General features: G+C 43.5%; 4 protein-coding genes and 1 long non-coding RNA gene across 12 annotated transcripts in view; 2 read left to right on the top strand and 3 right to left on the bottom strand.

Annotated features, from left to right (window-relative positions):
* Positions 1-33,224: 33,224 nt before the first annotated feature.
* On the bottom strand, positions 33,225-48,993 carry NXNL2 (nucleoredoxin like 2). Its single transcript, XM_083465063.1, has 3 exons — positions 48,627-48,993; positions 38,199-39,197; positions 33,225-33,967 (listed from the first exon to the last, which is right to left on the bottom strand). Exons 2-3 carry the CDS (start codon positions 38,498-38,500, stop codon positions 33,799-33,801), a joined length of 471 nt encoding a protein of 156 aa, XP_083321189.1. The 5' UTR covers positions 38,501-39,197; positions 48,627-48,993; the 3' UTR covers positions 33,225-33,798.
* Positions 48,994-51,601: 2,608 nt separating this feature from the next.
* Positions 51,602-84,218, bottom strand: SPIN1 (spindlin 1). Of its 4 annotated transcripts, XM_083465040.1 has the most exons (7): positions 83,866-84,218; positions 66,529-66,744; positions 64,147-64,246; positions 60,916-60,964; positions 57,896-58,149; positions 56,587-56,820; positions 51,602-55,171 (listed from the first exon to the last, which is right to left on the bottom strand). In XM_083465040.1, exons 4-7 carry the CDS (start codon positions 60,936-60,938, stop codon positions 54,972-54,974), a joined length of 711 nt encoding a protein of 236 aa, XP_083321166.1. In that variant the 5' UTR covers positions 60,939-60,964; positions 64,147-64,246; positions 66,529-66,744; positions 83,866-84,218; the 3' UTR covers positions 51,602-54,971. The 4 variants fall into 4 exon arrangements, with proteins under 4 accessions (XP_083321166.1, XP_083321163.1, XP_083321164.1 ...); XM_083465037.1 differs by lacking the exon at positions 64,147-64,246 and having other exon boundaries at positions 83,866-84,217; XM_083465038.1 differs by lacking the exons at positions 64,147-64,246; positions 83,866-84,218 and adding an exon at positions 82,657-83,691.
* A 48,193-nt stretch (positions 84,219-132,411) lies between these two features.
* LOC310688440 (kelch domain-containing protein 3-like) lies at positions 132,412-214,057 on the bottom strand. Of its 3 annotated transcripts, none has more exons than XM_083464947.1 (19): positions 213,857-214,056; positions 211,131-211,199; positions 209,699-209,771; positions 209,296-209,338; positions 207,667-207,745; positions 201,513-201,601; positions 198,393-198,539; positions 197,336-197,387; positions 179,554-179,654; positions 177,309-177,394; positions 175,011-175,092; positions 170,422-170,507; positions 168,060-168,144; positions 162,599-162,647; positions 157,778-157,868; positions 151,582-151,682; positions 146,507-146,591; positions 138,293-138,397; positions 132,412-133,443 (listed from the first exon to the last, which is right to left on the bottom strand). In XM_083464947.1, the coding sequence occupies exons 2-19, from the start codon at positions 211,190-211,192 to the stop codon at positions 133,339-133,341; spliced, it is 1,521 nt and encodes a 506-aa protein (XP_083321073.1). In that variant the 5' UTR covers positions 211,193-211,199; positions 213,857-214,056; the 3' UTR covers positions 132,412-133,338. The 3 variants fall into 3 exon arrangements, with proteins under 3 accessions (XP_083321073.1, XP_083321072.1, XP_083321074.1); XM_083464946.1 differs by having other exon boundaries at positions 211,131-211,202; positions 213,857-214,055; XM_083464948.1 differs by lacking the exon at positions 138,293-138,397 and having other exon boundaries at positions 211,131-211,202; positions 213,857-214,057.
* An 8,684-nt stretch (positions 214,058-222,741) lies between these two features.
* MFSD14B (major facilitator superfamily domain containing 14B) lies at positions 222,742-264,676 on the top strand. Of its 3 annotated transcripts, XM_083464955.1 has the most exons (13): positions 222,742-223,011; positions 223,107-223,186; positions 230,630-230,722; positions 234,008-234,070; positions 238,937-239,064; positions 239,321-239,435; positions 244,254-244,463; positions 246,275-246,388; positions 248,950-249,021; positions 251,469-251,581; positions 253,350-253,447; positions 255,779-255,936; positions 263,154-264,676. In XM_083464955.1, the coding sequence occupies exons 2-13, from the start codon at positions 223,139-223,141 to the stop codon at positions 263,355-263,357; spliced, it is 1,416 nt and encodes a 471-aa protein (XP_083321081.1). In that variant the 5' UTR covers positions 222,742-223,011; positions 223,107-223,138; the 3' UTR covers positions 263,358-264,676. The 3 variants fall into 3 exon arrangements, with proteins under 3 accessions (XP_083321081.1, XP_083321083.1, XP_083321082.1); XM_083464957.1 differs by having other exon boundaries at positions 222,742-223,186; XM_083464956.1 differs by lacking the exon at positions 263,154-264,676 and adding an exon at positions 261,349-261,369 and having other exon boundaries at positions 222,777-223,186.
* A 23,616-nt stretch (positions 264,677-288,292) lies between these two features.
* LOC310688521 overlaps positions 288,293-288,358 on the top strand; it is a 12,648-nt gene continuing 12,582 nt past the window's right edge. Inside the window, exon 1 of the long non-coding RNA XR_014517001.1 lies at positions 288,293-288,358. This exon is cut by the window's right edge and continues 103 nt beyond it. This is a non-coding gene — a long non-coding RNA (uncharacterized lncRNA).

The raw sequence follows: 288,358 nt of genomic DNA, 5'->3' as shown, positions 1-288,358 counted from the left end.
TGCTGACCTTATATCCCTTCCCGGCTCTTGCCACCAGGTGCTGTGAGTTACCAATCGGCCTCACTTGTGCGGCCGCGCCTTGCCTCTTCAGAACAAACTTAAGAAAGCCCCAGTCCTGTGAAGCCCTACCGGTCACAGGGCCTGGCTCCTGCATGCACACCTGACAGTCGGCCCTCCAGATGTTTTGGGACTACAACTCCCATCATCCCTAGCTAACAGGACCCGTGGTCAGGGATGATGGGAATTGTAGTCCCAAAACATCTGGAGGGCTGGGTTTGGGGATGCCTGAGTTATTGCATCGGGGCAGGGCAGGTCTCGCCTTGCGACACGGATGCATTTTCGATATGTCAGGACTGGGATTCCATCTCTATCACTGTTCTCTCAAGACTAGGGGACCAAATCGGACAGCTTTGCTCTCTGAACTAAGCAGCTGATCCTATCCAAAAAAATCTTCAGCACCTGAACAAATGGCATTGTTGATCATATTTTGGGAAATATTGTCTTTCTAGTGTCAGATTCTTTTGTGAAGAAGGGGTGGGGGGTAGGAAGGGAATGCATTAGTTCTTCATTGAATTTTCACCCTCTTTAACAATTATTCCGAAGGAGTGACAAGCATTTCTTTCCCCCAAAAACCCTCCTTACATCATTCTTTTGATAGGCCACAGAAATTTCCGTAGGTGTTTTCCTTTGTGAAATATAAGCCTTTATTGGATGGCTGAGACCGTTTTTGGTCTCATACTAACAACGTCTCCAGCTGAGGGCAGGAAATCCAAATTGCTTCTCAAATTAAACCACAGGAAAACCCCTGACCTTTACTTATCTCAAGAAAAGTTAATAGCAAACAGATGCATTGCCTGTGCTAAGCTACTTAGATTGCATATTGACCCAATATTCGTTCATCTCTTCGCCCGCTGGGTTCAAAATACATAATTCAATTCACGATCATTCCTTAGTATTAGCTTTTGAGTAATCCAGAAATTTCTTATTTCTAACCAGTGCCCATCTGCTACCATTTACTTTGAATTAACCCCATTTGCTAATAGGGTGTTACAGATTTTGGGTATCAAGCAGCCTCCTAATCTAGTGATTTCAGAATCAAGAGACCATAGAGCAGCAATAGAGCTCTATGTAGAAGGTCCCTGACTCAAACCACAGCATCTACAATAGATGGATCATGGGAAATGATATACAATGAATTGAAAAGGATGTTCAAAATAACTTGTGGGGGGGAAACAACCCAGAAGCTTTTCTTTGGGGAATTATAGGGACAGAACTACCTAAATTGTATAGAAACTTATTCATGTATGCTACTACATCAGCAAGAATGTTACTTACCCAAAAGTGGAAAGAAGCAGAAGTCCCAGCAAAGGAAAAATGGATATAAAAACTTATGGAATATGCAGAAATGGTGAAACGTACCAGAAGAATAAGAAACTTTTTATAAAAGAATGGAAATGGTTTATTGAATATTTACAGACAAATTGCAAACAGATAAGAACATTGCCAGGATTATTGTAATAACCTTCAGTTTGATAAGAGTATATATTTAAAGTAGATGAAAAAATGAGCAAATTAAGTTAATTTGGATATGCAGAAGATGTTAAAAATAAATTTAAGGAACTACAGAAAGAGGGGGAAGGAATATGTTAGGTACCTTTATTTTATTGTGTAGTAATTAAAATGATCAAATATTACAGAAAAAGCTTCCATTAAAATTATTTTATATTTATGCATTTCAGTTTTGCATTACCGTGGTACCTTGGGTTAAGTACTTAATTCGTTCTGGAGGTCCGTTCTTAACCTGAAACTGTTCTTAACCTGAAGCACCACTTTAGCTAATGGGGCCTTCCACTGCCGCTGCACCGCCAGAGCACGATTTCTGTTCTCATCCTGAAGCAAAGTTCTTAACCCGAGGTACTATTTCTGAGTTAGCAGAGTCTGTAACCTGAAGCGTATGTAACCCGAGGTACCACTGTATATGTTTTGAAACTTTATTTGCTTTTTTTCATATCTCTTCATATTATTATTATTATTATTATTATTATTATCAACATCAATTTCTTAGTGATTTCCTCAGTACTTCAACTGTCCTTTCATTCTTTTATTTCTCTATTTCAAGGATGCCATGATCTGCAGAAGCTTGTTTAGACAACAAAGACAACAAACATTTTATAAAAGAATGAAATGGTTTATTGAATATTTACAGATAAATTGCAAACAGATAGAAACATTGGCAGGATTATTGTAATAACCTGCAGTTTCATAAAACAGTTTCATATTTAAAGTGATTAAATGAGTAAATTAAATGAATTTGGATATCCAGAAGATACTAAAAAATAAATTTAAGGAACCGCAGAAAGAGGGGGAAGGAAGTCAAACTTTGAAATGTTAAATTGATTGTGAAGCTAATGAAATGTATAAGCCTGAAAAGTATAAATAAAAACTTAAAAACAAACAAGAAAAGAGCTAGATGGATCGTGGGTAAATGGAGCTATGCTCCGAAATGTATCTGTGTCTGTGCATTGGGTTTATTTCCAGTGGATATAATGGGCATGATCCTGCGCCAATGTATTGTTTTCCTTGTAAATTGTTCGCCACACGAAGAAGTTAAGAAACCCGGTGCTTCTGAATCCTGGAGACGTATCAATATATTATTCTTAAATCCCTTTCCTCCAAGTTGCTCGAGGCTCAACAATCCTGCGAGACAGTGGCTGAACCAGGGTCTCCCTGTGAGCCTCATGGCTTAGTGGGGATTTGGACCTAGGAGCCAAGTCCAGTGCTCTAACCACTGCACGGCACTGCACACACATTGTTTCTTGCAACATAGATAGGAAGCCCTCCTGGCTTCTGGATCTGCAGGCAACACAAGGAGGCGTATGAAGTATTTCTGTATATCGGGTGCTCAGTGCTGTGGTTCCAGGAAGGCAGGGACAGGTAGAGCAATACAGGTGAACACAGACAGGTAGGTGGAAAGGAGGCTGTAAAAGCAAGATAGGCACTGAACAGCAACAAAATAAAAACTCTAGATGATCTGTTTCTTCACTTCTAGGTTGCTTATTTACACAGAGCATTCATTCTGATTTATTTATGCAACGTTTGCAAGGAGGTTACAAGCTATCCATTCACTAAAAATTTGTTCCCATGGCATTTTCCCATTCCTTTCTTTACTGCAAAAAATAAGCAAGGGATTTGTTTATTGTGCAAGAGCACAAAATCCGCTTCAGTCGTGGAACCTTGATTTGCCCGTCCACCATTGAATCCTGCCTGCGAAACAGCAATATATAGACTCTGCGAGGATTGGGATGGGTTGTTTACAGTGAGTGTAAGGTAAAAGGTAAAGGTAAAGGACCCCTGGACGGTTAAGTCCAGTCAAAGGCGACTCTGGGGTTGCGGCGCTCATCTCGCTTTCAGGCCAAGGGAGCCAGTGTTTGACCGCAGGCAGCTTTCCGGGTCATGTGGCCAGCATGACTAAACCACTTCTGGTGCAATGGGACACCATGATGAAAACCAGAGCGCACGGAAATGCCGTTTACCTTCCCGCCGCAGCGGTACCTATTTATCTACTTGCACTTTGACGTGCTTTCGAACTGCTAGTTTGGCAGGAGCTGGGACATAGCAACGGGAGCTTACCCCATTATGGGGATTCGAACCGCCAACCTTCTGATCGGCAAGCCCTAGGCTCTGTGGTTTAGACCACAGTGCCACTTACATGATTAAAGTGCATTTGTGGCAGATTCAAAATGGACTGTCTGCACCTGCTCCTGCTTCATGGATTGTTCTTCACTGTACCCACATCATAAACTCTTCACTAGCATCCTTAACAGCAGGAGGGGAGGCAGGTCTCCTGGCAGCTACTGCTTCCCCCCAGAATGACTCTGGAATGATTATACGTAATGATGCACCATTTGCAATGGGATGCTAGCCATGGTCAGGAGATGGCCCCGATGAAAATGAAAACCTCCTCCAGAAAAACCATTTAAAAAACTTTTCCATTTTCATAGGCTTAGAATCACGGCTGGATTTAGGTCTGATGAGGCCCTAAGCTACTGAAGGTAATGGGGCCCTTTATATGTCCAGCTGTCCTTTGTCAACAACAAATTGTCACTCTTTTTGGTGTTGAATATATGCTATATGGTAATTTATAGACCTAATAGGTATTAGAGCCAGTGTAGTGTAGTGGTTAAGAGCGGTAGTCTTGTAATCTGGTGAACCGGGTTCGCTTCCCTGCTCCTCCACATGCAGCTGCTGGGTGACCTTGGGCTAGTCACACTTCTCTGAAGTCTCTCAGCCCCACTCACCTCACAAAGTGTTTGTTGTGAGGGAGGAAGGGAAAGGAGCATGTTAGCCGCTTTGAGACTCCTTCGGGTAGTGATAAAGCGGGATATCAAGTCCAAACTCTTCTTTTTCATCATCTAAAGCCATTTGCACCTGTTGCCATGCAACCAGTCCATTGCAGAATGTAGGCATCCTATATATAGAAATGAGCAAACCAGTGATATTTTAGGGACCAGGCTAGCAGGCGGGGCCTATTACTTACATCATAGGAGCCTACACAACACAAAACACTGTTTTATTTTTATTTTACAGTGGTACCTCGCAAGACGAATGCCTCTCAAGACGGAAAACTCGCAAGACGAAAGAGTTTTTGGTTTTTTGAGTTGCTTCGCGAGACAAATTTCCCTATGGGCTTGCTTCGCAAGACGGAAACGTCTTGCAAGTTTGTTTCCTTTTTCTTAAAACCGTTACAGTAATACAGGGTGCATTGCTTGAAGAGGTGCAGTTGCGACTTGACTTCGGGGACCAACTCATAGCACGCGGTGTGGTAGCCTTTTTTGAGGTTTTTGAAGATTTTTTTGAAAAAATTGAAACTGTGCTTCACAAGACGAAAAAACTCACAAGACGAAAAAACTCGCAGAACGAATTAATTTCGTCTTGCGAGGCACCACTGTATTTGTTTTTATCTTATATTTTGGAAATTTTTTTGGGGGGGGGCCAAGAGAGTGGGGCCCTAAGCTATAGCTTATATGTAAATGCAGTACTGCTTAGAATGCATTGGCCACAGCCCAGTAGCAAAGGAAGCGGGGGTCAGGGCATACTGGGTGGCGGGGGGCCGCAGTGCACTGAAGAGCAGTGGAACAACTGTCTGCCCCTCAAAACGCCAACTAAGGAAGTTTTGCCGACATCTCCCAAAAAAGCTCGACAACTTTGGCTGATCCCCTTAAAAAAGCTCCGCTGCCCACAGCCTTTGCTCTTTGGGCTTCTTGTCTTGCAGGACTGGGTCCAGAAATGTCTCCGTTTGCTCGAAGGGTCAGCATGTGCTCCCCTTTCTGGGCAGACGCTGGTGCCAGAGTGAGTCACACATGGGTGCCTTATTTCCATGGCTCCTCGTTTGTGCTTTCTCAGCAGCTTCATTTATTTCTTTGGGACAGACACTTTCTGGCTTTCGACTGCAGAAGCTGGGGGGTGCGGGGAAACCCGCCACCACACCGTTACTAAGTTTGGACCATTTCCCAGAATGTCGTCGTAAGCCGTATTAGCCTGCAATATGTTTTCCATCTAGCACACACACACACCCTCTTGTGATTTAAACCTAATTTGGTCCTTGCACATTTCCCACATACGCATACCAGCGAAGATGACAGATTGTGTACACTTACCTATGCAACATGCAATGCAGTTGAGAGCTGGCCAGCATGCCATATCTTAACACTAACAAGCCTATATATTACACAGTGATGGCAAGTGGGGCACTGGAAGGCGTTGCATCGGTGAGCTGTAAAAATAGAAACCCCCGCAATGTCTGGTTTTGCTGGCAAAAGCCTTTATAATCTCGTGCTGGAAATCATTCCAGCTTTACATCACCCACAGGATCTGTGCCCTTGACTGCTCAGGGTTCACTGCAGTCAACTACATTTTTGGAAAGAAAACTTTGGCTTGCTTTTGAGCACTGGCTATTTGTTGATGGTGGTTGAATAAATAAAACAGATTCTCATGAACCGAGGACGGTTTTGTCCAACCTGCAGAGACAAGTCCAAAGAATTCAAACTGCTTCTGTTGTAATAAAAAAAATTAAGGTCTTATATATATAATAAATGTTCATAAATGTACCAACCAAGTATGTACATAGATATGTGGACCACATGTCTGGAGCAGCACAGGAAGACCAGGAAGACCGTCCTGATACCATTTTGACTCCCAAACTGACCAAATGTTTTCTCTGCAAGGAGGGAGGGGGTGAGGCAAACTTCCCATTGTCTCAGGAATTGGGTAATCACCATCTCAAAGGAATGGCCAGACTACCAGGAAAGGCAATCAGATAAGGCATTATCAGATAACCTGGCAGACAGGAAAAACAGCAACATTCAAATTTCTCGTTATAGACCGCCTTTTCTGTGATGTAGGTATGATATTTGTGGGGGGTGGCCTTGGGTTACTCTGGACTCTTCCATTGGTTGAAGCTAGTTTGTTTTTAAGATCCTCAAGTTGTTCTATTTAATAAATATAACCTATTTATCCACATTTGGTTGTCTGGGCTCTTCCTGGTGTGCTGTCAATGTGATCAGACTAAAGAATGGGTAGCCATTGTGGTTCAGCCCTGATCATTGGCCATGTTGGCCAGGGCTGATGGGAGCTGTAGTCCAATGTTTGGAGGGCACCACTTTGACGGTCCCTGGATTAATAATAATTTATTATTTATACCCCACCCATCTGGCTGGATTTCCGCAGCCCCTCTGGGCGGCTCCCAACAGAATATTACAAACATGATAAAACATCAAACATTAAAAATTCCCCTAAACAGGGCTGCCTTCAGATGTCTTCTAAAAGTCAGATAGTTGTTTATTTCCTTGACATCTGATGAGAGGGTGTTCCACAGCGCGGGCGCCACTACCAAGAAGGCCCTCTAGCAAGCTTAATCAAGGCCTTCCATATCTTTTATGTTGTGACCTTATCGTGATTTGCCACAGATCTTTTTGTTCCCATCCCAATCCAACACTGCGCTGTCTATCTTTGGCTGGTTCGGCAGGTTTGTATTTCAGTTTGGGAGGAAGAGATTACAGAGTATTTTGCTAAGAACTCTTTCTTCCTCTTCCATTCTCCATTCTCCTTGTCTTCCAAACAGATACCAAAAAAAATCAGTCTTCCTGTCCTTGACTTAAAATGCATGGTTTTTTTCCATTTTAAAAATAAATCTATGGCTCTTTGCCTCTGGGGAATCTTAATAATATTTCCCATATACCAGTAAGCTATGAGTTTATACCCGTAACACACAAACAACTCTCCTTTCTAGGAGTTATAAATAGGCTAAACATATTGAGCTTGGTCCAGACATAGCCTCCAATCTTAAACACCCTGAAGCACAGTGGGACTTATTTTCAAGTAAACATACATGGGATTGTGCTGATAGTCATAGCTTGCTTAAGTGCCAGTCATTTTTAAGGGGTCCTCTCTAAACATGATAGGCGAACTCTGGATCCAAACCATTATTTTGCTCCAACCACTCTCCTAGCATAATGTGTCAGAAAATTGGATCAAGTCAAACAAACCCAGTCATTCCACTTTAAATTACAGCCTTTCACCCTTCATCTTTGATGGGCAGCAACTGTATTTTGCATGAATGCAGACTCCATAGGAAGCAATTATGAGCCAAGAGTATGTTTTATTTTTGAAATTGCATCAATTGCCAGATTCTTTTAAAAAGGTCATCTTATTAAATAAAAGCACTTCTGTGGCTCTGCGGGATAAACTAAAGAGAAAAGGGAGGAGATAGCAAAGGAGAGGGGAATATATATATATATATATATATATATATATATATATATATATATATTTGCTTTCGTAGATTTTCACGGGTACAGGAATGCAGGTTTTGGTGTCTTCGGGTGTCTTCCCGTGTAAGAGTTGGGGTGTCTAGGCGACGTTTCGACGAGGTCTCACTCGTCATCTTCAGGCTGGTGCTTTCGGCTTCTTGTTACTGGAACAGAGCAGGATCTCAGTGTTTGAGTTCCTATAAATACTGTTGAGGGGGTGTGGTGTATAGCCTCCAACGTTCTGGGCAGAGAGGAAGTTCCCAGGTTAGTGTGCCTTTTCTTCTTTTGTTCCTTAATTACTTGAGGGATATCTTGAGTGATTTCTTGAGTGATATTCTGAGTACCACTTAGGTGGGTCATTAGGTGTGGATTAGTTGCTAAAGCTTTCGTGTCTTGACCTCTTGAGCTTGTGAAGAGTTTTTCTGAGAAGATGGCTGTACTGCACTTAGTTGTGCTCTGGCTTGGCTTCGTGTATAGGGGCGAGCTGTGGTTTTGTGCCCTGTGCCAGCCAGATCTGTGTAGGGATTGCAGGGGGGTGCAGCGTCCGGAGGTGCCACTATGGTTTGGCTACTGGATGGTGTCTGTAATTTATCTGTGGAGAGGGTCTGGGTTTGGGTCTGGTGTGGTTGATTGGTGATGGCGTTCTGTGTGCCTCTGGTTCTGGTGTCGGTTTTTGTGGGGAGGGCTAATTTCCAGATGTCTGGCAGGCGGGACGTGTCGTCACGCTTGTTCATGTTGTGAGGGTGTTTCTCTATCTCGATGGCTTCCATGATTATTCTCTTGTGGTGATGTTCCATGTTAAAGAGCAATTTGGAATCTGCAAAATTAATTTCGTGTCCTGTTTCTTTCATGTGTTGGAAAAGAGAGGAAGTTTTTTCTTCTTTTTTGACGGCATTCTTGTGTTCTGCGATACGTGCATTTATTCGTCTGTTTGTTTGTCCAATGTACGTGGCTGGGCAGACTTTGCAGGGTATTTCATAGACCCCTTGGTTTTCCAGCTGGATTTTATCTTTGGGGTTTCTGAGGATATTGGCTATTTTTTGGTTGGTGCAAAAGGCTGTTTTGATATTGTGTTTATGGAGGATTTTGCTAATTTTATCTGTAGTGCCCTTGATATAAGGAAGGAGGGCCATGCCATTGTTTTCTTCTGTGTCTTGGTTTTTGGGGGGTGTTTCTTTTTGGATTAGCTTCGTAACCCTGTTTTGCTGGTATCCATTGGCGATTAACACATTTGAGAGATTCTGTAACTCCGTTGTCAAGTGGTCTTTGTCAGCCAGGCGTTTGGTTCTGGAGATGAGAGTCTTGGCTACGGAGTTTATTTGTGCAGGGTGGTGGTGTGATTGTGCATGTAAGTAGCGGTTGGTGTGTGTTTTTTTCCGGTAGATAGTGTGTCCTAGGGAGCCATCAGGTTTTTTGTAGATTAGGACGTCAAGGAAGGGAAGTTGGTTGTTGGCTTCTATTTCCATAGTGAATTGTATTTTGGGGTGTAGGCTGTTGAGATGTGTGAGGAAGCTATCTAGTTTTTCTTTCCCGTGTGGCCAAATTACAAAGGTGTCGTCAACATATCTGACCAACATATCTGACCTGGACCTGACCAACCACTGCCTAACCAACACGTACTTCATCCACAATGGACAAAGATACAAACAGATAGAAGGAGCACCTATGGGATCACCCCTCTCACCGGTCATCGCAAATCTGTACATGGAACACTTTGAAACCAATGCTTTAGACAAGTCAGAACACAAACCCAAACTTTGGCTCAGATATGTTGACGACACCTTTGTAATTTGGCCACACGGGAAAGAAAAACTAGATAGCTTCCTCACACATCTCAACAGCCTACACCCCAAAATACATAGCTAATTACTTGATCATTTGCATAACTCTCATCAAGGATAGCCATATGCTTACCTCTGCTGCCTTCAGACATGTTATTTAGTAGCTACACAAAATAGGTTGCAGTTACAGATAGGTAGCCGTGTTGGTCTGCCATAGTCAAAATAAAAAAATTCCTTCCAGTAGCACCTTAAAGACCAACTAAGTTAGTTCTTGGTATGAGCTTTCGTGTGCATGCACACTTCTTCAGATACGCACACGAAAGCTCATACCGGAAGGGTATCTGAAGAAGTGTGCATGCACACAAAAGCTCATACCAAGAACTAACTTAGTTGGTCTTTAAGGTGCTACTGGAAGGAATTTTTTTATTTTGACAAAATAGGTTGGTTAGCTATCTTTTCACGCTGTAGCTATTTGTTTAAAGATGTTGCTAGCTTTGATATTTTTGTTCGGGCGTGTGTGTTACGTTATTTGTTTGGTTTGCGCCTCACATAAACGCTCATGGGGCCTGAACTGTCGGTGACTGACCAGGAGTGAGACCTCGAGGCCGTAGCGGACAGCTCAATGAAGATGTCAACACAGTGTGTGCTGGCTGTGAAAAAGGCAAATTCCATGCTAGGGACCATTAGGAAAGCAGCTGAAAACAAAAGCGCTGATATCATACCGCTGTTATACAAATCTATGGTGCAACTGCATTTGGAACCAACTTTTCAACACTGCCATTGTCTGGGCCTGAGCAAGAGGCGGGGGAATAAACAAACAAATTGCAATGGTGAAAAAAGGAGCAGATCCAGGGTTTTTTGGCCAGGGGGCCCTTTGCTGAGCTATGGGCTCTCAGCAGATGCCCAGACAAGCCTTGGCTGTAGCACATCATCAGAAAGCACCCAACCTTTCACAAATAAAGCTATTCTTAGGTAAAGGTAACAGGTAAAGGAACCCTGGATGGTTAAGTCCAGTCAAAGGCGACTATGGGGTTGCGGCGCTCATCTCACATTCAGGCTGAGGGAGCCGGCATTTGTCCACAGACAGCTTTCCAGGTCATGTGGCCAGCAGGACTAAACCGCTTCTTGCGCAATGGAACACTGTGACAGAAACCAGAGCGCACAAAAATGCCGTTTACCTTCCCGCCACAGCAGTGCCTATTTATCTACTTGCACTGGCGTGCTTTCAAACTGCTAGGTTGGCAGCAGCTGGGACAGAGCAAAGCGAGCTCACCCCGTCACACTGATTCGAACCGCCAACTTTCTGATTGGGAAGCCCAAGTGGCTCAGTGGTTTAGACCACAGCGCCACCCACTTCCTGAATAAACAAGCACACAATCACTGATAGGTCCACTCGCCATTGTGAGGCTCAAAGTGATGAAGATGATGCCTCCCCAGCTGTTGCCACTGGCTGTGGGTTTCTTGTGATGTCACAAAAGCACTTGGTAACTGAGTGGATATACAGGCAGGCCAAGGGGAAAGCCCTTTTTTTATTTTCAACAGGACACACCTGGCAATGGATGTGACATTCAGCACTGGCTTGACAACCATATGTCAGGAGTGCTCTGATGGTGTTTCCTGCTTGGCAGGGGGTTGGACTCGATGGCCCTTGTGGTCTCTTCCAACTCTATGATTCTATGATTCTATGTGTCAGAGCTGCCCTAGGTCCCAGCTCACAAAGGACCAACGCCACTCCGTTGTTATATACAAAAGTCTTTATTGAAGTTCATTTTCGTTATCACAGCTGCAGCATGCAGCTCTACGTCTGAAACTCTAGACCGCTGAAGCTCCGTCTGAGTCTCCTCCCCCCAGACACCAGTTTAAGACCCTAGCCTTGCTCCACCTCTTCCTCCGCTCTTTCCTCCTCTGGGTTCGCCTGTCAGCTGGGGTCTCGCCCTTCCTAGACTCTTCTGACGCTGATTCCCCTGAGTCTTCTCCCTGCTTCCGGCGGGCTTTAGGACCTGGTTCCCGATCCGGGCTTTCTGCTGTCCCGCGCGCCTGTACATTTGAACTTGGCGCGCGTGCCCAGCCGGTAACCTTCCTTCTGACCGTTACACTGCTCCTGTCACTGCTCTCCCCTTCGGGGAGGCTAGCTGGATCTGACCTCCCCTCCATTCCCCCGCTCTCCGATAGAGGCGTGGTCAGCCCTGACTCATCTCCTCTCCCTGCTGGAGGAGACGCTGGCCCTGACACATGAGAACCTTCCCCCCCGCTACGCTCTGGTGGGGAAGCTGGTCCTGATCTCCAGCTGCTGCTTTGGGAGTCCCCGCTGGCCCCTTGCTTCTGGTGTGTCCCCCCTGGGACCCCCCTTGCCCTGACCACCTGCGCCCCCTTCTGGGAATCTTCTGATTCGCTGGAGAGGCTCATGGAATCTCTCGGGTCACTGTCATTCTCCCCTCCGCTGCCCTCAGATTCTTCCCATTCGCTCTCCATCTCCTCTCTCCCCTGTGCCTCTGCTCCAGAGTCCCTGACACTATGATTCTATGATTCTATGATTCTATGATTCTATGATTCTATGATTCTATGATTCTATGATTCTATGATTCTATGATTCTATGCCCAGGTTTCTCCCACTTGGAGGAGGCAAACTGGTGAATGGAAGGAGGCAATCCTCTGGCAGTGGGATGCTAAGGAGCAATAATAAGGCAAGTTTGCCTGCTTGAAGGCTGCTGGTATCTGTGGTTGGAAACTGGTGGACGTCTCATGATGAATCTAACAGTAGTTTCTGGTGCAACGGAACACCGTGAGGGAAACCAGAGCACACGGAAACGCCATTCACCTTCCCGCCACAGCGGTACGTATTTATCTACTTGCACTGGTGTGCTTTCAAACTGCTAGGTAGGCAGGAGCTGGGACAGAGCAATGGGAGCTCACCCCATTTTGTGGATTCAAACTGCCAACCTACCGATCCCAAAGCCCAAGAGGCTCAGTGGTTTACACCACAGTGCCTTAGAGAGTTATAGAGTCATAGAATTGCAGAGAATTGTAGTGCAAGGTCTAAATAATAACTTATTATTATAGAGTTGGAAGGGGGCCAAGGGTCATCTAGTCCAACCTCCTGCAATGTAGGAATTCTGCCCACAGCCATCTCTGGGTGGGCTCGAACCACCAACCTTCTGGTTAACAGCCAGGCACACTGACCCATCGCGCCACAGGAGGTCTCTGGTTCTGAATGGTTGCAGTTCATTTTCTCACAAAGTGATAGCTTTGTGTCAGATAAGTCACTATGTCATGGTTATCGCTAGCAACTGCTTTCAGGCTATGTGTCCAGGGCAGCTGTTTACCAGCTCCATCTGGTATGCAGGCTGAGACCCTACCTGCCCGCAAACTATCTCTTGGACTACTGCAATGCACTCTACATGGGACTACCTTTGAAGGTGACCCGGAAACTACAACTAATCCAGAATGCAGCGGCTAGACTGGTGACTGGGGGCGGCCGCTGAGACTATATAACATCGGTCTTGAAAGACCTACATTGGCTCCCAGTACGTTTCCGAGCACAATTCAAAGTGTTGGTGCTAACCTTTAAAGCCCTAAACGGCCTCGGTCCAGTATACCTGCTAATTTGCATCCCCCCATTGTAATTCAAGCCTTCTGTTTCCAATTGCAGTGTTCTGAACTGATATTTGGTGCTTATATTTGGTGCTTTTGTTTTTGCTATTTATTTTGCATTTTTTCTTTTGAGGCTTTTTCAGTTAATTTCTTTTTGTGATTGTGTGGATCCCAGTTCAGCTACTGATTGATTGATTGATTGATTGATTGATTGACTGCAGAAATGGATAAAAGCCCCCCATCCAAACAATGACTATAATCAGTGTAGGTTAGAAAAGAAAAATAATTTTAATTTTTATCATCTGCAATACTGTTTTATTTATTTTATAGTACAGTACATTGATTATTGCTTTCATTTTATGGATCAATGGTCTCATTAGATAGTAAAATTCATGTTAAATTGCTGTTTTAGGGGTTGTTTTTAAAAGTCTGGAACGGATTAATTAGTTTTGCATTACTTTCTATGGGAAAGTGTGCCTTAGTTTTGGAACGCTTTGGTTTTGGAATAGACTTCCCGAACAGATTACTGTATTTTTCGTCCCATAGGACGCTCCGGCCCATAGGACGCACCTAGTTTTTTTGGGGGGGGATTTCCTTTACCCCCCCCCCCAAACCAGGTCGGGGAATCCAAACCAGGTCGGGGAACAGCGGGGTGGCGGCGCTCCGCCTCCCTGCTGCCCCTCGAGCTTGTGGGGCTGGCGCTGGGGAGAAGCGCGCTTCTCCCCAGCGCCAGCCTCCAAACCAGGTCGAGGAACAGCGGGATGGCGGCGCTGCGCCTCCCCGCTGTCCCCCAAGCTTGTGGGGCTGCCCGATGTCTGCCCGAAGCGCGGGGCGCTCTGCTTCAGCGCTCCCCACGCTCCATGCAGCAGGCTGCTATCCGCAGCCTAGGGAGCCCTGCGGGAACTTCCGCGGGCTCCCAAGGCTTGCTGATAGCTTCCTGAAGCCTGGAGAGCGAGAGGGGTCGGTGCGCACCGATGCCTCTCGCTCTCCAAGCTTCAGCGAAAGCCTGCATTCGCCCCATAGGACGCACACAGATTTCCCCTTCATTTTTGGAGGGGAAAAAGTGCGTCCTATAGGGCGAAAAATACGGTAAGTTTGATTGCCAAGGTACCATAGGCGCCGACTCCATGGGGCCTGAGGGGGCCCGAGCCCCCTCAAAAATTCGTTTGGGGGGGCTCCGCCCCCCCACTAATCTCGGGCGCCCCTCCAGCAGAGCGCCGCCGCCGCCCCTCCCCCAGCCCAAAATGCACAGGGTCGGGCTGCATGCCTCCTGCCCTCCCTCCCGAGCAAAAGCTCCACCCAATTTCCTTCGGAGCTGATTAATAGGCGCAGCACACTCTCCCCTATTCGCTCACGAGGAGGCGGCGCCACTTTATCTGCATATTCATGAGCTTATTTATTATTCATGAGCTTTCGCGGGCTCCCCCAATATTTTTTATAAGTCGGCGCCCCTGCAAGGTACCACTGTATTCTCAACCTTCACCATTCTTAAGCTAAATTGAATGTTCTCCCTGACGCCTATGAAAACATCACTAATAAATATAAAACAGAATATTTGGTCATGAGAGCAGAAGTACTAATAGTTAGCCAGTGCTGCAGTTTGAAAGATACTGGAGACTTGTGTTGTCTTTTGTGTTACATGCCATAGTAAATGCTGAATTTAAGAATGACATTGCCCTCTTGTGGTTAAACACTGAAGTGGGAATTTGAAAGCACTATATAATATTGCAATGGGTCTTTTCACTCACGGCTGAGGAGTGGCCAGTCACATATCCACTCTGCCTCATAAAGACATCCAAAAACCTCCCTGAAAACTTTTGGTCTGTGCATCTCTCACAAAATATGTGGCACCTTGGCATCTTCTAGGGTCGGCCTTCCTGATTTGTTTACAGTCAGTTCAGATAGCAAATAACTATAATTCCTCTGAGGTTTGGCAAACTGAAACCTTCCTAAAAGGAAACACATTTTCACTTACGAGAGGAGATCCAACAGAAAAACGAGAAGGATATTGGAAGAGCTGCGGAGAGAAAAGTTTCTGTTTGACTTTCTAAAACTGATGTGAAAATTATATTTATTATTTTTAAGCAAGGACACAAACCAACTTACACAACCAGAAATGGTTAGCACCAAATAGATCCTCCCGCCCAAAAGGTCTGTGGTGTATTTTGAAGGCTATTTAACTGAGAACAACACTGGACGAGGCACAGCAGAACCAAACTGTAACATATGGCCATGGTTTTGTGGAGCACACGGAAAAATCTGGAACGAAGCTCCCCAAAGAATATTGCTTAAAGTGCAAAATAATGCTTGCTAACTCGCAGGCACAGAAGCAGAATATTTGGATTCTGAGCGGTAGAATGGCAGTTTTGACAGAGAAATGGAACTGGAAAATTGTCAATCTTCTGGATCAGGACTGCAATACCTCAAGAACCGCCTCTTTCCATATGAACCTGTCCAAACCCTGACATCATCTTCTGAGGCCCTCCTTCATGTGCCTCCTCCTCAAGAGGTCTGGAGGATGGCAACACGAGAACGGGGCCTTCTCTGCAGTGGCTCCCCGTCTGTGGAATGTTCTGCCCAGGGAAGTTTGCCTGCCACCTTCATTATACACCTTTAGGCACTAGGCAAAAACATTCGTTTTTACCAGGCCTTTGGTTGATTTGATTGACATCCCATGCCCTTTTAAAACGTGGTGTTTTTTGAGGAGGTGTTATTGAGTTGTTGTTACTTTTATTTTCAATACGTATTTTGTGGTTTTATATCTTGATTTTATTCTGTGAACCGCCCTGAGACCCCCAGGCATAGGGCAGTATAGAAATTCTAATAATAATAATAATAATAATAATAATAATAATAATAATAATAATAATAATAATATAGGATTGGGTGTGCTGACCAGACTGGATACAAGACTGCCATCAGCAGACTCACTTCTCCGGGTTGAGAGTTGTGCCTGGCTGCTGTGTGTCACATGTGAGAATGAAAATACCGATATGTGGAAATGTATCATAAGGACTACAGTAAATGAATTTTGTATCCACTCTGAGGCCTGCGAGATGCAGCTGCCAGTTGCTGCCACAAAGAGATAATCAAGAGATGTCAGAAAACACTAAATTATGTCACGCGGAAGCATCTTTCCAGTCTTGGGATGGCGAGAAGTCTCATAGAGATGCTGGCTTGTCAGTTTTACACCACTAATATACAAGTAGACATGCTGTGGCTGATTATTTTCTAGAATTCTTATGGGGTTAAGGAGATGCGCCAGGAGATGCACAAGGTGCGCAGCTCAGGAGGAGCTACAAATGGTGAGGTGCCCACCAGGTATGCTCAGGAGTTTGCTAACACAGCTGTTGCAGATTTAGCTGTGGTTAGTGGCTCGACACAGGTCTTGAAACCCGGAGTCTTAAAAGGGGTCCAGGGTTTGTCCTCAAGGGATGGGAAACCACCCTCAAAGACTGTAAGGGTAGACACTGTTGCCTTGGAGAAGGAAGCTGGACCACGTCCAGAGGCCTTGTGTGCCAACACTGATTCCTCAGAGAGGACCGAGGCTAGGGTCCCAAAAAAGCCAGGTGTGAAACTTCCTGATAGCCAGAAGGGTTATGATGCCAAGACTAGCCAGAAGTGCAAGATGGTGAGGCCCAAGGCTAATCCAGTTGCAGGTAGTTCCAAGGGTGGAACGGGTGATACAGGGGTATACTGTGTGTATGACATCTGTATGGTTGTTGCAGTTACACTGATGACTGCAACACAGATCGTGAATTGGGGGAGGATGTTAGAATTCCTGCTCCATGATTGCAGTCATGGGATTGTTGCCTATCACATGACGGTATATGTTTTGACTCCACAGATTGGGAAGTGACGGAGACAGGATGTTTGTGTCGCTGTGTTCCGTGAAGTGGGACTATTGTCCTTTGTTCTTTTTCTCTTTGCTGTCTGATGCTAGAGAGAGAGGGAGCCATGTTGCAGTGCTCCGTGAGTGTTTATATGCAAATAAAAGTAGATTAGCCAAAATGCTGAGTTGCTGAGGTCTGTTACACATGATGCACAAACTCTGCAGATCCCTAAGTGTGCTGGTGTCTGTTGGCATTGGTTGCTGTGATGTTCAAGCAGAAGAAAGCTTTTGAAGCTCCCGAACGAAAGACCAGGAGGGAACGAACGTGCCAGTTGGGCATGTGTCTCTGCCAGGGTCTTACTCAAGTGTAGGCTGAATTCCTGACAATTTACGTGCTATTCAAGCTTTCAGCTTTTGGGTTAAATTAATACGCTGGGGAAGAGAGTGGGGACCATTGTGCTAGCTCTCCCCTCGCTGCCCTCCTCTACTCAAGTAGATTCCAAGATTGCAGAGGGTTGGACTAGATGCCCTTTGGGTTCCCTTCCAACTCTGCAATTCTGCAATTCTATGATTCTAAGTAGGTTCTGTGCGTAATGTAGAAGCCCCAGGGTGAGGCATCCTTCTTCGCTGCGCAGTACAGTCGTACCTCGGGTTAAGTACTTAATTTGTTCTGGAGGTCTGTTCTTAACCTGAAACTGTTCTTAACCTGAAGCACCACTTTAGCTAATGGGGCCTCCTGCTGCTGCCGCACCTTCAGAGCACGATTTCTGTTCTCATCCTGAAGCAAAGTTCTTAACCCGCGGTACTATTTCTGGGTTAGCGGAGTCTGTAACCTGAAGTGTATGTAACCTGAAGCGTATGTAACCCGAGGTACCACTGTGTCTGCTGGAAGTGGGAGCACAGAAAAAGCCGCTCAGTATGGCATTCCAGTCAGGCAGGCAGAGTTCATCCCAACAATATCTTCCCTGGAGTCTCCTGGAGTGCAGGAATTCAGAGATGCAAGAACAGACTTACAATGGAGAATACAAAAAATGCAGAAGTGTTCTATCTATCAGCATCGCAGTGCACGAAATCGCAAAGATGAGACCCAGGCATCCGAAACAGTGCAAGAGAATGCCATGATCCCAGAATAGCAATTTCTGGGTGCACAAGACGTTTCTCTTTTCAGCAAGGATTCTCTATGCACAAAAATGGAAGCAGAAATACTCAGCAAAGCAGAGTAGATAAGTAAGGTGATGGATTATGCAGAATTGTTACAGATAGGTAGCCGTGTTGGTCTGCCATAGTAAAAAAAAAAAAAAATCCTTCCAGTAGCATCTTAAAGACCAACTAAGTTAGTTCTTGGTATGAGCTTTCGTGTGCATGCACACTTCTTCAGATACACTGAAACACTTCTGAAGATGTGTGCATGCACACGAAAGCTCATACCAAGAACTAACTTAGTTGGTCTTTAAGGTGCTACTGGAAAGAATTTTTTTATGCAGAATTGGTAAGGTTAGCAGCTCAAATAAGAGAGCCTAGTGCCGAAGGTTTTGTGGAAGAATTTACAGATTATTTGAAGAAACATTATTATATGATGAACACATGAGCAGGGTTTGAACTACGAGCAACAGAGGGGATTATTGTAGTTCTGTTAAGGTTGAAGAGATCGAAAACAGGCTGCCTCAGAGGTAGAGAAATAGAATCACCATGGAAAAGGGGAGTGGGAAGTCGGACGTTATTATGTATTGAAATGTATGTGTGACTTTTTGGAAAACTTAAGGGAAAAAACATCTGAAGAAAAAGTTGTTCCTCTTTTCTACTTGCCAGTTTCACAAAAGAGAGTGGGGTGGGGTTTCCGAGTCAGATTTAAAATACTTCTTGTAAAAGGCATTCAAAATCTCAGAGCTCTTCACAGCCAATCATATGGTGTTGCTTCAGAGCCAGAGAAAGATGGAGCGTTAATGATTTCAGGAGGTTAGCACCAGTGCATACAATTCAAAGTGCTGGGTTTGACCTATAAAGCCTTAAACTGCTCAGGACCGCAATGCCTCAAGGACCGCCTCTTTCCATATGAACCTACCCAGACCCTGAGACCATCTTCTGAGGCCCTCCTTTGTATGCCTCCTCCTCAAGAGGTCCAGAGGGTGGCAACACGAGAACAGGGCCTTCTCTGCAGTGACTCCCCATTTGTGGAATGCTCTCCCCAGAGAAGTTTGTCTGGCACCTTCGTTATGTACCTTTAGACACCAGGCTAAACATTTTAATGGGGAGTTTAATGGGGGCTAAACGACTAAACAACAACAACAAAATAGTGGCAGAATACTGCTCTCTGGCCACAGGTCTGGAATAATGACTTCAGAAATTGAATGGATATGCATTTCCTAAGTGTCTTTGAAATATATGGATAAGCACTTACCTTTCAAACACTAACACTTCCTGCCTTGCACCTCTATCTTCCATATAATTAACTTGGGGGGGGGGAGACACTTCAAAAAGTGGGAAATTGAGGAAAGGAATATATTTCAAGTCCCTTTTTTTAATGTAGCCCCCACCCCACCCCTGAATAATAGAAGAGAAGAAGAAGAAGAGTTTGGATTTGATATCCCGCCTTTCACTCCCCTTCAGGAGTCTCAAAGCGGCTAACATTCTCCTTTCCCTTCCTCCCCCACAACAAACACTCTGTGAGGTGAGTGAGGCTGAGAGACTTCAAAGAAGTGTGACTGGCCCAAGGTCACTCAGCAGCTGCGTGTGGAGGAGCGGAGACGCGAACCCGGTTTCCCAGATTACGTGACTACCGCTCTTAACCACTACACCACACAAATTTTGGACTGAAAACGGCAAAGTGAGAGCTAAGAAGGCTCTGTCGCACTTTTTGCAGAAAGAATCGACATTAAAAGAAATTGCCTTTCTCTTTGAATGCAACAGAGGAGAGAGATCTGAAAGGCAATTTCCACTTTTCTGAGGAAACGGCTTCATAGAAGACTAGGCATATAATGCACCAAGCTGTATTTGAAGAACCACTGATCTATCTAATGAAAACAAAATAGGAGGGCGCCCTTTAAATCAATCCATAGCTTTGGAGATGCTTCTTGCTTCCTTGCCAATGTAGGGAATTTAAACTGAGGGTGTTTGCAGTGCTGAAAATTTCTCTGTTTCCCCCACCAACCATCCTTCTTCCATTAATATCACAACTGGAGAGAGACCTGTTCGAATGTAATGTAAAAGTGCTGTCTAAAATGTATAAGATATTATTGGAATGGGAGACGAAAGATGAGCAAGTAAAATCCTCAATGATACATTGGGAAATAGATATGGGTCATAATATAGACATGGAAGCATGGGGACTATTGTGGAATGTGGATATAAAATATATAGCATGTTAAAAGAAAATATATAAAAATGATATATCAATGGTACCTGACACCGAGTAAACTGGCAAAAATGTGTAAATTTAAATCAAGTAAGTGTTGGAAATGTAAAGAGAAAGAAGGTTCTTTTTATCATATGTGGTGGTCTTGCAGTAAGCTTACTGGGAAATGATATGTAATGAATTGAAAAGGATGTTTAAAATAACGTTTGTAAAAAAACTCAGAAGCTTTTCTTTGGGGAATTATAGGGATAGAACTATCAAAACTGTACAGAAACTTATTTATGTATGCTGCTACAGTGGCAACAATGTTACTTGCCCCAAAATGGAAAGAATCAGAAGTCCCAGTAAAGGAAGATTGGATATAAAAACTTACGGAATATGCAGAAATGGTGAAACGTACCAGAAGAATAAGAAACTTTTTATAAAAGAATGGAAATGGTTTTTTTTTTCCAAATAATTTTTATTAACAGGCCAATCAAATCACATTAATTCCAAATCACATTAATTCCAAATTACACAGCCAAATTTTTAAAATTTTTGTTGGGGGTACCCATGCTTCGAGCTCAGATAGGGATCCAAACATCTCTCTTGCTGCTGCTTTAATTTACACAGTTCTGTCCAAATAGTATTCACAGTTCTGTTCAATCTTCTCTTTGTTATTTTCCTCATCTTCTTGTTGTTCTCATATATTCCTTTCTTTGTGATCTCTGGTAGTCTCCACAAGCGGGTTGGAAACAAATGTTGTTATATCCTGTGTGGATTTTACACCTCCAAGAGCCATATCAAGATAGACAGACGCCATTTCCGCACCTCCGTACAAAACATTCCCAAAGTCTGTCCGTTAATTTCCACAGGCCTGCCAGTCTCTCCTCAATTTTCTCAGGGGGCCCTGCCAGGTCAAACTCAGAGTCCGATATAATAACAAACCATGGTCCTCCTCCCCCTCGATCATCCTGTGGCCAGGCCTGCCGTAACAAATCTCTTTTTATAACTGCATCACAAAGAGCTTCCATTCCTTTCCCGATGTTCCCACAAGCCATGTCTTTGATTAGTAATTTATTTCCACACAGTTCTTAATCATCCTGCTTCACAGAGATCACTTTAATTAGCAGTCTTATCTCCCGATCTTCACTCAAAATATGTGCATTTGCTTCTCTCTAATTGTTTATTTTGAGCTCCTGCAACTAGTAGGCGCGATCAGAGACAGCTTCAGGGAGAGCCGTCTCTCACGAGGGCTGTGTGCCTAGTGCCCTCACCCCCTTCTTTCGAATCTGGGGGTGATTTATGGCAACTGCAGGCAAGGCAGTGTTCCCCATTTCCTTGGGGTAACAAGGGAGGCTGCATACTCCCATATCAGCCTCTTAATTACCTCGTGTGAGCCGGAGAGATGGTATTATCAGCCATCTTCCAATGTGCCCCTAGCGGCCCCCCAGAATTGAAATGGTTTATTGAATATTTACAGACAAATTGCAGATAAGAACATTGCCAGGATTATTGTAATAACCTTCAGTTTGATAAGAGTATATATTTAAAGTAAATGAAAAAATGAGCAGATTAAGTTAATTTGGATATGCAGAAGATATTAAAAAATAAATTTCAGGAACTACAGAAAGAGGGGGAAGGAATATGTTAGGTACCTTTATTTTATTGTGTAGTAATTAAAATGATCAAAGTATTACAGAAAAAGCTTCCATTAAAATTATTTTATACTTATGCATTTCAGTTTTGCATTATATGTTTTGAAACTTTATTTCCTATTTTTTCATATCTCTTCATATTATTGTTATTAAACAATGTCTTAATGATTTCTTCTGTGGATTGTTTCAGCTGTGTGCCCATTGGTGGGCTCTTTTCAATCTGACAAACCTGCCTGTGACAGCTGTGTTTCACTTTCTTATCCTCTCTGGAAATTCAAAGATGTGTTTTTGGGGGGATATGTGTGTGGAACTGTCCTTTCGTTCTTTTATTTCTCTCTTTCATGGATGCCATGTTCTGCAGAAGCTTGTGTAGACCAAGTTAATGGCCTTTTAGGCTTCCTCCACGTGAATAGGAGTTCACTTTTTGAATAATAAGAATTATATGTCGGGGGGGGGAGTATCAGGATTTTAGAGGTGCTTAGGTTGGGCATGGCCAAAGAAGGGTTGGAAATCACTGCACTATATCTTGATTTAATATTTAATATTTAGTTCTGGTAGGGTCTATGGACCTCACTAACAATAAAAGTGGCAGGCTAAAATGGGAGATTAAAGAGACTGAACAGCAACTGAACACAGCAGGGTTTGTGCATGCATGACGGTATATATATTGTGAAGAGGGATTGTTGACAACGCTAGAATGTTCTCCCTGTTTGCTTGTGATCCTGTTTTTCCACAGATACAGATTTACATGTATTAATTACCGATGTTTCTAGGTAACAAATTTCCATATCCAATTACAGTCTCCAGTTGGACAATTCTGCATGCTCAAATTAGTAATTGCCTCACAGTTTTTTCCTCAGGTTAATTAGCGGGACATCTGGAAATAATAATCTGTTACCCCCTAGAACATTTACCTTCAAAGAAACGATGCCAACTTTGAACTTCAAAGGCTTCTGTGGACTGTTTCAGCTGTGTGCCCATTGGTGGACTCTTTTCAATCTGACAAACCTGCCTGTGACAGCTGTGTTTCACTTTCTTATCCTCTCTGGAAATTCAAAGATGTGTTTTGGGGGGGATATGTGTGTGGAATGAGGTGTCTTTTAATGGATTTCAAAGTAATAGGCCCCCCAACAGATGGGAAGATCCTGATTTTACCTGTAATCCTCTGCAACAATGGGGATCCTCTTGCCCCCAGTACTATTTTCACAGAATTTCCTGTCATGGTAGCATCCTAACCCTTTGCCCAGCAATCACAGAAAGTAAGTTTCTGTGCTGGCAAAGGCTGTATAAGCTTGGAGGGACTGGCACTATGACAAGGCTTAAAAGAAAAGCTAATACTGAGAAGTAACTGGAAAAACAAAACAAAAAACTTGATGATTGCTGACCCCAGTGAAAATCTTTACATTAGCTGAAGAGAAGCATTTGCTGTTTAAAGAGCCTGCCTCCTGAGATTAAAATCATCTGTTTTGTGATCCTTGAAAAAACAGTCTCAAGTGAATGTTCCTCAATAACTAACAGAGCTCTGCGTATTCCCTCAACAGTTAAATCAGTTCACACAACAAGAGAGAATAGTCCTTGAGATGGAATTCTCTCTGCAATATTTACAGTTTGCATATTTATTGTAATGATGCATTTAAAAAACAACAACCCCCAAACCCAAAAAACTTGCTTCTTGGGGGGGGGGGGGAATGTTGATTTCCATCGCCTGAAGTTACCCCAGTGCTGTTCTGCGTAGGTTTATGAACTATTCACAGTGTTGTAGGATTTCAGAAACAGACTTGAAAGAGAAGTTGCTGAATTACAACTTATCACTAAACTGAAAACTATGGAGAGACCTGGTCTGAATAGAGATACTGGATTCCTGTCTCATTACATATGCTAATCGTCTGCATACAATCCCTTGCTTTTTCCTGTAGGACTAATTGCAGTCGTTAACAGTCGTCAACAGGTTTACCATACCCATTGAGTCAATCACCCATCTCCTGCTACCTTCCTGAGAAAAACCTCACCCCACCCTCCCGCTATATATAAGGGTCTGGTGACTTCTGTTTCACTGTATCTGAAGAAGTGTGCATGCACACAAAAGCTTATACCAAGAACAAACTTTGTTGGTCTCTAAGGTGCTACTGGACAATATATATATTTCAATGTTGTAGGATGAACAGGAAATGCAGAAATCAGACAGGCAACATTATCTCGAATGTGTTCTCGAAGACCCATGGCTCTCTACCACTGATCTCTTTTAATCTTCTGGCAGCACTACCTTGTAGACGGCGACAGGTCAAGGTCAAGGGCTGAGCTGACCCAAGAAGTTTATACAATGCCCCAAGCCATTCAGCTCAGAAAGCTGAGCTGAGAATCAATCACATTATTAGTAGTTTGTTTGTTTGTTTGTTTAATTTAGTTATTTGGTTTTTCAGATTAAAAATTTGCAGTCATATATCAAAACTTAAATATAAAAACAAGATTCCAAGGAATCTCCTAGACTTCCAATCTCCCCTTTGTTGGTCCTATTATGAATCATTTCCTCCTGCATCTTTTATGAAAATCCAATTCTTTCTCATCTCCATTGTGTCCACCATTAAACTACAAGTGGTTTTCTAGTCCAGGCATAGACAAACCCATCATCCCTGACCACTGGTCCTGTTAGCTAGGAATTATGGGAATTGTAGTCCCAAACATCTTGAGGGCCGGAGTTTGCCTATGCCTGTTCTAGTCCTCCTAACGATTTTAACTGTTTACAATGGTCTTTAAGATAAGTTATAAATTTTCCCCATTCCTTATTAACATTTTGGTCTTCCTGATTTCTGATTCTTCCGCTCATTTTAGCCATTTTGGCATGGCCCATCAATTTCATCTGCCATTCCTCTCTGGGTAGGGACTTTATCTCCTTTCCATTTCTGGGCCAATAACATCCACGCAGCTGTGGTCGCATACATAAATAGTCTTTTTTGCTCCCTTGGGGTTTCAGCACCTATATTTGCATGTTTGTTTCTTTGTGTTTACTTACCCTCCACCAGCAGGTCCGAGGGTGGTGGCTTACAGCAATTTAAAATTCAAGTTAAAACAAATTACAGTCACGGGGATAGGGCGGGTCCTGCTAACACATATCTCAAAGGCCAAGGTAGTGGTGCTTCTTCAATACACATCAGGAACTATTCATGAGCATTCCAGAAGCATTTCTGTGTGGTGGGAATTCCACAACGTAGAGGCTGCCACAGAGGATGTGCTCTCCTAGGCCACCACCCCTGAGCTTCTGAGGTTGATGGAGCTGCCCATCTTAACACCCAAGAGGGTCCTTAGGGAAAGATTGCATTATTAGAGATATTTGGGGACTTCAATCATATCTTCATCTTCTTCTTTGGCAATCACTCATAGCTGAGTAAGATTTGTTGTTTAGTCGCTTAGTCGTGTCTGACTCTTCCTGACCCCATGGACCAGAGCACGCCAGGCACTCCTGTCTTCCACTGCCTCCCACAGTTTGGTCAAACTCATGCTGGTAGCTTCGAGAACGCTGTCTAACCATCTCGTCCTCTGTCGTCCCCTTCTCCTTGTGCCCTCAATCTTTCCCAACATCAGGGTCTTTTCCAGGGAGTCTTCTCTTCTCATGAGGTGGCCAAAGTATTGGAGCCTCAGCTTCAAGATCTGTCCTTCCAGTGAGCACACAGGGCTGATTTCCCTAAGAATGGATAGGTTTGATCTTCTTGCAGTCCATGGGACTCTCAAGAGTCTCCTCCAGCACCAGAATTCAAAAGCATCAATTCTTCGGCGACCAGCCTTCTTTATGGTCCAGCTCTCACTTCCATGCATCACTACTGGGAAAACCATGGCTTTAACTATACGGACCTTTGTCGGCAAGGTGATGTCTCTGCTTTTTAAGATGCTGTCTAGGTTTGCCATCGCCTTTCTCCCAAGAAGCAGGCATCTTTTAATTTCGTGACTGCTATCACCATCTGCAGTGATCATGGAGCTCAAGAAAGTAAAATCTCTCACTGCCTCCATTTCTTCCCCTTCTATTTGCCAGGAGGTGATGGGCCCAGTGGCCATGAGTCCGTAAGTGACTCTGGAGGCCAATTCTGGATCCACACATCCTTTCACAGTGGGGACATAGGTTTCTGGGTGGGAGTTGATCACGGTGAGGGTTTGCCAAGCATGCCTTCCTCTTAGCACGTTTCTCCCTTTCGTCCTTAGTTTGAGCATCTTCAAAGCCCATAGTTCTTTAAACACTAGCATGAGCACTTTAAATTAGACCCAGAAATGAACTGGCAACCAATGGAGGGTTCACATAGTGTGGGGTAGTCAAAGGGCAGTCAAACCAATGATTCATTGTTTGCTAGATGGGCACATGATAGGAGGTGAGGCTCACAGAGTTTTCCTGCAAGTTTGCTAGAACTCTGTGAGAGTCACTCCCACTGTGCCCTGACGGGGAGAGGGCATAGCCATGTATATATTCTCCTTACCTGCCTGGGCACATCCTTGTTTGGCTCTCTTCACTCTGCTTCATCTCATTGCCAAACCAGAAACATGAGAAAAATCTGTACGCCTGAGCTCCATTGTTCAGACACCCTCTTAAGCTAGCCTTAAGTATGTCTTTGTAATGGAATTACCATTTGAAACTCTGAGATGAGTAAATGCTGTTTTTACCTTTACAAGACTCTTTGTGTGATTATTGTTTGAAGTGGGAGGAAAGGGGGAAATAGCAGGGAAATCCCGTCTGCCTTAAAGCACCCTGGATTACTTAAATTAAAAGGCTAAAACTAACCTACACAAGCTTCCCTTTCAAGCTGCAATGGATACACTCTGCTGAGCTCACAAACGTGCAGGAAGAAAGATAATATCTTAAAAATATACCCTCTCCTAGCATCTATACACACCTCTGTGGATAAGTATGCCATCATTTAAGAAAAATACACCAACCGGTGGCACTTTCAAGACTAGCAATTTTATTGCACTATATGCCACAATAAAAATGCTAGTTTCTTAAGGGGCTCCAGGACTTCAGTTTGACTTGGCTTCAGACCAAAGCTTGGCTACCTGTCCGAAATAATTTAACATTTCTATGACACAGAAACAGCCTGCTGAGCTTCACCTTCTGGCTGTTTTCCATAGCAACCTCTTCACTCTGGATTTTAGAGTTCTAAAATATACCCCTCGTTTCCGAAAGCCAAAAAAACCCTCAATCATAAAGCATGTTTTATGTCTGAGACGCTTATGTTAAATATACTGCATAGTAAAACAAGGAGAAAGATGACGACAATAAATCCTTCTGTGAGGAGGATTCGGCGATCTGTATATTTGTCTTCATAGCAGTCGACAGCAGAGAATCTGCAGCAACCCACACACCGCCAGACTACAGGAAAGCCTCAGCTTGAACTTGCTCAGTACAAACATCTGTCTGAACTGACCTTCTTTAATGCCATCCTGCAAATTAATAAAAGCAATATGAACAAGCTGAAGCTACAATGATTGCAAATAATAATATATAGTTTTTTCAAAACCCAGCAGACAGCCAAGAGAATTTTCTTCTCAGATTGAGTGCTTTGACACAATCAGCTCTAGAAACTATACCTTTACTGTTCCTGCCATCACCACCACTAATATTTAAAAACGGTTTTCTTCCAAAAGCTAGAGACAAAAATGCACATTATTGCAGACACCAAGAAGCCACAGAACACAGGGCCTCCTCCGTAATGTGTCCTGGTTGTGTGCACAACATACATTCAAAGTACCGTATTTTTCACTCTATAAGATGCACCAGACCACAAGACGCACCTAGTTTTTGGAGGAGGAAAACAAGAGGAAAAAAATTCTGAATCTCAGAAGCCAGAACAGCAAGAGGGATCACTGCGCAGTGAAAGCAGCAATCCCTCTGGCTGTTCTGGCTTCTGTGATAGCTGCGCAGCCTGCATTCGCTCCATAAGACGCACACACATTTCCCCTTACTTATCAGGAGGGAAAAAGTGAGTCTTATAGAGCAAAAAATACAGTATATTTAAATCAGATGTCCCCCCTCCCCCCCAAAAGACTCTTGGGAACTGCAGTTTATCCCTCAGAGAGATACAATTCCCAGCACTCTTAATAAACTACTGTACAGCTCTTGTGATTCTATGGGGAAACTCATGTGTTTTAAATGTATGGTGTTCATGCAACCGTGATTTATCCTGCCACTGCCATTCTCTCTGGAGTCTCCTGGTTCTATAGCTCTTCTTCCTTGCTATCACCGTCTGTTCACCTGCCCTGTCTTGAAAACAATGAAGAGATGGAGCAGCTAGTCGATGGGTAGGCAAACTAAGGCCCAGGGGCCAGATCTGACCCAATTGCCTTCTCAATCCGGCCCGTGGACGGTAAAAATCAGCGTGTTTTTACATGAGTAGAATGTGTCCTTTTATTTAAAATGCATATCTGGGTTATTATGGGGCATAGGAATTTGTTCATTCCCCCCCCCAAAAAAAAAAATAGTCTGGCCCCTCAACAAGGTCTGAGGGACAGTGGACCAGCCCCCTGCTGAAAAAGTTTACTGACCCCTGAGCTAGTCCCTTCACACAGTTGTTTGGATTGGGTTGGAAAAAAGAGAGCCGGCAAATGGGCCTTGGATGTCAAGCCTTTGAGCCCAAGGTGTGTGCTTTAGATTTGCTCTGCTCATCAATAGTCCTGGATGCTGCCTACCCAACTGCTTTTGAAACCAATGGTTTTTTTAAAACTGTTGGCGATGTCAAAAGGTGAAAAGGTCAATGTTTCCACACTATGGCAAATCCCTTACATGTTATGAAGAAACTCCTTGGATCCTGAAGTATACCTGAAGGAGCGTCTCCACCCCCATCATTCTGCCCGGACGCTAAGGTCCAGCACCAAGGGCCTTCTGGCGGTTCCCTCATTGCGAGAAGCAAAGCTACAGGGAACCAGGCAGAGGGCCTTCTCGGTAGTGGCGCCCGCCCTGTGGAACGCCCTTCCAGCAGATGTCAAAGCGATAAACAACTACCTGACATTCAGAAGACATCTTAAGGCAGCCCTGTTCAGGGAAGTTTTTAACGTGTGATATTTTACTGTATTTTTGGTTTTTATGGAAGCCGCCCAGAGTGGCTGGGGAGGCCCAGCCAGATGGGCGGGGTATAAATAATAAATTTATTATTATTATTATTATTATTATTATTATTATTATTATTATTATTATTATCCTAGCCAAGCAGGGTTTGTTTAAGTAAGTAAGTAAGTAAGTAAGTAAAATAAATAAAATAAAATAAAATAAAATAAAATAATAAATAATACCCTGCCCACTCTGGGCGGCTTCCAACAGAACATTAAAATACAATAATCTATTAAACATTAAAAACGTCCCTAAACAGGGCTGCCTTCAGATGTCATCTAAAAGTCTGGTAGTTGTTTTTCTCTTTGACATCTGGTGGGAGGGCATTCCACAGCGTGGGTGCCATTACAGAGAAGGCCCTCTGCCTGGTTCCTTGTAACTTGGCTTCTCGCAGGGAGGGAACCGCCAGAAGGCCCTTGGCACTGTCCTTCTTCCAAATCAACAATTTTATTGGGCTTGTGTATAGGGTTGCCATATGTCCAGACTTTCCCAGACATGTCCGGGATTCCAATGATTGAATTAGAATCCGGGTTATTTTGGGGAAATCACCAAACAGCTCAACAACTTTCCCAACAAAAGCTCAACAACTTTTTGTGTCCAGACTTTTACTTCTTGAAATATGGGTACAATGCTTAAAATTGTTAACATTGCCAATTTAGTCAATTTCAAGGATCTCAATGCCACTCCAAGTATCCTTTTTTAAATTCAGCATTCATCATAATTTGTCTTCATGATGCTAATTGGGGCAGTCATTACACAATAATGCTTTCAGTACCAATTGTGTCTGCAAATGTTTTGCAAATGACATACTCCTTTGTTTGTGATGGGTGTGCGCCCATTAAAACCTGTTCTTTGACTGGCAGGTGAAGATGATAGAATACTTGGAACTTGCAAAAATGACTGGGAGAATAAGAGGAAACACAAATCAGAAAGAGAGTAAAGATTGGGTAATATTTAAAGAATATATAAAACAATATGGTGAAAATGCAGATCTCCTGACAGGTTTGGACTGAATCTTGAATATTAAGGAATGCTAAAAACTTAAAAATTTATTTGTGATATGCAATGTATATATCAGGAAGTGCTTATAGCATGAGTAGGCAAACCAAGGCCTAGGGGCTGGATCTGGCCCAATCGCTTTCTAAATCCAGCCTGCAGACAGTCCGGGAATCAGTGTGTTTTTACATGAGTAGAATGTGTCCTTTTATTTAAATGCATCTCTGGGTTATTTGTGGGGCATAGGAATTCGTTCATTATTTTTTTTCAAAATATAGTCCAGCCCCCCACAAGGTCTTAGGAACAGTGGACCGGCCCCCTGCTGAAAAAGTTTGCTAACCCCTGGCTTATAGGCTAAGAATATGTAGAAAGCACAATAAGGCGAATCGGAAGTCCAAAATGTGTATGAAGTTAAAAAAATTGTTGTTAGTGTGTGTGTAGTTGTTACCGATGTACTGTTCTTTTTTGTTTTGTTTGTCTGTGTTGTTTTATGTAAACTGTTTTGCAATAATATTTTTTTAAAAAAAAATCTGTTCTTGGGTGTTTGGTTGTAGGTTTTGTCCTTTTTCTTGCATTATAGCACAGGAGCGCCCCTCCGGCTGGCGATGATGCTGTAACATTGGAGAAGCACCACAGAACAGCTAATAAAGAAAAATGATATGTGGATGATCCAGTAAACCAGTGGTGCTCTATTACTGCATCAATGAATATGGTGCAGAATACACCCATACAAACACCACCACCAGTCTGGAGGTGCCCTGAAAGCTAGGCACATCCTTCTATCTTATCTTATGGGTTACACCGAGTATCTGGTTGTAATGCCTCTGATCAACAACAATATCAGAGTTGAACTTTACAAGAGAAATATGAGCCTTTTGTTCCCGCAGCACAGATGGCTGTTGCTAACCAGAAACCACATCCCTATCAATTAAGCCTCCAGAGGTTCATATCTGCACAGAGGAGGGAGCCTCTTAAAGGCATTTTACTTATCAAAGGCACAGCTTGCAGCTTGTAAAATGTGAGCTGCTTCTTGGACCACCAGTGATAAAAGAAATCAAGGTGGTGAAGATGGGCAGGCCATTCCTATATCAAATTCGCATTGCCCTTGAAGAAAGACAGAAGGGGGAGAAAAAATTATAGAGCTCTAGCTTAATTGTAGGCTTTGGAAACATCACAGAGCGTTCTAACATTGATGTTGGTTCCAGATGGCCTCTTTCCATCCACATTGCATGTTATTCTGCACACCTAGGTGGACACCCTGTTTTGTGTTGTGGGTCGCTTTGGGATAATGTTGAATGCCACGTGCCAAAGGCTGGAAGGGATGAAGTCCTTCTTCGTGTGCCCCCTCCTCGAGAGGTCCGGAGGCTGGCAACATGAGAACGGGGCCTTCTCTGCAGTGGCTCCCAGTCTGTGGAATGCCCTCCCCAGGGAAGTTCGCCTGGCGCCTTCATTATACACCTTTAGGCACCAGGCAAAAATGTTCCTTTTTAACCAGGCCTTTGGTTTATCTGATTTACATCCTATGCCCTTTTGAAATGTTTTTTTTTTGGGGGGGGGAGGGTTGTTTTTATTTTTATTATTTTTTGTGATTTTGTATCTTGATTTTATTCTGTGAAGTGCCCTGAGACACACACACACCCCCAGGTACAGGGCAATTTATAAATTCAACAGATGATGATGATGATGATGATGATAATAATAATAATAATAATAATAATAGTTGGAGGTGAGGCAGAAAAGTGGGCAAGGCTACCCCTTTTCTCAGCCTCCCCGCTCTTCTTCCCCAGCCAGCAGGCTGCTGGAGAGGGAGAGATGGTGTTGACAGAAGTCTGAACTTACCACTTGCAGAGGGCTTTTGAAATGAGGTTGACGGCCACATAAAATTAAGAGGCCACAGGTGTCCCATCTAATGCCCAGGCTTCATCTATATTCTGGCTTGAAAGTCCCATCGCAATCTCCAAGAATAAATGCTTTATGCAGAGTCCATCCAGAGTCTACTTGGATTGGAAGTGGCTCTCCTGGGTCTCCGCCAAACGTCTTGTGTGTCCATTGCTCCTTTGTCCTTGTAATTGGGATTGAATCTGAGACCTTTGGCATGCAAAATCACTGAACAATGCCCCCCTCAACCCTAAAGTTGCAGCCCCTCTTTTCCCTACGCCAGTGTGGTGTAGTGGTTAAGAGCGGTAGACTCGTAATCTGGTGAACCGGGTTCGCGTCTCCGCTCCTCCACATGTAGCTGCTGGGTGACCTTGGGCCAGTCACACTTCTTTGAAGTCTCTCAGTCCCACTCACCTCACGGTGTTTGTTGAGGGGGAGAAAGGGAAAGGAGAACGTTAGCCGCTTTGAGACTCGTTTGAGTAGTGATTAAGCAGGATATCAAATCCAAACTCTTCTTCTTCTTCCCTGGGCTTATCCGGGAATTTAATCCGGAATCTCTCTCACACAGAGCAAGAATCAAGTCACCTGACTGGGGTGGCCAATGTCACACCCTCCAGATGTTGCCACAGTACAGCTTCCATTGTCTCTCCCCATCAGCCATGCTGTCTGGGGCTGCTGGGAATGGCAGTTCAACAACATCTGAAAGGCACCAAGTTGGATAACCCTGCCCTAGACCATCATCCATGGACCGTAATGAGTGCCTCTTCCATATTCATCTCCCTGATCTCTTAGATTGGCCAAAGTGGCTCTCTCTCTTGTCCCCAGTGGATGTGAAGACTCTACAACAAGCTTCCTCAACCTCGGCCCTCCAGATGTTTTTGGCCTACAACTCCCATGATCCCTAGCTAGCAGGAGCAGTGGTCAGGGATGATGGAAATTTTAGTCTCCAAACACCTGGAGGGCCGAGGTTGAGGAAGCCTGCTCTGTAAGCACAGAGGTTGCATCTTCTTCTCTTGATGGCGCCCCCACAACTGAGCAAAAATAGAGAGGTTTATCAAGCTCATGACAGGCTGCCATCCATGACTGGTGGGCTGTGATTGGCTCGGTGATTGTTAGCAGTGAAGAGATCAGGGTGGAATAAGAAGCAACCCCAGAGGGACATATATTACTAGAGAGAAGAAAGCATGAACTAATAGCAAGAGAAGCATTAGATAACAGGCCATCAAGTTTTTGTTTTCAATTTGGTACGCAGTAAAAGAGTCAAGTAAGCTATAAATGGATTTATTAAAGCAAATACTCTCTTATTTTAGTAATATAAATTATAAACCAATACTCCAAAAAAGTCTTCCTGCCAAGAAATATAGTTTTCCCTGTAGAGTTTTTACCTTTGTAAAAATAACAGGCTTGCATAGATTGGAGAGGGCACTCTTTCTAACTGCCAAAATCCTCTTTCCTAGATAAAGCTAGCCTTTACCAAATTCTTCAGCTTTGGTTATGTTCTATGTAATAAAAGCATAAATAATACAAAAGAGATGGAAGAGTACATTGGACCCAGCTATGCTTAATTCTTCCAGTCACACAGAATTTTAAATAAAGCAAAACGACATTCAAAGAAAGGTGGATATCCAACTAAGTTGTACTTAGAGTAGATCCATTGAAAGCAATGGACCACAGTTAGTCGCGTCCATTCATTTCAATGGGTCTGCCTTGGGTATGATTTGGTTAGATACCATCCGAAGAAAAAGCCATTTCTCTGCTTGGCCTAGTTGTGAAGGTGGGAATTCCAATTACACAAAGGATTTAGCTAAGCTATCTTTGTATGAAATTCCCACCACTGGTTCAGCTGCAGAAATTCTGAAAGATGTCTGCCCCTTCCAGCCAGTTTCGGAAGCAGTTGAGTCCCCGTTCCCTTATCTGTTTCCTTCCTTTATCGGTAATGACTTCTCCAGTTTGTTTAACAATCACAAGTTTAGGAATGGCTGTGATGTTGTATCTCTTCTTCAGCTCACTGCAAAGAAAAAGAGGGGGCAAGAAAAGAGGAACACACTGGTGTAAAGTGCAAGAGAAAATAGAGTGGATTAAGCGTGATTGAATATCTATTTTTACTTAAAGTTGGTTAAAAGAATTGTAATAGGGTTGTTATTTAAAAAAACAACAGGCACACAATTTATTGTAAGTCTCTTTAAAAAGTCACCTGGTTTAAAGTGCTAATTCAAATAACAGACGCGCTTTCTATAACACACACAGACAATATTCTGAAAAATTTCAAGCACTCTTCAAACCAGAACGAGATGTTACATTAATATCACACTCCCATGAATACTTATACAGAACTCACTTCCACTACATTTGGCAGAGCTTGTTGCCAGGTGCATAGCACTGAAACCAAAATGACTGCCGAAGCCTTAACTAAAAATTTCCATGTTTTTTGGAGCATGATCAAGCTTGTATGAGTGAGCTTGTAAGAGCATATTTTTTTTCTTAAATTAGGGGGTTTTTGGGTGTTGGGTTTTCAAGCTTAGAATAATTTCGATTCCACCCATGCATTCTTCCAACCCAATTACAGGAGTATGGAGTTCGAGAAATGATTTACACATTATTGTTTTGAAAACAGCCAGACTCCTCCTCTGGGTAAACATGCGCTGCGTCATGCAAGATCAGTCAGTAAAGTCATCTCATTGAGACTTTGGCACATTCAAAGTGATTGGGTGGTGCAAAACAATGGGCTGCATCCATCAGAGATAATGTTGCATGCTGTTTACATGCTCATTTATCTGAAGACAAAGAGTCAAACCAAAGAAGAGAGAGAGAGAGAGAGAGAGAGAGAGAATGAGAATACTACAGCGCTTATCCCGATGCTGTGGATTTGCTTAAATCTCCGGATGGCCTCTGGATTATACAGACAAACTGGGGGATGAAGCAAGTTCAGGAATTCTTTATTTAATTTATTCGTTTATAAAAGTACTTATACACATCTGCCTGCTGAATCTTTGCTGGAAGATTGTTTCACAGCCTAGGATTACACCCAATTTGTAGTTGGGACCAGTCAGGCCTCCGTAACATGTAACATGAGGGCAGTGTTGGAAACCCAGATATATAAACTAGGCACCAAATAGTTCCTTAAACCAAGGTTGCAGTCACCAAAATGGAATGTCTAGATGCCATTTTGGGGGAAGACAGCTCTAAAGTCTGATTTTTCAAATGATTGATTCTGTGGTTGATTCTCAGTTGAACATCTGGCTAGTTCAGATGACGACCTTGAGCTAGGTCAAGAGCTGTGAGAAGTTATAGCAGAAAAGCAGAAACGTTAAAGAAGAAGAAAAGAAAAGAAGAGATGGACAGTCCACACATATATTCTATTCTAGCCTCTTTTTCTTAATGGTGACTGCTCCTGCTCAGGCTGCAAAAAAAAAAAAGCGGTTTTGGTTCCTGAAATCTGTTCCAATCGTACAGATAAAATATAGCTGATAGAATTCTACAGAATATTAGTGATTGAAAACAGTCCAGATCCAATTATCCCCAGATGTATAGAATGAGAGTCAAAACATGCTGGAAATGCAAAGAATCAGACAGAGACTTTTATCATATGTGGTGGACGTGTGATAAAGTAAAAACATTTTGGGAATTGATCTATAATGAACTAAAAAAGATGTTTAGATATACCTTTCTCGGGAAAAAATCTGGAAACAATTTTGCTAGGTTTGATGGGAGAGCAAATTGTGAAGATAGATCAATGACTATTTATGTACGCCACAGCAGCAGTGAGAACTTTAATGGCCCCAAAGTGGAAGCTACAGGAAGTACCTACGATTGCAGAGTGGCAGGCGAAGATGACGGACTTTGCAGAATTGGCCAGACTGGCCTGCAGGATTCGAGACCAGGACAATCAAAAATTTCAAAGGGACTGGAGTAAATTTATTGTATATTTGAATCATAATTGCAAAATCTGAAGACACTAGCAGGACTGAAATAAATCCTTCAGAGAACCTGCTGAAGGGAAGGAGGGAAGTCGCATGCTCAGCAGAGCAGAAAGCTTTATGTTTGTTATTGCATTGTTGAAAATATTGTTTAAGGAAGAAAATAATAAAAATATATTTTTTAAAAAAGAAAACAGTCCAGATCCAATTATCCCAGGTGGTGGAGATGCCAGGTGCCATTGAAGACTGTATTAGGGACAACTAACATGCCTCTGTCAGATGATATCCGTGATTGAGCTGGGATATAATGGCTCCTTAAGGTATCATAGACCCAAGTTGTTTTGGGCTATGTATATCAACACAAGAGCCTTGTGTGGCATTTGGGCAGCCACTGCCAATGTTTTAGCAGAGGTATCACATGCCGTTGGCCATCTGACCCTGCCAGGAGTCTAGCTGCTGGTGCTACAGGACACAACAACCCGCATAAAGTGTGTTGCAATAATCCATTTTGAGGCTCCTAGTCCATGGAATACATTGGCCAAGTTATCCCCATCTGGATACAGACATGGCCGATGTACTAGATGAAGCTGGTAAAAAGCACTCCCAACCACCAAGGTCACTTGGGTTTCTAATGCACCAGGGGTATCCAGCTAAGGTAAAGGTAAAGGACCCCCGGCCGGTTAAGTCCAGTCAAAGGCAACTATGAGGTTGCAGCGCTCATCTCGCTTTCAGGCCAAGGGAGCTGGCGTTTGTCCACAGACAGCTTTCCAGGTCATGTGGCCAGCATGACCAAACTGCTTCAGATGGAAACCAGAGCACACGGAAACGCCGTTTACCTTCCCACCACAGTGGTACCTATTAATCTACTTGCACTGGCGTGCTTTCAAACTGCTAGGTTGGCAGGAGCTGAGACAGAGCAACAGCTCACCTTGTTGCGCGGATTCAAACTGCCAACCTTCTTACTGGGAAGCCCAAAAGGCTTGGTGGTTTAGACCACAGCTCCACCTGCTTCCTGAGTAACAAGCACATAATCACTGATAGGTCCACCCGCCATTGTGAGACTCAAAGCAATGAAGATGATGCCTTCCCAGCCGTTGCCATTGGCTGTGGGTTTCTTGTGATGTCACAAAGGCACTTGGCAACTGAGTGGATATAAAGGCAGGCCAAGGGGAAAGCTCTTTTCTATTTCTAGCAGGACACACCTGGCCATGGATGTGACATTCAGCACTGCCCAGGTTTCTTCCACTTGGAGGAGGTAAACTGGTGAATGGAAGGAGGCAATCCGCTGACGGTGGGATGCTAGGGAGTGGTAATAAGGCAAGTTTGCTTGCTTGAAGGCTGCTGGTATCTGTGGTTGGAAGCTGGCCATGATGGACCTAAGAGAAGCTGGCAGATGTTGGTGGATGGAAGTCAGTGGCTTTTGGATATGGAAGTTGGTGTAGGCTACAAGGCTAAAGCAGACTGATGTTTGTGGATGTCGGCTGATAGAAGTTCACCTTTGGAAGACAGTCTGCAGAAGCCAGTGGATATTTGTGGACTGAAGCCAGGGCACAAACGTGAATGGATGTCATGTTTTTGGATGTCGGTGTGACATTAACATGAGAGTGCTGGAGGTGAAACAGTTAAACAGGTTACCCAATCAGGACCCAGGGGGTGGAGTCAGAGGGACTATAAAACCATCTCTGGGGGAGTTTGTTGGAAGAGTTCGTTGGGAGTTGGGTGGTTGGAGTGGGAGTGAATTGGGCTAGAGTTGCGGGTAGGTTGAGTTAGTGTAGCAAAATAGGTTGAGTCAGGAACAGTTAGACCTTCAGGGTCCCTACTAACTCTAAGATTCTATGATTCACCTGAGAGCAGCTTCTCTTAAAATACTTCAAGGGACTGTTGTGACAGTAAAAGGAAACAGCCCCTTGTATGCTGCTACTTCGAGGAAGGATGGGTTCAGGTGTTGCAGGTAAGCAGACAAACCTGCTTACCTTTAACACCGTGGGGATTCGAACCACCAACCTTCTGATCAGCAAGCCGTAGCCTCAGTGGTTTAGACCACAGCGCCACCCAACTTATAGAGGACCATAGGCACCTCTATAAAGCTAAAGAGAGCTTTGCCCCTACCTGGCAGCACCAGAGGATTCCCTCCCCCATTCCTGCACACACCTGGAATTAGGAGGCGGGGTTTAACCACGGAGTGGGCGGAGGGGAAGCAGATCTACATACGCGGGGGAGGGAGCGAGGTCTTCCTCTGCCTCCCACTCCTCTGCGCGGGCTTCTGCATTCCCACACACGTGTTCCACCCCCACCCCCAAGCCGCTCCCTTCTCCTACTCACTGCTTAAAGGTGTCTTGGAAAGGCACCGCCAGCCATTCCCCGTGCATGTTCTGCATGTAATCCACCATCTCTTCGCGGCTGCGGTCCGACGAGACGAACACGATCTCGAAGGGCGCCGGCGAGGGCGCGTCCTCCACCAACTCGCTGTAGAAGTCGCACAGGATCGGCGTGAAATCCCGGCACAGGGAGCACCAGGCGGCCGAGAAGTACAAGCCCACGATCTTGTTCTGCAGCGCTTGCTCGGGATCCACGGCTTGGCCGTCCCGGTTCACCAGGAAATGCCCAGTGAAAATGTCCACCATTCTTTCACACCGGCGCGACGAGGATCCGGGAGTGGTGGTTGGTTGGGGATCCTTTTCCCCCGGCTGCCGATCTCCCAAATTGAGCCCCCCCCCCGGGGGGGAGGGAAGCCACGTGCTAGCGGGGATCTGAATTTCTAATACTATCCGCCGCGCGCGCCGTCTCTAAAGTTTGGATGGAGCGAATGTTTCTGCTTCAGAGGGAAATCAGCAGCGAGGAGCCAAATGGAGAGGGGTGGTGGTGGAATATACCCTACTTTCCTGAGCTCCCGAATGGGCTTTTTTTCCTCTAGAAAGCCGAAGATCCTAAGGAGGAGGAAGCGGGATGAAGGCGCAAAGCGTGCTGGACTCGTCCGCGACCCCAAACGTCCGGGAGAGAAACGATTTTGCGCGTGGCTTTGAAGAGGCAGCGCCAGGCGAGAGGACTGCAGGGGGTCGGGGTTATCCAAGCCGTGGAGCGTCTTAAGGTCGATGCCTTTGTTTGCCGCGGATATAAATGGATGAGCTCGCTAAAAATAGCCCTCCCGAGCCCGGCGAGGTTGGAAAGCTCCTGCTCTGAGCATCCCGAGATCCGATTGCGCAAGGGGGCGGGTTTCTTCGCGCAGGAGGCGAAGCAACAGGTCTGCTCAGCTGGTCCTCGCGCAGGTCGGAGAAGCGTCAAGCCGGCAGGCGAGAGAAAGGCACGATCGCTCGCAGAGTCCTGCAAAAAGAAAAAGGAGGGGATTTGGGGAAGGAGATATAAAATCCTGCTCTGCGGCTTACACCGACAAGCGACAGTTGCGCAATAACGCAGAGAGTCGTGGACAAGTTGTCGAGTTCATGAGAATTCTTCCTCGGGCTAGACGTTAAGCCAAAGGCTGTGTTTACCTGCAAAGCACATTGAAAGCGCCTTCTTTTCTTCAAAGAAGTCTGGGCACTGTAGTTTGTGAAGGGTTAATGGGTGGGTGAGCTGCAGTGTCCAGAATTATTTTAATTTCCATTTTTGAAAGCAGTTCAAATGATTGAAACTTACTTACAGATGTTTTTATTCTGGTTCTCTTTAGCACCAGTGGCGTAGCGTGGGGGGTGCAGGGGGGCCCGGCCGCACCGGGCACAACATCTGGGGGTTAGGGGGCGCAAATCCATGGGTTAGGGGGTGCAAATTACTTGCCTTGCCCCGGGTGCTGACAACCCACGCTACGCCACTGTTTAGCACAGTGCAACTTACATGATGGACAGCCAAAGGACCTACTTCAATCAGAAACTTCCAAAAACCCGTTTCTTTATTTCCAACCAATATTCTCTCCTCACTATTCAAAGCCACAAGGAACGTCCAGTGGGAATCCGAGATTGGCTGTGGTTCTGCCCTGTCATTTGCCCATCCAGGTGAGCTACGGTGACACACAGGGCTGTCCCATCCATGAGGCAGACTGAGGCAGCTGTCTCAGGCGGCAAAATCTAAGGGGTGCCTCCACTCAAAGGCCTCACACAACTTTTCTGAGACCCCAGTAAGTGAGACAGCAGCTTCCCATTTCGCCTCAGGCAATAACACCGGATCCAAAACTCTGCTCCAGCACACTGGCTGCTACTGAAACATGAACATGTTAGAAATCAATATTTTTCAGTGTGCCGGGTCAGTTGTAGACAAACTAAATTTTGGAAACCAGCGTTTGAAACTGGTTTCAAATCCAGATAAAAACGGGGCCCCGGTTAACATTAACAATGACAGTAAACTCTAGCCCTCCAGATGTTTGGGACTACAGTTCCCATCATCCCTAGCAAACAGGACCAATGGTCAGGGATGATGGGAATTGTAGTCCCAAACATCTGGAAGGCTGGAGTTTGCCTATGCCTGCTTTACCTCTTTGTGGCCAGTAAGGTCAATAGAGGAGTTTGGGAATCCCTGGGGCCTCATGACAAATCCTGGAAGGTTAATGCAGAAGCAAATGCACAGTGTTAGATGTTTAACTCAGAATTCAGTTCTACTGTGTTCAATGAGGTTTACTCCTTCGTAAGTGTGCTAGAATTACAGCTTCAGTTCCTAGCTGTTGGGGATTGTAGAGTCTGCACTTAATCATAACAGTGGTAGTATTTATATGGTTGTTAATTGGTTGTTAAGCCACCTCAGGAGCCTATTAGGCTGAGAATGTTATCTTTACTTAATTACCTACTACCTGATATGCTGAAGATGTTTAATAAAAAATAACTTGTTTGGGTGCAGTAAAAGATAAAGAAGGAATTGTTTGGGAAATAACCTTGCAAATTTGCATCCTGAAGCACTGATGTATTTCAGATGTGGAGCTCTAATGCGAAGCTCAAAGCTACAAGAGCTTCTCCCATCGATTGACTGGAGAAGCAGATCTCCACTCATTCCTTTTGTGCAGTTGGAGCTATATCTTGGAATGAAAGGACAGCTTGCCCCCTCAAGAGCTCTGGGCATATATTGGTGTTCACATAGCCTTCTGGGTGGAGTGTAAACCTGAATGATGTTTTACATAAAGCCATCGTTACCACAGCACTTCAACTTCGAGGCAGCTCTAGTCTTTGACCATCATTCCTGTCGACACACAATGCTTTTTGGTCTCAATCAGCTTTGCTGATAAACTTTCAAAGCGGTATCCTATATGCCAAAAAGTAGTCCTCATTACATGCGTAGTTAAAACAGCATCATCTGAATGCAAAACAGAGCAAGCTCAGAGGAACCTCAAGGTTTGCAGAAGTACAGAAGCATATTGGGGGACAGGAACTCAGCTCAGTGAGGACTGAGCATGCTCAGTAGACACGGAATGATGGATGGCTAGCGGTGCTGAATGGAATGGCGTCCTCTGAACAGGAGCAAGACTCCAACTTTTTGTTTCAGATCTTCGTTCTAAATCATTCAAACCCAGTTCAGGCTTTTCCATTAAGGACACAATATGGGTTTACCACTTGATGATTTTACCACAGTCTCTACTTCCTGGGATGGTAATGTGTAACAGCTACATCCAAGTTATACTTGACAAATGTTATGGCAGTTCACTGTGATATAAGCAAATACAGTGGTACCTTGGGTTGCAAACGCCTTGGGTTACAAACACTTTGGGTTACAAACTCCGCTAACCCGGAAGCAGTACCTCAGATTAAGAATTTTGCTTCAGGATGAGAACAGAAATCGCGTGCCAGCAGCACAGCGGCAGCAGGAGGCCCCATTAGCTAAAGTGGTACTTCAGGTTTAGAATGGTTTCAGGTTAAGAATGGACCTCCAGAACGAATTAAGTTCATAACCTGAGGTACCACTGTACCAACTTTAGTGGCGCAGATTTTTGAGCAGGGGTGATGGAAGCTATAGTTCACAAATGGGCATTGCAGTAACAGAGAGGTCATGTAAATGTACATTTGTAGTCAGTGTTTTGCAAACTTCCCAATAGCGCACTAGCTGCAGTGAAAACCTCCCTTGCTGTTGCCAGTGTTGGGCCTCTGCAACTCGACCAGAAACCATGCACAATTCATAGAGAACTGCATGATATATGCAGAGAGAACTACATGTGTAAACAGTTATTAAAGAGTTCATTGAGAAAATGTCAAAGAGGTTGCTACATTTTGGAGATACATCTCTTTTGGTCACAGCAACATAGCCTATGTGTATTTACTTCTTCAGATGTATTTATTTACTTGTCTGTAAGGTGCTCTGAGGTTTGTCGCCATGCCTCTATTTATACAGAGTCCCTGATCTTCTGTCAAGGGAGCAAATTAGCTTTAACTTGACACCAAGATGGCACTGTGTATTAGACAACTAACAAACATGTCTTGGCCACTACCAACCAGCAGCCTTTTCAGGCAATGAAAACACTCACCATCTATTTATAGTGTGATTAGAGAATACCTGTGTGTCTTTCTTTGTATTTTCAACAGCGGTTGCGTGTTTATTTTGCAATCCTCGGAAAGACATTGATTTGCCTACGAAGGATAAAGGAAGAATCATAGATCATAGAATCATAGAGTTGGAAGAGACCACAAGGGCCATCGAGTCCAACCCCCTGCCAAGCAGGAAACACCATCAGAGCACTCCTGACATATGGTTGTCAAGCCTCTGCTTAAAGACCTCCAAAGGAGGAGACTCCACCACACTCCTTGGCAGCAAATTCCACTGTCGAACAGCTCTTACTGTCAGGAAGTTCTTCCTAATGTTTAGGTGGAATCTTCTTTCTTGTAGTTTGGATCCATTGCTCCGTGTCCGCTTCTCTGGAGCAGCAGAAAACAACCTTTCTCCCTCCTCTATGTGACATCCTTTTATATATTTGAACATGGCTATCATATCCTTAACCTCCTCTTCTCCAGGCTAAACATGCCCAGCTCCCTTAGCCGTTCCTCATAAGGCATCATTTCCAGGCCTTTGACCATTTTGGTTGCCCTCCTCTGGACACGTTCCAGTTTGTCAGTGTCCTTCATGAACTGTGGTGCCCAGAACTGGACACAGTACTCCAGGTGAGGTCTGACCAGAGCAGAATACAGTGGCACTATTACTTCCCTTGATCTAGATGCTATACTCCTATTGATGCAGCCCAGAATTGCATTGGCTTTTTTAGCTGCCACGTCACACTGTTGGCTCATGTCAAGTTTGTGGTCAACCAAGACTCCTAGATCCTTTTCACATGTACAGCTCTCAAGCCAGGTGTCACCCATCTTGTATTTGTGCCTCTCATTTTTTTGCCCAAGTGCAATACTTTACATTTCTCCCTGTTAAAATTCATCTTGTTTGTTTTTGCCCAGTTCTCTAATCTGTCAAGGTTGTTTTGAAGTGTGATCCTGTCCTCTGGGGTGTTAGCCACCCCTCCCAGTTTGGTGTCATCTGCAAATTTGATCAGGATGCCCTTGAGTCCATCATCCAAGTCGTTGATAAAGATGTTGAATAAGACCGGGCCCAAGACAGAACCCTGTGGCACCCCACTAGTCACTCTTCTCCAGGATGAAGAGGAACCATTGATGAGCACCCTTTGGGTTCGGTCAGTCAGCCAGTTACAAATCCACTGAGTGGTAGCATAGTCAAGACTGCATTTTACCAGCTTCTTTACAAGAATATAATGGGGCACCTTGTCAAATGCCTTGCTGAAATCAAGGTAGGCTACATCCACTGCATTCCCTTCATCTACCAGGCTTGTAATTCTGTCAAAAAACGAGATCAGGTTAGTCTGACATGACTTATTTTTCAGAAATCCATGCTGACTATTGGTGATCACAGCATTCCTTTCTATGTGCTCACAGACTGTTTGCTTAATGATCTGCTCCAGAATATTCCCTGATATTGATGTCAGACTGACTGGGCGGTAATTATTTGGGTCCTCTCCAGTCTGCCAGGACTTCGCCTGTTCTCCAGGAATTCTCAAAGATGACCGCCAGTGGTTCTGAAATCACATCTGCCAGTTCTTTTAATACTCTTGGATGCAGTTCATCTGGCCCTGGAGACTTGAATACATCTAAACTAGCCAAGTATTCTTGTACTATCTCCTTAGTTATTCTGGGCTGTGTTTCCTTTGCTGAATCATTTGCTCCAAATTCTTCAGGTTGGGCATTGTTTTCTTTATCGGAGAAGACTGAGGCAAAGAAGGCATTGAGGAGTTCAGCCCTTTCTGTGTCCCCTGTTTGCATTTCACCATCTTCTCCTCTGAGTGACCCCACTGTTTTTTTGTTCTTCCTTTTGCTACGAACATACCCATAAAAGCCTTTTTTGTTGCTTTTAACCTCTCTAGCAAGCCTGAGTTCATTCTGTGCTTTAGCTTTTCTGACTTTGTGTCTACACGTGACACAGTTTTCAATAGGCATATTGTACCAAGTCAACCACTGGTCTGCCTAGCTCAGTATTGTCCGCACCAGGAATGGAGAATCTATGCAGTTCATTCCCTACTCACACAACTATTTGTAGTTAACTTTCCATACCTCTTGGGATGTGGGTGGCGCTGTGGTCTAAACCACAGAGCCTAGGGCTTGCCGATCAGAAGGTCGGCGGTTCGCATCCCGACGGGGTGAGCTCCCGTTGCTTGGTCCCTGCTCCTGCCCACCTAGCAGTTCGAAAGCATGTCAAAGTGCAAGTAGATAAATAGGTACCGCTCCGGCGGGAAGGTAAACGGCCTTTCCGTGAGCTGCTCTGGTTCGCCAGAAGCGGCTTAGTCATGCTGGCCACACGACCCGGAAGCTGTACGCCGGCTCCCTCATCCAGTAAAGCAAGATGAGCACCACAACCCCAGAGTCGTCTGCAACTGGACCTAACGATCAGGGATCCCTTTACCTTTACCTTTCCATACCTAACATGCAAAGCAGCCACTTCCCTATGTTTGCTGCGAAAAAAGCTAACAAAAGTTAGTATCAAGGCTTCTGGAAAGCTGTTCCTTTCCCGGTTGCAGCAAGAGCAGAGATAACAAGGTTAAGTCCTTTTCAATAAGTTTTATTCAATCTTAATAGCGAGAGACAAAAGAACAACAATGGCGTTGCTCCAAACTGGGCTCCACCTCCCACATTCCTAACAGCAACATCTCCCATGTGTCTGCTTGGGGCCAAAAGTCTCTGATCCCGTTATTCTTGTACCCTTAATGAACGCCGAGTTCTGGGGGAAGGGGGGGTTCTGAAATACTCTCCAGTGACATGTCAGCTGGCTGCCCTGTCACAATCCCACCCACCCCCCTTCTAAAACTGCCCAACTATTTTGTTCATCTATCTCTCGAGTCATAACCTTCCTCCACCCCCTCAACTCCCTGCTGTAAATCAATGCTACGTTACTCTTCTCCTGCAACATCAGGAGAAGGGGGGGGTGTGATCTCCACCACTCCTCCTCCATCTCGTCCTCTTGAGTCCAATCCCTGACAGACAGCTACTCAAACCAGATTCCCTACCCTGTCTGTTCCCACTGGTCCCTTAATCTCGAGCCTCTGCAGGTAATCAAAGTGTGTAACCCCAGGTCATGATGTTGGGAGGGTGTATCATATATCTGCCTTTGCTGTAAATTTAACGAGTTCAAATCCTGCCATTTAATTCCATTTATACAGTCTCCTCTTACATCATCAGGGTATCCTGCCAAACAAGCCCTAATACCCAGACCATACCTTCCAATAGCTGGAATGTGGCCTGGCTGCACCTCAGTAGATCTGCTTATCTTTCACTAGGTCTTCTAATGAAGGCAGCCCTGTACAGGGATGTTTTTAATGTTTGAGGTTTTTCGTGTTTTAATATTTTTTTGGAAGCTGCGCAGAGTTCGGCTCACGCAACCCAGTCAGCTGGGCAGAATATAAATAATAATAAAATTATTATTACTTCCCTGTATGATCTTAGGAATAACTTCAAACGACTAATAAAATACATTTCTCATAGCACAGTTCTTTTTTTGTTTCTTTTCCTTCTAAGCTTTCAGCAGTAGACCCACTTCAAGAGTTAATCCAGCAAACATTAGCTGGTTATAGCATCTGCTGCTGATAATTCAAGAAATGGCCTGTTTTGTATATATGGAATATATACTCTTGTTTTGCCTTTCCATTCTTCTCAGTGACATAATCCAAAATGTTGGGGCTGCAACGTATTAACTAAGAGAAAAACTAGCTAGGGTACAATAGAACAACCTAGTTCCTATGGAACTGAATTTTTATATTTATTAAATCAGCTTCCCTTTAACATTTTCAAAATCACACATTCCTAGCAACATTAATGGGGCACGACATGAAAGACATTTCCAGGCTGAAGTCTGCTTTTCTGTAGATACAGATTCTGTGACTGTAGGTTGGAACTGGGACAGAGCAACGGGAGCTCACAATTTGAACCACTGACCTTCTGATCGGCAAGCCCAAGAGGCTCAGTGATGGAGACCACAGTGCCACCCACGTCCCTAATATGTAACTCACTGAAATGCAGCACATTTGATGTTCACAGGCCAAGGAATTCATATACCATTTCTGGAAACCTGCTTCCCCCCACTGCTATTGAGGGGGGAAAGTTAGAAGACCAATGGAGGACATGCAGACTGTGTTTACTTTCTACTACCGAGTGAGCATCCTCTATGAAAAGTAGCGGTACAAGTCTTGCTGTACAACTCTGGTAGGAATTGGATTCCTTCTGTATATGTCGTGCATTAATGGCTCGTTTGCGCTATCATGCTTTTGTGAACCATTGTACGTTTTGTATTATGCAACACTGAGGCCTTTCCAAATTGAAAATGGCTTTAATTGCTGCTGAAAATGGCAGTAATTGTAAATTCAGTGCCAACGGCCACATATTTCCTTTGGGGAGTCCTTTAGAAGAAATGTGTCCATTGTTGACCAGGTAAGAGCAGCAATTTCAGAACATGCAATTAACATGAGGCACAATTCATCAGCCTCTTCAAAAGGGGGGAGTTACATATTTCCTTTGATGGAAGAAAATAACATTTTTGTATTTCAAAAGGCTCACACTATGAAAAGTGTGATTTTGTTAACATCCTTTGATCCCCACATATGGGGATTTCCCTCCAGTGACATGGTACCGAAACGTCTTAGTATCCCAAGCTAGACAAAAAAAGGAAATAAATTGCAAAGAGATTCAAATGGCTGACAAAATCCATTAAATGACCAACAACACAATCCCAGGCCTTTCTACTCAAAAGTAAGTTAGTAGAACTAATAGCATGTCCTCTAATAGCATTTACTCCCAGGTAAGTGTTACATGACTACACCCGAAGATATTCTTCCCAGAACCCAGAGTTCTGACTCCAAATTGTAAACTGAACTGTAATATTTGGATGAATGGTGGGACAGATATTTAATAAATAAAAACAAAACAAAACTCTGTTTTGAGAAACTTCTATGAAGTATTCTATCAGATATGCTAAATAATAACAATGTACAATTGGATCTAATATACATGCTATATGTGTAACGAAATGTTTTGGGGCAATTTGCTAGGGGAAGCTTCATAAATGCTATATGTATAGGAAAGCATTGTCAGAAAGAAATTAAGTATTCCTGTTGTAGTGACAACAAAAGCTCAAGGCACAATTTACTCTGGAGAATAACTTAAGCTTTAAACAGGAACAGTCATACTGTACAGCAGTGCAAACCCGTTTTTGTAAACTATTGAGAATTTTTAGAACTGATGTGATCTTTTTTATATAGCAATTACTATTTTGACTTAAGAATTGGGATACTTTTGAAATTTTTATTTAGGGCATTTTGTATTTAGTATTTAAGTACCGCAAACAACACTGAGTAATATTTTTGGGAGTCAGAATATAACAGTAGCAAGTTGTGTAATGGGGCTGCCATACATCTGGAATTTCCCAGACATAGCTGAAATATGGCTGTCGGAAATAAGGTGTCTGGGCGAAAATCGATGAAATGTCCAGGGAAATCTGGCTGTATGGCAACCCATGTTGGAATTCTAGATTTTGGCGAATTTCCTTAAAAATATCTCAAAAACACATAAAAAACCCCACTCTCAACAACTTTGCATCCCACCCCAAAAAAGGTCTTTTTGTGTCTGGATTTTGAAATATGGCAACTCTATACCCTATGTATAAAAGGAAAATGTTTCTCGTCCTGTTGCACAGGGTCTCCTATAATTACTATTTACAAAACCTTGAAGAAAGATAGAGTTGCATCTAATGAAAATGGCTGATAATTTTCCTAATGGCCATTTTCATTGTTTTGAGCCAGATTTCTTTCAAAGGCCAGAACCAATACAAAAGCAGGGGAGGGGAGGGCAAAGGGAAATTCTCCTTTTAGGGGGCAAGTTGAAAGCAATTCCTCTCTTGCCATTTCTTTAAATGTCAGTGATTCACGGAGCTCCACAACAACATAAAGGTAAAGGGTAAAGGGACCCCTGACCGTTAAGCCCAGTTGCAGAAGACTCTGGGTTGCAGCGCTCATCTCGCTTTACTGTCCGAGGGAGCCAGCGTTTGTCCGAAGACAGCTTCCTGGTCATGTGGCCAGCATGACTAAGCAGCTTCTGGCGAACCAGAGCAGCACACGGAAATGCCGTTTACCTTCCCGCCAGAGCAGTACCTATTTATCTACTTGCACTTGACGTGCTTTTGAACTGCTAGGTGGGCAGGAGCTCACCCTGTCGCGGGGATTCGAACCACCAACCTTCTGATCGGCAAGCCCTAGGCTCTGTGGTTTAGACCACAGCGCCACCTGCATCCCCCACAAAAACATACCTGATGCTTATTCAAGGCACCCCATATCCTGTTGATTATCTGATCCCAGCACTTCTGATATGTCACTCTATCATCTTGGGCAGCTGTTTTAACCTTGTCAGGTTGAATTGTACATACATGTACACACACACACTGGCTGCAACCTTTTGAATGTACCCACTATCGTGCTTGAAACCTTCCAGCCTTTAAAAGAGAAACACCCCATTGGGCAGTTTAGAATTTTAGTGTTGTGCCGGTCATGTGACGCCTCCAAGCTCTTTTAATAGTTTTAAAGGGGAAACTGGTTCACACTTCTGATGTGGTTTCCATACCGCACCCAGGGAGACATTAGGTTATGAAAGCCCGTGATTTTTCAAATGTGGAGCTGACCTTGTAAATGGCCAATCATCACAGGACTCAAGCACCAACAGGAGGAGAAGAAGAAGAGTTTGGATTTGATATCCCGCTTTATCACTTTTGAGGAGTCTCAAAAGCAGCCAACATTCTCCTTTCCATTCCTCCCCCACAACAAACACTCTGTGAGGTAAATGGGGCTGAGAGACTTCAGAGAAGTGTGACTAGCCCAAGGTCACTCAGCAGCTGCGTGTGGAGGAGCAGAGACGTGAACCCGGTTCACCAGATTACGAGTCCTCCGCTCTTAACCACTACACCACACTGGCTACACCACACTGGAGTGCGCAGGAAGCAAGTGGGGGCCACATTGAGAGTGGACCCTTTCGCCTTTCAAGTTCAAAACACGTAGCCTCGGTAAGACGCACAGAGACAATCCCAGATAAAACTCTTCCTTCCTTTATAAACCTTGGCAGCAGCAATGGAGAACCTATGGCAGCATTGTTATTTTGCATTTATTTCCCACCTTTTCATCCAGGGGGCATGCATAGAAGTAGGCAGGGATAGAGACAGAAGTGGGTGGGCAGAGCAACCAGGCGGTTTCTTACCTTTGCAGAGATATTCTGGCTACACAATCTGAAGTTTTTGCATGCCCTACCCAACCCATTCTCATCCGTGCAAGCGAAAGGCATCATCATAGTTTAAGGACATGTGTCGGCCAGGCAAAAGCCCTCAGGAAGAGAGCAGAGCAGGGTTGGCGAGGCTGTGGCCTATGTAGAAGTGTTGCTTGGGTGGAGTCCCAAAGGCATGGGAAGCAGCGTTTGGGTCCTAGGCCTGCAGTTATCCACTGCTGCTTTGCAGCTCAGGAAAGGGGCTCAACATCTTCTGGAGAAGACCTGCATACTGTAAAGTTACACTTGAGACATGGGGAAAGGACTTTTGGCAGCCGCACCCAGGGCGGATGGACACTCATGGTTTGTAACGTTAAGGGTCAAGGAATGGTTTTCGTAACACAGATGGGAGACAGAACACCCTGGTTTTAACGTTCATAATGCAGAGCAACCAGCAGTAGGGGAAATAAGTGTTTTGACGGGGGAAACAAAAAATGCTTTTAATTTTCAGGTATGCCCTGCAACGTTTTAGAACGATGTATCCAATATTGTTCTAATGGCGTTAAAAAGGTCAGTGTGGATTCAGCCCCAAATACTTTTGAGGGCTCTCCCTAGAGAGTCATTTTACCTCTCTTGTTCTGTTAATGTATAAGGAGGTTTGTGCCTGCAGAGGGAAAAGGGCAAAAAAAGGTTTAAGTTAGGTGTGCTTAATTTTGGGTGTTTTCGTCCTGCACCTGGTTAAGCATATGAGAGCAACTTGGCACAATCGAAACTATAGACACCTGTGTTTGAGGCAAATTTGCTCTTGGCCAAAGCCTGGCCTATGTTGTGATGCTGCAAGGAGACTGTTTGCTGCCGGAAGGTCAGAATATTACAACTGTAGGTATTCTATAAGCTATAGACCTGAACATGGCCAGCAAAGGGACTGACCCTACCTAGAACTGTCTGGTGTTTTTCTGTTCCACTGCCTTTTTCCCAGACAGGGACTTAAGACGGCTTACAGATAAAATAAGAACAGCTAAAAACATTTTTAAAAAACAATGAAACATTAATGGAATTAACACTTATATATGTATTTACTAAAAAGATTAAAATATATTTAGTTTCTTTTGTTAATCCCCCCCCCAAATTTGTCGTGATTGCCTTACGCATCACTGGTGGAAAAGGTAAGATATAAGTATTTATTTTTTTAAAAATAAAAGTGTCACATTAATGAGGGAGGGAGAACATGTTTCAATGGGTAGGGAAATGTTAAGTACTGTACTGGAAGCCCATTACATGCATAATTGTTGTCTTTGCCAGCACATACTACATGTCAAATTGGCATAAAGAGGGAAATTGTCATTTTCTCCAAAAGCTTTCTGAAGGAATCTAGTATGTCAACTTCTTATGCTACTTAGAACAATGGGCCTAAATCCTAGCTTAAGTGACAGCATCAAACTCGAATTACTTGCATGTAAATTCTACTGAAATCAGCTTGTATTTAGGATTCTTTACAGATACTGTGCCTTACCCCTGCCACTCAAGTCTGTCAGTTTTAAAAGGCAAAATTGGATATATTTTGAATTTTGATGTTTTTGAAGGACCAGTCATCACCATAGTCAACAGTTTTCATATCAACACTTATCAGGCATTCAAAGCAAATATTGTAATATCTGATTTTGTTTTCAAGGCCACTACTTCTAAATTCCAGATAAAGTGTATATACAGGGGACAATATTCCAAAATATTTTGGGGGCTGCTTCACCTACTTACCTTACTCCCTTAGATGTTGTCTTTTGGGGTTTTTTGGGTTGAAAGTACAATAAAGCTGTTTCAATGCCAAAGAATTCTATCCATTTTAAATGGATGATTTTAAAGTTACAATTCTTGGCCAAAAAGTATTGCTCAATAAGCACAGCTGCTTAGGCAAGTATATATCAGCATAAATGCTCATTGTTAAAATAATTTAAATTATAAAAATGGAAAGAATCCTATTCAGTTTTAAACACATCACTACATTTGCTTTATGAGAACAAGATTTACAGTCGTAAGTTGCACATAAAGGGTTTATTTTAAATGTTTTAAGGATAGAGTTACATCATAATTATAAAAATTACTTACAGAATTAAGTAACAGATTTAAAGTGTTTATACTTCTAAATGCAGAGAACAGGGAACTGTCTACATTGTTAAAAAATAAAAAAATGAAACCAAGCTCTAGAGATGAAGTCATTTACCTAATTTTAAAATGTGAACACGAAGACCTTTGAACTATACACATACCAAGAACCATCCAAATTGCACTAATGATGTAAAATACAAAAAAGCACAGCATTTCCAAGGAACCACAAATCATCGAAGCTTTTTCTCTTTTTTTGGGTTCTCTGAAATGGTTGCAATTAATGTATCCCTGGAGAAGCCTTTATTTTTCAAATGTACCAATTAAGAAGGCTAAGCAATTTATTCAGTGAAAAAAAGGCTTTTTCCATCATTGTTTGGGGAGGGGAGTGTCGTAATATGATTCTACTTCAACTTAATTTAGGATTTGGCACAAAAAAGCATACTGTTGAATTTTACTGGTTTTTTATTTCATTTTGAGCAAAGTACATGGTCCCTTCAAACGCTGCATGACACATACAACTGGAAAGTTACCTCCTGTTGGCACTATGTTTGCCTCACCAGTGCATTTATCCTACTAACCACCATTAAAAACAGCACAATAAGCAAATTCACAAAGAACACAAAATTAAAAAAAACCCGAAACTAAAAACCTAAACATTTTTTTAAACATGCAACTTTTAAGTTTGTTACATTGAACATTCTACCTTCTAAGCATGCAAAAAAGGGATGGTCTGCATTTTAAGTTTGTCTTTTTAAAATTGTACAGGGCAGCCTGACATCACGCGAAACACACAATATACAATACTACAGCAGGTAAATGGAGAGAAAGGCCAGTAACTTTTTATACACAGATCCATAGCTTGTGCCACCACAAGCCCCGTGATAACTCGGAAAATCATGTTGAACCCCTAAGAAAAGGAACCAACATTTAGTTACCAGGGTAACAAGCACTGCATGCAGATCTGAAACGTGAGCCTAAAACAAAGCCCAAAGCAGATTGGCAGGGAGTAGAATCAAGTCTCAAGCCTCAAAAAAAAAAAAAAAAAGGTGGTTTAAGCTATCAAAAAAGCAGACAATGTGGACACTTTAAAAACCATAAAATTTACACAGAATATCGATCACTCTCAACTGGCAGAATGTGGCGTATTGCAGAAAACCTCCAATTGGAAGCTCTTTGAATGCAACATTTTCGGTCTACCTAATCCTCAGCAATCCTGGAGGCACACCTGGGATTCACCGTTAATGTAGCCCGCAATTCAAAGTACTATGTTTCGTGTATCTTGTGTGTGGTTCAATACACTCACTCATTCTTGTGCCACAAATATCAACTTGGGCTCATGGAGCCAGGCTCAGCTTTTGAGATTTACATGCAGGACTCTAAAGAGTCAATAGAAAACATACAGATCTGCAGAATGAAGGAGGAAACAAAACAAAACAAAAACCACTGGGTTGCAAATCTGCTCACTTGGTTCAAGAACACAGGAACATTTATGACTCAGGTACTTAGGGCTTAAGGACTGCATTTGAGAAGCTCTTCATGGAAAAGACTACAGCCAGCCTTGGGGTTGCCCATGATGAAATACTGTACACAATGCAACAGCAGCGATGGGACAGGAAAAGTTTAAGATACTGTATTTATACGGTATTTATTACCATTAAAGAGCATTAATGAGGCACAAGCCTTAAGGCTACAATATGAAATCAGGCAAAATTAAAAAAAGGAAGTTTAAACCGCATGGAGTTTAATATGTATACCCACACCAGAGGTAATTTGGACCTCAGAAGGCTGATCAGCAACACTCGTTTTTTGTTTTACCTTCTAGCTATATATAAACAATGGTGCTTGCTTCTCAGTTACATGTGCAGACTGCAATGCCCTGCTTCAGCTTTGCTGCTGTTTGATATTTTTCCACTGATTACTTTAAAAAGCTGCCACACCAATCTACTACCTTACAAATTAAAAAAAGAAAAAAGAAAGAAGGGTGGGGAGAGAGAGAAGAAGAAGAAGAAGAAGAAGAAGAAGAAGAAGAAAATTTTGTGGCTGTGGGCTGCTTATTTACATCCACAATCTGCTGCAGATGACTGGACCATGGAGACCGCCTAGCTTTTGTCAGGCAGTACCCCACTAGCATGCAGAACCCCAGTGTCCTTTTAACGAAGTTCACGTTAAAACAGCATACTTCAAGCAAAATACAACGTACAGCACAAAAGGCGACAACAGGTTTGAGTTTGTATAATGTCTTGTCTGGGTAAACCCCAAGAAGAAAGGCCAGAAAGAAGGGCGAGGGGTGGGGAAGGTAGGTGCCTTCTTGAACAAAACACAGTAAAAAATGAGAAGGAATGCAGCAGATCAAAGTAGAAGGCAACGAATGATTCTCCTTCTCTGCAACACAAGCCTTTAATGTACGAGGACTCTTCTCTTGTGAGGTTTGTCTTTACACGTAACAGATTTAAGTCCACACACAAGAATCTAGGTTGCTAGTTTTGAAACTGAGACACCCAGTAGTTGCTGCGGAGAATTTAACATTAACATGGAGTTCTAGACTGCTAGGGCACCAAGGGCCTGGATTCTGCTAAAAGTTAACCAAAAAAAAAAAACACCCTACGACATTGAGAACTGAAGGCATCCTTGCTTTGAATGTTTTGACCAGGTCCTACAGTTGCAAATATGGGCTCTTACTCTGCATTCAGCTGCATTACATGTATGCCACGTTCTATTTTCCTGCAACTAAAATGTACAAAATTCTCATGTGATAGTAGCTCAACAGTTAACCTGAACACAGTACACCGATGTTAAATTGGGTTAGGCACTCCTTAACACTGCTTTAAACATATTATAGTCATCTTTGCCCAAACCCTGTGAAAACAAGGACTGCCAGACAAGAAAACTTAATACATACATGAAAGTAATAATATCAAGCTAGACTTGCATGTGGCAGTTGAATAGTTATGTGAGAAGGTGAGGGAAAGTTATATTTGGGGGGTGGGGGAAAATCAGATTAATGATTATGTTGCTAGATCCACTTTACACAGCTTGAATTTGCAGCTGCCGTTTTCTCTAACTTCATCCACATACCCACCAGAAGACTTCCTCCAAGAAAGGGAGTTCCCTTACACAAAATGTGTCATGTTCACATAAAAGTCTATTTGTATAGTTCACAATGGAATAGTTTTCCTGGCAGAGATTGTGGGCTCGCAGGGACATTTAAGCTTTCAAATAAACTGGAAAGCACTTAAGTCTTTGTGTCTACAAATTTTACATTGAAGTTCCACAAGTTTGGCAAAAGTTTGCATGGTGGTGTCTAAGATGTCTTCACCAAATCATAGACATAAATATGGAAATCATCGTCAAACTTGATGAAATAGACCGAGGGTTTGGCTTCCACCTGATGAATGACCATGCCAGTCCTTTTTGAGCCATCTTCTTTGGCATATTCCACTTGTTTCCCCACTAGGCTGTCCACAACTTCGCCAGGCTCCCGTTCTGCTGGAGGTGAATCATCTGTGAACACAACGTTTGAGTTAAAATGCAGCAGGATTTTATAGAACAGATGCTCATAGTCAGCTCAACGAGTAATAGTTTACTACGTGCTTCAGCAATTAAATGTTCATGGCAATGTATTTCTGATCACAATGGTTTTGTCTTCTAGCCCAGGGAAAATAAACAACTGGATATACATATATGATATTCCTCTTATCCAATTTGTCTACATTTCACAGTAACCATCTTAAATACAGATTATGGTAAGAACAGACAGAATGAATGTTGCATAACCTACCGTATTTTTTGCACCATAACACTCACTTTTTTCCTCCTAGAAAGTAAGGGGAAATGTCTGTGCGTGTTATGGAGGAAATGCCTATGGGTGGCATGCCTACGGATTTTCCTCCTCTAAAAACTACGTGCGTGTTATGGTCGGGGTGCGTGTTATAGAGCGAAAAATACGGTAATTCCTGGAGTTTTATCAGCTGTTGGCTATACTGCTGATCTGACAACATATCAACCTGTTCAGCTGAGTAGTTAAGCTGTACATTCAACCTGAATTAAAAGTTGGAATGTGAAAGCCATGCTGAAGTTTCTTTGCCTGTTCATTTATATTTGCTCTACAAAATGTTCCAAATATCAGAATCCACAAAGTATTTTTAAAAAAACGTTGTAGTTGGTGCTGTCAAGCATTACGGTATCAGTTAGAGTGACTCCCTCAGAATCTTATCTTCCTAGACTCCAAATAGTCAATTAAGGGAAAAAGTTAGTATGGTAAGCCTAGCATTTCTGGGCTCTCCTCCAAACCTCAAATTACCTCAAATAGTACTTCTTTTGGCCTTATGCTCCACAACAAAGGAGATCGCTTTATAAATAACCCTTTAAAAGCGAGAAGAGGGAAGGGTGGCTTTTCCATCACCTCTTCCAAGTTGGACAAATTAGGCACCACAAAATACTCCTCTGAAGCCTGCAGAATACCACTTCAGACATACTGTATATGTCAGTGGCTCCATAGAATTGAGGGTCAAACCCAACAGCTCACGATCAAATCCTGAACCATAACTTGTAGTTATAAGAAATCATGACAGGTGAGTGACCAGATTCTCATGTAGCGCCAAGCCAAACCATGACTTGGTGCAAACCTTCATGTTCTACAACGGATGATCCCAGCTGCAGCATTCTTCCACCAATCCTGCTGCTATGATATTTGGGGCTAAGCCATAGTTTGGTTTAGTGTTAAAGCCAAACCACGGCTCATAGTTTATCTCACTGCAAACTTCACTGTAGCTGAAGTTTTTTCTTGGTTTGTCTCACTTCAAACAACAAGTGGTAAACAGTGCTCCAATTCTTCTACAAACTCTCAATGCTCAATGTCAGACATTTTAAACGTGTTTTCTTTCTTTACATAGAGGATAAAATACTGGCCAACTTACTGGAATCAGGCATAATACGGAGATCACCTTCTTTATAGTCATCTAAGAGCTGGTACATGTACAAGACAGGATCCTTCTCATAGGTAATATAAAACCATGTGTTCATTATTGGTGCCCGAGCCAAGACCATTCCCCTCCACTCATCTTTTGAACCATCTTCGGTTTCAAACATATGCTCCACTGCTTTGCCAATCATTGTGTCTGCCAGGTGGGCATCACTGATTCGAGATGAAGCTGGAAGAGAAACACCAATATCTGATTAACATTCTGGTAGAAGCATGGCGACTACATCTTAAAGGAGGCCAGGAAAATAGTGTGCCTAATGCAAGACTAAAGGTATTGCCCAGAATTCAAAGCTACATCATTCTTCTGGTTTAATCCACACTGCGGTATAGGGGTTTTTTTTCTATCCATGACTACATACTGAACAATTTCTAACCATGGCATCCATATGTCCCCCTATTTCAGCCATTATCCTTTGGAAGCTAAATTCTAATTAGACACACCAAAGTTAACTCCGGCACCATGCACTGAATAAGCCTGTTTTTCATGCTTTTTATGAAGTGGTCTCTAGTCATAATAAAATTGATAATCTTTAAGGTGTCCTAATGATCTCTGTTGTTGTTTTTAAGAGATAACGAGAAAGTGGCCAAAGTCCCTTTACTGAATTTTTAACGTTATGGGAAACATGGATACCATTGTTCTAGTTCCAAGATACTTACTGCTAACTAAGAGAGGCAAATGTTAGAAATGTGACAACATGGTATTTTATTAAAATGGAAAATACATGCAAAAGCCCTAGGGAGCACTGACAGTGGCTCACTGGAATTTATTTATTTGCAAAGTAGGTTAGGCTTAGAGGTCGTGACTGGCCCAAGGTCACCCAGTCAGCTTCATGGCCAAGTGGGGATTTTAACCCTCGTTCCCCGGGTCCTATCTCTAACCACACCACCACACTGGATCCTGGTCCCAGTACTCATTATTTTAAAAGGTTGAATAAATATTATATTAATTGAGATCATTAGACAGAAATAGCCATTACTGGTTGTGAAGCGGGGGAAAGAGCACATCACTTCTAACCATCTTCTGGATATTAGTCAAAACCTTCCCTTTTAGGTTGTAGCTTGTATTGGCCTTAATCCGCTGGTGTAATGCTGTTCCCTATGGTTCTTCTGGGGTTTTAAAGTATTTTTGAAATTGATAATTTTAAATTCATTGTGAGCTACCTTGAGTTTTTTTATTGGAATGAAAGTTGGGGTATATGGGACTTAAATAACACACACAAATTCAGCCCCATCGAGACACTTACCAACTCTATCTGGAAGCACTTCGAGTGCTGAAACCCTTTCGTCTTTGTGCAGTTCTAGTCCATAGACACAATCAAATCCATCATATTTGATAAGGTAGAGGGAGGGATTTACAGGAACCTGGTCTAGGACAGTGCCTTTCCATTGTGTCACGGGTCCGCTCCCTTCTTTCCATCCATGCTGTATTCTGCAGCCGACAATATTTCTTCTAGGTTGCGACATTGGTTTGCTTGGTCCCACGTTGTTTCGATGCTTTCTATGTTTATAAATACACAAACATAACTATTAAAGCAATCATTAGTTTATGGAATGAAGCACCTCAAAATAAGAATATATTTTAAGCAAGCCATATGCAAGCTTATTTTCAGGACGTGCCCAGGGATGCTTGACCTCCCCTTCAGAATTGTGGCATCCTAAGTGAATGGCGCTGCTGCCTCCTCTCCTACCTGATGTTTCCAGATACAGCCACGTTTTGTATTTCCAGTACTGGTCCAGAACCCACAGCAGCAACAGCGGATCTGGGTGCGGTCCATGAATACTTCCGTTCTAACTAAAAGCTATAGTTTAGCCAAAGAAACCAAGGCAATGGCGCCACAAATGTGGAATTTGATTGCCACTCCTCAATACTTTTAAGACCCATCTTTTCACTGAGACCTGTAGAAGTTAAACTGTGACCTGGATTGTAGAATTGGAACTGTAATCATTAGCATTTTGCTGGCTACTATATTGTTTATGTTTGCTTTCAATAAATGTTTTGAAGGAAATTTATGTTTAAGTGCTTTAAATGGCTCTAATATAGTTTTATATGTACATGCTGATATATAATTTATAAATCACTTTGGAGACATATTTTGCCTGAAAAGTAGTCTAAGTCAAACACATATATGGGAGCTTATTTCTTAACATGCACTCATTTTCACATTGTGTTTCTTGCTCACCAGTGCCTACACAGCTGCAAATGCTCAAAACTTTGTCATATGCCTTACCAATTAATGAATGTGTACATATCTGTCTGTATATTCTCTGAAACCTTTCAGAAAGGTTTTTCCTATTTTGATTTGCCGTTTTGTAGTTTATGAAAATGTTTATTTTTGTACTGGTAGTCTTAAACTGCTAATAACTTATGTGAGAAAGTATTCTCTTTCTAATAGAGTCTGTACTCTTCGCTGTCCCAAAAGCTGTAGCACAGATCTTTGCAAACTGTGTGTCACAACACATTAGTGTGTTGGCTGCAGTGTGCAGGTGTGTCGGGTGAATGCTCCCCGCGCTCCTCCCAGGGCTAGAAAGGAGTTAATTTAACCTCCGGTTTGTTAGTAAAACTGAACTGATGTCGTGAAATGATCCATGTCTAAAGAGTGTGTTACCAACATGAAAAGTTTGGAAAGCTCTGCTGTAACATAACCCTTCTTTTACCCACCTGGTGACAAGGTAGTGTGACCCAAGGTGGCATAGAGCTGCTTTGCCTCATGCAAGTGAACTTCTCCACTCCCAGTTTTTGGCAGCATCTCCCAAAAGATTTCTCCCTTACACTGGGGAACCATCTGGAGCAGCCGTTATGCTTGTGTGGCAGCAACCAGGGGTTGTGAAGGAATTAGCCACCCTAGTGTGCCTGAATGGAGGTCCTGTCTACGAGCATATGGGACTTGAGATCCAAACCACGGAGAAACACATAAAGAGCTACTAAAGGCAAGTTTTATTGTGAAATGCTTGATAACCGACGAAGCCCTAACTAATCAGACAAGTCCTAAGGTCAAGTTTTTACGGGACAATGGAAAATTTCAATCATGCTGCTTCTTTTCAGTTCTACTAAATTCCAAAATATTTCTACTGCACTTCATGGGATTTTATACTGTATTTCAAACGTGAACTAATTGTTTATTTATTTAATTAACACGCCACCCTTCATTCAAGGATCACAGGGAAGTTTACAATACAAAAACACAAAAATACATTAACATAGTAACAAACAAAAACAGTACCACCACCAACCCCGGTTTAAAAGGCTATGGAGAAGAGTAACGTTTTTCACCTGGCGCCTAAAGATCTGCATTGAAGGCATCAGGTGAACCTCCCTGTGGAAAGCATTACACAAACGGGGAGCCACCGAAGGCCCGTCGTCATGTTGCTGCCCAGCACATCTCTCGTGGAAGGGTACATGAAGATGGGCCTCAGCTATTAATCGTAGGGTCAGCATCAGTCCATATGAGGAGAGGTGGTCTTTGAAGTACTGCGGTCGTGAGCTGCTTACGACTGTAGAGGTCAAAGCCAGCACTCTGAATTGGGCCCAGAAACTAATCTGCAACCAGTGCAGTTGGGTCAGGATTGGTGTTATACGCTTAAACCAGCCTTTCTCAACCCTGGGTCCCCAGATGTTTTTGGCCTACAACTCCCATCATCCCTGACCACTGGTCCTGTGAGCTAGGGACCCATCTGGGGACCCAAGGCTGAGAACTGTCTTGCCCTGGTAAGCATCCTGATTGACGAATTCTGCACCAGCTGAGGTTTCCGAACCATCGTCAGAGACAGCCCCACATATAATACTTTGCAGTAAACCTAGAGGTTACCAGAGCATAGACAGCAGAAGCTGTAAATGAGAATTAACAGGGCCCTCTGTCTCTGTCTCTTTCTCGACAGAACTCATCATGCAGGGTGACCAAAGCAGTTTCTGGGCCAAAACCCAGACTGAAATGATCTAGAAAACATCTCATTTGAGTGAGGACTCTGCAAGCTGAAGCCGATGCACTGCTATCAGTTGATATCAGATATTTTTTTGTTCTGGAGCCCAAGGAAAGTTCTACAGGTGTCCTTGGTTTCTGAAATTCCATTTGTTACTTTCAAGACCTCTGACTTTGTACAGAAACTGTTACTGAGTATTGCAACCCCATTGACCTTCACTAGAACTTTTAGAACAGAAAATCTACACAGCTGATGTAACAAAATGCCTTTGTAAAGTGGACACAAAAATACAGTTCTCACAGAATGCTGCCAGGCATGGGATTTTAAGAATTACCAAGTCACTTACTTGTGGGAAGCTCTCTTCTTCATCACGCTGGCAGACACACCTGCATGCCCTACAAGGAAGACGTCAACAGTGACTAACTCACCAGGAACAGGTTTTAACTTCACAGGCTTAATTGTTATTCCATGCAGCATTTGTTTACTGTATTGACATTCACTTTAACACAGCACATGGATCAAATCTATTAAAAACGCTAACAGAAATGAATTGCACCCACCCTGTTCATGCCACAGATGGGAAGCCTCCAAGACAAATCAGACCTGCCGTGCCTCTTAAATCTGGCCCAGAAGCCCATTTCCCCCTGATAATGCCCACCTTATTTTTAGGATTGCAAATGGTTCTAAACTATTTTTAACGCTGTATTTTAATTTTGCATCCCAATCTGGGACCTTAGGGTGAAGAGGGGTGGGGTTTGTCAATAAACAAGTCCAATAACTAATGACAACAACCTGTTGCTCATCTGATGTGGTGACATCAGGTATGGGACAGGTAAAGCCACAGCTGCAAAGGAAGAATCAGGAGCTTTATTGTGTGCTACTGAATGGTTACTTTGTGAGCACAGCTCGCATTCAGTGCTGTGCAAATTTGGCAGAAAAGGCAAGCAAGCTGCACTTGTATCCACTCAAAAGCTCCTGAGTGGATGTGACCCTGGCAGAAAGCAGTGAGACTAGCATTTGGTGCCAAATTTAAATCGCCCTGAATGCACACTGTGCTTGCAAACCACAACGCATCCTTTGCAAGCACAACTTATATTTGGCTTCAAATGCAAGCTGTGCTGCTTTTCTGCCAGGGCTTTTTATCCACTTGAGACTTGCTGAGTAGATCCAAGCGCAGCTTGCATTTGGTGCCAAATTTAAGCAGCAGTGCTTCAGCCGGGATGGATTCACGTGACAGCATGGGAAGTCAGCTGATGGGCTGGTGCGCAGCCCTCCAGCCAAAATTGCTTCTCTGCCCACTTTATGTCATCATGGGTATGTGCTTAATGCCACCAAAACCAAGTTCAGTCACCTTAGGCCAGGGGTAGTCAACTTTTTTATACCTACCACCCACTAATGCATCTTTCTTGATAGTAAAAATGCCTTAACGCCCACCAGTGCTCGATGGAAGGAGGATTCAGCTTGCACTATAGAACCCCCTACAGCCCACCTAAAATCCTGAAACACCCATTAGTGGGTGGTAGGGACCAGTTTGACAACCCCTGCCTTAGGTGTTCAATTGCTTAGTTAGGCTGGCCTGGGGTACAGAAGAGAGATGCTGAGTGTCGTACAGACCATTCATATCAGATTTATTACCCATCCTTCATCAGCAGGTCCCAGGGTAGGTTACAACAACATAAAAATCAAAATTAAAACCAGTTAGAATGCACCATCTCTTTCGTACATTGCACGATACCGAGAAAAATGCCAAACCTTGTTTATCACAGTTTCATCTGGCCACTGAGATAAGAACTGAAAACCCCCAGATATAGATCATGTGTCACCTAATTATTAGCGTGCAAAGAAAGTGTGCATCAGGCCTTGCTTCTGTCCAATTTACTGAGATCATCAATATGCTTTGGAACTTCAAGCATACTCAGAACTAATACACTAGGAGATTCTTGACAAGGTGCCTTTCTTGCACAGTAGCTTTTCCACCATTTCCCAGTTTTGGTCAGCATATTGCCCAAAGCCTGGCTATCAAAGGCTACACACACAGAGATGTCCGTAGATGAGGCACAACTTGTATCATAGACACAGGAAAAGCCCCTGATCTTTGTAAGATCAGGCCGATTAAGCTATAAAAATTAGCTTCAAGGCGGACATATGTGCATATTCAAGGAAACCATTTATGTGCCCTAGAGATATGGATTGCACCCATCATCTCTCGAGACCAGTACACTTTCCATCCATCCAATGTGTAGCATTGTGATAAGTACCTGTCTAAATAGAAATATCTGCAACCAAATAGCTACATACTCTCTATCTGCATTAAAAATTAGCACCCTGGAAGAGGCAGCTTCAAAATTAAACTTTTTCATTGGCTGGATCCACACCTGCCCCGAGGTCAACAGTGTGAAATCAATAAGGGAATACTGACTTTCTGCCTAGTACCTTAGGGTTTGGGGGGGGGGGGACTGGCACACAGCCTGTCAGTGTAAAATTTTCTAATTTTGGCTTCTTTTCTATACAGTGGTACCTCGTGTTACGGACGGGATCCGTTCCAGAGGCCCGTCCGTAACGTGAAAAGCCCGCAACTCGGAGTGCTGCGACCGTGCAGGTGCGCAGCGCAATTTGGCGCTTCTGTGAATGCACAAAGCGAGTTATAGCGCATCTGCGCATGTGTGAGCGGCGAAACCCGGAAGTAGCCCATTCCAGTACTTCCGGGTTGCCGCGGGATGCAAGACGAAAACACGCAATCTGAAGCGGACGTAACATGAGGTATGCCTGTAACTGCTACACTTGTTGATCCTTGTCTGTTTTGTTTTTTTGAGCGAGGGAAATCCTCATACCCTGAACTACTGCAGTTCTGAGAGATGATATGCATATGTTTTGATATGCAAGTAGTATTTATTATTTATTATATCAGCTTCCCAACTTTCTGCACACAGCTCCCAAGGATAGTAAGAATATATATATATATATTTTTTAAAAAAGTCATTCTCTAATCTTCAATAAACTAAAAACTGCAGATAAAGCCAATCATGGGCACCTGAAGGCATTAATATATAAATGATGAATGATAATATTAAGATGAACCCAGAAAATAAATAAACTTGAAGACTTTGTGAGAGTGGGAGGGTAACAGACCTGCACTCTGGGTACACTGTGTTAAGACCTTTACCCAAAAGTTATTCTTACTTGAGAGTAGAAATAATACCCTGCAGGGATATAGCGGCATCAAAACATATTTGTGGTAAAACCCAGAGGAAGATTATTTTAGTTAAAAACTGAAGATCCTATTACATAGAGGGTGATCACAAATCTTCATCTGAACAAGTTAATTAGTTCAGTGCTCCAGATGGAGCAGAAATCTTAGGTATTATCTCTGACTTGTAATAGTTTTTCATTATTAACGAAGCATGCAACAGCATCGAGGCTAGCGTTGTGAAGGACCCAGAACTTCTAGAAAAGTGCCGATGACGCTCATGATCTGTGCAAACAGATGCCTTGACATTAAATTCTCACAGTATTCTTTTCAACACAAGACACTTATCTATGCTTTACGGATGGCAAAGTTTCAGACTACAGCGCTCACCCTAGGTTGTGGAGTAGGAGTGGATATCAACTCAGATTTCCAACCTTGAGAATCAGCAAGCTGTTTTTCCTGTTGACTTATTAGAACTGAAGACTAGCAGCTGAATTAATGCACAAGATAGCAAGATGTTAAATTACATACAGATGAGGAAATCTTATTCATGTAGGAGGAATTTCCACTGTTTCAATTAAATTTGTTTGGCAACACATGGTGCACACAGGGGCTTCTCTTCACTATGTTTTGAAAGGGTCCAAATAATTGGGACATACCCCACTATAAACTGAGGGAACCAAGTTAATGCAACGTTCGTCCTCACATATACCTAAGCCTATTTCAGTTCTACTTTGATAGAAGCTTTAGCAGAAGCATTTTCATATTAAGTACCGTATTTTTTGCTCCGTAAGACACATTTTTTCCTCCTAAAAAGTAAGGGGAAATGTGTGTGCGTCTTATGGAGCGAATGCCGCTGCACAGAGAGGGAGAGCTACATAGTGCCCCTTCAGCGAAGCAGGAGGAGAAACGGAGCCCCTTCCATTTCTCCTCCCGCTTCGCTGGAGAGGTGCTGTGCAGAGATGGAGAGGTTTTTTTTCTTGTTTGGGTGCATCTTATAGAGCGAAAAATACGGTAGTTTCTGGAAAATTAGAATACGCAAGCAGACATTCACTCCTCCCAGTTCACAACCCACCCACCCCAAAGCACCCACTTTAAATGCCAGCACATCACTAAAAGCTCCTTTGGTATATTTGCTTACCATGTGTGCAACTTCCCCAACTTAAATTTGGTATGTAAAGGTGAAGCAATACTGTATATTTGCCTTAACAAATATAGTAAATTTTAGAATTACTACTTTAATTCTGCATAAAGCAGTACTCTTGATTCACTTATTAGGAATGTTTTATGTCAGCTACAACCAAAACAGCAGATGAACTGCCAGAGCACTCTAGTTAGCCTAAATTAATGCTGGACCAGTTTTTTTGATAGATGAAGTAGCTAGTCTGGTATGTTCCACCACCAGGGTGGACTTGATTTAAATCAAATCGATTTAAATCACTAGTCAGTAAGGCTTGATTTAAATCATTTTTTACAGAAAGACTCATTCTTGCTGGTATCATCTTAATATTGACAACCAGAGGACTGTTTCATTTTTGGAATAATAAATTTTCAGAGTAGTTTTTACAGTTAAATCAAAAATTGCTGGATTTGGTTATACTATTAGAAATACATAGACAGATAATTATGAAATTATGTTGAGGTTTAATAAGTTAACTGTTTATAGTTGGACAACTTTTCTGATGTACTTTATTGTAAAGAGAAAAATGATCATTTCCTTAATAACAATTTATTTAACTAAAACAATAACATTATTGCATATGTATCCATGTTTGTTAACTGATGTGGTTAAACATTTTTTTAAAACAAAACAAAACAAAGCAAAACACCAGACTGAGTTTTAGCACACATGTAAACTTAAAACAAATCCTTATTTCCTGATGAATAGCCTTTGAACTATAGTGTAACTTAAATACAAAATCTTACTAGTAAGATTTTTCCTCCAAAAACATTTTATTTTAAAAATCCAATTTAAATAAAAAAAAATTGGTTTTTTAAATATCGTTTTTTAAATCATTGATTTTTATACACCTTGTCCACTACTAATGCAAATATTCAGCTTTTACAGAGTTTAGAATACTGGGCAGAATCTAATGTTGCGAAAGCAGTAACAGACTTTGCTTTCCTCAACTTCCCCCCTGTGACCCTACACGTCCCAAAAACCTGCTCCAGGGGCTCCTTCAACCCTCTGGAGCAATTCTGAGGGCACACAGAGGGGAGAAGAGGAAACTGGAGTCCTGTTGCATGAGCAAAGTCCACTTTGCTCATGCACAGGCAGCACTGAATACAACCAAGTATATATTATTTTATTTTATTTTTTAAAAAATTATATTTATTTTTACCTAGACCATTGTGGGCAAGCCCCGTCATGCTCTCATCTATGAAAACCACATTTGAGGCACTGTATAATAAATATCAGACTTGCCATACCAGAGTAGTTCAGTTTGGAGAGTAGCAGATACATTGAAAACAGGTGTATGCCAGTATTACAGAAATGCCTGGTGGTAAGTGGACTTGCAATTCCATCAACTGACCCCCATCCCAATCAGAATGCCCAACATCCACAAGCTGCATGGCACAAACACATAATGGCCTGGTGTCTGTAGACCAAATATGTGAATGTGCCAATCCTATGCAGGTTGGCTTCTATGCACATGGACTTCCAGAAGAGGTGTGTCTGATATGCCAAAGGAGTGGGATTTTTAAAAAAAGAGATCTGCAGTCACCAAGATTAGTTGTTCACCTGTGGGATGTGTTAGAGACATTACTTACCTGGATCAGCTCTGGACCGCTGACCTGGTGCCTTTCCAAATGGGGTCTTCATTCATCTGTATTTAAGTGAGCAGCAAAGCTGCTGAACTAGGGTGAAAATCCAGTTCTGGGTGGTGTTGTGAAGTCCTCCTCCGTCTTGAAACAGTAACTATAATAATCCAAATATGAAGTATGTTTTCCCACAAGTGTAACAGATGCTCCTTCAATTATAATACTCTGCAAGAGAAAAAGATAGCAAGATTTTAAGGACTGCTAATGAGCAATGTAAGCAACTATGTCCAGAAACTCTATGCACCCAGTTTAGCCAGTGAAGAGCTTCTTCCTAGCATGCATTTTCTCTCCTTACCATGGCAACCTCCCACCCACTTCTTTTCCTCCCATGTCCCAATTCTAGCATTACTGTCATATTGTTGCCTCATTTCCCCACTTCTGTTTGGGCTGAAGAGTTACATTACCAACTCTTACATACTTACCTGGAGAAAAAGGAGGTACCTCTCCTCTTTCTTGGTATCCAAGTCAGCAACAGAATATTTTCATTTCCCTCATTTGGCTGGGTGCCTCCAAGGCACAATATCCCCCCTCAGTTAAATACGCTTAAAAACAGAGTAATTCTTAAATCAACTGGGTGATCTATGAGTGAGGAGTGGCTATTGTTGTCCACAAGGATACATTTCTTCTGTCCAAATATCCCACTCAGAAGTCTCTCAGTTTCACAGGTGAATAAAGAATGGATTGTATTTAAAGAGTATTTGAAAAATTATTGTGATAGCAAAAACCTCCTGGCAGACCTTGATTGACTCTTGTAACATTTAGGTCACAAATAATAGAATTTTAATAAGAAGAAGATGCTGTGCATAAAATAACAAAATGAGATATAGTACAATGAGAACAATTATTTTGTTTTCATCCTTTAACTTTTATCTTCTCCCTTTTCCTTTTCTTTCTTTGTAAAGTATGTCTATGTAGTTTGTACAATTTTTAATATGGTGTATTGTTGTATAAGTTTGTGTTGTATGTTCAATCAAGATTATTTTTTAAAAAACACACAGAAGTCTCTCGGTTTCAAAACTGTATCTGGTACTGGGCTCTCGAGACCTAATTGGGATTCTGTTAATGCACCATTCACACCACTGCCTAACGGTCTCTCTGCTTGATCAGGCTGAGATGGTCTTAGGGTGGTCCTGAGATCTTCAAAGTTAATCATCTTCAAATACTTCCATCAGGAAGGCCAAGGGGAGGAGAGGGGAAGAGAAGGTACCGGTACTTGTAAATAGGGTTTGAAGGCTATCTACAGTCCCTACTGTAAATGTCTAGTCCATTGACAGGTACCGAAGATAGTCTTTTCAGTGGTGTCTCATACTTGAATTCCCTTGTGACAACTCTGCCAAGCCCCATTGCCTCTTCTGGTCTTTAAGCAGTTCCTATATCCTTTCTATTTTTGAAAAAAGTTCAGAAACTTTCTATTGATCTTATACACTTAATCTTATTATGTTTGTTCCAATTGTTTCATTTCTAACAGCTTTGATGTATTATATGTATATTAACATATGAAGTTCTGACTAGTACCTGAAGACCACTTTTGGCGAATGTTGCTGAACTCTCAAGTTAGTAGTAGTAAGTGTTAAAATTCTACGAACACAGAAATCAGCTAATGGGTGGCGCATGATTTTGGTAGCTGGAACCGATTTAAAGTTTCCTCAAAAGGATTAGTATAAATCATAGGTTTTACACAGCGCAAGTATGCTTGATGCAACTGGTACCTTTAGGAAATAAGCACTGTAACACCCTCTTGTGGCAGATTCTACAGATAGCCTAACTTAACCATTTTAGTCGTTCCAGCCACTTCACCTTCCTGCATGGTGAGCTTTCCTTACCACCTTTGACAAGAGTTCTCTGAGCCAACCATTCCCCTCCAAGGCTCTTTACACCTTTGTTGTGGCTGGGAGGTAGCAGATTGTTACCTAAAAGTTCACCATTTTCACATGTGTGCTCCATTCTATTCGCTTTCTTAACTTGTTCAAGAGATAACACTGAGCTGCACAAGAGCCCCTAGTACCTCTTTTAAGCCACAGTTTACCTGTATTTCTCATGTAGCTGTTCTATGTTCAAGCACCAACGCAGTCAGACCTTCTTGATACTGTTCTGCACAAGCAACTCTGAATTCACTGTGGCCCTTTCTAGTGGTCCCCATTCAGCACCATAAACAGTTATTTTTTAAAATAAAAAACCCTCTCCAAAATCTTGTGGATCATTAATTTCAAATCACCTCCCTCTCACCAAAAGAAAACCCCATATACTTTCCTTTTATTAAGAAATACTCTTCTCAAGTTACGCAACTGATTACAGTCAAGTCCAGTTCCCCAAACCAAGAATCCAGATCTTGGTGATTCAGTCACTTGGTCCTGCAACATCAACCCTGCAACTTACACTGCTACCACTCCTTCTGTCCAGCCTGTGTCAGGAGGCTCTCAGACATTACTAGACACCAGCAGGATTCCAGAGAAACAAGAGCCAAAAATAAGGCTTTCTGATGCCCGAGTCTCAGGGTCGCAAACTTATTTAGTAGCAAGTGAGCAAGCAAGTTAGGAACTGGATTTAGTATCAAGTAGAGAGACACCTACTAAATAATAAATAATATTTTTAAATGAGATAAATAGCAAAACGAAAGATAGCAGCACAAAATGGGACCCAACATAAAAACTACCGTTAGAAAATCAAATTCACAAAGTGGTTAGAAATTATAAACCCAAATAAAATAACAATGCTAATTTCTCCCAACCCTATACAAATTGCAGGGCATTGACATTACCAGTTATAGCCTATTAGAGAGAGAGAGAGAGACGACGGAATAAAAACAGATCAGGAGTAAGCTTAGCTTTATTGTAAAAAGGATAGTAAGTAGGGTTACTCCCCAGAACCAATTACCTGTAGAAGGTTTTGAAGTTAGAACTTTCTGGTACTTTGGCTCTGCACTTCCCCACAGCTGAAGCTACTTACTTCCCAATTAGCACACTGCCTCCCTGATCTTAAAGCACAATAAACCTAGATAACACAAGCACCTTAACCCAATGACATCATATCCAACTGCTAAGAAGTAGCCCATATCCAAAGGCCAGCTTTCAAGTTTATTGAAGGAAACATTTTCTTCACAATTACAAAAAAGGAGTAGCTTTTGCTTCATGGTTTCTCATGCACACCTGCCAGTTAACCACAGTAGCACAGCCATTTCTTGGGCCACAGTGAAAGTAGGCCAAATACATTTCACGATGAGCAAATCTGTGAAGCTCTTTTTGGTGATTGCAGCTGTATCTACTTGTATGACTTTCCAGCCATAACCATTCCATACAGGGCTGGCCTGCCCATGGGGCAAGGTGAGGTGGCTTTGATTCCTACTTCAGCCATCTGATGGGGTTGATTTGATCCCCCCATCTTGTTCCTGATGTGGATTTTCACTCACTCCTTCTTCCCTGGTGTAGGTGTCATTGGGAGCACCATTGTGTGGATCGCCCCAGGTGCCAAAATGTCTTCAGCCGATCCCAACACAATGACCTGTGTATGAGAATGTCGATAGCCTGTGCAAGAGCTTCATGCAAACCAGCTTTTTTCCATACCATTACAAATACATATAACCAACTCCAAGCTGTACCTGAAAGTCCACCTAGGCAAGTCTACACTCCACACCAGACCTTCTGAATCATACCTTAAGCGTCATGGAAGGAAGAACAGTTAAGATCTGGACTCTTTCAATCTACATCCAAATGTCAGAGGGAGGTAGAAATAGAACCTCTCCTAGGATGGAAAAACTTCATGGATTGACAATTGCCATGGATAATAAGAACATAAAAAGAGCTCTGCTGGATCAGACCAAAAGCTCATCTAGTTCTGCATTCCATTCCACCACCCCCGGGACCAGATGCCTATGGGAAGCCTAGAAGCAAGACATGAAGGGATTAGCCCTCTCCAGCTGTTGTTCCTCAGCAAATGATATTCAAAGACACATGCCTCTGATCCTGCAAGGAGTATATAACCATCAAGATTTGATTGCTTTATCCCCCAGGAATCAATCTAAGTTCTTTTTAAAGTCGTGAGTGAATTCTGTAGTTTAACTATGCACTATGTGAAGCAGCACTTCCTTTTGTCCTGTACTGATGTTTCAGCTTCACTGTATAACCCTAAGTTCTAGCATAATATGAGAGGGCAAAGGCCTATCTCTATCCACTTCTGCTTCGTAAAATATACATTTTAGACACCTCTAATGCAGTGTTAGAAACTATTTGCCCAAAGGCTCCTGGAACCTGGGTCGTGGGTGCCAAAACAAAATGCCCTCCAACTTCAGCAGATCATTCCCATGATTTTAGATCTAGTAACATCCTGGGTCATGCTGGGGGCATGAGACTCCTCTTTCCTCCCTCTTAACCAGGCATCCCCAAACTCGGTCCTCCAGATGTTTTGGGACTACAATTCCCATCACCCCGACCACTGGTCCTGTTAGCTAGGGATGATGGGAGTTGTAGTCCCAAAACATATGGAGGGCCAAGTTTGGGGATGCCTGCTCTTAACTGTAATCTCCACTTTTGCCCCAGATGAGTTTGACAAGGAAGTCTCTTTCCAATCCTTTCAACACACAGTACTATGGAGGTGTGGAACAGATGGTTTGAGAAATTAGCCTCCACACCCTCAACCTCAATCCCATTTCCCTGTAGAGCACAAGTTCAGGCCCAATATAAATATGTTATATCTAATATTCTTTATAAAGTGGGAATTCACCACTTGCAAGTCTGTTATTTAAAAAATGTGCCACTTACAGAATGGCAACTCTTGGAAAGTTTGAAAGCTTCAGGCTTAGACTGACTTCACATCCACAAGATTAACATCATCTTGAAAGATCCTGTGGTGCATTGTCCAGCCACACAACAATGTTATGAACATCTGGATGTAGCAAGTGGTCCAAAAAGCAGGGTCTCTCATTGTTATACATTACCTGTTACTGTTACAATCCCAGTTCTCTCTGCATGCTACTTGGAAATCAATGTGGGAGATGGACCCTACAGGCGAACTGAAAGATTCTCAATGGCTTAAGATCTGGTGCACTCACCCACTTTAGGTCCATGTCAGCTAACATTCAGGAGGATATTTTGAAGGTGGTCCACCACTGGTTTTTAACCCCAGTCCAACTAGCTCATACTGTAAGATCTGGTCTCCCCCTAATGCTAGCAGGGTTATAAAATATGAGGAACATGCTAGTGGGGATATAACATAAATTCTGAAAGCGGGCTGCAACAGAAATTAGTATTATTATTAGCAAACAGGTCACTTTGGATGCTAAGTTATGTGTTTTATCCCTTTTTGATGGTGTTAATGCTGATATTATTTGTCAACAACAAATTTTATATCTGCTGGTCAGTGCTTATTTAGTTATCTGTCAAGCATAGAAGGAGTCATCTTGTTACTCTTTGGTTTTAAAGAGACATGTTTACTGCCATCTCTGGAAAACTGACCCATATGATATGTGCCGCGGGGGAGGGGGGGGTTGCAGTCTCCTCAGACTTGTAATATGGGGGTGGTTTGTTATTTATATAACCAAACCATATCATGGTTGGCACATTCCTACTAAAATATTATTATATCTGGCAAATGTCTACTCTGTATAAATATGAACCTTGCATCCCACCATGGACTATATCTGATGGTGCTTTTTTATGAACAGTATTTCTGTTCGATTTATTTACTGCATTTGGAAATTTTGTTTTATAATCATCATCATCACCTTGAAATGGTAATCCTAAATATTACTATTACTACTTCCAATTTCCTATGTGCTGGCACAGCAACAACATATACTTGTTCACTCAGCAACTACCGGTATCTATCACTGGTGCTGATCCTATGACGTCCGGGAGATAAAGACAAGTGAACAGCATACAAATTTTGTTATACACACCAAAGTCTAGCCTGCAGGGACATTTAGCACCTTTAGCAAACACAGAAGATGAGATTTTATCTTTTGTTTCACAAACAAGGCAGGAACACATTTTTGTGAGAGTAAAATGGCTCATGCTGCTCACTAAGGGTGCCAGAAGTGACCCAGGTGCCAGATCTTAGTAGGGTGCATTTCCGTCTAGCATGTAGTTACTAATTATTTTCCAATTCTGAACACAGGCTACTTAAATCTCCTTTAGGGCAATGGAATGTAAGCAGCCTGTGTACAGCCTAAGAAGTTATTTATAGACTCAAGTTATGATATCACACCCTACCATGACTGTTGAAGATCTCATAATCTAAAGCAAGTTTGCTGCTTCTAGGAAGAATAGAGGGGAAAACCTGGATACATCTAGTAAAGGGTAGAGCTGATGATAGGACTATCTAGATCTATTTTTAAAAAAACTTGAGGCAACACTACCGAACAGAACTGTAGGGTGTATTCACAAGCTTCGATAGCCCTGCAAGAATGAGAATAACCATTTTCCATCTCAAATTATAGAAGTTGTAGACTTTAGCATCTTGAGCTCAAGAAAGAGAGCTGTTTTGGACTAGAAATGTCAAGGAGGGGGCCACTTTTCTGAGTCCTCCCTCCAAGCTGCTAATCAATCACATGAATAAACCGAATGGGTTACCAGGCTTTATTGGCTTATTTTCTGGCACCAGCTACAGAACATCAAACAGCAAGTCTAAAACACGGCAGGTTCTCTCTCTTCCCAGGCAGGTTAACGCGAATATTTATAGGGGCTGGGGAATGCTGGCAACCAGACAGCCCCATCAAATGCTTCTACTTTGGGGACTAATTGTTAACACCTGCCTGAGGGGCCCCACCCAGTGATACTTGCTCACAGGATCACTACTTCATGACAAGTTATGTGATATATTTGTCTACCATTCATACATGCAAGATACAATGGGGAAAATCATTGTCCTGTACACTTAAGACCAGATTCAATGAATTAATCCCACTAGTATAAGCCTATGGAAAGACTTTTACCAGTGCCACAGTGTTACCTCCCTGTATGCTCCCACAACTGGTTCCCACGGTCAGGAGAACCCCCAGAACAGTACACAAGGAAGAGAAGGGAGAACATTCCATCAGGCAAGCTCAACTGCTTGCACTAATGTAACTTTCACGTTAGTGCAATTCCTCCCATAGGATTTACAATGCAATTCTGTTTGACTCTACAATCTGCCTAGTCTAGTAGCACACACACACACAGGGACTTGAAAATGCTTACTGCCTAAATAATTATTGCCTAAATAATTTGACTGGCAATTGTTTTCAAACGTGCTATAATTTCATTATTTATGAAATAAATAAATAAATCCCTCTCCATCTGAGAAATGCCCCACTTACGAATTCCATCCTGGAAATGTAAAGTCCTGCTCATCAAGCCAAATGATTTGTTTTTGCACAATCTACCACTAAGTGATGGCTACTTCACTGACCTATCAGAAGTAGCCAATTTGGCTCACCTTATTATGCATGATCAGGCATGGCAAATGTTCTTGTCGGTAAACACCTTTACTTTAGCCTGTATCCAAATCATCATGTTTGGGTAAAAAAAATCTGAGGTTTTGCACACACAACTTCCAGGAGACACACAGGTTTCTTTATAATTATAGGTAAAATAACAAGCTATTTCTAAAGAGAGTCCCAATACTATTTTTGTACAGACTAATTAAAAAACCCACATGGCAAAGTCAACTACTCTAAAGAAAATGACCCAAAGCTCTCTGTATTGTACCTTCATAGAAATGAAGAAAGTGCTAAAGTTTCAAGTTAGTCAGTACTGTAAGAATTAAAAGTTTGCAATATAGAGTGGTGCTACAATTCTGTGAAAAAATTGACTGGGATTATCCAGTTGCCTCAACCCTCATACTGGTTTAGTGGATTCACTGTGACCAAAGGAGTATTGAGCTTGCCAATTTACTGTAGTTCAGCACAATTTCCAATGTAAGCCGTTAATATGAAATAGAAACATTCTGAAGAGCTTGGGAAGAAATGACAAAGTCAATACTACAGTGGTGCATCGCAAGACGAAATTAATTCATTCTGCGAGTTTTTTCGTCTTGTGAATTTTTCGTCTTGCGAAGCACGGTCAAGTCGCAACTGCACCTCTTCAAGCGGTTTTAAGAAAAAGGAAACAAACTTGCAAGACGTTTTCGTCTTGCGAAGCAAGCCCATAGGGAAATTCGCCTTGCGAAGCAACTCAAAAAACGAAAAACTCTTTCGTCTTGCGAGTTTTTCGTCTTCCGAGGCATTCGTTGTGCGAGGTACCACTGTACTAAACAATATGAAACACTGTCCAACACTGATGTACATACAACTAGAAGGTTACTAGGTGGGGTTGGTTTAGATGACCACTATACAACAGGCTCTATGTCAGTGTTTCTCGAACTTGGGTCCCAGCTATTGTTGGACTAAAACTCCCATCATCCCATCATCCTTAGCTAGCAGGACCAGTGGTTGTTGGGAGTTGTTGGGGACTCAAGTTTGAGAAACACTGCTTTATGCATTCAAGTAAGAGCGAGGACTCGGTACCATACAAAATTGTTTCGGGTTTGTTTTCTAAATTCAGGAGTGCACATGAAAGTCCCTGGATAGTAGTTGTTGTTGTTATTTATTCAATTTATATACTGCCCTATACCCAGAGGTCTCGGGACGGTTCACAGAAAAGATCACAATATATAAAATAAAAATAATAACCCAATATCACTTTTTATGAGATCTTATGCAGACGGCAGAGAAATTGAACTACGGTTAATTGATGGTATTAGAAATCAGCCACTCAGACAGGCAGAACTCCCTGTGAAAACTCAGGCTCACATTTCCAGATCCAGTTTTCCTCCTGGGTTCTTGGGGAGCAGCTGTTGCCAAGAATGCTTTTGCACAGTTTCAGTCGGTGTGCCAGCTCCATCCATTCCTAGAGAGATCATATCTGGCCAAGATAACATGCCTTAATTACCACCTAGAGGGAATTACTGCAATGCCGTCTCCATAGAGCTGCGTCTAAAATGTCCAGGAACTTCAGCTGGTCTAGAATGCAGCAACTTGAGTATTGACTGGAATAATTTCTTGGGAGTATGCGATTACAACAGCTACACTGGCTCCTGGCCTGTTTATGGGGACAATTAAAACAACAACAACCTGTTTTTTGCCTTTAAAGCCCTGAGTCTTCTTGTTCATAAAATCTAGCAGAGGGGCTTTTCTCTACATTCCATCAGTAGTTGAAGTGTCTAGTGGGGACAAGGGAAAGCCACTTTGTGGTAGTCCCCAGGCTATGCAATGGCCGACCTAGAGAGGTTTGAGTTGCACAAACCTTTGCTAGCCAAGACTTTTGCTTGCAAACTTTTGCTTGTCAAGCTAAAGCTATAGTGCCGGTTACCTGAAGAATGATTTTTTTAATTATTTTTATCTGCTGTCTTGCCATTTTTTAAAAAATAAATGCTGAAATTCAAAAAGAATATACTGCAAGTTTTCTTTAGTGTTATTAAACACGGCAAAATGGGCTATAAGCATGTTATAATAACCCTATTACTAATTTCTCAGGCTAGAGAATGTACTTAGAAAGGTAAAGGACCCCTGGGCGGTTTAGTCCAGTCAAATTCAACTATGGGGTGCAGCACTCAACCCTGCTTTCAGGCCAAGGGAGCTGGCGTTTGTCCGCGGACAGCTTTTCGGGTCATGTGACCAGCATGACTAAACTGCCTCTGGCGCACAGAACACCATGACGGAAACCAGAGCACACGGAAACACTGTTTACTTTCCCACCACAGCAGTACCTAGTTATCTACTCGTGCTGGTATGCTTTCAAACTGCTAGGTTGGCAGGAGCTGAACAAAGCAATGGGAGCTCACCCTGTCACGTGGATTTGAACTGCCGACCTGACGATCGGCAAGCCCAAGAGGCTCAGTGGTTTAGACCACAGTGCCTCCCGCGTCCTTAGAACATAAGCTATAGGTTCGAGTAGCCTTCTCACCATGTAACTCTGATCATGTGCTGTTAAGTCTAACATGAACAAGTACTGTTAACAATTATAAAGCAAATAAATATGTCTTAGTATTGTACTAAAGTGATTTCTGCATAAGGCACAAAATATTGTAATTATGAATCTAAAAGCACATCAGAATCTAACGACCCTTTCATGGGTTACAATGAGCAGCCAAAAAAAACCAGGTGTGAGGCTTAATTCATATTTCTGCTTTCCCCCTGCATACTCTCTACTCAAGAACCCTGTAAAAGAGCCCTAAGCCAAAAATGGAGAGGGTTCAAAGGAAGAGTAGCAGCACATATTTGACCCAAGGCACTTCTAACCCACACAAGTCCTCAGGAAAATTCTCTGGATGACATGTGTGTAGGCATATATGGTCAGAATGAAAAGTGGAAGAAACTAATTGTAAGAATGAAACAGGAGATGGGTAGCTACTAGCAAACATGCTATAATGAGACAAAGGCATGCATTTATAGAGTCTATTTTTCCCTTCCAAATTAGAGTATATCCCTCTGTTTTCTAGCTTTCCAACACCAGTATAGTGTATTTTTAATACTGCATTTTTAATGAGTTACTCTCTTGTATGTTTGTCTCCTTGACTCATCTGCCACCCTTGCCCATATGACTTAGACTGGTCTGAATACAAAGATTTATCTGGTCTCCTCCACTTCCACAAGATTAAGGCAGTTTGATGCCTCACCAATCTCACATAATACATTGAACAGTGAAATGAGTTTTCTGTTTGTTCCAAAGCACGAAAGCTATCTGACATTCATTCTAATTGTTTTCTATCATAAAAATATCATTTACACCTCTGCTGTTGATTTAAGTGTCTTCGGCCTCGTCACTAGGGTCAAGTAGACATCCCAAACATTCAATTTGCTCGTTTCCTCACTACATTATTGGCCCACAGAGTACCAAAAATTAGTCCTCTTGAATCAGGTTAGAGTTTTAACAAACTTTACTGATATTTTGAATAACATCAATAAAAATTACAACTAAGGGGGGGGGGGTTCCCAGCAAGTGATAATTTACAGAAGTTGACAAGTCACAAATGAAGGTAGAGTACAGTGGTACCTCAGGTTAAGAACTTAATTTGTTCTGGAGGTCCGTTCTTAACCTGAAACTGTTCTTAACCTGAGGTACCACTTTAGCTAATGGGGCTTCCCACTGCTGCTGCGCCGCCGCACAATTTCTGCTCTCATCCTGAAGCAGTTCTTAACCCGAGGTATTATTTCTGGGCTAGCGGAGTCTGTAACCTGAAGCATCTGTAACCTGAAGCATCTGTAAAGGCACCACTGTATAACATTTAACAACCAAGGCAAGAAAAATGTAGATAATGGGTTGATAAGAATAGAGAAGATGGAAGATATACTTGGGAGAACAAGGAAAAGGATGTCATAGGAAAAATTTCAAAGAACAGATTATTATTTTTTATCAACTGGTCAGACTGAGATAGCCTTACAGGCTCCCCCATTAGATAAATAGCCAACCTTTGTTGGTCCATTCAGAATTTTCAGTGAGTGCCGTGGGTACTACTAACTTGGGCTGTTCTTCTCTCCAGGCTGGAATCTCACTAGACAGAAAGCATGTGCACACACTTTCCATGGAACCTGGGTAAAAGTCAGTTCCAACAGACTTAAAACAGATTCTTTTGCGTATGAAAGGTTTTTAAAAAACAAACCCACTATCAAATGAAAGTATGAAACTGCTCAGTAAAAAAATATGTAAATCTGGAATTCGCCAGCACAACAATAACATTGATCCAAGGCAGCAATCCTCCTCATAGGGCAAAAAACAAATAACATAACACATCAGTGTACACAGAGCTAACCTGTTATGGTTTGAGATGATCCCTTGTAAAACTTATGATACATAAGGATCCCTGCCTTAGACCCATGATTATGCACCTGGGCAGTGCTAAAGCACACTGAAACCATGATTTTTATTATTCAGTCAATGGAGACAGAAATGATCTGCAAATCGATGTTGATTTGGGGGAGAGGGAAGCTGTGAAAAAAATCATGCATTTTGAATAGCATTCATTTCACAGGATCTAGTGTGCATGTGCAAACACATGCAAGCCTTCTCTGTATCTGGTACTTCATTCTCTCCTGACTCCTGTAGCACCCCATCTCCTTCCCTGCCGACCAATGGGGTGACAGATGTTGCAGCCAGATCGCCCTCACATCCTTCTCCCTGCACCCCAACAACTACATTTTCATCCCTCTAACCACCCAGATTTCCTTTCTCCCTTCTGCTCTCTTATTTGTTCTCTGGGAGAAAAAGGAGCCCCACCTCTTTGCCATCATTGCAAGGGAGTGCACCTTGTGAGCACCAAATTTAGATCCCAAGGGTGCCACTGTACCTAACAAGTGCCACAATGGCCACCTCGGGTCTGAAGAATTGCTCTGCAGAAGGCCTATCCAGCCACTGTTCTGTTCCTCCTATTTACTGATAACCAGAAATATCCTGGGAAATTATTTGGCTAAGTTTTGTGAAATAACCTACCAAGTGATAAGGATTAACTTGAGAATGGTCTTGAGCTTGTGTCTGATTGAAATATGCCAACTAGATACTACTTCTTAGTTCTGATTTAGAATACAGCTAGAGGTGCAAACCTGGCATATACAACATACAAAACCTTTCCATTAGTTAAAGTTCTAGCAGCTATGGAAGCTGTCAAGTGAACATGACCCAACCGCCTCTGCCTTCCTTATCCAGGTCTAAACAGCAAAGTCATTGGAATTACCAACTATCAACATTTCCAATCCCTCTAAATCAGCCTTTCGCAACATGGCACACTTCAGATGTTGTTGGACTGCAACTCCTTAGTATCCCTGACCGTGATCAACTCTCGCCCAGAAACCAATGTCCCCACTGTGGAAGGATGTGTGGATCCAGAATTGGCCTCCACAGTCACTTACGGACTCACTGTTAAAACCATGTTTATGGAAGACAATCTTACTCGGCTACGAGTGATCGCCAAAGAAGAGGAGTATCTCTGACCACCAGCCGTGCTGGCGCTGATGGGAGTTGTAGTCCAAAATACTTGCAGGGCAAAAAGTTGAGGAATCCTGCTCTAAATGAATGACTGCTTGCCTGAGGTATGACTTAACTGAAGCATGCTGAGGCTACAGCAAAAACTGAGAACCCTGCACATCTGTGCCTCAATACTGTGGCACAGTGCATAATAGGTTGGGTGGGTGCACAGCAAGATAATTTCAGGTTACACTCAGGTACAGTAGTGAAGGAAGAATGTAGCATAAAGGAGACATATGTCCACTGTATGAGTTCCAATGGGAAGTCTTAGAGGTCGCTTGCGTTGTTCCAAAGTACAGTGGTACCTCGGGTTACATACGCTTCAGGTTACAGACTCCGCTAACCCAGAAATAGTACCTCGGGTTAAGAACTTTGCTTCAGGATGAGAACAGAAATCGTGTGGTGGCGGTGCGGCGGCAGCAGGAGGCCCCATTAGATAAAGTGGTACCTCAGGTTAAGAACAGTTTCAGGTTAAGAATGGACCGCCAGAACGAATTAAGTTCTTAACCCAAGGTACCACTGTACAGATTCAAATTGTTTCAGATGCAATAAACAGCACCAGGTTAACCAAAGGTCTCACTGGTTCAACATAAAGTTTGACATGGACTGGCAAAGGGAATTTCAATTTGCAAAAAGCCTCATCTATATGCCTAATCACCTACAGCATACCAACTGCATATACATAACTATCCTGAAGCCCCACCTCTCTGTTACGCCTACCCCTTACAAACAGCAAAGCAATAGCCATTAAGCACAGTTCAGCTTTCTGCTTAGCCCTTCCCTATGTAACTGAACAACCCTGGCCAGAGAACCAGTACCTTCCTGCCGAAACTTGCTCTGTTTATTTACTGTTCATACTTCTACTCCCTCCCCTGGAAAGCCAACTTACAATTAATCACTATCAACATATAATCAAGTTAGAAGACACAGATTTCTCAAACTGCCACAATGTAGAAAGCAGTCTCTATAAGAGGATGATCCTAAAGGCCTTAACTTAGCTCCCTCACATGTGTTTAACCTCACAACCCACTCCAGAACCCTTTGAATTTCCATTATTCTTTGTCTGTAGAGGTTGATAACGTTCCTACATCAGAATGTTCATTTAAATGTCTTTTTTAATCCTGTGTTTTAAGCTTTGAGGTCAGTCTTTTCTCTAAGAGTTCAGGTTCTACAGTCTTCTCAGAAACCTCCCCTCATGAACATCCTTTGACTCTTGCTTCCTCTGCATCTAGACCTAGCAAAGTTAGAAAAACAAGTCAATACAAATACAGTATGGCTAAATATTTATATACTTTCACTCTGTAGTGGTGTGCCGCCGTGGAGACTGCCCTATTAACTGCTCTGAGAACGGGATGCAGGGCATCATTTGCTGATCAACAAGTCAACTGTAACAAGAATGCTGCATGCAAAGCCCAACAAAAACTGAACAAAAGGTTCCCAATTGTAAAACCTGGGCTGCAACCAATTTTCCTTGGTCCCATCGGTGGGCAGAGACTAATCAAGCTTCATTTCAGTACAGGTGCAATTCTTCATTCAGGAATACTGAACATATTTGATAATGTATACATAATATGCAATATGTTAGCTTTGTGCTTTTATTACTGTATTCTTTCTTGTAAGCCACTTAGAATTATTTTCAGTTATACAATCTATATCCGTACCACTTAACATAAATATTTCAAACAAAGGCTCCCAACTATGCATTTATATAATTTTGTAATGTGGCAGCTAACCCAAGAGTTCCAATTTCCAAAGCTTGACAAATATTCCATTATTCTACCCATCTGCTCTGCAATTTCAAAATCAATTTTACCAATCACCACCAAGCATTTAAGTTCCAATTGGTTACATTATGTATTTTTGAAAGATACTAACTTTGCTGGTGATAAATTATGCAAAGGCCACAAAATTATTGTGTGGACAAAAGAATAGTAACACAAAGCCAACATTCTAAACGTTAGTAACATGCTCAGAAGTAAAAATGCACAATGGGGGGGGGGGGGGAATCTCTCTTGTAGCAACCAGTCACCCACAGGCAGCACAGAACCAAAGAAAACTCTTGTGCACAAACCTCCTTTAAAGAAAAGCATGCAATTATAACCCAAGGTCATTTTACATGAGAAGAAACTGCAAAGGGCCTTGTCAACTAAAGATGTGTGTGTGTGTGTGTGTGTGTGTGTAGTTCAAAACTGTTTCATGAAGTTTTGTCAAAGCCAGAAGGAGGTGCTGGTAGCTGGCCAAGATCTTTGGGGTGGTTGTTGTTTTTTAAAGTCTTGGATGCTTTCGATGAGCAACACAGGATAGTGAGGAATCTTAGATTTGTGTAGTCACTGAAACCCTAAAAAATGAGGTGCAGCCCTTCCTTGTACGCACTTATCTTGTCGTTATGAAGAAAAGTTATTGTATAAAACTAAACTACCATCACCATATGCATGTTTTAACTCTCGCAGCTCAACAATTACTTCAGATTCTGGAATGGCACAAGCACTAAAAAAAGGATGAATCAGACTGGGGGGTGGGGAATTGCCACCCTGTGTTCAGAGCTAACATACTGTATGATGCCAGGTAATGAGGCATATCCCAAAATAAAAGGAATGGCCCTGAGCATCCTGCTAACTAACGTAACACCTATTTAATAACCTTAATCACCGCCAACGTTTTTTTGGTGCATCAGCCTCCCTTCCCCCCATGCCTAGGAAGACAGATACGCACATTCCAGTCAAGCCTCTCAGCAGAGGTCGCACCACTCACCCCCCTCCCCCTCCCCGAGGCCTCTCTAAGCTTGCAAGAATCTTTTGGACTTTTCCTCTACCATACTGTACAAAAAAAAGAAAAGAAAAGAAAGCTCCAGAGCAAAGAAAGACCCTTCCCTTTATATCCCATCAAAGTCTCTCTCCCTCCCTCTCTCTCTCACACACACACACTGCAGTTTCCTTCCTTTTTGGGTGGGTTTGGGGGGAGGGGAAATAAAAGAGGGGGAGGCAAAGCACAAGTGGATGAAAGACCAAGAAGCAGAGAGAAAATGGGGGGGGGGGAAGCAGAGCGTCAGCCATGTTTTGCTTGTGTGTGTGTGTGTGTGTGAGTGAATGTGAGTCCAGTATTTACAAACCTGCAGCTGCAGCAGCTCTTGGAGTCTGTGAAGGAAGAGGGGAGGGGAGGGAGGGAGGGAGAGGGAAAGGCAAGAGGAAAAAGAAAAAAAAAGGAGGGGGAGGAGGGAGAGAGGGCGAGGAGAAGGAGAAGGGGAGAAAAGCAGAAAGAAAGGAGAGAAGGGAGGAGAGACAGGCAGCAACAGCAGACAAAGGAACCCAGCAAAGCCTGACAAGACATACACACACACACACACACACACACACACACACAGAGCTGCTGTGGCAGGCACAGGGGCAGCTTTGTTTGCCTCTCTCCTTGGCCATTTTCGTTACCTAGTGGGAAGTTTCTGGAGGGTGTGTGTGTTTGCGTGTGTGTGTATGTGTGTGAGAGAGAGAGAATCTGTGAGTGTGTGATTGTGTGTTCCTGTGTGCGATTGTGTGCCTGTGTGAGTGTGTCTGTCTGAGATTGTGTGTGTTTGAGAGATTGTGTGATTGAGTGTGTGTGTGTGTCTGTGTGAGTGTGCAAGAGCCTGTGTATGTGAGAGAGAGAGAGACTAGGCTTGCCACATTCTCATGGGCACCACTAGCAACAGATCAATCAACACACACACACACCCCATTCACCAACACACACACACACACACACACACACACTTCCCCCTCACCTACCCCCGCCCCTCACTCCCTCGTGGCTCTCTGTTTCCAATAATGGGATTTTATTTTTGCAGGATGACAAAAGGCCGCTGGCTCCCCCCCCACACACACACAAAATAGCGGGGAGGGAAGCAATGTGTGTATAAGGAAGATTTGGGGGGGGGGGGTTAAAGACCACGAGCGTCTCCCTCTCGCTCCTTCCACCCCACAGGAGGAGAAAAGGGTCCCCCGCCGGGCTGCCTGCCCCCCCCGTTTCTTCCTAGCAACAGCTTCCGGGGGGGAAAGAGAGGGAGAAGAGAAGAAGCGGGGGGGGGGAGAGCCTGGCGCGAGCTAGCTGGGGGGGGGGAGGAAGAGGAGGATCGCGCGCCCTCCTCGGATGAATAATAAATAACGCCAGCCCCGAGGGACGCGGGGCGGGAGGGGCCAGGCCAAGGGAGCGGCTCCCCCACAGCGACTCCCACCGGCGGTGGCCGGTACTGCCCGGCCGGGCCAAGGGCGGCGCGGCGGCGGCGGCGGCTCCTTTTCCCGCTCCCTTTCCCCTCCCCCCCCCGCTCCCCTCACCGCCGTTACCTCACCTGCTGCCGCTGCCCGAGCCTCCTCGTCCGCCCTCTCCGCCGCCTCCGCCTGCACCCGGGCGGGCGCGCGGTGCCCGGCGGGGGTGCGGCGTCGGCGGGGGTGCCAGTGCTGCAGAGGCTCCGCCAACCCCCCGCTCGCCCGGCCAGGCCGCTCAGCTCCTCGGCGGCGGCGGTTGCTGCTGCGGCGGCTCCCCTTGTCTCGCTCGGCCCCCGCCGCCGCCGCCGCTGCTCAGCCCTCCTCCTCCTCCTCTCCCTTGCCACATTGGGAGCCTCCCCCTCAGCCTTGCGCGGCCGCCGCTGCCAGGAGAGAGGCCTCCGCGCCTTCCTGCCAAATAGTGAGCCGCTCCGAAACGCGCGGCCCCGCCTCCCGCCGGCCTGCTGCGGCGGCCGCGCAGGCGCACTGCCACCGCTGAACTGCGACAGGAGAGCCGGGGCCTCGGCCGTCTGTCTGGCCCGGCGCGAGAGCGCGCTCGCCTCCCTCCCTCCCCACCTTCGGGAAGCCGGAGTGCGCATGCGCCGGCTCACTTGCCCGTGGATTGAGCAGGGGCTTCGCTTTCTCTCTGCTGCTGCTGCTGCTCCTCCTCCAAAATGTTCCTTTTTTTTTTTTAAGCAACAATACGCTCTCAGTTTTTATGGGGTGAAGAAGCTCTGCTGTTTTCTGCATGCATCCCTCTGAAGCGTATCTTACCTGCGGAAACAAATTTACACGTTTTTGACATGTGAAAGTTTATTATTATTATTATTTGTTTGTTTGGTTTCCAGATCGAAGTTTTACAATCACATATTCAACATAAAAACAAGATTCCAAAGAATCTCCTGGACTTCCCTCCTCCCCTTTGTGGTTCCTATTGTTAATCATTTCCTCCTGCATCTTTTATGATGATGCAAATCTTTTACATCTCCATGATGTCCAAAATTCACCATTAAACTACAAGTGTTATTCCAGTCCTGCTAAAGCTTTTAGCCGTTTACAATGGTCTTTAATTATAAATTTTCCCTATTCCTTATTAAAATTTTGGTCTTCCTGATTTCTTATTCTTCTGGTCATTTTTGCCAATTTGGCATAATCCATCGATTTAATCAGCCATTCTTCTCTGGTAGGGACTTTATCTTCTTTCCATCTCTGGGCTAATACCATCCGCACAGCCATGGTCGCTACATAAATCATCTTTTCTGCTCACTCGAGATTTTCACACCTAGGATTTCTAAAATAAAAGCTTCGGTGTTTTTAGAAAAAGTTATTTTAAACTTTTTTTCAACTCCTTATAAATCATTTCCCAAAATTCTTTTACTACTTTACATATCCACCACATACGATAAAAGGTGCCTTCTGACATGTGAAAGTTAACTTGCAAAGCTGGCACATATATTTCTTCTTTTTCGGTTTACTTTTTTATAATTTTTATTACATTTTCTGTTTTACAATTTAGAATATTCATTTAAACAACTGTAAAATAACAAAAACTTCCCTTCTTCCATGGTTCATTTTGCATAGCATAAATCCCTGCATATTTTATGTAAATAAAACCATTCAGTATTCCATTATTACATCCATCAAACACGTATTTGTCCATGCATGCCGAAGCATAGATACCCATGCATGGATTTCATTTGAACATTTGCACCTGGCCTTTCAACGGAACCATTTGGCAATGGGTCTCAATAATGGGTTGTTGTTTTTATTATGATTATATAAAAATTGTGGGTTTTTTACATCGATCTTTTCTGTGAACCACCCTGAGACCTCCGGGTATAGGGCGGTATATAAATTCAATAGATAATAAAACCATATCCGGCCAGAAGTGCTGCAACATGGTCTGTTCATGATAGCCACAGCCATGCCATCTATATAAGAATCTGAACAATTATGCAATAATAATAATAATTGAGGATGTATTGCAGCAATCAAGGCAGATCTCGTGTTGCAGAGCTATTTTCTGTACGTGTGCATGGGAAAGGAGTTTGAGTGCTCAAACTTCTTTAAGTGTGACTTAAGTTGGGTGTTCCTTGAAGTTCCACTTGCACGTAATTCCCTTGAAACCAAAGCAGCTTGTGTTTTCAGTGTCCCTAAATGCTTAGCTTTCGCGCATAGTACATCATTCTCCAGGGACACAGGTGGCACTGTGGATTAAACCACAGAGCCTAGGACTTGCCAATCAGAAGGTCAGTGGTTCGAATCTCCACAACAGGGTGAGCTCCCGTTGCTCGGTCCCTGCTCCTGCCAACCTAGCAGTTCGAAAGCATGTCAAAGTGCAAGTAGATAAATAGTTACCGCTCCGGTGGGAAGGTAAATGGCATATCTGTGTACTGCTCTGGTTCGCCAGAAGCAGCTTAGTCATGCTGGCCACATGACCTGGAAGCTGTACGCCGGCTCCCTCGGCCAGTAAAGTGAGATGAGTGCCACAATCCCAGAGTTGTCCGCAACTGAACCTAATGGTCAGGGGTCCCTTTACATCTTTCTCCAGAGTGACTCTAGCAGCCAGTTCTCTGTGGCTGACTCATCTCCAGTCAACCCAAAGGGTGAGAAGACTTCTCAGTGGCAAAGAAGATCCATGTTTGACATGCTGATAGGGCGGCTCAAGGACCTTGGAGACGGGAATCCTGCTGCAGAAAGAGTAACAGGTCTTCCACCCTGGAGAACTCCACCTCTGGATGGGCCCAAGCAAGCTTCCCTTCTGTCCTGCTTCCCAATTGTCCCTCCCCTCCCTTCAGATGTCAAGGAGATAAAGACCTATGCAACAAAGAGCCAGTGTGGTGTAGTGGTTAAGAGCAGTAGACTCGTAATCTGGTGAACCGGGTTCGATTCCCCACTCTTCCACATGCAACTGCTGGGTGATCTTGAGCTAGTCACACTTCTCTCTGAGGTCTCTCAGCCTCACCTCACAGAGTGTTTGTTGTGGGGGAGGAAGGGAAAAGGAGATTGTTAGCCGCTTTGAGACTCCTTAGGGTAGTGATAAAGTGGGATATCAAATCCAAACTCAAACTTTTAGAAGACATCTGAAGGCAGCCCTGTACAGTGGTACCTCAGGTTACAGACACTTCAGGTTACAGACTTCGCTAACCCAGAAATAGTACTTTGGGTTAAGAACTTTGCTTCAGGATGAGAACAGAAATTGCGCGATGGCGGCAACAGGAGGCCCCATTAGCTAAAGTGGTACCTCAGGTTAAGAACAGTTTCAGGTTAAGAATGGATCTCAATTTGTTGTGCAGGTCTGTAACCTGAAGCATCTGTAACCCGAGGTACCACTGTACTGGGAAGTTTTTAACGTCTGATGTTTTACTATGTTTTTATATATGCTGTAAGCTACCCAGAGTGGCTGGGGAAACCCAGCCAGATGGGTGGAGTATAAATAATAAAATGATGATGATGATGATGGAAGAAGATTGGAAGAAATTTAAAGATTATCTACAGAAATACTGTAAAATTAATGAATGTTAGAAAGATGTTGAAATGAAGTTACATGACTTTAGCAGAATTGTTATAAAAAATTAAGTACAATAGATGGTAAATGGAATACAGGGAAAAATAAGGTTTGAATGTGTTAAGATAAATTATAGGACAGAAAATTGAGGAAGATGGAAAGGATTTGCTGAAACAATTATTTGAAGTGGAATACAAAAAAGGGAGGTGCGAGGAGGTCGCTGAAACAAGTAAATGGAAGATAAGAATATTGAAAATATTGGATGTGTTTTTAAATTGTTATTGTCTTGTTATGTATATGAAGTGTTTTTGTTTTTGTATTGTATTGTTTTGTTACGTTTAAATTTTATTTTATTTTCCTTTTGTAACATTAAAATTTTTAATAAATATTATTTATTTTTAAAAAAAGATGATGATGATGATGAACAGAGTATCCTGGAAAGCATAGGGAGAACAATTTCCCTGCCACGCTGCTCCTTTTGGATGGAGCCAGTCTGGTCTTCCCCTGCCATGATGTTCTTTCTGGGAAGCAGAGGGGGCAGTATCCCATTGGACCATAGGGTGGGAGAGGCTGTGGGTTGCTGCCCATGCAGTGCATCTACAGTAAATGTGACATTGTCGGCAGGCAAAGATGCTCCTTTTTGTCCAGGTTTTTACGGAGGGGTGAGGGGCGCTGAGCATTTTAATTTCTGTCACTGCTTTTATTAATAACAGTGTTGTATTTCATTTGAAGCTGTTCTTATGCTGTTATCTAATATTTGGGACTACACTGGTACCTCAGGTTAGGTTACATACACTTCAGGTTACAGACTCCGCTAACCCAGAAATAGTGCTTCAGGTTAAGAACTTTGCTTCAGGATGAGAACAGAAATCGTGCTCCAGCGGCTCGGCAGCAGCAGGAGGCCCCATTAGCTAAAGTGGTGCTTCAGATTAAGAACAGTTTCAGGTTAAGAAAGGACCTCCAGAACGAATTACCTACGTAACCAGAGGTACCACTGTATATGTGCTGGGCCCGGGGGTAACCTGTGAAACGCGGTCCAGGACCAGTCCAGAATCTGAAGGTTCCGCTGGGAGTCAGTCCAATAGGGCCAAGGCAGGATACGAGGCAGCAAACCAGGCAAGGACAGGTACAGGATCTCAGGCAGGATCTAGCACACAGCAATGTTGCTCCCGCAACCTGGGGCTGGGTCGACAGCCTTTTATCTTTGACGGGGTAGCGACTGGTCCTGATCCCCCAACAACTCACCTCCCTGTTTCGCCCCAAGGCGAGCACTCCTCCTGCGAGTACTCAGGTCTCTCCTCCTCTCAGACCTGAGTCTCTGTAGCTCGGGAGATGTCGGTGGGTTACTAGACTCAGGGGCCGCCTCAGCCTCCCCTGACCCAACTGGTAGTGGAGCAGCTGTAAGTGATGTCCCAGCTGAAGGCAATAATGTAATCCCCGCATCTGGAACCAGGGCAGGCTCTGGCCACTGACTTGGCCCAGCAGGGGAACCTGTGCAGACTGGGACTCTTCAGGATGAGGCCCCAGACTGGGTTCAGATGATGCCTGAGGCAGAGGTCCTGGGGCTTTCAAAATCCTATATCATGTGTGAATATAAAAGATAGCATCTATGAGATGCAGCAAAGATACATCAAGAGGTTAGTGGAATGTGTTGGAAGTGTGTGTGAGAAAGTTATAGATTATCCTTGTATTTGCTGGATGTGCGAGAAAAATAAAAGCTTTTGGGATGTTATTGACCATATACAAGAAATAACTGGAAATCACATGCAGATGAACTAACAATTCTTCTGGGATATCTAAAAAAGATGCAAGACCAGAACACGGAAATCTAGTCAGGGTTTTGCAGACGACTGCCAAAATATTAACAGCAGCTAAATGGCATGCTCTGCTGATTCAAACCGAATGAGGATGACTTAAGAAAATTTGGTATCTTGCCACAATTACTAAATTAACAGGAACAGTACGCTTAAGAAAAGGTAAAAAAGGAGCATTTTGAGAATTAATTATTAAGCATACTATTAAGCATATAGCCCAAGAACAGGCTTGGAATTATTGCTGTCATAATTAGTTTTGTTAATTTATAGAAATTTATAAATGTTTAGAAAATATTATACAGTATCTTTGTACTATACTGCATTAAAAACAGACTTTTAAATAGGGTGATTTAGAAATAAATTGTAAATTAGTGAATATTGGATTGTAATATTGCATTTTGATTGTGTTTACAATATTTTGATAATCAATTCATTATTATTTTATAAAATATGCTTATGTAATGATGACATAATAATGACTTGACGCCATCAGTAAACTCCTTCTGAATGATAACTTTCTTGGTCAGGCTGTTGCATTGTGTGTGGATCTGAACTAATAGTAATGATAATAATAATAATTTTATTATGACATGGTTTATCTCTATAGGTTATGGCATAAGTATGGGATTGACATAATGTTACACAAGGCCCTCTGTGATGAACTCCAGTAACCATGAAACCAGCCTGATTCTAGCCTCCAGCTGAAAAGCATTCAGGAATATCCTGAATTCACATACATCTTACTTAAAGGTTAACACATGCAAAAGTAGTCATCAAGGATATTCAACTCCTCAATGAGATCCATCCCCACAATGATATGGTGATTTGAAGGCAGATCACAGACCTGAAATGGCCAGGTGCAGATAAGACTTACTATCAAAAGTCTCTCACCGCTTTGTATTTTGTGGATACCATCCCTTTGCCATGTCCTCCTGCTGTCAGAGGAAGGTTTTCAAATGTGGTCAAGGGCCTAGTGGCTGCTGATTTTACTGCTGGATTGTTTTAATGTATTTTTAATCTTTTGTTGGAAGCCACCCAGAGTGGCTGGGGAAAGCCAGCCAGATGGGCGCGGTATAAATGATAAATTATTATTATTATTATTATTATTATTATTATTAGGCATGTAATTGGTCCAAAATCCCACAAACCCATTTGATGCAATCAAAGAACAATGGGAGCAGGACATAAGCTATGGAATTAGCCCCACCCAATTGACTAGAATGTGGTCTAAACCTCCCTTGAAATCCATCTCAGCCAAAAGAAGGGAACTCACTCTGAAACTCACCTACAGCTGGTACTTAACACCACGGAAACTGGTGCTGATATGCCCAGGAAGCTCACCAAAATGTTGGAGAGGTTGCACTTCCACAGGCACATACCTCCACATGTGGTGGGAATGTCCCAAAATCCAACCCTTCTGGTGTTGTAAACAAAATCTGCCCTTTTCCCTTTATGGGGTATCCAAGAGCCCGTATAGAGTCTTTATGTGGGTTCCCTATTAGTAGGAAAAAATAACAGAGGCCAACTAGAGAATATTGAGAAGCAAAGCAGCTAGTAAGCCTGATCTTTATTGATTTGTTGCAACAGGATGCTCCCCTCACGCGCAGGAAAGGAGGAGGACCCCAAACCCAGGTGTGCCTGCCCTTATATAGATATTTTAAATTCCCTGCCCTGGAGCTCAAGACCACCCCTCCATGCATCATACATACATCACAGAAGAGGTGTAACCCAAGACCACCACCCACAAACATCATACCTATATCACAGAAAAGGTGGTCTACAATAGAAATTTGAATGTTGTTGTTTTTCCTGCCTGCCAGGTTATCTGATAATGCTTTATCTGATTGCCTTTCCTAGTAGTCTGTCACCCCCACCTTTGAGATGGTAATTACTAAATTCCTGTAACAAGGAAGGTTTTTTTCACCTCCTCCTTCCTTGCAGAGAAACATTTGGTCAGCTTGGGAGTCAAAATGGTTTCAGGACTGTCTTCCTGTGCTGCTTCAGACATGTGGTTTATATATTTATGTACGTGTTTGCTTGGTACATTTATGAACATTTATTATACAGTGGTACCTCGGGTTAAGTACTTAATTCGTTCCAGAGGTCCGTTCTTGACCTAAAACTGTTCTTAACCTGAAGCACCACTTTAGCTAATGGGGCCTCCCGCCGCTGCCACATGATTCCTGTTCTCATCCTGAAGCAAAGTTCTTAACCCGAGGTACCATTTCTGGGTTAGCGGAGTCAGTAACATGAAGCATATGTAACCTGAAGCATATGTAACCTGAAGCGTATGTAACCCGAGGTACCACTATATATCTGAAACCTTAAAATTCTTATTACACTGGATAGCAGTCCTACAAGAGATATGCAAAATAAGTAAACAGGTATTAGAAGTCACCCCAGAACTAGCCTTCTTGAACATCTTCCAAGATCATAATGGCCACTCACATTATACAGGGCTTATAACCCACCTACTCTCAGCAGCCAGAAGCCTCAGCCAGACACTGGAGAGACCTGTCAGGAGTGAACATGGGCCAGCGGTACCAAATTGTATGGGAAACCCCATTGCAGTCAACCATGGACAACCAACCACACCCTGTGCATCCAACCTCTCTCACTACCGAGGAAATATAACAAGCGAATAGAAAGAGAACCAATCTAGTTGACGCTGACACAAAACCCCACACGTACACTGTAAAACAATGCAATCTTAGTAGCAAATTGGAAAAATACAGCAATTACCTAACATGGCGGATTGGCAGATCCTAATGACAGAATACCTGCAGCTAGCAAAGACGACAGGAAGGATAAGAGGCCAAACAAAACAAATAGTCTATAAGGATTGGAGAATTTTTAAAGACTACTTAAAAAATTACAGTATAAAAGGAAACTTCTTGGCAGAATTAGACTGAACCTTGCATTGTATAAATATAAGTTTGTAGGGAAGTTAACAGAAACTATATAAGAAATATGTAACTGTGCGGTATAAGATAATCAACAGATAAAGTACAGCGAGACTAATTGGAAGTCATTTTTAATTTCTTGTTTTACAAGCTTTACAATCGTTCACATCACTGGGAGTACAAAAGATGTTAGTTATAAGAATTGTGTTGTTTCATATATTGCTACTGTCTGTCAATTTATAGTTTGTTTGAGTGTAATTTTTTTGTTGGTTTGTTTGCTTTTCTGGCATAAATGTATCTATTTTAAAACTATATATATATAATTTCACCCCCCCCTTCTTCCCCAACCTTATACTGTACACAACACTAATATCTCATAACAAATGTAACTGATCTGTAGAAAAGACTGTGCAACTTGAAAAAAGAGACAAGGCGTGTACTTTTGTAAACCAAGAAAATATTTAATAAAAAGTTATTTTTTTAAAAAAAATAAAAAGTCACCCTTTTGTTAAGCAAACAAGATGGCCATCTTTACTCATTTTTCACTAAGGTGGGCGAGGAAAGGATTCGTCAGGAAACAGTGCCAGATTACCGAACAGTCACTGGCCCATGGCTCCCCGCGAGAACAGGTCAAAATAATATTTATTTGATCTTGAAAGAAAATTACAAAAATGTATTAGGAGATAATTTGCAATGCGCTCCCCCCCCCACTCCAAGATTTCGACTGCCTGGGGGCCTCCACAGGGTTTAATCCAGCATTGGCAGGAAATTCCAGAAGGAACCATAGAAACTGAAGAATCACTCATTTACAGCCCCCTCTCCACTGACATGCCTTGGAAGAAAAGTATTTTTTTAAAAAAACCTATCAGATTCAAAGGTTAGTTAGCTCAAATAGTTCCAACAGGAGAGAACTTATCCAGCTTCGCTTTAATGACAGGTATATATTTTCCTTCCCTCTCTCTGCTTCTAGTGTGAGTTTATGGCCAAATTGTCCTGTCCATGTAGGCCTCTTAGAATAGTTAGGGAATGTTTTACTCTTTAATTAAGGTGTGTATTAGCTACCTGATTAGTCTGTGACATTGTTGTCTGAAGCAACATTTTATGTGGAAAACGTTTTCCATTTGGTTGTGTACCTTTTGATGTGTTTTATTTATTGTTTATGATTTTTGTTATGTTGGTAATTATGTAAATCTTGTCATGTTGTAAGCCGCCTTGACCATTGTTTTAACTATGGAAAGGCGGCATACAAAAATAAATAAATGATGATGATGATATATATTCTGTCACTCCTGTTTTATATAATAAACCAAGCTTTCTTTATTTCCTGTGTGAGAACTTCTTGCGGGTTAAAGAGTTAAGAGAGTTAAAACCATAGAATTTAAGAGTTGGAAGGAACCCTGGGGATCATCTAGGACGAGGTAACCCCTTGTGATGCAGGAATTTGCAGCTGCCCCATAAAGGAATCGAACCTGCAACCTTGGTGTTCTCAGCACCAAGCTCCAACCAACTGAGCTAACGCTTTTAACTGAGTTAGGGTTAGGGTCAGGGTTAACTGGGTTAGAGTTAACTCAGGGACTGAGTTAGAAGTTAACACACATCTAAGGTAAAGGTAAAGGTACCCCTGACCGTTAGGTCCAGCCGCGGACGACTCTGGGGTTGCGGCGCTCATCTCGCCTTATTGGCCGAGGGAGCCGGCGTACAGCTTTCAGGTCATGTGGCCAGCATGACTAAGCCGCTTCTGGCAAACCAGAGAAGCACACGGAAACACCGTTTACCTTCCCGCCGGAGCGTTACCTATTTATCTACTTGCACTTTGACGTGCTTTTGAACTGCTAAGTTGGCAGGAGAAGGGTCTGAGCAACGGGAGCTCACCCCGTCGTGGGGATTCGAACCGCCGACCTTCTGATCAGCAAGTCCTAGGCTCTGTAGTTTAACCCACAGTGTCACCCCCGTCCCTAACACACATCTAGGGTTGCCATATTTCAAAAAGTGAAAATCTGGACAGAAGAGCATTTTTTTGGCCAAAGTTATTGAACTTTTTTTTTTTTTTGCAGAATCACAAAGAAATTGGATGGTTTTTTGAGCTATTTCTGAGGGAAATTGGCAAAAACGGCACTCTCGAACATTCTGCCGAATTCCACCTGATACTGCTTGAGGCTGCAGTATTCCAGATAGGTCCGGAAAATTCCGGACGTATGGCAACCCTACACACATCCCTAGCAAGCGCACATCATAACTCCAACAAAAGATCCTAAATCTCTCAGCTGGCTACACACAGGTGAGTCCAGGTACACACCCATAACAGCATCTCATGAAATCTGGCATGATGTAGCACATCACGGTACCTCTGGAACATTTGTGTTGGGAAGGAATCGGCTGGCATGATTGGAAGAACCCACATGGGAAGTTGTGCAGAGAGAGTGGGAGAAGGAGTTTGCCGTAGTGATATAATAATGAGTTGACCAAAACTGCCACAGTTAAATAGTCAAATAGTTAAATAGTCAAGCTCTTTTCACAATGTTAGGGCAGGTGGAAACCATAGCAGGCAGATCGCCATAAAACCTATGGAAAGCTAGTCTGCACCTGAATTAGCTTCCTTCCTTGAATAATTGCCTAAGGTGATCAAAGACAACTTTCAGGACTCATCCTGTGAAGTTATGTTTTGTAAATTCTAATGATCAAGTCTTAACAGCAATTACCATATGAATACACAACTTTACCTATGAATGCCTCTTGATTAGTTTCTAGTATGCACCTCTTGTTCAAAGAATCAAGGTAGTGAAAGAATAATAAAGCTTTTTCTTTCTTTCAGTGTATGGTTATACTTGCTATGTTAATCCCTGTCTTTATTGACTCTGAGGACAATCATAGTAATTCAGATTAAAATAACAGCTCTGTCTTTAAAAACTCATGGGGCGGGGCGGGGGGGGGGATGTAGTAGCTGCTTCTTTTACCATTAAAAGTAGTGGTTCTTTTACCATTTTTAGCCATCCTAGCAGCATTGAAATGATGGTTAACAAGCATATCCCTTAATCTGCACTATGACTGTGGCCTGTGGACACAAATCTTCTAGAAATCTAAGGTACTTACAGGCACAGTGACATACCTGTTTCCCTCAGTGACATCGAATCATCAAATTGTAGAGTTGGAAGGGATCCCAAGGGTTATTTAATCCAACCCCCTGCAATGTAGGAATCTCAGCTAAAGCATCCATGAGAAATGATCATACAACATCTCCTTAAAAACCTCCAAGGAAGGAGAGTCCACCACCTTCCAGTGAAGTCCACTCCACTGTCAGGCAGCTCTTACTGCCAGAAATTTCTTCCTGGTGTTTAGTTGGAATCTCCTTTCTTGTGACTCAAGAGACGTTAGATGTTGCCAGGCATAGGCAAACTCGGCCCTCCAGATGTTTTGGGACTACAACTCCCATCATCCCTGACCACTGGTCCTGTTAGCTAGGGATGATGGAGGGCCAAGTTTGCCTATGCCTTGTGTAGGCTCAGCCCGCTTTCATCCCAAACTCCCTGCTTCACTCATTTTCTTCCTTCAAAGCCCCCAGACAAACCCCCTTGCCTTGACTTCTCCCATTGCTCCCATGTTCTCCCTTAAGGCTCACCTCGACTGAGCCTCTTTGAAACTGTCTCTCAGGAAAAGTTGGCTACATGCTGAACTTGCAGACAGGGGGATGTTTCTCTGCATCCGTGTGGTTCCTCAACACATGGAGGATCCACTCTTCTCACTGCTAAGATGTGTCCCATCCTGTTCCCAGTACTGGCTGGCCTTCGCTTCCATGGACCCTTCACAATCTTTGTTCCCTGCAAAACTGGGGTTCCCCAGCTGTGCTCGGTTGGGGTCTTTCCACACACACCCAACCCTTCCCGAGTTCCATTTTTCTATGCAGAGCTTGGTTTAAGACTAGCAAAACAACAACAAACAGTTGGTCTTTGATTTCCCCAGTCAATTTCGGCATAATCCATCATCATCTTCATCATCTCTGGTTGAAACTTTGTCTTCTTTTTTGGGCCAGTAGTATCCAGGCTGCTGTCGTCATGTACACACAAAGTCTTTTCTACTATCACGGAATCTCTGAACCTAAAATGCCTAATGAAAAAGCATCTGTTTTTTCCACAAATGTTATTTTGAACATTTTCTTCAATTCATTATAAATCATTTCCTAGAATGCTTTAGTTATCTTGCAAGTCCACCACATATGGTAGAATGTGCCTTCTTTCTCTTTACATTTCCAGCAAACAATAGAAGCAGTTCTATACAGCTTTGCTTATTTTACGGGTGTTAAGTACCATCTATACATCATTTTCATATAGTTTTCCTTCAATGCACAGCACACTGTAAATTTTGTCTTCCTTCCATACTTTTCCCCAAGACATAGATTGAATATTATGCCCAATATCTTGTGCCCATTTTATCATTACTGATTTGACTTCTTCATCCTTCGTATGCCATTCTAGCAACAATTTATACATTCTAGATAATAACTTCACATTATTTTCCAGTAATTCCTTTTCAAACTCTGAAATTTCTATACTAAATCCTTTTTTTATCATCTGCTTTAAACACTTTTACTTGATGATATTGCATCCAATCTGTGACTGTCTTATATCTTCAATGCTTTTTAATTTCAATTGTTGTTCTCCTTTAGTGAGCAACTCTTTATATGTTGCCCACTCACCTTTCACATTAACCTTTTTTAAGGATATTGCTTCTATTGGGGAAAGCCACCATAGTGTTTTCTGTTCTAACAAGTTTTTATATTTTCCCCATACACCATAAATTGCTTTTCTTACCAGATGGTTCAAGAGTCCTTTATGCACTTTTGTCATTTCATACCATAAATATGCATGCCACCCAAATCTATTACCATGACCCTCGAGGTATAAAATATCTGTATTTTTTTAAGTTATCCCATTCCCATTTTCTTTATCAATGAATGAATGGGAAAGAGGATATTTTGATCCTAAACCAGAGACGTTAATATATAATCCTCTAAACTGAAGAGAGAGAAAATCAAGTTCCCAATGGCATAATCCCAAATGTTCATAAATAAATCAAATATTAAACTACTGACCTGTCAAAAATAAGTAAATACAACTTGTCACTAAAACTGCCATTTTTACTGTAAGACTGAAAAGTAACCAGCATAACACTGATTCTCCCTCGTCCCTAAAAGGGACCAGGACTACTAGCATCTGCTCTGAGTAAGTTGGTAGAAGGCATGATTAAATAGAGAACAGAATTATAAGCATACAGAAGAGCAAGCCTTGCTAAGGAAGACTTGGGATGATCCAGCAAGGAAAAGTCCTTCTTCATGACATTCTTTGGATTGGAGAAGTCATCATCCCTTAGATAAGTAACTGGTTAAAGAACAGGAAGCTGAAGGTAATAGTAAGTAGGCAGATCTTGCAACGCAGGCAAGTAAATAGCAGGATCTCTCAGAAATTTCTAACAGAACAACCAATTCTTCTTCTTCTTCTTCTTCTTCTTCTTCTTCTTCTTCTTCTTCTTCTTCTTCTTCTTCTTCTTCTGCAATCACTCGTAGCCGAGTAAGATTGTCTTCCATAAACATGGTTTTAACAATGAGTCTGTAAGTGACTGTGCAGGCTAATTCTGGATCCACATGTCCTTCCATAGCGGGGACATTGGTTTCTGGGCAGAAGTTGATCACCCAAGCATGCCTTCCTCTTAGCATGTTTCTCCCTTTCATCCTGAGTTTGAGTGTCTTCAAAGCCCATGACACCTTTGGTAAAGGCTGCTCTCCAACTGGAGCGCTCGCAGGCCAGTGTTTCCCAATTGTTGGTGTTTATACTACATTTTTAAAAATTTGCTTTGAGACAGGCTTTAAACCTCTTTTGTTGACCACCAACATTACACTTTCCATTTTTAAGTTTGGAATAGAGTAGTTGCTTTGGAAGACGATAATCAGGCATCTGCACAACATGACCAGTCCAAGTTGATGTTGAAGAATCATTGCTTTGACACTGGTGATCTTTGCTTTCAGCTTGTTGAAACCCCCTGCACACTTTAAAGAGTTCCAAAAGGATGTGTAATACACCACATGTTCACACACAAAAATCATTCACAGTATGCTAACGAAGCCTAAGGTGGGGGATTAACCAAGAAACAGATGTTGGATCATATTGATTAGTTCAATGAAAATATCAACTCTTGAGAGAGAAATGTGTAATCCTGTAGACCAGGACATGTCGTGCTGCCAAATTCAACACCTGTCTATGGTCTTCAGCCCAAACTAGGCACACCCCACCCAAAACACATCCACGGGCACCTATGAGCTAGTGCAGGGTCAACCAGAGGGACTGAGGCTCAGCCAATCGCCTAATTTACCCAATCGGCTGACTCTTATATGCCTCAAAGTGCCCACTCTTATTCTGCACCTCTTCCTTTGTCTTATCCAGCCTCACATTTCCAAGTTCATTTGGTTGATTGCTAGCACCTGCTGGTTAATAGCCTAGCAGATATTACTATTCATCTCAGAGACTGCAGGGTTGCCAACCGGAATAAAATATTTGAGGGTGGTGGCGGGGACGGGACAGGTAAGCTCTGCTCCACTTAATCAATCGCAAGATGTGGCGCACGCACACCATTTGAATGGCAATACTGATCAACTTTGGGGGGCCGAACCCTCTCAATTTTTTTTGGGTGGGGACCGAAGGCACCTCGGTCCCTGGGAGTTGGTTCCTATGTCAGACAGGCAGTGTGGTGCAGTGGTTACCGTGTTGGGCTAGGACCTGTGAGATCAGGGTTCAAGCCGCCACTCAGCCATGAAGCTCACTGTGTGTCATGGGGGCCAGTCAGTCTCTCTGAGCTTAACCAACCTCACACAGTTTTTGTGTGGATAAAATGGGGAGATGGGGACTGTGTTGGGCCTGGGGGTAACCCATGAAATGCTGTCCAGGTCCAGTCCAGGATCCAAAGGTTCCGCTGGGAGTCAATCTGACAGGGCCAAGGCAGGACACGAGGCAGGAAACCAGGCAAGGACAGGTACAGGATCTCAGGCAGGATCTAGCATACAGCAATGTTGCTCCCGCAACCTGGGGCGGGGTCCGACAGCCTTCTATCTTTGTCAGGGTAGCGGCCGGTCCTGATCCCCCAGTGACTCACCTCCCTGTTTGGCCCGAAGGCAAGCACTCCTCCTGAGAGGACTCAGGTCTCTCCTTCTCTCAGACCTTAGTCTCTGCAGCTCAGGAGACGTTGGGGGGTTACTAGACCCAGGGGCCGCCTCAGCCTCCCCTGACCAAACAGCTGTAAGTGATGGCCCATCTGAAAGCAATGGGGTAATCCCCGCATCTGGAGCCAGGGCAGGCTCAGGCCCCTGACTTGGCCCAGCTGGTGTTTGTTGCAGGGGAACCTTTGCAGACTGGGACTCTTCAGGATCAGGCCCCAGACTTGGTTCAGAGGCAAAGGATCTGGTGCAGACTGAGTCTCCTCTGGTTCCGAGCCCAAGCCCGAGTCCCAGGCCAACACAGGGACCATGCATGCTACTTTGAGGAACTATGGGATATAAAGGCAATATGCTATTACTAATTATCAACTTCAGCTCCTCCACTGTACGCTGCACAAAATGACTTGCACATCACACCAACAGGGCGTTGTGAGTTGTCGGACCCTGCCCTGCTTTCCTTTGATGGCTCTCAAGTGATAAAAGGAGACAATATCTGTCAGATGAAGAGTCCAGAGATTCAAACTGAAGACAGGTGAGTAACAAGCGGTTACCGTATTTTTCGCATCATAGGGCGCACCGGACCATAGGACGCACCCAGTTTTTTTTGGGGGGGGAGATAAAGGGAAAAAAATTATTTCCCCCCCAGGCGCGGGGCTGGGGCGGGGGAAGCTCGAGCTTCCCCCGACCCCAGCCCCCAAACAGGCAGCTCTCTGCAAGCCGCGGGAGCGCTCCCGCTGCCTGCGGAGAGGTCCGCGAAGCCTGGGCGCGCTGATCTCAGCGCGCGCAGACTTCGGCATGCTGGCAGCTCTCCACAAGCAGCGGGAACGCTCCCGCTGCTTGCGGAGAGGTCCGCGAAGCCTGGGCGCGCTGCTCTCAGCGCGCGCAGGCTTCGGCATGCTGGCAGCTCTCCGCAAACAGCGGGAGCGCTCCCGCTGCTTGCAGACAGGTCCGCGAAGCCTGGAGAGCGTGAGGGGTCGGTGCGCACCGACCCCTCTCACTCTCCAGGGTTCAGTGAAAGCCTGCATTCACACCATAGGACGCACACACATTTCCCCTTCATTTTTGGAGGGGAAAAAGTGCGTCCTATGGTGCGAAAAATACGGTACCTATTACAGTGGTACCTTGGAAGTCAAACGGAATCCGTTCTGTAAGTCCGTTCAACTTCCAAAACCAAGGCGCATCTTCTGATTGGCAGTAGGAAGCTCCCCATCTGTGGAATGCTCTCCCCAGGGAAGCTTGCGAAAAGGTTCTTTTTTAACCAGGCCTTTGGTTGACCTGACTGATATCCTATACCCTTTTAAAATGTGGCTCTTTTTTGGAGGGTGTTATTGGGTTATTTTTTTTTATCTTGATTTTATATATTGAGATCTTTTTTGTGAACCGCCCTGAGACCTCTTGGTATAGGGCGGTATATAAATTCTAATTCTAATAACAATGAAATATACTCGGAGTCGAGTGTGGATTTCATGCTCTTTAATTAGCTCATAGTAGTGAGGAATGAAAGTTCCCCCAAAATATCTGCTTTATATACATTCTTTACACAATGGGCCGCACGTGATTGGCTAATTCCTGGATTCTCCTGTAGTCCCAATCAGGTTGCGGATTCACTTCCACCTGGAGCTGGATTGGGTGGCTCCTGCGGACCAATCAGACTGCTGCATAACAAATAATAATAATAATAATAATAATAATAATAATAATAATAATAATAATAATAATGATAATGAGTTGCAGTCCTCCAGATGTGGCTGAACTCCATATTTGCCATCCCTGTTCAAAAGTAAGCATTACTGAATGAAGTGGTGCTGATTTCTGAGTACCCATGCGCAAGATAGGCTACCTGAGAGACTCATTTCAACTGCCATTCTGCAGAAATTTTTCACTGGCGTCCAGGAGGGATCTCTACAGAAAAAAACAAGGTGTGCTCTTGTCCCTCACCAAAATACTAAATACAGAATATATTCCATCTTTTCTGGAATGGCTGACTTGATAAAGAACAAGCGAAGCCCTCCTTAATATCTCATGCCACAGTGCGGTCAACACCACCCCCTTCAGAGTTTCGTATTACACTTCTCAGATTTAAAAGCAACCCTAAAGGCCATTACTTAAAATTAAATAATCACTCATTTTTGTAATACCCTTCTGGGCCTCTGATCTCTCTGCTTGTTCTACCTCACTTTCCCTTATTAAACCATCCTTTTTCTGTTGCTATCTCCAGGGTGATGCAGTTCCTTTCTACTCTCTGTGAACAAAATAATTGCCATCTTTTGGAGTATCACAGAATCTTGCACTATATCTGGGGTGCAAGTACGCAATTACAGAGGAATGTAGCGCAACTTTATAGTGTTCTGCTTTTTGCCAGGTGGTCAATGCATTTTTTTTTATTTTTTTTTTTAAGGTTCAGCTGCTGTCTGTTGTTTTTGTCACATTTATTTACCCCTTGAAGAAATATTGTTAGCCTCACAAAAATAATGTACAGTGGTACTTGGTTCTTAAATGCTTTGGTACTCAAACAACTTGGAACCCAAACACTGCAAACCTGGAAGTAAGTGTTCCAGTTTTTGAACTTTTTTTGGAAGCCAAACATGCTCTGTTTTGAGTGTTACGCTTCCATTTTGAGTGCCACACTTCCGTTCTGAGTGTTACGCTGAGGTCTGTCCTTTTTTGCTATTTATTTTGCGTTTTTGTTTTTGCGGCTCTTTTTGTTTTGTTTTTGTGACTGTGTGGAACCCAGTTCAGCGGCTGATGGATTGATCGTGTGGCTGCAGTACATTGTTTATTGCTTCCGTTTTATGCATCACTGGTCTCGTTAGATTGTAAAATTCATGTTAAATTGCTGTTATAGGGATTGTTTTTAAAAGTCTGGAATGGATTAATCCATTTTGCATTACTTTCTATGGGAAAGCACGCCTTGGTTTTGGAACGCTCTGGTTTTGGAACGGACTTCTGGAATGGATTAAGTTTGAGAGCCAAGGTACCACTGTAGATGGAGAGATAGCAGCCTGTCCAGGAAGCAAGTTGCTAAGCTTTGTAGCTGAACAGGGATTAACCTGAGCTTCTTATGCACACATTCATATTTGCTGCAGATGCCTCCTGCATCCACAAATTACTCTGGAAATTTAGTTGTGTTCCTATGATGAGAATACACCAACTCCATAAAAGTCCAGACTACCTGAAAGACTGCTTTCTCCCATAATATGTGCCTTGTATTGAGATCATCCAGAGAGTTCCTTTTCTCTGCCCTGCCAACGCTTGACATGGAAATACAGTGGTGTCTCGCAAGACGAAAAGACTCCATTCTGTGATTCTCTTCGTCTAGCGGTTTTTTCATCTTGCGAAGCAAGCCCATTGACGGATTAGCGGATTAGCGCTATTAGCGCCATTAGCGGCTTTTAGCGGCTTATCTGCTTATCAGATCAGCTGATAAGCGGCTTAGCAGCTTAGAAAAAGGGGGGGGAGGGAAAAAAAACCAACAGGAACTCGCAAGACATTGTCGTCTTGCGAAGCAAGCCCATAGGAGATTCGTTTTGCGAAGCACCTCCAAAATGGAAAACACTTTCGTCTAGCGAGTTTTCCGTCTTGCGAGGCATTCGTCTTGCGGGGAACCACTGTAGCGGCGTTCTTAGTGCCCAGATTTTTTAATTCCCTAAAGGGTGAAGCCAAACTAGCCACTTCATTGATGGCCTTCTGCCAACAGATAAAACTCTGTTTAGTTACCGTAAATAGTTGTTTGATCTACTGGGCCAAATTTTGTTTGTTTGCTGCTCTGTGGTTTAATATGCATTCATCCTTTTAGTTACGTTTTTATCTACTCTTACTTGACTTTTATTGTCACATTGCTTTTGTGTTTGTGGACATTTTAGCCAGTCTTAATCTTTCTTACCATGCCATACTATAAATATAAACTCTGTTAACAGGAGCGAATAACAGCAAAGGCATTGTGGCAGTGCTTCTGTAATCATTGACAAAATAGCTGTGCAAAGGAGGGCTGGTCTGGGGTGCTCTTGGCAGAGAGTCAAATATAGGAGATAATAAACCAATTAGATGCCCACTATTGTTTGTTTTCGGTAGTTTGCCATTGCATGGCACTGTAACAAACTGATTAAGGTCATTCCCGGAGCAAGTTGCAACAGAGTTAGGATGTTTGCAGAAGCGATACAATGGAGGCGATCCTCTGTACCTTACTTAAAGGTATGCTGAGGATTTTTTTCTGAGTAAACGTACATAAGATCAGTCTGCAACAAAGGCTTTGAAAAATCTGCAGTGACTCATTTATTTGCATTTACTATTTTTTCAGGGCCAGTGCTATCATTAGGGCAGCTAGAGTCCTCAACTCAGAGGAATTCAGTATGCTACAGATTAGTTTTTGTTATATTTTATAAATTTCTGATAACGTTTTACTTTCATATTTGGAAAAATTTTATCATTTTAAAGCCATTCATAAATTGGAATTGTTTTTTTATGTATATACGAAATAGACCGTAGAGTTGATTGGAGGTTTTGCTATACACACATAAAAGGTGAAAATCCACTTAATTTTAAATCTTACAGGTACATCTAAATCTTATTTAGAAAATGGATTCATTTTTCTTTTTCTACAATTTTTATTAACTTTCCTGTTTTACAATTTAAAATAATCATTTAAACATCCTTACAACATCAGTGACTTCTTCTCTTTCCATGGTTCATTTTGCATAACATAAATCCCTGCATATTTTATATAAACCATTCAGTATTCCATTATTACATCCTTCGAAACTTATTTACACTGTTGAATTTATCTTAATGCTGCCCACGTTTTCAAATATACACAATTTTCCTCCATATATTCAATAAACGTTTTCCAGTCTTCTCTAAATGTATATTCTTCTTGTTCTCTTATTGTTATGTACTGAGTTGAATAGGATCCAAACTGAAGCAGTCTGATTGGTCCTAGAACAATAGGATCCAAATTGCAGCAGTCTGATTAGTCCTAGAACAATAGGATTCAGAATGCAGCAGTCTGATTGGTCCTAGAACAATGCAGCAGTATGATTGGTTGGCAGGAACCACCCAATCCTGCTCCAGATTGAAGTGAATCCACAACCTGATTGGCTTACAGTAGAATTCCGGAATTAGCCAATCATGTGCAGCCCATTGTGTAAATAATGTATATAAAGCAGATACTGTGAGGGGACATTCATTCATTCCTCCTCACCACTATGAGCTGAATAAAGAGCATGAAATCACTTTGCGACTCTGAGTATATTTCACTGGCGACGAGGATGGGATCCCGCTGAGCTGACTGCCACACACAGCACCGCAGCACCGCCACCTGCCGCACCGCTGCCTCGCACCGTGTATCCAGGCTTCAGCTCCGGGACACAAGGAACTCAGAATGGCAACCGACAGCAGCTTCTCACCATTCAACCCAGCATCTGGAGACTGGGAAGCGTACGCCTCCCGTTTCACCTTCCTCCTAGAAGCCAAAGGGGTCACCGACGAAGAAGACGCCAAGAAGAGGGCGATATTCTTCAGCGTCTGCGGAGAGGAGACGTTTGAAATTGCCCGGGCTCTACTGGCGCCTGAAGACGTCGCTACTGTTCCATACAAAACAATAATGGAACAGCTGAAGGGGCACTTTTCGCCACAGCCCTCAGTGGTGGCTCGTCGAAATGCCTTCTACGCAAAGCGACAAGCCCCTGGGGAAACCATAACTGGGTTTGTGACCTCTCTCCGCCAAGCCGCCCGGTTCTGCAACTTCTCAGAGCTGGAGAACATGCTTCGTGACCGCCTCGTCGGTGGCCTGAAGGATGAGAAGCTGCAACGACGCCTCTACGCTAAGAAGGACCTAACGTTCCAGGTCGCTCTGGAGGAGGCCCTGGCAACGGAAGCTGCCGAGAGGTCGACGCAAGAGGCACGGCTGAGCCTGCCATCCCAACCGAGGGTCCACCACGAAGACCTCACCGACGACTCAGGATCCGACAGGGAGGAGGTGCACCGAGTACAGCAGCGCACTCAAGCAGCGCACAGACCACAGCTGCCTCGACGAGAAGGAGGAAACTGCGCAAGCTGCGGGGGGAGTCACGAGAGGAGGACCTGCCGTTTCCGCAACGCAGAGTGCAGGCAGTGCAGAAAATTGGGACACATCGCCCGGGTGTGTCGGGCTCAGCTCACCCGACACCAGGCATCAGATGACCAACCCAAGAGCCCCAGGTCCCGGGGCCCAACGCACCAAGGCAACTCGACGGAGCTCACGGACTGCCAGGTATACCAGTTGCCCCACCCCAATGTAGAGAAAATTTATGTAGAGGTACAGATAGAGGGGGCCCCATGCCGCATGGAGCTTGACACGGGTTCAACTCTATCCATAATCTCGGCAAAGACCTTAAGGAAACTGTGTCCTACTGGGGGTCCCAAACTCAGGCCGGCCCCATTCACCCTACGGGACTTCCAGAAACGTAAGGTCCCCACAATGGGGGTGGGGACCTTCAGGGTGCAATACCGAGGGCGGACGCGGCAACTGGACTTGCTTGTGGTCAAGGGCCCCTACATTAGCTTACTGGGATTGGCATGGTTTGGACCACTGGGGCTAGCTGTCACCGGGGTGAACCACACTAGCTTACAAGTGGACGTGGACGCCATATGCAAGGAATTTCCAGGGGTTTTCGACGGGAAATTGGGACAGTATACGGGCCCCCCCATTGCGCTACAGCTTGACCCCGCAGTACGACCGGTCAGGCTCAAGGCCCGCCGGGTCCCGTTCGCCTTGAAACCCCGTATAGACGAGGAATTGGACCGACTCGTGGAGCAAGGAGTGCTGGAGCCGGTGCCTAATGCCCCCTGGGAAACCCCAATCGTCACTCCCGTCAAGCCTAATGGTTCGGTCCGTATCTGCGCAGACTACAAATGTACCATAAACAAGGCCCTCACGGCCCACGCATACCCAGTGCCAGTGGTCAGCCATGTCCTTGCCACCCTGGCCGGGTCGAAAATTTTTGGCAAGCTGGACTTGGCCCAAGCATATCAACAGCTGCCAGTAGATGAGGCCACAGCAGAGGCACAGACGATTGTGACGCACAGAGGAGCGTTCAGGGTAAAGCGGCTGCAATTCGGGGTCAGCGTGGCACCAGGCATATTCCAGAATCTAATGGACTCTCTCCTTAAAGGGATTCCTGGCGTCACCCCCTTCTTCGATGATGTGTTGATTGCCGGGCCCACACCAGAGGAGTTTGAGGACCGCCTCCGCACCGTTCTGCACCGTTTCCAGACGGCGGGTCTCAAGGTGAAGCGGGAAAAATGTCTACTAGGAGTGCCTCAGGTGGACTTTCTGGGATTTATGGTGGACGCAGAAGGTGTCCACCCGACGGGGGACAAGGTACGGGCCATTTGTGATGCCCCAGCGCCCAAGAGCAAGACTGAACTTCAGGCCTTCTTGGGACTATTGAACTTTTACCATTCCTTCCTTCCCCATAAGGCGGCGGTAGCGGAGCCCCTACACAGACTCCTGGACAAGCGGGCCCCTTGGGTGTGGGGCCAGCGCCAGGAGGCCGCATTCCAGGCAGTCAAGGACTTGCTTGTCTCAAACTCTGTCTTGGCACACTTTGACGAGAGGCTGCCGGTGGTGCTAGCATGCGACGCCTCACCCTATGGCATTGGCGCTGTCCTGGGGCACCAACTCCCGGATGGAAGAGAGGTACCGGTGGCGTACTTTTCCCAGACACTCAACGCAACCGAGCGGAACTACTCGCAAATCGACAAGGAGGGCCTGGCAATCGTGAAGGGAGTAAAAAAATTCCATGATTTCTTGTACGGGCGGCCCTTCACCGTAGTGACTGACCACAAGCCGTTGCTTGGCTTGTTTGCTCCCGAAAAGCAGACCCCCCAAGTGCTGTCTCCTCGCGTCCTCAGGTGGTCAATTTTCCTTGCCAGCTACCAGTATGCACTGATTCACCGACCTGGGAAGGCGATGGGCCATGCGGACGCCCTCAGCAGGCTACCACTACCGGAAACAGGCCCCGACCCAGCACCTGCACAAGAGGTTATGAGCCTGGAGCTGCCTCCCGACCGCCCCATTCAGGCACAAGAAGTTGCACACCATTCCAAGAAAGATAGGGTCATCTCCCGGGTCCTGGACTGGGTGTGGAGGGGATGGCCCAGCAACAGCCCCGGGCCAGAATTCGCCGGCTACACAACCCGCAAACATGAACTGTCGGCCCACAAGGGGTGCCTGTTATGGGGAAGCAGAGTCGTTGTTCCCCAGCCCCTCCGCAAAAGGGTCCTCACAGCCCTACACGAGACACATCCAGGGGTAGTAAGAATGAAGGCCCTTGCCAGGAGTTATGTGTGGTGGCCGGGGATCGATGGAGAGATAGAGGCCTGGGTCAAACACTGCCAGGCCTGCCAAGAATCCCGCCCAGATCCCCCAAGGGCCCCAGTCCAGTCCTGGGAGTCCGCCCGAGCACCATGGTCACGCCTGCATGTGGATTTCGCTGGCCCCTTTCAGGGGAAAACATTCTTCATAGTGGTGGACTCCTACACCAAATGGCTGGAAGTCGCACTGGTACCGTCCACTTCCACGTCCGCAGCCATCCGGGTACTACGCAGGCTGTTTGCAACCCATGGGCTCCCTGACACTCTCGTCTCAGACAACGGGACTGCATTTACGTCAGGAGAATTCCAAACCTTCACAGCGCAGAACGCCATCCGCCACATCCGTTCGGCGCCGTTCCACCCTGCCACCAATGGCCAAGCAGAACGCATGGTGCGGACCACCAAGGACACCCTTCGCCGCATGACGCAAGGGGACTGGGAGTACCGCCTTGCCACATTCCTTCTAGCACAGCACAGCACCCCCAGCTCAACGACTGGCCGGAGCCCCGCTGAACTACTAATGGGTCGGCGCCTTGCAATCAGATTGGACCGCCTTCACCCCGATAGAGCTCAGGATGAGGTAGTGGTGGGGGAAGGCAGGAACCCCCGGATCTTCGAGGCCCAGGACCCAGTGTACGCAAAGAATTTTGGGGCAGGCCCAGCATGGGTACCCGCCACAGTCACCAGGGTCACTGGCCCAGTGTCGTACGAGGTGCTAACAGATGGAGGGCAATGCTGGCGTCGCCACTGCGACCAGATACGGCGACGATTCCCGGGAGAAACCCAGGAGGAGGACAGGTCAGAGGAGTCCCAAGGGAACAGCGGGGCAGTGAGGCCCATAGAGCAGGAGGGGCCAGCAGGAGAGGCAGAATCAGTAAATACAGAGAGGACCCGTGAGGCCGAAAGGACACCGGAACCAGAACCACGCCTGAGCGAGCCGGTTGCACCAGACCAAACAGCCCCATCACAGCCAGCATCCTTGGAACATGAGCCAGAACCTGGAGCCCGGACCAGGGAACACCCCAGGCCGCAACGCACACGTAGGCCGCCGGCATACCTTGGGGACTATGAATGCGACCTCCCGGGCAGGACTGGAACTTAGAGGGGAGGGGTGTTATGTACTGAGTTGAATAGGATCCAAACTGAAGCAGTCTGATTGGTCCTAGAACAATAGGATCCAAATTGCAGCAGTCTGATTAGTCCTAGAACAATAGGATTCAGAATGCAGCAGTCTGATTGGTCCTAGAACAATGCAGCAGTATGATTGGTTGGCAGGAACCACCCAATCCTGCTCCAGATTGAAGTGAATCCACAACCTGATTGGCTTACAGTAGAATTCCGGAATTAGCCAATCATGTGCAGCCCATTGTGTAAATAATGTATATAAAGCAGATACTGTGAGGGGACATTCATTCATTCCTCCTCACCACTATGAGCTGAATAAAGAGCATGAAATCACTTTGCGACTCTGAGTATATTTCACTTATTCTGAAAGTTAGGTCCACAAGCTGCACATATTCCATCAGTTTAAGTTGCCATTCTTCTTTATTTGGGACTTTGCTCATTTTCCATTTTTGGGCGAACAAAATACTAGCTGCAGTAGTGGCATACATAAATAACCTTTTTTGACAACTGGGAATTCCCATCTGAATTATCCCCAACAAAAAGGACTCTGGGTTTTTTGGGAAAGTACTTTTAAACATTTTTTTCGATTCATTAAAAAAATGGGTTCATTTTTCCAGTGAGCTATGGCTGGTAAAAAATTAACACCTGGAGCCCAGTTCCACAAACGAAAGGCAGAAAACAAAGCAAAGAGGGACTTTTCCTGAAATACCTTTGCACACAGAAAGCAACTGAACAACAAGAATACGAGGAGGCTCTTATCTTGTTGAAAGTAGCAGTAAGGGAACTGAATGTGGTGTTCCTACTACAAATGATATAAATTTTGAGACAGAAGTCTCACAAATTGAAGATATCTCTAGAAAACACACAGACGAAAAAAGATGTCACGAAAAAGTAAGAGTACTGCAAAAGATTGTGCCTGACTTGAATGACTGTGAAGGTGCTAACTATTGCAGTGATAATTTACAGTTTATAATATAACATGGACCACAGCAGGTAGTATGATGTGTTGTAAACAAAATCTGCCTTTTTTTCCTTATGGGATATTCAAGAGCCCGTATAGAGTCCTTATGTGGGTTCCCTGTTGGTAGGAGAAAATAACAGAGGAAAACCAGAGAATATTGAGAAGCAAAGCAGCTAGTAAGCCTGATCTTTATAAAACTGTTGCAACAGGGTGCTCCCCTCACACGCAGGAAAGGAGGACGACCCCAAACCCAGGTGTGCCTGCCCTTATATAGACATTTTAAATTCCCTGCTCTGGAGCTCAAGACCACCCCTCCATACATCATACATGCATCGCAGAAGGGGTGTAACCCAAGACCACCCCCCACAAACATCATACCTATATCACAGAAAAGGTGGTCTACAACAGAAATTTGAATGTTGTTTTTTTCCTGTCCGCCAGGTTATCTGACAATGCCTTATCTGATTGCCTTTCCTGGTAGTCTGCCACCCTTTGAGATGGTGATTTCCCACTTCCTGAGACAATGGGAAAGTTCCCTCACCCCCTCCCTCCTTGCAGAGAAAACATTTGGTCAGTTTGGGAGTCAAAATGGTTTCAGGATGGTCTTCCTGTGCTGCTCCAGACATTGGTACATTCATGAATATTTATTATATACATATATGTCCTTAAAATTCTATTACACATGCTTTTCCCAAAGACAAAAAAATAATAATTTCCCCCTATATAGTACAAAAGGAGACTAGCAAATGGTGAAGAAGTACGCAATCAATGGTTGATATATTCAGCCTCAAAATACCGTAAGTTTTCTTTAAAAATAAAAAAAAGTTGCAAGAAACATGTTCAGAAGAGTAGGATAATATTGGAGCAATTTTGTCTTCACATGAGAGGAATACTAACCATTTAGAAAACCAACTGGGGGAAAAGTGGAATTGTGCTTATCTAAAGGAAAAACAGATGAGATGTCTGAGCCTGAGGTTATCATAAGAGAATATTTCTTGGGATTTGTTCCACTAAAGGAGAATGCAGGTGTCTTTTTCGACAGCTTGAGCAGATGGAATTAGCATTCGAGAACCTGGATGCTCAAGGTTATAATAAGGGGAGTAAACATGGCAGGACGTTCTCCCTTCTGCCTTACTTCAGGGCAGGGTAAACCATATACAGCACGGCTCTGCCCTTGTGGCTCGTTGGAAGTTGAAACTGCTCTACATGTACTATTACGTTGTCGTCTTTAGGAGGATATACGTTTGACTTTTATTACACTTGTTTTGCAAAAGTCCAGGAAAGAATCGGAACTCCATAGTTTAAAACTACTGCTAGAGGATAAGAATCCCAAGACTACATTAAATATAGCCAAATTCTGTGTGTCTGCAATCAATCGCAGGAAGCAAGTGGTATCCCATAATGACTAAACCCCCAAATGTTAACTACAGGGAGCACGCTAATAATCAATTTTAATTTTTATATTTAAATCCTTGTTATACTCATATTGTCTTTTGTATTTCTGATATTTTTATGATCTGTGATATTGTGTGTGTTGACGCTGGTCTGTGACCGTATTAATAAATTCAATTCAACATGGCAGGCAAAAAAAAAAAAGACCGGTGAAGAAAACAGTGTTACGGACAACCACGTGCGCCAGCCTTCCCTTGAACGTGGGGAATCGTGGTCTGCCAGGAGGTATGGCAAATTTAGAAAATGATTCCTGTTTTTCTAAGGATCACAAATATTTTGAGAGAATTTTAAAGCGTCAAAGCAGTGTTTGCACTGCTGCATTCTTACTGTGATGGAAGTGTTATAAGAATTTTAAGGTCTTAGATATATGATAAGTGTTCATAAATGTACCAAGCAAACACATGCATAAATATATAAACCACATGTCTGAAGCAGCACAGGAAGACAGTCCTGAAACCATTTTAACTAAGCAAATGTTTCTCTGCAAGGAGGGGTAAAGATAAAGGGCTATTAGGTCCAGTCATGACTGACTCTGGGGTTGTGGCACTCATCTCACTCTACTGGCCAAGGGAGTGGCGTACAGCTTCCGGGTCATGTGGCCAGCATGACTAAGCCGCTTCTGGCAAACCAGAGCAGCACATGGAAATGCTGTTTACCTTCCCGCAGGAGCGGTACCTATTTATCTACTTGCACTTTGACGTGCTTTCGAACTGCTAGGTTGGCAGGAGTAGGGACTGAGCAACGAGAGCTCACCCCATCACGGGGATTCGAACCACCAACCTTCTGATCGGCAAGTCCTAGGCTCTGTGGTTTAACCCACAGCGAAAAAACCTTCCTTATTACAGGAATTGGGTAATCATCATCTCAAAGGAATGGCCGGACTACCAGGAAAGGCAATCAGATAAGGCATTGTCAGATAACCTGGCAGACAAGAAAAACAACAACATTCAAATTTCTGTTGTAGACCGCCTTTTCTGTGATGTAGGTATGATGTTTGTGGGGGGTGGTCTTGGGTTACACCCCTTCTGTGATGTATGTATGATGTATGGAGGGGTGGTCTTGAGCTCCAGAGCAGGGAATTTAAAAGGTCTGTATAAGGGCAGGCACACCTTGGTTCTGGGTCCTCCTCCTTCCTGCGTGTGAGGGGAGCACCCTGTTGCAACAGCTTTAATAAAGATCAGGCTTACTAGCTGCTTTGCTTCTCAATATTCTCAGGTTGCCTCTGTATTTTCTGCTACCAACAGGGAACCCACATAATGACTCTATACGGGCTCTTGGATACCCCATAAGGGGAAAAGGGCAGATTTTGTTTACAACAGAAGTCACTCTTCAAAAAAGTGGAAGTGAAATAGGATGATCTTGTGCTGACACCACTCTTGACTGATCTTGTTGCCAAATCTGCCTGCTGTTCAGCACAGTATAAAGATTCCACAGGGACTTGCACAATTCTAGAAGACGTAATGTCTTGGGCACCTCTGAGCTTGATATAACAAGCAAGACCCTAGTTTTATCCTATACCAAGTGAGGAAGGAGAGTGGACAGCGGGCTGTTAAAGGAATTATATATATAATTTTTATTTAATTTTTTTGTTTTACAATTTAAAATACTCATTTTACATCCTTAAGATACCAATGACTTCCCTTCTTCTCTTTCCATGGTTCATTTTACATGTCATAAATCCCTGTATATTTTACAAAAGCTACCATTCATTATTCCATTCTTGCATTCATCAAAACTTGTTGACACTGTTGAATTTACCTTAATGCTGCCAGTGTTTTCAGCTATACACAGTTATTTCCCATATATTCAATAAATGTTTTCCAATCTTCTTTAACCGTATGTTCTTCTTGTTCTCTTATTCTATATGTCAAGTCTGCAAGCTGTGCATATTCTGTCAATTTAAGTTGCCATTCTTCTTTGGTTGGGACCTTGCTCGTTTTCCATTTTTTGGCTAATAAAACATGGGTCACAGTAGTAGCATACATAAATAACCTTTTTTCTGAAACCTGGGAAATCAGTCTAAATTATTCTCAACAGAAAGCATTCTGGATTTTTGGGGAAATTACTATTAAACATTTTTTTCAATTCATTATGAATCATTTCCCAATACAGTCGTACCTTGGAAGTCAAACGGAATACGTTCCGGAAGTCCATTCGACTTCCAAAACGTCCATAAGCTCCTGCAGCCAATAAGAAGCCCCGTCCGACTTCCAAAAATAGTCTGCAAACCAGAACAGTCACTTCCGGGTTTGTGGTGTTTGGGAGCCAAAATGTTCAAGAACTAAGCTGTTCGAAAACCAAGGTACGACTGTACTCTTTTACCCTTTACAAGCCCAAGGGAGCTGGTGAAGGAATTAGGCATGGAATAGCGGCAGGTGCATTGCTTTGGAACTGTTAAAATTGTATACAATGGTTCCTCAGGTTACATACGCTTCAGGTTACAGACTCCGCTAGCCTAGAAATAGTGCTTCAGGTTAAGAACTATGCTTCAGGATGAGAACAGAAATCATGCTCCAGTGGCGCGGCGGCAGCAGGAAGCCCCATTAGCTAAAGTGGTGCTTCAGGTTAAGAACAGTTTCAGGTTAAGAACAGACCTCCGGAACGAATTAAGTACTTAACCCGAGGTACCACTGTACAGTGGTACCTCGGGTTGCGAACGGGATCTGTTCTGGAGCCCCGTTTGCAACCTGAAAGGAACACAACATCTGCGCACGTGTGGGTCACAATTCGCCGCTTCTGCACATGCGCGTGACCTCATTTTGCACATCTGTGCATGCGCGAGTGGCAAAACCCGGAAGTAACCCTTTCTGGTATTTCCGGGTCGCTGCGGGACACAACCTGAAAAAATGTATCATGAAGCAAACGTAACAAGAGGTATGACTGTACAGGATTTGTCGGTTGCAATATGGCAACTTTATGCAAAGGGGAAAACAGCAGTCTTCTGGCATAAGTCAGAGCAGGATTTAGGGAATTGCAATCACGCTGGGTGGGACGCGGGTGGCGTTGTGGGTTAAACCACAGAGCCTAGGACTTGCTGATCAGAAGGTCGGTGGTTCGAATCCCTGCGACAGGGTGAGCTCCCGTTGCTCGGTCCCTGCTCCTGCCAACCAAGCAGTTCGAAAGTGCAGTATTATCATGTGCAAAGTGCAAGTAGATAAATAGGTACCACTCCGGCGGGAAGGTAAACGACATTTCCATGTGCTGCTCTGGTTCGCCAGAAGCAGCTTACTGTATTTTTCGCTCTATAACACGCACCAGACCATAACACGCACATAGTTTTTAGAGGAGGAAAACAAGAAAAAAAATATTCTAGTGGATATATGATTTTTGTGGTTCATGCTGTGGCCACAGACATGTGATCTGACAGTGAGTTTGGAGTAGCCCAATGCAAAAGTCCTGAGGATCCATGTGGATCCATGCTTTGTAACCACGGAGGAGGAAAGGAAGGGGAACCATAGATCCTCTGCTCACGACTGCAGCAGATTCCCCCCGCCACCCGCAGGCATTCGCTCCATAACACGCACAGGCATTTCCCCTTAGTTTCTAGGAGAAAAAAAGTGAGTGTTATGGTGCAAAAAATACGGTAGTCATGCTGGCCACATCACCCAGAAGCTGTATGCCGCTCCCTCGGCCAATAAAGCGAGATGAGTGCCGCAACCCCAGAGTCGGCCACGACTGGACCTAATGGTCAGGGGTCCCTTTACCTTTACCTTTTCATCATACTGGGCATGGAGCTTTGGGGCTACTGCAGTGCATCACAACTATGGTGTAGTGAATTGAGCAGAACGAAGGGTGTGAGGCAGGGGGCACTGCTGAAATTTTGAACGCACAAAGTCCGCCCCTGCGTAAGTTGGAAGTAGGGAACCTGGTGGCCCTCCAGATAGTGTTGGGTTACAACTCTTACCAGACCCAGTCAACATGAATAGCGATAGAGGAACATGAGAGCTGCAAATGCAATACAGGAACATCTGAAGGGTGAAAAGTTCCCCATGCCTTCCATAAGCTTTTTTGGACTAGCACCTGTTCTTAACAATGGAGCACTGTGAAGAAAATGACAGAGCTGCATTGTGAAGAGAATGCAAATGTCCCGACATCGCTAAGTATGAAGGAATCAGAGTTTATCGCCATGGACTGTTGTATTTTACTTGTATGGGAATACATACATAACCAGGCTTCATTTCAATAAATTGTTTGTATGGATTTTTTGCACACTATAAGGCATGGGTAGGCAAACTAAGGCCCGGGGGCCGTATGCGGCCCAATCGCCTTCTCAATTCGGCCCACAGACGGTCAGGGAATCAGCATGTTTTTACATGAGTAGAATGTGTCCTTTTATTTAAAATGCATCTCTGGCTTATTTGTGGGGCCCGCCTGGTGTTTTTACATGAGTAGAATGTGTGCTAGGGACATGGGTGGCGCTGTGGTCTAAACCACAGAGCCTAGGGCTTGCCGATCAGAAGGTTGGCGGTTCGAATCCCCACAACGGGGTGAGCTCCCGTTGCTCAGTCCCAGCTCCTGCTAACCTAGCAGTTCGAAAGCACGTCAAAGTGCAAGTAGATAAATAGGTACCACTCCAGCGGGAAGGTAAACGGCGTTTCCATGTGCTGTTCTGGTTCACCAGAAGCGGCTTAGTCATGCTGGTCACATGACCCAGAAGCTGTCTGCGGACAAACACCGGCTCCCACGGCCAGTAAAGCAAGATGAGCGCCGCAACCCCAGAGTCGTCCACTACTGGACCTAACGGTCAGGGGTCCCTTTACCTTTAGTATGTGTGTGTTTATTTAAAATGCACCTCTGGGTTATTTGTAGGGCATAGGAATTTGTCCATTATAATTTTTTTCCAAAATATAGTCCAGCCTCCCACAAAGTCTGAGGGACAGTGGACCGGCCCCCTGCTGAAAAAGTTTGCTGACCCCTGCTATAAGAGGTGCATATTTTTACCTGTTTGTTCATTACGGATATGAGGGTTTACCTGGAAACCTAGCAAACAATCTGAAGCTCAAACATCAAGGTAGCAACTCATTTGCGGATGTGATAGATGTTACATCCCTCAGCAGTTTCTTGACTTCCTGGGGCCCACTGGGAGGAACATATAGCAAACTCCCTCAATAAAAATGGGAGTGAAGTAATGTCTGGGTGATTTAAACTTAAACTTCTGATGCTCCCTGTCAGAAACAACTTTGAATTCAGAGATTCTTTGTGTATGGTAGCATTTCTTATAATTCCTCTACAAGGACTCTTATTGTTGTGGGGTTCCTGGGACCGCTTATTCCTTGAAATGGGAATAAATTTAAGAGGAGGCATGATGAAAACAAAACTGGAATTTAATTAGCAAGCATCCAATGCAGGAAGGATAAAGCTTGGTGGTTTTATAGTGTAATTAGTTTCAGTCAAAACTTCTTTTACAGACGTGATTGAGAAGTTAAGATTTTTTTTCTATAACAGAATTCATAATAAGTCCAATACCTTCTTGAATGGCTCTCTGTTTCACCTCCAGCCTCTTCCTAGGATTGTTCAGGAAAGTAAAAAATAAAAATAAAAGGGTTAATTCTGAATAAGTTAGCAGTTTCAGGCATCTTGTGACTGTCTTATCAGTGTTGCTGGGCGGAATTGGCAACACTAACCCTGTGTAGATAAGGAGCACAGGTTACAACATTCGGTGTGGGGGACAGTAGGAGAATTTTGTGAGACTGCGTGGAGCAGGGAGAGGAAAAACTGGAATTGTGGACAAGACTGAAGACTTTGTGAAGAGTTGCAGGACCTTGAAAGCTATGGAACTAAGGACTTAGCTGCAGACTTTAACCCAGAAAGGACTTTGAAGAACCCTCTCTGGGCTCAGAGAGAAGACTACTTGTAACATCTGTAAACAGTGTGTGTATGCATAGTGGTGTACGTTGCTGTCAGCCTAGTAAAGACAACTTTGCTAAATGGCATGTTAACCATGAGCTTAACCACTTGATTTTCTGCAGCGCATACACACAACACCTAAAGAAGCACAATTGGTGTCCTTTGACAACATTGTTGCTGATGGTGAGGCATGCCTGTTAATACCTTAACTTCTAATTTCCTGGCTTTGTGGAGCCTGAGCTAACACGAGAAGGCCTTAGCTCTGATCAAACTAGGTTTTTTTAATCATTGAATTGAGATTTTTCAAAGACAAGTGTCAGCAGAGTGGAACACGGGGCTTATACTGACTTATACCTGGTTAGCGTATTTGTCCATCTAGCCCACAATGTTGTCTGCTCTGACGAGTGGCAGCCCTCCAGGGTCCTGGGCAGAGAGGAGTATTTCCCATTTCCTGATCTTCTTATTGCGAAGGAGTGCATCTCGGGCCTTCTTCATGCTTAGCATGTGGTCTGCCACTGGCTCCAGGTCTTCGCTCTGTTTATGATGTGGTGTAGCAGCAGTTGAAACTAGAGGTTAGGAAGCAGACGACTCTGACTCATCTCGGGGTGGATCTACACACAGGGAAAACACACACACATGCTATGAATAAGAAATTAAATGACTATAACAACAACAACAAAACCACTATGGAAAATCGCAAATAATTTATTTTTTGCTCTCCAGCACCATCTGGTGCTTCATGTTTATAATGCATTCAAAACACTGTTTTTTGACTAAGGTAGCTTGAGTCCCAACCACAAATGCACAGGATGGCCTTTAGCAAGTTATCGCCTTCCTCTCTCAATCCCGTCTCCTTTCACTATACTACTGACTTAATTTAGAAGGCCTTAACAGCAATCCCAAAAGTTAACATATGTCAAGCTCCTGGAACACATAATAATAATAATAATAATAATAATAATAATAATAATAATAATAATAAATGTTTATTTATATCCCACCCTCCCCGGCCAGAGCCGGGCTCAGGGCGGCTAACACCAGTAAAATTACAATAAAAGCATAAGTGGGGTAGGGAGAAAAGAAAAGAAAAAAAAACAATTTAAAATACGGGTTAAAATACAATTTAAAATGCAGCCTCATTTTAATAGTAGCCCACAGATCAAAACCTTAAGGGGAGGGAAACATAAGGGTCAGACTGAGTCCAAACCAAAGGCCAGGCAGAATAGCTCTGTCTTGCAGGCCCTGCGGAAAGATGTCAAGCCCCGCAGGGCCCTGGTCTCTTGTGACAGTGCGTTCCACCAAGTCGGGGCCAGTACTGAAAAGGCCCTGGCCCTAGTTGAGACCATTCTAACCACCTTGCGACTTGGGACCTCCAAGGTGCTGTCATTTGTGGACCTTAAGGTCCTCCGCGGGGCATACCAGGAGAGGCGGTCCTGTAAGTACATGGGTCCTAGGCCGCATAGGGCTTTAAAGGTCACTTAGTCTTTATATGCAGCCCTGTCCCTAAGCAGAAGTAGTAATTCTATACTTAGTTTACTTCACCTGTTTAATAAAAACCTGGTAGCAATTATGTGGACTCCCCCCTCCCCCAATGCAATAGACAGAAGCAGGACTTTTATTTTTGGAGTTTCAGCTTGCATCTCTCCCAAATAAACTTGGTTTGAATTAGTCTTGAGTTTGGTGTGTGTTGGGCAGGCGTGCTGGAGTTATGTAACCAAATACATTTTCCTTCCATGAAAGAGTTTTCTTGTTGAAAGGGTGAGAAGTTCTTCCATGATTCATAATACTGGCATTTTGTTCTGAAGCACTTTAAAGTCAACACCTCGGATGTCTGCAACTTGTATCACCACAGGAAAATTCTTGGTTCTTTCTTTCTTTTTTCCTTTGTAGGTTTGGGAAAATTGGAACGAAAAAATAACAGTGGAAGATGAAGGAAGTTGTGTGTGATGAGGAACAGCTGAGATTTTTATGGTCAACTTGCATAAACATTTCTAACCCAGAAACTGAAAGTGAGTTCAGCTCTGCTCAAATAAAGCAAAATAATAGTAAGTTATCACAGCTGTAATAGTTAAAAAGAAACCCAAAAACATTGGTATGCAACTCACTCTCATAATGCCACACAATTGCATTGAAACACATGTAGGAAGTTTCCAGAAAATGGGAGAAGACAGCATCTTCCCTTGTCAAATCCTTAAATTCAAGTTTTAGGTTATGGAATTCTATCCTGTGTAGATAATGTTGTTGTTGTTGTTGTTTAGTCGTGTCCGACTCTTCGTGACCCAATGGACCAGAGCACGCCAGGCACTTCTGTCTTCCACTGCTTCCTGCAGTTTGGTCAAATTCATGCTGGTAGCTTCGAGAACACTGTCCAACCATCTCGTCCTCTGTTGTCCCCTTCTCCTTGTGCCCTCCATCTTTCCCAACATCAGGGTCTTTTCCAGGGAGTCTTCTCTTCTCATGAGGTGGCCAAAGTATTGGAGCCTCAGCTTCAGGATCTGTCCTTCCAGTGAGCACTCGGGGCTGATTTCCTTAAGAATGGAGAGGTTTGATCTTCTTGCAGTCCATGGGACTCTCAAGAGTCTCCTCCAGCACCAGAATTCAAACGCATCCATTCTTCGGCGATCAGCCTTTTTTATGGTCCAGCTCTCACTTCCATACATCACTACTGGGAAAACCATGGCTTTAACTATACAGACCTTTGTGGACAAGGTGATGTCTCTACTTTTTAAGATGCTGTCTAGGTTTGTCATTGCTTTTCTCCCAAGAAGCAGGCGTCTTTTAATTTCGTGGCTGCTGTCACCATCTGCAGTGATCACGGAGCCCAAGAAAGTAAAATCTCTCACATTAAATCTTTGCAAAGGGAGCCTCAGGCCTGAGGCAAAATATGGGGCTCCTCTGGCCTTCTGTTCAGCCCTTGGGACCCTCCACAAGTGACTTGGCCGTTCCTGGTGCTCTCTTCAATTTCTGAAATGTATCCTCTGGTCCTATCTGCTACTAGCATATCAAACCCTTCAACTGCCCCAAATAAATTGGACATCCCGTTTTTGGCAAGTTTTGTGTTGTTTTCGAACTGCTAGGTTGGCAGGAGCTGGGACAGAGCAACAGGAGCTCACTCCATCGCGGGGATTCAAACTGCTAATCTTCTGATCGGGAAGCCCAAGAGGCTCAGTGGTTTAGACCACAGCGCCACCCACTTCCTGAATAAACAGGCACACAACCACTGATAGGTCCACCCACCATTGTGAGGCGCTAAGCAATGAAGATGATGCCTCCGCAGCTGTTGCCATTGGCTGTGGGTTTCTTGTCATGTCACACAAGCCCTTGGCAACTGAGGGGATATGAAGGCAGGCCAAGGGGAAAGCCCTTTTCTGTTTTTAGCAGGACACACCTGGCAATGGATGTGACATTCAGCAATGTCCAGGTTTCTTCCACTTGGAGGAGGCAAACTGGTGAATGGAAGGAGGCAATCCTCTGGCAGTGGGATGCTAGGGAGTGATAATAAGGCAAGTTTGCTTGCTTGAAGGCTCCTGGTATCCTTGGTTGGAAGCTGGAGAACATCTCATGATGGACCTAAGAGAAGCTGGCAGATGTTGGTGAAAACATTATCTGGAGAGCTCATCTCAGACTGCAGCAAGCAGATGAAGGGTAAAGGTAAAGATAAAGGACCCCTGGGCGGTTAAGTCCAGTCAAAGGTGACTATGGGGTGTAGTGCTCATCTCGCTTTCAGGCCAAGGGAGCCAGCATTTGTCCACAGACAGCTTTCTGGGTCATGTGACCAGAATGACTAAATTGCTTCTGGTGCAACGGAACACCGTGACGGAAACCAGAGTGCACAGAAACGCCGTTTATCTTCCCACTGCAGCAGTACCTTTTTATCTACTTGCACTGGTGTGCTTTCACACTGCTAGGTTGGCAGGAGCTGGGACAGAGCAACAGGAGCTCACTCCATCGCGGGGATTCAAACTGCTAATCTTCTGATCGGGAAGCCCAAGAGGCTCAGTGGTTTAGACCACAGCGCCACCCACTTCCTGAATAAACAGGCACACAACCACTGATAGGTCCACCCACCATTGTGAGGCGCTAAGCAATGAAGATGATGCCTCCGCAGCTGTTGCCATTGGCTGTGGGTTTCTTGTCATGTCACACAAGCCCTTGGCAACTGAGGGGATATGAAGGCAGGCCAAGGGGAAAGCCCTTTTCTGTTTTTAGCAGGACACACCTGGCAATGGATGTGACATTCAGCAATGTCCAGGTTTCTTCCACTTGGAGGAGGCAAACTGGTGAATGGAAGGAGGCAATCCTCTGGCAGTGGGATGCTAGGGAGTGATAATAAGGCAAGTTTGCTTGCTTGAAGGCTCCTGGTATCCTTGGTTGGAAGCTGGAGAACATCTCATGATGGACCTAAGAGAAGCTGGCAGATGTTGGTGAAAACATTATCTGGAGAGCTCATCTCAGACTGCAGCAAGCAGATGAAGGGTAAAGGTAAAGATAAAGGACCCCTGGGCGGTTAAGTCCAGTCAAAGGTGACTATGGGGTGTAGTGCTCATCTCGCTTTCAGGCCAAGGGAGCCAGCATTTGTCCACAGACAGCTTTCTGGGTCATGTGACCAGAATGACTAAATTGCTTCTGGTGCAACGGAACACCGTGACGGAAACCAGAGTGCACAGAAACGCCGTTTATCTTCCCACTGCAGCAGTACCTTTTTATCTACTTGCACTGGTGTGCTTTCACACTGCTAGGTTGGCAGGAGCTGGCAGGGATTCAAACTGCTGACCTTCTGATTCGCAAGCCCAAGAGGCTCAGTGGTTTAGAACACAGCGCCACCTGCAGCTCTGAGGTAGTCTCATATATATTACACTCTGGCATGAGATGACGGAGTTTAAAAACCAGACTTGAGTTCTCTCAGATTGTTGTCGAGGTATTGTGTCTGGGAATGTTCAGAAGTGATTCAGCTGCATCACAATTCTACAGTACGATATTCGGCTGTTGGGAAATTAAGCTACTTCCCCCCCCCCCTCCATTGCCATGGCAGCCTCCATCTCCCACATAATTCTCCCTTTTCTTAGTATATTTGTTACTAAGGCATGTTTTGTTTCCAGTACATTAAAAAGGCTACGTTTGAAGATAAATCATCTACTTATACCGCTTTTCCTGCCGCCGTCAAGAACACCAAGAAAAAAGGAAGTAATTTTTTTAAATAAAAGAAACCAGAGCAGAGACTTTTTAGAAGTCTGGAAGGAAACGAAATGGAGTTTTCTGTGTTGCTGGGAAAGGCTGTTTGACTTCTTAGCGTGCTTAGCAGTCAGTCAGTAATTGTCAGGTTTGCTGAACTAGACTGTGGTTTTGCCTCCTGAGTTATAAAACCACAGTTCTACTTTTGGGCACCTCCAAGTAGCATAAAAGGGGAATTTCTCAGCAGCCAAGGAGTAGAAAGAAAAAGCAGAAATGGCTGGTGAAACAAGGAACAAAAGATTTCAAGTTCGTGGAAATTTTGCCTCTTATTCTCTAGTAAGTAGTCTGATGGCGCAATATGAAAATGTTTCCTTGAATCTTTTACTCAGGGAACTCATTCATCCTTTTAGATCTGTTGCCTCGTGATGGCTCCCTGAGTGACAAAAATTAGATCTCTTAGGATATGGGACAGATCCTCTTGCACTGTGGCTCCCACACAGTGGTACACCCTTTCTGAGATCTGTATAAGGCAACATATCTCAGTCTCAGGAATGGCAAATCTATCACTTTCAGTTTCTCTATCTTTTTGCAAGTCTTCCCCCCCCCCAACATCAAGCTCAGTTTGCCACCTTTGTGATTTAAGGGGGGGGGGAGTCCTCATGGAAATCAAGCAACATTTTAGTGCAGAATTCTCCTAATATATACATTGGGCAAGGCCACTCAGTTCACGACTCCTGAAAAGTAAGGATGCTCAAACAGGGACTGTTCCAAGGGTGTGATTAGATTAGATAATTTATTACGGTCGGAGACCAGCTTATAAAACACACTTGGGGGTACAATCCCAGAAGGGAAACAAACATTTAAAACAATGTACAACAATAAATTTAAAATTTATAAATGCGATAAGTGTATAGACACTTAAACTTTAAGATAAGCTACCGCAGAGAGATGAACCAGAGTCACCCATGGAACCGAGTTTGGGGATTTTCTTAACAAACTAGTTTGGGTTGGGGGATGGTCTATGCCTGCAGATCTTGTTGTTAGCCGCCCTGAGCCCGGCTTCGGCTGGGGAGGGCGGGATATAAATAAATTTTATTATTATTATTATTATTATTATTATTATTATTATTATTATTACACAGAATCTGGCGGCCATCCAGGTCGTCTTATGTTCCAAGGGTGTGGTTCAAGTATATATGCTTTTGCATGCATGCGCCATCCTCGAAACACAGCCCTCATGCAAGACACAGTTGTACTATTTATGGTTTTTGTTTAGACATGTATAGAAGTTGAGCATAAGCTGGGAGGGCTTAGAGCAGCGGTTTCCAATTAGCTGCGGAACCCCTGTTCCCTAACCCTGGACCCCCTATTTTTGAATTTTTGGGTATCTCTATTGTAGTTTTCGTTATGTGAATGGTGCCGCAAACCCCCCTGGGTGGTTTTTGTCCAAAGACCACCAACTGGGAACCAGTAGCTTAGAGCATTCACACTCCAACAGAGCTTGCTGCCCGGTTTGGTTCCTAGAGGAGCCCTTCAAGTCATCGATTTGGATCAGCACAGAAAGTCGTCCGAATGTCTTCACAGCTCTCAGTTCTGCATGAGTCCAGCCCCTGGTCTATTGCTGTCTTACACACCCTGATTACATCTCTTTTATTATTATTATTATTATTATTATTATTATTATTATTATTATTATTAATTATTATTATTTATACCCCGCCCATCTGGCTGGGCTTCCCCAGCCACTCTGGGCGGCTTCCAAAAGAATATTAAAATATTATAATACATCAAACATTAAAAGCTTCCCGAAACAGGGCTGCCTTATTTAAAATAATTTTTACATCCTTGAAATATCAATGACTTCCCTTCTTCTCTTTCCATGGTTCATTTTACATATCACAAATCCCTGCATATTTTACAAAAACTATTCCATTCAGTTTTCCATTACAGTGGTACCTTGGGTTAAGTACTTAATTCGTTCTGGAGGTCCGTTCTTAATCTGAAACTGTTCTTAACATGAGGTACCACTTTAGCTAATGGGGCCTCCTGCTGCTGCCACACCACCGCCCCACAATTTCTGTTCTTATCCTGAAGCAAAGTTCTTAACCCGAGGTACTATTTCTAGGTTAGCGGAGTCTGTAACCTGAAGCGTATGTAACCTGAAGCGTATGTAACCTGAAGCGTATGTTACCTGAGGTACCACTGTATTGCATCCATCATAACTTATTTACACTGTTGAATTTATCTTAATGCTGCCAGCATTTTCAGCTGTACAAAATTATTTCCTATATATTCAATAAACGTTTTCCAGTCTTCTCTAAATGTATGTTCTTCTTGTTCTCTTATTCTATATGTTAAGTCTTCAAGTTGTGCATATTCTGTCAACTAAAGTTGCCATTTTTCCTGGTTGGGCCTCGCTCGTTTTCCATTTTTGAGCTAACAAAACACGGGTCAAAGTAGTAGTATACATAAATGACTTTTTTTTTTTACACCTGGGAATTTCAGTCTTAATTATCCCCATCTTTGACTTAGTTTCTGTGGCGATTGCACACCTGTACACAAAATAAAAAAATTCCTTCCAGTAGCACCTTAAAGACCAACTAAGTTAGTTCTTGGTATGAGCTTTCGTGTGCATGCACACTTCTTCAGATACACTGAGACACCTGTACATGTTAGCCATGTGAAGAGATGCTTAATGGCTTTACCTAGGTTTGTTAATAAAGTGACTAGTTTGAGGAGCCTTGGGCGGAACCTGAATATGATATCCAGACCAACCCACCAATCCCATAACAATGTTTTTAAATTCTAGTTAATCATGTTTTATTCCCCCCGCCTCCTTATTAGTTCTGCAAGTCTGTTTCAAGTGTTTGTTTTTCATGGAAAATTGATTTACATAGCAATTGACATACCCAGGTGAATGAGCAGTCCACATTTTCAGCAGGATTCACTTTGCTGTTGTTTTTTCGACAAACAGGAGACTGATATATGGCTCTCCGAGGAATGGGGCAACAGCTCATTAAAACAACTACACCATGAGTCTCCTATTCCCTGCACAAACAACATGAAGATTTAAGGCAGAAGGGAAACACGCCCTCCAATTCAACTCTTGGAAGCACAAAATATTTCCCCCTTGATCCTTTTATCATCTAATCAAATTCAGTTGGGAAGGACCACTGCTTAGTGTCGAAGTACACATTTTGCAAGCAAAGGTCCCCGGTTTAATCCTTGCTATGTCCAGGTTTCTGTCTGAGTCCCTAGAGAACTGCTGCTAATCTACGTAGACAATGCTAAACCAAACGGGAGTATGGTGTGACCTGGACAGACTTGGGACTGCTCATAATGCCAGCCTATACTTTTTGTTCCTTTCACCTGGACATTTCCTTACCATGAAAAATAAAATAAGCTGATCTGTTATACATCTGCAGTCCGTGTTGCTGTGAGAGCTCCTTAGCACTTCGGGAGTTTTTGCAGAATGTTTGTTGACATTTAAAAGGGTGGCCTCTATTGCCATAACCCTCTTTTTCTTTGCTCCTCAAATACGTAGATTTGTAATAATAAAAACAAATGTTGGGGGCTGCTTAGTGCCCTGAACGAAGTGGTTTATGTGTGCCAACCTTGCTGTAAACTAAGATATTTCCTCTTTCGCATCTTCCTCCTTCCCCCCATCTGCTTCCTCTGCCCACACATTCCCCCACTCCTCAGGCCAATCACTGACAAACTGCTAGGTCTGTATGGCCTTTTCTTACCTAGCATGCTACCTAAAATTAATCTCCAGCTTTATTCCTTTTTTAAAAACCACTTAAGTTTTTCCACATTCATTTTCTTCCTGTGTGTTTCCCCTGTGAGAAGGAGACAGATGTGGGAAACACCTGGATTTTGAATTTTCAGAAGAATACTCAAGCATTGAATGTTTCCTTTTTCCCATCAGCCTTACATGGAACCTGAAACCTGCAAAGCATGAAAGAGAGCCTCATATGAGTATCGGCTACCTCTTTACACTTTCCTTCTGAAGTGTGTAACTCAATGCCGGCTCTATCCATGGATCAAACAGCAGCTGATTCCCTCCCTTCCGTCTATAATTCCCACACTTGTTTTGTTTACCATCTCATTTGATTAAGAGTCCCAAAGAACTCAAAAGCTTGTGTGCTATTTTGTAATGTTTCGGCTTACCTAATAAAGATATCTGCCTAATGTGAATTATAATATTTTATTTATATCAGTTTTTCCCTCTGGGTTCAGTAGGGTGAAATTGGTCCCTTTTAATGGAATAAGATCACAGATAGGATGAACCATAATCAAGGTTGATTATTATTGTCCTCAGATCCTGTGTAGAATTATAGGTGCATAAAAAAGGTAAAGGACTCCTGGAAGTTAAGCCCAGTCAAAGGAGACTATGGGGTTGCAGCATTCATCCTGCTTTCAGCCTGTGGGAGCCAGCGTTTGTTCACAGACAGCTTTCCAGGCCATGTGGCCAGCAGGACTAAACTGCTTCTGGTGCAACAGGGCACTGTGAAGGAAGCCAGAGTGCACAGAAATGGCATTTACCTTCCCGTCGCAGAGGTGCTTTCGAACTGCTAGGTTGACAGGAGATGGGACAAAGCAATGGGAGCTCACCTCATAATAGGGATTCGAACTGCTTACCTTCTGATTGGCAAGCCCAAGAGGCTCACTGGTTTAGACTACAGCTCCACCCATGTCCCGAATAAACAAGCACATAATCACTGATAGGTCCACCCGCCATTGTGAGGCTCAAAGCAATGAAGATGATGCCTCCCCAGCTGTTGCCATTGCCTGTGGGTTTTTTGTGATGTCACACAAGCCCTTGGAAACTGAGTGGATATAAAGGCAGGCCAAGGGGAAAGCCCTTTTATATTTCCAACAGGACACACCTGGCAATGGATGTGACATTCAGCATTGCCCAGGTTTCTTCCGCTTGGAGGAGACAAACAGATGAATGGAAGGAGGCAATCCTCTGGCAGTGGGATGCTAGGGAGCGATAATAAGGCAAGTTTGCTTGCTTGAAGGCTGCTGGTATCCGTGGTTGGAAGCTGGCGGGCATCTCATAATGGACCTAACGGTAGCTTCTTACACAATGGGACACCGTGACGGAAACCAGAGCACAAAGAAACACTGTTTACCTTCCTGCCTCAGCAGTACCTATTTATCTACTTGCACTGGTGTGCTTTCGAACTGCTAGGTTGGCAGGAGCTGGCACAGAGCAACAGGAGCTCACTCCGTTGCGGGGATTTGAACTGCCGACCTTCTGTTCTGCAAGCCCAAGAGGCTCAGTGGCTTAGACCGCAGTGCCACCTGTGTCCCTCTATAGGTACATGAGATCTATTGAAAACCTATGGAAATGTATGTTGTACGTTTTTCAACAATGGAGGTCAAAGAAGTTGTGCCCAACCAATCTACTGAATAAGGGAAGTGGGACAGCTCCTAATCCATTGGTTGCTGTTTCAAGCACAGAAAAAGAACTGGAAGGCTGGAAAACCACTAGAGTACAGGATGACTTCGGTTTCATACTGAAACATGTGTGTTTATAAACATGGGAGAGAAGGCTCAGTTTTAGACCGAATAGCAGCCTTGCTAGAGTGTAGCTGCACCTGCAAGAAACCAAAAATGTATCAATAACTATCTATGTAGTTGGCAGACTTTGATTTGAACAGCGTGATGCTAACTGAAGCTGAATAGAAGCCTCTTCGATTGTGGAGGAGGGAGGGGGCTAAACGCTATAGCAACCATTTTTCATGCTAGTTGGAACTTTAGCATTCTTACAGATCCGAGGAAAGTGCTTTAAGATATATAGCTTTAAGGGCTCACCATAGAATACCAATGAGATGACATACTAAATTCTTGGAAACGTCTTCTTGTTGATGTTGGGGGATGGGAGAATAAGTCATCGATCTTGTATTCCTGAAGAATGATCTGCTAGTCAAATGCCCCGTAGAACAACTCTCTACTTTTAAAAATGCTTCCAAGGACAAAGGCAACATCCACTAAGAAAGCTAAGCTTTTCCTTTTCCCCCACTGTCAATTATGATGTGATTGTGTGTGTGTGTGCATGCGCAACAACCCTCAAAACCATCTAGAGTAGCTCTACAAAGTTAGCAACATATCTTCAAAGCAAATGGTTCTCAATAAATTCTAGATAACAAATGCCCTACTGTGCAAAGCCTCTTTAGGCCTGGCCATAAAGCGTTTCAGTCTGGATGGTCTACTCTACCACCCAGAACGTAACTTTAAAGCCATCTACCTATAGAGTGACATAAGAACTTAAGTTGAGTGAAAGGCCCATGTACGAGGGTCGCTCATTAAAGATTTCCCCTGACACACTTCCGGTTATTGTAGTAGGATGAAATTGCACATGTATAATAATACATCTCTCCACAGGTAACGTGGTAATTTGTGGGGCTGAACTCCTAACAGGTTCTTTGCTACTGGAGCTAATGTAGAGTAACGTCTGATAATGGAACCAGTTGAATGAAGAGCGGTCATCAGGTTCCTGTACTTGAAAGGGTGCACACCAGGGGAGATGTTCGATGAGATGAAAGGGACTTATGGGGAGGATGCCCCATCATATGACACAGTCAAGCACAGGCATCATCAGTTCAAGTGTGGTTGGACTTCGGTGGAATGGCTCCAATACCTGGGTGACCACAGTCCACCATTGCTGAAGACACCATCCGGCAAGTGTAGGATGCCATTTTGGAGGATCGCTGCTTAACTGTTCACCAAGTAGCTGCAGATGTCAAGATCAGTGTGGGCTCTGTAGAAAAAATAATCCATGACCATTTGCACATGGGAAAGGAGTCCACAAGCTATCCAGCATGAAGTTCGGTTGTGATAAATGGCACGGAGTAATTTAATTTAATGCAAGGACACATTTCAAAGTTCAGAGTGTGCCTTATATGCCACCCTCTCTGGTTGTTCCTTTCTCTCCTCCTTTGGGCCACTCCCTCCCTGTGCAAAAGGTAAAAAAGGTAAAGGACCCCTGGATGGTTAAGTCCAGTCAAAGGCGACTATGAGGTTGCGGTGCTCATTTTGCTTTCAGGGCGAGAAAGCCAGCGTTTGTCTGCAGACAGCTTTCCAGGTCATGTGGCCAGCAGGACTAAACAGCTTCTGGTGCAATGGAACACTGTGACAGAAACCAGAGCGCACAGAAATGCCATTTACCTTGCTGTTGCAGTGGTACCTATTTATCTACTTGCACTGGTGTGCTTTCACACTCCTAGGTTGGCAGGAGCTGGGACAGAGCAGCAGGAGCTCACCTCGTTGTGAGGATTTGAACCACCAACCTTTTAATTGGCAAGCCCAAGAGGCTCACTGGTTTAGACCACAGCGCCACCCACTTCCTGAATAAACAAGCACATAATCACTGATAGGTCCACCTGCCATTGTGTGGCTCAAAGCAATGAAGATGATGCCTCCCGAGCTGTTGCCATTGGCTGTGGTTTCTTGTGATGTCACAAAGGCACTTGGCAACTGAGTGGATATACAGGCAGGCCAAGGGGAAAGCCCTTTTCTGTTTTTAGCAGGACACACCTGGCAATGGATGTGACATTCAGCACTGCCCAGGTTTCTTCCACTTGCAGGACGCACACTGGTGAATGGAAGGAGGCAATCCTCTGGCAGTGAGATGCTATGGAGCGATAATAAAGCAGGTTTGCTTGCTTGAAGGCTGCTGGTATCTGTGGCTGGAAGCTGGCAGACGTCTCATGATGGACCTGAGAGAAGCTGGAAGATGTTGGTGAATGGAAGCCAGTGGCTATTGGGTTCAGAAGTTGGTGGAGGCTACAAGGCTAAAGCAGAGTGATGTTTGTGGATGTCGGCTGATGAAGGTTCACCTTTGGAAGACAGTCAACAGAAGCCACTGAATATTTGGGGACTAAAGCCAGGGCATGAACGTGAATGGATGTCATGTTTTTGGATGTCGGCTGGTATATGTCTGTGTGAGTAAATGGGAGGTTTCAAATGTGGTTGAGGCAGAATAGTGTTTGCATGTGCACGAATGTGACATGTGAAATGTAGATATTCATGAATAGATGGAACCCATGGGAGGGGGGATATTGGTTTCATGGAAACAGAGAATGAGGTCATCAAATTTGGGAGGGACCATGAGGGTCATCTAGCCCAACCTTTTACAATGAAGGAATCTTTTGCCAAATCTGGGGCTCAAACCCACTGGCGTGCTTCTGAACTGCTAGGTTGGCAGGGGCTGGGACAGAGCAAAGGGAGCTCACTCCGTCGCAGGGATTCAAACTGCCGACCTTCCAATTGGCAAGCCCAAGGGGCTCAGTAGTTTAGACCACAGCGCCACCCATGTCCCTTCCCGTGCACATGTGTGCGCACACACATACACAGGATCTTTGTTTTCCCATGGTGTCTGGGTGAGAGCTGGATCCGAACTGGAATGGGTCCTCTTGAGTTTGCGTTACTATGCATGCAGCCCTGCCAAAACACAATCAAATTAAAGCTTACTTTGGTAGACTGCCTAGCCAAAACTAGGGCTGTGTGAGATCCGCCCCTATCACTTTCGCTCAGGTGTCTATTCACTTTGAATCACTTTGGGGAAGGGAGCTCCCCATGGAAGACCTTGGCTCTGGGCTGAATAAGTCTGTTCCACCTCAGTATTTGGGAGTTGGATGAATGACATCACCATCAAATTCTAAAAATTATGTGGATCTGTGGCTTGGAACCATCCTTTTGTACTATGGCAGTGATGGAAACTACAGTAGCCATGGATTTATGGTTCAGTTAATGGAGACAGGTGTGATGTGTGATTTGATGGCCATGGGGAATGCAAACCCACAAAAAATGTCATTTCAAGAGAATCCACTTTAGTGGCTCTAGCTTGTGTGCATGCTGGCACTCCATTCTCTCCCCATTCCTGCAACACTTTGCTTTCTCTCCCTACTTCCCCCTGGTCACTCAATTTTCCTCCTTCCTACAATTTCCACCCTTCTACAGCAGTGGCCACCCTGCTTTCTGTTCAGCTGCTGATATGAGCCTAGAGAAGAACACAGAACTGAACAAGCAAGTGAGAAAGAGCATTGTTCTTCCCACTTTCTCTTTCAGCCTCCAATGCTTTCCAGGGTTCTGATTGGCAGCTTGGTACTGATCTGAGCCTTCAAGAGAACACAGAGCTTAAAGAGGACGTTCCCTATACTTTTGAAGGGTGGGTGGATATAACTATCCTTGCCACCTTATGGGAAAGGGGACAAGGAATGGTGGGGCAGTGGTGTCCTCAGAGGCTTTCCAGGCAGGAAGACAAGTCCATAAGGCAGTGGTTTCCAACCAGTGTGCCGTGGCACCCTGGGGTGCCGTGAATGATGGTCAGGGGTGCCGTGGACAAGCCTGGCCTCTGTCCCTCTTTCCTTCCCCTCCCTCCTCTGATGACCTCTCACGTCTCTGCCTCTCAAAGTTTGTTGCAACAGCCCTGGCTACAAGCTCCCCAGGCATATAGTGCCTCTGGGGTTGGCCAGAGGGTGCTTCCCAGACCCCTGTGGGACAGTGTGAGGAGGCACCTCCTCTTTGGGGCAGGGGCAGCAGCAGCGGCTGCTCAGAGGACTCCCAAGGAGAAGGGAGAAGAGAGAAGAGAGAAGAGAGAAGAGAGAAGAGAGAAGAGAGAAGAGAGGAGGGAACACTCCACAAGGCAGGGTGTTTATAAAAGGGTGTGAGGCTGCCAGCTCTGCAGGCAAGGGGTGACATAACTGGACTCCTGAGCCCCACAGGGGTGCCGCAGAAAGAATGCAGTTGGTTAAGGGAGCCGTGGACTCAGAAAGGCTGAAAACCATACAGCAGCTACATGCAAGGCACTGCGGACTCCAGTTGTAATGCTTGTTGTTGTCCGACTCTTCGTGACCCCATGGACCAGAGCACGCCAGGCACTCCTGTCTTCCACTGCCTCCCGCAGTTTGGTCAAAATCATGCTGGTAGCTTCGAGAACACTGTCCAACCATCTCGTCCTCTGTCGTCCCCTTCTCCTTGTGCCCTCAATCTTTCCCAACATCAGGGTCTTTTCCAGGGAGTCTTCTCTTCTCATGAGGTGGCCAAAGTATTGGAGCCTCAGCTTCAGGATCTGTCCTTCCAGTGAGCACTCAGGGCTGATTTCCTTAAGAATGGAGAGGTTTGATCTTCTTGCAGTCCATAGGACTCTCAAGAGTCTCCTCCAGCACCATAATTCTTTGCCTATTAAGACTGCTTAACTTCCCAGGGAAAGTTTCACTGGACTTATTTCTGTGTTGCCATGCTTAAGTTGATGATTAATGTGATGTTCAAGGCACTAAATAAACAAATATTACGAACACAAACTTTATTCAGATAAAAACTCTCATTTTCTTTCTTTCACTGTATGGCACAAAGAGCTTTCTGATATTCAAACTACCTGCAGGAAAGTGATTTTCAAATAATCACATGAATGGTACAGTATGTTTTTCAGACTCTTCCACTAGCACAGTAGTGACCTATCTTTGATTCCAGCATGATTGTTCTACCAATCCTCCCAAATCAAGATGCATTAACACACACACACACACACACAGACACACACACACACACACACACACCCTACCTCTTACTGCAGACTCACAGAACACTGTAGCTATGACACTCACGAAAAGTTAAGAGTTAATGTGTACAGATCCAACATGCCCAAATTTTTGACAAGGAGGAAAAAATGAATTTATATTTCGCCCTTCCTCCACCAGTCCTTTCCTCCTAAAGTCATATGTTCTCTGTAGTCCTCAGTACTGTCATTTCAGATAGTAACTTCTACCAGGTTAAGGATTGCAGCAGAATTCATGGTATCCCATTCCAAAGTCTGAGAAAGGGAGAGGGAATCAAAGCGGCTTTCTGATCATAATCTCTCTCCCTGTTTCCTAGCTTTGCAAATCCATTAATCTTTCTTAACAAGAACAAATTTCCTAAGTTATGAGTATAGCATTATATTCCTTTTGTCCGTTTTAAAATGCCATGTCAGCACATACAAGCACCTGAGATATATATATATACATATAAAATACTGAATCAAAAACTCAGAATATTTCCCAAAGTGGGTGGGGATTTAATTGAACCATCATCCTGGGGTCGGATGGAAAGTTATTGAGATCAAACTTCAGTTTGTATGGTAACGGGATCTTTGTTACATAAGAGCTGAGTTGTTCAAGTGGTGCTGTGTAGCTGCTATGATCTAGAGCATGTGACCAGCCTTTATTCAGCACACGGTTCACATTCCTTTGAACTGCTGCATTATAGAAAGGAGCTGCTGATTGCGCTGATAAATGCTTTGCTGTTCGTCTCTCAATCTTTCCTGGTCATTGAGAATCTCTTCCTGCGACAAAACAAGAAAACCGGGTTTTAGATTATTATTTTCAGCCCCGGGAATGAACTGCAAGATAGGACATCTTCCTTTAGACCTACCCCACAATGCTGTAATTTGAGCATGTGTTTTACAGCCTATCCATGTTTCTTGCAAAAAACATATAACAGGTTGTTGTTGTTGTTTTTAAAAAAGACAAGCCTCTGGGTTGTAGTTAACACTGTGTAACACTTGCTTATGCAGCAAGACTTCCTGTTACCCTCCCCTCCCCATCATCCAAATCTGCTCCACAAGGTCTCTGGGCGCAGATTTTGAGAGGTGCATGGTTGGCAGCAGGGAAGAGAAGAGAGAAGTTATGTTGGGCAACAGGAAGCCTGCTGTACAAGCAGAACAGCACAGTTGGATACAACAGTCATTTTGGGACTGCTTCCCATGGTACTTTCTCAAAAACTCCAACTGTACTAGGAAAAGATAAAAAAGGACTGTGGAGAGGACTGTTGTTAGGCTATGGCTCAGTGTTGCAAAAAAAGTGCTGAAATTGATCTAATTTCGGTTTTTTATGCCATAGTTACCACAGTCCTGGAGGGAGAATTATAGCACAGTTCTGTTGTTTTTACCATTTCTCAAGATGCCTGGAACATACCGTACTTGGATGTAATCTCAACAAAGACAAAGGAATGATTCCGACTTAGATTGGTAGCTGCGCACCCTGATCTGTATGACTTCAGGATAACTTATTTCCAAATAAGTGAGCAAAGAGTTCTCTTAAACATTTCAAGATGCATATGGATTTTAAGAAAGATTTAAAATGACATAAAAAGTAAAGCTGCTTTAGTAACAGGCCCATATCTTTCTGAAGAGCAGAATTATGTGCTTGGTTTAAAGTGATCCACAAAAACAATTTGAAAAGCATATTTCAGAACCTTCAAGTGTCCCTATTTTCCAGGGACGTCCCTGATTTAGAGAAGCCATCCCAATTTCTGATTTGATCCCGGAATGTCCCACTTTTCCTTAGGATATTCCTATTTTCATTGGAAAAATGTTGGGAGGATATGGCGTCTGAAGGCAATCCAGTATAGGGAAGTTTTTTAAAATGTTCAATGTTGTATTATATTTTTATATATGTTGGAAGCTGCCCACAGTGGCTGGGGCAACCCAGTAAGATATGCGGGATATAAATAGTAAAATTATCATTGTGGAATGGGATGTTCTTATTTTCATTGGAGAAATGTTGGAGGGTATGATATTTTACATGCACAAAGCAAAAAAATAAATAAATCACTTGTTTCATTTACTGTTTTGTTTAAATAATATAAACAGTAGACAGAGCAAGAGCTATGGTTTTGTTTTAAAAACCGAACCCTCAGCACAGGAATTCTCTAAAATCAGTGATGAATATAGGTCTGAATGGGAATAAACTATGTTTATGGCCCCACCAAGATGGTATCCCTGAAACATTGACAGTAGAAAAGTCTGTGCACACACTCAAACACCAGGGAACTGCAGGCTATAGCAAATTACACTCTCCGAAAACAATTTAATGCTGTGAGTCAGAACAAGCAATATGTGAGTCATCTCTGCATTTCTGTTTTGGTCACTTCCTTGTGTAAAGGAAAAGGGAAACGAGGCCCATCCGTTAAACTGTACTATTTCTACTTTTGCAGTCAAAGAGAGCTTGCTGCTGATCTTTTAATCTTGGAATACAGTCTTTGTGAAGAACATAACTTTTGGTCCTTTCACCAGGCACACGGCAAGTGAGCTAACTCCCTATAAGGGCAAACTTGCATCGGAAACTTGCAGTGTGGCCAAGACTGGAAATTTAGTACCATGAGAAAACACCCAGATAGCATAAGAACATAAGAAGAGACTGTTGGATCAGGCCAATGGCCCGTCTAGTCCAGAATCCTGCTCTCACAGTGGCCAACCAAAAGCCCGTGGGAAACCAGTGAACAGGCTCTGAGCAACTGGTATTTAGGAACAGCAGAAGCAGCAGGGAAGAGAGAAGAGAGAGAGAAAAAATTAATTTTATTTTTTTATCATCTACAATACTTATATACTACAATACTAATTTTTTATCATCTACAATATTACAATACTTACTTATTTTTATAGTACATTACATTGATTATTGCTTTCATTTTATGGATCAATAGTCTCGTTAGATAGTAAAATTCATGTTAAATTGCTGCTTTAGGGCTTGTTTTTAAAAGTCTGGAACGGATTAATCCGTTTTGCATTACTTTCTATGGGAAAGCGCGCCTTGGTTTAGGAACGCTATGGTTTTGGAATGGACTTCCAGAACAGATTAAGTTTGAGAACCAAGGTACCACTGTACCAGTTGTGGCTTCTTCTAAAGAATCCTAGTTCGTTAAAGGATGCTGAGAGTTGCTAGGTGAACCCTATTCTCCTCCCTGAGTTGCCATTCCCGCAGTTCCCTGTGAAAAGGGATTGACCGTTAAACCACACGGGGAACCGTAGCTCTGTGGGCGGATAAGGTTTCTCATGACAACTCCCATCACCCTTGACAAACTACAGTTCCCAAGATTACACTGGGGAACATTTTTTTTTTTCATTTTCTGTTGCATGAAACTGTTCTTATATGTTCTTTCAATGCTGATTTCAAATCTGAAATCGATTTTCGTGTACATGCTACCGTTATCTTTCAATTTCCGATTTTTGCTGATATGTCATATTTACAATGGGGATTAGTGAACATTGACACGTTGATCTACCCTACCCACAAGGTACCGTAATTATTGTTTTGCAAACTTAATTTTTCTTTATTTTTATAGTTTTGTGACCTAAATATTTGTATTTTTCAGACCGGACCATGGCTTCTTCAAGTTGACAAAAATGTGTAAACAAACCTGATGCCTTTTGTTATGCTATTTTTGTCTGGTCAATACGAAGGGTATATTGGCAAGAAAAACCAACATTCTGTCGCCTATCCCAGTATTCCTTCAGCAATTAGACCTATGCCGCACTCTGAGGAACTCCCAATTCCAGTTGCAAGTGTCAATGCAACAAAAAAAATTGTTTCCCAGTATTATTTGAGGGAAGCCATGCTTGTTAAAGTGCTACAAGACTGCCTTAAATATAAGGTATGAAACAGATTAACTAACAAGTTTTATGGCTGGCAGAACTAAAGATCGACCCCCTCAATGCTGGAAGTACAGGTCTTGCAAAGCGTGTTCTCCCTCATGGAGAGCACAGGTTGTGGTTGGGGATGACAAGACACCTTACTGTTGCTAGGCAAAAGAGTTTGGCCATCCTTTAAGCAGGGGCGGGCTGTTACTGGGGAGATTTATATGTTGCCATTTATTGATTGACAGCCCTATTTGTTAAATACAATGCACGCAGCGACGAACTTCCTCTTTTCGCTGCGTGCTTCGGATCACCCGCCCTCCCTTCCCTAATTTTAGGCTGTTTGCTTGACCTTGCTATGCCTGTCATGGGGTCGTCTGCTTTGGGGCAGGGGCCCGGTAGGAATTTTGTCCGTTTGGCTGATTAGTGTGTGCCACTTGGTTTTTTGCCTACTGCGTAGCAAATCGTCACAACTTGTAAGGTTTGCGGTTAGGCATTGGTCTGGGAATTGGTTGGTGGAGGGGTATGGATTTGGCTGTGCCTGCCCCTCCAAAATGCTGCTGCTGCTGCAAGGGTTTTCCGTTAAAGGAACCCAGGGGCTCCCCATGCTTTTGTCCGAAACCCCCTGGCAAGGGGCTAGGGCCACGCAAGCCGCTGGGAGCATTCTGTTTTGTTTTTTTTTTATAAAAATTTTTATTAGGATTTTCTCAATTTTTTTAGACAAACACAAAAACATAGACATACAAATAACACATATAATTTTTAAAACCTTATTTTCTTAACCACTGTCCCGGACTTCCCCCACCTCCCCTTCTTGCATCCCAATTTCAAAATTTAGCTCAGCAAGTTCTTTGTACCCAAATTATCCCTTATTAATATTTTACCTAATTCATCTTAATTAACTAATTTTAAACTTCTAGACCTCCTTTTAAAATTCACCCTTTTTCTAAGGTCGACCCAAATTCCCTTTCACGAGGTTCCCAATTGTTAAAATAATTACAAGACAACCTATCAAGTAAAACATATAATTATGCCCCTTTGGATTCCACAGCTTCCCCCCCCTCCCCCGGTTTCAACCCCCAAAAATTGTCCATTAGTCTATCGCAGGGGTCTGCAACCTTTAAGACAAAAAGAGCCACTTGGACCCATTTCCGAAGGAAAAAATAACTGGGAGCCGCAAAACCATTGCGACATTTAAAACAAATATATCTCCGGAGCCGCGATCTGACAGCGGGTGGCAAGGTGACGTCGGGATGGTGCGTGACTAACGCACGCACCGCCCCCATGCGACGTCACAGCCAGTACAGCGCCCGCCACAGTGGGGAGTCTCGGGGCACACAATGCGCCTCCTCCCCTCGCTAGTATCCACCCCGGAGCCGCAGCAAAGGTGTAAAAGAGCCACATGCGGCTCCGGAGCCGCGGGTTGCAGACCCCTGGTCTATCGGCTCTCAGCCTGGATCCCGTCTCTCTCCCCAGGTGGCTTATCCTTGCTGACTTCGCGGGGGTGCGAATGTCAGAGCTGTCCCCGTGTGGCATCAGTTAGTGCTACCAATGCCTAAGCAACCACTCACATTGCTGTAATTTGAATAAAGTTGTGGCCAAAATTATGCCAAAAACCTTAAATAAAAATTGTCAATTGTGTTTTTCTTTGGGGGGTGTCTTGGGGACCTCAACACGCAACAGCAGTGTGCAGTTCTAAGTAAATGTTCCGCGAATAGCCTGGAAAGCAAGCCTTAGGGACAGGCCATTAGGAAAAGCCCTAACTTGTAATATTTACCCTCAGTTTGCAGAGCTCTTTTCTTTCTTTGTCATTCTCTTCGGCTCTGGCTTGGAGCCACGCTTCATTCTGAGCTTTGTGCTTCTCCAGCATCTCTTGGAGCTCCTGGGTTTTTTTTTGCAAATAAAATAAAATCCACGCTCGTAAAGGTTTTAAGTGTTTTTCAGTCACATATTTAAAGTTATAGGATGAGATCCAACAGAACAGTGAAAGGAGCGGAAGAGCTGGCACAGCTCCACAAGCTATTTTCATTGCACAGACAGGAGTGAAAGCAGAAGTAGCAGAACAGGACCAAAAACTATCTGATAAATCAGGGTGGTCCAACTTTCAGTATGAAGTGGGCCGCAAGAGAACTTTGACACAGAACCCACACACTGAATTAAATTCCCATGTCATAATTTAAAGTTACAGGTAGGTAGCCGTGTTGGTCTGCCGTAGTCGGGGGGGGGTTGAAATTCCTTCCAATAGCACCTTAGAGACCAACCACCGTATTTTTCGCTCTATAAGACGCACCAGACCACAAGACGCACCTAGTTTTTGGAGGAGGAAAACAAGAAATAAAATATTCTGAATCTCAGAAGCCAGAACAGCAAGAGGGATCGCTGCGCAGTGAGAGCAGCAATCCCTCTTGCTGTTCTGGCTTCTGTGATAGCTGCACAGCCTGCATTCGCTCCATAAGACGCACACACATTCCCCCCTTACTTTTTAGGAGGGAAAAAGTTAGTCTTATAGAGCAAAAAATACAGTAAGTTTGTTATTGGTATGAGCTTTCGTGTGCATGCACACTTCTTCTAAGGTGCCAATGGAAGAAATAGTATTTGCAATATATTCAATACTATTTAATATCGTTTTAGGTGCACAATTAATATGTATAATTAAATACACAATAGATGTAATATATTTAATTTGGAAACAAACTTAATACACAAACAGATGTGTGCGCTTTCATTAACAATGCATGACATTGGAAGATAACAAGGAGACAACAAAGATGGATTCTCCGTGCTTCAGTGGTAGTCATGAGACTCACTGATGAACTGGAAGAATAAAGATATGATCCCCTTTAATTCATGGATCAACAATATGATAACACTCACAACTTATGAACGGATTCCTTACAGACATAGATTTTGCTTGGATAAATATGACAGTATTTGGAATGAGTTTATACAAAATGTAGTAGGCTGTTAATATTTATATACGTATATATAATAATATCAAATCTATAAAAGAATTGGGATAATAATATCAAATCTATAAAAGAGTAGGGTATTTTTTATATATTCATATATTGTGTTTTTCTCTCTACACACATTTTTGTGCCTTTTTATTTTACTCTTCCTCTTTTTTCTTTGCATCACTTTGCAGTCAAACGCCGGTTCTCGAATGGCTCCGTTTTCGAACGTTTCGGCTCCCGAATGCTGAAAACCCGGAAGTAAATGCTCCGGTTTTCGGAATCCGAAGGCCCAACACGGCTTCCACGTGAGTGCAAGAAGCTCTTGCAACCCATCGGTGTTGGTTTCTGCTTTCCTTCACTGTGCAGCGAAAGGGCTTGTCACGAGACAGGTGTTTACATTCCACAGTCTGTACTGTTGGAGTTTCTCACGGGAAAGGGAGGCTGGATGTGACGTACACTGGTTTCCTGTTTTTCACTGTGTGATTCTCTCCGAGCTGTTGAGGAGAGAGGATGCATTTTCTCTGCTCCGGCAGAGGCAAGATGTCTTTCTGTAATATACCTGCTTTGAACTATAAATAAAGCAATATAGAGTATGCAGCACGTACTCCTCATCCTTCCGCTGGGCACGAGACTCTGCTTTAAATCAACACGTGGTTATGGGCTCCAGAAGTCGAATCGGAGTGCCGGCAAAGGATCGGAAAGCAGAGGGACAGATCAGATCGGAATCTGCTCTGCGCGTAAAAGTGATTGATGAGGTATGTGCTACTGCTCCGGGCAGCCTGCCAGCTTCTAGTTAATTGCTTTATGGCTGGACTTTGAACTTTTAAAGCCGTTTTGCCGGGAACAGGCAAAAGGCTCCCAGGCACAAGTCTCTATGCTGGGGAAATCGAAAGTAACTTTTAAGTGCGCTTTTGGAATAAAGCAGCTGCAGCAGTGACGCAGCAAGATTTAAAGCAGCATATATGACGCTGAAGGCTAATGCCAGAGTCATGATGGCCCTTCAGGATGCTTGTGGGATTCCTAAGCTCAACAAGAAAAACTACCACGACTGGGTTTTGTATGCAGAGGCAATTCTGCGGAAAGAGGGTTTGTTTGAGGTGATTACAGACACCCCCCCAGTTCCAGTTACAGATGCATGGGAAGCTAAAGATTCCAAAGCAAGGGGAACTCTTACATTGATAGTATACCCAGAAGAGCTCTGTCTATTGCGTGATAAGACCTCAGCCAGAGAAATTTGGGACGCTTTGAGAGAGGCTCACTTAAGGACAGAAGCTGGATCTACTATGTTTTACTTTAACAAGCTGCATAATATGGCTCTTGCTGAAGGTGGAGATGTGCGTTTACATCTGATGGAGATGCAAAATCTGAGACATGAGCTGCAACAGAGAGGACTCAACTTTCCAGAGGCTGTGTATTCTTTCATGATACTACAATCTTTGGGTTCAGGTTGGGAGTCTGTTGCAACCCAGATTGCTGTGCAGCCAACCGCTCAGCTGACAGTGGACTATGTAACTGCCGTGATATTGAATGAAGCAGATCGCCGGGGTGCTAGCTGCATGGGCAAGGGGGAGTCTTCACAGACGTCATCCCATAGTGCAGTGGAACCACCAGATGGCGCCAAAGCTTTGAAGGCAGTGAAATGCTACTCGTGTGGACGTCTAGGCCATATGAAGAGGGAATGCAGATATCCCAGGGCCAAGACAGAGCAGCGCAGCGAAAGCTCATCGCGTGGAAAAGGCCGAGGCAAAGGCAAAGGTCCGGTGTCTAGGACAACGCAGCACAAGGCTATGGTTTCACGCTTCACTCCAAAGGTTGCAGAGGTCCAGAAGACGTCTAGATCTTTCTTCGTTGTTGATACAGCGGCAACCCACCATATGTGCAACGATAAGAGACTGTTTGTGTCTTTTACACCGCAGGAAGGTGCGATTCACCAGGCGGATGACCACACTATTCCCAGTAAAGGCTACGGAACTGTTGTTCTTCACAGTTTGGACTTATCGATACAGAATGTGCTTTACGTGCCAGACGCCAAACATAATTTGCTCAGCGTTGGACAGCTGAATGAGCGGAACATTGACGTGTCCTTCAAGAACAAGAAGTGCATCATCACAAAGAAAAATGATTATGTATTGCATGCTGAATATGTTGATCGTTTGTTTGTTTTGTATTATGATGATGTTGAAAAGGATGACACTTGTTGCATTGCAGGTTCTAACAAAAGTTTGCATGCAGAATGTATTCATGATTTTCACCGAAAATTTGGTCATTTGCATTTTGAGGCAGTATCTAAAATGCCTGCCTTGGTTGAAGGTATGACTATTAAACCCTGCAGGTACCACATGAAGTGCAAAGCATGCGCAGCAAACAAGGTGAAAATGGCTGCGAAAGGTAAGGTGTCTAGTAGGCAAGCTACAGAACCATACCAGGTTGTTCATGCAGATTTGGTTGGACCACTAGCGCCCTCTTTGGGTGGCAATAGGTACTTCATGGTTCTCATTGATGCATTTTCTAGATATATTTTTGTGTATAATCTCAAGCAGAAATCAGAGGCTTTTCCTAGGTTCAAGGAATTCTGTGCTTGGTTGGAAAATGTGCATGGTAAGAAGATAAAGACTCTTTTCAGTGATCGCGGGGGAGAATTCACTTCTCAGCAGTTTGAAGCTTTTCTGACTGAGAAAGGAATTCAACATGATTTGTCTAGTCCTCGCTCGCCATGGCAGAATGGACTTGCGGAACGGGCAAATCAGACATTGCTTCAAGGGTTAAAAACCTTGCTGCATGATGCCAATCTTCCAGAGAGTTATTGGGCCGAAGCTCTCTCATGTTTTGTTTACAGTTACAATCGCAGGTTATCTTCAGCGATTGGTTGTACCCCCTATGAGAAGATGTTTGGCAAGAAGCCATACATCAAACACATGAAGATTTTTGGTTCTGACATGTGGGTTCACTCACCACAAAACTCCAAGTTAGACAAGCGTGGATTGCATGGTATCTTTCTAGGTTATCAGAAAGGGTCTTACAGAATAATGATGACTGACTCTAAGACAATTAAGCTCACGAGAAGTGTTGAGTACAATGCAAAGTGGGGGGAGAATGTGGGAATTTTCCAATGTTATCCTGATGACGGTGATGAGACTGAGGATAGTCAAAAGCAACCACAACAACCCACTGATGAAGGTTCTGAGTCTGAATCTGAAACTGAATCGGGTGATTCAGAGGATTTCAAGAGTGCGAAAGCCTCTATACGACCCTCTGAAAGCTCTGATCAGGAATTGGAGGAACCATTGTTCACAATAGGTCGCTTTTCTCCCAAGAAGGAAGAGGAGAGTGTTGAAGACTTAAGGCTAATTCGTAGGTCACAGAGAGCCACAAAAGGCAAACCTCCAAAGAGATTTGCTGATGAGTTTGCTACGATAGCAGTAACAGCTGTTAAAAGCTCCAAGAAGGTATTTGAACCTTCAAGTTTCCAAGAAATCCAGGGTTTGGATTCAAAGGAAGCTGAGCCATGGTTAAATGCCATGAAGGCTGAGCTTGATTCCTTAGAAAGGAACAAAACATGGGAACTAGTTCCAGTAGTTCCAGGAATGAAACTGCTTGGAAGCAAATGGGTCTTCAAAGCGAAGACAGATCAAAATGGCAAGATAGTCAGACACAAAGCCAGATTGGTAGCCAGAGGTTTTGCACAGGTACCAGGTGAAGACTATCACGAGACCTACTCACCCACAGTGAGATATGAGAGCATTAGGCTTATGCTCAAGCTAGCTGCAGAGGAAAATCTACACATTAGTCACCATGATATTAATACAGCTTTTCTGTACGGATCTCTGGATGAATCACTTTATATGCTTCCACCTGATGGCGTACAGGTAAAACAGGGATTTGTTTGTGCTCTGAAGAAATCCCTTTATGGTCTCAAACAAAGTGCACGGTGTTGGCACACAAAACTCACTGAAGTATTGTTTTCTCTAGGTTTTCAGCAAGGGAAAGCTGATCCATGTGTATTTGTCAAAGAGGAGGGGCAAAAGAAACTGTACTGTTTGTTTTATGTTGATGATTTATTATTCTTTTGGAAAGATGTCGCAATGTACAATAACGCCCTAGCTCAACTGAAAGAGCACTTTGACATGAAAGATCTTGGTGAGGTAAACAACTACCTATCTCTGGAAATAGAGAAAGATCAAGATGGTAACATTCTAGTACACCAGTCACGGAAAATTGCTGATGTGTTAAGTAAACTAAACCTGATGGATGCTAACCCTGTAGACACACCAATGACAACAGGTTATCAGGTAGATGACACTGAAGAAGCATTTTCTGACACTACACTGTACAGAAGTGTGCTAGGCAAGCTAAACTTCATTGCCAGATGTTCAAGACCAGACATTGCTGTTAGCTGTAATTTGCTAAGCAGACAAGTCAACAATCCTAGTGTCAAGGATTGGAAAGCTCTGAAACGCATAGCGCGGTATTTGAAAGGCACTATGCATTACAGACTGAGACTTAACAATCAAAAGTCTGGTGGTCTTGAGATATTTGCAGATGCAAGTTATGGAAGTGACACTACAGACAGGAAAAGTACATCTGGAGTTTGCTATATGTACAATCAGGGTCTGTTTGATTGGTCATGCAAGAAGCTTAAGTACTTGTGAAGCCGAACTGAACGCACTGTCTTATTCACTTAAGGATTGTGAATGGTTAGTACAATTGTGCAAAGATATGAAAATTCCTGTCAAATGTCCAATCCAGGTTTACCAGGACAACAAAGCATGTTTGGCTTTGCTGAAATCTGAAGGTTGTAAGCAAAGCACGAAACACTTGCAATTAAAGTTGCAGCATGCTAGGGAATGTATTCAGAAGGGACTCGTAACGGTGTCCTATATGCCAGGTAATGAAATTCCTGCTGATGTATTGTCCAAGATTGTATCAAGGGATCAACACTGTACCTATGTGCAGAAGTTGGGTTTGTACTGATATTGTACGAACACGCTGCCCAGTGATGTTCACAGAAAGGGGGAGGATGTTGGTTTCTGCTTTCCTTCACTGTGCAGCGAAAGGGCTTGTCACGAGACAGGTGTTTACATTCCACAGTCTGTACTGTTGGAGTTTCTCACGGGAAAGGGAGGCTGGATGTGACGTACACTGGTTTCCTGTTTTTCACTGTGTGATTCTCTCCGAGCTGTTGAGGAGAGAGGATGCATTTTCTCTGCTCCGGCAGAGGCAAGATGTCTTTCTGTAATATACCTGCTTTGAACTATAAATAAAGCAATATAGAGTATGCAGCACGTACTCCTCATCCTTCCGCTGCGCCTCGGTTGTCGAATGTTTTGGAAGCCAAACGGTCTTCCGGAATGGATTACGTTTAACAACCAAGGTTTGACTGTATTTCTTTATACAGTGGTACCTTGGGTTAAGTACTTAATTCGTTCCGGAGGTCCATTCTTAACCTGAATCTGTTCCTAACGTGAGGTACCACTTTAGCTAATGGGGCCTCCCACTGCTGCCGCATCACTGCCGCATGATTTCTGTTCTGATCCTGAAGCAAAGTTCTTAACCTGAGGTACTATTTCTGGGTTAGCGGAGTCTGTAACCTGAAGCGTATGTAACCCGAGGTACCACTGTAACTGAAAACTTGTCAACAAAATATCAATACCATAAAAAGGCACAAAAATAGATATTCATGCTTCATGTTTGATCCTTTCTCTTGAATGCCTAGCTTGTAGCCCACAGATGACCCACAGGTTGGACTGCTCTGTGACAGATTAACACTGGGCCTTGCCAATGGAGTCTCCACCCATCAGATTCAACTCTTGCGCTATGTTAAGAAAAGGGCTGCCCCTGCTGGGGAGGGAAAGTTGTTCTAATGTTCTAATGGCCACAACCAGATCACAGTGACGGAGATCAATGAGACATTCAGAATAGCTCCAGAGATCCAATTTAAATTGCTCACAGGTGGTGGGAAGAGAGATTCTTAGAACTCTTGTGTGATTTGCGGTGGATCCGCAAGGAGACCTTACTCCCAAACGTTTAACCATAGCAGCAAGAAAATCCCCCACCCCCCACTAAACCCTAAATTATATGCCTGAAATGAAGGGAGTTTGGGATAACCGTGAGTGGGTTTCTTTGCAGGGGGGCTGTGAGCGCCAATTCAGTTCTGATACTAGGATATATTTATGGGCTCAGAATTCTTTAATTCTCGATGGAAATCTTTTTGCACCCAGATTGGTGGATCTTGGGGTTGGAGTTTAAAAATTTCCCACAAACCAAAAGTCCACCCATCCCTGGCCTAGAATTCTCCCAACCATTTTAAATATTATCTTTCCATAGGTGACAACAACAAAAACCAAGCAAGCGGACAGTATTTCAAAACGATCTAGCAACAGAAGTGTCACTGCATCAAACCAAGCGACAAGGTCGCATTAAATCACAATTAAGGTAAAAGGTAAAGGATGCCTGGATGGTTAAGTCCAGTCAAAGGCAACTCTGGGGTTGTGGCGCTCATCTCACTTTCAGGCTGAGGGAGCTGGCGTTTGTCCACAGACAGCTTTCCGAGTCGTGGCCAGCATGACTAAACCGTTTGTGGCACAACGGGACACCATGACGAGTGCCAGAACACCTGGAAATGCTGTTTTCCTTCCCACTACAGTGGTACCTATTTATCTACTTGCACTGGTGTGCTTTCGAACCTGCTAGGTCGGCAGGAGCTGGGACAGAGCAACGGGAGCTCACTCCGTCGTGGGGATTCAAACCGCCGACCTTCCGATCGGCAAGCCCAAGAGACTCTGTGGTTTAGACCACAGCGCCACCCGCTTCCACAAATCACAATTAGCGGGACTCAACCCTCAAACATGTCTCCAGAGCAGGTCATGTGTTGATGGTTGCTAACCATGTTCTCCATGTCAAATGTACCCCATTAAGCAATACCAGCCATCCTAAAAGTTTACTATGGGCAGTGTACCAAACAATTGTCACATGTGAAAGCTACCTAAGAAGATGTAGGAATGTTAGGCACAGAATTTCATGGAGGAGCAGAAACTTACCTTCTGTTGATTTTTAAAATGTTTGTTGAACTGCTCTTTTTCACGTTGAAAAGTCAGTGTTTCCTGGACCAGTTCAGCTTTTGCACTGAAAAGATGATCACAGGAGAAAATAAAAGGTTTAAATGTTTGGATTCAAGAAGCCACAATGATCATGAAGATGGAGGAGCAGGAAAGAGCCTCCTTGAAGACAAGGATCATTCTTCCTACCATACGGATGTTGAGATAAAAACAGTGGTAGTCTCTACATCTTCCTTTGAAGATGAGTCTTGATGGTTGATAGAGCTTGAAGAAACCCATGACAAGTGAATCCTGGTTCCCCCCTATTTTAATTATAAACAAGGGGGGGGGGGAGAGAGAATCTCTGTGACTGATTCAGGCCTGTGCCGGGTCAACACAGAACTTTTTGTTTAATTAGGGATGAAATATCTTAATGCTTTAAATATTTTTGAGAACCTTTCCATTTTACAAGTTTCCTGCTCAGGGTTAAGAATTACCTATGCTTCTGTTTGGTTAAACTGGGAAGCAGTAGTTCATGGAAAAGCACCCCAATTCCAATAATAATAATAATAATAATAATAATAATAATAATAATAATAATAATAATAATAATATATTTATACGCCACCCATCTGGCTGGGTTTCGCCAGCCACTCTGGGTGGTTTCCAACAAAATATTAAAATACAGTAATGCATCAAACATTAAAAGCTTCCCTAAACAGGGCTGCCTTCAGATGTCTTCTAAAAGTCTGGTAGTTGTTGTTCTCTTTGACATCTGGTAGGAGGGCGTTTCACAGGGCAGGTGCTACAGAAGATAGGATGAAAGGGCAGGGATCTAAAAATATGAACTGGACACGTCAAGGTCAAGGCAGGTGAGCAATCACTTTGCCTGTTGAGTGGTAATTACTCAAATGTGTGCTTTTATGTTAAACTCAAAGGTAGAAATCCATAGATCACTTTTAAGTAAATCATAGTTAAATGTTATGGTAATATCGGTCCAGAAGATTTAATTTCAGGGCACGGGGGAGTAGAAAGCTGAGTTTCATTCATCTGTGAATTATTTTAGTGAGGTTGGCACCACCTGTTTGCTAAAAAGAAATATCGTGTTTCTCTCAGACAACTCCTCCCATCCCCCATTTAGAGACAGAAGCTTTTGGTCTGGGCAATTAGTTTGAGAAAAGTGTGTCAGGGAGTAAAGACTCTCTTTCAGATAGAGACAAATGCTGGCAATGTTCTTTTTTTCTGGCTTGGGTGGGAAGTATGATGTAGTTTTGACAAGATTCAGGGACAGAATAAAAGGAAGGGGAATGAAGAAGACCTAGAATCTTGGTATAAGTCCTTAATTAAGAGAGGACTAATTTTTAATGTGGGGATGCGGGTGGCGCTGTGGGTTAAACAACAGAGCCTAGGACTTGCCAATCAGAAGGTCGGCGGTTCGAATCCCCGTGACAGGGTGAGCTCCCGTTGCTCAGTCCCTGCTCCTGCCAACCAAGCAGTTCGAAAGCACGTCAAGTGCAAGTAGATAAATAGATACCGTTTCAGCGGAAAGGTAAACGGCGTTTCTGTGCGCTGCTCTGGTTTGCCAGAAGCCGCTTAGTCATGCTGGCCACATGATCCGGAAGCTGTATGCCAGCTCCCTTGGCCAGTAAAGCGAGATGAGCGCCGCAACCCCAGAGTCAGTCACGACTGGACCTAATGGTCAGGGGTCCCTTTACCTTTACTTTAATTTTTAATGAGGAGTATAGTTATTCAGGGGTGTAACCAGAATGTAGCCTATGAGTTGAAATGAGATGGGTTTTATATTAGGGAAGCTTATAAAGAAGTGGAACTTAGTTTGGCTGGGGGCTGACTTTTTCTCTCCTGGTTTTTTTCACACAACTTTTCAGCTTGCCTAGGTTTTCCTCCGTGGATATTTTTATCCCTCCTCCAACTGCGCCTTCCGGGGTGGCATGCCAGCTTGGTGTTTCGGAGAGCTGGAAAGTGGCCCCTGCGTTTTCTGCATTTCCTTTGGCAAGCCTGTCTGTTTGCTAAGAGGAGACTTTGGGCTGGAAACCAGGGAGCTATTTCCACCAGCACCCCTGCTGTGTATCAAATCCCATTTGTATGTCATTGTAGACTTCAGCAAAGCCTGATATGTTTCCAAGTTAACCACGGTTTGTCCACACGGGGAGGCACAAAGGGGGCATGGATGTCTTCATGTGCTTACATTTTCTCTCCCCTCCAGTTTATTTTATTTTTTATTTTAACAAACAAACAAATGCACAACCCAACCCCCATTTAAATTTTCAGATTGGATCTAATCTGGAGGTTTTTCAGGGGACAGATCAAAATGCAGTATTTTTCAAGAAACCACAGGAACACATGTGAATTGTGGCTAAAGTCTGAGTATACAGCTTCACAAGCCAGCAGTGGGAGCACGCTAGATGCAGAGGAAAGCAGAATGTGTACTCCTTCCAGGATAGGCCTCTCAAGCGGCGTACATAAAGGTAAAGGGACCCCTGACCATTAGGTCCAGTCGTGGCCGACTCTGGGGTTGCGGCGCTCATCTTGCTTTATTGGCCGAGGGAGCTGGCGTACAGCTTCCAGGTCATGTGGCCAGCATGACTAAGCCTCTTCTGGCAAACCAGAGCAGCGCACGGAAACGCCGTTTACCTTCCCGCCAGAGCGGTACCTATTTATCTACTTGCACTTTGATGTGCTTTTGAACTGCTAGGTTGGCAGGAGCAGGGACTGAGCAACGGGAGCTCACCCAGTTGCGGGGATTCGAACTGCCGACCTTCTGATCGGCAAGCCCTAGGGTCTGTGGTTTAACCCACAGTGCCACCAGTGTCAACCTGTGTACATACTAGAGTGCAAATTTTATTATGTGTGCTTTTGTCCAAACCTGAGGTGAACTCAGTTTTGGACAAAACCTGTGTTTTAAGAATTCTAAGGTCCCAAATATAAAATAATGTACAAGGCAAACACATACATAAGTATATAAACCACATGTCTGAAATAATACAGGAGAGGAATCCTGAACCCATTTTGATTCTCCCAAACCTTTTTGACTCTCCCAAATTGACCTCAAATATTTCTCTGCAAGGAGGAAGGAAATGGTGAAAGCCTCTCCATTGTCTTTTGCTTACCTGTCTTAAGGGCGTATTTGTGTATGAATAGGGTGAGCCTGTGACCTGGATTCAGGAACTAAAAGTATTTACCATCACAAAAGAATGGCCAGGCTGCCCAGGTAAAGCAATCAGTGACCATTAACAGATATCCTGGCAAACAGGATTTCTGCTGTAGACCGCTTCCTGTGATGTATTTCTGCTGAAGACTGCCCCCTTCTGTGATGTATGTATGATGTTGGGAGGTGGTCTTGAGCAATTTCAAAAGTCTATATAAGGCAATTTCAAATGTCTATATAAGGGCTTGTGGACCATTGTTCTGGGTCCCTCTTCCCTCCTGCATGTGGTGAATGAGGACCACCCTGTTGCAACAGTTAATAAATATCAGGTTTACTAGCTGCTTTGCTTCTCAATATTCTCTGGTTGGCCTCTGTTATTTTCTCCTACCGATAGGGAACCCACTTAAGGATTCTATACGGGCTCTTGGATACCCCATAAGGAAAAAGGAGCAGGGTTCCCCCCCCCCCTTATAACACCTGAGTTCTCAGCTGAACTCCTGTCAGTGTTTCCTGTCCACACTAGTGGGATGTATTGATGGGATCTATTCACATTCTGTCTTGTCCCCTCTCCTCAGTTACTCCTTCCCCACTCTCTCTGAGATCTGGAAACCTGAGATCCACTGTGGGCATGTCCTCAGGTTTTTGTTGACCTATGCCAAGGCCAATCACTTTGTAAAATATTTAAGATACAAGCTTTCTGATATACCAAACTTGCACCAAATAGTGGGTTAAAAACTGGGGCAGGGGAATACATGTGTGTCGCGCCCGGTCCCACCAATGAAGAGCTCACCAATGTATACAGGGTGTAGTGTGGTGATAGATCGCACCCCGCAAAATGACACCCCCACAAGGTTGGGTAACATGTGATTTTATATTGGGTTCTCCCCCTCCCCCACCTTACCACATTGGGAAAATCCAAATTAAATTTGCAGTGAGGTTTTCCCACGCCTTAAAGTAATGAGAACCATCATCCAGCATTTTCACAGCATTAAATTTTCTAAAATATTGTCAAACATATGCTGATTTCAATCATCTAAAGACATCGACTGTTGTCTTTCACTGGAGACCAAACTTGGGTCTCCATTTTTTTTTGGACTACAACTCCTATCATCCTGAGCTAGTAGGACCAGTGGCCAGGGATGATGGGAACTGTAGTCCAAAAACAGCTGAAGACCCAAGTTTGGGAAACTGTGCATTAGATGCAACAACATTTCCATTACGTGTAAAGAGAAAGAAGGCACATTCTACCACATGTGGTGGACATGCAAGATGACAAAAGCATATTGGGAAATGATTTATAATGCGTTGAAAAAAATGTTTAAAATTACTTTTGTGAAAAAACCAGAAGCTTTTTTACTAGGAATTCTAGGTCCAGAAATACCAAAGGAGCTGAAAAGACTGTTTATGTATGCTACGACAGCTGCATGGATGTTATTTGCCAAAGATGGAAGGAAGACAAAGTACCCACAAGAGAAGAATGGCTAGTAAAGATGATGGACTATGCCAAAATGGCGAAAATAACTGGGAAGATTAGAGATCAAGAAGATGATAAATTTAATAAAGAATGGGGAAAATTTATATGTTACTTAAAAGAACATTGTAAACAATTAAAAACATTGGCAGGATTATATAAAAAAACCACTTGCAATGTAACGAGAACTATGGTGAGATTGGAGTATTAAGTAAATATGGAGAACCATAGACAATGCAGTTGGAAAAGAATGACGAGGGAAACCACTGAGGGGTGGAGGGAAGTCTGGGGATTTGTGATGATAATTGTTAAAGACAAAAACGAATAAAAAAATAAGAAAGAGAGTGAAGGATCCAGAAGAAGAAGAAGAAGAAGAAGAAGAAGAAGAAGAAGAAGAAGAAGAAGAAGAAGAAACAACCATTGATGCCAAACAATACCTACGTGCTGAGCTTCTGAAACTCGGAGTCCAGCAAAGTAAAGGCCTTTGTAATCATGTCCATTGCTTGGTTACGCACAGAATGTAAATCCTGCAGCTGAGGTGTCTGAGTGGAAAGCCGTTAAGTATTAGTTAATATGAGGTACTATAAATAAGGATTAACACACACACCCCGGCCGCCTCATTTCTAAAAATTAACTTCTCTACTATGAGAGACAGCAGGCTTTCAGTGTTAAGAGTCACATTTCTCCCCCCTCATAGCGCAGCCCCTTTTTTAGCACAATTCTTTCCTCCTTGGTGGCAGTGAAAAGGGAGAGATGAATATTGTTGTTACAATATTGATCCAGAATTAAAGTGGTCCATAATCTTGTTCTCTCATTCATCCTCTACTGTCGAACCCCCTCTGCAACAACTTATTAGGAGATCTTCCTCTGATTTTGTATTTGATTATCCTATCTTATGTTCCAGCACCTAAAGGGATTAGTGCAAATCCTCAGCATTTATTTAATTAATAAAGCTATTATTAATAAGTCGTAGCACAATGTAACCAAACCTATTCTTTTAAACACAATGCCCTCCTGCTTAACAAGTCATTTCTCAACGTTCACTACTAATTAATTCATTTGCCAAGGAGTATGTTATGTAGACAAATATTTAATTGGTGGTTTAATTGCTAAGCAAATTAAGTACAGAGTAATTAATCTGCTAAGCAATGGTGATAATGGGGAAATGTATATAAGCAAATGATTCAAGGATCGTTTAAATGGGTCCCTCCAGCAAATAGTTTATTTGAAATAGCATCTAAGCAATGCTTTTCAAATCACATCTGCAGGAGACAATATACCGTATGTAGATTGTAGAGAGGGAAAGACTTTCTCTTGCAGTGCTGGAAGAAGTACAAAAAGGAGACCTGAAGGGTTTCTAAGGGCCCCCTTACACAACAAGAATGGCAAACACAGCTGCGATAGAAAAAGGGTTCATTTATTTATATTTGTTAAAATTTAAGCCTGCTGTTTGGTCCTCTGGGGCAGGCATGTGGGCAAAACTGCTCCAGTTGCACCTGTGCGTGGGAATCAGTACTTACACAACAGCAGCCTGCAGAATTTAGCAGCGGCAAAGCATCGCAAGGAATATCTCAGCACCCCAATATGTGTGCAAGAAATCAACTATGCCCTTGGATCCATTTGTTTAAAATTTGCAAACACCACCCTTAATCAAAACTGACTGCAGGACAGTTTACAATAATATAACATTTCGGACTCAGCTAGTCAAAAAACAGCACTCTGAATGTGTTATAAACATGCAACACCAGATGGCGCTGCAGAGTAAAGAAAAAGTCTTTGTGATTTTACATAGCGTTTCCCCACCCTTTCATCATAACAATTTAATTTCTGACTTATTTATAGTATTTTCTTCCTGTCCACCCTGAGTTAGATATGGGCTTTCAGCTGTATCATGCACCCCATGTTAACGTGGAAAGCTCACAGGAGAAAAAGACAATTCAATTTTTCAATTTTGACAATCGAATTAAGTCTACAAGTCGATCTCTTGGCTACAGCACTAACCTAGCTTTCGAAAAATGCTTTGTTTCCCCCTCACACAGTACGCTGTGTGACAACTTGCCTGGTGAAGTTCTAGAGAACTTGAAAGCTTGCTGTGTTGCTGTAACATCTTGGTTGGTCTCAGCAGAACTGGGGTTCTGGAGGGGTTTTTCCCCCTTTAACAAAACTGCCACCTTTGCTTCTTTTTCAAGGGGCAGTTCCCACACTTCCAAATTTAGCATTTAAGGGTGGGAAGCTGGGCTGTGGGTGTGTTGTGGGAAAAGAAAGCTATGTCTCTCCTTGCAGTTGCTGCCCAGTGTCAGGAATCAGCCACATCGCCAACAAATTACCATGTTGGGGCTCTGTGGGTCAGAGACAGACAGCCTGGGCTATTTTGGTCCGGAGGCAGAAATCCAAATGAGGTGGGGTAAAAATATAATCATCTTTCATGGTACCCCAAAATCTACTTTTTGAGGCAGGATATCTCTTGGTGCCCAATAGCACAGGTTGCCAAGGGGGTCAGGAAGTGATGCAGTAACCACGAGCCTGTGAAATATTACCTGTCTCAGTAAGGTAAATAGCAGACCCACCAGGGACAGTCCCAGATTTACAGAAGCCATCCCGGTTTCTGATTTGAACCTGTAATGTCCTACTTTTCCTTAAAGGTAAAGGGACCCCTGACCAGTAGGTCAAGTCGGGGCCGACTCTGGGGTTGCGGCGCTCATCTCGCTTTACTGGCCAAGAGAGCCGGCGTACAGCTTCTGGGTCATGTGGCCAGCATGACTAAGCCGCTTCTGGCGAACTAGAGCAGCACACGGAAATGCCGTTTACCTTCCGGCCGGAGCAGTGCCTATTTATCTACTTGCACTTTGACATGCTTTCAAACTGCTAGGTTGGCAGGAGCAGGGACTGAGCAACAGGAGCTCACTCCATTGCGGGGATTTGAACCGCTGACCTTCTGATCGGCAAGCCCTAGGCTCAGTGGTTTAGACCACAGCGCCACACACGGACATCTCTATTTTCATCAGATAAACGTTGGCAGGTATGGAGTTATCCGACCCCTGAGCCATCTAAAGACAGCCCTATATAAGGAAGTGGTTTTTGGTTTTTTTAATGTTCAATGTTTTATTTTTATATATGTTGGAAGCCGCCCAGAGTGGCTGGGGCAGCCCAGTCAGATGTGTGTGGTATAAATAGTAAAATTATCATTGTGGAATGGGACGTCCCTGTTTTAATTGGAGAAATGTTGGAGGGTATGAAATAGTATTCTTTCCTTACTACTCCCTAGGAAATACATTGCTTCTTTCTTTCTGATGAAAAAAATAAACCACTTCCAAAACCCAACCAAGCAGAAATCCTAGACACATATGTCAAATCCATCTGGCAGGAAGTCATTCTTTTTAAATTAACGTAAGGCTTATGGCACTAAAGGAAGAATTCTCAAGACATTCAGCACACTTTACCTTTATCTTATTCCCCCCCCCCCCCGATGCCCCTGCGAGGATGACCTATGGCACCAGAACCTGGTTCATCTCAGTGGACTGGAGCCTGGCATAAGCCATGGTATACCCAGCGAGAGATATATATATATAGGGACGCGGGTGGCGCTGTGGGTAAAACCTCAGTGCCTAGGACTTGCCGATCGTACGGTCAGCGGTTCGAATCCCCACGGCTGGGTGAGCTCCCGTCTTTCGGTCCCAGCTCCTGCCCACCTAGCAGTTCGAAAGCACCCCTAAGTGCAAGTAGATAAATAGGGACCGCTTTATAGCGGGAAGGTAAACGGCGTTTCCGTGTGCTGCGCTGGTGCTGGCTCGCCAGAGCAGCTTCGTCACGCTGGCCACGTGACCCGGAAGTGTCTGCGGACAGCGCTGGCTCCCGGCCTCTAGAGTGAGATAAGCGCACAACCCTAGAGTCGGACACGACTGGCCCGTACGGGCAGGGGTACCTTTACATATATATATATATATATATATATATATATATATATATATATATATATATTCCCCTTTTGCATTTTTCTCCTGCTCTGACCTAATGGTCTCCACTGAATACCTCATGACATGACAGAGATACCTTGGCTTTAAATGCAGGAGAACAGCCAGGCAACAACAGTGGCAAACCACCGGATGCATCCTTGAAACAGGTCCATACCTTCCAGGTGCCCCTATTTTCCAGGGACAGGCCCGGTTTCTGTTTTGATCCCGGAATATTCTGCTTTTTCTCAGGACGTCCCCATTTTCATTGGAGAAATATTGGAGGGTATGGAGTTAAGCAGCCCTGGAGCCCAGGAGATAAGTAACTATATAACCTTTAGAAGACATTTGAAGGCAGCCGTGTGTAGGGAAGTTTTTTAAATGTTTAATGTTTTATGATGTTTTAATATGTGTTGGAGGCCACCCAGAGTGGCTGGGGCAACACAGTCAGATGGGCAGGGAATAATAATAATAATAATAATAATAATAATAATAATAATACGCCCCTATTTTCATTGAAGAAATGTTGGGGGGTATACCGGTCTTGAAGAATTCTTATCTAGCCCTGTGGGCAAAGCGTTCCCCCTGGCTAGGAGTGATTTTCTCCCAATTATAAATTTTATATGGCAAGGCTCAAGGGTTGTGTATCAAAAAGGTGTTCTGACAAGCTGAAGCCAGCCTTCCCTCATATCATACAACTATGAGAGGGGAAAGCGCATTTAGGCAGTTGTGTGTTTGTTTTTTAAAGAATGTTTATTGGCCGTTTTTAGCTCCACCGTGTCACTTTCGCTCTGCCCTCGAAAAGACAGCTTTCATTTCATTTTAGGCCATGATGCTTTGCAGAAGGGTTTTGATGCCTCGGGTTCGGAGAGGAGAGCAAGAGCGAGAGACCTTGCAGGCCTAAGGCACCCCACTCCTGATTCTGATTAAGAGGCTTCCCCCCAACATTTTTATCCTTCTGCTGACAAGTAGTGGCTCAGTTGGAGCTAGAAAAAAGGTCTAACTTGGCAATCCCAGCCAATTTCTACAAATTTGTATGAATGTCCGCCATAGTTCCAACCCTCGCCATTTTCCTTCTCCCAGCATGGAATGTCTTAAATTGTTTTGCTTAAGAGTTATCAATGTGTCAGGACTATAATCAAATGCATCTACAATTGCAATTACAGTGGTACCTCTGGTTACGTACTTACGGTAATTCGTTCCGGAGGTCCGTTCTTAACCTGAAACTGTTCTTTATCTGAAGCACCACTTTAGCTAATGCGGCCTCCTGCTGCTGCCGTGCCACCAGAGCACGGTTTCTGATCTCATCCTGAAGCAAAGTTCTTAACTGAGGTACTATTTCTGGGTTAGCGGAGTCTGTAACCTGAAGCGTATGTAACCCGAGGTACCACTGTAGATGCCCGTGTTGCCACACTTAAATTAGTCCTAAAACTGCACTGTTCTTTATATGCTTTTGATAACAACAATATTAATTTTATTATTTATACCCTGCCCATCTGGCTGGGCTGCCCCAGCCACTCTGGGTGGCTATAAAAACATAGTACAGTAGTATCTCGGTTTGCGAACTTAATCCATTCCAGAAGTCTGTTCTTATACCAAAATCGTTCTGAAACCAAGGCGTGCTTTCCCTAATGAGGCCTCCTGCCACCAGTGCCCTTCCACTGTTCAGATTCCATTCTAAGACTGAGGTAAAGTTCGCAAAGCGGGACACTACTTCCAGTTTTGTGGAGTTCGTAAATTGAATCGTTCGTAAACAGGGCTGTTCTTAAACCGAGGTACCACTGCGAAAGATCAAACATTAAAAGCTTCCCTAAACAGGGCTGTCTTCAGATGTCTTATAAAAGTCAGATAGTTGTTTATCTCCTTGACATATGATGGGAGGGCATTCCACAGGGCGGGTGCCACCACTGAGAAGGCCCTCTGCCTGGTTCCCTGTAACTTCACTTCTCGGAGGCCCTCGGAGCTGGACCTCAGTGTCCGGGCTGAATGATGTGGGTAGAGACACTCCTTTTATTCTTCAGTTTCAATAAATGAACTTTTCCTTTTCCAAAACTTGGTTTGTGTGCTTGTTCTTGGGTCAGACCTCACTCAAGGCACACTTAGAGAAGCGCCTTTGCAGAGCCGTCTTTAGCAGATGCGGCGCTGGGGTGCAAATATCCATTCAGCGCCCCAAAATTAGCATGGATAGTGGGGTGTGTGTGAAGCTGTGCACTGCCAGCCATGGGTGTGGGTGTGGGTGTGTGCAACTCTCCCCCATGCCGCTGCAGGAGAGTGATCCCCGCAGAGGCTTGGGAGGGAAGCTGCGCACCCGCCCGCCATATGGTTGACAGGGCACAGCTGGCGGGTGTGCAGGGAAAGGGGAGGCTGCCGGCAAAGCCGCGCAGCTCCCCCACTTGGGGCACCCCTGAAAGGCCGGCGCCCTGGCGCAACACACCACTAAGCTGTATGGGAAAGACGGCTCTTGCAGAAGATCTCGTTCTTCACTGGGAGGTGGGTGAGTTGGCAGATACACACAAGGATCCCATCAGATACTTGAAGCACGCCTAAGGTGTAATGTCACAGTGTTAAACATATCCTGCGAATCCAGCTCAGCTGCAAGGCAAAGAAGCCTCTCACATGTTCCTATGTCCAGCATGGAGAAATTGTAAAGATTTCTTGATCAGGCAAAATGGAAATAAGGCACTTACCAGAACAGGAGGTGGTGGAGAAACGGATCCACTTAGCAAAGGAGATTCTGTCAATTCATATTTCACTTTGGGGATTTTGGTGGGAGTAAACCTGTAAATTCAAACATGAGGGGGGTGGGGTTTAGATGATTTTAGGATTATACTAATTTCACATGATCATAATGAGACAGAGAGAGGCAGAGAAGGTATTTCACCCGCTTTGCACATAAAATATGCACGTAACTGGAGATAAGGTTTTGGAAAGCTAATTGCTTAAGGGATTCAAAGCCGTTCCTGAACGTGTCTCTCATCTATATTGTTATGAATCTGTGGATACAAGACACCCTAAATTCCAGATTAAGCTAGTGTTAGAATTTAATTAAGGCTGGAGTGTTAAAAACTGGTTGTTAGACCTGTTTGTTAAGATATGTATTAGACACATACTATATAAACAAGATGCTATGAAAAAAATTAAGATTTTTCAGAGGTGAATATTCTTTTGAACTATATACCTATTTTATGGAAATTGATAACAGGACAGCAAAATTGGATTTGACATGCCCTAATGGTGGCTAAGAGACGGATACTGATGAACTGAAAGACCAGAGATATGATTCCCCTTAACGAATGGCTTGACAACATGACAATAGTAGCAACATGTGAACAGACCGCTTATAAATGCAGACTTCCTTTGGATAAATATAAAGATATTTGGATGACTTTATACAGAATATAGGTTATTGATAAATAAATTTTTACTAGGATAATAAAATTATATACATCTGCATACTAATGTATAGAGATGGAATTGAGCATTTTTCCTTTCTTTTCCTTTCTTTTCCTTTTCATTCACTTTTCTCTTTTTCTTTTCTTTTCACCACTAAAAAAGAATAAGAAAAAAGAGACACTTCCAAATCCTAGGAAATTAACATGTGTTAAGAAGTAAGCCAGGCTTAGGGTTGCCATGTGTCCTCTTTTTCCAGGACATGTCCTCTTTCTCAGGGATAAAAATTCTGCCTGGGTGGATTTTTTTAAAAAAAATTGCCAAAACGTTTCTGGCTGTACTTTTTGGATGAGACATAGACAGAACTTGTGGTTGAAGACTTGCTTTGCTCTTCTCCTCTCCTGCCCCCGTCGGCAATGTATTTCAGCTTCTATAGCCCTAGCATATAGCAGGGGTATTTAAAATGAGAGTCGTCCTAGCATCCTCTTTTTGACTCTTCAAAATATGTCAGCCCTAGCCAGGCTGTGCTCCTGCATGAAGTGGCAGCCTGCGGGGTAATGAGCCATTAGAACACAAACCATGAAAGGAATTCAGTGTGTGAGCTTGCGAATAGGTGGGGTACAGATAAAGGGAAGCCATGTGTTTAGAACAGGTCAGTGTTAGGAGTTAAGCAACAGAGAAGGAAGTAGTGGTCTAGACCAGGGGTCAGCAAACTTTTTCAGCAGGGGGCCGGTCCACTGTCCCTCAGACCTTGTGGGGGGGCCAGACTATATTTTGAAGGGAGAAAAAATCAACAAATTCCTATGCCCCACAAATAACCCAGAGATGCATTTTCAATAAAAGGACACATTCTACTCATGTAAAAACATGCTGATTCCTGGACCGTCTGCGGGCCGGATTTAGAAAGCGATTGGGCCGGATCCAGTCCCCAGGTCTTAGTTTGCCTATCCATGGTCTAGTAGAGAGAGACTCAGATGGCTATGGCTGGGGGCTGTATGAATCCAATGCTGAGCTTATGGGGGGAAGGGCAGAACCTCTTGGAGTGTGACTGCTGTATAGATGCTCAGGGTGTGTAGATTTGTAAATAAACCATATATCATAAAGACACCACATTCTCCGCTGTGCCTCATCTTTCCCAAAAGGAAACAGAGACCCTGGGTAAGTGCCTCCAACTCCCTGGGATCCCACGTTGGAGATTGGGGGGTGGGTGGGTGGGTGTGACAATATATCCTAGGAATAGCTGAAATGACGGACATTTTGAGAGTGGCAGGACCTGATTTGAGGTTTTTGTCGGTCTTGTCCTTGAATCCTTAATCTCTCCCTCTTCTCTCCCCATCCACAGCAAGCCTCTTTGAAAAAAGTCAGAGACCCATCCCTTCCTTTGACGTCTTCAAGCAATTTATTTCATCAACATCCCATTATGTAAAAAGGAAGTCAGCTAGATATTTATAGGCACAGGGGGGTGTTGTATGTGAGCAACCAGATATCTCTCGTCATTTGGAAACTGTGCAGATAACCTGACCATGTTCGTATGGAACAATTGAGAAACAAGAAAACATTTTCTTTGCCCATGGTAACAATTCTATCGTTGCACGTGCAAAAAGCAACATCTGAGCACTGAGTTCTAGCGTGCCAATTTCAAGCTTATTTTCTTGAATTTATGTGCCACAGGTTTTAATAGAATCTATGAAGAATAATACTGCATTAAGGCTGTGATGGGCTTATGGTTTGCCTTTCTGTATCATCAAGTTTCCATAGTCCATATTTCTTTTTAACATTACTGTATGATGATTTGCTTCTTTTTTTACCATGTTTTTCTCATGGTTGGTGAAATATACTTGGAGTTGAGTGTTGATTTCATGCTCTTTATTTCAGCTCATGGTAAACAGTGAGTGAGTGCCCCCCCAAAAAAAACCCCCTCTGCTATATATACATTATATACCCAATGGGTCCCACGTGATTGGCTGATTCAACTCCCCTCCTGGAGCCTGATTGGGCTGCTCCTGCACTTCCTCCTGCTCCACTTCCTCCTGCTCCACTTCCTCCTGGAGCCAGATTGGGCGGCTCCTGCAGACCAATCAGGTTGCTGCCTTCTAGGATCCTACCTGCCTATTGTTCTAGGATCCAAGCTCAGTACATAACAGCTGGTTTTTCTTTCATTCCGCTTTTTGTTTGCTTGTTTTAGATTTATGCAGTGCGCTGCTTTTTAAAACTGAAAAATGGCATATATGGTGACTAAACAAATGGCTGCAGAAATACATAGCTGTCAACTTTTCCCTTTTCTTGTGAGGAATCCTACTCGGAATAAGGGAATTTCCCTTTAAAAAAGGGAAACGTTGACAGCTATGGAAATATATTTGGGAAATGGCAGGAAAAACACAATCCTATACATGCCTGTGCAGAAGTAAGCCCAGCTGATGCTATTGAGCTACAACTCTGATCATCCCTGACCAGTGGCCTTGTTGGCTGGGGCCCTTAGTGGTTGGAGTCCTAACCTCTGGTGTACAGTGGTGCCCCGCAAGACGAATGCCTCGCAAGACGGAAAACTCGCTAGACGAAAGAGTTTTCTGTTTTGGAGGTGCTTCGCAAAAGGAATCTCCTATGGGCTTGCTTCGCAAGACGACAATGTCTTGCGAGTTCCTGCTGGTTTTTCCCCCTTTCCCTCCCCCCCCATTTTCTAAGCCGCTAAGCCGCTTATCAGCTGATCCGATCAGCAGATAAGCCGCTAAAAGCCGCTAATAGCGCTAATCCGCTAATCCGTCAATGGGCTTGCTTCGCAAGACGAAAAAACCGCTAGACGAAGAGAATCACAGAACGGATTCTTTTCGTCTTGCGAGGCACCACTGTATAAGCATGCGGCCTAACAAGACAACTCTATACGTGTCTGCTCCAAATTAAGTCCCACTGAGTTCAGTGGGGCTCAATCACAGGGAAGTGGATATAGGTTGCAGCCTAAAAGCTGCAGGAACAATCCCAAACTCAATGTGTTGATATATACGGGAGAGAGGAATGGCAGATTAAGTTGATGGGTTATGATGAAAGGGCAAAAATGACCGGAAGGATCAGAAATCAGGAAGACCAACATGTTAATAAGGATGGGGGAAAGTTATAATTTATCTTAAAAACCACTGTAAACAGTTAAAATCGTAAGTAGGATTGGAAAAATTGGTGTATTTTGGACACAGTGGAGAGGTAAAAGATCTGGATTATCAAAAAAGATGCAGGAGGAAATGACTCACAATAGGACCCGTAAAGGGGAGGAGGGAAATCCAGGAGATTCCTTGGAATCTTGTTTTTATGTTGTATGTTGTATATGTGATTATAAAACTTTAATTTGAAAAACCAAATACACACACACACACACACACACACACACACACACTGTGTGTGTGTGTATAGATGTGTATATGTGTAAAGGGACCCCTAACCATTAGGGCCAGTCGTTGCCCACTCTGGGGTTGCGGCGCTCAACTTGCTTTATTGACCGAGGGAGCCGGCAGACAGCTTCTGGGTCATCTGGCCATCATGACTAAGCCACTTCTGGCGAACCAGAGCAGCGCATGGAAACACCGTTTATCTTCCCGCCAGAGTGGTACCTATTCATCTACTTGCACTTTAACGTGCTTTCGAACTGTTAGGTTGGCAGGAGCATGGACCGAGCAACAGGCGCTCACCCCGTCGTGGGGATTCAAACCGCCGACCTTCTGATCGGCAAGTCCTAGGCTCTGTGGTTTAACCCACAGCGCCACCCACGTCCTATATATATGTGTATGTATGTATATATATATATATATATATATGCAGGTTTTGGTGTCTTCGTCGAAACGTCGCCTAGACACCCCAACTTTTACACGGGAAGACACCCGAAGACACCAAAACCTGCATTCCTGTACCCGTGAAAATCTACGAAAACATATATATATATATATATATATATATATAATATATGTGTGTGTGTGTGTGTACACACACACACACACACACACAGTTATACGGGAGAGGTTTTCCTTACTATTTCCTTACATACAAACTACCATTATTGCAAGAATAATTGGTGTTTCCGGCCCCTTTCCCTCTGAGAATGTATAAGAGGAAAAGAAGAATGACAGACACAATACCTGCTGCTTACTCCCTGGATTCCCAGTTCTGAAAGAATCTCCTTCATAACTGAAAAGAGACAGAAACATCCATTGGGTAGGCACTAGGTTTCAGTTTAAAAAAAATCTACAGCTTACCATTTGATCGTAAAGAAAAAACCGTGAGGTCTGTTTTGTCCAAGGCAACGTAATTACCATTATGCATATACAAGGGTTGCTTGGTAGCTTCTGCAGGTGATAAATGAGCCTAGCAAAAATGTTATGGCTTTCTTCCTCCAAGACTGAGGGTATGTTCACATCAGCAGCGTAACGCTTTATATCTTTCAATATTTATTTTTACAATATTATAGCCACCTTGGGTGCCTCGGAAGAAAGGCAGTATGGAAATACAATATATAAATAAGTCTAAAAGTAAAGACATTTTTTATGTTTGCTGACAAAATTTAGTCTGACAGAGTGGCGTCTAAGCACTAATAACAGATACGCTGCCAAACATCCAGCTGTCAAAAACAACAGCTGTGTGTTTTAAATTATACCCCCCTCTTTGTAACAACTGAACAGAACGTAATATGTTTCATGATATCGGAAATTTCACATTTACCTCTCCATCCCACGCGGCTGCCAAAGATGCGGAGTGTGGGAGGAGAAATGCAGAATGTTGTGATGTTCTGCTAAACGTAACAGAGATGGAGCCGGCCCAGGTATTAGGCAGAGTGAGGCAGGTCCACTCTGCCTCAGGTGGTGCCCCAGTCAGCTCGCTTGCCTGCCCTACTGGCAGCATTTGTGCTGATTTGGGGCAAGATCATGCTGAAATCATGTGAGATTTTGCAGAGCCCAAAACCAATTTCGGATGTTGGTGGGGTGGGGTGGGGTGAGCAGCCTAGAAGGTGGTTGCCATGCGGCACTTCCCATTTTACCCAAAGTGGCAGAATGGGAGGTGCAAAGGTAAAAGGTAAAGGACTCCTGGACAGTTAAGTCCAGTCAGAGGTGACTATGGGGTTGCTGCACTCATCTCGCTTTCAGGGCGAGGGAGCCGGCGTTTGTCCACAGACAGCTTTCCAGGTCATGCGGCCAGCAGGACTAATCTGCTTCTGGCACAATGGGACACTGTGACGGAAACCAGAGAGCACGGAAACGCCGTTCACCTTCCTGCCACAGCGGTACCTATTTATCTACTTGTACTGGTGTGCTTTCGAACTGCTAGGGTGGCAGGAGCTGGGACAGAGCAATGGGAGCTCACCCCGTCGTGCGGATTCGAACTGCTGACCTTCTGATGGGCAAGCCCAAGAGGCTCAGTGGTTTAGACCACAGCGCCACCCGTGTCCCAAATAAACAAGCACACAATCACTGATAGGTCCACCCACCATTGTGAGGCTCAAAGCAATGAAGATGATGCCTCCCCAGCTGTTGCCATTGGCTGTGAGTTTCTTGTGATGTCACAAAAGCACTTGGCAACTGAGTGGATATATAGGCAGGCCAAGGGGGAAGCCTTTTTCTGTTTCCAGCAGGACACACCTGGCAATGGAAGTGACATTCAGCACTGCCCAGGTTTCTTCCACTTGGAGGAGGCAAACTGGAACACCGTGATAGAAACCAGAGAGCACAGAAACGACATTTACCTTCCTGCCACTGCGGTCCTATTTATCTACCTGCACTGGCGTGCTTTTGAATTGCAAGGGTGGCAGGAACTGGGACAGAATGATAAGAGCTCACCCCGTTGCAGGGATTTGAACCGCTGACCTTCTGATCAGCAAGCCCAAGAGGCTCAGTGGTTTAGACTACAGCGCCACCCGCATCCCTGCACAGAGAACTACATATGCCCCTACAGCTTTGGCTGAAACAGCACATTTAGTATAAAGTCTACTTTAGTAGCTCTGTGCAGATATGCAGTAATCCAGGCACTAATTTCTTACTCTGTTTTATAGGGTGGAATAGTGACATTAATTCTTCAGGAACATATGAGTGTTCAATGGCTTTCAATAAAGCCACAAATTATCATTGCTTCTGCACAATGGCAAGGGTCAAGTCAATGTATAGTAATTCCATTATATCCGCAATGCTAACATTATGGTATTCACTGTTTAATTTACAAAGAGAGATCGAGGAGGATTTGTTTCTTGTTTTTAAATAATGTTCCAATGCTCAAAGCAAAATAAAATTGGTAGCTTATACGGACCTCTCAAGCCTTTGATGCATAAAACATAGTTAACTACTTGGAAGAATCTCTGAAATGGATTTCAAATATCAATCATTTCTACAGCAGTTTTAATGTTCAAAGTGCTTTTCAATCATTATAAGTCAGCAATAATCTTATCAATCCCCTTTCTGTGATAATTCTGTGATCATTTATCAGTCAAGGAGAAATGGCAAGTTGTCCAATGAACTATAATTTGTTCTCTTTCTCCTCCTGTGTTTAAAACCCTTTTATATTTTTGGATTATCAATTGATTTAAAGCATTTATATATTGTCTTTCTTTAATGAGCTCAATGTGGTTAATGAATAAATTAAAACAATGAGTGATATCCAAGCCCATTCTTCTAACAGAGAAACATGATTGTAGTCTCTCACAAATTAGAACCTAAAATAACATTAAAATGGGCAAAGAAACTAAAGTCTATTGATTTCAGTGGATCTACTCTGAGTATAACTTACCATATTTTTTGCACCATAACACTCACTTTTTTCCTCCTAGAAAGTAAGGGGAAATGTCTGTGTGTGTTATGGAGGGAATGCCTACGGGTGGCATGCCTACGGATTTCCCCCCTCTACAAACTACGTGCATGTTATGGTCGGGTGCGTGTTATAGAGTGAAAAATACGGTAATTGGCTATTGCTGATAATGTTACAATGAAAAGAGACAGTTTGACAAGAACAGTAATTGATTTACATGGTTTTAACATTGTATTTCATATTGCCCTAACCTGCCCTAGTGGGTAATAAACCTAATAATAACAATAAACAATGAAGCACTCAAACCACAGCTAGAAAACACAAACAACCATTAAACAATCACAGCAATTAAAACCACTTCAAGAAGGGAGCAAACACTTATAGCCCCATTCCCACCATTCTGCATAAGGCCATGAGAGAGAAGTGTGGTGTAATGGTTAGAGCATGGGTAGGCAAACTAAGGCCCGGGGGCTGGATCCGGCCCAATCGCCTTCTAAATCCGGCCCATGGAAGATCTGGGAATCAGCGTGTTTTTACATGAGTAGAAGGTGTGCTTTTATTTAAAATGCATCTCTGGGTTATTTGTGGGGCATAGGAATTCATTCATTTTTTTAAAAAAAATATATAGTCCAGCCCCCCACAAGGTCTGAGGGACAGTGGACCAGCCCCCTGCTGAAAAAGTTTGCTGACCCCTGGGCTAGAGCATTGGACTAGGACCTGGGAGACCAGGGTTCAAATCCCCGCTCAGCCACGAAGCTCACTGGGCAACCTTGCGCCAGTCACCATCTCTTAGTCTAACCTGCCTCAGAGGGCTGTCATGAGGATGAAATGGGGAAGAGGAGAAACATGTCTAACCCCTTGAGATGGGGGGGGGGGGTGGAGAGAGGTGGTATATAAATGTAACAAACAAACAAGTGTTTTTCAGAAAGCAGTCTGAAGAGCTGCTGTATAGGGTTCCCACCACTCTCCAGACAAGATATGGGGAGGGGGGCATGTGGGGGGAGAGAAAGGGAAGCTTTGCCACACAGGGATGTCCTTTCCACTTGCAAATTGACACAAAACCATGAAAACAAGCAATAGCATTGAAATGGTACCAAAAGGAAATAATAATCAGCCCAGCAAAACCATAGTACAGTGGTACCTCAGGTTAAGAACTTAATTCGTTCTGGAGGTCCGTTCTTAACCTGAAACTGATCTTAACCTGAGGTACCACTTTAGCTAATGGGGCCTCCCGCTGCCACCGCACTGCTGCCGTGCGACTTCTGTTCTCATCCTGAAGCAAAGTTCTTAACCCGAGGTACTGTTTCTGGGTTAGCGGAGTCTGTAACCTGAAGCGTCTGTAACCTGAAGCATCTGTAACCTGAGGTACCACTGCAGAAGAGTAGAAGAGGGTGCCCCAGAAGGTCTCCCTCAAACATTTGCTCAGTTACTGCCATAGTTCAGTCTTTTTCGGTACAAATTTGCAGGAAGGTGGATTCCATATCTACAAGGCAATCCAGATTGTAATGTAACCCTAATTACACAAGAACTTGAGAAGCTGCCTTTTACGGAGTCAGTCCATTTAGCTCTGCACTGTCTACTCTGGCTATAGATCATCGAATCATACAACTGTTGAGCTGGAAGGGACCCCAAAAGTCATTGAGTCCAACGCCCTGCAATGCAGGAATGTGGCAGGTTTCCATGGCTTCGCACAGCAGCCTCTCCTAACGCAACCTGGAGATGTCAGGGACTGAATCTGGTTCCTCCTGCGTGCAAAGCAGTGCTTTACCACTAAGCTACAGCCTTCCACAGCAGCTGCAATCAAATCATATTATTCCTCCAAATATGGTTAGCTAAGATTGAAGGAATGGGTTTCCCAAACCCAAAACTGACTGTGCAGGCACCAAAATCCCTATTTTTCCTTAGCTAAAATCCATTAACTTGAGCTCTGAGTGAATGTATAAACAAAAACCCGGCTGTGCCTTATCTTACGTCCTGACCACAAAGACCACAGACCCAGTCTGGGAACAGTGCCAGAGTGTGTTCTCGGAGATGGTGACCTCTTGCTCCAAGATAAGAGTAGTAACAGGAAGATCCTTTTATGGTCAGAAGTACAGGAAGGAAGATCCTTTTATGGTCAGAAGCATAGGAAGGAATACCCTTTTATGGTTAAGAGTGCTGGAGCAGGAACATCTGTGATGTCAGCCTGCATACATAGGCTGACGTGGTTGGATTCCTGGGGAAGGAGGGAGAGGGTGCCTGGAGGAAATATATACTGCATGAAACTTCTCATTTCTTTGGACTTGCTGTGGACTAATCACACAAGTGCCTTCTGCTATCCGGAGAGCAGAATAAACTCTTTCTTTGAACCAACCTCGGTGTCATTTGACTTCCTTCCTCCTGTCCGGGAGCAACGCAGACCCAATCGGTGAACTCCAATAAGGCTACAAGATTTATAGAGTATAGAAATTTACCTTTGGTGAAATCAGTTTTATGAGGCTCAACTCATTCTGTGATACTGATTCATGAGACAAACTAACAGAGCATATTCAGCAATGAAATCAGGCGAGCGAAGAAGTTATGCACTTTGAGTTTGAATTATTTTGTTTTTTTTAAAAAGCTGGACAGTAACACTTTATGTGAATATCCAGCACACAAAACTAACGTTAGAGAAGTGTGTTCAATGATTAGTTGGTTCTGTGAAGAATAAATGATTTTGGAAACCTAGAACTTTCTAGTTGCCTCTTCACAATGGTGAGAGTGGTGCGGAACTGAGTGATGGGAACTGGTTCAAATTTAATGGCGCGTCATCAAAAACTTAACGAAACTTACTAGGCTGTCTGTCAGAAGGATTTATCAGTTTCATTCCCATGAGATCATTTAATTCTTTTTCATTTGTGCCGCCAAGGATATAAAGCTGTGAATACAGAGAAAGAAGAATGAGCAGTAACGTATTAGCTTAATTTGCATTCAAACAATGGTAACACAAATCACATTTATGGAAGCTTTTGGTCTGGAGCACACACAAACACACACACAATTTCGTAATTTCGTAATTGTCTCTTTGGAAATTGCCATCGTGGAGGGTTTATCCCACAAAGACCAGGGATCTCCACTGGTCTCAGATAATAAACTGTAAGCAAACTCCCACTCTGAAATCTGCACTTTGAAATTAGAGCGGACAGTGTTCAAATTTTGCTGTCATTTGTCCTATACTTGCATAGTGTGTTTCATCGAAGAGCCAAAGAGGGTTGACATATCGCAAATTAACAGTCTTTCCTCCCAAACCAGGCCCATTAGGTATGACTAACAAGCACTGGAAAATGCATAGAGCTTATAAATTTTGCTATCCTTGCTTGGGCCCTGTAAGTTATCTACTCCTCCACCCCAAATCCTGACATTGTCTAATGGGGAAGGGCTGTGCCTGCTTATTCCTTTCTGAAGAACAAAAACAGCAGCAGCAACTCTTGAACCTTTCAGAAATATGATAGGATAAGACTGTCTTCCTCAATCTAATACCCTTCATAAATTTGGGGTTACAAGCACTGACCAGTCACTTTTGCCTTTTTAATAGATCTGGCTTTGACTGCAGTGCTCAGGCCAGGATCCAGGCATCCCTCACACTCCCAATATTCAGTTCTCAATATTAGTAAATCCCTCTACCATCCCAGTAACCAACAGACCTTGCCTCTGACTCTCCCAAAGCAGATAGGATGACAGGAAACGGCAAACAGTGAAAGTACCTAGCTAAATACTCCCAAATGATCAGAACACTTATAAGAATATAGCTAATATTCAATAATTGCTATCTATGGATGACCTTATTGGAATTCCTAGTATCATTTTGTTTTGAACAAAATGGGGGTGGAAGTCAGATCAGGACTGCAATACAGGGGAAGGTTAGGGCGAATTAGGAACTCTGTCCCATTAATTTCTTTTCTATTCTCTCTTCCACGTTGCACCCATTTGCATCCTCCTAACCTGCCACCCAGAGGGATGCGGGTGGTGCTGTGGTCTAAACCACTGAGCCCCTTGGGCTTGCCGATCAGAAGGTCGGTGGTTTGAATCCCCGCGACGGGGTGAGCTTCCGTTGCTCGGTCCCTGCTCCTGCCAATCTAGCCGTTCAAAAGCATGCCAAAAATGCAAGTAGATAAATAGGTACCACTCTGGTGGGAAGGTAAATGGCATTTCCATGCACTGCTCTGGTTTCACCAGAAGCGGCTCAGTCATGCTGGCCACATGACCTGGAAAAACTGTCTGTGAACAAACACCAGCTCCCACAGCCTGTAAAGCAAGGTGAGTGCCGCAACCCCACAGTCATTCGTGACTGGACTTAACTGTCAGGGGTCTTTTTTTAACCTGCCACCCAGGGCACATGCAGTGCCGAATTTACGTATAAACTAAGCAAGCTATAGCTTAGGGCCCCACTCTCTTGGGGGGCCCCAAAAAAATTAAAGAAAAAAACACCTGGATGTACATTTCCAAAATATAAGGTAAAAAAACATATAAAATAAAACCTACACATAGCAACAGTGTTTTGTGTTGTGTACTCTCCTATGATGTAAGTAATGGGCCCCACTTGCTAGCCCAAACCCTAAAATATCACTGGTTTGCTCATTTCTATATATAGGGTGCCTACATTCTGCATGTGCAAATGGCTTTAGCTACCTATTAGGTCCATAAATTACCATATAACATATATTCAACACAAAAAACAGCGACAATTTGTTGTTGACAAAGGACAGCTGGACATATAAAGGGCCCCTTTACCTTCAGTAGCTTAGGGCCTCATCAAACCTAAATCTGGCCCTGGGCACAAGTCAACTTCCCTCATCCCCCCCCCCAATGGTCCTGATCTTGATCGCTCCCATCCCCCACAGCTGATTCTCTGAAAAGAGAAAAGATGACAGGAGTATTGAATTCAATGGGGCTTACTCCCAGGTAGGTGGGATTTGGGTTGCAGCCCTAATCACCAAACCCATATGATACACCCAGTCTCACTTTCTGAGAGTGATCTAGCAGTCCCCGTTACCTGTTTCCATTTCAAAGCTCAGCATATTATTAAGTGCTCTCTTGTATTCTGCATTCTTTCGAAACATGGAAAAGCTGTATGGATCCGTCCACTGAGAGAGGCTGAAATGCAGTAAAATTCGAAGAATAGCAGGCTCCTGGCTTCAAAATGATTTTCACTTACATGGCTATGAAGAATAAACGCCACATGGTTCCGTCTGCAAGCAGGGGGGATTCCTACGTAGAGTGGCATCTTCCATTTCATCCGTGCTGAATGGCACAAAAGAAAATAATAATAATGAAAGCAAACTCGCTGACAATAATCTAAACAATGATTCTTTCCCGTGGATTATGCCGAAGGTGCTCTCAGTGCTATAAATATAGTACTGAGAAACCTCTGAATGCCTGAGCTTTGTATAATTGTTGTAAGACATGCTAGAGAGAGAAAAGGAGTAAGAAAAGCTACAAGGGACCTGTAACAGAAATGAGTTAATCCTCCATTTGTACTTGGGTAGTGGAAAAAGAAAGATCCTAGGAGAGAGATTATTGCCTCTTTTTTTTTTACAGAGTGCAGTTACTGAATTCAAAATTACTAAAGCCAGCCACAACTTCAATCTAAATAGGCTAGATTCAGGAATAGAAGGGGAAAGCCAACTGTACTGCAATAAACCTGGCACCTATATAAACCATCTTGCATTTGTCAGTTCTCTCAAAATACTTTACAAGTGCTGAGAACAAGAATCACATAGTACATTATTTTGACCCCTTGATCTAAGTCACTGATCATTTAGATCACTCACAATTTTTATTATTATTATTAATCTAGATTTTCACGATAGCCCACAAAAGAGAACCATAAAACAAATATAAAACAGATCAAAAACATCAGAAACAAAAGCAATTATCATAGCAACAGTAAAAAAACAAAGAAACAAACAAAAAAACCCACCAACAATAGGTATAAAATCAGTTAAAATCCTGGGCAATCTTTTATTTTGTTGAAAATGTCTAAAACTTGGCTTGCCCGGAGATACGCAATACACACCGAAAGCAGAACCGACAACCGCAAGCCTGCAGAAGTCAGAAAGGGTAAACATTTTGGGGGAGAGAATAGAACTGGGCGCCAAGCTCACCCTCTCCCCAAATGCTCCCAGGGGGTCTTGAGTGGCCCTAGCCCCCTTGATAGGGGTGCGGACAAGAGCATGGCGAGCCCCTGGATTCCTTTAACGGAATACCCTTGCAGCAGCAGCAGCATTGGAGGGGCAGGCACAGCCAACCACATCCCCTCCACCAACCAAAATTAACCAATGCCTAACCACAACCTTACAAGTTGTGACGGTTTGCTACGCAGTAGGCAAAAAACCAAACGGCACCAGCCAATCAGCCAAATGGTAAAAATTCCTACCAGGCCCCTGCCCCAAGAGCAGATGACCCCAGGACAGGCAAAGCAAGGTCAGCACCAACAAACCCTAAATAAAGGGAGGGTGGGCGGGTGATCCGTTGCGCGCAGCGAAAAGAGGCAGCTCAACAGGGAATAAATAGCACCTCCATCAATCAAACAACATTTGCAACATTAAATTCTCCCCAGCAACAATTGGAGGTGCCTAATCAAATTTGTGGCTATCCATACTAACCCGCCCAGCAACAGGGGATGTCATGGTTGCCCCCACCGCAACACGTGCTCTCCGTGAAGGAGAACCCGCTTTATTACATTTCTATCTTTCCTCCAAGGTGCTCAAAGTAGGAAGCATGGTTTCCACCAGCTTTGGAAGCCACCTAGCCAAGTCCATCCACCAGGAAGGAGCATGTGAGACCTCGACTCACAGAACTGTAGAGTTGGAAGACACCCTGAGGATCATCTAGTCCAACAATGTCCAACTGGTCGACCGTGATCGACAGGTAGCTCGCCATGGTGCTCCTGGTTGATTGCAGTAGTTAAAGCAGTGATCATCCAGTTGCTCTTGAGCGATGATGACATGCCCCGCCCCCGGCACTACGTCCCATTGCTGCCGCTGGCGCTGTTGTGAAAGGTTTTATTCCCTGTGTCTGAGACAGAGTGGGGGGAGGAGGGAGGGCAGTGGACTGTTGGGCAAGCGATTTCATGCAATCCTCTTCCCAAACAGCTCAACAACTCTGGTCAATCGTTCCTAAAAAAAGCTCAACAAGTATAGGCAATGACAATGGGTAGGTCACTGCCAGTTTTATTATACTGGGAATAGATTGCAGTCTCTAGAGAGTTGGGTGTGCCTGATTTAGTCCAACCCCCTGCAATCCAGGACTATGCAGCTGCCCCATACTGGTATCAAACCTACAGCCTTGGCAAACAATTGAGCTGTCCAGGCTGACCAGCCAGTAATTTGCTCCCCTTCTGTTTAGCCTTGTGTCTTGTTCATGCAAATACAAATACAAGTGTAATAAGCAAACACGTACATAAATATATAAACCACATGTCTGAAGCAGCACAGGAAGACAGTCCTGAAACCATTTTGACTGTCAAGCTGACCAAATGTTTCTCTGCAAGGAGGGAGGAGGTGAAAAAACCTTCCTTGTTACAGGAATTTAGTCATCACCATTTCAAAGGGTGACAGACTACCAAGAAAAGACCACCAGGAAAGGGAGTCAGATAAGGCATTATCAGATAACCTGGCAGACAGGAAAAACAACAACATTCAAATTTCTGTTGTAGACCGTCTTTTCTGTGATGTAGGTATGATGTTTGAGGGGTGGTGGTCTTGGGTTACACCCCTCCTGTGATGTATGTATGATGTATGGAGGGGTGGTCATGAGCTCCAGGGCAGGGAATTTAAAATGTCTATATAAGGGCAGGCACACCTGGGTTCTGGGTCCTCCTCCTTTCCTGCGTGTGAGGGGAGCACCCTGTTGCAACCATAGCTGTCAAGTGTCCTTTATTTGAAGGGACAGTCCCTTATTCCAGCGCCATGTGCCGCTGCTGTCCCTTATTGATGGATGCCCCTTAAATGTCCCTTAAATGATGTCCCTTAAATTTCAAAGGAAGCAGCTCCTCTCCCTCCCTCCCTGCCGGCCAGGGAGGAGGGAGGCTCCAACTGTGTTGCTTGGCTGTGTTGCTCACCCAATAAGAAGTCTAAGAACGACTGGGGGTGGAGCTTGCATGCCTTGTGTGTGGCTAGTTAATGCAAGCTGAGGAGGTTTTTGAATGCTGGACGCCATTTTGTTGCACGTGCTGCTACAAACTTTGCAGTGCAAAGCCAGACCAGGGAGCCATCTTAAGTTGAGGCTGCATAGGCCTTGTGGTGCATGTGATTCAGATTCTATTCAGTTGAACCTTTGGTTAAAAAGTTGGTTGGACAGTGTTCTCAAAGCTACCAGCATGAGTTTGACCAGACTGCAGGAGGACCAGAAGACTGGAGTGCCTGGAACAGGTGAGGCTGCAGGTCCCTTATTTTGGCTGCTGGTCCCTTATTTTCAAGGCTGTTGTCCCTTATTTTCAAATCTGTAAGTTGACAGCTATGGTTGCAGCAGATCAATAAAGATCAGGATTACTAGCTGCTTTGCTTCTCAATATTCTCTGGTTGGCCTCTGTTATTTTCTCCTACCAATAGGGAACCCACGTAAGGACTCTATACGGGCTCTTGGATACCCCATAAGGGAAAAAGGGCAGATTTTATTTACAACACAAGGAAGGTTTGGGAATACATTCTAGTGTTGACACAAGGAGTTCCTAAGTGAAGAAGTCTTTTTTTCCTTTTAAACTTGAGAGGTTCTTGTGGTTTAGACTCCTCGGAGCCTTTTTGCTACAGTATGCGGTTTCGACGGCAAAAAGTCTTTTCATTCCGATGTGTGAAACGGATGTTTGGAGTTCAAACGTGGATGAAACAATTCTCCTCAAAAAGATATTTGCGTTCTTTGTTCTCCAGTCATTTTTAAAGTGGCAGGTTAATGACACAACCTGCAAAGCGTATGCATCATAGTTCTTAGATCAGTCTCTGAAGAAGGGAAGAATAGTTTCCGAAACGCATCTGGTACCAATAAATAAATTTGGCAATTTTGAGAGAAACAACTGTTTTCTCTCTTGTTCTTGTGTCGATCTTTGTTTTCCCAAGTTATTCTGGTGCCAAAGGCAGTAACTCCCATAAGCACTCTCTGGCAGTAAAAATAACAATGCAACAATAGTGGATTAAATAACTTCTAGACATCGCTGTCACAGGTGGCTGCCTCATTCTGCATAATACTAAGGCTGTCTCTGACTATGTGAACCAGGTCTCTCTCTCTCTCTCTCTCTCTCTCTCTCTCTCTCTCTCTCACACACACACACACACACGCACACAATTTTCAGCAGTAACATGTAAGCACTTGCTAAGCACTTTCTGCCCAGAAAAGCTTCTGTCACAACAAATATGTTAGTCTTTAAGGTGCCACAAGACTCTTGAATTGTTCCCCCCCTCTTCCCTGCGACATGATAAATTAAGAACAATAATCAGAAACTACCCTGAAGTTATAAATGCACAGTGAATTTTGCTGGAGGAACTATTTTTGGTTGCTACATTCCCCCCCCCCCCCCAGAAGTGGGAACAAAGAAGTGCAGATTCAAAGAAAAAAACATTATAAGGGATAACCAACAGACAAATGGATCAGCTGAAATGGAAAGAACTCGGTGTGTTTTGAAGTGTAGAGATAAAGGCAGTATTCAAATAGAATAGCAAAAATGCACCTCAAAAATCAGTAACTTTCAAACAGGCAACGATGGACAACGTTATCTAATCCACCCATTCTTCCACTGCTCCCCCATCTCACCTAAACTTAATTTCATAATATCATTCCTTGGTATTTGACTCCCATCTTCAGACTTGGAAGTTCCTCCAAACAAATAAATGTCCTGAAAGGAAGAACAAAAGAAACTGTAGCAAAAGTAATAAATAACTTAGCTTTATCTTTGCTTTGTCCTTCTCTACGGCAAAATCCACACAAAAACATAGTTAGTGGAGTTGGTTTTTTTACATGCCTCATTAAAGGCCTTCTTTCGCTGAATAGTCAGAAAGTCCATTTTTTTATAACAGTAAACTGTTCCTGCCAAATGTCTTGCAGAGGCTTGACATTAATACCTATGCTGAACTTTATTGGTAACATTATTTGTCCACTTTTAAAAAAAGTTTTTATTTATACTTTTCAAGTTTATACATTTCATTAGTTTCACAATCAATTTAACATTTCGAAGTTTGACTTCCTTCCTCCTCTTTCTCTGGTTCCTTAATATATACATACATATCCAAATTTTCTGCGGTACCTTAATACATATTTTTAAATAAAATATCTTCTGCGTATCCAAATACATTTAATTTGCTCATTTAATTATCTACTTTAAATATATACTCTTATGAAACTGCAGGTTATTACGATAATTCTGCCAATGCTTTTATTGGTTTGCAATTTATCTGTAAATATTCCATAAACCATTTCCATTCTTTTATAAAAAGTTTGTTATCTTGATTTCTTATTCTTCTGGCAAATTTCGCCATTTCTGCATATTCCATAATTTTTGGATCTATTCCTCCTTTGGTGGGACTTCTGATTCTTTCCACTTTTGGGCAAGTAGCATTCTCGCTGCTGTAGTAGCATACATAAATAAATTTCTGTACAATTTAGGTAGTTCTGTCCCTATAATTCCCAAACACATATATTTGCCCACTTTTGCTGGGGGCAGAGAAGCAGCTATCTGCTAATCTGAGTTACCATTAGAAAACGCAGATGGCTATGAACAACTTCCATCCTACAAAGTAGACTCAGGGGATCCCTTGATTCCTTCTCATTGTTGATGTTTGGACGTCTGCTGTAATCCTTTGTCTCACCCTACACACCTCAATGAAACATCTGAGGGCACATGCGGACCAATACTGCTGGTTGCCTTGGAAATGGCCGGCTTCTGCTAATTAACAATCTGCTAAAACACTCTGGGATTGATTGGACTGCAGCCAACTCGCCTTGCCTTGCATTTCAGAGGACTCCCAATGACAGGTGTGGCCTGGCAAACCAATAGGGAGGCTTTTCTGCATAGACATGGCGATATTCCGCATAACTAAGCACCGCTGAAATTCGAAGCGCAGTGAGGAAGGATGGGGATGGAAGAAAACAACAACAACTGCTCTTTGGTGCTCAATCAGAACTAACAGGAATTTGGGTTTACCCTAGATTGCCATTTGTTCTGATATACCACGAAAGAGCAGGTTTTCCCTTGGAAAGGAATGGGGCAAGGGGGAAAACTCATCGGACCCATGCTTAGAAAGCGTGGGTCAAGCAGGAAATTGCCAAGACTTGTGTTTTCTAGGCACAGCACATGCGGAAGTGTGGATGAGCCCTGTATTTATATTTACAGTGGTACCTCTGGTTACGAACTTAATTTGTTCCAGAGGTCCGTTCTCAACCTGAAACCGTTCTTAACCTGAGGTACCACTTTAGCTAATGGGGCCTCGCGCTGCCGCCGTGGCGAGATTTCTGTTCTCATCCTGAGGTAAAGTTCTTAACCTGAGGTACTACTTCCGGGTTAGCGGAGTCTGTAACCCAAAGTGTTTGTAACCCGAGGTGTTTGTAACCTGAGGTACCACTGTGTGTGTGTGTGTACACACACACACGCACACACACACACACACACACACACACACACAGATAAATAATTGCAGTCACCTGTGTATGACAACTATGTACATTTTACAATTTTTTATGTGCTGTAAGCCACCTAGAGTGGCTGGGGAAACCCAGCCAGATGGGCAGGGTATAAATAAGAAAATTATTATTCAGAGGGGAGTGAATGGGGCTGGGCATCATACCGTCACCCCTCTCTGCATGCTCCCAGGGGCATGCCCGGCCCTAGCCCCTTGCCGGGGATACAGACTAAAAGATGGCAAACCCCTTACTGGTTTTCGCTGGAATCCGGAAGTCAGTTCTGTCCCTGGGCATTTTAATAAAGTTGTGGCCCAAATTATGCCAAAACCCTTAAACAAAAATTCTGTGTGAATTGTGATTTATTTAGGGGGTGGCTTGGGGACCTCAACATGCAACATCATTTGAAACAGAAGATTGAAACTGACCGGCTTTTACCTTATCATGGTGAGCTGTAAATGTGTGCTGCGTCCTTCCAACTGGCTTTTCTCCCTTGACATCACACTTCTGCCACGTTAACAATACTTAGGAAGAGGAGAGAAGAAAACGAGCAAATAGAACCTGCATTGTATCCTGGGGTTGTTGTTTTTTTGCATCAGGGAATGCAGTTCATGGCCTTTGATATTTCCATCCATTTATTCTTATAAAAACAGAGCTAACCTCCCATCGTCCCAGACTGGAACTTATTGGGCAGCCAAATAACTAAATAGTGTAGGGAATTCTAAGCATTCCTAACAGCACTTTTTTTGGTATACAGTGGTACCTCGCAAGACGAATGCCTCGCAAGACAAAAAACTCGCTAGACGAAAGGTTTTTCCGTTTTCGATTTGCCTCGCAAGACGAATTTCTCGCGACTTTGTTTCCTTTGTCTAAAAACAAAGACATGTTTTGTTTATAAAGTTAATTTATTTTCCCTTCAATTTTTGAACTGCTCTTTACAGTATGTGTGACTTTAAAGAGCAGTTAATAAACTGTTGTTGTACCAAATTTGGCTTTGTTTGGACTTTTTTTGACCATAGGAACGCATTAATTGATTTTCAATGCATTCCTATGGGATTTCGTGATTCGCAAGACGAAAAATTCGCTAGACGACAAAACTTGCGGAACGAATTAATTTCGTCTTGCGGGGCACCACTGTAATTTTTATTGCATTTTATGTTTTACATTTTAGAATATTCATTTAAACAATCTTAAAATATCAATGCCCTCCCTTCTACTCTTTCCACGATTCATTCTGCATAACATAAATCCCTGCATATTTTATATAAACTGAACCATTCAGCATTCCATTATTGCATCTATCAAAACCTATTTACACTGTTGAATTTATCTTAATGCTGCCAGCGTTTTCAGCTGTACACAAATATTTCCCATATATTCAATAAACATTTTCCAATCTTCTCTAAACGTATGTTTTTCTTGTTCTCTTATTCTATATGTTAAGCCTGCAAGCTGCTCATATTCCATCAGTTTAAGTTGCCATTCTTCTTCAGTGGGGACCTCGCTCGTTTTACATTTTTGGACTAACTAAACACAGGCTGCAGTAGTAGCATACATAAATAACCTTTTTTGACACCTGGGACTTTCTGTCTGAATTATCCCCATCAATAAGGACTCTGGCTTTTGGGGGAAAGTACTTTTAGACATCTTTTTCAATTCATTACGAATTATTTCCCAATACTCTTTTACCCTTTTACAGGTCCACCACATATGACAGAACGTACCCTCAGTCTCACTGCATCTCTCATTGTACTCTTAAGTTGCATTATCTAATTTTACGCCCACAAATTGTGGAGCATTTATTAGAGACTGCAGGCTTGTGAAGCAACCGTCAGCCTAGTACTGTAACGGCTGACATTATTAAGGGAGAAGATTTCAGAGCTATTTTTAGGCAATCTGAGAAAGGACTAGTTTTTGGAATGTTTCCTGGCAACACGGTACTATCTTTGAAAGCAAAGCATTGAAAAAGCCAGTGTCCTGACAACATCAGTCGGTGAGGGTCAGGGTGGTATAAAACTGCAATGAAGAATTTCACAGCATTTGACATCATGAAGAACTGAGCTCTGTGGAAGCCGAGGACCCAACATGGCTTTTTTTGGGAGATGGCCAGTGAGCCAACAGGAAATGGTGTAGTTATACATAAGGGAACTCTTTAAGAACTCTTGAGTTCTTAAGGGATCAAAACCAAGTTAATAATACTTAGTTCCCATTATAATCAATAGGACAGGCTAGCCGTAAGTATCTTTTTACAGAAGTGTAATTAATTTGGCCTGGATTCACTAAATTTTTAATACAGTTTAATTGCATTAATTGTATAATACAATTTTGATACAATTAAGTGTCGAATGCCCCAGTGCTTATCAGTTATCCAAGTGCCTTTGCAGAAAAGTGGAAATTGGGAGCAGGCAAACTTCTTATTGAATAATGATACAGAATGCATGTTTTTACTTATATCTCCATAAATTGTGTTTTTTCCCCTGGTTTATAGTGTGTTCAAAGCTGATTATCATGAGTAAAGATCCATCTGAAGTCTGGCTCTGATTTTCTCAGAGGTTTGGACTGAGGAACAAACAAAAGTGGTACAGTGTTGTTGCATTGGCTTTCATCTATTTGTACCCCCCCCAAAAAAAACACCCCAGTTATTCATACAGTGAGGGAAATGATCTGTAATAATGAAAGACACCTGTGTCCAGTGCAAACAGATCAGTGCAATATTCATCTTCGTCGGAACATCCTCCAAACATATAGATGATTTCTCCGATCGTTGCAAAAGCATGGCCTGATCTGAAAAGTTAAAACATCATTTGTATTTAACAGTGTGCCTTGCAGCTCACTCAGACAGAATTAGAAATGCCATGGAAATCAAAAGTATATAAGGTTGTCGTCCCCCCCCCCAACTGTTCTCTTTGGGGGGGGGCAGGTGTATTCTGCAAGATGCCATTGCTGCTGTTATAAGAATTTAAGGTCATATATAAAAAAATTAAATGTTCATAACTGCATATATAAACCACATGTTTAAAACCCCACAGAAGGGTCCCGAACAAATTGTCCTCAAATATTTCTCTGCAAGGTCAAAGTGGGAAACTTCCCCATTGTCTCTTTCCTCACAAATCCTGTCTTCAGGGCACATTCAAGTTATGAAGAGGGTGTGAGCCTGTAACCTGTGACCTAGATTCAGGAATTAAGTACAGTGGTGCCTCGCAAGACGAAAAGAATCCGTTCTGTGATTCTCTTCGTCTAGCGGTTTTTTCGTCTTGCAAAGCAAGCCCATTGACGGATTAGCGGATTAGCGCTATTAGAGGCTTTTAGTGGCTTATCTGCTGATCGGATCAGCTGATAAGCGGCTTAGAAAAAGGGAGGGGAAAGGGAAAAAAACCCGCAGGAACTCGCAAGGCATTGTTGTCTTGCGAAGCAAGTCCATAGGAAATTGGTTTTGCGAAGCACCTCCAAAATGGAAAACCCTTTCGTCTAGCGGGTTTTCCGTCTTGCGAGGCATTCGTCTTGCGGGGCACCACTGTAGTTATAACAACAAAAGACCAAAACCCAGATAAGGCAATCAGGTAACTTGCCAGACAGGAGATAAACAATGCACTCAGGGTTCTGTGAGATAAACAATGCACTCAGGTTTCGCCTTTTCTGTGATGTAAGTATGATGTATCTGGGGGGTAGCCTTGGGCTACCTCCCTTCTGTGACGTATGTATGATCTTTCTGGGGGTGGTCTTGGGCTCCAGGGCGGGCAATTTAAAATGTCTATATAAGGGCAGGCACACCTTTGTTCTGGGTCCTCCTCCTTTCCCCTGTATGTAGAGGAAAGCAGAAAGAGATGGAGACAGAGACAGAGAGAATGCAGTGGCCAGCTACATTATGGTTACCAGATTTTTTAAAAATGAATCCGGGGACCCCCCTTTTTTTAAGCTGAGTAGCAACAGTGAGTCAGTAATGGGGATGGTAAGGCAAAAGACCATAGGCCCAAGCACACATGCATATTGTATAAAGGTGCAAAGCCCTCCTTTCGCACCCTGTGAAACATAAATGCACAGAGTTTTTTTAAAACTAGGCAACGGCCACCCAATAACAACTCCTGAGCCTCCCCTGATCAATCAAAACAAAGGGGGGAAAGGGCAGGAGATCTGTACCGCCGGATGTCCCCGGTTCCCCTTTGGCAGTGGCAGCAACAGCGGCAGTCAGCAGCCCGGAGGCAGCCTGGTAGCGCAGTTGGCTCTGGCTGGCTTCAGGAGCTGCTTGCTGCCCCCTCCGTGGTGCCTGCCAGTTTGCCTCCCGGAAGTCCCTATATGCTGTGTCTTGCGCAAAACACATCATATGGGGACTTCCGGCGAGGAAGAATGGCGGGCGCCACGGCAGCAAGCAGCGAGCAGCTCCTGAAGCCAGCCAGAGCCAACTGCGCTACCAGGCTGGCTCCAGGCTGCTGAGGCTGCCGCTGCCAAATTTCCCAGGAACAGATTTGCAGAACCAGGGATGTCTGGTAACCCTAAGCTAGATGCCTCTGGGAAGCCAAGCAGCAGAATACGAGAGCAACAGTGCTCTCCTGTCATTCTTCCTGAAGCATGCCGCTCAGTCACTTAGCCACTCCTCTAGACCTGCACTCTAGGAAGCCCTGAGAGTTGCGTCTATACAGCAGCAAGTGTGCTTTTCATGAAATAACTGCTATCAAAACTCACCACTGTCATCTCCTCTGGCGGCAGGTCTGCAGAGGTCAAGTGCTCTCTTTCGTAACATTTGCTGATCCCTTCTGCTCTCTACCATCCAGACCCTCTGAATTAACTCTAAGGGGTTTCAAGTGCACAGCAACTATATCAAGTACCTGCTAAGGAGTTGTGCGAGAAGACCAGGAGTTTATGTGGACTGTCAGTAGGCCCTTGTTTCCTTACTAAGGTAGCTGGTAAGTTGTGGGTGAACATATCAGACGACACAGCGATTCTTCAAACAGCTCTTGTTTATTCACAGGCCAGAACAGAACTAAGCTGAAGGATTCAGCCAGCCTGCTTATATAGAGCTCCAGTACAACGCAACTGTAACAATTTTCTGTAACTATCCAATCACTGAACGTCACTTTCAATCCCTTATTTGCATATGTGGACCTGAGTGAAAACTATCTACAGTATCCCCCTGCTGGCCCAGGGTGAGAACTTCAGTACATAACAGTAGCCATGCGTCACACTGGCTTACCCTCAGCCATGTCTCCTCTTCTGTTTCTTACTGGTCATCCTCCCCATTCACTAAGTCAGAATGAATTCTAAATCTGCATCTATGCATCAAAACCGAAGCAGGATTTTGTGCAAATCGGTGCCTTCTTCTGACCTCTTTACCGGTGTTGGGTTCCCTGCATTCCTGTTCCTGAACTGCCCCCCTTCTCAGTCTACTCACTATATGCTCAATCCTTTCCACCCAAATACAATGGCACCTTGGTTCTCAAGCTTAATCCATTCCAGAAGTCCGTTCCAAAACCAAAGCGTTCCAAAACCATGGCACGTTTTCCCATAGAAAGTAACGCAAAATGGATTGATCCGTTCCAGACTTTTAAAAACAACCCCTGAAACAGCAATTTAACATGAATTTTACTATCTAACGAGACCAGTGATCCATAAAATGAAAGCAATAAACCATGTACAGCAGTCACACAATCAGTCCATCAGCAGCTGAACTGAGTTCTACACAGTCACAAAAACAAAACCCAAACAGCCACAAAAACGCAAAATAAATAGCAAAAACAGACAGACCTCAGTGTGTAACACTCAAAACGGAGCACATTCAGGTTCCAAAAAAGTTCACAAACCAGAACATTTACTTCCGGGTTTGCAGTGTTTGGGTTCCAGGTTGTTTGGGTACCAAGGCGTTTGAGAACCAAGGTACCACTGTATATGCTCCTTCCTTTCCTCCCAAATACCTTCTGCCTCTTGCTCCTCTCCCTCATTCCCTGTTTGTGTGTCGTGGCTGAACCTTCTCTCTCCTGTCGCAGCAGCACCACCTCTGAAGCTGAGCCAACGAGGCCTCGGCCCAGTATACCTGAAGAGCGTCTCCACCCCCATCGTTCTGCCTGGACGCTGAGGTCCAGCGCCGAGGACCTTCTGGCGATTCCCTCCCTGCGAGAAGCCAAGTTACAGGGAACTAGGCAGAGGGCCTTCTCAGTAGTGGCACTCGCCCTGTGGAATGCCCTCCCACCAGATGTCAAAGAGAACAACAACTACCAGGCTTTTAGAAGACATCTGAGGGCAGCCCCGTTTAGGGAAGCTTTTAATGTTTAATAGATTATTCTACAGTCATACCTTGGGTTACAGACGCTTCAGGTTGCGTTTTTTCGGGTTATGGATGTGCCGAAACCCGGAAATCCCGGAACGGGTCACTTCCGGGTTTCGGCGGTCGCACATGTGTAGAAGCACTAAATCGGGGTTTGCGCATGTGCAGAAGCGCCGCTGTGGGTTGCGAACGTGCCTCTCGCACAGATCATGTCCGCGATCCGAGTGTCCACTGTATTTTAATATTCTGTTGGAAGCCGCCCAGAGTGGCTGGGGAAACCCAGCCAGATGGGCGGGAGTATAAATAATAAATTATTTATTTATTATTATTATTATTATTATTATTATTACAACACAGTCAATGCTCAGGGGTTTGTTGTCCAATAAAATCTGAAATGCCCCAGGTTAGCCAGCTCTGCTGCAGTTGGCCTCTGAGCCCCACTAATTCCCATTAAAAGCAGCGCCAGCAACCCATGACTGTGCCCACCTGCTATGCCAATTCCCACCCCTGAATAGTGCTATGAAAAGCAATGGGGACAATGAAACTTATTATATGATACACCTGCCATATAGTTGTTTGAGGTGCCAGTAACACATTGCTTCCTGGTTGCATTGCCACACGTAAGGAGACATTAATATTCTGCAGAAAGCCTATTTTGTATGCAGTCCTATACAGTCATACCTCGGGTCGAAGTAGCTTCAGGTTAAGTATTTTTGGGTTGCGCTCTGCGGCAACCCGGAAGCAACGGAGCACGTTACGTCCGGGTTTTGCCGCTCGCGCATGCGCAGATGCTCAAAATGACGACATTTGCATGCGCATAAGCGGCGAGACATGACCTGTGCACATGCTCAGTCGCATGTTATGTTTACTTCAGGATGTGAACGGGGCTCCATTCGTATCCAGAGGTAGTACTGTATAGGCAAACCTGGAAGTAACCCTCATGGAACTTAGTGGGACTTACATAGGAGTAGACCTGTACAGGATTGCATTGTTGCCACATTTTCAAATATCAAAGACCTGAATGTGTATACAAGTTCCCTTACTGTAAATAAATAATAATTGCATTTTGAAGGAGCACCAAGTCTCCTAAGGCAAGTGAGCTGAAGTGTAATAAGGCTATTATTATTATTTATTGAATTTATATACCGCCCTATACCCGGGGGGGGGGGTCTCATGGGAGTTCACAGAATAAAATCAAGATATAAAACCACAAAATACGTAACGAAAATGAAAACAGTTGGGATGGGATGGGATGTGGGGTGAGTTGAAGTAGGAGCAGGGAATTGGTAAAAATGTATGTGAGGGGAGGAATCTTGTTTGAGCAAAAGGCACCACTTCCTCCCAGGATCAAATTATTGCTTTCCTTGTAGTAAATACAAATATACTGAATAATTTGTTCCATCACAATAACTGTTTCGTTGCCCAGCTCATAAGGAATGTCATTATACAACTGGAACAATACTCATTATTTTTATGCTGGGAACTACATTTGTCGATTCCTTAAACTTATTATGTTTATTACAGTAGTTTAGTAACAGAAAAAAACACAAAATCAATCTTGGCAAAGGCAAGGCATAATAATGTGTTTGCGCTAGCTTATGCCAAGGCAGAATTTCATCCAAAGCTACTTAATTGTCATTTATTTATAAACGCAGCCCAAAGATTTCTGCTGTGAAGCGTTCTGGTAGCAGTCGTATCGATATCTAGCACGAGTTATAGTGTCTGAAATCTGACGCATCTGAATTTGTATTGATGAATTCACTTCATGAATTGTGACAGTGATGAGACTTTGTCACTCGCTGATGGACAAAGTAACACTATGACAGTTAGCTTGAACTCTGGTGTGGGCTACCTATGCCCAAATTTAACTGGATATACGTTCAAAAGTCTTACAGCTGAGCTCCAGCGGCAAGGAAAACACAGAGAAGCTGCATAACAAAGGAGATCACAGAAAAGAAAAAACAACCTTCCCCCCCTTTTTTTTAACTCCCCCTTTTTTTAACCCCTTCCTCCCCCTCCCTCCCTCCCTTTAAAGAAAATATATATATATACATCTTTCTTATCCCTCCCCCCCCATATACCTACTTTTACCATTTTTCTTTTTAAAAGAGGGGCCACTGCTGCTGCAGCCACTCTTTATTTGAATCTTTACTTTTATTTCTATCTTTTCTACTCACTATTTAAAGACACACTTTTCCACACACACATCCTCAATTTAAACCTCATTTTATTTCCACCTCAAACTCCCCTCTTAAGATTTAAAATGGCAGTACCCAGAAAACAGCCCTGAACCATCACAGGCCATTTCCTGGGACTGCCACTTCGCCCCAGACTTTCCACTCTCTTACCTACCCTCTTTTACCAATACTTTACTCATTTTTTTAAAAAAATAAAAAGCTCTATCTAAAGACAACCCCCCCCTCTTTTTTTACCTTTAATTCTCATTTTTATCTTTTACCCGCACATTTTTGGTTGCTTTTTTGCAGACGGAGAGTGGTGGCGGTGGTTGGGGGGAAATAGTATTATTATTTTTTAAAAGACAGAGCAGAGCCATACAATTATTCTTCTTTTCTTTCTCTTTTTAAAGCTCTTGTTGGCTTGTTCTTGAGGGGGGAATCTTTCGCCCCCAGCTACGACCACCACTCTCTTTTAAAACAAAAATTTCCTCCATATACCCATTTGGAGAATAAAAAATAAAAAATAATTGTATGGTTTTGTTTGATTTGTTTTTCTTAAGAATAATATTTCCCCCTGGTTATTGTTGTTATTTTTTGTTTGTGGGAAAGTAATTAAAAATGGAGGAAAATTAAACATATACCCTCTAATCTCTTGCATCTCTACCTGCTAACCCCCTTCCCTTTATATGAACTGTCTGTCCATTAGTCTACCCATCTCTGCCTACCTGTCCCCCCCCCGCCTCGGCGGCACCGCTGAGGCATCTACAGAAGCCCTAGAGAAGTTCTTAAAACACAGGCTAGAAGTGACACAAATGACCACCTAATCTAAACGCTCTGCAAAAGCCACCAGCCAACAAAGCCTGATCAGCTCAGCAACCCAACAATACCCAGGAACCACCACTGCCACAACTCCTAACCATCACACGCCCAACCCCAAGAGGATGCCAAGCCAACCTCAAACCAAAACCATCAGGGAGACCGAGATGACACCAACCATGGAGATGGCAAACAATGCTAAGATGGTAACTCCCCTTCAAGATGATGACCACCCAATAACGAAACGAGATCTGAGGGAAATGGAAGCACGATTAGAAGAAACACTGAAGGCCACAATGGCTCCCATGCAGGTACTAATCAACAATCTAACCTCCAAAGTGGAAGCTCTAGAGAACAAGAACCAAATGCAAGAAAGAATAATAGAACAATACCGGGAGGAGAATGCACGTGTGAACAAGAAACTGGACGAACTGGTAAACCAAATGGAAGCAGAACACAACGAGATGAAAATTAAGCAAGCCGACCTTGAAGACCGCAATAGACGTTGTAACTTTCCTGAAAAAACAGAGGAGGAAAGCCCAGCAGACCTAATTATACGCTGGCTGAAAAACACAATCCCAAGCCTGAAACTTGAGGCAGATGACTTGGAGAGGGCTCACAGAGCCCTAAAACCTTTGCCAAAACCCAGCGCCCCCCCAAGAGACATCATTGTATGCTTCACACGCTACCAAAAGAAGGAAGAGATATGGCACCAACTGAGAAACTCAAGCAGCCTTCGATATGGAGAAACCCCCATTCTGGCCCTACAGGACCTATCTCAGGATACCCTAAACCGGAGGAAAAGCCTGCGCCCATGCACCCAGCGTCTCCAACAAGCAGGGATCAAATACCGATGGGGCTTCCCCTTCCGCCTCATTGTAACAACCAATACAACACAACACATGGCTACCAACATACCTGAGGCCCTGCAACTACTAAAGAACCTTGAGCTCGACCTCCCGCCAGAATGGAAACTGACAAACCCACCAAGTGACAGCCCCAACCACAAGGAAACAACAGCAAACAGCTGGACAACGGTACAGAAGAAAAAGATACAACAGAAGCGGCGCAACAACGCAAACCAATACAGGCAAGCATCAAGCTCAGAACCGTCCCGCCGGCCATACGACACAAGAAACCAGACCAAGATCAACCAAACCAACTCATCGCAGATGGACAACCCTACAACAACAACAACCCCAGCCGAAAGAAGCAACCAGGAAAAAACCACAAACTGAAGGACTGGTGATTTCCCCCCCTTTCCCCCCCCAAAACATAGATTTAGTTAACACCATCAGCATCCCCCCCCAGCCCCGCACCCCCACAGAAATCCCCACCCCAACACCAGTCCAGACGACTTCAACCACATTCCCCATCACCCACACCTTCAACATCCTCATACTCCATACTAAGGAAAAACAACTCCAACCTTAATAACACAATCCACAATCAGGCTAAAATCTGATACCCAACCAGCACTATGGTGGCACCAGAGCGTACCAACACCCACATCCCCACCCCAACACACCAACAATGTTGCTTATAACACTGGCAACATTGCTTATGAACCTTATACCTGACAGCAACACTACAAAGTCACTTCACACTGTCTCGCTGATCACCCCCTATCGCAAACAACAGGGGGGATGGCCTGTCCTTGAACACGGCCTTCCACACCAGCTGAGACCTAGGACCAACTGGCTAAATGCCAGATGGCCTAAAATACCCCAAACAAACACCTATATGACTACATATAGGAAACTCCCTACAACTTACCCCCTACTCTTTAACCCAAATCTCACTCTAATCCTACTAGCCCCCCACCCACCACACCCTAGGTCAGCGCAACCCCACTGGCTCTTTAAACAACACAAAGAGAGAGACACAAGACAACCCGAACGGGTTGGCAGGGAATCGCCCCACATAATAGATAAACAAAATGGCTAACCTAAAAGCAATTACATTAAACGTGAGGGGGCTGGGAAACCCCATCAAAAGAAAACGCATCACCTCATACATAAACACCATGAAACCACACATCACCTTCCTACAAGAAATACACAATCCACCCAAAGGCAGCAAACTCCTGAGCGACCCCCGCTTTAGTCAACAGTGGGTCGCACGAGGCTCAGGGAAAGCCCGTGGTGTAGCCATAATACTCAGTAGGGACCTGAACTTCACTGCCACAACAGTCCTCAAGGACAAAAAAGGCAGATTCATTTTCGCTAAAGGGACACTAGATGGCAAAATCAAACTGACAATCGGCTCCATATATGCCCCAAACACGAAGCAACTAGAATTCTTCCAGAAAACACTAAACAAATTCCTCTCCTTCTCTGAAGGGGAAGCAATCCTAGGAGGGGACCTCAATCTAAATATGAAAGGTATATCCCTGAAAGATATCCACCCCACAACCCCATGGGCAACCTTCCTCCGAAGGAAACCCCCAACAACCAGGAACTCTTACAAGTTACTAAAAATGCTAAAAAACAGGGGTCTCTACGACATTTGGGGTGAGCAAAACCCAGGAGACATCAGCCATACATTCCAATCGGGACGCCATGATACAGTGTCCAGACTGGACAGCATTCTACTCACACAGGGTCTGATTCCCTCAGTAGAATCAACAAACATAGGTAACATTAAAATCACAGATCACGCCCCAGTAGAAGTCACTGTTAAAATAGGAGAAGGAACACAAACCACCCCATCATGGTCCTTCAGTCCCATCCTAACTACAAACAAACAAATTAGAGAGAGTCTCACAAAAACCCTCCAAAACTACTTCAAAGAAAACGATGTAAACAATACAACAACCCCCCTCCTATGGGACGCAATGAAAGCGGTCACCAGAGGAGCTTGCATAAAAGAGAAAACATTCCTTAAAAAACAAACCTCCTCAAAAATTAGCAAAATAGAACAAGACATCACAGTCCTCTTATCACGCTACAAACAAACAGGATCTAAAAAACTCCTCAAACTTATAGAACAGAAAAGGAGAGAACTAGACTCCTTAGAAATCAACAAAACAATGATCAACATTCTATACTCTAAACAACGTTTCTATGAATATGGAGGGAAAAACTCCAGATTACTAGCAAATAGATGTAGGAAAAAAGCACTCAAAACAAGAATACACTGCATCACCAAAATAGACGGCAACATAACATTCTCCCCCAAAGAAATAATTTCAGAATTTGCAGAATTTTACTCCAACCTATACACCTCCCATAACCCACCAGAGAGGGAAATCAAAAAATTTCTAGCAGGACTGACCATGCCTACCCTAACTGATGAGGAACAGGAATTCATGGATAGCCCTATCACCCCAGAGGAAATAGATGCGGTCCTCAAAAACTTGAAACCACACAAAGCCCCAGGCCCAGACGGCTTCACAGCAGAATTCTATAAGAAATTCAAAGAACCCTTGATGCCCTACATGACCCGCCTATTCAACGACATCATAAAAGGGGGCCCCATCCCCAAAACCTGGACCCACTCCAAAATAGTCTCCATCCCAAAACCACTAAAAGACAGCCTCAAAGTAGAATCATACCGCCCAATCTCATTAATAAACCAAGACTACAAGATATTCACATCAATCTTGGCCAACCGCCTAAAAATCTTCCTACACAAGTTAATAGCCCCAGACCAGACTGGCTTTGTCCCTGGCCGCAATATAACAGACCCCATCAGGAAACTACTGAACCTGATCGAACACAGCAAGGCAACCAAATTCCCATTGACAATTATGTCCCTAGACATCCTCAAAGCCTTTGATTGCTTGGAGTGGAAATACATACTAGCAGTACTAACTAACATGAAATTTGGCCCCAACTTCCTACAAATCCTCAAACAAATATACTCCCAAGCCTCAGCAAAATGCAGAACTAACAATATGGATTCTAACACTATAGCTATCCAAAGAGGCACGAAACAAGGATGCCCACTGTCTCCCTTCTTATTTATCCTGGCTCTGGAACCCCTAGCAATCCGCATCCGAGCAGCCACAGACATCAAGGGAGTGGAAATAAAAGGCAGGACCTATAAATTAGGGCTCTTTGCAGATGACCTAATGGTCACAACACCAGACCCCATAAGCACAGCAACCTCCCTAATCAGAGAACTCAACGCATTTGCAATGGTGTCGGGCCTACAGGTAAATTTCACAAAGTCAGAAGCTATGTGCTTCAATACCCCTCCTCACACCCAAAAAGAACTCACGAAGGTCACCAAAATAAAACTTTGCCACACCAAGTTCAGATACCTAGGGGTACAAATAACCAGAAACCTCAATAAATTGTACCTCCACAACTACAAGCCCCTGTGGCGACAAATTAACAAAGACCTAAAGAGATGGAATAACATGAACCTCACTCTCTCAGACAAAATAGCCATGATCAAAATGATCACACTCCCAAAACTAACCTACCTATTCCAAACCCTCCCAATCTGGATCCCCTCAACCCAACTTCACAGTTGGCAGAGAAAACTACACTCTTTCATCTTCTCACATAAAAAACCAAGAATAAGCCCCAAATACCTGCACCTCCCCACCTCAGAAGGAGGATGGGGAATCCCCAACATAGAAGCATATTACAACGCCAACCAAATACGACATATAATCCCATATATACTAGAAGATGAGACAAAACAATGGGTACACCTAGAGAAGGACACAATTGAAAACACCTGCACCACAACATACCCACTCCTCCCAAACAAACTAAAGAAAATTCCCACAACACTTAACAGGTACACACAGACCATGCTCAAAGCATGGAAAACACAAATAGGCAAACTATCCCCAACCCCATCCCCACTAATCCCCCTGGCATACCACCCATTATTCCACCATGCAGCACAAAACCTCAAGATAAAAACCTGGCGAACCAAAGGCTTGTATCGCCTAATAGACTTTTATAAAAATAACAAACCCTTGTCAACACAAGAAATACAAGACAAACTAGAAGACACCCAAATGCCCTGGTTAACACAACACCAACTACATGCCCTCTTAAACAACCCAACAGTAAAATCAGCAGCAACTAGGCCCCTGACAACCTTCGAAAACCTCCTCCTAACAACAAAGGGAAACGGTAAAGGGATGGTATCCGCAATATACAAAATACTACTCCAAAACCTCGCAAATCCCCTAGACGCAATCAAAAATCAATGGGAGAATGACATAGGCTATGAGATAAACCCCACTCAATGGACCAGAATGTGGTCTAAACCCCCCTTTAAATCCATATCAACGAAAAGAAAAGAACTCACACTGAAACTCACCTACAGGTGGTACCTAACACCAAGGAAACTAGCGCTAATACACCCAGGAACCTCACCAAAATGCTGGAGAGGGTGCACCTCCACAGGCACATACTTCCACATGTGGTGGGAGTGTCCCAAAATCCAACTGTTCTGGACAACAGCCATACAAGAAATTTGTAAAATAACTAAGCAAGTAATAGATACCACCCCAGAATTGGCCCTACTAAACATCTTCCAAGACAACAATGCCCATTTACACCACAAAGAACTCATAACCCACCTGCTCTCAGCAGCCAGAAACACCATAACCAGACACTGGAGAGACCTGTCAGGAGTAAGCATGGACCAATGGTATCAAATAGTATGGGAAACAGCCCTACTAGAAAAATTAACTAATAAACTGAAACTGACACGGGGACAAACAGAAGAAGATGCCTTCACCCCGGTATGGCTCCCCTTTATCACATACACAGCCCAACAGGACAATGACAATAATCCACCAACAGCATACAAATCAATATGGCTAACCTGATCCAGGGACGCGGACTTAGAAAAAATATTGGGGGGGCCCGGGAAAGCTCATGAATAATAAATAAGCTCATGAATATGCAAATAAAGTGGCTCCGGCCCTAAATAGGGCAAGCCACGCCCCCCCAGCCAGCCGATTGGCTGGCTGGGAGGTGTGGCCAGTCGGGATTCCCCTGTTCTTGCGGGATTTCCGGCAGTGCCTCCCATTAGGGCGCGCGGCTGGCTGGTTGGCGAAGGAGCAGGTGGGGAGGAGGCGGGGGACGGCGGCGGCGCTCTGCTGGAAGGGCGCCCGCCCGAGATTATTGGGGGGGCTGAGCCCCCTTCAAAATTTTTTTGAGGGGGCTCGAGCCCCCTCAAGCCCCATGGAGTCGGCGCCTATGACCTGATCCAAAACACCCACCCACCTCACTCACACACGAAAACAAAGATCACCACAGCCAATCACAAGCAAACAATCACACCCTAGGCCAACCCCAACCTCTCTCACCACCAAAGGAACACAAGTGAACAACACAAGCAACGCTGACACCAAACTCTACATACATTAAACATAATAGAAACACCGCCACCCAATCCCACCCTTATCCATCTTCCCTCTCTCCACTCCCCTCTCTTTTTTCTCTCCTTTTTTATTTTTATTTTTATTTTTATTTTCTTCTCCCCCTAATGCCTCAACAAATGAAACGGATTTGTAAAAATGTTACATGGGGAAAAAATATATATGAGGCACTACACTTCTGTAAAACAAGAAAATCCTTAATAAAATATTAAAAAAGAAAAAGAAAAGTCTTACAGCTCAATGCTGTACACCAGGGCCTGAGAATCTCAGGCCTGGTGGGGAGGGTAAATGTGGCCCTCCAAGTCGCTCTATCTGGCCCCCAAACTCTATACCACATCCCCAGTGCTTTGCATCCTTCTTGCATCCTTTGGCTGGCTGGAATGCATCCCTCAAACTCTGATACTGTGGTACCTCAGGTTAAGTACTTAATTCATTCCGGAGGTCCGTACTTAACCTGAAACTGTTCTTAACCTGAAGCACCACTTTAGCTAATGGGGCCTCTAGCTGCCACAGCGCCACTGCTACACAATTTCTGTTCTTATCCTGAAGCAAAGTTCTTAACCCGAGGTACTATTTCTGGGTTAGCGGAGTCTGTAACCTGAAGCGTATGTAACCTGAAGCATATGTAACCTGAGGTACCACTGTAATGCCTTTTGCTTGTCTGACTGCAGGACAGAGATGATGGTGATGGTGATGATGATAATAATTTATTTATACCCCACCCATCTGGCTGGGTTTCCCCAGTCACTCTGGGTGGCTTCCAGCAAAATATTAAAATACAATAATTCATCAAATATTAAAAGTTTCCCTAAACAGGGCTGCCTTCAGATGTCTTCTAGAAGTCAGATAATTGTTTATTTCTTTGACATCTAGTGGGAGGGCATTCCATAGGGCAGGCACTACTACTGAGAAGGCACTGTAACTCCACTTCTCACAGGGAGGGAACCAACAGAAGGCCCTTGGAGCTGGCCCTCAGTGTCCAGGCTGAACGATGGGGGTGGAGACGCTCCTTCAGGTATACTGGGCCAAGGCCATTTAGGGCTTTAAAGGTCAGCACCAACACTTTGAATTGTGCCCTGAAACGTACTGGGAGCCAATGTAGGTCTTTCAGGACTGGTGTTATGTGGTCTCGGCGGCCGCCCCCAGTCACCAGTCTAGCTGCCACATTCTGGATTAGTTGTAGTTTCCGGGTCACCCTCAAAGGTAGTCCCATGTGGAGCGCATTGCAGTAGTCCAAGCGGGAGATAACTAGAGCATGCACCACTCTGGCAAGACAGTCTGTGGGCAGGTAGGGTCTCAGCCTGCGTACCAGATGGAGCTGGTAAACAGCTGCCCTGGACACAGAATTGACCTGCGCCTCCATGGGCAGCTGGGAGTCCAAAATGACTCCCAAGCTGTGCACCTGGTCCTTCAGGGGCACAGTTACCCCATTCAGGACCAGGGAGTCCTCCATGCCCACCCGCCCCCTGTCCCCCCAAAAACAGTACTTCTGTGGTTGTTTGTGCGTGTAGAAGCTTACCTACTGCACAAAGTTAATATCTACATTATTTGCTCCTCCTACTTTTCCTTCTGGTCCCACCCACCACAAGAATTTGGCCCCCTCAATGTTGCCCGTAGTGGAAGAAGCCGGGGTCTGAAAAGGGTTCCCCAACCCTGCTAATCTTATCTACTCAGAAGTGAGCCCTGTGAAGTTCAATGGGGCTTACTTCCTTTTGCCTGCCTGGCATGAGTATCAGAATTCGTGGAGGCTGAGGAAAAATCGCCACTAATTTGTCATGCTTGTGTTTTGTGCTAGTGCATTGTGTTGCCTAATGATTTTAGGTTGGCGGCAATTTGTCACGTTCAGGTTCCTGGGCATTCTCCAGAGCGTTATTAATGAACAAAGCGTTGCTCACTGCACTCTGAGCGAGCATAGAATAATTTTTCATAAGCCGGTCTTAGCTATTCCAGTTATGGTGGTACTAGTGGAAGAGAGAATGGCTCCAGTGAAGGAAAAAAACCATTTTGGGAACAAGACTCCTTTAATATAGTTAAGCAAACATCTGAGGTGAGCAGCAAAGCGTGTTCTCCCTAGCAGAGAGCACGTGTTGCGGTTGGGAACAGGCCACCCTCCAGTGACTAGGCAAATTTAGTTGAATCCCGACCATTTAAATGGTTAAACTGGGTTGCTGGGGTGTTTTGATTGTTGCCAATTCGGAGGATGGGTCAGAGTCTATATATACAGGGGCCAGACGTTGGCACGGCCTCTTGGCCGTTTTGCATCGGATCACCCGCCCTCCCTCCCTTGTTTAAGGGGGGTATTGAAGGATTGCTTGACCTTGCTATGCCTGTCATGGGGTCGTTCGCCTTGGTGCGAGGGCCTGGTAGGAATTTTGCCATCTGGCTGATTGGCTGGTGCCATTTGGTTTTTGCCTACTGCGTAGCAAATCGTCACAACTTGTAAGGTTGGCGGTTAGGCATTGGTTAAATTGGTGCTTGGAGGGGTAAGTGCCTATCCCTCCAAATGATGCGAATGGGAATTCCGTTAAAGGAAATCCAGGGGCTTGCCATTCTTTCGTCCTTGTCCCCGGAGTCGGACTTGGGCCGGGCAAGACCCCACCGGAACATGAGGGTGAGAGGTGTTAGTCTGATTCCCAGCTTCATTCTCACCCAATACTTGTTTCCCACGCTGGCTTCCGCTGGTGTCCGGAAGGCCAGCTCTGTCCCTGAGGGCAAGGACAGATAGTCATAACCAATGCCTAAGCAACCACTCACATTTTTGTATTTGAATAAAGTTGTGGCCAAAATTATGCCAAAAACCTTAAACAAAAATTGATGTGTGAAGTGTGAATTATTGGGGGGCTACTGTGACTCAACATGCAATTATTCTCAGCCGAGCACTTGAGGAGCAAAATGTGCCATTTCATTTCATTTCATTTTTATTTATTTATTGAATTTATATACCGCCCTACACCCGGAGGTCTCACAGTTTATTTTTTACTTATTATTACATTTTTAACCCAAGTTTCCTCCAAGGACCTCAAAGTGGTATATTTGGTTTCTTCCCCTTCCCATTTTATGCCCAGAAGGAGTATAGATGCATAGATGGCCAGGAATCAAAGGAAATTATACACTATTAGCCTTCCTCAAAGTCAAACCCTCACAATTGTATCAAACTCCCTGTAGAACTAGTTGAAGACCCGTCAAGTGTCCCCGTTTTCCTTTTAAGCTATTTCTCCTCTCCTTCAAAGGAAGACTCGGCAATATTTAGCCAGGCAATAAAATTCACATCCATTCATGACATGGCACAAAGTGTTGACTAGGTCATAAAGGCAGCATTCAGATCCCATTACTGGTATGGTTGAGTATTTCACTCCCAATTAAACAAAAATTATGCGCTGTTCCAGCTCAAGCTTCAATGGGACACAGAGATAATTATATTCTCTTGTTTCCTTGTTTATTTGGAATGGCAAAGGAGGGCATTTTCTCAGAATCCATTTGGTGCCACCATTAACAGAGCTCTCCCCTTTGTCAGGAAAAGAATATATAGGGATCAACTTTTTATGATAAGAAGAATGACCACTGTATTCAAGAATGTTTGGCCAGCATCTTTTCAGCTCCTAGGGCCTTCTGCCTATGCACGGGAGAAACTCATGGCTTCCCGAAACAAGCTTGGGTTCAGACAATAAGTGGGTCTTATCCTTCTGTACACCACCCCAGAACCCAGAAAACAAGTCCCCACAGACTTGCTTACTCATTTTTATGGCCTCTATCCTCATGCTAAGTAAGATGCAAGGGCAGAATTAATTTATTTTTTTTTATTATTATTTTGACAAAGTAATAATCATAAATAAGAATAAAAATATGCACCCCACCACCAAGACCATTCCATTGTAACTATCCAAACCTCCCAAAATTTCAACACCTCTTGAGATAGTTTGACCCCCTTCTGTTTCAACAATACAAATTCTACAAACACCGTCCATATCTCCTCAGAATAATTTCTCCTGCATATTCCCCATCTAACCTTAATGACACATGTTCATTTATCATTAACAGTTATATCCCACAGCTCTTTATGCCAGGCGCATATGAAGGGGGGCGGTCCACCCTGGGTGCTACTCTGGGGGGGTCACAAGATGGCCCGCTGCCTTCCCCCAGGTGTAGAGCAGTTGAGGGTGCATGCGGCGTCTGTTCGGCCTGCCACACGTGCGCCGCCCGCATGTGCGCCGCGCATGCACAGTCTGTACGCGCGCTGTGCATGTGCCACCAGGCAGTTCGCCCCGCCCTTCGGCACCCTACATCAGGTGCTGGAGAGACTTCCGCCGCCATTGCTTTATACCATTCTTCCATTTTATATTCTGCTTGCCCCTTCCAATTCCTTGCTATAATAATGTGTGCAGCTGCCGATAAATTTGTGAGGAAGTCCTTCATTGCCTGCGAACCTTCTACCCCATCGTAAATTGATAAAATTGCTACTGTACCTCTGGACTTTCAGTCAGCTTTAATCCAGTGATTTCTGTTATCTCCTTAAACACCCTTTGCCAAATTTTTTTGTAGATTTACACCCCCACCACATGTGAACATAATTTCCTATTTCCTGGCATCCCCTCCAACATAGCACGGAATATTCCCTTTGTACTATTAATGCAAGACCTTCCTTTACTCTTCTTCTGTATATATGAATGGCAAGGTCACACGAACGGTGGAGGGATGGTCCTTACACTTCAAATATTATTCCACCTTCATCAGCAGTTTCTCTGGCGGATAACATGACTAAACTATCTTTTACTTGTGCTTTTCTTATTCCATTTCAACTCTAGTGTTAACAAGCAACTAACCTAAAAATTAAAAATATTTTAAAAAATCAGCAACTAACCTGGCACCAGGGGCTGAACCAGCGGTTTTGACTGGGGTCCAGCTTTGGGACACTGAAAGATAACATAAACTGTCACAATAGCAAAGGTGTTATGACAAAAAAATGCAACAAAAATGGAAGAATGGCATTCCATATAACCGTGGGTGGGAGGCAAAAATAGTGGCCCTTAGGTATTCTGGACTCCAGTTCGCATCATTCCTGGTCATTGGCCTTGCTGACTGGGGCTAATGGAAATTGAAACCCCAAAACACTGGCTACCTCTGCAGTTTAATATTATTTTTTTCCTATCAAAACAGGGACCCATATGAGTGAAGGTGAGTCTATGTACTTTTTAATCCACAGTTACCGACATAAAAGGTGTGTGCCCTCAAAAAGAGTGCCTTCTCTGCGTGCTGAAATCCCAAGGGAGCAGAAAAGACTATCTATGTATGCAACCACAGCTGAACGGATGTTATTGGCCCAGAGATGGAAAGAAGATAAAGTTCCTACCAGAGAAAAATGGCAAATCAAGTTGATGGACTATGCTGAAAAGGCTAAAATGACCGGGAGAATCAAAAATTGGGAAGACCAAAATGTTAATAAGGAATGGGGAAAATTTATAACTTATCTTAAAGACCATTGTAAACAGTTAAAATCGCTAGTAGGATTGGAATATCACTTGTAGTTTAAGGGTGAATTTTACAATGGTAAAAGATTTGGATCATCATAAAAGATGGAGGAAACGATGTAGCAAATAACAACAAAGAGAAATCAAGGAGCGCTTCTATATATTATACCGACAATACAGCTCTTCACCCTGACCTCTGACACCAGAGATATTTAAATTTTTTGGACCCTCCCTATTTTTCTGATGAAAATTGTCTTAACTGATTTTTAGAAATATATATTTATATTATTTTAACCAGACTTAGGGTTTTATGCTGAAGAGCAAGAAAGAACCCTAGAATCAAGTAAGCTCTATTTGCACTTATGGCTATAGTCTGCACTATTGCACGGTTGTGGATTGATTGACCACATACGAAACCAAATTTCTTAAAGGAGATTTAGTTCTACTCACCCGTGTTGAACACGTGCAGGTCATCAACAGCTTTTCCACATAGTGTACCCCCATATACGTAGATGTTTTCTCCAACTGCAGCTGAACTGTGATTGAGAGTCTGGGGTGCGATGCCAGTGGCTGCAACTTTCTGCCACATTAAGGAACCTTAAGATAAGGAAATAACAGTAAATTAGTCTCTTATCCTAGAGTGGGCTGGGGGAGGAAGGAATTCACTTTCTCATTCTGCTTGTTCTACAAAATACTGAAACCTGTCTAAAAGAGGCTAGCTGTGCAGCCAATTTCAAAAGTTGGCAAAAACCTTGCCTTTTCAGGAAGGCTTTCGGTTTTTAAATGGCTATTTTATCTGAACTGTTTCTTTTTTTAAAAAAAGCTGTCTCTTTGTATTTTTAAAAAATAGTTTTTACTTCTTCTGTATTTTGCTAAATCACTGAGAATTTACTATCTGTTTTGCCATGAAATTATGACATCTATTCCACTACTTCTCTCATGCATATTTCAGCAAAAGAGCTCACAAATTGGGTATTAGCTTTCAGTACCGTACTATATATATAGTGCTACCTCGGATTAAGTACTTAATTCGTTCTGGAGGTCCGTTCTTAACCTGAAACTGTTCTTAACCTGAAGAACCACTTTAGCTAATGGGGCCTCCCGCCACTGGAACACGATTTCTCTTCTCATCCTGAAGCAAAGTTCTTAACCCGAGGTACTATTTCTGGGTTAGTAGAGTTTGTAACCTGAAGCGTATGTAACCTGAAGCATATGTAACCCGAGGTACCGCTGTACTCAGATGTGCAATCAGATGCAAAAAGGTGTGTGTTGTAGTATGTGGTGGTCTTGTTAAAGCTTACTGGGAAATGGTATATAATGGTATATAATGAAATAAAAAGGATGTTTAAAATAACCTTTGTAAAAAAAAACACCACAAGCTTTTCTTTTGGGAATTATAGGGACAGAACTATCGAAAATGCATAGAAATTATTCATGTATGCTACTGCAGCGGCAATAATGTTATTCGCTCCAAAATGGAAAGAAGCAGAAGTCACAGCAAAGGAAGAATGGATACAAAAACTTGTGGAATATGCAGAATTGGCGAAACTTACCAGAAGAATAAGAAATCAAGCTAACATTTTTTATTTTATTTTACAAAAGAATTGAAATGGTTTATGAATATTTACAGATAAATTATAAACAGATAAAGACATTGGCAGGTTTATTGTAATAATCTGCAGTTTCATAATAGTATATACTTAAAGAAGATGAATAAATGAGTAAATTAAGTTCATTTGGATATGCAGATGATATTAAAAAAATAAACTGAAGGAACTGCAGAAAGAGGGGGGAAGGAAGTCAAATTTTGAAATGTCAAAATGATTGTAAAATAGCGCTGTGGGTTAAACCACAGAGCCTAGGGCTTGCCGATCAGAAGGTCGGCGGTTTGAATCCCTGCAACGGGGTGAGCTCCTGTTGTTCGGTCCCTGCTCCTGCCGACCTAGCAGTTCGAAAGCACAAAGTGCAAGTAGATAACCTCACTTCTCGCAGGGAAGGAACCGCCAGAAGGCCCTTGGAGCTGGACCTCAGTGTCCTGGCTGAATGATGGGGGTGGAGACGCTCCTTCAGGTCTACTGGGCCGAGGCCGATTAGGGCTTTAAAGGTCAGCACCAACACTTTGAATTATGCTTGAAAACGTACTGGGAGTCTTTCAGGACCACTGCTATGTCGTCTCGGCGACTACTCCCAGTCACCAGTCTAGCTGTCGCATTCTTTCGTTGTAGTTTCTGGGTTACCTTCAAAGGTAGCCCCACGTAGAGCACATTGTAGGAGTGGGGAGCGAGGCCAGAATTTGTCATGCCCCCCAGTCCTCATGCTGCCTTCCCAAAGCTAGCTAAATGAGATACCGGGCTTTGGGAAAGAGGCACAAAGCTCTGGAAGGGTCCCAGAGACCTTCTACCTCCTCTCCAAACTGAACTAGGCTTTGGGGAGGACTCTAGGACCCTGCCAGAACCCTCATGCCTCCTTCCCAAAGCTCAGTACCTTGCTTACCAAGATTTGGGAAGGCAACATGGGGGCTGCAAGGGCTGCGGGAAGGGGGGAGCTCAAATGTTGCCGAGGGCCACCCAAAAAGGCATCGAGGGCCACATGTTGCACCACCCTGCTCTACTGTAAAGGTGCCAGTTTTGTTCGCCCATGCAGAGACTCTCCAGTGAAAAACTGCATGAGCTGCGGCTGACCGGGAGTGCCGAAACTGCACCCCAAACCATCCATTCATGTAACCTTGTGCAGCAGATCTGGGGAAACGTTCACTTTTGCTTTCCAGGAAGCAGTCAGCGTTTGTTTTCATTGCAATTTCTTTTTAAAATTCCAGCCAAAATTGGGGTTGGGTTGTTGCTCCAGGCTAAACTCCCCAGGCTAAAACACCCAGCGTCTTACAGTATTTCCCCTTCTGGAACTAATCAGTCTAAAGTGGGATTTAAAATATGGTACATTATGAACTGGCATTCAGTAATGAGGGAGCCTTTGATTTGGAACATTCTCAGCAGGGAACCTAACCCAAGAGCCAAATCACCTTCACTGAGCAAAGGGAAGATATATCTTAAAAGGAGCTTGAAATGAGCTACATTCCTTTCCGTTCTCTAGGTGCCATGGGAAAGGCAGCTTCAGAGCTCCATGGCAATAGACCTAATTGAATGGCATTCATCTTTCATTTGTTCAACCACTATGAGATATATTTGTGCAAAATGAGCTCCGGTTTGCCATGAATAGAAATAATAAATAAACTTACTGGAGGGAAATAATAAGTTAGGAACAAGGAGCCGGGACACCCAGTCGAGTTTTTGTTTATATCTTTCAAAGCTTGCAATTTTAAAATGATTAGCTTTTTCAGCAAAGCTGGTTTGTCCCTCCCCCATCCCACCATCATGACCAAGTTACCTCAGAAAGACAAGTTTGAGGGAAAGGGTGGGATCATCAAAATTCGTAGTTGCATGCTGCCACTGTTGCCCCCAAACAATAATAAATTAATAAATGCTTTTTATTCTACAAGAGCAAAAGGCTCTTTGACTTGCCGTTAACTAAATGAACTATAAATCCCTGGCAATCTAATTCCATGTTTTTACTCACCAAGATCAAAGGTGTAGACTCCTGGAAGGCAACGCTCAGCATTCATGCTTGAACAACCTCCAAATAAATATATCTTGCCTTTTACTACACTGTAAAGCAAAGTTGAGAAATTTTACAGTTGGCCATAAACCACCTCCCCCATGGCTAGAATTTTGTATGGAAAATATACACTTATGGTCACAGTGGACATTACCAAGCTCTTTTATCCTATGGCAGTACAGTTGTATCTATAATCTACATTCTGGGCAGATTTTACTTTTGACCGGCTCATAACCTGTAGCTGTACAACTCCTTATTTCACTTTTGGCAATGGGCTGACTCAGTGTATACATTCGTAAACAGATTGCTCTGTGGGAAACAGTTAAAGGAAACCAAAAGGTGAGCAATTCCAGCGAGGAAAGATGTAAGTGGCAGAATATAGCACTACTCAACTAATGAAGTGGCTGGGCTGCTGGTGGACAAACTGGCATGCTCTGTGAATACTAACCTGGATGAGGAAAAAAGTATTGGTGATATGGAGAGAGTGTCTCTAAGACCCTTAAACATGCTTGTGAGGTAGAATAAGCTTTTGGGGGGTCGGTCGGTCATGTACTGTTCAGAGAATTCACCTAAACAATTCAGAGACCAAGAACTCACACCCGCGAGAATTTAGGTTGAAATAGAAGAGCATTCATTTATTACAGTGGGATAGGGAAAGAATTTCAATTGCACATTAAGCAGTGTGGCGCTGCACAAAACCATTTGGGCATTTTCTCAAGGGAATGTTGTCAAGGGCTCCATGCCAGAGGCGCATAGACACAAAGCCCAAAGCAGGCAGGGCAAGACACACATACATGCTTCTTCTTTGGCGATCAGTCATAGTCGAGTAAGATTGTCTTCCATGAAAACGGTCTTAACAGTGAGTCTGCAAGTGACTGTGGAAGCCGATTCTGGATCCACACGTCCTTCCATAGTGGGGACATAGGTTTCCGGGTGGGAGTTGATCACGGTGAGGATTTGCCAAATGTGCTTTTCTCTTAGCACGTTTCTCCCTTGCGTCCTGAGTTTTTGCTTCTTCAAAGTCCACGATGTCTTTGGTACAGGCTATTATCCAATTGGAGTGTTGCAGGCCAGTGATTCCCAGTTGCCAGTGCTTATATTACTTTTTTTTACATTTACCTTGAGAGCGTCTTTAAAACTCTTTTGTTGTCGACTGGTATTACGCTTACCATTCTTAAGTTGGGAATAGAGTAGCTGCTTTGGAAGATGATAATCAGGCATCCCAACATGACCAGTTCAACGAAGTTGATGTTGAAGAATCGTTGCTTCGACACTGGTGATCTTTACTTCTTCCAGCACACTGACATTAGTTCACCTGCCTTCCCAAGTGATGTGTAAATTTTTTCGGAGACACCGTTGATGGAATCTTTTGAGGAGTTGGAGATGGTGTTTATAAGTGGTCCATGTTTCACAAGCGTACAGTAAAGTTGGTAGTACAATAGCTTTGTAAACAAGCAAAACACACACTTACAAAACTCTCACACACACTCATAAACACACACGCAGATGTGTGATCCAAAAGGAGCTCCCTCTAAGCCCTTTTGTGCATATTGGACATAGTGATATATATATTCAAATAAACTATCTGGATAGAAATACAAATCCAGACACTTCTTTAAAGAAAAATCCACTGTTTTTTCAAGCTAGCTGACATATTTGTGGGGGGAGAAGGTGTGAAATGCCCCAAGTAGCTTTGACAGATGTTGGCTCACAATGTTTGTAGACCTTTTGCACATTTTTGCTAGTGCCATGCTCAGGTTGGCAGAGATATGCATTTTATTTGTGAACATTTTTTACAAAAAAAAAACTTCAAAAGAGAAGCTTTTAAAAAATTGAGGGAAAATAATTGTACGCTATTCCAAAAGTGAAATGCAGTGGTTTTTTCCCTTCTAAAAAAATATTTAGGGGTACTCTCATTTTCCTACTCCTATTGAAATACTGCCCCTCAATGAGGCCAAACTTAGATTCACAAAATGTTTAGGGGTATGCATACCCCGTGTACCCCCAGAAAAAAGCACTGGTGAAATGTTTTCCAGGCCACCCCCCCCCCCCTATAAAAGACTTTTTAAAAATATAAATTGTGTTGGCATCTATCCGTAGTAGACATTTGAGGGAGGAAAAAAAGTTTCATTGTTATTTAGAGAAAGTTGTCCCAGCATTGGCTTTAGGAGGACTCCGATTCGGATGGTGGAGTAGTTGCCTCTCATGAGAGGAAGTCATAGAACTGTAGAGTTGGAAGGGACCACAAAGGTCATTTAGGCCAACCCCCTGCAATGCAGAAATCTTTTGCCTGACATTGTCTGACATTGAGATTGTTGTAAACGAAAATCTGCCCTTTCCCCTTATGGGGTAGCCAAGAGCCCATATAGAGTCCTACAGAGGTTCCTTATTGGTAGGAGAAAATAACAGAGGCCAACCAGAGAATATTGAGAAGCAAAGCAGCTAGTAAGCCTGATCTTTATTAATCATAGAATCATAGAGTTGGAAGAGACCACAAGGGCCATCGAGTCCAACCCCCTGCCAAGCAGGAAACACCATCAGAGCACTCCTGACATATGGTTGTCAAGCCTCTGCTTAAAGACCTCCAAAAAAGGAAACTCCACCACACTCCTTGGCAGCAAATTCCACTGTCGAACAGCTCTTACTGTCAGGAAGTTCTTCCTAATGTTTAGGTGGAATCTTCTTTCTTGTAGTTTGGATCCATTGCTCCGTGTCCGCTTCTCTGGAGCAGCAGAAAACAACTTTCTCCCTCCTCTATGTGACATCCTTTTATATATTTGAATCTGTTGCAACAGGGTCCTCGTTCACCACATGCAGGAGGGAGGAGGAACCCAGAACAATGGCGTGCAAGGCCTTATATAGACATTTTAAATTCCCTGCCCTGGAGCTCAAGACCACCCCTCCATACACCATACATACATCACAGAAGGGGTGTAACCTAAGACTACCCCCCAGATACATCACAGAAAAGGCCGTCTAAAGCAGAAATCTGAGTGGTTTGTTTACCTCCTGTCTGCCAGGTTACCTGTTTAACGGTCACTTGATTGGATTGCCTGGGGAGCCTGGCCAGTCTTTTGTAATGATAAATACTTACAGTGGTACCTCTAGATATGAACGGGATCCGTTCCGGAGCCCCGTTCGCATCTAGAAGCAAACGTAACTAGCGACGGCACGTCTGCGCACGCACGCGTCGCTTTTTGCTGCTTCTGCGCATGACATCATTTTGAGCGTCTGCACATGCGCAGGCGGTGAAACCCCAAAGCAACGCACTCTGTTTCTTACAGGTTGCCACGGAGCGCAACTCGAACGCGCTCAACCCGAAGCGCATTCAACCCGAGGTATGACTGTAGTTCCTGAGCCAGGTCACAGCTCACACCCTAATCATATCTTAAATGTGCCCTTAAGATAGGATTTGTGAAGGAAAAGGCAATGGGGAGACATTTCCATTTTCCTTTGACCTTGCAGTGAAAACATTTGCTCAGTTTGGGAATCAAAATGGTTTCACGTTGGTCTTCCTGTACTGATCTATGTACATGCTTGGTTGGTAGACTTATGAACGTTTAACATATATCTAAGACCTCAAAATTCCTATCACAAGATCCTTGCCCTAGTGCTGGGACATTCCTTGGCCACTGCCACCGTCCTGGGTCCTAAAAGTAGCAAAACTGAGCTGCACGGGTGACATTTCCCCCCACTCTCAAGTGGACCAAGCTCCAGGACTGAGGTGCTACAGTGTTCACTACTGAAACCCACGTAGTTCTTCTCTTAAACTTTCTTCCCCCAACTTTCCTCCAGCATTTTGAAACCTGTTACAGGCAATATGGTTTCCATATGGGCCATGCCTGTGCAAAAGGCAGCAAAAGAAACAGCATAAATCAGAGGCAAAGTTTTTTTAAAAAAAAGCATGCAGAGAATCCAAATGATAAACATATGGGAACAATTAAATGTAAGGGGAGCTCAATGAGCAGATATTAGCTGCTTAAAATAGCTCCTGAGCCCCTTCTTCTGGGTTTGGGAGATTGCTCGGCTTTGTTTTACTTCCCTGGGCCAATAGTGAATGCAAAGACATGCAGCCTGATCTTAATCTTGCTTACTAGGCCTGTTGTCCATTTTAATGGAAAATAAGGTGCTTTCAGATGTGAGTGATTTAACAGCATCAAATAATTGCTCTTCAAGCTGCAAACAAAATAGCAGCTCTGCTTCTAGACCTCTGGAAGACAAAGGGCCAGGGCAAGGATTCCCCCTTTTTCCAGACTGAAATTTGGGGGGGGGGGACAATTTTCATGGGTATCACATCCTCCCTTATTACAGTCATATTTGTGGTTGAAGCTGCCCCCACATTTGTTTGGGAGAGTTTGAGAAGGAGAAAAAAATTAAAGCAATGCTACAGTGGTACCTCAGGTTAAGTACTTAATTTGTTCCATAGGTCTGTTCTTAACCTGAAACTGTTCTTAACCTGAGGCACCACTTTAGCTAATGGGGCTTCCTGCTGCTGCCACACCGCCACTGCACAATTTCTGTTCTCATCCTGAAGCAAAGTTCTTAACCCGAGGTAATATTTCTGGGTTAGCGGAGTCTATAACCTGAAGCGTATGTAACCTGAAGCATATGTAACCCGAGGTATCACTGTATTTGTTAAAGCGTTGAAGATGATTCCTAGAGTGGAAGACCACAGAGAAGGAAATGGCTAGAGCAAGCTGGCTCGACTTTTCATACCTTCCATGGGATCTGTAAGCCTGAAACACCCTGAGGGCTCTGTCCCTGGTCACAACATAACAGACTCCATTAGGAAACTGCTGGATCTGATTGAACACAGCAAAACAACCAAACTCCCACCGATGATCATGTCCCTGGACATCCTCAAAGCCTTTGATTGTCTGGAATGCAAATACCTAATAGCAGTATTAACCAACATGAAATTTGTCCCCATCTTCCTACAGTGTGGTTTATCTGGGCCTGTGCAATCCTTGCTGTGATGGGGTGCAACACAGCCTTCAACACACCTTTTTTATTTTCTTAACCTGCAATTTTGTCCAAATCAGAGAATGGCGACTCAGGAGTTTTTTTAAAAAGGCATTTATGAAAATTTGCTTTGGGATAAGTTTGCCGGTGTTGCAATAAACAAAAAAGGCAGGCAGGCACAGGCAAAAGGGTTTCAGGCTTCCAGACCCCAAGGAAGGTAGGAAGGTACTGAGGAGAGCAGCAAACAATAAACCATGTGAATACATTCCACCAAGCACTGCCCACCAGTGGATGGAAAACATCTGCATAGTTTCTGGAGGCGCTGGCATTGAAACTGCTTGTGTGAAAGCACAAACCCAAACATGGAAACAGCGAGCCACATCTGTATTAATGCCACAGTGAGGACATAGATGGAGTGCATTTAATAATACCCCAAGGGCATTCACTAGGAAGCACAGCAAAGGGACTGAGAGGATTAAAGCAATCACTGCCAAGCTTATCCGAAACAGGATACAGGTGAAAGAAACAGCACCTCTAGGGCTACTAGAAAATGGAAATCAGGAAACCAAGTGAGGAATAAAGCAAACAGCAAAAATACGACCAGAGAAGACGAGCACCACGCCTGTAAATGTGCTCTCTAAATACATCTCTCACTACCAAAAACGTAGCTATAGGCTTTCTTTTGTTATAAAGTTAAAACAAAAAGATGAGCACCATGTTTATGTTACTGAATTTATTGTACTGGTTGACTCCGTGGGCAAGCTGGATATGACAGCTTTGTCTGTTACGTGAAGTGCACGGCTAACACTAATTGAGCATTTTCATCTTCATAACTGCTAAACACAAAGCTCTGGATTTTGGTCATCGGTTTTCTCTCAGATTTGTCAATTCTCAGATGCTCACAAATTAATAATAATATATGCTTGGTGGTAGTTGGGTTTTCTTATGGCTGTGCAGAGTGATTAATCACTGTAAGTATTTGCATCTCAATCAGATGCACATTTACATGGGCGGCAGGCTCTTAATTCCAATATATTTCCTTCCACATATGCATGCTTAGGTGAGAGAATAGGCCCGCCTTCTTGTCATTTCAGCGATCGACATAAAAGTACTAGAAACAACCAGCGTTTATTTTGCTGAATTGTTTGCTTACCAAAGTGAATGACCTTCTCTTGGACAAGGAATGTGCCCATCTTGTGGTATCCTTTCCCATGTCAAATCAGTGGAAGTAACTGAAAATGAATGAACTTGAGATGATTGGTATGTTTACACACATACACAAACATATATCTATACATCCATACAGTGTTTCGGTTTCAAAACATACTGGCTAAAGCTACAAATGTTAACCAGAAGGTTGGTGGTTTGAGTTCACCCAGGGATGGCTGTGGGCAGGATTCCGAATCCGACTTCTACAATTCTATGATTCTACAAGCATCTATTTTAATGTGCAGTCAATTTTAGTTATTCCTACCTACTCTACAACCCTAGAGTCTGGCAAGACTGGCCCGTACGGGCAGGGGTACCTTTACCTTTACCATTATTTCAGGGGTGTTGTGGTGGCAGTGGCAGGGATGACAACAAGAGGAGACCATTCCCATTTTGCCTCAGGTGATGAAATGGGGCAGATTACCCCGGGTAACAGCAGTGCATCTGATGGCAGTGCTTTGATTTGCTTAAACCTAAACTTGGATCTTATCCATTAGAACTACTCCCTGCAGCAAGTTTTCTAAAGTTAACAACAAAACGCCAGCAATTGCTCTCAAGTTTATACGTCTTTTAAAATCTTTATTCCCATAATTCTCTCATATTGTCTAATACTTCTAAGAGCAGGATGAAAAGTAACAGGAGAATGGGCATCCTTGCCATGTCCTCTTCTGTATATCACAGGATTAAGTCAAATATTTACTAACCGCTATCTGTGCTGTCTGTGATGTATAAATTGATTTCACCCATTTAATAACATTATTTCCAAAGTTCATTTATTGCAAAACTAAAAAAAAAAAAAATAAAAATCCCAGTTCAGGTTGTCAAAGGCCTTTTCTGCATAAAAAAAAAATTATAGCAGCTTGCTTTTTCATTATGATTCAAATATTCAAGATGTCTAATGCAGGCATAGGCAAACTCCGGCCCTCCAGATGTTTTGGAACTACAGTTCCCATCATTACTAGCTAACAGGACCAGTGGTCAGGGATGATGGGAGTTGTAGTCCCAAAACATCTGGCGGGCCAGAGTTTGCCTATGCCTGGTCTAATGCATTTCTTTCATTGTCTCTTAACTGTCTTTTAAGCAAAAACCCACAATGAATTGCTTAAAGCTAAACTTGGAGATGAGATGTAAGGCTAGCAGAATGACTATTTCTATAGGAAATACTGCGAATATGTAGAGTACATATGTGGCTCAATAAATAAAAAGGTATGTTTAAGAAAATCACAAAACCTGCGAGTGCGTGATCACACTTGCACCCAACAGTTCTGCTTATGCCTTATTGACCAAAAAAAAAACAAAAAACTGGACCACAGTAGGTGCATTCATACCAGGGGAAAAGATAACTTTGTTGTTGTACAGCTGTTCAAACTAGCCTGGGAGGAGAGAAAAAAACACTCTAACCTTAATCCATTCTAGTCTCATTGTTTGCAATACACTTCCACAATTTTATAGTGATAAGCCTTTTTTTGCATTACAAATGACTGGTCTATTATAGTGAAATATGTGCCACTCCAAAGGGAGGAATAAACCCACGGAAAAAGCTGCCTGCTAGAAAAGATTAATAGTATCTCACTTGTCAACATGTAGAAGTCATTGAAATATGTTGGCTGATCATCCTAGGAGAGAAAGAGAAAGAGAGATTGAAGCTGATATCTTTATTTACAGGGCATCAATACTGTCATCTAGATAAGGAGCGCTTTTAAAATTACATTCAGGTTTAAGCTATCTCAAGTGACTACCAGTAGAAATAATATCTAAACAGTTACCCGGAGAGAATCTGCAGGCATGTCTCCACAATGCACATTAGTAGACAATGACTGGAATGCAGTGATTCTTCAGTAAGTACTTGTGTACAGTGGGAAATAGAGAATATTTAAAGCAAGCAGCGAGCCATTTATTATACTCCCAACAACAGCAGAATGTCAAACGGTAATGAAATTAACAAAGGACAGCAAACATCAACTGGTGGTACTTACAGACGTATCATTAAAGGAACAGCCTCCAAATATAAATGCTATATTTCCTGCGATTGCCAATGCATGTCCGTGTCTACAGAGCAACATGAAACAATGGTAAATGAATTTGGATGCAGCAATAACAGTGAATCTTTTCCCCCTCACTCAGAGGAGAGGCCAGCCTTACTGTGGGAGCCTATTCGTACAGCTCATTACTCGAGTATAATATGGGTATTAATATGAGAGAGCAAGCTAGCAGTTTCTCATGACCTGAAGCTGACGCAGCCTGGGACAAACTAAGCTTATCCACAAAATCTGTCAGAGAACACCCCCTTCACTTAAAAAAGGAAAGGGTGGAAAAAGAAAAAGAAACCAGTTCTGTGAAATATGTAGAGGGATTATCTGTAGTTTTCCACTTTGATGTCATTATTGCAACAGGGATGATGACTGCTTCTGTGATGCAATCCCTACACACACACACACACACACACACACAGTTTTTTAAATTTTGAAATTTACAAACAATTGTCAAACAAGCAAAATAAAAACAGAATTCTGTAGATTCCCCTGGACTTCCCGCCACCCCTTTGTGGGTCCTTATGTTAACATTTTTTCCTCCTGCAACTTCTCTCTTTTTTTAAAAAAAGATATTTATTAAAGTTTTTAAAATATAAAAAAACCAAAATACAAAATACAACATAAAAACAATTAAAAAACAAATAGTTTTCCATAACATATCTTCCTTACACTTATTTCCCCAGACCTCCTCATACCTCCCTTCTTTGTATTCCACTTCAATTTGTTAGTTCAGCAAATCCTTACCATTAAGCAATGGGGAGATTGGGCACCCCTGTCGTGTCCCTTTTTCTATCTTAAGATAGCAACTTCTCTATTAACCCAAATCTATTAAATCTCCATTACAACCATAGTTCTACGTTATGCTGCAAGTATCATTCCAAACCTACTAATAATTTTAATTGTTTACAGTGATTTTTAAGGTAAATTATATATTTCCCCCATTCCTTATTCAACGTTTGGTCTTCCTGGTTTCTGATTCTTCTGGTCATATTATGCATGACAGCTGCTGCCTTTCATGGTGTGCTTTTTAAAACAATGTTTGGCAAATATGTGATGTGATAAAAAACAAAAGAAGAAAATGGTAAAACTGACCGAGAAAATCTAGACATCACTGTTTAGTATCTCAAAAGTTTTGCTATGGACCATTAATAGCCCCCTTAGTTTAACTATGCACATATTCATAATAAATACTCAGAACTTCAGTATATATCTCATCTGGAACTTATCCTGCTACTATTTAATGTTAAGTGGTATCACAAGCCAATTCAACACAACAAATGTAAATAATAACTGATGTTCTTTAGACAAAAAAAGTATGCAACAATCTGCAACAATTATGTTTCATTATGATACCAGTTTTACCATTATCCCATACCTAGGACTTGGAGCGTCCCCAATCACTTCCTTTGTAATCCAGTGTCCACTTGCTAATGCCATCTTGGAACTACTGAAAAAACATGTATTCAGAAAAAGAGGTATGAATTGTCTTCAGAGTATAGTAGGTTAAAAAAAAAGTTTACAAGTAGATATTTATTATGGGATCCAACAGTACAAGTGGAAATCTACTCCAGGGCTGTCCCTCCACCCCAGTTTTTAGGGGTGCCTCCAGCCTGCCACTATTTTGCGGGATTCATGTGCAAACGGGACTTTTAAGTTTACGTACTTAAAGTGGATTAAATAATTCTGTCAATCTAGCGCAACAAATCCACTTAAAAACACACACACAATCAGACTTATTGTAGTTTGGAAAGTGACGGGGAAAAGCGTTGAAAACTGTGGGATGGACAAATGACTAACAGGAAGAGTTTAAACTAAGGTTACCAGATTTTTTTTCAATGAATCTGGGACACTTTAATTACTTAATTAATTAATGACATACTACATGTTTGGGACGTTGATGCTGCAGCGATGGCGGTGGCAGAGGAGCGGCCGCTGCCTTGACCTCAACCGCCACGTTTCCCCTTCCTCCTAGGCTTCTATCTCCTTTCTCCATGACCCTGGGCAGCCCTGAATTGTTGGTTCTTCAGTGGGGGGGGGGGGAGAGCGGTGCGCTGTGGATCAGGCATGGAAGGCGGCAGCGTGATGCCTCCCTTCCCACCGGAGCAGCCCCAATCCCATCCCTACCTGTGTGCAAGCAGGAGGGGGCGGGGATCCCTCAGCTGGGAAGGGAGGCTTCCCGTTGCCTGAGAGATCCCTGCTTGCACGCAAGCTCTGATAGGCAGCTTGAAGCCTCCCTTCACACCTGAGAGATCCCAGTCCCGCTCCTGCTTGCACGCAAGTACGAGTTGGGAGGCTGCTCCGATAGGCAGCATGAAGCCTCCCTTCACAGCAGTGGCGTAGCGTGGGTTGTCAGCACCCGGGGCAAGGCAAGTAATTTGCGCCCCCTAACCGATGGATTTGCGCCCCCTAACACTAACCCCCAGATGTTGCGCCCGGTGTGGCCGGCCCCCCCTGCACCCCCCCACGCTAGGCCACTGATCCATAGCTAAAAGCAGAAGTCGACAAATGTGTCCTGTTTTTTGCTCTTCAAAATATGGCAACCCGAAGACCCCCAGGGACCGTCCAACCAGCCTAGGAAGTGCGCTCTGGTTGCGGGGGAGGAGACACGAGGCATTGCCATCCACACCTTGAATTGAGGAGGAGCTGGAAAGGTCCTTTGGTTTCACACCGAGGACCCATTTTTTCTCTCTTCTTTTGAGAAAGGGGTGGGAAACGGGATTTGGAGGGCGTGTGTGTGCGCGTAGCTGAGCTCCAGTTGCTCTGGGCATTTCTGGACGGCGCCGGTAGCGTCTCTCCTAACCCCTCCCCACCCCGGTCTCCAGCCCCCGCCCAAAGGCTTCCCCCTACCTGGCCAAAGTTCCACCCGAAGCTGGAGATGCAGTTCGCGCTGCCCACGAAGACGACGCTGAACTCGGAGAGGACGTATTCCTTGCGCTCAGCGCAGCGGTGCAGCTAGCCGCTTGGGGGCCCGGGGCGGCGCGCGCGTCCTGCAGTCAGGGGCGAGTGCCATGGGGGCGAGCCATGGCAGGGCGCGCTGCGTGGAGCCTCGCTGCAGCCTCCCCCTCAGCTGTAGGGAGGCTGAGGCGGTGGGCAGAGGCCAGAGCGGAGCTTGCGGGCAGTTCGCCCGCAGACGCATGGCTCAGGCACGCTGCAGGCGCCGAGGTGTGGCGCCCAGTGCCCCCCGCCTCGCCTAGCTACCAGTGGCATAGGAAGGGGTGCGCGGTGGGTGCGGGGCTGAAAGGACAGACGAGGCTCCAGCAACCACCCCCACCGCCAAGTCCGCCGGTCCTGCAATCCCTTGCACGCTGACTTGGAAGTACAGTGGTACCTCGGGTTACATACGCTTCAGGTTACAGACTCCGCTAACCCAGAAATAGTACCTCGGGAGGGGCAGAGAGCTGCGAGTGCGCCCCCCCAGATGTTGCGCCCGGTGCGCCCGGCCCCCCCTGCACCCCCCACGCTACGCCACTGCTTCACAGCTTAGTTGCTGGGGTCAGGGAAGGTGGAGGCAGCCCGGAAGCTGCATCTTCGAGCCCCTGCACCACCATCACATGGGGACTTCCAAGCAGCTCCTGAAGCCAGCCAGAGCCAACTGCTCCGGGCTGCTGAGACTGCCGCTGCTGCATTTCCCGGGGACATTAGATGAAATCCGGGGACGGAATTTGTCTGGGGACTTATTTCCAAATCCCGGGACTGTCCCCAGGAAACGGGGACGTCTGGTAACCCTAGTTTAAACACTCTGAAAGCAATTCGGGAAGGACGCAGGAAGGATACTTAGTTCTATAACTGTCCTGCAAGCAAATCAGAATAAAGACTCAGTAAAGACTGTCTGTATACAGTGTGCTATACATGTTAACTTTGTGCAAGCAGATCAGGATGAATACACAGGTTGCATGGAGAAGCTTTTAGAGAAAGCAAACGGCTGCAATAAGAAAGGGAATCTGGGTGACACTCAGTTGCATTTGCAGAAGCCCCTCTGGATTTCAATCTGTAAAGAGCCTAATAGTTCTGCTAATTGGCTGTTGCTTGGGAGGGGGGAAAAAGTCATTACAAAGCATGAATAAGAACTGACTTCCTTTCTTTTCCCCATGCTCCACTCACCTGTGGTTCCTTAATCTTTCATCAAGAGCACCGGAAATAGGTATCTGCAAGCTCTATGTATGCCGCCAGATATTAATTTCTAGTCTGCTTTATTCGCCAGCTTTATCTAGCTCTCTGCCTTGCCTTACATCAGTTGCTATGACACTGTGGTACACAGAAAGAAACACACACCTCACAGTTGTCTTTCTGACTCCACATTATTTCCGGGTTACCTGGAGCCATGGCAACTTAAACAGAGCCTTCCCATACTGTATATTCCGGCCACACAATGTAAAAAACTCACGTCATTTTATCTCCAGGACAGGAACCACCTGTTACATCTCTGCATGGCAGGCTGCCATAAAAGCCACAGTACTTTGCTTAAGGTGCTGGAAATGATACCTCTGCGAGGTAGGAACTCCAAATCCCAGGATTCTTTGAGGGAAGTCATGTGGTTTCAATGTGCATGGAACACGCTTTAAATATATACAGTGGTACCTCAGGTTAAGAACAGGTTACTTCGTTCTGGAGGTTCGTTCTTAACCTGAAACTGTTCTTAACCTGAGGTATCACTTTAGCTAATGGGGCCTCCCGCTGCCGCCGCGCCACCGGAGCACGATTTCTGTTCTCATCCTGAAGCAAAGTTCTTAACCCGAGGTGCTATTTCTGGGTTAGCGGAGTCTGTAACCTGAAGTGTCTGTAACCCGAGGTACCACTGTAGTGCAGATCTGGGTAATCAGAACAGGAAATGGGTCTAGGAGTCCAGTTTTTATACCCTTCTGGACAAAGGCCGCAAAGGAAAATTCAGCATTGATGGGATCAAAGGGGGTGATGAAAGAGATGACCGCATGGGAGTTGTGGGGTCAGGAAGATGGGATGTTCTTTTGTGGAGACAGGTTGTCGTATTCACTTTCTAGCTAGTCTGATTAGATCTAAGTACGAACAATGTACTTCTCTCTTACTGAAGCAATGCATTTCCTGGCGGGCCAGGATGTGGTTTTCTTTTTGTGGAGGCAGGTGGTGTTAACATCACTCTTCAGCTAGTCTGATTAGCTCTAGATTGGAACAAAGGGCTGCTCTCCTGACTATTGCAATTATTTTTTCCATCACATTGATTGAAATGTGAAAAGTCAAGCCCTCTGCATATGAGTTGGGACATAATGTCCATCAAAGTGACCATTATTATTATTATTGTAGTAGTAGTAGTAGTAGTAATAATAATAATAATAATAATAATAATAATAATAATAATAATACTTTATTATTTCTACCCCGCCCATCTGGCTGAGTTTCCCAGCCACTCTGGGCAGCTCCCAATCAAATGTTAAAAACAGTACAGCATTAAATATTAAAAACTTCCCTAAAGAGGGCTGCCTTCAGATGTCTTTTAAAGATAGGATAGCTGCTTATTTCCTTCACATCTGAAGGGAGGGTGTTCCACAGGGTGGGCGCCACTACCGAGAAGGCCCTCTGTCTGGTTCCCTGTAACCTCACTTCTCACAATGAGGGAACTGCCAGAAGTCCCTGGGCGCTGGATCTCAGTCAGCCACTTGACTGAGCCACCTGGCTGAACGATGGGGGTGGAGACTCTCTTTCAGGTATACAGGACCGAGGCCATTTAGGGCTTTAAATGTCAGCACCATCACTTTGAATTGTGCTTGGAAACATACTGGGAGGCAATGCAGATCTCTCAGGACTGGTGTTATGTGGTCTTGGCGGCCACTCCCAGTCACCAGTCTAGCTGCCACATTCTGGATTAATTGCAGTTTCCGGGTCACCTTCAAAGGTAGCCCCACATAGAGCGTGTTGCAGTAATCCAAGCGGGAGATAACTAGAGCATGCACCACTCTGGCGAGATAGTCCGCGGGCAGGTAGGGTTTTAGCCTGCGTACCAGGTGGAGCTGGTAGACAGCTGCCCTGGACACAGAGTTAACCTGCGCCTCCATGGACAGCTGAGAGTCCAAAATGACTCCCAGGCTGCGCACCTGGTCATTCAGGGGCACAGTTACCCCATTCAGGACCAGGGAATCCCCCACACCCACCCGCCCCCTGTCCCCCAAAAACAGTACTTCTGTCTTGTCAGGATTCAACCTCAATCTGTTAGCTGCCATCCATCCTCCAACCGCCTCCAGGCACTCACACAGGACCTTCACCACCTTCACTGGTTCTGATTTAAAGGAGAGGTAGAGCTTAGTTGTTGTTTAATTCTCTAAGCTTTATTTGTTTTTGCACATTTTGGCCAGTAGGAATAACATAGCATTGATTAAAATCACATTTTGCTTAAGGTAAGTTAAGTGAGTTATGCCGTTGACGGCAAAGCATAATTTCCCAAGTACTGCTCTTCCAAGTAGATATGGACTCTGTGCAGGTGTGTCTTCTTAACATAAGGCGGCAGTCAGCACTGCTTCACCAGCTGTCACTGCAGCATTGGTAGCAACGGACAGCCCAAGAGTACCGACTGACTGAAGCAACAGCTTTCCCAGCTGCTACTCCTTCACCATTGGTGATGGCCGCTGCAGACATCATTTTTGCAACCAGAGCCAGCTGCAATTCCAGCTCCAGTGAAACCTGCTGCTCCCAGTGCTGCTGGGACAGCAATTGTGGCCACTGCCAAGCCGGCTACACCTCCCAAAACTGTAGTTACTAGATCAACCATGCTGGCTTCCTAAAGACCCACTCCTCTTCTTGCGTATCTAGAAGTGACCCATTTAACTACTTATTCTATCTGGCCTCTTGCACCCTCTTTACAAAGAGCCATTCTTTTTTTAAAAAAACTATTTTTTATTGGTTTGTAAATAAATATTAATACCATAGAATACTTAGCCAGCAGTACAGCCAGCAGTACTAATTGTCTTTGTTTTATCCGTTGTCTCTAGACATACACTTGCACATTCAATATTCAAATATAATACTTAATGTAAACCCTTCACTGAAATTGTTATGTACTGAAGTTTTGACCCTGGGCCAACAGGGGGATACTGTAGATAGTTATGCAAATAAGGGATCGAAAGTGACGTTCAGTGATTGGATAGTTTTAGAAAGTTGATACAGTTACGTTGTACTGGAGCTCTATATAAGCAGGCTGACTGAACCCTTCAGTTCAGTTCTGTCCTGGCCTGTGAATAAACAAGAGCTGTTTGAAGAATCGCTGTGTCGTCTGATATGTTCACCCACAACTTAACAGAAATATTGAGTGGTTGGTATAACAAGGTCTTGAGTTGGGTCATTAACATAGTTAAAGAAAGGAGTCCATGTTTCTTGGACGGTGTCTCTAATTGTTATGTCTTTATTTGACCTCCTGTGTCTGGTGAAACACTCAGACATTGCTGTATTCTACATCTTATTTCCCCATATGTGGAGGGGTATTTCAGTCTGGTTCTTCTGTTGCTGAGCTACTGTTAATCATGCTGCAGTCAATATGAAGCCTACCAGTTCCCTGTGGTACAGGGTGGAGCCCAAGTCTATATCCAAAGATAGCAGGGCTAAGAATTGGAGAAAGGGGTTGGCCTGTAATTGTGGATATAATGGAGAAGGCTCTACTCCAAAAGTTTAACATGGGGGCATTCCCAACAAACTTGACTAAATGAACTAAGCCTTCCATAGTGCTTCCAACATAAATGGGAAAGGGAGAGATTATTTTTTGCCAGTGTCCAGTGCGATCGGAGAATGACTTTGAGTAATGCCTCCTATAACGCAGGAGAGATCGTTTTGAGGAGTGTGGGAGAGGTCCAGATGCCCTCCCATTTGTGATATTCAATTAGGTGGCCTAAATCTGATTCCCATATAATTCAAAGGCCTCTGGCACCCCCTGCTTCATGATCTAAAATACTGCTGTATATTAGGGAAGCAGCACTTTTGTGTTTTATGTGATGGCCTGAATCATAGAGATTCAAACAAGGTACCGTATTTTTCGCTCTGTAAAACACACTTTTCCCCTCTTAAAAAGTAAGGGGAAATGTGTGTGCGTCTTATGGAGTGCAGGCTGCGCGGCTATGCCAGAAGCCAGAAAGGTGAGAGGGAGCACTACGCAGCGTTCCCTCTCGCTGTTCTGGCTTTGGGATAGCCCCCCGACGCCTCCTCAGGGCAGCGGGTTGAAGACTCCCCGCTGCCCTGTGGAGGCTTCACGCGGCTTTTGCAGCAGATGGGGGAAGGGACAGAGCACGGGGCTCTGTCCCTCCCCCCACCTCCCAGATAAGCCCCCAAGAGCCGCGCTCCTTTTAAAGAGTGAGCAGCTCTTGTGGGAGGTGGGGGAGGGACAGAGGGTAGCTTACCCATGCACAGCCTCTTCCGGGCAGGGGGAGCCTTCATCCCGCTGCCTGGGAGAGGCTTCAGCGGCTATCCCAGAAGCCAGAACAGCAAGAGGCTATCCCAGAAGCCAGATTCCTCTTGCTGTTCTGGCTTCTGGGATTCAGAATATTTTTTTTCTTGTTTTCCTCCCCCCAAAACTAGGTGTGATAAGTCTGGTGCCTCCTATAGAGCGAAAAATACAGTACCTTTGGTGAGCTTGCAGAGGAAATCCCCCAAAATCCAGCTGTCCAGAGCGTAGTTTACTGCCCAGAAAGGAAGAGTGAGAACAAACAATATGTCCACAATAGCCATATTGCAGAGGCAGACATCAGTTATAGAATCAGACCTCTTACATAAAACAAATGTCATCACTACAAACATATATCCCACGATCCCCAGGACACAGATCAGGGAGTCAGCAATGGGAAGAAAGGCTTTCGTAAAGTTTCTGACTTCATCCTTGTCACATGGCATTGCAATCTCAGCATACAAATCGGAATAATCTACGATGGTTGATTCTTCCTGAAAGGACAATGGATTCCGTTAAACTCACATTTCGGCAAGCTCTGGTTTAGGTAAGGAAAACTTTTGGTAAAAACATTTGGTCTTCATTTGTTTGGTTCTTAAATATACATTCTGAAGCAGGGGGAAATCCATGCTCCATAGGAAAGGCCTGGAATTCAGCAGGGGGGAGGATGTACTGTAGCGGGAATGGAGAATCACAAAAAATTAGGGCAGGGACAGAATTTCTTTGTTCTGGAGAGAGCAAGGTACATAGAATGGCACACATGTCTGTCTCAACCTATGACTCAAAAAAACTTCCTGTACGAGGCTCAACACACTCCCTCACTCCATCTATTCTAGCAGAGAACTTGGGCTGGCAAGCTTGTCGTTCGGAATGTTGTCAATTCTGTTATAACACTACTTAACTTCCGATTGGCTTCAATCTGCATAATTGCAAACAGAATTCCCTGCTGTGGAAGGACATGTGGATCCAGAAATGGCCTCCACAGTCACTTACAGACTCACTGTTAAGACCGTGTTCATGGAAGACAATCTTACTCAGCTGCGAGTGATCACCAAAGAAGAAGGAGTTCTAGTTTCACTGTTGGGAGGCAGTATGCCTCTGAATATCAGTTACTGGGAATCACAAGGGGGGAGGATGCAGTTTCATTCAGCCTATTTCCCATAGGTATCTCATTGGCCACTGTGGGAACAGGATCCTGGACCCAACAGGCTTGCGGCCTGATACAGTAGGGCTCTTTGTTGTTAAATGCAGATTATATATTTAAGGGAGTGTGGCGTTTGCCCATTCATTTAGAAAATGTTTGAACAGGTGGGAAAAGTAGGGTTAAAAATATAGACCAATAGGAAAGCCGGAGGCGGAGCCTACCTGTGTATAAAAGGGCTTAGCCGAGGTTTGTTGGTGGGTAGTTGGTTGGTTTTAGTGGGTTGGCTGGTTGGGAGAGGCAGTTGGAGAAGCAGTTGGTAGGCAGTTGGTAATAGAGAGACAGTTAGGGCAGTGGGTTCTTGAGTGAGGGGAGGTAGAGAGGAAAATAAGACTAAGAAAGTAAAGAGTAACAATGTTTGGAATGCCATAAAAGTTGAAATAAAATACACTCTTCTCTATTAATTGAGAACCTGACTGCGGCTGAAGTGATTTTACTGGGGAGGACCTGGTTGGTGGCAGCGGATTAGTAGTGTATGGGTCAATAGTCCGTGAGACGACCGGGGCCTCCGTACGAAAGCCACAGGGAGGAATAAACAACTACCTCTCACATTATCCTTAGTGATTAGCCATTACTGGGAGGGGAGGGTATGCTGTCGGATTTGTAGATCCTGAACTCTTGGCATCGGTTAGCAGCTGCACTGGCCTCCCATCAGCTCTGCTCTCAGGATGCTCTCCTTTACCCTCAGGTTGGTCATCTGCAAAAGACACTCTGCGCTCTGTTGGTCTGAAAGATCCCAAAGTTTCTGCATCCGATATGGATAGCACTTGCCTTGGCCTCAAGTCAGCTAAGCTCCCAGTATGTACACCTTCAGCATCATCATAGTCATCTGCAAAAGCCACTCTGCACTCTGCTTGTTTGAATGATCCCAAAGTTCCCGCATCTGATACTGGTATCTCCTGCACTGGCCTCAAATCAGCTCTGCCCTCAAGATGCTCTCCTATATCTTCAGGTTGGTCATCTGCGGAAGCCACTCTGCGCTCGGCTGGTTTTGTAGATTCTGGAGTTTCTGCATCTGATCTGGTTAGCACCTGCACTGGCCTCAAGTGAGTTACACTACCAAAGTGCACATGTTCGTCATCATAATGGTCATCTGCAAAAGCCACTTTGCGCTCTCCTGACATTTCTGCATCTGATATGGGCAGCACCCATATCAGCTTCGGCTTCAACTCTTTTGTGGTATCAGGTTTCTTCTTCTTCTTCACCATCATATTCATTGACGAAAGCCACTACATCTTCTCTTTTATGGGGAATGCGTTCTGACTGTTTTGTAGATTCAAAAGCTTCTTCATCTGACATGGTTAGTTACTTTTTTGGCCTCAAATCAATTTCACTTACAAATTTCTCTTCATCATCAGCCTCATATGTGTTTCAAAAAGCCAACACATCTTTTTTGTAGGAAATGTATTCTGGATGTTTTATCAACCCACTTTCACTTTTAAATGATTTTTTTGGTGTGCTTAGCTCTTGCATGGGCATCAAATCTGTTTTTCTTTCAACCTGTTCTTGTGAGTCACTATCCAATGTCCCAGCGGAAGATTTTGGTTCTGCTTTTGTCAAAGGCCCTGTTGCATCTGACTTCATTATGCTTTTTAACGATTTCACACAGAATGATTTAATACTGAATCTTTTTGAATGACAAGATTGAGTCTCATCACCAGCATAAATTGTTTTTGTGTATGAGGAAGTTAGACTCTGAAAGAAAAGAAATACAGTAAAATTATTATAGGGACTTTTAATTTTTTTAAAAATTACTTTTTTTCTAATGAGAAATTGTTATAGGGACTTGATAGGATGAAGAATCTGATGCAAACAATATATGATCATAAGAATTGTCTCTGACTTCATATACCCTGTCCCAAGAATCATCACTATTCTTAGAAATTAAGAAAGCTTCATCAAATTATATTGAAATCTAAACATTTGCCTATTAAATAACAAAATCCACAGAATCTTAATGATGAGAGGGCAGAGAGCAGGACCTGCATGTGTTATGCACTGCACCCTCAGTCAAGTTACTAGGTTTTCAAAATGTGACCATTCAGATCCAGAATTCTCATTTTCAATCATGGGACAGACTTAATGGGTCCATATCTCCACGAGAACCTTGTTGCTCTAGCTCTTGACCTTTGTTGACCTTGGAAGATGACAGTCACATGAAAACCTTTTGCGTGTTAACTACACAATGCCACTCTGTTTATCTTCTCCCGCTTTCTGAGTCAGCAGAGGCTTAGGTCTCAGAACGTCTCTGGACTCCAGATTCGATGTTTCCAGGAAGACAGTTGATCATTTTCATTTATAAATTTATTTATTTGGTTCTTCAGATTAAAGTTTTACAACCAATATATCCGACATACAACATAAAAACCAAGATGCCAAAGAATCTCCTGGACTTTCCTCCTCACCTTTGTAGGTCCTATTGTTAATCATTTCCTCCTGCATCTTTTATGATAATCCAAATCTTTTACATCTCCATTATGTCCAAAATTCACCATTATACTACAAGTGTTACTCCAATCCTACTAACAATTTTAGTTTCGTTTATACAGTGGTACCTCGGGTTAAGTACTTAATTTGTTCCGGAGGTCCGTTCTTAACCTGAAACTGTTCTTAACCTGAAGCACCACTTTAGCTAATGGGGCCTCCTGCTGCCGCTGCGCCGCAGGAGCACGATTTGTTCTTAACCTGAAGCACTATTTCTGGGTTAACGGAGTATGTAACCTGAAGTGTATATAACCCAAGGTATCACTGTAATTTATCTTAAAAACCACTGTAATCCCCCCCCAATTCCTTATTAAAATCTTCCCAATTTCTGATTCTTCGTCATTTTTGCCATTTCGGCATAATCCCTCAACGTCCATCTGCCATTCTTCTTGGGCCGGGATTTTATCTTCTTTCCATCTCTGGGTTCCTTTTCAAATGCAATGCCTAACTTAATATCGGTGCTCCTTTTTTCACAAATACCACTAGCGAAGATAGGAATATTACAATCAGCAATTTTAACAAATTATTAAACTCCAGCACTTGGGTTCTTGGGCCTATTGAAAGAAAAAGGGTGCAAGAAATGGAAGGCCTTTCTTGGCTTAAAAAAACAAACAAAACCTGGATAAAAATGGATTTTAAAAATAGATAAAAATGATGCGAAGCAAAGGCCCTGGTAATTTAAGGCCTTCCATCCCCCGCCACGAGCATCCCCTTCGAAAGAAGGAAACCATAGCAACGGCCCTAACGCCCGCTCCGAGTCACGTGACCCCGGACGCTCGAACGGCGGTGGGAACCGCACCAGAAAGTGCGTAAAGGAAATGTAGCGCAGATGCCACGCCCACCCACCATATGCCCCGCCTCCGTGTGTGACGCAGTTTCCGGTGGGAGGTCCCTGGGAGGAGGGAGGGAGGCCGGGTCACGTGGGGAGGGTTCTGTGAGGGGAGTAGCGAGGCGGAGCGAAGACGGAAAGCGGCAGCGGCATCGTCGGCGCCTCGAGGCTATTTCCCGGCGCGCGTTCCGTCCCTCCCGGCTTCCGTCCCTCTCTGCCTGGCCCCTCGCGACGGTGGCAGCAGATGAGGGAGCCGGCGGGAGGCCTCCCGGAGCCCCTGCCTCGCCGCCGCCGCCTCCTCCTCCGGGGCGGCAAGATGGGAGCGGAATGAGCCCCGAGCCGGAGCCGCCGCCGCCTCCTCCTCCTCCTCCGGCCCGGGAAGCGGAGGTGGTGGCCTTGACTGTGGCGGCCGTGGTGGACGGAGAAGCGCCGGCGGCCGGAGCCGGCGTAGGGAAGCAGTGGGGCAGCCGCATCATGCTGGTGAGGAGGATCGGCCTCAAGCCGGGCGGAGGCGCCGCCGCGGTGAGTAGCCCGGGGAACAGGGCCCCTCTCCTCCCCTTCGCGCCTCTTTGCCCTCCCCCGAAGCATCCTCGGGGGTCCCGGCCCCGGGAAGCGGGCGCGCTGCGGGCCTGTTAGGCGCCGGGAGAGGCTCGAGGCATCTTCCTTCGCAGTCCGCGGGGTGGAGGTCGGGGGGCCGCCTCCGTCCTCCTCGCTCGTCCACATTTGTGTGTTTTTTTGCTCCCCGATCTGTTGGGCCTGGTTGGGCTCGGTGGTAAAGGTCGGACCAGGGAAACACGCGGGAGGTGTTATTATTATTATTGAAACGGGGGGAGTTATTATTATTATTGGGGAAACGGAGTTATTAGGGAAACACGGGGGAGTTGTTATTATTTTTATTATTGGGGAAACATGGGGGAGTTATTATTGAGGAAACACGAGGGAGTTATTATTATTAGGGAAACACGGGGGAGTTGTTATTATTGGGGAAACACAGCGGAGTTATTATTATTATTATTGGGGAAACGGAGTTATTATTAGGGAAACACAGGGGAGTTGTTATTTTTATTATTGGGGAAACATGGGGGAGTTATTAGGGAAACACGGGGGAGTTGTTTTTATTGATTGGTTGATTGGTTGAATTTATATACCGCCCTATACCTGGAGGTCTCAGGGCGGTTCACAGAAAAGATCACAAAATATTAACTCAAAATAAAAACAATAACCCTATAACACCCTCTCCCCCCCAAAAGAGCCACATTTCTTGTAATTCAAAAGGCATTAGATGTTGGGGGTAGGCTCAGCCCACTTTCATCCCTATTCCCTTCTTCACTCATTTTTATTATTATTATTTGATTGATTGGATTTATATACTGCCGTATACCTGGAGGTCTCAGGGCAGTTTACAGAAAAGATCACAAAATATAAAATAAAAATAAATAAAACCCAATAACCCACCCACCCCCAAGAGTCAAATTTTAAAAGGGTATAGGTTTCCCCAGCTTGGATGCAAGAGATGAAGTACACGCAAAAAACCCCAAAAACCTTTCAGGTTTATACATTTCACTAATTTTACAATTATTTGAACATTTCAAAAATTGACTTCCTTCCCCTCCTTTCTGCAGTTCCTCTACTTTAAATATAGTTAAATATTTATTCCTCTACTTTAAATATATACTCTTATGAAACTGCAGGTTATTACAACAATCCTGCCAATCTTCTTATTTGTTTACAATTTATCTGTAAATATTGAACAAATCATTTCCATTCTTTTGCAAAAAAATAACAATTGTCATCTTGTAATTGTCATCCAGTAAGTTTCTCCATTTTTGCATATTGCACAAGTTTTTGTACCCATTATTCCTTTACTATGACTTCTGCTTCTTTCCACTTTGGTGGCGAGTAACATTCTTGCCACTGGTAGTTGCATACTGTATATGAATAAGTTTCTATACAGTTTAGCTAGTTCTGTCCCTATAATTTCCAAAATAAAAGCTTCTGGTCCCCGTCCCCCCAACATTATTTTAAACATCTTTTTCATTTCGTTATATATCATTTCCCCTTGAAAACTCATACCACAAGACTCCTTAATGCTCCTTTTTGTGCTATAAAATATTGTTGATCTCTGCATGGTGTTTTTCTTTCTTTCTTTCAATGTGTGCTTGGCTTGGGCTCTCCAGGCCTCACCCTTGATACAGGCTAAGTGAGTTCTTGTGTTTACCCTATAGGGGTTGGGTACCTGCTGAAGTCTTTTAGGCAGGCATGAGAAAAGGCTTTTTTTCAGTTTTTTCAACTCTTATATGACTCATTGTACTATTTGCTGCTTTAAAAATGCTGTGCTTTGGAGCCAGCTGGATTACTCCCTTTAAGTCTCAGCCCATGGACAATCCACTGCTACAGCTTGCAAATTATGCTAGAGTCTTCTACTCTTTCACAGTTTGTCCAATCTGTAATTTTTTCATTTATTTATTTGAGCAATGGCGCTTTGAGAATGCAAAATGTGCCTAACATATTTTGTGTTCTCAGTTATATGCTAGATGCTGTTCATATCTTCCGAAGATAACACATTGACGTTATCTAGGAGTGGGCATGCAAAAATTCATTTGAAATGTAGGAGTTGAGCTGTCTCCCTGCACACATCGCTAGTAAACATTGAATGACGTGCCTTCTGGAGCTAATTCAAGTATCACTTGTGTAGTGTAGAGTGCACAAAAATAGTGTGTGCCTAACCTCTTATATGCAGTGTGACATGATGCTTGTGTTTGGATATACTGCAAGACTTGGCACAAAGATTTGGCATGTCTTCATTCTAGTGCTGTGCATATCTCATAGCAGGCTCTGGTGATTTATGATGCTGTATTCAGTTTATTAGTTGCTTTTTGCAATTTATTAGTAATTTGTTACATAAGCATCTAGATGTCTTTTTTTAAAAAAAACAGAAGTTCAGAAAGAGCAATATGTTGCAATAAAAGCCATTCAGTAACCCACAGAACTATTGATTCAGCTGCTCAAACTTAGTATCTAAGCAGTTTATCTTTACTGGTAAAGCCATTACAGCGGTACCTCTGGTTGCGCACGCTGCAGGTTACAAGCTCCACTAACCCGGAAGTAGCCGTTCCCTGTTGAGAACTTTGCCCTGGGATGTGAGTGGAGATCGCCACTTTTGCCAATGACACCTCATGTTACGAGCGGTTTCCAATTACGAATGGACCTCCGGAACAGATTCCGTTCGTAACCAGAGGTACCACTGTATAGAATTAGCATCAGTTAGTCTTTCTTATTAATAATAATAATATAATTTTTATTTATACCCCGCCCTCCCCAGCCAAGGCCGGGCTCAGAGCGGCTTACAAGCAATAATAAAAACAAGATGAATGATTACAACTTAAAAACAAAAATAAAATACAACATTAAAATAATGGAACATTAAAATATTAAAATGTAGCCTCATCGCAGGAGGAGAAGGAAAAGAAAAAAGAGAGGGAGGGAGGGAATCAAATTGGCTCCAAGCCAAAGGCCAGGCAGAACAACTCTGTCTTACAGGCCCTGCGGAAAGAAATCAGATCCTGCAGGGCCCTGGTCTCATGAGGCAGAGCGTTCTACCAGGCCGGAGCCAGAGTTGAAAAGGCCCTGGCTCTGGTTGAAGCCAATCTAACTTCCTTAGGGCCTGAGACCACTAGGGTGTTGTTATTTATGGACCTTGAGGCTCTCCGTGGGGCATACCAGGAGAGGCGGTCCCGTAGGTACGAGGGTCCTAGGCCGTGAAGGGCTTTAAAGGTCAAAAGCAGCACCTTAAATCTGACCCTGTACTCCACCGGGAGCCAGTGCAGCTTGAAAAGCACTGGGTGAATATGCTCCCATGGCAGAGACCCCGTGAGGAGCCTCGCTGCAGCATTCTGTACCCGCTGGAGTTTCTGGGACAGCTTCAAGGGCAGCCCCACATAGTCAAGTACAGTAGTCAAGCCTGGAGATGACCGTCGCATGGATCACTGTGGCCAGGTCGGGGCGGGAAAGGTAAGGGATCAACTGCTTGATGCAGCGAAGGTGGAAAAATGTCGCCTTGGCTGTTGCTGTAACTTGCGCCTCCATGGAAAGGGGAGGGAAACTTGTAGCAATTGGGGCCCTTTCATCACATAGTATGCATGCAAGTGACTTTGATCAGATCAATGCATGCAGACTTAACATTGTATAATAGGAATACATTTTGCACCAAACTTATTCAATGGGCTACAGACAAATACAAGATACTCAAAAGTTGAAGAAGAGGAAGTTGCACTTGCTGTACAGGCTGTTGATTAACCCATGACCAGACTTGCCTAAGTGACAGCAAGCTAACCCAGTCATGGTGATCATCTGTGTGATGGGGCTGCCTCTAGCTGTAAACACACCATATTCCACCACATCCTGTATGGCAGTACATAAATATTTCCCATCACTCACCATATTCAAGTAAGGTTTGTGACAGCAGCCAAATCAGTATAACTAGTTTAATATTTCAGTTAGAGTGGGTGTACTTTGGACATGGTTTATTGGAGAGAAATAAGTCGTACAGGGTACCTCACAGCCCTTTAAAGCTGTACCAGATTCCCTGTTTGAGTCTTGCAACCTGCTCATGTAGAATGAATTGTTCCTTGGTTGGAATGGTTACTTTCAAAGTAGTTTAGGTACACAGGGTTCCCAAGTATATAAATTAAACCAGCTTGTGCTTTTTCTAGTAAAACAGTTGTGCAAACCTTGTTTTATGTACAGTGGTACCTCAGGTTAAGTACTTAATTCGTTCTGGAGGTCCGTACTTAACCTGAAACTGTTCTTAACCTGAAGCACCACTTTAGCTAATGGGGCCTCCTGCTGTTGCCGCACTGCTGGAGCCAGATTTCTGTTCTCATCCTGAAGCAAAGTTCTTAACCGGAAGCACTATTTCTGGGTTAGCGGAGTCTGTAACCTGAAGCGTATGTAACCTGAAGCGTATGTAATCTGAGGTACCACTGTATTTTAGACAGTGGCAGTCAAATTTCCTGACCTCAAATTCAGGGTGAAAACCTCTAGGCAATATTTTTTAAACATCCTAGGGGAATGCTTCCCTTGTGTTCTTCAATAGGAGTTTTAGGGCAGGATTTTGTGGACCAGTGGCCCTCTTGAGCACTGGCTAGCATAATTAAGGGACAGACAAAATTTTGTTCTGATACAAAGTATCCAGCACACCTGTTCTTACAACATTGTTTCATTCACCCGAATTCTGGTGAGAAAATGTTATCCATAAGCACAAATGAGCTACAAGCTTGGGACATCAAAGGATTCAGCTCCAGAGTGTTTACTAACATTGAAAAGAATTGTCCAGAGTGGTTTTTCTTAAATATGTCGATGTTGTTTTTAATGTAATAAAAAAGGCAATCAGTAGAGAGTGTGGAATTGAAAATGTAATGCATGAGGAAATAAACTAGTAGGTGAGGAACACGCAACTTCTATGTTTCAGGCAAACTGGGGGGGAAATAGCTTTTCTTGGTTACACTAATAAGTATTCTAGAGCAGTCTATCCCCACTGGTATAAAAAATGTCTGACATTAGATCACAACCTTCTATTTGCATCTTATATCCATCAGAGGCACAAAGTGCAAAATCTCATCCTGTCATTTCCCCAATGAATGTCCATGTGAAATCTAACTATAGAGTTCTTGTTTCTTAGCTAACAGTCTCTAATGACTATTTTTAAGTGATATAGGGAGTGTGACAGGTTAATTGAAAAGAAACCAGCAAGACAAACGTCAGCCAGCTGAAATTGGACCCCTTTTCTTCTCTCCCATCTACTTTCTATATAGAATTCATAGAATCTTAGAGTTGGAAGGTACTCAGGATTCAGCTAGTCCCAACTCCTGCAGTGCAGGAATCTCAACTATAGCATCCAGGAGAGATGGCCATCCAACATCCGCTTTAAAACCTCCAAGGACAGAGAGTCCACCACCTCTTGTGGGAGACCGTTCCACTGCTGAACAGCTCTTACTGTCAAATTTTTTTTTAGATGTTTAATCAGAATTTCCTTTCCTGTAACTTGAAGCCCTTGGTTCAAGTCCTACCCTCTAGAGCAGGAGAAAACAAGCATGTTCCCTCTTACATGTGGCAGCCCTTAAGATATTTTAAGATGGCTATCATATCTCCTCTCAGTCTCTTCTTTTCCAGGTTAAACGTTCCCAGATCCTTCAACCATTCCTCATAAGGCTTGATTTTAGAGAGGAAAGGGATTTGTCATCTTTTGGCAGGAACTTCTTTTGACTGACTATTTAGAGATAGTATATCATGTTCTAGTCTTGGGTGTATTTCTTTTTCACCATTCAGTATTAGGAGGGAGGTTTTGAGCAAAATGTATGGAGGAAAGGGGAGTGAAAGGGACAAGGAAGTGTTAGTAGAAAGGAATTTGTTTCCTTTATACAGTGGTACCTCAGGTTACATATGCTTCAGGTTACATACGCCTCAGGTTACAGACTCCGCTAACCTAGAAATAGTACCCCGTGTTAAGAACTTTGCTTCAGGATGAGAACAGAAATCGCACGGCGGCAGTGGGAGGCCCCATTAGCTAAAGTAGTGCTTCAGGTTAAGAACAGTTTCAGGTTAAGAACAGACCTCCAGAATGAATTAAGTTCTTAACCCGAGGTACCACTGTAATTGGCAGAAATTTCTTTTTCTGTCACCACTCTGGTGTTTCAGTACCAGCTTAAATAAACTGAAAGCTTAGTTAATTGAATTGATTGAACAGTTGCACATAAAAATGTCTGCCATTGGCACACATACAAAAAAAATCCTCTTAATGGCACAAGTTTTAATGAGTTATATAAGCTGAACCATTTAATTTTGTAAAAAGAAACCATATAGGTGGTTAGTAAGTCCACAGCATAGCATTTTGTCATTTTTGCTGACTCCAGCATTCTGTGTACTCACAAGAGATTATTAAAACAATTCCATTTAATATTGTTGAGTAGCAGTAAATGTCACGAATGAAAGGAAACATTGTGGAAACTGTTGAAGTTCATAGGCAAATCTATATTCCTGTTTCATAGTTGATTAGGGGAAAAAGCTTTAGTTGGTGCTATTTCGAAGAGTAGAGTTGTACATAGTAAATTTACAAGTATCCATTAATTTATTTTCTGTTATTTGTTACACATATAGTCCACCTTTTCTCCAAAGATTTCAAACAGGCTCTCTCCCCCTCCCCCCCACCCAACCTTTCCATTTTATTACTGCAATACACTGTGAGGTTGGGTAGGTCAAGGGACTCTGGGGTCACCTGGTGATGTTCATGACAGATGGGGATTTAAGCCTGAGTCTCCATTCTCCTTGTTTACCACTTTTACCTGCTTCAGCACTCTAGCTCCCAGTTAAATTAATAACTCACTTGATTAAACTGCATACTCTGGGATGAAGGGAACAGTTCAGTGGAACTCCAGTAACTGTGTCAAGTATTACAGCCTGAATATTTTAGAATAATCTCCCAGTTTACACAGACAAGGTATCATTATGTGTGGGAGCAAACCCTCTGCAAAACGGAAACCCTTTCTTTTCACGTTCTTCCTCTTTCCCTGTGGATTTGTCATTCTGGCCATTTTCAGACAGCACACAGCTTTTATTTCAGTTGGATTTTAATACCCTAGTTTAGTAAGTAAGCTTTTATATCTTTCAAGGATTTGTCTAACCCATGTTTAAAAATTGTTAACCTGCCTTGAACTCGCAGGATAGGCTTAATTAGAAATAATTTCAAGAGAAACATTGAATTGATGTACTACTGCTTCATTAATTGGCATGTACCCCACAGCAGTATTCTAGTTTAATGCGAGCTCTTAACGCCAATTGATTTGACAAAACTCCCACTGGCCGTATGTTTAAATTAAAATAGAATGCCTTATACCATTTAAAATGTTGTCAGAAGCAAGTTTCTAAGAGTTGTGCTGTATTAATATCACATTTTCCCCCCTTTAACAGCAAGGAATTGGTCGACCAAGTGTGTACCATGCAGTTATTGTCATCTTCCTGGAATTCTTTGCTTGGGGACTGCTTACAACTCCCATGCTCACAGTAAGTTTCTTGACCTGGGTGTTTTTTCTCAGAGCTGTGTAGTATTAAAAAGTACCTTCAGAATTATATGTGTTTGCCTGTAATAATAATGGTCTACATTAAACAATGGTTTTTATTTCTAATTTCTGGTACTATACTTGGAGGTTAGAGTCCTGCTGTTACTTGGCTCATCTTCTTCCATAACTGCCTCCTTCAGCTGCCATTACACCAGCAGGCCCTCTCCATTACTTTGGCACAGGCTAAAGGTGGCTAATGTGTGGCCCTGCAGATGTTGGTGAACTAGAACTTCCACCATCCCTGACTGTTGACTATGCTGGCTGGGGCTACTGGGAGTTTAAGTTCAGCAACATCTGTGTTGGGGTAACTGGACACCATAAGGGTTTAATTTCCTTCATGAGTGTAAATCACCCCATGGATGAGTTAATCGCAAGTGCAAGGTTAGCCAAGCCAGTTGCTTTGGTAACAGCCCAGTGCCACAACTATATCTGTCATTAATGTATGTCATTCTGTGAGTCTGCAGTCTGTTAGTTAATTACTAACAATAACTTGTTCAGTGTTACGTTTTGAATTGCTGAACGTACTTAGAGCAATGGAGATACTTCATATTTGTACAGTAATACCTCTGCGAACATCCGCCTTGTCTAGCATCCATTCCGGCAAACATCCATGGCAAACCTGGAAATACTGGAACGGGTTACTTCCAGGTTTGCCACTCCCGGATGCGCAGATGTGGCACTTTGCCTTGCATTCTTTTCGGCTAGCGGCCGGGGCTGCAAAACAAGGTATGACTGTATGTATATTTCAGTATCTGCAAAAGCCTAGAAGCTGTTTGCCTACCCATGACTTAGTCATTATGTAAGAGCTGTTATCTGAATCTGCTTAGTTTCTCTTTCCTGTCTTTTGCCTTTTATTGATTAATTTGTAAGCCATCATTTTAAATTATGAACCACCTTGAGTGCAGAAACATGTTGCATAAATATAGCAAATCAGTAGTAAATTGATATGATTGGCAAGAGTGTAGGGAACGTTTTGAGTTGCCTCCCCACTCAAGTAGCAGAGTAAAATTCATCAATGAGCTTGAACTACAATATATATGGCTTGAACAGTGTTGCCCGGTGCTCTTTTTGACCCACCCTTTTCAGGCTTCCACTTTTCAGGGGATTAAATTAGCTATTCACAGTGAAAATCAATAAAGCATTGTCTTTAAAATAGAGCCCAATGCACATTTTGCTAAATTTGCTGATGGCAATTAGGTCAAATGCTAAAAGATTGGCAGGCTCCCTTGACATGCCAAATCCCTAGTACAGTGCTGCACCTTTCTACTTCACTGGGCACAACCTTTTAATCTCAAACACCAGTTGTACCTCTCTCTTGGTGGAAAAAATGAATTGCATTCCTCGTGGTTTAAATATGAATCTAGCAAGCATATTTCAGAAGTGTACACTATATTGTTTTTGTTTAATTAATCTAGAGCAGGGGTAGGGAACCTTTTTGGCTTCACGGACCAGATCCTTATCAGGATCTGTCTCACGTACCAAATTTGTCAGGTGGGCAGGGCCTCTGAAGTCAGATCATACTGAAGCGGGGAGACTTGCAAAGGCCTCTGAGCTTAAATTCCTGGCCCTTGATGGAAGAGAAGTTGTTAACCCCCTCTTTTTTTTTGCAGTGTATTGCAGGCACACCATGCATGAAAAAAGGAACCATGCCAAGTGCTTTTAGGGCAGCCTCTTTGCTTCTGCTAGGAACACAGGGACTGTCTAAAAATTGCAAAGTGCCATTTGGAGCAACGTCCCACTACTTACGGGGAGGGGAGGCTGTTTGAAATGGTGCTTTGTTCTTCTCCTGTAAGCAGGTGGGAGTCCCCCATTGCAGCCCTGAGACCTCTGGGTATAGGGCGGTATATAAATTCAAATAATATTTATAATGGCCCCGCCTCCCTTCCTCCCACTGATTAGATTGGCCTCCAAGCCAGGGGTTCCCTACCCTTCCCTAGAGCTCATGCAGATACACACACACACACACACACACACACACACACCCTACATATCCCTACACCTTCACCTATAAATCCTGATTTTCATACTTCTTGATTTCTTACTAAATTGGAAGACATCTTTGCTGGTCCACTCTACCTTGCAAGTCTTGAATTTAGCATCTCCATATGGGCATATATGTGCAATGTTGTTATATGTCAGTTATGTGCAACTTCTGGTACAATAGAAGGCGACTTGCAACCTCCTAAGCTTAAGAAACATTTGCTATAGTAGAATCATATAAATATAATGAAGAAATGAATAGAATTCCTACTCAAAATTAGACCTCATTGAGTTCAGTGGTACTTACTCTCAGGTATACATGTGGAACATTTCAGCCTAAATGTGCCATTGAATAGAACTCTTTTTTTAAAAAAGGTAACAGTACATACGCTTTGCCATTGCTTTAGCTTAGTATATTTTTGCTTTCTAGGTACTTTGACTCAGATGCTTGTTTGCTGTTAAGTTGTAATATTTGAAGTACAGGTGTGATGTGTTCACAATTGAGGCTAAGAGAACCTCAAAGAACTTGCTGTACATTCAGATTTCCTATTTGGATATTGGTTTCTTTTGAACTGTCAGCTGGGTGTTAGAATTTTATCAGACGGTATGCAGAACTATTGTCAGAATGGCTGGGTGCATGTAAGTCCGCAGTTTGATGTTTTAGATCCTGCACTGTGATGTTTAGAGGTTTAGTGCTCAAAGTAGTTAAACACATATACCATAATATGAATACTTCCAGGTCCCCTCCCCAATTGTTTTTAGTAGATTTAAATAGTTGGAAGTATAACTGGGGTAGTGTGTTAAAGCTTGAACATGCAGACACATCTCAACTTTTTAAAAACACATAAACAGCTTCTAGGTTCTGTTGATTAACTTATTCTCATTTTTTTTTAATGAGACCCTGCTGCTTGTTAACACTGTGTTCATCATGGTATCATTACAGTTCTGTTTCTAGAGAAGGGGAATGTGGGGCGAAAAAAATCCATATAGCTCCCTTGTGTGCTTATTGACTGGGGGAGTGACAGATCTGTTAAAAATACTAAAAGCTAGGTTTGGCAGCTGTTAAAACTACGCTGCTGTATGGCTTTGGATAAGATGGGGAAGACTGAAATAAATTTGACTGTGATGAGTTCTGAAACGGAAGTCAGTGTACTCTAGAAGGGTCAGTAATGGCTAAGTATGTTTTAAAGTAGTTTAATATATGTTCTTTAATGGAAGGTTACTTTGAATAACAATTTCTTCTCTTTAGGTCTTACGTGAAACATTTCCTCAGCATACATTTTTAATGAATGGCCTCATTCAAGGAGTTAAGGTAATTAAAAAAAAGTCGGTTAATCATAACCATTCTTGAACCGTTAATTTTTGTAAGCCTAATAATAGCACAATGTTTCTGATACATTGGTATTGTGGGACTTATCATTTGTATGAGACAAACAGCATTGATGCAGCTATGAGAATGAAATGCTCATTTTCTGAATTTTAAAAGTCACAAAAATGTTTAGCTGCTTGTTGAGTATGTCCAACAAAATAGTTCCACTAGCACAAGCAGTTCTGGCTACGTAATGGAACTTCCTCTCCCTCTCTTTCCTGCCAATATATGCTTTGGAGGGCTGGAGATTCCCCCAGAACATGGGGTTCACAGGAAGAGGAAGTGCCGTTGTCCAGCCAGAAGTTGTGCTAACAGAACTAACACATTGGATTACCACCATGAGGCTGCAATTTAGTTGACATTAAGTCAAATTAATCTTAATTTGGGCTGCCTTCTGAGTAGACATTTATATAATTGCACTGATGTGGAAACAAATGGAGGTGTAAGAACACATTCAGTCTTGGACAACTGACTAATGTCAAATTTGTGAAATGTTGGAACCAGATCAATTCAAACTGGTAATTACATGGGGTATGAAGCAGGCATCCAAAATCATAATTGAACATTGAGACATTGGTTGAGACTTTTCGGCATGTTATGAGATGGAATAATTAATATTACACTAAAGGGACAGAACTTGGGGGATGTCACAGCAGCAGCAGTGCATATGAAATCTTGTCTATCGTGATAAGGTATATTATTGTTTCATTGTAAGTTCAGGGGATAATTTTCTCTATTGCACTCTATGGCACTAAGAAGATAATACAATGTGACGCTCCCTATTGATTAAGGATGCTTCATATTTTGTTTTATTATTGTATCCCAGTGGGTACTTAAGGGGTCACAAATATCTGTAACTAAAGAACCGCAATGAACAAACCTTTCATACAAGGGTAAAAATGTGAAATCTGGGATTCATGTCAAATTCTAAATCTGATAATACCATACAAGTAGTTGCTGATTCCAGAGACCCCCTGAGTGGACTTATGTTCATGGAACATTCCTGCTTGTGGAAGGTGATTGACTTTGCCCGGTTTCTGAACACTCTGAAGCTCTTCTCCAGAGGGTCAGAAGACAGTGGGAGGTGAAGACTGCAGGGAGAATCTGCAAAAATTGCTGCCTTCCCTCTTCTGCTGGGTCATGGCCCATGTTAGAAACTCTGATATATAAGCTTGACGCCAAGTGACTCCTTAAACCAGGGTTGCAGTCACCAAAACGGAATGTCTAGTTGCCCTTTGGGGGGCAGATGGCTCGAAAGTCACATTTTTCAATATGACTTTTTGGTTCCTGAAATTCACTCTGATTGTGCAGATAAAATATAATGGGTAGAATTCTACAGGATGTGTTACTAGGACGTGAAAACAGTCAAGATCCCAGGCATACTCCTCCAGATGGTGGAGACATCAAGCACCATCCTCGCTCCTGGGCTTCTTCAGTTGGTCGCAGGTGACCAATAGCCAGGTGCAAAATGCATCTGGCACCTGGCAAATTTTGAATGCTGGTCATTCACTCTGAATGGAAAGAGCCTTTCATTTGTGGGAAGGCTACTCTGAATGTAAGCTTATATCAATGTGTGCTGTAAAAAGAAGTTTAATTAAAGGGTTTTCTGACTATAGTTAAGAAACTGACGATTGGTAGCTTGATCTTCAGAAATGTATATGAGGACAGGAAAAGAAGCTTTGTGTAGTAATAAGTGTCAGGACAAGGTAAGAAGGTTAGCGCTGTGGTAAACCTTCCCTGCCTGTAGGAGATGTTATTTGAAACCGCTTTTTCTTGTTGATGCCTTGATTACTCAGATCTGTCTGAAGTGTATGCAAATACTATCTTTAATCTAGCTGGTAATAGTAATGACTTTGACTTGAGTGATTCCAGCTTCCCAACTGACTTGTGTCCAGATATTGATAAAACCTGTAAAATTCATTTAGTAATCCATGCTCAAATTCTGTGGGGAAGCAGTGTTGTCTACAGTGCACCTGAAACAAACACACACAGATAAATAAGGCTGTCCTCCACTAACCTCACCCTTTTGTGGAAAGCACGCCTAATTCATCAGAGATAAGAAACCATCATAAGTGAGCTTCAATCTGGCTGGTGACTGCTAAGCACAGTTTTATACAGTGGTGCCTCGCAAGACGAAAAGAATTCGTTCCGCGAGTCTTTTCGTCTTGCGATGTTTTTCGTCTTGCGAAGCATGGTCCATCGCAACTGCGCTTCTTCAAACGGCTTTAAGAAAAAAGTGCAAGACTTTTTCATCTTGCGAAGCAAGCCCATAGGGAAATTCGTCTAGCGAAGCAACGCAAAACCGAAAAACCCTTTCGTCTAGTGAGTTTTTCGTCTTGCGAGGCATTCGTTTTGCGGGACACTGCTGTATTTCCATTAGCTTGTGTCTGCAGTTCTTTTCTAGTCTAACTTTTGGCTACCTTCCTAGCAATTGTTCATGTAAAAAACGTCTCTCTACTTCTGTTTGCATGTGCAAATTTCTGGTGCACCCTGCAACCTCAATCTATTATGGATAAAATCATAGCCTTCAGTCTTGAGACATTTGCTTCAATGATGTAACATAAAAATCTCTGCAATGATGTCCTTTGGGAGAATTGAATGTATTAAAAACTGAATGACTTACCTGTATCTTTTCTGTATTTCAAATATTGTTCTAAATATATAAAAGGGATAATACCAGAGAAAGCAGTTTGCAGAAGGCATGTGCACTTTCTTTTGGCAAATTGTCACATTTAGCATAGCAGACTCTTGGGCTGAGATATTGTTTAGGGAGTATTGTTGGGGTTTTTTGTTGTTGCTGTTGACATTATTGTTTTGTATATTTATTTTTAGATCTTACAGCGGTTTATATGGGAATAGTTGGAAATGTTCATTTTTGGTTGTGTACTTTTTGATGTGTTTTATTTATTCTTTATGACTACTTTTGCTATGTTTGTAATTAGGTAATGTTCGTCATCTTTTCATGCTGTGAGCTGCCTTGAGCACAGTTTTAACTATGAAAAGGCGAAATACAAATTAAATTATGATGAAGTTATGTAGAATGGCGGCTGCTGTCTGCAATTGTAAAATTTTCAGCATGGATGAAAGTTGCCTACTGGAAGTGCCAATTTGTAAATATTGTGGGTATATGTTAATTGTTGACAGCGTGATTACCTAGTTCAATAATCTTTGCCTATGGAAAAAGCATTTCTTGTGAGGGGTCTTTTGCACAGAGAAAATTCAAACTTTGGGAAATGGTTCAGAGTTCAGACACTGTCAGGAAAGTGGTTAGAGAGCAGAAACAATTGGGAAATGGGAGCCTAAAACATCTAGAAGGTACCAGTTGGGGAAGGTTGACTTAGTGAAACCTTGAGACTGGTATGCTACTTAACTAAGACTTGTGTGGATTTCCTGCCAGACAATTAACAATAATCTGGTATTGCAGCAATGTGGAATGGATTTGGCAGGCTTTTATGCTTTACAAGTCTGACAATTTCTCTCATGCTACTTTGTGCTCCAGAATGTAAGCAGATGAATAGCTGCTTTGTCTCCCGGGATAATTTATGTTGTTGTTCTGTGCTGAATGTATTTTTCATATTGACATTCATCAGTTTTGCACTAAAGGGAAATGGTTCACTCTTGTCTTCAAACAAAAAAATGCAGCCCAACAGCTGTAGCTATCATTTTTGATAGGATGGTTTGAGAAGAAATTTGGAAAATAGTAAGGGATAAAAGTAGATTTGGAGTTGACCCATTATTAGGGTTAAATTTAAGTGTTCTAATATAGTAGAATTAATATATTAAGCGATTTTACAGTATATTCTTGGCTGCATTGGGGCTATGGAAATCTAATCCCTGCACATACTTTTAAATTTGGACCTTGTGGTTGGCACCTATGATTATTTGCAAATCAGAAGGGGGTCTCCCATCTCCAGTTACAATTTATCCTCATTTTTGGCAGCCTTTTTGTCCTTTGTATAACGTGAATTTTGCTTTATGCATGTAGCAGTCTGTGGCTATTGTGACCTTTATGAAACTCTAAAATGCCATTTCTAGTTGGGAAGAAATTGCACTCCTCATTCTGCTGAGGATCAGTACATATGTTCACTAAACAATTCACCAGCACTTGCTTAACATCTTCACCTTTGCCTTTGAAACAGTCTTATCTTACTCTTCCAGAGTACTGTGAGATTGTACAAGTGTTTAGTGCAATATAGTTTGCATGCCTACCCTACATGTGCTCCCCCCCCCAAAAGAAAACATTCTACCTACCGTATTTTTCGCCCTATAGGACGCACCGTCCCATAAGGCGCACCTAGTTTGTTTGGGGGGGGGATAAAGGGAAAAAATTATTTCCCCCCCAGGCGCGGGGCTGGGGCGGGGGAGGCCCGAGCTTCCCCCGACCCCACCCCCAAACAGGCAGCTCTCTGCAAGCCGTGGGAGCCCAGCGCTGGCTCCCGCTGCTTGCGGAGAGGTCCGCGATGCCTGGACGCGCTGATCTCAGCGTGCGCAGGCTTCGGCATGCAGGCAACTCTCCGCAAGCAGCACCGACCCCTCTCGCTCTCCAGGCTTCAGCAAAAGCCTGCATTCACCCCATAGGACGCACACACATTTCCCCTTCATTTTTGGAGGGGGAAAAGTGCGTCCTATAGGACGAAAAATACGGAATGTTTCTGATTGTTCTCTTTGGCGCTTTTAAATTATGCTATATAAGAAGGCACAGCCCAGCATGTATAGCTAATTTGCTTATTACTGTGTTCCTTAGAATAAATTGTAGATAAAGGTAAAAGGACCAAAAATGCACTAAAAGCACTTCTATTTCATTCTTAGGGTTTTTTATCCTTCCTGAGTGCTCCACTGATTGGTGCTTTGTCTGATGTCTGGGGAAGAAAGTCTTTCCTCCTTGTTACAGTTTTCTTCACTTGTGTCCCAATTCCGTTAATGAAGATAAGTCCATGGTAAGTGGTACAAATGACAGTAGGTGTTTTTGGTGTATGAAGGAAACTAGAAGAGATAAATCACTTTTCTCTAGTCAATTATCTCAAGTTAGGGTTCAATTACTGCTGCAGGGGCCAAGTGTGTCAAGTCTGTTCTTTTAATTGGGTTCTTCAAAATGGAATGCTTAATTAAAGGTTGTAGAGTGATGATACTTACACAGTTTTACAACTATCAAATAATCTTTGCATAGTTACATTACACCTTTCTCCTTTGCAGGTGGTATTTTGCTATGATTTCGGTTTCTGGGATTTTTGCTGTTACATTCTCTGTGATATTTGCTTATGTAGCTGACATAACACAAGAGCATGAAAGGAGCACTGCATACGGACTGGTAAGACAATTTCTGAAAATATTTCTGATGCCTCGACAGTCATATTTATTGGTAGTCCCTCATTTTAAAGATACTACACTCACTATGTTTGAATAAGGCACATCTGGTTATTTTGGGGGTTGAGGAGATAGGCTTATCTTGCAGTGGTGACAAAGTCAAAAAAAGATTATGTGTTGGAGGAGGGAGAACAGAGTCTTAGATTTCTTTATTCCTAGACACTCAGCCGAGAAACCGTATCCTGCACAGGTAGAAGGTTGAGCAGTCATCTGTGTTAATTGTAGGTATCCTGTATCAAAAGACGTAGCTGGACCAGGTTACTTAATGGATTGTTTGAGCTCTGATTCTCTTGGTAAGGCATAGCAGGAGTTTAGTTTATTACTAATTGCCGAGTCTGTTGCTCAGCATGGCAGCTTAGGAAGGGAGGATGACATTAAGACAGCTTGTTAATCTGACATATGCTAGGTAACATTTCTTTGACAGTACCTTTCAGTATTCTGGTTTCTTCCTGGATGTAAAGGCCGTATGGGCAGTCAACTCTTCCTTAGGTTGTGCCTCCAATAAGGTTGTCAGTGTAGGTTTTCACTAACAAAGGGAGGCTTCTTATTTTCCTGCCTACCTGGGATAGGCAGCAACTGACCCCTAATAAGCATCTAATCCCAGATTCATAGAATCCCAGAATTGTAGACTTGGAAGGGATCCCGAATATCTCTTGCCCAACCCCCCACAATGCAGGAATGGCTTTGAGTAATGATAAAGACGTATCTGAACATTAAAAAAAAAATCTGAACCAACAGTGGACTATTAATGCCAGTTGACTTAAGTCACAATTCCCTCTACTGAGAATCTCCAGTCTCAGCCCAGCAGGTGCCTTGGTGTTTCCTTCCCTGGTATGCTATACTTGCAGGGGCTGCCAAGGGTTAAAACTGGGCTATTCCTTCTAATTCAGCCCTTGTGCTTGTATTCTGTTTTACACTCACTGAGTGAAAGCGTGATTTTTAGAATGTGTGTGTCTCTGAATAATAAAAAAAGGAATAGTAGGTGAATTTCCATAGTTTTTCGTAGCAGCAACACAGGTATTACCACTGCCCAGCTTCCCCCTTGCAGTATGTAATGAATAGAGATAGGTGAGTTACTATGGGATGGCAGTTTTATAGTGGACAATCTTTGTTGCATCCAATGAAGCCATCCTAAAAGTGCAAGGACTTCCACCTGAGCAACAGGATGTCTTCTCATCATGTGCATCCTCTCTCTGGTGTGCTGGTTCAACCCCTAGAACAAATTGGGGTGGGGTTGTAAGGAGACAGAGAGGAAGTCCCCTTGTGATTGTGTTAGATACAACCCTGAATTGCCAAGATACTGTAATGCTCTTTGGATGCGGTCTTCTATGAAGTCATTTCCTCTGCTGCTTCATTAGTACAGAAGTACCATGGCAACCCCTGAAAAATAGAGTGCTTACATATCTTGCACCTTGCTAAAAACATTTTTGAAGTGTTAAGCTGAAGTGGTGATGAAGGAGGAAGGCATCTGTTAGACAATTTTGTGTGTGACTTTTAGACCTTGCAGTTTCTTATATTGATGGGTTTTGTGGTTTTATTATATGATTTTAATTATACACTGAGCCTAATTGTGATGTGTTTGAAACCCACCCTGGAACCATTTAGTGATGGTTTCAAATACAAATAGTAAATAAATTAATAAGTTTAGAATATTCTTGTAAGATTTGACTGACAGATTCACTGTTGTTGAGCAGACATGTTTTGTGGCATAAAAATAGTTCCAGATTTCTTTTAAAATAAGGATGTGTACTGTTAAGGTACATTCTCAGGGTTGTTGTCTGACGTTTCTCAGTTTACCAAGCCATTCTTTTAGCCTCGGGTGCCAGCTTCCTCCCAGTCGTTAACTATCAGAGTCTCTGTGTTTTAGCACACTGGCTAAACCAGGGTTTCCCAAGCTTGGGTCTCCTGCTGTTTTTGGACTACGATTCCCATAATCCCTGACACCTGGTCCTGCTAGTGAGGGATTATGGGAGTTGTAGTCCAACAAAAGCTGGAGACCCAAGTTTGGGAAGCCTTGGGCTAAATGTTCGCCTCTTCCCCCCCCCCCCCAACCTCCACTAGTGTTAAAAAGCTACTGTCTCAACAGTTCAATGTAATAGAAATAGTTGTAGTTCAAATGCAATTTGATCTCATTGCCAGCTTCCCTCTAGATTTAAAACGTGGCCACCAAGTGGCAGATATTGATGTGGAAGACCTGGAGTTAGGCATGGTCTACCAGTCAGCTGCATAGCAGGGGATGAACAAGACAGTGTGTGCATACAGAAGATAGATACAAGGCAGGAGGGGTTTCACGAACATAGTGAAAGCACATTTGCTGCACTGTGCAATTGTGTATACTTGCTTGTTTTGGATCCGAACACTGCTGCCCGTGGATCAGACAGAGAGGGTGTGTGTCAGTGTGTGGGGAGGGGAGGGGAGGGGAGGGGAACGGGAGAGGAAGGGAAGTGGGTTAGATAATGGAAGGAAGGATGGGAGGAAAGTGGGGTGGGAAGAATAAAGTACAAGGATGAATCGCAAGATAAAAATAATTTAATCCTAGCCTTGCTTATTTAAGTCCTCCTTTTGAAACTAGTGCAATATTGTGTAGCCTCTTTAGTATAAAAATTAGATAAAATAGAAATGGTTTGATTAGATTGCAAGTCTGTGCACGCTTATCTAGGTGGGATTAAATCCTATTGAACTCAGTGGTGCTAATGTAACATATCGGTAGACTTGTAGGATTTCAAGGTCATATTCTTAAACTCCCACCATTTCTGAGCATTGGCTGTGCTGACTGGGGCTCATATGAGTTGTCTAAAACATTTGGAGCATACCAGGTATGGGAGGGCTGATCTGTATAATGATTTTTTTGTGTGAAAACATGCAGAGATTTTAAACTAATTTATTATGTATATGATTATCCTGAAACTCAATATGCAATAAAATTGGGTTCCGAGTTATCTTCAGTCCAAGTGCTGACTAGGTATGGTGAAGGGTGTCCAAATTGCATGTAGCGTATTGAGCCCAGAAAATGCTGTTTACATCCCTGCATAGCTGTGTTCAGATAAACCACTGTAGGAAATAACAGTTCATAGCAGCATCATATAGCTGGGCGAAAGGGATGGTGTTGAGGAAGATGGATAAATTCTAGTCCTGACAAAATTTAAGTTAAAGGCATAAAGGGAGTGGGGGAAAGAAACTAGGGAAAAAATATAGAGCTGAGTACAAGAGTAGAGACATTTAAAGGCAAGAAGTTCATAGTAAATGTGAAATGAAAGACTAATCCAATATAAAACAGAAAAGTGGAAGATGTGATTGAAGCTGTGTGCAGAGCAAATGAGGCAGGTGGCAGAATTATGAATAGAAGATACCTTAAAACAGCTGAAAGGGCCATAAAGATGAGCATTGCAATAATCCAATTTAGGAACGATGAAGCCATAGTGAGAATTTCAAAAATATAAAAGAATGAAAAGTGCCAACTCTTGGGTAGAGGGTTGAATCTGAAAAAGATGGATCAGATTTGACACCTAAGTTATTACCATCATTATTATTAAGGGCATAAAACTCTACTGAGCACGGTATAAAGAATAAAATACAAGCATTTGTCAGTGGCTTAACAATCTTAAACACACTTGCGAATAAGAAATAGTGATACTACCAAGAGACAGAAGGGGGATAAATTGTTCTATAAATGCTCTGAGATGTTGCAGTCTAGTTGCTTAGGGCTGCTAGATTTATTATGTATTTTTAAAACTGGTCCCCTGCCTTTCTACTTTAATCCCCTAACTATTCAGAGAAAGCCAAAGGTTAGAGTGGAAAACACTATTTGCAACTACCCCCAAACAGTTTAAAATAAAAATGAGCATAGTTATAAAGCAGCTTGAAAATCGCGCCCCAAATGTGTAAGTAGAATAATTGAAAAGTTTTAATGCCTTTAGGCTTCTGGGATACAATTTTCTGTCTTCCTCCAATTGCCAATAGGTCATAAAGGCAAAGTGGAATCTAAGAGATATGTACACCCCCCCCCCAAAAAAAATGTTGGTTTTCCAGCTCAGTTTAGTTGTGCTGCACTCATGTATCCCATGGAAAGAAATGTTTGGTATGGTCCTCGGCACCTGAAATGTAGACGTTGTGATGGTGCTTCTTAATGCTTCTGTAGAGCATCAAGCCTGACAAAGCTTCATGCCTATCCTCAAGATCAGGGTTTCCCAAACTTGGATCTCCAGCTGTTTTGGGACTACAACTCCCATCATCCCTAGCTTGGAGGACCAGTGGTCAGGAATGATGGGAATTGTAGTCCAAAAAAACAGATGGTGAGCCAAGTTTGGGGAGCACTGCTCAAGAGTCTTCAGTATAGCTATTGTTAACGTCATAATTTCAGCAGCTCACCTTAGTAGGTAGATATTTCTGTCAAAATGCATGGTGGCAGAAAAGGCTGTGGGCAGTACACAAAATGTAGTTCTCTTAGCACAAAGACTTCGGCTGCACAACGGAACATCCCCCCCTCTCCTTCCCCATAAATCTCTTCTGGGCGTTCCTCCAGCCCTCTGGAGAAGATTTGGGAGGCCATGCTGGAGCAGAGTGGGCAATGTTTCATTGAGCATACAGAAACCTTTGTGACAACAAAACTGCTTCATTGAATACCACTCTTCTGGTACTCTGTTGCAGGAATCGGGATTTGGGAGATAGTCCATTTGAGATAGTTCAGGTTTCAGTTGGTGAGGAATGTTAAGTTGCTCATGAGGTCATAACTAAGCAGTAAAATCCAATATCTTCTTTTTAGGTATCTGCAACATTCGCAGCCAGTTTGGTAACTAGTCCTGCCATTGGAGCACACCTGTCTACTTTATATGGCGATAACTTGGTTGTATTAATTGCTACGGTGGTGGCTGTTGTAGATATATGTTTTATTCTACTCGCTGTACCAGAATCTCTACCTGAAAAAATGAGGCCACCTTCCCATATATCATGGGAACAAGCAGACCCATTTGCAGTAAGTTATTGGTTTTTTCATTCTCTTTTATTAGTCAGCAGTGTGATATTGGTGCTAAATCTAATGCTGTCTCCAGAAGCAGAACCATAATGTCCTGATTATAGGAAGTAATAGTTCTGCTTCATTATGTTCTAGTTAGGCCTCATCAGGAGAAGATATAGTAGACCTTTTCTCTGTTGCACCAGGCGCCAAGACTAGCCCCAAGCGGTAGAAATTGCAGAGAAGGAAGTTGCCGCTAAACATTAGGAGACACTTCCTAATGGTAAGATCTGTTCAGACTGCCTCAGGAAGCGGTGGGATCGCTCTTGCTAGGGGTATTTGAGGCTGGTGGAAGCTGTATCTTACATTGCATAACCCTTCATTCCAGGGGTTGAACTACATGGATCTCCAAAAGTCCTGTCCAACTCCTATAAGATGCTTCATGGCCGCATGCATCTTCAGCAAAGTTTTTCATTCATTTACTAAATCAGAATTTCATTATATATGCCTATGGTAGCTCTTTGAACCCTCACCCATGTCTAGGAACAACTCTGACTTGCCGCACTTTCCTAATTATAATGGTAGACCAGTTAATCATGGTGGTACAATCTAAATGATGATAAAACTCTGATGGAACCTTGTACTTACTGGTACAGGCTTGTTCTATTCCTAAAGAATGCAACTGTAGGAATGTGGGAACTAGACAAGCCAATGCCCCTTCTGAAGAGAAGGTACTCACCAGGTAATATACCTGAGATCTCAGACCCTTGTACCCTGAAGGTATAATGCACCCAACCTGAGTACCACAAATTTTAAGAATCATTCTAGCAGCTCCAATGCTATTTTACGGGGAGACTAGGGGCTGTCACCCTGCCAAACCGCCCTTCCTTTACCCTCCCTGCACAGCTTGCCCTATGAGCTTTTAAGGGGTGGGGGGTGGGAAGCGCTTCAGAGTTCGGTTTGCCAAACCATTATCTGAAGCACCTCCTTCCCTTTGTTAAACCTTGCAGCTGTGTTCAGCAAAAGGAGGAGGCACTTCTGAGAATGGGTTGGCAAACTGCTCTCTGAAGCACTTTCCCCTCTGTTAAACAGCTCAGTTAGACTGTCTACCTGCCTCCCCTACAATTTTGCTTGTTTGCCCCCCTGCTTTCTGCTCTGTCACCATGCTGGAGTTGGTGTGGCTTCCTATTGGCAGCCACCTGAACTGCAGCATGTCAACAGCATTGCATTTTTATGTATATAGCAGGGGTGGCCAACTCTCAAGAGACTGCGATCTACTCACAGAGTTTAAAACTGTCAGTGATCTACCCCCTTTTTGGGGGTTCAGGTCAAAGTTGTTGAGTTTTTTCAGGGAGGAGGTAAAATTTTGAGCTTTTTTAAGGGGAGCCACAGTTCAGCTTCTTTGGGAGGAGCCAGTGATCTACCGCAGGTGTCCAGTAATCTACCAGTAGATCACGACCTACCCATTGGACATGCCTGATATATAGGAAGAAGTGAATAGGAAACAACATTATCAGTGGTTGCTATAGCCGAACTTCACTGACTTAGGAGCCTTTGTTACTGAGCAGAATAGAATCAGGCTTTTGGAACAATCAAGCTATTCATTTGTTTAGTCAACATTACTTTTATGAATTTGAACAGAGGTCCATCTAAATTCAGCATTAGGAAATTATCATGGAAACTCAAAAACAGGAGAAAGGTTTTTTTTTAAAGCAAACCGCAGATGTAATATATTCTGACAAATACACTCATTAGCGAAAAATATCACCTGCTCAGAATGTAATAATCCTTTTCAGATGTTTCATTTTGACTTGCTTTACTTTTTTTGACAGTCTTTGAGAAGAGTTGGAAAAGATACTACAATTTTGCTGACTTGCATCACTGTCTTTCTTTCTTACCTGCCTGAGGCTGGCCAATATTCTAGCTTTTTCCTATATTTGAGACAAGTAAGTAATTTAAGGTATTTTTTTGAATATTGTACAAGTTGTTCTTGATAGATAAATTAAGAATACATGCAGGGAACAAATGAAGCCTTGAAAGTATCAAACATGTACATAGTACGTAGCTGCTGCATTTATTAAAAATATATAACACTTTTTTCTGAAGAAAATAGCAAAGAAGTTTACACAGTAGTAAAATCGCTAAAAATACAATGAAAGCAAATTTGTAAAACTATAAATCAGTTGTGCCATACAGTTACAGCAGTTAATGAAATTAAACAGTGTAATCTAGAGTTTATTCAAAATGCCAGTCATTGGTAAAAATGCAAAGCTGTTTAAATAGCACAGTGCCAAAAATCCAGATTGCATGACTAATAATTGTATTATCGCAGTAGATCCCCACTCACCCCTTTTTAAAAGTAGGTCAAGAAGTTCAAAGGTAATTTCTGATTCAATATTGGGAACTTCTACTCAAAAGAAAGTTTCAAGGGGTTTTCGGGATGTGGTCATAGGCATTATTGACATATACCATATTATATGGGTTTTGTTCTGAAACTTATATGGGATGGATCCCAGCATTTTGTTTTTCTTATGAAAGGATCCCTTCCATGAGCATGGCTCTCCCGTTGACAGAGCAAAGAGTTAGGATCCAAACCCTTTTTGGGTTTTTTCTTAACTATTTGAAAACACCCAGTTTCTGCTCTGAATTGGCATGTTTCTGTATTTGTAAAACAAAACAAGCTTGGAATAATTTCCAATATTATTGTTAGGCAAAAATAAAGGCCCAAGGCTTTCTGTTCCTGGTAGGCGAAGCAAATGAGCAGAACACTCAAATCTTCCTTGAGAGAAGATTTTAATTAAGCAGCATATACCGCATTTTTCGCCCTATAGGACGCACTTTTTCCCCTCCAAAAATGAAGGGGAAATCTGGGTGCGTCCTATGGGGCGAATGCAGTCTTTTGCTGAAGCTTGGAGAGCGAGAGGGGTCGGTGCGCACCGACCCCTCTCGCCCTCCAGGCTTCAGGAAGACATCTGCAGCCTAGGCAGCCCTGTGGGAGGTCCCGCAGGGCTGTCTAGGCTGCGGATAGCCCTGAAGCAGAGCGCCCCTCTTGCCGGGCAGACATCGGCCAGCCCCACAAGCTCGGGGGACAGCCGGGAGGCGCAGCACCGCCATCCCGCTGTTCCTCGACCTGGTTCGGTTTCCCCGACCTGCTTTTGGGGGGGAAATAAAGGAAAAAATTTTTTCCTTTATTTCCCCCCCCCAAAAAAAACTAGGTGCGTCCTATGGGACGGAGCGTCCTATGGGACGAAAAATACGGTAAGTTGTTTGCATAAAATTAAATAAAAACCCTCTCTGCTCCTCTTTTAGATAGAAGAAAAAGCTTAATATGCATGAATAATAATCCAAATGCAGAGAATTGCATATATGACAACAATGCACTTAACTTCATGTTGATGTGTTTGCTCCAAACTAGCAGATCCGTGGGGGCATACTTTATTAGTATAATAAAATTAAGGACCAGAAAATGTAAAGGCACACCAAGAGGATGGGAGATACACACAGCATCTTAGGTTGCATATGTAGACATAATGTTTGATTGCGGCTTAAAAAGTAGACCTAAGCAGCAACTGCTGATAGACATATCCAGTAGCTTGTTCAGGATACAGGGGATTGGCTCATGTAACTGGGTAGAAAATAAAAAGTACACCAATGGAAAAGTTAGATTGGCTTTTGTCAAATTAGAATTGGCCCATGGCAGTTTGTTTTCCTGCATGTTTGCTGTAAGGCTGTGATCTTGTATACACCTGGGCATTCTTGATAATGCAAACACCCCCCCCCCAAGTGTAGTTCAATGAGTACGAAGGAAAATGCATGACTTAAATATGGAACCATAATACATAGGTTGGTGGTTCTTTTTATTTCCTGTAAGAGAGTTCAATTTATAGTCTTATACATTGGTGCCTCGCAAGACGAAATTAATCCGTTCCGCGAGTCTCTTCATCTAGTGGTTTTTTCGTCTTGTGAAGCAACCCTATTAGCGGATTAGCGCTATTAGCGGTTTAGCTGCTATTAAAGGCTTAGTGGATTAGTGGCTAAAAGGCTATTAGCGGCTTAGCGGCTTAGAAAAAGGGGGGGGGATAGCGAAAAAAAATTGGAACACTCGCAAGACGTTTTCGTCTTGCAAAGCAAGCCCATAGAGAAAATCGTCTTGCGAAGCAGCTCAAAAACGGAAAACCCTTTGTCTAGCGGGTTTTCCGTCTTGCAAGGCATTCGTCTTGTGGGGCACCACTGTACTAAATATGACCTTAATGTCATGACCTATATTTGACTGGATGTTGATACAATATTTTGTACCTAGTCTTGACTGCCGTCTTCCTTTTCCCCACCCCAACTCTTATTTCCACCTCTGAAATCACTTTACCTTCCAGTCTTCCAAATTTGTCCTTACTGTATGAAAATCTACTGTACTGGGTTGCTTTAGTTTTGTAAGCTGCCTATAAAGGTAATTGTTCTTCACTTACTGTTTCTTTGAACTTTACACGCATTGTTTTTGTGTTATCTGCAGGTGATAAAATTTGAGTATGCCAGCATTGCAGCATTCATAGCTGTGATAGGAATTCTATCTATCGTTGCGCAGGTAAGCATTTACAATACTATGTCTTAGGTGACAGTTCATAATAAAAGGCAAATATTAACGATCGGGGTGATAAGTGATTTGCACATTAAGTGTACATAATGTACACTTACAGGCTGAGATAGAGGTGCGCAAATTGTGACTGAATTCTTGTGGCCTCCTTGCAGACCACAGATGATTAAAAACAGTCTTGACATTCTTTGGGAGGAACAAAACATTTTCATGAAACATTTTCTAATTTTCTGAGATTGTTAATTTGGGGTTTTCATCAGCTGTACACCATCTCACAATTATAACAAATAAAGGCTTGATATATCTCGCTTTGCATGTCACGAGTCTATCTCATATATTAGTTTCACCCTTTAAGTTGAATTACTGAAATTAATGAACTTTTCCACGATATTCTATTTTTTCGAGTTTCACCTGTACAGTTCTTGAACATTCAACCAAGCCTGTAACTTTTTAATATGTAATATACAATGAACCTAGATGAGATGTATGGTTTGCTGCCTAATGCTATATTCCTTTAAAAAAAGAAAGAAAAGAAAAGAGGGATCTTTATGCATAAAGGGGTCCCTGCCTGGTTTCTGTTAAGGTTGTTACATTTCCAGCACCTTTTCAACATGCAAGAACTTCTAGCTACAATAGAATGGTGTGCTTGTTTAAAGTTTGATGCAGACAGGGAAAACATTTTTTTACTCCAGGTCTGAACAACATTGATACACTTAGGGTCCTTATTAAAAAGTTTAAAAGTGCTAACAATCCTGGGATAATAAAATGGTATTTGGCCTGGTGCGGGAAAGGTATCTGACTGGTTTCCTGGAGAACATTTTTAAGCTGGAGTTCTGCTACTCAGAAGTCCTCTCCCTCTCCTTTTCATATGAGTTGCTTGTATTGTATAGTATAAATGCTCTACCAAATGTCTGCCTTGTCTGCCTTGGGTAGTAAGACTCATTTAGGGCCGAGAGCTGCACACACAATTTGACATCTGTTTGATGTGAGGCTGCCTTAAGAGCCTGCCCTCCCCTAGATCCCCTGCATAGTTAGGGATTAGCAGTCCAGAACTGAAGAGAATGCGGTCATAAAAATGGGATGGGGGATGAAATTGCAGTGGTTGGGAGTGCCAGAAAGGAAGGATGCACATGAATACTGATGAAATCATTTTTCCAATTAACTATTGGAGGAAGCGCTAGGGAAGGGGTGGGGAACATTTTGCTGCCAGTGGGTCCCAGATCTTCCCATTGGGCCAAATTTGATAGGAGTTCCGGGCCAGCCACCTGTCCATCCCTTGATATTATTATGATGTCAGGTGATGTGCTTTGAAGTCCCAACAGTCGCAACAAGCAAGTGATTTTAAAGGCAAAGTGTTTTTCCAGCCATCCCTCCACCCCATCACCTCCTGTTTGTGGATGCTTTCAGACAACCCCTGTGGTCTGTTGCAAAGAACTCTGCAGGTTTTAACCCCTACTCATCTGCTAATGAGAGAATCTTACTATCTATCCTTTACTGAGAGCAGGATATGCAGCCAGTGCTGGATTTAACCCTGTTTTCCTGCCAATCAGCTTATGTCGCCAGTCATGTCAGTTGATGAGTGAATGGTGGGCATGTTTTGGGGAAAATGGATCCACAGCCCAGATTGGATCCCTTAGCTCATGGGTAGGCAAACTTAAGGCCCAGGGTCCGGATCCGGCCCAGTCGCCTTCTAAATCGGCCTGCGGACGGTCCGGGAATCAGCGTGTTTTTACATGAGTAGAATGTGTCCTTTTATTTAAAATGCATCTCTGGGTTATTTGTGGGGCATAGGAATTCATTCATTCCCCCCCCCCAAATGCCCCCCCCCACAAGGTCTGAGGGACAGTGGACCGGCCCCTTGCAGAAAAAGTTTGCTGGCCCCTGGCAAGTCACAAATGGCCTGCAGGGCACCCCTGAGCTACGGTGACAGTTCAGAATGTGCATTTTTGAGTAGGAAATCCCCAGTTCAAATTTTGCCTTGGCTGTGGTTTCACTGGGTAGAATTAAAGCCCTTACTTCTTTTGAGTAGATACTCATACGGCTGCACTGTAAGTGATTAATTTGAAGCTTTGTGCTTCTAACAGTATCTTGTTTAAAAAATGTATGTACAGTGGTACCTCGGGTTACATATGCTCCAGGTTACATACGCTTCAGGTTACAGACTCCGCTAACCCAGAAATAGTACCTCGGGTTAAGAACTTTGCTTCAGGATGAGAACAGAAATCGTGCTCCGGCGGCGCGGCGGAGCAGGAGGCCCCATTAGCTAAAGTGGTGCTTCAGGTTAAGAACAGTTTCAGGTTAAGAACGGACGTCCGGAACGAATTAAGTACTTAACCCAAGGTACCACTGTATTGGTAATTAAATGTTTTTTTATTATAAATATACAGAGAACTATCCAATTGTAAAGCTTTTCCCTACATTATTATCTTTTTTTATAGACTGTTTTTCTCAGTATCCTAATGAGGTCTATAGGAAACAAAAATACTGTGCTCCTTGGCCTTGGCTTTCAGATGTTCCAGCTGGCTTGGTATGGATTTGGTTCCCAACCTTGGTAAGTGCAGTAATTGCAGAATAGCCATCTCTCTGCCTGCTTGCTTCAGTGCTCTTTCTAATTCTTTTACTCTTGGGTGTGCTTTTATCTTTCAAATTGCTGCAAGTCACCTTGGGTCCCTGTTTGGGCTGGCAGTGGGATCAGTAATGGCAATGTACAAATTAATAAAAAAAATTAATAAAAAATCGGGTTTTTCCCCGAGTGCTGATCTGAACTTTCTAGACCAGTATTCCTCAGCCTTTTCATATCTGAAAATCCTTAGTCCCCGTGTGCATTCGCCGACCTACTTCTTAAATCTTTTCATAGGGCAGTATCCCGTAAAGTAATTCCATTAGCTCAATAACTTCTGGCTGTGCAGTGGAACTTCCCCTTCCTTTCCTGCCCTCTCCCTAGATTCCTTCCACTCGCTCTCCAGATCTGCTCTGGAGGGTTGGAGGAAAACCCAGAACAGATTTAGTGGATATGCAGGGAGCGATACTAATGAATCTACTTCATTGGATAATAAACCCCTATATTTGTATGGTGGTAGAGCTCTTTAGCTTTAGTTGGATCAGAGACTGGATTACATTAGATAATAATGACATTCTAGACTTGGAGGGATGGAACAACAGATACGGCTGGCATGCCTATCTAATTTACAATAAAGTGGCAGTGCATAAAGAATTTCTGAGTCATGTAATTAGATATTCATTATATAAGGTCTGGGTGAGACATAGAAGGTTGTTAGAACCGAAAACCCCATGGTGGGTTTGACCATTGGAAGTGATATCGGTCAAAAAGAAAAACACAACAGGAAGATTGGCGACATACCAGCATTTCCTAAAGGAGGAGCAGGGCCAATTAAAATTAAGACCATACGAAGAGGTGACCCAATACTGCACCACATGGTTACAATATCATCAAATTGCCCAAATACTTAATCAGGACAAAGCTCTTGTGGCCCTCTTTTAGTCTGGCTGCAATGAGTGGGGTCCCAAGCCACACACTGAAAAGCATTGTGTTAAGACTAATGGATAAATATTTCCGTTCCTTTAGCCATTATATTGATTTCCACCTAACTTGCAAGTTCACTTTGTTGCCACACTTCTTTGTGAGTGTTTCATACTGGTCTGATTCATGTCTGCTTTTTAACTTCAGATAATGTACAACTACTGTCCAGTTTTGCTTTGCTATGCTGTATTTTTACCCGAAGGCTCTTGCTTGTAGATGATAAGATTCTTTATACAGGCATTGGCATTCCTGTAGAGTATGTTATACTCACTGGCTGTAGCAATTATTTACCGTATTTTTCCGTGTAGAAGACTCCCCCATGTATAAGACGCTCCCTATTTTGGGGGACTCCAAATTAAGAAAACACCCGCTCATCACTACCTGTGTCTAAGACGAACCCGAATTTCAAACCTAATTTTTTGGTAAAAAAACCCGTAGTCTTATACACGGAAAAATACGGTACTTAGCCACAGTTATTGTGCAAAATGAGCACCACCTTCTGAGTACTATGGACTCTGCTAGCAGCCGCTACTGGTGTGGGGAAACATGCTAACTGATGGTCCTGATCCATTTCAGTGCTGCTAAAAAAACACAGCTAGTGGGATAATAAACTTCCCCTGGAATGTTGCAAACCCTCATGGCAACTGTACCATGTAGTCTGACTACAATTCTAACGCTTCCAACAAGGTACCCCAATAGCTGGAGAGCTAGTTTTTGCTTCTGCATAGCTCCTTCGTTACAAGTGACATAATGGCTTTGCTTTGTGTCTTGCTCTCAGGATGATGTGGGCAGCTGGAGCCGTAGCATCCATGTCAAGCATTACGTTCCCAGCAATCAGCGCTCTTGTGTCACGAAATGCAGACTCAGACCAACAAGGTGAGTACAGTGATTTTGTTTTTCATAGAATTGTAGAGTCGGAAGGGACCCCGTGGGTCATCTAGTCCAGGGGTCAGCAACATTTTTCAGCAGAGGGCGAGCCCACTGTCCCTCAGACCTTGTGGTGGGCCGGACTATATTTTGAAAAAAATAATGGACGAATTCCTATGCCCCACAAATAACCCAGAGATGCATTTTACAGAAAAGCACACATTCTACTCATATAAAAACACGCTGATTCCCGGACCGTCCGCGGGCCAGATTTAGAAGGTGATTGGGCCACACCCGGCCCCCGGGCCTTAGGCTGCCTACCCCAGATCTAGTCCAACCCCCTAGAATGCACAAATATGTAGTGGTCCCATAAGGGGATCAAACCAGCAACCATGGCGGTATCAGTCCCATGCTCCTATGTTCTAGGAAACCATGTTCTGTGAAGCATCTTCCATAGAGCTATTTTCTTTCCAACACCAGCATGCAAACATTTACCTGTGCTTCACAAAACAATTTGCTTTTGGATGTTCACAGTACTCTAGACAAAGTAAGTGGTGGTATTATTGATCTTCACAAATGATGATTCTTTTTTTATGCGGAAGACACACAATTTTACCCTGGTCTTTGACACCTGAGACACATGTTTACAGGACCGGCTTAATTCCTGTAACACTAATTCATTTTAACTGTTTATAATTTTATAATCTGCTCTGAGGACCTGCTCTGAGGACAGGTAATAATAATAACAAGTATAATAGTACACAGACTTTGGTACAATTTCCATGGAAGGTTGATTGTGGTAGATTATTTTTCTCTTCCAAAAGTACTTTGACCGTAGCTGAGCCTTGTTTCCAGAACTGTTCAGTATTAGTGATGACTAATTAAAATATACTCTTTGCAAATTTGGTCTCACAGGGCCAGCAGGAATGTGAGAATCTTGCAGTTGGTTATCCCAGCCTCTTTCTTGGCCCAGTTGCAGGCTCTGTGTGAGAGATTATCTGAACAGGACATACAGATTTGGTTCCCTTTCCTGTGTAGGATATCTACAGTTTTTGCTGATTTGCCCAGAATGGGGCTAAATTTGTTGGCATTAACTTGAGAAAATATGACCTTTTAAAAGTAATTTGAGTGGGTAAGTGCAAGTTACAGCCGAAGAAATCCCAAAGTTCTTCCTCTTTTTTCAATTAAGAATCCTTTGAAGTATTTTTTAGCAGTTAGGAAGTTGATGTTAACACCCTCTAGTGGTGTTTTGAACATGTGACAGGTGAGTGTTTCTCAAACAGTGGATCAGGACTCACCAGAGAGCCTTAGGCCACTTTTTGGTGGGCCTCTGTGCCACTGTTTGCCCAGTGCCTCCACACTTGCCTGCCCCATCTGCTCACTATGCCACACAGCCTTTTAATCAGACCAGTTCTGACTCATTTCATGCTAAGTAAAGGTGGTTGGGAGACAGAAGTTTAGGGAAGGGCGATGGAAGGAAGGTCTGTCTTGAGCAGCGATGGCTGGAGGAGGTGTTGAAGGAAATAAGATACAGATAAAAGATAAATCTTTATTATAATTATTCAGAAATAAACCGGGAATAGAAATGAAAGGGTTAAGAAACAAAAGCAGTAATAGGTGGAAGAAGTGATCGTAAAAGGACCCAGAGAGGAGGGATGCAAGGAATGGTGAGGTCTTGGGCTGCAACTGGGGGTGGGAAAGGTACAAGTTGAATGTTAAAGGAGACTGGGAGAAGGAATGACAGGAGATGCGTGTGTGAATATTTTTGAGCAATATGTAGAGATGGGAAGGGGAAGGCCTCTGCATCAGCAAATTCTGCCTAAAATGAGGCAGCTAGGTGACAAGACTGACCGAGCAAGTGTCTGTATTTAGCCTGAGGGAAACTGTAGTCCGAGGTATGGAGGACATTGCCACAAGGAAAATGCTATAGCAAAGAATTTTATGTTTTCCAAAGATTAAATGTGGGCAATAGAAAGTGATGCCAGCCAGCTGATTATGCCAAACTCCACTTCCGTCGACCACCATTTTGCGGTTCATTCATCTCTTGCACTGCCATTTTGTGTTTGGTGGGCTTCAGTAAAATTTGAGAACCCCTGGATCAGAACTTTCCTCTTCCTTCATTGAAACAAGTAGACTAATTCAGTCATTTTGGAACAAGGAAAGTTCAGTTTATCCTCCTTAAACTATTTTATTGAAACTGATCAGTTTGAAATAAGGCCAGCCTGCAGGATAGCCTGAAGGTACAGTGATTAAACAGTAAGCTTTCCAGTTTTTGCATCATTTTAGAACGGGAGTCAAGCTCATGGAAATTATTTCTCCTGTTCTCTTGCTCTTTTACAGGTGTTGTCCAGGGGATAATAACTGGAATCAGAGGCCTTTGCAATGGTCTTGGTCCTGCTCTCTTTGGCTTCATATTCTTTCTGTTCCATGTGGAGCTCACCGAGTTGGCGCCTGTCCCGGATCCTGATAAAAAAGCAATGCAGGATCCAAGCGATGAGGTAAATTATTGTAAATCGTAACTTTTAATAGTGCTTGATCAAGGCACCCCACTTATTTGTGATGTTAAATTTCCTGGTAAGAACCCATGCTGTTCATATTACTATTAGACTTGTTAGTCACTTGTTAAATAAGTCAAGCGACTTAGAACATATTTTAAACATTTTAAAATAACATTGTGACATTGATACATCCACACAGAAACACATACATAGCAGGTGAACCTCATGTTACATATGCTTTCCTTGCTGTATTTAGGTACCGAGTAAAAGTCTACGTAACATTTCACATAATGAAATCTTCTGGCATCCAACTATATACAAGATAACCATTTTTAGGCTACATGTCTTCTTAGAGGGTGAAACATGGAGTAAATCTACAACTGGAATATCGCTTGATGGGTCTGCCAGTAGTTGGATATGATTTCCTTGCAGTGTTGTACAGCTGTGGCAAGTTACACACCACAAATTTCTCCTCTTCCACTACTTAACAAAACAATTCTGTACCCAACCGCTTCTATTTAAAAACCTATTTTTTGAAATCTCTTTAAAATAGTGCCAGTTGAGCATACAGTCCATTCAGGTTGTAAATGCTTGGTTTTTACAACTGTAAATGAGACCCTCTGCTTAAAATACACAGCACCTCCTTGAAGAACAAACTACCGGAACCAGTTAAATGATTATTCCCCATGAATTGTACACAGCGAAACCATTGCATAAGCAGAACAGCATCTGTTCATGTGGTGGAACTTCTCTCTCCACCCTGCAAAAAATTGCTCTGGCATTGCTCTATTTTGTCCAGTCACTCCTGAAATTATTGTGAAGGTTGCCTTGCTTTTTGAAAAAAATGCCTGTTGCGACATTGGAACTTCCTTATGTACATGGAATTAACAGCAACGGTGGCTGAGTTTTTGTCAATAGTATCTCTTAGAGTGGTGATTTAGCGGGAAGAAACTCCAATGAAAATCCTCGCTACTGCATTTTTTACATGGCTGTTTTTGTATATATTTTCAAATTTTATATATGGATGTTTTATGATGGCCCATATTTGTAATGCCTAATAAAGTTTTGGCGAAGTAAGTATGTACATGGAATGCTTTCACAGTACAGTGGTACCTCTAGTTACGAACTTAATTCGTTCCGGAGGTCCGTTCTTAACCTGAAACTGTTCTTAACTAGAGGTGTGCTTTCGCTAATGAGGCCTCTTGCTGCTGCCACTGCCCCGCCGGCACACAATTTCCGTTCTCATCCTGGGGCAAAGTTCTCAACTCGAGGTAACTCTTCCAGGTTAGCGGAGTTTGTAACCTGAAGTGTTTGTAACCTGAGGCGTTTGTAACTCGAGGTACCACTGTACTCCAAAACTGCCTCTTCTGAGATTGCATTCAGTTCCATGAAAGAAATGATTCTTTAACGGTGCTATTGGGAGACTTTAATGCCGTCCCGATATTGGGAATGGATAGACAAACGGAAAAGGGAAAACATAAAAAAGGGAAGTTACCGAATTCATTCCAAGATTTAGAAGAAAATATGGATTTAATAGATGCATGGAGGTACAAGCACCCAACAGAAAAACAATTCACTTTCTTCTCTGAAGTACACCAAAGTTGGGGCAGAATAGACCAAATATGGATCTCAAGGGTCCTTACTTTAAGGACCACAAAATGCGAGATACATCCAAGAACCTTTTCTGACCACAACTCGTTAACATTAGAAATAAAAGGGGCAACCCAGGGAGGCTTTAGATGGAGATTGAATGAATGGCTATTAGATGATGATGAGGTTATTGAGAAAGCCAAGGTCACTTTAAAGGAGTACTTTGACCTTAACCTTAACACTGGAACAAGCATAGAAGTGGTGTGGGACGCTAGTAAGGCGGTCTTAAGAGGCCTTTTTATCCAGCAAAACAATTACAAGAAAAAAATAAGACAGCAAAAGAAGGATGAAATTCTGAAACAGCTTAAGGAGAATGAGAAAAAGCTAATAGTAAACCCAAAAGATGAACAAAGTCTTCAAACAATAAAATTATTACAATGTTAACGAATCAAGAGATCGAAGGTAAAATAAAGATAATGAGGCAAAGATATTTCGAGTCAGCGAACAAAACCGGAAAATTTTTAGCGTGGCAATTAAGGAAAAAACAAAAACAGAATGTGATAAATAAAATAATGGTAGGGGATGAACTGATAGCGGACCCAAAAAGAATACAAAAAAACTTCCTCAATTTCTACGAGCTGTTGTATAAGAAAGATGAAGAAGACCCAATCCAAATAGAACAGTATTTAGAGAACTGTAAAGGGAAGACCATCACAGAAGAAGAAAGACATCAACTAAATAGACCCATAAACATGGAGGAGATCCAAAATGCGATGAAAAAAATGAAACTGGGGAAGGCGCCAGGGCCGGATGGCTTATCGGCCAAATATTATAAATTTCTGGGGAATCAACTGTCAACCGCGCTATGTGATACTATGAATAACATTCTGAGAGGAGGGAAAATACCTGAGTCTTGGAGAGAAGCCTTTATAACATTAATTCCCAAGCCAGATACAGATAAATTGAATATTAAGAACTACAGGCCAATATCCCTGTTAAATAATGACTATAAAATCTACGCCGACATTATGGCAAGCAGACTGAAAAAGTACTTAGCAAATTTAATTCACAAAGACCAAGCGGGGTTTTTACCTAACAGATTTCTGAAAGATAACGTGAGGCACGTTATCGATTTAATAGAATATCTGGAGATTAAAAATGAGATACCTGCAGCTTTAATCTTTATAGACGCAGAAAAGGCGTTCGACAACGTCTCTTGGTCGTTCTTGTTAAAAACCATGGAAAGGGCAGGGATAGAGGGCGAATTCCTGAAAGGAATACAGGCGATATATTCAAACCAATTTGCCAAGCTGGTTATAAATAACAATCTTACAAGTAGATTTAAAATTGAGAAAGGAACGAGGCAGGGGTGCCCCCTCTCCCCACTCTTGTTCATAATGGTTTTGGAAATTCTGGCAAATAAGATAAGATCAAAGCCAGAGATACAAGGGATCAAAATAGGTTCAAAAGAGTACAAACTAAAAGCCTACGCGGATGACTTGATATTAACCTTGGGAGAACCGCAAGAAAGCATCAACAAAGCCCTGGAAACATTAGAGGAATATGGGAGATTTTCGGGTTTCAAATTAAATAAAGCAAAAACAAAGATGCTGACAAAAAATTTGGATAATGATGAAAAGGAGAAATTAGAGAGGAAATTCGGAATTAAAGTGGTTAGAAAAGTAAAATACCTAGGAATTTGGCTTACATCGAGAAATATAAATTTAATCGAAGACAATTATTCGGCAACATGGAACAAAGTTAAAAAAGACTTGGACGTGTGGAGCAGAGTTAAACTCTCTTGGCTGGGCAGGATGGAAGCTATAAAAATGAATATATTACCCAAGATGCTGTTCTTATTTCAAAACATTCCAGTCATAAGAGGACCCAAATTATTTAAAGAATGGCAAAAAACCCTCTCGAGGTTTATATGGCAAGGCAGAAGGCCTAGAATTAGATTCAAACTGCTTACAGACAGAAAGGAGAGAGGAGGACTTGCTGTCCCTAACCTGAGACTCTATTATGAAGCAGCTTGTTTGTGTTGGGTCAAAGATTGGATAATCTTGGAGAATACTGACCTATTGGACCTAGAAGGAGTGGACAATAGGTATGGCTGGCATGCCTACCTTTGGTTAAACAAAGCGAAGGTACATAAAGGATTCACGAATCACATTATCAGAGGCCCCCTTTATGAAGTCTGGGAAAAAAATAAAAAACTGTTAGAGTGGAAAACACCGTGGTGGCTGTCCCCTACAGATATTGTACTAATTAAGAAGATAAATTCGGAAGAACAAACATTGACATACGAAGATTTACTAATAAGATCTCAAGATAGTTGGAGATTAAGACCATATGAGGAGTTGAAGGAGAAGCTGAAGGACTGGTTTCAATACCACCAGATTAATGCATTATGGACGGAAGATAAAAAATTAGGAATGAATGAAAAAAAATCTAAATTTCAAATTGAAGTAATTGAAAGTAAATCCAAGTTATTATCTAAAATGTATAACATTTTATTAGAATGGGACACAAAGGATGAAGAAATTAAAGAAGTCATGGTTAAATGGGCGATAGACCTAGGGCATAACATTGAATATGAAAAATGGTCAAAACTTTGGAATGAGGGAATAAAATTTACGGCAAGCGCTGCAATTAGAGAAAATCTAGAAAAAATGGTTTACAGGTGGTACTTAACACCGGAAAAACTAAACAGGATGTACAAGACTGGCAATAAGGAATGTTGGAGATGTAAAATAAAAGAAGGCAGTTTTATACACATGTGGTGGACATGTGAGGAAGTAAAAAAATTTTGGAACCAGATATATGATGAATTAAAAAAAATATTTAAATACACATTTCCTAAAGAGCCTGAGGCCTTCCTGTTGGGGATGGTGGGAAAAGAAATAAGGGATAAAGATAAAACCTTGTTTCAATATTCAACAGCAGCGGCCAGAATGTTAATCGTCCAAAATTGGAAAAACACAAACTTACCAACAGTAAAGGATTGGCAATCAAAACTATATGGCTTCATTGAATTGGCAAAGATGACACAAAGAATTAGAAATCAAAAAAATGCAAAGTTAAATGAGGAATGGATTAAATTTTCAGCTTATATGGAAGGCAATTTTAGAAACTTACCAACTATAGCAGGTATAATATAAAACTTTCGATGTGCAAACTAAAAACCAACACCAGTTGTAAAGTATAATGTATAAAAATGAAAACCCAAAACCAGTACGGAAGGAAGTAGATGCTGAATGTTAAGTGTTGTATGTAAACTTTCTGGTGCGTATTTGTTCTTTTTGTGTCTTGTTTGGCTTTTGTGATTTTACTATGTTCCGTGTATTTTCTTATTTTCTTTTTTTCTTTTTTACTTTCTTTTTTTTGTAAATTTCTTCTTTGTATTTAAATTTAATATAAAAAAAAGGAAAAAAAAGAAAGAAATGATTCTTTAGATAATGCCCATATCCTTTATGAACTAAGGCTGAAAGTTTTTGAGAAATACAATACTGAGACTGAACGTTTATTTTGCAATTTGTGTTTGTCGACTATGTTTAATGGGCATTTCATTGTACCCGCCCACCCAGCCTCATCACCACAGTTAATCTATATTTATGTAGTTTACTCTTTGCTTGTGTGCTTGGGGTGCTTTGTAACAGGGTTGTCAGAATTTCCACAAGGTTATGGCCGATTAAGCACCTCCGTTGATAGTCCTGTATTTTCGATAATTTGCGTTTTGTGCTGTATGCACTGCTGAAGCCTGCGACAAAGGCTCTCGAGCGAAACATTTTACAAGTGCCTGAGTTTCATATTCTTCATCAGGGCTGATACGGGTGTAATCCTTTTACACTGCAGTACTGGACATGTCTACTCAAAAGTAAGTCCGATCAAGTTGAGCAGCTGGGTAGGCGGGCATGCTTGAGTTTAATCCCGTGGTTCAGACAGCCACTCTCAATTGTGGACCAGCTTCTCCCTTGCAGGTTCTGGACAGGCAATCTTGCATGTTTCAGCTGCCTCCTTGAGCAGGCTCTTCTCAGCCTTCAAGCCAAGGTGAGACACAAACGTGGGTTGTTTTCTGATTAACTTGGATGGTATTTGAAACCCCACTTCTAAGTGCTGCCTCCACTGTACATGACATCAGGCAAGAGATCTCAGCCCTCTTCTGAGTCAGGGAGGATGCGGGGCAGTGGAAACCACAAATATTTGAGTAGATGCCGAGGCCAGCCGAAATCTCTGGTCTCCTAGCTTTACAGTGGTGCCTCGCAAGACGAAAAGAATCCATTCCACGAGTCTCTTTGTCTTGCGGTTTTTTTCGTCTTGCGAAGCAAGCCCATTAGCGGATTAGCGCTATTAGCGGCTTAGCGAGCTTAGCGGATCAGCTGATAAGCGGTTTAGCGGCTTAGCGGATCAGCTGATAAGCGGCTTAGCGGCTTAGCGGATCAGCTGATAAGTGGCTTAGAGGATCAGCTGATAAGCGGCTTAGCGGATCAGCTGATAAGCAGCTTAGGATCGGCTGATAAGCGGCTTAGCGGCTTGGGAAAAGGGGGGGGGGAGGGAAAAAACCCCGCAGGAACTCGCAAGACATTTTCGTCTTGCGAAGCAAGCCCATAGGGAAATTCGTCTTGTGAAGCACCTCCAAAACGGAAAACCCTTTCGTCTAGCGGGTTTTCCGTCTTGCGAGGCATTCGTCTTGCGGGGCACCACTGTACTTTTTTGTTTTGCCAATATATATTCCAATACAGTGGTACCTCGGGTTAAGTACTTAATTCATTCCGGAGGTCCGTTCTTAACCTGAAACTGTTCTTAACCTGAAGCACCACTTTAGCTAATGGGGCCTCCTGCTGCTGCTCCCGCACTGCCACCACGCAATTTCTGTTTTCATCCTGAAGTAAAGTTCTTAACCCGAGGTACTATTTCTGGGTTAGCGGAGTGTGTAACCTGAAGCGTATGTAACCTGAAGCGTCTGTAACCCGAGGCGTATGTAACCCGAGGTACCACAGTATACATTCCAGTATATATTCCAATATATTTAGTTAGTACTCTCTTTTTTCCCCTTAATAATTTTTTATTATTTTCTTTACACAGTCATTCTTACAATACGTTATTCAACATATAAACCTTTTTGCTATGCTGAGCTTGCGACTTCCCTCCTTCCCTTTTACATCTTATCTACATTGTAGGAATTACTTCAATCCTGCTAATGCATTTTAAGTTTTTACAGTTCTCCTTTAAGTATACAATAAATTTACTCCAATTATCTTGGAATTTCTGATTGTCCTGATCCCGAATCCTGCTGGTCAGTTTGGCTAACTCCGCGTAATCCATCATTTTCGCCTGCCACTCCGCAATAGTAGGAATGGTCTCCTAGCCTTACTAAGGTATACTACAAACAGGTGTCACCCAAGCTTTATTCCTTACCCAATCCTTGTGTCCTTGAAGTTGGATTTCCGCCGCATCGTCTGCAGCCATGAGCCCTACGTTACTCTGCTCTCCTTGGTAAATCAGTTCATCAATCTGACTAAAAACTGATATCTGTAGGCAAATAGGAATGCTTGGACCCAGCTTTGCACAGCCCGAGTTATTCCCCGTAAGCCTGTTCATTCTGGCTCCTTTCTCTCTCTCTGCAGAGTTCGATTATTCCTGGCCCGCCATTCCTGTTTGGAGCATGTGCAGTCCTCCTCGCTTTTCTGGTTGCCTTATTCATCCCCGAGCACAGTAAAGCCAGCAGCACCAGAAAGCACACCAACAGCATCAGCAGCATACAGAGCACCAACCCCGACCGAGGCAGCGACGAGGACATTGAGCCATTGCTGCAGGACAGCAGCGTGTGAGAGCTAGATTTTCCTAATGTTCATATAGTCTGCAAGCAAGCAAAACCCACGCACTGAGCTCTGAATCCAGAGCAGGACTGGAGTGAGCTTTTGATTTGTCAGAAGCTTTGCACATTTCACTCACCTAAGGTTTGCTATGTTGGTGTCCATGGATGTCCCGTCGGGACGGATTTAACCACTTTTCTTTTTTTTCTAAAAAAAAAAAAAAAAGAATTCAACGCAGTTATTTTTCTGTATCTGATTTGGAAATGCTATCAAGCCCCACACCGGACAGAATATGGAATACACACAGTATCTTGGAAAACCTTCAAACAAAGTGGAACTTACTGAGTACACAGATTCACTGTGAGCAGACCAATCAGAGAAAAGTTACTTCTACTGACGGATAAAGATAGCAAAAACCCTTCGCCATTATGTTCCTACATTTCTAATTAATAGGCTGCCTGGTAAATTGAATATTGTGTTAGAAGTGTTAAGAGAATTTCAGCCGTTGAATATAGATTTGGGTTTTGGTTTTTTTGGAAGTCTTCAACCCTCATTCCCAAGGACTCTTAACCCGTATGTCAGGAGCTCCTTTGGAAACCTTAAAAGGGCACATGTACTTTCATTGATGGTTAGTAATGCTCACTGAACTAGGTAGCACTACCAATGTAGCCAGTTTTGACATAGAGGCTAATTAACTGGATGCTGAGGCAATTTACATTTACTTGTGTGTATTTATTGCATCATCTATCACTTTTTATCTGCCGTATGAAGCACTCCCTCTCCTGTTAATTTCACTCCTGCCTTAACTGCTACTTAGTGTGCATTTGTTACCAACTCTTATTTAGCCATCATATCAAACTTTGGAAGAATTTCCTGGGCTATAATTATGAGATGCCTCTCCCAAAGAGGCCCTAAAGATGGTTTAGTTTCTACAGAGTATCATGTTATAATTTTTAGAGACATTTTATTAAATTGCACAGATTTCTATGTATTTTGCGGCAGTGGAAATGGACCATCACACACACAAAAACTAACCAAGTACTCTTAAGAATGTTTTATATGTATTGAATATATGTAGATATTTGTAAGAAGTTTTACTTTTTCCAGATAAGGTACTGTGTAAATCTTGTATTTATAAATGTAATGATGGTGATGGATATACAGCTTTTATAAAGGATTGTGTAATGACTGAACAAAATAAATCTATATATATATATTTTGAAACTTGTTCCGCCTTAAGCAAAGATAACAAACCTTTTGTACTATGCAGTTTGGTTTTTAAGTTAAAAAGCTTCCTAATGCACAATAAATTTGCAACCTATGCTATATACCTACTACAAGCGTGGTTTTATTTTTATTCCATATATTTTCTTCCAATACTGAAGCTGAGTTTGAATTATTTGTAGCACATTCTTGGCTAATGCGTTACTGCATATCAGTCTGGGGAAACCCAGCCAGATGGGTGGGGTATAAGTAATTAATAATAATAATAACAATAACAACAACAATAACAGTAATTTATCATCTTCACCCTGAACCTCTTTTCTCCCTACACCCCTATGATGGCATCTGTAAGAATGAGCCAGTCACAACTGCTTTGCTAGTAACAATTGTTCCCTTCACACTTTTGTTCAGCATAACTAGTATCAGGTAAACAGGGGATCTCAGAGCTGTCAGTGAGCTTTCCCAAGACGAAAGCAAGATTGTGTAGGTCTCTCAGTATAAGTGAGGTCTAAGAAGAAGTAGCCTTCGAGTGCCTGGAACGACTCGCTGTTTCCCTGGCCCTAATTGCAAAGTGAAGAAGTAGGGAAGACAAGTTACCGTGCTGCCGCATTTCACAAGCATTCTTCCCCTCGCTTTGATTATCTTGTGGCTAAACTAGCTCAGAGTTCATTTGGTGATATGCATCCCAGCGCTGATGATTCTTCATTCTACAACTCAGAAATCTCAGTTGGCAATTCTCAATATGTATGAAGCCAGAAATGCCTGTGCCCATTATTTTCACTGCTGATGCCTTAGACCAGAGGTCAGCAATGTGCGGCCCACGAAGACCGTTTTATCGGCCCGCGAACTGCCCACGAACCGAGCTGCCTGCTCGGCAAGTCCCCCGCACGCTGTGCTAAACCAGTGCAGTGCGGGGACTCGCCAAGCAGCGCCAGAAATTGCGCATGTCTGTGCATGTCCAGACACCGGAAATTGCTTCTATACAGGTGCGATTTCCGGTGCCGCGGACATGCACAAAAGCGATTTCCGGCGTCATGCTGCACCAGTCCAGCCCACAGATAATCTCTGTGGGAGTGATCCGGCCCATGGCCGGTAAACCTTGCCAATCCCTGCCTTAGACCCAGATACTGTGTTTCCCTGTTACAGCACACACAAGACAGCCTACAGTTGCAAGATGAAAACTTGCTCTAAGCTTTGCAGCTGAATAACATACTTTTGGAGAAGTGCCTGCTCTATACAAGGTATAGGAAAGTGCGTTGAGGTTGGAGTGAGAGCATTCAATAAAACATTACCAGCATGATTAGAGATGAGGGTGGCGCTGTGGTCTGAACCACTGATCCTCTTGGGTTTGCTGATCAGAAGGTCGGCGGTTCGAATCCCTGCGACGGGGTGAGCTCCCGTTGCTCTGTCCCAGCTCCTGCCAATTTAGCAGTTGGAAAGCACACCAGTATGAGTAGATAAATAGGTACCGCTGAGACGGGAAGGTAAACGGTGTTTCCATGCGCTCTGGCACTTGTCACGGTGTTCTGTTGTGCCAGAAGCAGTTTAGTCCTGCTGGCCACATGACCCGGAAAGCTGTCTGTGGACAAATGCCAGCTCCCTCAGCCTGAAAACGGAGATGAGCGCCGCACCCCATAGTCCCCTTTGACTGGATTTAACTGTCCAGGGGTCCTTTACCTTTACCAGTATGATTAATCCAAAGAAGCTGTATGATTGTCATAGTGGCTTTGTTTTACTCTGAGCTTATATCCAGTCTTTCAATTCAAAATAAATTTCCAAAAATCAAACCGCATAAGAAGTAAATACAACAATGAATAGAATAAAAACAACAGTTAAAACAATTCTACAGGCAACTAAGAGTTTAAAAGCCTTGGAAAACAAAAACCTTCACCTGGTGCCAAGGTATTTAGAGATGAGCTAAAGAGATTTTTCTTAAAAAAAAAACACAAGCTCCTCATCTTGATCTGCTGCAGAGCACATCCCAGCTTCCTGTGCCAAGCAAAAACAAAAGCTTGTAATGGGTTTGCTAAAGGAAGACAGTTGAAATCTGGAGAAAGAAGCTGGAAGGCTATCCTGGAGCCACACTCCCAAAACAGGAGGTGCTTTATACTGAGAGGAATGAAGATTGCTAAGTGCTTCAGCAGGGAACTAATATAGAGGTAAATGGGATGTGGGTGGCGCTGTGGTCTAAACCACTGAGCCTCTTGGGCTTGCTGATTGGAAGGTCGGCAGTTCGAATCCCCACGACGGGGTGAGCTCCTGTTGCTCTGTCCCAGCTACTGCCAACCTATCAGTTTGAAAGCACACCAGTACAAGTAAATAAATAGGTACCACTGCGGTGGGAAGGTAAACTGTGTTTCTGTGCGCTCTGGTTTCTGTCATGGTGTTCCCTTGTGCCAGAAGTGGTTTAATCAAGCTGTCCACATGACCCAGAAAGCTGCCTGTGGACAAGCACCAGCTCCCTCGGCCTGAAAGCGAGATGAGTGCCGCAACCCCATAGTCCCCTTTGACTGGACTTAACCGTCCAGGGGTCCTTTACCGTTTTACCTTTATCCAATACAGAGTAGATTTAGTTGGATTCATTTTCCTATGGATTCATTTTGCTTTTATGATTAAATGTTCAAACAGCTTTAGAATTAATTCTACTTTCTTTTTCTTGTGTTTATTGATTTTTCAAAAACAATAGGCAAATAAGATACTGACACCAAACTGGCAACTACTATCAATATCTGCATTAAAGGCTTATTTTCAATTGCATACAATTCTCCTGCTGCTAAGTTAATGACAAACAGTATTTCTAACATCATACATTGATTTGATTTTGGTTTGGATATATAGTAGTAGTAAGGTAAAGGTAAAGGTATCCCTGCCCGTACGGGCCAGTCGTGACCGACTCTGGGGTTGCGCGCCCATCTCGCTTAAGAGGCCAGGGGCCAGCGCTATCCGAAGACACTTCCGGGTCACGTGGCCAGCATGACGAAGCTGCTCTGGCGAGCCTGCACCAGCGCAGCACACGGAAACGCCGTTTACCTTCCCGCTATAAAGCGGTACCTATTTATCTACTTGCACTTAAGGGTGCTTTCGAACTGCTAGGTGGGCAGGAGCTGGGACCGAAAGACGGGAGCTCACCCCGCCACGGGGATTCGAACCGCCAACCATACGATTGGCAAGTCCTAGGTGCTGAGGTTTTACCCACAGCACCACATAGTAGTAGTAATATATTTATTACTGGACAGAGAATTTACCTGCGCCTCCATGGACAGCTGTGAGTCCAAAATGACTCCCAGGCTGCGCACCTGGTCCTTCAGGGGCACAGTTACCCCATTCAGGACCAGGGAGTCCCCCACACCCGCCCGCCTCCTGTCCCCCAATAACAGTCCTTCTGTCTTGTCAGGATTCAACCTCAATCTGTTAGCCGCCATCCATCCTCCAACAGCCTCCAGAAACTCACACAGGACCTTCAATGCCTTCACTGGTTCCAATTTAGAAGAGAGGTAGAGCTGGGTATCATCCACATACTGATGAGCACCCAGCCCAAACCCCCTGACGATCTCTCCCAGTGGCTTCATATATATATTAAAAAGCATGGGGGATGACGGGGCTCTGCTCATTTTCCAGTGTAGCTTGATTTGGGACAATTTCCCTCTTCCCTTGCCCCCCATCCTACATTGGCAGAAACCCCCTCCCAACTCTCCAGAGAAGTATTTGGGGATATGAGTGTTGTCTGCTGGAAGCAGGAGACAATAATCTTTCATTCTGTGAACTTTCTGAAGATAAATTAGGATCCGATCTCTCTTATTTTTCTCATAAACCGTTGACATGACGCACCATGTTCCTTCTGCTTTGATGGATAAATTTTCTCGCAAGAAAGCAAAACTGGTTAATTTTGTTTTAACCTGACAGATGATTTGTTGATAAAGGGTTGCTCCTAAAATGACTTCCCTTTTAGCTTCCCTACTTTGATAGACTAAGTGCCTATCAAGTGTCTCTGAGCAGTTTTAATTAGGGTTGTTACCTGGTGTGTGTGTGTAAAATACTCTTGGTGAAGATTTCAGTAAACAGCTGCATGTTTAGCATTTAGCAATTCAATAAATGGATGCCTAGGTACGTCACTGGTGGTTTCCTGTTGCTAGAAGTATTTCCTCTGTGACTTATCAAAACCAGCTAATATTTCCAAGAAAGGCATGTTAAAATGTGAAGCATGCCCTGCAGTTACGTTCTGGGTGGAGATACGAAGTCAAAAACAAGCGTACAAGGTTGCAGGTCCCGTTTATTTTTCAAGCTTTTGTGCTGCCAAAGGCTCAAGTGATTGGGGTTTGAAGAAGACTGCAGGCTTAATGAATGTCAGAACTGGCTCCCATAGTAGGTGCAGCTTTGCAGGGAAGCTTGCTTTAGGGGTTAAAATATCCGAAAATCCAGACTGTTGCCTTCTCTTCCTTGAAATGCTCACAGCAAAATCTCAGGGGTGTGTTGGGTTGTCAGTGTCTCTGTAAAGGATTGTAACATTTCTGTTATTACGGAGAAGTAGTCATAGGAGAAAATCCGAAGTGAAGTCGTACATCAATCTACAATACCTAACATGTTGTTAAGTCTGACTTTGCCTCAGGCGCTGACCTTCAAGTATTAAGTTAAAACATGAGCTGTGAGCATTAACATCTGAGGCTTCCTTATTTCTTTGAAGAAACGCACACACTTAAGGCAGCGTATCAGTTTATCTGCATAACAGTGGCTTATGTTTCAACACTGCAGGCCAATTCCCCCAAGACTGTTTTGTTATGAAAAAGCCCCATACAAAGAAAATAGGTGTAAGGAGCGGGAAGGGAAAATTACAAAGAGAAAGTTAGGCTTCAAATGTGTGTTGATTCATGATGTGCTGATAGCTTGACCTACATCGTTGAATTCTTATTTTTCTAGCTTGCCTCCTCCCCCTTATTCATATACACATCCCTCTTCTTGCTTGAATTTCATGAAGATTAATTTTGTGTTGCGCTATCTTGGCTTGCGCTCACAATGCCTACTCTTAAACGATGACGAATGGGTAGCCATATATAACCAAAGGCTGGAATGTGTTCTCTGTTGTGCTTTGTCTAATTGCTTGGATCTAAAGGCCCTTAATTATTTCTGCTGTAATCTTTCGGCCGAGAGCCAGGTTTTGCATATGCCGCAAGAACTCCTGGGTTTATGTGAGAAACGTAAGATGAGATGGTAGCTCACAATCTCAGCTGAAATCTGGGGCTTTAAAATGCACATCAGACTTCAGAAGATGTTTCATTTGAGACCTGTCTGTTGATGGATCGCATGGTACGTTGTTTCCATTGATACAAGATACTGCCATGACTCCTGTGCCTGCAAAAAACATGTCTGTATATATGGATGTGGACCAAACCATTCTGGCAGCTAAAGCTGAGAGCCATAACACATAATATAGTGTATTGTTATTGGCGTTTGATGGAAGTAAAGGATGTTATCAGCTAGGGTCCTAGTTGAGGATCAATAAGGGTGACAATAGCTTGTGCTATTTTTGACCGAGTCCTGCTTGACTGTGTTCTGATGGTTGGACAAGATGGTTGGACAGTGTTCTCGATGCTACAAACATGAGTCTGACCAAACTGCAGGAGGCAGTGGAAGACAGAAGTGCCTGGCGTGCTCTGGTCCATGGGGTCACGAAGAGTCGGACACGACTAAACGACTAAACAACAACAACATAATCTCCATCGATCTACCATGCATTGTCCTTCTTCTGAATATTATCAGTTATGTACGGCCTCATGTTTTCCTGTATTCCACAGAGGAGGGCGGAAATCTGGCAAATAAACCCGAAAATGCTTTCAAGAAAAAATGGATTTACGGGCCTCATAAACATTATTCATTTATTAACTTTGCATAATTCTGCTCAAAGGAACTAAAATTAAGTCTTGCATGCCGGTCCGAAATCCTAATCACATTGCTTCCGGCTTTTTAAGCTAAAAAATCAATAAATCAGGATCTCTGTAAGTCTTGTTGGGGCCAAATGTTTTCCAGGTGGGATACTGCCAAATATATACAATACTAATTGAACCAACTGCGCTGTAATATTGAGAGTGGGAGTAAACAATAAGAGAGTTTATGTGCCTGTCTACTTTTGATTTTATTTTGGCACCCACAGCTAGAAGGAACTTCAATCAGAACTTTATTAGCAAAGCCAACAGGCCACAGCTATACAAGAATTAAAGATAAAATAAAATAAACATAAAAAGAGGGGATAAAAGCAAACAGAAGGAACTTTTCCTTAGCCACTTTCTGAGGTAAAAAGTTACTGGGCATGATTCAGCTAACTTTTTGTGCTGGTGTAGGGAGCAGCACTGGGACGCAGGTGGCGCTGTGGGTTAAACCACAGAGCCAATGACTTGCCGATCGGAAGGTCGGCGGTTCAAATCCCCTTGACGGGGTGAGCTCCCGTTGTTGGGTCCCAGCTCCTGCCAACCTAGCAGCTTGAAAGCATGTCAAAGTGCAAGTAGATAAATAGGTACCACTACGGTGGGAAGGTAAATGACATTTCCGTGTGCTGCTCTGGTTCGCCAGAAGCAACTTAGTCCTGCTGGCCACATGACCCGGAAGTTGTACGCCGGCTCCCTTGGCCAGTAAAGCGAGATGAGCACTGCAACCCCAGAGTCGGTCACGGCTGGACCTAAATGGTCAGGGGTCCCTTTACCTTTAGGGAGTAGCACTAAGTACAAGGCAATGCCCTGCCTCCTCTCCTACCAAACCTGCCAGCGCCATCCACAAATTTGTTCCAGAGGGTTGAGGCAATCCTCTGAACAGATTTAAGCAAAATGTAGGGGGAGGAGAGGGCGAGCACATTCTGTTGCACAAGAAGAAATGACTGTGCTGATGAAAACTAAGCCAGAACGCTAGGTGACTGCAACCTGTTCCATCTGTAATTTTACTTCTGAGGCGGGTCTTTCCACATGCTAGATCTGATCAGGTAAGATTCTGGTAGACCTCAGCGTAAATAGAGTTGCTTTCATAATTTGTCCTGAATTCATGAAGAATGTTCACACCCGGACTGCTTGCATACCACACATTTATAACGTTTTTTAAAAATATAATTTTATTTTATTTTTTATTTTGACAAAGAAATAAGAATAAAAATGTGCACCTCACCTCCCGAGACCATTCCATTGTAACTATCCAACCTCCCAAAATGTCAACACCTCTTGCGATGGTTTGACGCCTTTCTGTTTTGACAGTGCAAATTCTACAAACACCTTCCGTATCTCCTCAAAATCATTTCTGCATATTCCCCACCTTAATTTATCATTAATAGCTATCACACATTTAAAGCATATTTAAAGCATGCAAGTCTCCCTGCCCAACTCCCGGGAACTGTCGTTTATGCTGGGAATTGTAGCTCTCTCTGTGAAGGGAGTATTCTTTGAACAAGGCAATGTGCTTTAAACAGGTATTCAGCCTCAGTATTGTTTATTCTCCAGGGTCTTTTTCATCCGTCTTTTTCCACCTGCTATCTCAGTGCTGTGCCCAGGGCCGGCCCTTCCATGAGGCAAGGTGAGGTGACTGCCTCAGATAGCATAACCCACAGGATCAGCAGATTCTGATGTAGATCTTTATTTTCCCCACGCTGCAACTGCTAGACAAACTCAGATAGCCGAGACTTGCTTACACTCGTAGTTAGAACACTTGTGGTTAGGATGCTCATAAAACAGGGCAGCTTGCTGCTGGAATATGGTTTATTCGTAGGTTTCAGCAGGTATAGAACTCGTTTACACCTGTAACTGGGACAACTAGTGGACAGGATGTGACTCTGACGCCTGCGTCAGTATCTAAATTGATAAGAACATAGATCAAATAACGAATAAGATAATTAAGTGTTCAGGATAGGCTGTAAGCTTCTGAGTATCCAGCCAGTGGAGGAAAGAGGGAGGGACCATGTGGCTGGGTTGAGGAAATATAAACTTGTGCTTTTGTCAATTTTGGGTGTGACTATTTTGGACACAAAAGGGGCACGGGTGGCGCGGTGGGTTAAACCACAGAGCCTAGCACTTGCCGATCAGAAGGTCGTCAGTTCGAATCCCCGCGACGGGGTGAGCTCCCGTTGCTCAGTCCCTGCTCCTGCCAACCTAGCAGTTTGAAAGCACGAAGTGCAAGTAGATAAATAGGTACCACTCTGGCGGGAAGGTAAACGGTGTTTCCGTGCGCTTCTCTGGTTCGCCAGAAGTGGCTTAGTCATGCTGGCCACATGACCCGGAAGCTGTACGCCTGCTCCCTCGGCCAATAAAGCGAGATGAGCGCCGCAACCCCAGAGTTGGCCACGACTGGACCTAATGGTCAGGGGTCCCTTTACCTTTACCTTATTTGGGACACCCACTCTTCTAAGAACATTTTGTAATCAATAAACTCTTTGCTGCTTCACCAGTTTTGTTCAGATTTTATTTTGAGGGTCTCAAGGCCCACTTCTAACACCCCGCTTGTTCCTGATGTAGATCCTCACTCAACCCTTCTTCCCCAGATGCGGGGAGCGGCGTTTCGGGGTTCACCTCAGGTGCCAAAACATCTTTGGCTGTCCCTGGCTGTCTCTAACTTGTATCATGAATGGGAGTTGTCAGCTAACAACCTCTGCAAGGCCACAGGCCTGCTACTTCTGCTTTAGCTGAAGATGCCAATGACCTTCTGCATGCAAAACATGTACACAGTGGTACCTTGGTTCTCAAACTTAATCCATTCCGGAAGTCCAGTCCAAAACCAAAGCGTTCCAAAACCAAGGCACGCTTTCCCATAGAAAGTAATGCAAAATGGATGAATCTATTCCAGACTTTTAAAAACAACCTGTAAAACAGCAATTTAACATGAATTTTACTATCTAAAGAGACCACACATAAAATGAAATCAATAATCAATGTACTGTACTATAAAATAAATCAGACAGTATTGTAGATGATAAACATAAAAAATATTATTTTTTCTTAGCTGTACTGATGACAGTCACTGTTCGGATGGGGGGCTTTTATCCATTTCCGCAGTCACACAATCAATCAATCAATCAATCAATCAATCAGTAGCTGAACTGGATTCCACACAGTCACAAAAACAAATTAACCGAAAAAGCCTCAAAAACAAAAATGCAAAAGAAATCGCAAAAACAAAAGCATCAAACTTAATCTGTTCCAGAAGCCCATTGGACTTCCAAAATGTTCGAAAACCAAGGTGCAGATTCTGATTGGTGCAGGTGCCCTGGAAACAATAGCCAACAGCTGTATTGGATGTTCGGCTTCTGAAAATCATTTGAAAACCGGAACACTTACTTCCGGGTTTTTGGCGTTTGAGAACCAAGGTGTTTGAAAACCAAGACGTTTGAGAGCCAAGGTACAGTGGTGCCGTTCTGTGATTCTCTTCATCTAGCGTTTTTTTCGTCTTGCGAAGCAAGCCCACTGACGGATTAGCGGATTAGCGCTATTAGCGCTATTAGCGGCTTTTTATCTGCTGATCGGCTTAGAAAAAAAAGGGGGGGGAGGAAAAAAACCCAGCAGGAACTCGCAAGACATTGTCATCTTGCGAAGCAAGCCCATAGGAAATTCGTTTTGCGAAGCACCTCCAAAACAGAAAACCCTTTCGTCTAGCGGGTTTTCTGTCTTGCGAGGCATTCGTGTTGCGGGGCAGCACTGTACTACTGTAATGCCTTTGCTGAGGTTATTAAAATGATGGCATTCGATATCCCCCCTCCCTCGCAGGAGAACTAGCAGTAGTAATCCTGACATTCCAGACTATATTTAACGTTGAAGAATGGGGCTAATGCTGATCCAAGGGTAATAAAATTTCCTACTTCCTGCCAGTTAGGTGACTTTTATGGTTTGCGATATACTAGCGTACTTGAAATGAAAAACTAAACTCAAGTGCAGTAAATGTATCTAAATATTAGCTATGTGCATCTGAAATGGCTGCTTTACATTGGAGTTTAAGAATGGGATTACCGTATTTTTCACTCAATAAGACGCACCAGACCACAAGACGCACCTAATTTTTGGAGGAGGAAAACAAGAAAAAAAATATTCTGAATCTCAGAAGCCAGAACAGCAAGAGGGATCGCTGTGCAGTGAAAGCAGCAATCCCTCTTGCTGTTCTGGCTTCTGGGATAGCTGCACAGCCTGCATTCACCCCATAAGACGCACACACATTTCCCCTTACTTTTTAGGAGGGAAAAAGTGAGCCACAGAGCAAAAAATACGGTATTTCTTACTGCTGGAGGAAAAGCTTTTGAAACAGCTTGCTCTGAATAACTGTGTCTTGCAGCCAACTGGCCACTAGGTGGCATTGTTATACAGCTTTTACCACGGATGCATCGCATCATAACTTATGAAGGATATGTGTGTGTTTTTATTTTAAAAGGTGGGGAAAGATATTGGATTTCTGTGCATCTGGGAGTGGGGGTTTTTTGTGTGTTTTTTTAGTATTTTGCTGGTGAATTCTCAGCTGGCTTAACTAAAAGTAAAACAGACCCTGAAAGACGGAAAGTTGGTGCAGCATAGTGGCTAAATGATTGACAGCACAATTGGATGTCCCGACTTGAAAGCAGGTGCCACTGAATTGAATGGGGTTTACCTTACTCTCGGGTAAGACAGTATAGCATTGCAGCCTGAGCAATGCATTGGGAAGACTCTGTGAAATATACTCGGAGTTGAGAGTGGATTTCATGCTCTTTATTCAGCTCACAGTGGTGAGGAGGAATGGAAGTTCCCCCACAATATCTGCTTTATATACATTATTTACACAATGGGCTGCACGTGATTGGCTAATTCCAGAATTCTCCTGTAGGCCAATCAGGTTGTGGATTCACTTCCACCTGGAGCTGGATTGGGTGGCTCCTGCAGACCAATCATACTGCTGCATTGTTCTAGGACCAATCAGACTGCTGCATTCTGAATCCTATTGTTCTAGGACCAATCAGACTACTGCATTTTGGCTCCTATTGTTCTAGGACCAATCAGGCTGCTGCATTTTGGATCCTATTCAACTCAGTACATAACACCCGGGTTCAAATTCTGCTCTTTCACAAACTCATTAGGTCTTAGGCAAGCTCCTCCCCATCTCTAACATAGAGATAATAATACGGATTTATTTTACAGAATTGTTGGAAGGATTACAGTTCGCGCACGTGTGTGTGTGTGTGTGTGTGTGTGTGTGTAGTTTGCATTTTCATCACAATGTGTTTGAATAGGGGGTAGTTTATAAATTCTTGAAATAAGTACATAAAATAGATGCCTGCACGGTTTGCTCACTTTTAGTTCTCTAAAAATGTTACGCATTAAAAGTCACTTTTAGTGGATTCCTATTGTTTTCTGCCATATATTCAAATTGTTTTTCACCATGTATTTAATCTATCACAATCAATTCAAAATGTTGAATTTTGTCCCAATACATAGAAAGGTTACGAGTGGAGAACAGCACAGATTTTTTAAATAAAAAAATTCATTTGCAAAGCAATCATAGAGCATTTTTTGTGTCTCTTCTTCTGTCCTGGGTTCAAAAGGCTTAGCTTCTCCAAATACGTATTATATTTCTGTGCCTGCCTGTCTTCATCATACCAAGCTAAGCCATAAAAATTCACAAACCTTCAGATTTGGCCAGGTCAAAATAAAGGCAATTAAGTACAGCTATCTCAGCTTCCATCCTCCTCCTTTCCCTGTCTCTTAATGCCATTAGCTAAGTCGCTTTGATGTCGCAGTGACCTTTGGTCCTCATATGAGGCAGTTATCAGCTTCTGCTGCACTTAACAAGGCTATCTCCAATTTAAGATTTTCAAATAGGAATTCTAGTATTGCAGCCGACTGCTGTTGATTCAGCTGCTCGGATGTCACAGCAGGGATTGCAAGCTTTGGACCAGGCAACAGACTAGGGCAATGGGGAAGCCTTTAATTCTTTATTTTGAGGTCCATGGACAGCTTCGGGATAAATCAACCCTGGAATGCCTATATAAGCCATGGGGTTTTGAACTGAGAGTGTAGATCACATTATCTTTTAACCTCTTGGGAGGAGCTGATAGAACCCCTGAGGTTGGATCGTGCAGATTTCTCTTGCTATCATAATTGTTTAGTTGCGTAAACCTATTACAGACCAGCATTTTGCACCACTGTGCTGGTCCCGGGGGCAAGGTTCTGTTATCGTAGTCAAAGTTCAGTCCTGAGTCACTAGCCTGGAAACAGTTCACAAGGAGCGAGGCGAGGTCTGAAGCAGGAAGCCGGGCGGGAACAGGAACGCTGGAAGGTCAGATCTGGGTCCGGGTAGGAGCAGGTACTCCACAACAACGTTGCTTCCGCAACTTGGGCCCGGGCTGACTGGCCTTTATCTTCTCTGAGGCCAGGGGCGGTCCCGGCCCCCAGGAGACCCGCCTCTCCTAGCCTTAAGGCGAGCACTCCTCCTGGGAGAAACCAGTTCCCTTCGCCTCTCTGCCCTGAGCCTCTGCAGTTCAGGAGAGACTGAAGGGTTACTGGGTCCAGGGGGAGACTCACCTGTAGGCACTGAGTCCTCAACCACCTCTGGAGCCAGAATGGATTCACCTGGTGCCTGCTGCTGAGGATCCGGCACAGGTGTAGGTGCCTCAGAATCAAGGCCCTGCCCCAGTTCAGCCGGCCCTGGAGGTGGGGACTCCTGTGCAGGCTGGGATTCCTCCGGTTCATCCTCTGAATCGGAATCCCAGGCCATCACAACCACTTTAGATCTGTCATAAGGATGCGGGTGGACCTATCAGTGACTGTGTGCTTGCTTATTGGACGCGGGTGGTGCTGTGGTCTAAACCACTGAGCCTCTTGGGCTTGCTGATCAGAAGGTCAGCGGTTCGAATCCCTGTGACGGGGTGAGCTCCCATTGCTCTGTCCCAGCTCCTGCCAACACAGCGGATAAATAGGTACCACTCTGGCAGGAAGGTAAATGGCGTTTCTGTGCACTGCTCTGGTTTCAGTGTTCCGTTGCACCAGACACAGCTTAGTCATGCTGACCACATGACCCAGAAAAACTGTCTGCGGACAAACGTCAGCTCCCTCGGCCTGTAAGGCGAGATGAGCGCTGCAACCCCAGAGTCGTCTGCGACTGGACTTAACTGTCAGGGGTCCTTTACCATTTTCTTTTTAAGCAAAAAATTATGGTTTCAGGGACCACCTATTGTTTTTGCTTGTGGTGGAGAAGGTGCACTCTGTCGTTTAACCAATGCAGACCCGAAACTAACCTTTAGCCCACATAGACACTTGAGAAACCCACTGCTTGCTTTCTAACCATTTATTTGCCAAATAAACAAGCACACAATCACTGATAGGTCCACCTGCCATTGTGAGGCTCAAAGTGATGAAGATGATGCCTCCCCAGCTGTTGCCGTTGGCTGTGGGTTTCTTGTGATGTCACAAAGCCACTTGGCAACTGAGTGGATATAAAGGCAGGCCAAGGGGAAAGCCCTTTTCTGTTTCCAACAGGACACACCTGGCAATAAATGTGACATTCAGCACTGCCCAGGTTTCTTCCACTTGGAGGAGGCAAACTGGTGAATGGAAGGAGGCAATCCTCTGGCAGTGGGGTGCTAGGGAGCGATAATAAGGCAAGGCTGCTGGTATCCGGGGTTGGAAGCTGGTGGACGTCTCATGATGGACCTAAGAGAAGCTGGCAGATGTTCGTGAAAACATTATCTGGAGAGTTCATCTCAAGACTGCAGCAAGCAGATGAAGAGTAAAACTAAAGGTAAAGGACCCCTAGAAGTTAAGTCCAGTCAAAGGCACTATGGAGTTGTGGCACTCATCTCGTTTTCAGGCTGAGGGAACCAGCGTTTGTCCACAGACAGCTTCCCGGCTCATGTGGCCAGCATGACTAAACTGCTTCTGGTGCAACGGGACATCGTGACGTAAGCCAGAGCACACGGAAACGCCATTTACCTTCCCACCACAGCAGTACCTACTTGCACTGGTATGATTTTGAACTGGTAGGTTGGCAGAAATTGGGACAGAGCAACGGGAGCTCACCCTATTGCAGTGATACCCCGCCAGAGGTGCATGCTCAGGGTGGGTGGCGAAAAGCACACTAGAAAGGACTCAAACTCCAGACAAGACTTGGCAGATGAGCCTCTCTGGGGACGCAGCTACACACAGTTCATTATATCGTTTTAACAATTTATTTTTTTACAAAAGAATGGAAATGGTTTATTGAATATTTACAGATACAGTGGTGCCCCGCAAGACGAATGCCTTGCAAGACAGAAAACCCGCTAGACGAAAGGGTTTTCTGTTTTGGAGGTGCTTCGCAAAACGAATTTCCTATGGGCTTGCTTCGCAAGACGACAATGTCTTGCGAGTTCCTGTGGGTTTTTCCCCCCTCCCCCCTTTTTCTAAGCCGCTAAGCCGCTTATCAGCTGATCCGATCAGCAGATAAGCCACTAAAAGCCGCTAATAGCGCTAATCCGCTAATCTGTCAATGGGCTTGCTTCGCAAGACGAAAAAACCGCTAGACGAAGAGAATCACAGAACGGATTCTTTTCGTCTTGCGAGGCACCACTGTAAACTGTAAACAGATAAGAACATGGGCAGGATTATTGTAATAGCCTGCAGTTCTAGAATAGTATATATTTAAAGCAGATGAATAAATGAGCAAATTAAGTTAATTTGGATATGCAGAAGATATTAAAAATAAATTTAAGTAACCGTAGAAAGGGGGGGAGGAAGGTGAGTTTTGAAATGTTAAAATGATTGTAAAATTATTGAAATGTATAAAACAAAATCATAAGTAAAATAAAATAAAAAACTTAAAAATATTTTTTTCTGCCATTTTAGTTGGTTTTGGGGATTCCTGTGAATTTGTCTGCTGTTTCTCATACCCTTGGAGACCTTCTCATTTGTTTTGGAGACGTGATTGTGGCTCCATTGGAACCCCCCCCCCCGATATTCAGGATTTTAGTGTAGAATAATAAGACAAGAAGCATATTGGCTCATCATGTCCAGCGTGTCGGCTTTCCTTTGCCTTCTGGTTGGCCACTGTGAGAATGAGGCTGCTTGGAGGGAGTGGAGAATCTTCTCTTTTAAAAGCCTTTGACCGCTGAGCTGAGTTTTCCGTTTTGCTGACTTTGCGCTTTGATACTCGAAACATACGTATTTTAAGTGTGCAGCTTTGAAACTTGTTTGAAACGTGGGGTATGCATTTTTAAAATAAGGAGGCACAATGGTCCCTGGTTCCATCCGAGTAATTGAAATATCTTCCTGCCTTCCAGTTGGTGGCCTTTCCATTCTTAATGGGACTTTGAAATATTAAATAGCACTTCGGTATATTTGCATTTGAATAATGAACTCTCAGTTCCAATTTCTTACGGAGATGTGCCGTGTTTACTTGCATGACATCTGTAGAGTTCAGTGACATGCTCTTTGAGTTTCGCATTCAGAAGCTGCAAATGATCTAATTCTGTACGCAGGAGGGGAAAAATAATCATTTTAAAAATGGAATATTACTTGAGGAGAAAAGATCAGAAAAGGGGGGAAAATGTTCTGTTTATATTATCTCTATATCTCAATCAATCAGTCAATCAGTCATCTACCTGTCATGTACAGAATAAAATACCCTGCTCCCCACAAACATATAAAAAGGATTTGCACTAACTGGAAATGAAGCAGTGTGACTACCCCAAAACCCCATACAGTGTTGAAATTTGGCTCCTGTGTGACTGCCACAGGAGCAACATAAGCCCAAATAATCATGAATGTACAACAAGAAGGCTGTATGAAGGGGCCCACATACTGTCTCTGCCTATTTTTCAATTTTGATGCTGAGATTTCAGACTAAAAAGTTTGTCAGATGAGTGCAAGTTTGAAACCATTTTAATTCCACCAATAAAATCCAGCTCACTCCAGATTTACATCCGCGTTGATTTGAAAATAAATATATTTCCCAACTTTTATGAAACTATAAAGAACACCCACACTCTACCGACATACAAAAGGCTGGCAGGGGTGGGGGGTGGGGGGCAAAGAGATAAAGGTCCATTAAATCCTTGAACGTTTATGAAGGGCTTGATATTGGACAGAATATTTATTGCAAAGATTAAAAGGGTTGGCTTTCGATGTGGCATTTCTAAATCACTTATTTCTTCCTCGCCTTTGATATTGAGCTCAAGAGGCCAGTTGAGGGAGAGAGGCAGGGCAGAGGGAGCTGGTGCCAAGGCTTGTGTTAATTTAAAAACAATAAAAACTTCGCTTACTAAGCAGAAAGCAGAAAAGAGGAAGAAAATAAAGCTGAGAGCTTGTGACTTAAGATCTGCAGAATGGTTATATTGGAAGGGCAATCTCTCCATCTGTTGCATATTCTTATGTTATGTTTATACAATTGCATGCACCCCAATCTCTGAGTGCTAGGGGTTCCAGCGCTTACCCAGAGTCTGGTTTCCGTGGAGCAAAGGTCAGTGGAGCCTGCAGTGTCTTAAAAAAGGTAAAGGACCCCTGACAGTTAAGTCCAGTTGTGAATGACTCTGGGGTTGTGGCGCCCATCTTGCTTTACTGGCCGAGGGAGCCAGCGTACAGCTTCCGGGTCATGTGGCCAGCAGGACTAAGCTGCCGCTGGCAAACCAGAGCAGCGCACGGAAATGCTGTTTACCTTTCTGCCAGTGTGGTACCTATTTATCTACTTGAACTTTGACGTGCTTTCAAACTGCTAGGTTGGCAGGAGCTGGGACCGAGCAACGGGAGCTCACCCCATCATGGGGATTCGAACCGCCGACCTTCCGATCGGCAAGTCCTAGGCTCAGTGGTTTAGACCACAGTGCCACCTGCATCCCTGTGGTGTCTTTAGGCTATAGGTAAAAAAGGTAAAGGTAAAGGATCCCTGGACGGTTAAGTCCAGTCAAAGGCGACTATGGGGTTGCGGCACTCATCTCGCTTTCAGACTGAGGGAGCTGGCATTTGTCCACATACGTTATGAGATGAGCGCTGCACTTTTTTCCTTACCTGCACCACCTCCATATTTGCAAGCGACAACCACTCTCCAACTGGTAGGCATTTTCATAGGCAGGCTAGGCAGATGCTTCTGGGATTCTGCCCCCCCCCCCCGATAGTTGCTTAATTTGCCTGCACAGTTAGTCGGGTGCCGAAGTTCAGAATGAATTATGTTCCGGTCTGATTCATAGTTTTAAAGGTAAGCCTGTCATACAAGCGTGTCTCCCTTCCTTAGAGATCTGGTTTTGTGACCTTCCTTTTTGTAGTGAAAAGAGTGTTCGAGAGGCCTCTTGTACAGAAAGATCTTTTGTCAAGGTATTGATAAGACATTTTCAAGAAGAGTAAAAGTGCATCGCTGAGGCGGATTCGAGTGTAGCCTTTTCAGACACCACCGGCTTTTAAAGTGCTGAAAACTGTTTCAAATTCGCTTGCCCTGTGTCTGGAGGCCTTCCTTACTGTGGCAGTTTTCTCACTCGCATTTCCTGTGAACTCACTGTGCTTCCAGTGCTGGGTTTTAAATCTGCGTTCACACAACCGTTATCCAAAATGCATACGTGTCCTGTGTTTTGTCATAAGATACTACCATTTTATGTGTTGTTGGTAGGGAGAGGAGGCAGGAAATTGCCTTGTACTTAGTGCTACTCCCTAATGGTAAAGGTAAAGGGACGATTGACCATTAGGTCCAGTCGTGGCCGACTCTGGGGTTGCAGTGCTCATCTCACTTTATTGGCCGAGGGAGCCAGCGTACAGCTTCCGGGTCATGTGGCCAGCATGACTAAGCCACTTCTGGCAAACCAAAGCAGTGCACGGAAATGCCGTTTACCTTCCCGCCGGAGTGGTACCTATTTATCTACTTGCACTTTGACGTGCTTTTGAACTGCTAGGTTGGCAGGAGCAGGGACCGAGCAATGGGAGCTCACCCCATTGCGGGGATTCGAACCACCTACCTTCTGATTGGCAAGTCCTAGGCTCTGTGGATTAACCCACAGCACCACCTAAGCTGCTTCTAATTTATCTCTAGCCAAGCTGTGAGCATCTTTGGGTAAAGACACTCCCGGCCTGTAAATGTCCCCTGGTGTGTACCCAAACAGAAATGAAGCGAGGCCCAGTGAGCTGTGAGAAACGTCTTCAACATACTTTAAGACTGCAGTGTGAACACACTCTTACATCCTGAAGAAAGAATCTGGGAGAGCATATACGCCTGCCGCTTTCTTCTAAGTTGAGATGTACCCCTACTTTGGGAGCCTTGCGCTTTTCAGAAGCCACGCTGCCTGGCACCCAGAAGTAAACATGACCTGGTCAGAACAGCCAACATGATGGTGTTCAAACGCCTACCAGACTTTATTATAAAAGCTCCCCTTGGAGAGAGGCTCTCCAGAGGAGGAGAGGAGAAGACCCTGCTGTCCTAACTGGAGTCCTTCCACTGCCTTCTGCTAGCAGAATGGGCTTGTTGAACCTGGTCCATAATCTGTGTCCCACTGGCCTAGTAAATAAAGGCAGCAGCCACCTTCTTAATCTGAACTCCAGAATATCGACTAACACACACATGGCAGTGAATGCAGCCAACAGGTTTCCTGGAACGTGGTCCTCTTGTTCATCTGCTGTGGTCACACTACTCTGCTTGTTCTGCCACAACCTACGAGGACAACATAAGGTACATCTGTAGCGATCTATGCCATGAGATTCATGGATGTCATTATGGGTGCTTTTCAGATAGAATCAAGAATGTTGCTCTTGATTACATTCTTTATACCGGACCACCAATGCCAGCTTTGTTGCATCTTGAAAATATTGGTAGAAAATACTGTTGTGTCTTTTACTCTGTGATGGCAACAGAAGAGCATCTGCACGTTTTTTTTATGGGTGGTGGTGGTGGGGAGGGTTGGCCGGCAAAAGTAATAATCACAAAGAAGCAAAGCCAAGTTGCCCTTTCTTTTTCTTTTTTCCTTCCTGATTTAAGAGACTGAATTTTGCATCATCTGGGGGTTCACTGTGAGCTGATGCATTCATCTGCAAGCAGGTGTCTTTTAAAGGTATATATAAAACTACCCATGTCTCTGGGCTGGGCTCACAGCCACTTTCCAGAAGTGTATTGTGCAAGTAGCCAGCTGAAGCTCATGTAACCTTTACCAGGCTCCAGCCAGGAAGGGAATGGGACAGAGAAGTTATGCCATCCAGCGGCGTAGTGTGAGTTGTCAGCACCCGGGGCAAGGCAAGTAATTTGCGCCCCCTAACCCGGGGCAAGGCAAGTAATTTGCACCCCCCCTAACCTGCCGATCTGAGGAGAGTTGCTGCTGGCGCTGCCGCCCAAACGACGCCGCTTGCCCAGAGGAGGAGGGGGGCAGAGAGGCGAGGAAAATGCAAAATGGCCCAGCAGCTGCAGCAGCAGCAGCGGAGGCGGGGCTGTGAGGAGGGGCTGCCTGGCGCGTCCTCCGCGGCGAGCGGAGCGCTGAGAGCCGCTGCCTGCCGGGCGCCTTCAGCCTGGGCGCACGCACAGCTCGTCGGTTCCGCGAGACATGGGGCTCTGCTACAGCCTGCGCCGGAGGCTCTTCGGCGAGTCCGGAGGCAGCGAGTGCGCCCCCCCCAGATGTTGCGCCCGGTGCGGCTGGCCCCCCTTGCACCCCCCACGCTACGCCACTGATGCCATCTGTCACCCATTCCTTGGTAAGATACCAGTTTACCACAATCCTTACTTGGAAGCTGACATGGGCAGAAGGACGATTCCCCTATCTGTGGATGGAGATCTTTTCAGTCCTTTGTGCCAAAACCCAAATGTTTTCTCCATTCCACCATTCTCTGGCTACCCACAAGAAAGGCCACCTTTTGGAAATAAAGATTAGTTTTAGGAAACTTTTGTGTATCTATCTATTAGTTCCTCCTGAGATCCTGCTGTGGAGAACAGTTGCTGGGTCGAAACTTCTCAGGATGATACACAGAGCAATCATTTCACAACAACAAATACCGAAGCTATGAAAGCAAACAGACTGTCAGTAGTTTCATTTTCTTCTGTAATGGGAGCACATCCAATATGATATCCTGGCAGAGCAAAACGCTTGAATTTGACCAAACCGCAACATTTGACACAATGACGAGTGCAATATTTGCCCCTTTGCTTTCAATTTCAGCTTTGTTTTTATCATTGCTTTCCTCTCGAGCTCTCCGCAGGAACAGGAATGAGTTATGGACGTGCCTGTCACAGTTTTCTCCAAAATGAATGTGCCAGAGACTTTGTGAATAAGCTAACCTCTTTTAGAATGTCAGGATGAAGGCCTTAGATCTTCTAGGCCAAGCATCACCACATTCTTAAATGAGGTGGTGAGAGACCCTTCCTCAGCCATGACAAGGGGCTCATCCAGACTTCCACTTGTCCCACCACTTCCCCACCCCCTGGAAAGCCTGCTCTTTAGCAGACAGCAATTGGGTGTTCTGTGGATTGGTGTTTGCTTCAATTCAGCACCAAAGAGTGGATTTTTGTGGGGAAAGTCACAGGACAAGCATAAAACCACCCAGATCTGTGATTTCTAGGTATTTGTCAGGGACTGGGCAGAGGGGGGATGGAGGAAGACAGTATAGATTTACAACAGGGGTTTGAGGAAGGTCACAGCTCAGAGGCAGATGAGGGAAAAAGTTGGGAAATCATGGGAGAGCCAGAACAACATGGATGACACGTTGTTATTAGAAAGCATTCCAGACCCCCTCCTCTCCCAGAACCCATCAAACCTTAAAAGCAGGAGAGCAAAGAGCTCAAAGACAGAGGGCACATAGCAGCACCCATAGAAATGATAAATGAGGAAGTGGGAGAGACGGGTGTGTGTGTGTTGGGACAACACCATTATCCAAGAGGCTGGGTTCTGTAGCCTCTCTCTGTAAAGTTTGAAATAAAAAAGGACTGTAAGAAACTTTTCCTTGTCTTTATACTTTCCTGGGCACATATAAAGTGTGAGTGCTCATTATACCAGGCTGGTGTGGGGGCGGTCAGCCACTGGTGGGGTTGCCATTTTGGGGTGGCAAGACAGTGAGGGTTTGTCCCCATGCCCAAGAAGGTGGAGGCAGATTGCCTGCACCTAGGATCAAAACTGAACTTTACTGGTATAGGTGGCATGTGCCTTCAAGGAGGGAAGGAGATGGTGTGTTCCTGTAAGAAAAAAGGTGGGAATAATAATAATAATAATAATAATAATAATAATAATAATAATAATAATGCTGCAGTGGTACCTCGGGTTAAGAATTTAATTCGTTCTGGAGATCCATTCTTAACCTGAAACTGTTCTTAACCCGGAGCACCACTTTAGCTAATGGGGCCTTCTATTGCTGCCACGCCGCCGCTGCTGCACGTTTTCTGTTCTCATCCTGAAGCAAAGTTCTTAACCCGAGGTACTATTTCTGGGTTAGCAGAGTCTGAAGCATCTGTAACCCGAGGAATAATAATAATAATAATACAACCAGGGCTGTTGGGACTGTGGCTTTCGTGTGCACCTCTGTCCCCACCTCTGGTTTAACCCTTCATGTCTTTGTGCAATTGCCTGAGTCCAGCTAGAGTCATGCATTGATTTCAATATTCTCTAAGCGTGCCTCAATCTGGCACCAAGCCAGTGTTGGGAATGTAGTTGTCACCATCCTCGCCCTTCCAGGTGCAGCGTGCTTTGAGGAGCGAAGCTGCTGGCTTTCTGTTTCCTCTCAGCCTGCCATCCTTTATCATGGCACCAGCGGGTGGCATCTCCAATTGAGTTCAAGTAATTTTCTCTGCCTCGCTTTCAGAATGTTTCACATCTTCAATGCAGGCGGAATCAAACTCCAAATGAAGTCGTGCTGTTTCTTCCCTATTATAATGCAATAGCTCAGTAATTTATTGACTGTGTTGTATCCAGTGCAGGGAGATGGTGAAGGAGCATGAGCACAAGGTCAGAAAAGGACCCTCAAGGGGGAGATATAGGATGGGAGGTGCTGTTGGGAGAGAAAATTGGGGAAAATCAGTGCAAACAATGGTCTTGCATCTGGTTTGCTGCTGTTAGAGATGGAAATTATTCTAATGTGCATCAAGCAGCGATACCATAATATCCTAGGAACAATACTTTCTTTTTGCCTATCCAAATAGATTCATTGCATTCAATAATGCAATTAATTCAAGCACACATTGCTGCAATGTGTGGTTTCAGCACACTGGCTACATTGGGATGATGATAATCTCAGTTTAATAAGCCAAAATAGGAAGGAGCTTCTTGGCTCTGCATGCAGCCACTTCATCCCTCTCCTTGCGGGAGAAAATGAACACACCAGGAAATATTCAGTTGACTATAGTTTCTCATTATGTCCAAACTGGAAAACTATGGTTGAAAGGCTACTGAAGAAGCTGGGATACGAAGCCAAAGTTTAAAGTTGGCTTAATATCCTGGCTTGTGCAAAAGCCATTAATCTATAGTTTAGGGCAGGGGCCAGCAAACTTTTTCAGCAGGGGACTGGTCCACTGTCCCTCAGACCTTGTGGGGGGCCGGACTGTATTTTGAAAAAATAATAATGAATGAATTCCTATGCCCCACAGATAACCCAGAGATGCATTTTCAATAAAAGCACACATTCTACTCATGTAGAAACACACTGATTCCTGGACCACCTGCGGGCCGGATTTAGAAAGTGATTGGCCGGATCTGGCCCCCAGGCCTTAGTTTGCCTACCCATGGTTTAGGGGCTTTGTAGTGAGAGAGCGTCCTGCATAGTTCTGCCTTAGATCTCTGAAGATACTTTGGCTTACGTTGAGAAGGAGACATGGATTCAGCAGCAGATCTTAAAACCTCAGATTTCAGTGGTGCTCTGTGTGATGCAAAAATCTGGCACCCACCCGCCTCTCACCTTCTGCTGGATGTCAAAGTTTGGGTGCCTGCTATGCCCGGTGTGACCAAACTGGTTGTGCTCCCCTAGATCCACCTTTGATGGATTGTTCCCCAATCTCTTGTTGTTGTGTAGAAGCTGTCTCTGATGGCAACTGGCTGTCCACTGCATATTACCTGCAAGACTTTTGGCATGGCTCACATTGTTACTGGGCATGAGAAGGGCTACACCTCATGGCTGTGACCCTTGCAGTCAGTGAACTGAACAACCTTTATGCATTCTCTTGCAATCCTCAAAGACCCAAAGACAGTCAGGAAATGGGCTGGAAGCTGATAGACGTCAAAGTAGATGAGGATGTCCAATGACTACTGGGAAGTAGGTAAAAGGTAAAGGACCCCTGGACGGTTAAGTCCAGTCAAAGGTGACTGTGGGGTTGCAGCGCTCATCTTGCTTTCAGGCCGAGGGAGCCACCATTTGTCCACAGACAGCTTTCTGGGTTATGTGGCTAGCAGGACTAAACCGCTTCAGATGCAGCGGAACACTGTGACGGAAACCAGAATGCACAGAAACTCCATTTACCTTCCCGCCTCAGTGGTACCTGTTTATCTAGTTGCCCTGGTGTGCTTTTGAACTGCTAGGTTGGCAGGAGCTAGGACAGAGTGACAAGAGCTCACTCTGTTGCAGGGATTTGAACTGCCAATCTTCTGATTGGGAAGCCCAAGAGGCTCCATGATTTAGACCACAGCACCACCTGTGTCCTGAATAAATAAGCACACGATCACTGATAGGTCCACCCACCCATCTTCAAAGCAATGAAGATGATGCCTCCCCAGCTGTTGCCATTGGCTGTGGGTTTCTTGTGATGTCACAAAAGCCTTTGGCAACTGAGTGGGTATAAAGGCAGGCCAAGGGGAAAGCCCTTTTTTATTTCCAGCAGGACACACCTGGCATTGGATGTGACATTCAGCACTGCCCAGGTTTCTTCCGCTTGGAGGAGGCAAAGTGGTGAATGGAAGGAGGCAA

Source organism: Podarcis liolepis, assembly GCF_965112155.1.
Source record: "Podarcis liolepis genome assembly, chromosome: 11".
Classification (NCBI taxonomy): Eukaryota; Metazoa; Chordata; class Lepidosauria; order Squamata; family Lacertidae; genus Podarcis; species Podarcis liolepis.
This window is presented reverse-complemented; position numbering and strand designations above follow the sequence as displayed.

Excerpts from the sequence above, each read along its gene's own strand:
- NXNL2 (XM_083465063.1), bottom strand. The coding sequence starts at position 38,500 with ATGGTGGACATTTTCACTGGGCATTTCCTGGTGAACCGGGACGGCCAA. Across the intron at positions 33,968-38,198 it reads TTCCAAGACACCTTTAAGCA|TGAGCTGAAGAAGAGATACA; the intron begins GTGAGTAGGAGA and ends TTTTCTTTGCAG.
- SPIN1 (XM_083465037.1), bottom strand. The coding sequence starts at position 66,580 with ATGAAGACCCCATTTGGAAAGGCACCAGGTCAGCGGTCCAGAGCTGAT. Across the intron at positions 60,965-66,528 it reads GCGGTCCAGAGCTGATCCAG|GGCATGCAGGTGTGTCTGCC; the intron begins GTAAGTAATGTC and ends TCTTCCTTGTAG. Across the intron at positions 55,172-56,586 it reads CCGTATTATGCCTGATTCCA|ATGATTCACCTCCAGCAGAA; the intron begins GTAAGTTGGCCA and ends TTGTGTTCACAG.
- LOC310688440 (XM_083464947.1), bottom strand. The coding sequence starts at position 211,192 with ATGGCATTAGCAAGTGGACACTGGATTACAAAGGAAGTGATTGGGGAC. Across the intron at positions 198,540-201,512 it reads AGTCTACACCTTTGATCTTG|GTTCCTTAATGTGGCAGAAA; the intron begins GTGAGTAAAAAC and ends CCTTATCTTAAG. Across the intron at positions 197,388-198,392 it reads CCTGCACGTGTTCAACACGG|TGTCCCAAAGCTGGACCCCA; the intron begins GTGAGTAGAACT and ends GTTATCTTTCAG.
- MFSD14B (XM_083464957.1), top strand. The coding sequence starts at position 222,992 with ATGAGCCCCGAGCCGGAGCCGCCGCCGCCTCCTCCTCCTCCTCCGGCC. Across the intron at positions 239,436-244,253 it reads GGAGCACTGCATACGGACTG|GTATCTGCAACATTCGCAGC; the intron begins GTAAGACAATTT and ends TCTTCTTTTTAG. Across the intron at positions 251,582-253,349 it reads GGATTTGGTTCCCAACCTTG|GATGATGTGGGCAGCTGGAG; the intron begins GTAAGTGCAGTA and ends TCTTGCTCTCAG.